This window comes from Mesoplodon bidens, assembly GCF_964165515.1.
Source record: "Mesoplodon bidens genome assembly, chromosome: 15".
Classification (NCBI taxonomy): domain Eukaryota; kingdom Metazoa; phylum Chordata; class Mammalia; order Artiodactyla; family Ziphiidae; genus Mesoplodon; species Mesoplodon bidens.
In genome coordinates, this window is record NC_138171.1 from 12,160,472 (window position 1) to 12,433,559 (window position 273,088).

The 273,088-nt window shown below is 48.7% G+C and overlaps 3 protein-coding genes across 5 annotated transcripts; 2 read left to right on the plus strand and 1 right to left on the minus strand.

Annotated features, from left to right (window-relative positions):
• The first annotated feature begins 45,280 nt into the window (after positions 1–45,280).
• On the plus strand, positions 45,281–90,373 carry PTGIS (prostaglandin I2 synthase). 3 transcript variants are annotated; one of them, XM_081255199.1, is made up of 11 exons: positions 45,281–45,427; positions 55,689–55,812; positions 57,547–57,725; positions 60,235–60,378; positions 65,167–65,318; positions 73,821–74,002; positions 81,607–81,775; positions 82,763–82,944; positions 84,409–84,560; positions 87,021–87,101; positions 87,688–90,373. In XM_081255199.1, exons 1-11 carry the CDS (start codon positions 45,354–45,356, stop codon positions 87,701–87,703), a joined length of 1,455 nt encoding a protein of 484 aa, XP_081111325.1. In that variant the 5' UTR covers positions 45,281–45,353; the 3' UTR covers positions 87,704–90,373. The 3 variants fall into 3 exon arrangements, with proteins under 3 accessions (XP_081111325.1, XP_081111324.1, XP_081111326.1); XM_081255198.1 differs by lacking the exon at positions 87,688–90,373 and having other exon boundaries at positions 87,021–87,659; XM_081255200.1 differs by lacking the exons at positions 81,607–81,775; positions 82,763–82,944; positions 87,688–90,373 and having other exon boundaries at positions 87,021–87,659.
• A 10,980-nt stretch (positions 90,374–101,353) lies between these two features.
• On the plus strand, positions 101,354–203,372 carry KCNB1 (potassium voltage-gated channel subfamily B member 1; the record flags this gene model as incomplete). Its single annotated transcript, XM_081255981.1, has 2 exons — positions 101,354–102,008; positions 201,363–203,372. The coding sequence occupies exons 1-2, from the start codon at positions 101,442–101,444 to the stop codon at positions 203,370–203,372; spliced, it is 2,577 nt and encodes an 858-aa protein (XP_081112107.1). The 5' UTR covers positions 101,354–101,441.
• Positions 203,373–234,276: 30,904 nt separating this feature from the next.
• On the minus strand, positions 234,277–252,732 carry LOC308628284 (somatomedin-B and thrombospondin type-1 domain-containing protein-like; the record flags this gene model as incomplete). Its single annotated transcript, XM_081255118.1, has 5 exons — positions 234,277–234,394; positions 237,981–238,157; positions 240,614–240,692; positions 242,796–242,990; positions 252,489–252,732. The coding sequence occupies 5 exons, from the start codon at positions 252,730–252,732 to the stop codon at positions 234,277–234,279; spliced, it is 813 nt and encodes a 270-aa protein (XP_081111244.1).
• Positions 252,733–273,088: the final 20,356 nt, after the last annotated feature.

Here is a 273,088-nt window from a genome sequence, read left to right on the forward strand (position 1 = left end):
GATCAAAGCAAACACCAGGAGGAATTAGGAGCCCCTCCTATGCCGTCTCTAATTGGCAAACAGCCCCTGAAGACCCCTGTTGCTGTTAAAAGATCCAGGATCCTTTCTAGTAAGTCACGAGAATCGGAATTTGGCCAAATTGATTTCTGGTTCTACCACTTCCTCCCCACTCAAAATTTTTTTTAATTTGGGGGAAGTCCAGTGATAAAAATAGTAGTTCCCATTTATTGAGTGCTGCTTCTGGGTCAGGGGCTGTGCTAATTAGGTGCATTGTGCACTCTTAATCCTCAGCCCTGCAAGGTAGACTCTGCCCCTTTCTCTAAAGCGGGGGTTTCTCAATCTCGCCTCTTGACACTTGGGGGCGGATAATTCTTTGTACGGGATGGAGAGGGGAGGGTTGGCATCCTCTCTGCAATGTAGGCTATTTAGCTGCACCCTTGGCCTCTACCCTTTAGATGCTGGTAGCATAGCACTCCCTCCTCCTAGTTGTAACAACCAAAAATGTCACCAGGCATTATTACCATGTGACCCCAGAGGGAGCAAAATCCCCAATTGGGAACCATTGCGCTGGAGCTGAGGAACAGAAGCCACCAAAGCCACTACTTGCCTGAGGTCACAAAACTAGCCGATGGAGCCAGCCAGGACTTCAACACCCGGTCATTTTTACCCCAAGGTAAATGCTCTTAACCCCTAGGCTACTTGTGATGCAACTTCTTTTTCTGCATATGTGCTCTTATTAGCTTTTGTTCACAAACACAACTCACAAATATTTTTATTATAAAAGTAATACGTGAGCACATGCTTGCTGAAAAAAATGTTTTAATTCTCCCTTCAATGTTAACAGTTTAGCTGGTGTCTGTATGTACCTATATGCCTACATGCATGTATAGGGAGATAAAGACATGTATACTTTTAAAGAAACTTAAATTGTATTACTTTTGGCTTTGTATATTACTCTTTCCTGGTGACCTCTTCTCTGTGAATGAAGAGCTGTCTCAGAGTTCAAATGTCATTCCCTCCGGGAAGCATTCCATGGGCACCCAGTCTACTGTGCGTCAGCCCTCATTCACCTTCCTTTTGCTTCACAAGATTTTCTTACTCTGAATCCGACTATATGGTTATTCGTTCTTTGTTCACTGACTGTCGGCCCCACTCAAATGTAATCCCCATGAAGGTAGAGACTGTTTTATTCCCTGCTCTATCCCCAGTGCCGAGAACCAGTCCTGGCACATAGTAGGTGCTCAATGAATATTTGTTGAATGAATGAATGAGCAAACCTATACTATTCCTGTGAATGGTCACATGTAGTATGGATGGATGTGATTTATTTACCTATTCTACTCCTGATGGACATGGAGGCTGTTTCCAGTTTTCCACTATCACATGATATGAACCACAGTGAACACAGCTGCCCATAAATTCGGGTGCATATATGTAAGCAGGTCAACTTGAGAGAGTCCAAAAAGTGAAATTACTGGGGCAAAGAATTTGCACATTTTAAATGTTGATGGAATACACCAATTTGTCCTACAAAAAGGAAGTCTGAATTAACAACTTCTACCATCTATGAATGACCATGCCCTTTATATCTTTAATCCCCTGGAATTGATTTTATGTATGAGATGAGGTAGGGGGGAGGGTCCAAATTTTTATTTTTTTCTGAATGGACTGCTAATTGTCCCAATATTATTTATTATAATATGTAATTTCCTCATTTCTTTGGAAATACCATGTCTCATACATTAAATTCTTTAACAAGATCCTTTTTTTTTTTTTTTAGTTAATTAATTTGGTTGCGCGGGGTCTTTTTTGCAGCAGGCAGGCTCCTTAGTTGCAGCTCACTGGCTCCTTAGTTGTGGCATGCAAACTCTTAGCTGCAGCATGCATGTGGGATCTAATTCCCTGACCAGGAATTGAACCCGGGCCCCCTGCATTGGGAGCTCGGAGTCTGAACCATTGCACCACCAGAGAAGTCCCCTTTAGCAAGATTCTTGCATTCCACCAAGTTCTTTGTCTCATTCTGCTTTACATAGTTTATATTTATCCCTATAGTATATTTTCAAAAGACAAATATCTCTCATCTTCCATATCCTCCTCGAACTTTTAAATGTAAGCTTTCCTAGAAGTGGAGTATACATACAGAAAAATCCATAAATCATAAGTGAATAGCTCTTTGAATTGTTAGAGTGAACATATCCATATAACCTCATGATTGTTTATTATTAAAAATTTCTTGGCTATTTCTATGTATTTTCTTAATCCAGTGAAATTTAGATTCATTTTGTCAAGTTCTATTAAAAAATCGATATAGGATTATGAATTTTTTTTTTTTTTTTTTTTTTTTTTGTGGTACACGGGCCTCTCACTGCTGTGGCCTCTCCCGTTGCGAAGCACAGGCTCCAGACGGGCAGGTCCAGCGGCCATGGCTTACGGGCCCAGCCGCTCCACGGCAGGTGGGATCCTCCCAGACCAGGGCAGGAACCCGCGTCCCCTGCATCGGCAGGCAGACTGTCAACCACTGCGCCATCAGGGAAGCCCTAGGATTATGATTGACATGACATTGAAGTATTAATTTGGGAAGTCTTCGTATCTTTACAGTATTAAGTCTAATCTCCAGAATTACCAAATCCTTTTGCTCAGAGAAAACATGAACCATTCCCTCTAGCTGTGACCAACTCATGATCCTGCAACTATGTTTTTGGGTTTTTTTGTTTGTTTGTTTGTTTTTTGCGGTACACAGGCCTCTCACTGTTGTGGCCTCTCCCGTTGCGGAGCACAGGCTCCGGACGCGCAGGCTCAGCGGCCATGGCTCACGGGCCCAGCCGCTCCGCGGCATGTGGGATCCTCCCAGACCGGGGCACGAACCCGTGTCCCCTGCATCGGCAGGCGGACTCCCAACCACTGCGCCACCAGGGAAGCCCTGCAACTATGTTTTTATTAGTCAGTGGATTCACAACCAAAATACCATGAAAAAAGAAAAATCCCTAAATGATAGGCAAACAAATCTGATGGCATCTTTCTATTTTGTTGTATTATTTTGTATTTCATTCCATTACAATTTTTCTTTTGACAGAAATGTCTGTGATCTTGTCACCAGTGAGAAATCTTGGCTCCAAGTTACTTCTCCTGTGGGTGAGTTGGTCTTAAGAATTAGGATTTACTAGGGACTTCCCTGGCTGTCCAGTGGTTAGGGCTCTGTGCTTCCACTGCAGGGGGTGCGGGTTCGATCCCTGCTTGGGGAACTAAGATCCCACATGCCGTGTAGTGTGGCCAAAAAAATTTTTTTTTAATTAAAAATTTTTAAAAAAAGAATTAGGCTGGGCTTCCCTGGTGGCGCAGTGGTTGAGAGTCCGCCTGCCGATGCAGGGGACACGGGTTCGTGCCCCGGTTCGGGAAGATCCCACATGCTGTGGAGCAGCTGGGCCCGTGAGCCATGGCCGCTGAGCCTGGCGTCCGGAGCCTGTGCTCCACAAGGGGAGAGGCCACAACAGTGAGAGGCCCACATACAGCCAAAAAAAAAAAAAAAAAAAAAAAAAAAAAAAAAGAATTAGGCTTTATTAATAGTAAGAATACCTTAGATTTATATACGGCGCTTCATGGTGAAGCTGCCATGATGAAGGAGGCTCCATTGGCTGACCACCTATTATGCGTCAAGCATTGTACTAAGTAACTCACATGTCTTTGCGCTTACCCTTCACAATGACATCATATGGAAAGTATTGTGACCTCCCTTTTGCAAAAGAGAAAACAGGACCGGAGAAATGTGACTTCACTTAAGGCCCCAAGCTCCTGAGTGGGATTCAGAGATGGGTGTGTCTGGCTCTTTCTACATTCATCTTATCTCATCTGATTTTTTCCATGTCAAATTGAGATGGTTCATTCTTTCGTTCATTCAGGAGATTTTTGAGCACCTACGTGATCCTTAGGTCCTGCTGTATACAAGTCCTGGACTGGGTGCTGGGGATTGAGCAGTGAGAAAAACAGAGTCCATATTCTCCAATCCAGTTGGGAAGAAAGACAAATACAAACAAAACCCACTTCATAGTATCTATCAATATATCGTGTTAGGGAGTGACAGGGTACAGCTAAGGTTTCACTTCTAAACTGTTTTGCCTCCAATAAGTGTTGACAAGGATGTGGAGAAATTGCATCCCTTGTGCACTGTTGGTGGGAATGTAAAATGGTGCAAATGGTATGGAAAACAGTCTTTCTTTGAAAAATTTAAAATATAATTACCACATGACCCAGCAATTCCACTTCTGGGTATACATCCAAAAGAATTGAAAGCCTCAGAGAGAGAGTTGTACTCCCATGTTCATAGCAGTGTTGTTCACAGTAGCCAAAAGGTAGAAGCAACCCAAGTGTCCATCAACAGAGGAATGGATTAGTAAAATGTGGTGCATATAATGGAATATTATTCAGTCTTGAAAAGAAATTCTGACATGCTGTAAAATGGATGAACCTTGAGGCTATTATGCTAAGTAAAATAAGCCACTCACAAAAAGACAAATACTCTACGAGTCCATTTATATGAGCTCCTAGAGTAGACAAAATCATAGAGACAAGAGCTAGAATGGTGGTTACCAGGGACTGAAGGGAGGGGGAAATGAAATTTTGCTGTTCAGTGATAATAGAATTTCATTTTTGCAAGATGAAAAGTTTTGGATATGGTTTCACAACGGTGTGGATATACTTAACAACACTGAACTGTACATGTGAAAATGGTTAAGATGGTAATTTTTACACTATGTATATTTTACCACAATTAAAATTAAAAAAATAATAATTATAAAATTCTGCTTCTCAATAACCCCATCCAATAAGAACTGCCATTTTCCCCACTTTAAGTCTTGGTAGCCCCTAACATAGTAGGTCCTCATTAAATATTTGTTGAATCAATTTGTAAATTAAAAACAAAACTTTTGCCTCTGTTCTGTTTTTGATCATCTGTTCAGATGACAAACATAAATGTTTGTCAGACGTAAAATGACAGACATACAGACAGAATGACAGACAAAAGCACCATGTCCCCCATTGCTCTAAATCTCTGGTTAGCTCTCTCCAGCCATGGGCCAGGATCAAGGAATGGACAGTTTAATATTATAATCAGCACATCCTTTCTGTGGTGCATCCTTTCTTCACTATCTGGCTTGCTTTTCCATGTTTCTGTGTAATCTGTCACTCTTCGTTGTCACTTCCTTTTCCTTTGTGTTGACAGAGCTTAGCATGTTTGTCTATTCTTGTTGGGTGGTTTGATTTCCTTCTGCGGGATTGCTATTACCTGTAACATGGTGATAAACTGGCCAGTACACATTGTTAGCTTTATTTTTCCTGGACTTCTTTTTTGTTCTGTGATCTTCCTTCATCATTCATATTTCTGTTAATTTTTAGCCTAAAACTTTCTTTTCTTTTTTTTGGCCACACCGCTCAGCGTGTGGGGTCTCAGTTCCCTGACCAGAGATTGAACCTGCACCCCTTGTGTTGGAATCACAGAGTCTTAACCACTGGACCACCAGGGAAGACCCTTTAGCCTAAAAATTGACAAAGGTTGGCAAACTCTGGCCAGCCAGCCTCTGGTAAATAAAGTTTTATTGGCACACAGTCATGCCCATTGGTTTACATATTGTCTGCGGCTGCTTCAAGTTACAACGGGAAAATCGAGTGGTTGAGTTGTGACAGGGACTACGTATGGCCCCCAGAGTCTAAAATATTTACTATCTAGCCCTTTACAGGAAACATTTTGCCAGCCTCCTGGCTACTAAATTCAGTTTAAAAGATTAAATTTTGTAGGTGTATCTGGCATATCTTAGGTAGGGTAGTAAGTCAAGAATTGGAGTGCATTTAAAGGTGACGCTGGGGACATTAGCTTTGGGGAATTTTCTCTTTTTCCTCCCTCTGCTGGGAGCACTCCATCAATTTCAGGTGTCTTCCCTAAACACCCAGTTTGGAGCAGCCGACTGTCCCAGTTCTGTGTTATTTTTCTTTATACCACATCACTAGATGAATCTGCTCGTTCATTTATGTGTTCACTGGTTTATTATCTTTCTTCCCCCTCTACATTGTAAACTTCTGGAGGGCAAGAATCTCAGGTCTCCTCGCCATCCAGGGTGGGGTGCAACAGTAGATGGTCTTAAGATATTTGTTAAATGTGAGAGAGAGAGAGAGAGGAGATGCCTACCCAGCTACCCAGACTTCTTGGCTTTTCAATTTGTCCTTCTTACAAAAATACGAACCACTACTAAGGAAGCCCCTGAGACGTGAAATGACTTCCCCAGGCTGTGGAGTTCTAGCTATGGAGCTAGTTGTAGAAGTGGAATCCAGCTATAGAGCATCTTTCCCAGTCCCTCTTCTTTCTAGAATTAAAAGCAGAAGATTTACATCTCCCTCTCCCCTATTCCTTCCCCACCCCCCGCCTCTCCACAAAGCAGGGACCCCTTTCCCATTTGGCTACTTCACTTCACCAAGCCACCCACCATTGTCCCGGAGATCAATCACACAGCACCTGTCGGTGCCACATGCAGTAGTAGTGGGCAGCTGAGGGGGGCAGGGCAAGGTGGCAGGGAGGGAGAGAAGGTCTCAGAGCTGTGCTCTCTTGAGCTGCACAGCTCATAACCTCCCAAGGAAGTTTTCTGCCAGAATGGGGAGCAGAATTCATTTCACAAGTGGCATAAGTTACCCTTAACAGGTTTCCCTTGAAGCTAATTCGCAAGTGATGGTTACTCAGCCATCATGATCGTTAAAGGAACAGCTCACCCCCACTGGAGCGTGGGGTCCTGGGGCCAGCTTAGGAGGGAGTGTTGGCACCTGTCACGTCAGGCCTGGGGTGTTGCCATGGTCAGTGATAGTGTCAAGGGCTGGCATCAAGGGCTGTGGGAAGTGCCTTTGTCTCTTCCCCATAATTTCAATGCCTCCAAAGCCACTCCAGATAAACATGCCACATAAGACGAGTTTGCTAAGCCACAGTGGCTTCGCATAGCTGCTCCTCCTCCATCACAGCTCCGCTCCCATCCCACCTGCAAATCAAGAGACTTGAAAGGGTCTGAGAGGCGTGCAAAGACCAGAAGAACGCCAGCAAGACCGTAAGTTCCCAACAACCTTCACTGCCAGGGCTGTGGGTCTTCATGGTTTTGGTCAAAAGCACATGAGAGTGTGTTTTTACTAATCTGATGCTGCACAGCTCTTAGAATTGGAGGATCCGATAATTATCATTCAGATCATCCCTTCCTGGGACTTCCCTGGTGGTGCAGTGGTTAAGAATCTGCCTGCCAATGCAGGGGATGCAGGTTCGAGCCCTGGTCAGGAAGATCCCTCATGCTGCGGACCAACTAAGCCCGTGCGCCACAACTACTGAGCCCACGTGCCACAACTACTGAAGCCTGCGCGCCTAGAGCCCGCGCTCTGCAACAAGAGCAGCCACTGCAATGAGAAGCCCGCGCACCACCACAGAGTAGCCCCAGCTCACCACAACTAGAGAAAGCCCACGCACAGCAATGAAGACCCAAAACAACCAAAAATAAATAATTTAGGGGGGAAAAAAAGGAAAAACAAAACCAAATCATCCCTTCCTGAGAGACACTGCCGGGCTGATTGCTGGTAGTGTTCAAAATTTCCCTGTTACCACAAAGCCCCACCTCTACATACTTTTGAAACCCTGACCAGGAGCAGTGACCTGAAACAGTGAAACTACTCCCATATTCTAAATTTGGAAAGTGCCGCTCTCTGAGTCTGAAGCTTCCTGCGTCTGAGCCTTCTCCCTTGCTGGCTCCCCAAGTCACAGTGAGGCCACTTTCTCTCACTCACTCACTAATTCTTGTATTTACTCATCAAATGTCTCTGATGCTGCTGACAAAGGGCTAAATGCCAATAGATCAAGATGAAGACCACCAAGACCCCACTCTCATATGACTCTTGGCCTGGTGTGGGGAGACGGACAGCTAACCGATCCACTTCCTAACAGGCCATTATGAATGATTTATCTTCTGGGGGTGCAGTGAGTACCCAATGTGGGACCAGTTCAGAAAGCTTTGAATGTCACAAGAGTTTGCTGTCTATTCTGTAGACAGTGGGGAGCCAAGGAAGGTTCTTGAGTGGGAGAGTGGCAAGATTAAATGTGTAGTTTAGGTTCATTTTTCTGCTTGCGTATGAATTCATCCATCCATCCAACAGATGTTTTACTGAGCGTCTACTCTGTGCTGCACACTGTGGTGGGTACCTGGCTTCCGTCTATAGCAGCAAACAAGACAGATATAAATCCCTGCCTTCGTGGAACCAACTTTCTGGGGAGGAAGAGTGGATGGACAATAAACAAGTAAACAAATAAATGACTGAGTTCCAGATGTGCTTAGAACCGTGAAGGAAATAAACAGGGAGATGGGGTCGAGAATGACCAGGACACAGGGTGGGGCTCCTTCAATTGGATGGTCGGGGAAGAGACCCCTGGGAAGGTGACAATTCAGCTGGGGTTTAAAAGAAGGGCAGTTATGACAAGCACAGGGGAATGGGAAAGAGGAAGTGCAAACGTCCTGAAGCAGGAGAGAACTTGGCTTGTTGGAAGAAGGAGAAGGAAGCCAGAGCAGCTGAAGGGGAGAGGAGGAGGCAAAGGCGGGGCCTTGCAGGCCGTGGTGAGAACTTTGCTGATTGCGGAAGGGCAGCCAGGAGCCACTGGAAGGTTTCAGCAGGCGAGGGACATGTTTGGATTTACGTTTCCAAAAGTTCCCTCTTGGGAGCTCTCTGGCTGTCCAGTGGTTAGGACCTGGCGCTTTCACTGCCGAGGGCCCAGGTCGGGGAACTAAGATCCCACAAGCCGCGCGACGTGGCCAAAACAATTAAAAAAATGAAGTTCCCTCTGGCTGCTGTAGGGAGCTATGTGGCAGCGGAGAAACAAGCAAGGAGGTTGTAAGTGAGGATGGCGGTGGCTCGGAGCGAGGTGGTGGCAGCGGAAGTGGACGATTCAGGACACGTTTTGGAGGTAGCGGTGAGGGGCACAGAGGAATCAAGAGTGCTGCCTGGGGGGTGGAGTGGGAGGGAGGTCCAAGAGGGAGGGGATATGTGTAGACATATGGCTGATTCACTTCGTTGTACAACAGAAACTAACACAGCATTGTAAAGCAACTCTACCCCCAATTAAAAACAAAAAAATAATGATGCCTTTGGAGCCTGAGCCACGGGGTGGTGTCACCAGGAGCAAAGACTGGAGGTTTGGGGTGGGGATGGGGGAGGAATAAGTGTTTGGAGAAATGCAAGATGTCTTCTTAGGATGTTTCAAGGTGGCAATTCGATATTCCAGTCCAGAGCCCGGGAGAGATCAGGATGCTGATGGGAATGTGAGATTCATCACGCATGTTTATTTCAGGCAGCAGAATGGGTGAGGTCCCCAAGGGAGGGGGAGGAGCGCCACCGGCAGGGGTGCAAAGACAGGGCTCGGGGAGGACATTGCTGAGAAATGGTGTTGCTGAGAAATGATGTTGCTGAGCATGGATGCCACGATTGGACTTGGCAACAAGGATTGTGACATTGAGAGCCATTTGGTGGCACAGAGGGTGGAAGCCTGGCTGGGGGACACCGAGGAGGAGGTAGGGTGTGGAAGTGGGCCAGGGAGTGTGGACTCTCACCAGGTATGGGGGGGAGTGGAGGGAGGCGCGCTCGTGGTAAGGTGACGGGGTCAAGGGAAGGCATTTTATGGGTTTTTTTTTTTGGTTTTTGGTTTCTTTTTACATCTTTATTGGAGTATAATTGCTTTACAATGGTGTGTTGGTTTCTGCTTTATAACAAAGTGAATCAGCCATACATATACATATATTGGACATATATACCTTTTATGTTTTTTAACATGAGGTCCTGGGAGTGGGGAAAACTGAGGCTGCACAGAAGAGGCAATTGTTGGAGGAATATCCTGAGTGGGCAGGAGGAAAGGGCACTGCACCCCCTGTTCCCTGGCTGTGTCTGCTCTCCCCCTGTGTGACCCTGGGCAAGTTACAGGGAACTTCTGGGCCTCCCACCCCAAAATGGGCCACACAGGCCCCAGATGACTCCTATGTTGAGATGGGCTCCTCCTGGGTGGGTTGGGTCCCAGGGACAGAGTGGCCTCCAGCATGATGGCCAACAACCCCAGGGAGGCCACCAGGCTCCCCCAGCCCCACCTTGCTGCACTGACCAACCCTGCCCTGCTCCAAGGTCCACAGCCAGGCCTGGCTGGCCCCTGGAGGCTCAGTCCAGAGTGCTGTACTTTGTGGGGAGGAAAATGAAAGCTTAAGAGTCTGAGGGGCTGCCAGGCGCAGTCAAAGGGGCTCTGGAATGAGAAGGGCCTGGATTTGATCCTGGCTCTCCCCTTCCTGGCTCTGGGACTTTTAGAAAAAACTTTTCCTCTTTGGGTTTTAAGTTTCTCATCAGTAAAATGGGTATCATCATCATCACTGGTTGTTATGAGCATGAAACGAGACGTTAGCACTAGAATCCTCCCTCCTTCTCTCCATCCCTTCTTGCATCCCTTCCCTCCTTCTCTCCATCCCTTCTTGCATCCCTTCCCTCCTTCTCTCCATCCCTTCTTGCATCCCTTCCCTCCTCTCCATCCCTTCTTGCATCCCTTCCCTCCTTCTCTCCATCCCTTCTTGCATCCCTTCCCTCCTTCTCTCCATCCCTTCTTGCATCCCTTCCCTCCTTCTCTCCATCCCTTCTTGCATCCCTTCGCTCCTTCTCTCCATCCCTTCTTGCATCCCTTCCCTCCTTCTCTCCTTCCTTTCTTCCCTCACTCCCTCCCCTTCTCTCCTCCTTCCCTCTTTCTCTTATAGAGGCCAAGTTCTGCCACAGGAGTCTCCCTCTTCTTGGGTCATGTTATCTGTGTGGGACGTGGGCCCCTGAGCTTCTGGTGAGGTAGCCTTGGCCTCTGCTTCACCCACAGGAGTCTGGGCTCGTGGGGCCCACAGGGGCTTCCCACTGCCTGCATGTATCTGTCCTGCCCTCTGCCCTCAGGCCTGGGCCCAGTATCAGCAATGGGCCAGGACTCCACACAGGACAACACGTACGCTGAGGGCTGAGGTAGTGTAGCCGGAACTGCCAGGGAATCAAAAGGGCATGGATGCACTTCACAGCCACTGGGACAAGACACCAAGGAGTGACCCTGCGAGGGACACCTCCCCGGGGCAGCTCTTGGCTGCTAGAAATTAGCTCTGGGCCCAACCGGGTGACTCAGGAGACCTGTGTTGGGTCCAGCAGGTGTCTTTCAATCCGCCTCCAACCCTGCAGGCCCCAGAGACAGACGGGGTGGGGAGTGGGGAGTGGGGGGTTGAGCCCTGGCTCTGCCTCTTATTGGCCACATGACCTAAGGTAAATCATGCAAACTCTGGAGCCTCAGTCTCCTCATCTGTAAAATGGGGATGATGATAATGGTGAAGCCCTTTGACTAGGAGGATATAAAAGGCAAATGAGACCAAGCCAGTTCCCTGCTCACAGCCCTCCAGGGCGCCCGCTGCATACGGAGGGAAGTCCTGTCTCCTCGCCCCACAGGCCTTCCTGTCCGTTCATTTTCCCTCCTCGGCCATTAGGGCCTCCTCGCCGCGCCTCCCTCTCACCGAGCTCATTCCCACCTCAGGACATTTGCACTGGCTGGCCCCCCGGCCTGGCATGCGCTTCCCTCAGCTACTCCCATGGCTGTTCCTTCCACTCTCCCCTCAGAGCCACCTCTTGAGAGAGGCCGGCCTGACCCTCACCCCATCACTCTCTCTCACTCCTGTTCCATCCACTCCAGAGCACATCACGTCAGACTCACATTTATTTGTTTACCTGTTCCTGGTGTGTCACTGAAATGTGAGCTCCACAAATGCAGGGACTAGACCTGTTTAGATCTTGGCTCTTCCTAAAACCCAATAGTAGATGCCCTACATGTGTTAGCTACTATAATCTTTTCTAGAACTATATCTAAGTCCCTCGAGGTATGTAGTGCTATGTGGGTGGGGAAAGGCAAAATAAGGGCCAGCTGTTAAGTGGCTGGTTTCCCATGCACTCATTATTTCATTTATTCATTCAAAACCATTTCCCTGGGCACCCACTGTGTGGCAGGCTCCAAGCTGGGTGCAGGGGATGAAGCTCTGAAGCCGAGGATCCTAACTATGTCAAGTCTCATGCAAAGAGCAGCTGGGCCCTCAATTCCCAAACCTTCCATGGCTCCCTAGTGCCCCAGGCCGAGTCCACACCCCTTATCTCCACATGTCCGCTCTCCTTTCTTTGGGCGCAGCCAGCTTTTCTAGTAGGACCTGAAGCACCCATGGCCACTGTGTCGTTTTCCAGCCTCAGGTTCTCTTCTCTTGCTGCTCCCTGGCCTGAGATATGCCTTCTCACCCTGACCCGCGGCCGAGCTCGTCCATGTGTTCACACAACACGCGGGTGTTGCCTACTCTGCCCCACGGCCCTTTCAGGCCCTGCTCGCATCCCCGTTCCCCTCCCAGCTCCTTGGAGCCTTGATGCCTACTCAGTTATGGGTCATCAAATCGGACCCTCAGCCTGTCAGCCACTCTTTGTATGAAACTTCTCCCATCAGGACCTTACACCTACCCCGTGGCCTAGTGGGGATGATCTTGCCCCTGTTTCACAGAAGAAGGCACCAAGGCACAGAGAGTTCTCGTAACTTGCCCGAGGACACACAGCTACCACGGGGGACTTGAACCCAGCAGGCTGACCCAGATGCATCATTCTTCTGCCATATCAGCCATTTAGCCGGGCCTTTCCAGAAACCCTTCCTGTTGTCAGCCTGTAGGGAGCATGCCCTTACACTTCCCACCTGCCCTCCTGAGGCTGCCCTCTGAAGCCCTGGACCCCACATCTATAACCACAGGCCCCCATGCTGGGGTCTTTATAGCTATCGTCCTGTGTACGGCTCTCATTATCCCTTAACCGAGGCAAGGAGCAGGGAGATCACACCTGCCCCAGGCTGGAAAGCAGATCATCTGGGTCAAACCCGGGCTCTCTGAACCAGAAACCCATGCCATGCTCCCCTGCTGGTCTTCATACTTAGTACCACCATAGCCAACCGCCACGGCCAGCCACCTGCCGTCAAGCTCCTACCACAGAACACCTGGTTCCCACATGGCCTCACACTCTCCTGTTTTTCGCCCCATTTTAGAGGTGAGGGCACTGAAGCCCAGAGAGTGGGATGATGTGGCCAAGGTTGCTTAGCTGGCGAGGGTTGGGGGGCTGGACTTAGAATGGGGCCGTGGGAACTCAAAGCCTTTACACAGCTGCCCTGTGTGTCCAAGTGACCAGGCTGCCCATGTTTCTCTCCCCGACCCAGGGAAACTTGAGTCTCCTGGAAAGCTCCAGACTTTCAATTGTTTCCAGCCAGAGCTTCCTGGGAGCTGACAAGAGGGAGCCAACCACTTGGGCTGCCCCGTGTCCTTCCCATCTGGCTGTGAATGAGCCTTTGTGTGACCAGGTGTAGCCCAGCCCCTGTCCACACCATCAGGCTTCCTGATGACTCAAGTGCTCTCAGCTGTGCACAGCCTGGGAGCTCACCACCCAGTGAGCAGATAGGCCTGCTCCAAGGCAGGCTCTAGGGGTTCATCAGCCCCCGGGCCTTTGCACTTGCTATTCCTTCTGTCAGGAGAGACCTTTCCTCAGTTTCTCCCACAACCAGTCCCTTCTCATCCTTCAAGTCACAACTCAAATGTCACCACTTCAAAGAGGCCCTTCCTGACCATCTGGCTCACCAGAACTTGAGCTCTAAGAGGGCAGAGGTTTGTCTGTTGTGTGGGGGAGATCCACAGTAAAGGAATTAACATTTTAACAGTATCTTTTCTGCTAGTGATAAATGCGCTGTAAAAATAGTCAGGTAATTAGGTAGAGAGCGTCCGGGACAGGGGGCCTTTGAGGTGGTGATATCTTTTTTTTTAAGTCTTTATTGAATTTGTTACAATATTGCCTCTGTTTTATGTTTTGGTTTTTTGGCTGCCAGGCATGTGGGATCTTAGCTCCCTGACCAGGGAGCGAATCCACACCCCCTGCATTGGAAGGCGAAGTCCCAACCACTGGACCACCAGGGAAGTCCCTGACGTGGTGATATCTGATCAGAGACCTGGATGAAATGGAGGAGCCATGCCAATATCTTGGGGGAAGAGAGTTCCAGACAGAGGGAACAGCAAGTGCAAAGGTCCTGCAGCAGGAATATGCAGATGAGTGGGAGGAGCTTCGAGGAGGCCAATGTATCTGGCACAGAGTGGTTGAGAGAAGAGCAGGGGTAGATTTTTCCCTCTAGGAGACGACCTGGCAATGTCTGAAGACAATTTTGGTGGTCACGCTGGGTCATCAGGGTGTGCTGCTGACATCGAGTGATCGAAGGCCAAAGATGCCGCAGTGCACAGGACAGCCGCCACCACAGAATGAGCCTGTCCAAACCTGGCTGGTTGAGAGATGCCGGCCTGGGGTCCTGTGTCCCCGGGTAAGCAGCCTCAGGCCTGCCTATTGTGCGCTGGTGCCACCTGGTGGCCTCGTGAGACACTGCAACAGCTCCCGGAGGAACCAAGACTTCAGAAATGATCCCTCCAGCATTCCTGGAATAATAATGCCAATAGTATCGAGCAAGCGCTTGCCCATGGCTCATGGTGTGCCAGGTCAATGCAAGATGTTTTATCCAGATGAGTCCAAACTCCACATCCACACTAACAGGCAACTGAACGGACGCATCTAAAATTGAACTCTTCCCCCAAACACTCAGGGAGTCAGTTGTCTCCGACTTCTCTCTGTCTGTCACCCCCATGTCCCTCTCCTGCTCAGAACCTTCCATGGCTCCCACTTCTCCTTCACAAAGAAATCCAAAGTCCCTAAATGGCCCCAAAGGCCCCTGCCCTTCTATTTAAAATCAAAAGACACTCCAGCCTGCTTTCCCCCCGCCCTTTTCACTCTATTTTTTATATACAGCAAGAATCACCAAGTGATATATCTTTATTTTGCCCACCTCCTCTATGTGAGCAGCTCCCTGGGGGCAGAGGCTGTCTGTTTGGTCACTGATCTCTCTCCAGCATCCAGCACTTTGCCTGGTACCCAGTAAGTGTGCAACAAATACTTGTTGAATGAATGAATGGATGAATCTGCACAACCCTTCCCACCTCACACTAGAACTTTGTGGGTTTTAGTCTCACTTCCATAACCAAGGTTGTGTGACCTTGGACAGGCTGCTTAACCTCTCTGGACCTCAGTTTCCTAACAAGAGTAAAAACAGTACCCTCCTCATTGCATTCTGAGAGTGTTAAATGCATTCCTCCACAAGTGTTTAGAACAGTGTGTGGTGCCCAGTGGGTGCTTAATAGGGGCAGTCCTGTACTTCAGTCGCCATTCCCGGCCTCCTGCCTCCTCCCCTCTCCACCCCTTCAGCCCCTGAAGGGAAGGACTTGAGTCTCAGTCTCCTTCTTTGTCCTTTGCACATAGTAGGTGCTCCTTAAACGCTGGTGTTGAAGGAAGGACATAGATGATTGAGTGCCTCCTGTTTGCCATGCACTGTGAGACAGGCTTTCCTACCCCAGTTTACGGGTGAAGAAACTGAGGCTCCCACAGGTGCAGAAGCAGGACCTGTGCCTCGAAGCTGGCAAGATGCCCTCCTCCCGTCCAGCTCTGAGGGTGAGGGTCAGGGACCTTTGGGAGCAGAGGGAAGGAGTGTCATTCTGCAGAGTGACCAGCAGGGGGCAGCAGAGATCTGGGCCTCCTCTGAGGCTCCTGGGAACTGGGTCTTCGTGGCTCTGAGAGTGAGCGCCTCCTTACATTTCGCACCCTAGACGCCTCACTTGCCTCACTCTAGTCCCAGCCCTGGTCTGAGAGGTCCTGTCCTACCAAAGAGATGCCTTTCTCCTTCCCTGCCTCCAGCGCTGTGCTCAGGTCTTCCCACATACGTTAATTCAGCCCTCAGGATAGCCCGAATGAGGTGGGCACTGTTATTGCCCCATTATTCAGAGGCGGTAACTGAGGCCGGACAGCTGAGGTCGCTAGCAGAGGCGATGCTGTTCCACAATGCGTCTTCAGTGTATGGAGGCAGATCGCGTGCCTTTGGATCATAAGCTATGATTGTACACATTAGACATTTGCGTGGTCTCCTTTGGGGAGGGGGTGAGTGTATCCACACAGTGAAAAAGGGGAGGCAGACATTGTGCCAAGAGCATAATTATTTGTTTAAAATATCCATGGACCCTCCATATCAGAGAATCAGAAACTGTGGGAGGACTGGGGAGCTGGGATGGCCCAGAGTGGGGAAGCCTCAGGGGATGCTTCAGGGGAGGGCAGGAAGCCTACCTGATTTTTCTGGAGGAGCAATAGTTACCCATCTGGAAGCAGGAGAATATTTCAGACGGAAGGGGCAGCGTATACAAAGGCCCCGGGGTGGCTCAAGGAACCTCAGTAGCCAAGTCTGGCTAAAATAACATCAAAAAGATGGGGTGGGGGGTGGGGGGCTTCCCTGGTGGCACAGTGGTTAAGAATCCGCCTGCCAATGCAGGGGACCCGGGTTTGAGCCCTGGTCGGGGAAGATCCCACATGCTACGGAGCAACTAAGCCCATGCACCACAACTACTGAGCCCATGTGCTGCAACTACTGAAGCCCGTATGCCTAGAACCTGTGCTCCGCGACAAGAGAAGCCACTACAATGAGAAGCCCATGCACTGCAACGAAGAGTAGCCCCCGCTCGCCTCAACTAGAGAAAAGCCCCCGGGCAGCAACGAAGACCCAATGCAACCAAAAATTTAAAAATAAATAAAAAAATTTTAAAAAGATCGGCAGGGAGTCAGGATGAGGCAGATGTTGGGGCTCAATTCACTGCGACTGAGAGGCAGGGACGGACACAGGACACGCAGTGTGCCATGGGGTCTCAGAAGGCCACCCTCCACCTCCTGCGGGAACCTCAAAGGACTATCAATGTCCCCCTCTTACAAATGGGGAAGCTGAGGCTCAGAGAGGTAGGGCAACTTGCTCAGCCAGCCAGTAAGCCGAGGGCTGGGATTTGAACCTGCTTTTTGAGGAAACATCATGAACTCCGGAGCGACGTTCAATGAATTTTGGCTGAATGAATAGAATGAGTCCTTCGTGTGCCTGGCGCTGTGCTGAGTGTTTTCCCAGCAATGTCTTATTGAATCCTCAGAAATAACTGTGATACTAATGAGAACCTACTGTATAGCACAGGGAACTCTACTCAATGCTCTGTGGTGACCTAAATGGGAAGGTTTTATATATGTATATATATATATCTGATTCACTTTGCTGTACAGCAGAAACTAACACAACATTATCAAGCAACTGTGCTCCAATAAAAATTACTAAAATAAACTAAAAGTTTCCTCAAAAAAAAAAAAGAGAAATAACTGTGATGGAAGTGCTATTATTTTCCTTTCTTTTACAGATTAAAAAACCCAGAGCTCAGAGAGGGCAAGTGACTTCCCTGAGATCACACAGCCCACAAGCGTCAGAACCAGGATTCAAGCCCAGGCCCTCAGGCTCTGGAGTCTGCCCTCTTAACCGTGGCACCAGAGTCTCCCAAACTCTAGTCGGCTCTGAGTTTTGTGTTATATGTGCTCTCTGCCTTCCTTAATCTATATTTTAAAGGGACTGCCCACCCGCCTTTCTTCTAAACTAAACCTGTTTCTGTACAAAGGAAACTATATATCATTAGCAGAAGTGGAAAACCTATGTAATGAATTGAAGATAATGATAAAAAATAAACACAATAAGAGCTACACAACACCATTGCATCCTTGCCAGATGCTTGCTTGCTCGCCCAGTCTGGAAGCAGAGCCTGCTGGAGCTTTGCTAGAAGGGATGAGAGGGTTATAGCTAGATGATAAGGAGCTGTCAGCAGCAAGGAAGCGTTTTCCTCGAGGCGCTCAGAGCAGCGCAAGAGAATCCCTGGGGGGAAAACTGCCTTCCTCTCTGGGACCTGATGCCCCATGTGACCTAGAACAGCCCACAGCTCGACCCCAGCCCACACCCTTCTCCTCTGGTCATCCAGGCCCTCCCGGGCCCTGCATGCAGAGCCTGTGCCCAGGGTGGGATGGGGGATCCTGGGAACAGAGCCTGACTGTCCCTCTCACCTTCTGCTCCTCCCTGGAAGAGCCCCTCAAGGAGGGTATACAGCTGGCACTCAGCCAGGCCTCCGGAGCCCGGCCTACAATAACTCAACGTTCGGTGTCTGGTGTCGTTTTGTTGTTTTTAATAGAAAAATGTTCCCTGCACCACCAACTCTTTCCTGGGCGAGGTTTGGAATCCATTTCCAGATGGGAAATAATTTTAGGGAAGCGGAACTGCTAAAATTATGGGCCATTCTGTTGCCAGCTCCCACTGGGACGAGCCAGCCTCGGTCCTGGAAATTTCCTGAGGTGGGGAAGCTTGGTCTGAGTTGGGGAGAGAAACCAAGGTGGATTGTTGAGACTGGATGTCTCGCCTGGCTGAGCTGTGGTCAGGTTACATGGGCACCCAAACCTTCTCGGCTCCTGCATTCAGGGGCTGCCCCCTGGTGCCAGGCTCCTCTCCCATCCTCATTCCTCACAAATATCCCTGATCAAGCATCTGAATCTGGCTGCCATTTTGCGGGAAATGCCAAGGCTAGAGTGTGCTGTGTTACAATCAGCCCCAGGGAAGTCAACAGGTCAGACAGCCCAGGTTTTGCAACAGGTGAACTGTAAGGAAAAGAAACAAATGGCAGGGGAAACAGAAATTAAAAGACTGAAAACATATCAATTTTTTTGGGGGGGGTGGGGGGAGTGGCCATGCTGCACGCGGTTTGTGGAATCTTAGTCCCCCGACCAGAGATTGAACCCAGGCCCTCAGCAGTGAAAGTGCAGAGTCCTAACCACTGGACTGCCAGGGAATTCTCAATCAATTTATTTTTTTTTAATGGGCAAGAAAAAATATAGCCTAGGGATACAAACAGAAGTGATAAAACTATAAAGAAACACAAGAGTTAACTCTAAAAGTCAGGGTCGTGGTTCCTTTTGGAAGGAGGGAGGGGCTGTCCCGGAGTAGGACAGGGCTCCTGCAGGGGCTTCTGGGGTAATGGACCAAGTTCTGTTTCTTCACCTGGAGGTGGCCACAAGGAAGTTTAGTTGCCTTATCATAAATCATTAAGGTATATGTCTGTACTGTGTGGTTTTCTGGATTTGTGTTTTATTAAAAAAATTAAAACAAAACGAAACAAAATAAACCACAGACATGTCCCCATGCAGATGAAGGAAGGGAGGTTTGGTGGAGTGAAGTGGCTTTCCCACGGGTGAGTAGAGAGCTGTGATTTGAGCCCAGCCTATAAGCCGAAGCTTCTTTATTCGCCATATATTTGCCAAGCCCATGGTCTGTGCCAGGGGCCTGGGAGTGAGAGAGACGCATTCCTGCCCTCACAGTGCTGAGAGGCTGGGCATTGGGACAGGTCAGGGACGGGGTCCCCCTCCGCCCAGGACACCTAGGGATTCTGGACAAAACATGGCAAGGAGCCTTTTAAAGGGACGGCTGGGTTCGCAGAATTGAAGGGAAATAAACCTTCAGGGGCTACAAGCAGAGAGGAATTGAACAGTGTAGCCTGAGCTCATGACATGGAGGGTTTACCACCACAGGGGGATGCTAGGGACTTTGGAAAAGATTTTTAATTTTGAAAGAAATGAAAGTTGCAAGAATGGTACAATGAACTCTAAAAACCCCTTTACCCAGATTTACCAATTGTTAACCTCATTTTGCTACATTTGTTTTATCATTCACACTTTCTCTCTCTCTTCCGGAGAAATCTTTTTTTTTTCTCCCCGAATCATTTGAGAATACATTGCAGACGTGATGGCCCTTTACCCCTAAATATTTTAGTGTGTATTTCCTACGAACAATGGCATTCCCTTATCCAACCCTGTAGCCATCAAATTCAGCAGCTTTACTAGAGATGCTACCCAAAGCCCATAAACATTTTGCCAACTGTCCCAGTGGTGTCCTTCATAGCAATTCCTCGCCCCCCTCCATCCAGAGTCTAATTTGGATTGTGCATCATACTTAGTCGTCATGTCTCTTCTGTCTCTCTCTCTTTTTTTAAAATTTATTTTATTGACATATTGTTGATTTACAATGTTACGTTAATTTCTGCTGTACAGCAAAGTGATTCGGTTATACACATATATACATTCTTTTTCATATTCTTTTTCATTATGGTTAATCACAGGATATTGAATATAGTTCCCTGTGCTATATAATAGGACTTCGCTGTTTCTTTTGTCTCTTTTAATCTGACAGATTCTGTCCTTAATCTTTATAATTTTTGAGGAGTACAGGCCAGTTATTGAAATAATTATTGATTGTCATTACCATTTATCGGTGATGTTGAATTCGATCAGTTGGTGGAAAAGGGGCTGGGGGGTGAGGTCAGAAGCAGGGAGGCTGAGGAGGGGCTTGTGGCAGTTGTCCATGCAGTGGTGGCAGGAGAGATGGAGGGACTGAGGAAGGTTGAATTTGGGACTCTGGGGGGAAGGGACCTCCTTTTTGCTCAGTGGTGCACCCTGCCCTTCTCCATTGCCCATAAGCTGTGTGACTTGGGCAAGTTACTTCACCTCTCTGTGTCTTAGTCTTCCCATCTGTGAAATGGGGACGACAGCACCTCTCTCGAGGGTGGACTGTGGGATTAAAGGAGTTAACACGTGTAAAGCACGTGGCTTCTAGTAAGTGCTACAAAGTGTTGGCCTCTGTTACTCTTATTGCCGGGATCATCATAATCATCACCTCCCTCCAAAGTTCCCAGCAGTGAATCCGGACTCCAGAACTCCATGTAAATCTGGTTTTTTGTTTTTTGGCCATGAGGCATGTGGGATCTTAGTTCCCCGACCAGGGATTGAACCTGTGCCCCTTGCAGTGGAAGCACGGAGTCCTAACCACTGGACCGCCAGGGAAGTCCCAAGAACTCCAAGTAAATCTGGAGTTTAACTCTTGAAACTGAGTCCATTATCCATGCATCTTGCTCTGACCTCAAGAGTCCCAGCCCCTAAAATCTGGGACCCTTGTACCCACTCCTGGTACTCCGTGACCCCCATCACTGAGTTTCTGACCCTGACTCCAGTCTCCCCAGTCCTGTCTGGGACCGACACATTGGTGTCCACTTGGACATGAGATCATGGCACATCCTCCCTCCTGTCCCTACCTGCCCTCACATCTGACTCTTATACTTGTCTCCGGAAACCGGCCACTTCACTGTTCCACAGCCTGTCCAGGTCACCATCTTTTCTCACCTTTACAACTACAACTGCTTCCTTGCTGGTCTCTTGCATTAAAAAGAAAGCAGTTTCATGTTTAATTTCAAGTCATGCAGCCTGTCGTACAAATTCAAACAATACAGAAGCATGTCAAAATTCAACATCATATATTAAATCTGGAAAGTGGTTAATAGTAGTGGTTTCAGGGCAAGGGTTAGGGACAATTGGTTCATACTGTTTGTATTTCATTGTTTAAATTTTGTGATCAATTGAGTGTTGCTTTTCCATTTAAAAAAATTACATTCAAAACACAGGCAAGACATGTAAAAAATAAAAATTCAAATGACGCATAAAGGTAAGCAGTGAAAATTAAGTCTTTTCCCCACCCTGACTCCCAGCTCTCCCAGTTGTCTTTCCCAAGGCAACCCTGTTTCCAGTCTCACGTGGGCTCCTCCAGAGAAAGTCTGACCATGACACGACCACAGACACTCTTTATTTACACAAACAGAAGCATAATACAACCCACGTCTCACGTCTTGCTTTTTCCTCTTGACATACCTTGTTGATCTTCCTAATTCATCAAATAGGATGATGATGTCTTGCATCATCCTTTTCCACAGCTGCGTAGTATTCCATTATGTGGCTGGACCGTATTTTACTTAATCATTCACTTATTGCTGGGCCCTTAGGTTATTTCTAGCTTTTTGCTCTTACCAGATAATACTGTAGTAAGTGTCTTTCTCCTTAATATCTTTCTTTGTGTGTGAGATTTTATGACACATTTGTGCATTTTACATTTTGATCTGTATGATCAAATTGCACGTTGCAGAGATTGTACCAATTTATTCTCCCACCAATGATATGTGAGGCTTCCTCTTTCCCCACAAACTTGCCAATACTGTGTATTATGAACTTTTGGATTTTTTGGTCACTCTAATAGATGAGAGCAGATTTCTTAGTATAGTTTAAACCTCTCTTCTTAAATTGAGAGTGAAGCAGACACCTTTTATTTGTTGCGTTAAGCATGCTATCAGTTGGTTTGTGTCAGGGAACTCCATGGTTTTACTTTGTTATATTTTGTTGTATTTTTTCCCTTCATCCTTAAGGCCCAAGCCTGTGACATCTGTCTCTGGGTATGTATGTGTCTTTGTAACACAAGTAGTATTATTTTACATGTGGGTGTTTTTAATTTACAGACACGTTCTTCTTCTGTTTCTCACTTCTTTCACTCAACATTCTGTTTCCAAACACCGTTATCTCCACTGCTTTCCTTGCAGGCAATTTGCTCATGTCCTTTGGGGGCGGAACATTTTTTTGTCATGAGAAAACTTGGGCCCTGAGCCTGTCTCCTTTGAAGGCAGGAGGGCCTGCACCGCTGGAAGGAGGAGAGAGCTCCAGCTGCTACGTGACTAATTGGGTCCTGCTGGGTGCCCCCCTGCCCCGGATGGACAGGCTGGGGCTGGGCAGCTGTCTGCACACGCCGCCTGGCACGGCCTTGAGAGGAGAGCTCTTGAGGGTGGGGGGCGTCGGCAGAGAGGGGGTCAGGGCCGGGACTATCCCCACTTGGAGCCACCCAGAGCTCAGGCCTTTTCTCTGGGCCTCCCACATGCAGCCCAGGGCCTGTCAGAGAAATGAAAGCTCAGTCCAGGAAGGGGATGAGCTAAGTGGTGAGAGAGTGAGACCACCCACACCCGTCCTCTTTCTGTGGGCTCAGGATGACGGAGTGGGAAGTGCTCTGGCGGGTACAGCGAGGCCAGGGGCTAAGTCACAGCACCCCAGCCGTAGGCGTGTTGGCTTCCTCTGAGCCAAGGTCCCTTGAGTAAGATGGGGAGGACCCCTGGGGTGTCTGAGTCACCTCCTGGGCCTCCCTTTCCGTCGGTCACCTCATTCTGCTCCATCCACCCATCCAGTCACCAAATGTTATTGAGCACTGATTAAGAACCAGGCACTAGGCATAAAGCAGTAAACCAGACGGACAACAATCCGTGCCCTCCTGGAGCTCTGTTGGCGTGTGTGTGTGTGTGTGTGTGTGTGTGTGTGTGTGTGTGTGTGGTAGGTAGAATAATGCCCCCCACCCATCCACGTCCATTTAACCCCTGGAACCAGTGAATATGCTAGTTACATAGGGAGTTAAGGTGGCAGTGGAATTAAGGTTGCTGAGCAGCTGACCTGGAGCTGGGAGATGGTCCTGGATTATCAGTGGGCCCAACTGAATTGCAGGCATCCTTGTAAGTACAAGAGGGAAGCAGGAGTCAGAGCCAGAGGGATGCAACACCAGACAGACAAGACCTGCCTCTGCTGGCTTTGAAGCTGGAGGGTAGGGCCACGAGCCAAGGGATGCAGGCAGCCTGTAGAAGCTGGAAAAGGCAAGGGAGCAGATTCTCTCTCTGAATCTCCCCAAGGAAGTCAACCCTGCCCCTTGATTTTGGCCTAAGGAGATCCAGTTTGAACTTCGGAACTCTGGCACTGTAAGATAATAAGTTTGTATTGTTTTAAGCAACCAAATTGTGATTTGTTACAGCTGCAAGAGGAAACTAATACATGATAAAGAAATGAAACATATAATATGTTAGGTGGTGATAAGTGCTGTGGGGAAAAATAAAACCAGGTGGAGGATAAGGAATGTAGGGATGGCTTGCAATTTTTTTTTTTTTTTTTTTGCGGTACGCGGGCCTCTCACTGTTGTGGCCTCTCCCGTTGCGGAGCACAGGCTCCGGACGCACAGGCTCAGCGGCCATGGCTCATGGGCCCAGCCGCTCCACGGCATGTGGGATCTTCCCGGACCGGGGCACAAACCCGTGTCCCCTGCATCGGCAGGCGGACTCTCAACCACTGCGCCACCAGGGAAGCCCGACTTGCAATTTTAAGCACGGTGAACAGGCAGGTTCACCCTGCTTAAAATGTGACCTTCCCTGAGAAGGTCACGTTTAACAGAGGCCTGAAAGAGGTGAGGACATGAACCATATGGATAATGGGGGAACGTGTACCAGGTGGAGGGACCCACAAGTGCCAAGGCCCTGAGGTGAGAGAATGCCTGGTACATTGCAGGCACAGCAGGGCAGCCACTGTGATGGGAGGATGGAGGGAGGGGGGCTCAGGGAGATCGTGGGGTGTCAGGTGAGTTCTGGTGAGATGGGCCTGGCACATGTTGGTGGCCTCTCAACAAGACCTCTAAGGGCAGTGCTAGGCTGAAGGTCCCAGCCTCAGCAGTGGAACATGCTTCTCCAGACAAGAGTTGAACCAAGATCTGCCCCTTGCCCGGCTCTGCCCAGGCCTGCTGAAATGGTTTCCAAGTCACTGAAGTGAGGAAGGAACATACTCCCCTCCACCCCCATCCCACCCCAGGTCTTGCTTCCTAGGCCAGCCTGTTGCTTGGAATTATCCTCTGGATCTCACAGCCTGATACAGCCTGGTCTAGGCAGGTTGGGCAGAGATACTGTGACCTCTCTCTCACCCCAGAACTGCCAGGCCTGGGAGGTGAAGGTGGCGTTGCCTCCCTTGGGATTGTGGTGAGCGGGCCCGCCTATACCCTAGGCTTGGGCAGCTGGGCTGCAGCTGGAGGATAAAGGTCGCCATTTCCCCTCTACTTCCTGTGCTCTGTGACCTGGGGCTGGTGGCTCACCCTCTCTGGGCCTCAACCTCCGCACACTGGATTAATCAGGGGTCTCAGACTGACAGCCTGCAGTCACATCCTCCCCGCAGAAGTGTTTAAATGTTTTAGATTAGCTGCCAGCACTTAAGAGTTGGGAAACTTCTCGTAGACTCTATTTCCGGCTTCTCTCGAGAAATGAGAAGATCTGGCAGCTGGTGACTGGAGCTGACTAGGGGCTATCACCGTCTGCGGCCAGCCCACTCCATCATTTCTCACTTGTGTCTTGGGATGCTGGAATGTCTGAGTTCACAACCCTGGACCCTATGCACCTTCCAGCTCATTGCTTGAGCATTTAGTATTTGTAGGACCTAAGAGATAAGCTTTACACTGCCCATTTTACAGATGAGGGAGGGGAGGCTCGTGGGGGTGCAGTGGGGGAATGTAGTTTACTAGGCTCACAGAGTCAGCACTGGGGCTGCCTCTGAGCCGCAAGTGACTGATCAACTGACAACTGATCCCAAAGGTCTTTGCCCAAAATGTATTGAATCCTGACATGGGCCTGGGCCATGGCCCTGAACTGGACAGACCAGGTCCTGCCTTCATGGGCTGATGTAGTTCCTGGAGTCACAGTGAGCAACAAGGAAAGCCTGGGCTTTCGGGAGAGACGTAGATGAACAGGGTGGTGACAGGCCAGGGACATGGGAGGGAGGACGTGAAGTTGTAGCTGTTTCCCACAGAGCGAGGGTTTGAAGCCAGAGCCCCAAAGTCCCCCTTCCTCCTCTCGTGTCCATCGTAGACACTTTGCTGAGACCTGTCCTACTCTATGAGCTGACTTTCCACTAAGATGATGGTGACATGTGGCTCTGGAGTCCCAGCACTGCTGCTTACCTGCTGTGTGACCTTGGACAAGGGACTTGCCTCAGTTTCCAAGTCTGTAAAATGGAGACAACATGGGTGTCTACCACCCAAGGGCGTTGGTGGTGACATGAAATGAATGATGAATTATAGTCACCTGGGGCACAGCTGGGGCTCAGTCACGGGGATGTGTGACCAGAATGTCCTTCCACTGGGGAGAGGCCAGAGGCTAAACAGACTATAGAGTATCCATTCCCTGGAGGACAGAGTAGCAGGAGGAAGGGGGGATGTGGGACACATCACTGAGGGACCCCATGCACGATGGCGGGATTGGAACCCATCATTGACTGTACCCGCAGGAATTTTCCAACACAGCAGGGGGACCCAGGCAGCCCCTTGGGCAGACAGGAGGCTGGGGTCGGTGTGAGGCTCTCTGCTGTCTCCCCCTCCACTCCCACCCGGAAGCTCCCTGAGGAGATGTTTTCACCACCCATGTTTTGTTTGTTTATTTTTGGGTTTTTTTTGGCCGCTCCACGCAGCATGCGGGATTTAGTTCCCTGACCAGGGATCCAAACTGCATCCCCCCGCAGTGCAAGCACGGAGTCTTAACCACTGGGCCTCCAGGGAAGTCCCAACCACCCACGTTTTCACTTTCAATGCTCCAGGAGCCCAGCCCCACTGGCCTCAGTCCTGGGAGGAAAACCACAGGTTTTCACTTTTTCCACATGGTGAGAGGGGCCAGGACTTCTGAGAGAGACACCGTGAAGCCCTGGTGCAGCCCCCTCAGGCCCTCCTAGTCCCTGGATCTTCCAGGACGGGGATTTTCTGGAGAAGGAGCGGAAAGAAGCAAGAATGAGGGAGGGTGGGGCTGAGAAAGGCCTGTCTGGTCCCCACTTTGTCCCTCATTCACACAGTGTAGACACGTAGTAGGTCTTCAATAAATGGTCAATGCATGGATGGATGAGAAGGAGGGAAGGAGAGTGGGTGGGGGTGGGTGGATGGTTAGGACTTAATCCTAAGGGCACTGATCTTGGAGGAAAGTCACTGGGTCATCATGATCCCCACCACAGACTCAACCAGGCCCATTGCAGCCCCCCTCCCTCCTGGCTTCCTCAAGTCCAAGCATCTCCAGGGGGAAGATGTGTCTTCCTTCCGAGACTGAGCCATGTGACGCCCTGGCTTCTGTGTGGGTTATAATCACCCACAATACCTAGTACAATGCAGTCGTCCTGTGACATGCCAAGTAAATAAACACACCTGCAGACCATGAAGCTTAATCAGCCATCTCTGGTGTCCCAGGTGTTATACAGTCAGGGTGGCATCTAATCACAGCAAGCCCGTGAGGGGTACGATTATTGACATTCTACAGATGGAGGATGTTGAGGCTCAGAGGAGATCTCGCTAGGAAGGGGGCAGGCGTGAGCCTGAGCTGATGTCCTTTGGCTCCCAGGTCAGTGCTTTTTCAGCCATGTCTGCTGGTCTCAGAATGACCTCAAGACGAGATCTGCCCTTTTAGGTGAGGGAAGAGGAGTGACAGAAGCAACCACAATGGTGCTGGTATTTCTTGGGCATTTACTATGCGCCAGACTTTCTAAGTATTATTTCATTTATCCTTCCTGAATCAGTCAGGTTCCACCAAAGAAACAGAATGTATGAAATAGACGAATGAATGAATCAGTAATGAATGGAAAACCTCCGTCTCCATCCCAGTCCTTCCCACACCCCAGAGGTAACTGATCTTATTTCTTTGAGATGGGCTCTTCCAGATCTTATTCCAGTGTTTCTAAACCAGGAGTGCTTTTGCCCCCGCCCAGGGCACATTTGGCAATGCCTGGTGACATTTTGGTGTCACACCTGGGGGAGTGGTGCTGTCAGCATCTAGTGGGTGGAGGCCAGGGATGCTGCTAAACATTCTGAAAGCACAGGACGGCCTCCACAGCAGAGAATTATCCCGCCCCAAGTGGTGGCCAGGTTGAGAAACCTTGTCTAATTCTTTTCTTTCTTTTTTTTTTTTTTTTTCTAATTCTTATTCTATGCAGCCACACAAATTTATACAGATTTGTAGAAGATACCAAGGTGTTTTTTTTTTGGTGTTTGAAAATAAGTGATGTACTATTGTATATATCATTCTGTGCTTGCTTTTCTCTCTTTTTTTTTTTTTTTTTTTTTTTTTTGCGGTACGCGGGCCTCTCACTGTTGTGGCCTCTCCCGTTGTGGAGCACAGGCTCCAGACGCGCAGGCTCAGCGGCCATGGCTCACGGGCCCAGCCGCTCCGCGGCATGTGGGATCTTCCCGGACCGGGGCACGAACCCGCGTCCCCTGCATCGGCAGGCGGACTCTCAACCACTGCGCCACCAGGGAAGCCCTGCTTTTCTCTCTTAATAATACATCTTGGAGATTTTTCAGGTCGGCATATGCAAACCTCCCCAACCTTTTAAACAGCAGGACACATGTACATTGTTTCCAGTTTGGGATTATGACAAACATTGCTTCAAGAAATATTTTTGGGGCGTCAAGCCAGGGAGCCTATTGGAAAAAGCAGAATCTCACGCCCTGCCCCAGACCTACTGAGTCAGATCTGCTTTTTTTTTTTTTTAACGTCTTCACTGGCGTATAATTGCTTTACAATGTTGTGTTAGTTTCTGCTGTACAACAAAGTGAATCAGCTGTATGTATACATATATCCCCATATCCCCTCCCTCTTGAGCCTCCCTCCCACCCTCCCCATGACACCCCCCTAGGTCATCACAAAGCATGGAGCTGATCTCTCTGTGCTATGCAGCAGTTTCCCACTAGCCGTCCATTTTACACTTGGTCATGTATATATGTCAGTGCCACTCTCTCACTTCATCCCACCTTCCCCTTCCCCCACTGTGTCCTCAAGTCCGTTCTCTATGTCTGCGTCTTTATGCCTGCCCTGCCCCTAGGTTCATCAGTACCGTTTTTTTAGATTCCGTGCATGTGCGTTAGCATATGGTATTTGTTTTTCTCTTTCTGATTTATTTAAACTGACAGCGTGAGGGCCCTTATCGGTCTCCACCGCCTGGAAGAAGAACCCATTGGTGGGGCCTGTCATCTCGGATGGAGAGCAGAGCCCACTGTGGCTTAAACTGTCAGGACCTTGACTATGACTACTCAGCTCACCCAGAGGCCCCTGCAACATAAATCCACCTTCTTCAAGTGCTCACAGTCAGGCCTTTGACAGCAACCATCTGTATAAACAAAGTATTTTGGGGTCTAGAAAAGTGGTTCTTCTCTGGGCATAATTTTTTGACTTAATTGTCCCCTCATCTCCAACTCCCATGCTTAAAAAGACCAAGACTGGGCAAAGGAAACATATCACTTTCTTCCACATCTCTTAAGAGAACAAAAACACGTTTGAATCCCACGCCTCCCTGAGGGAGAAGACTGCTGGCACCGGGTCCCGCTCTGGAAGGCCTTGGATGTCAAGCTGAGGAACAGACGTTTATTTCTGGTCTCCAATCTCCTGGCCTCTAGCCTCGACTCTTTCCCTTTCCCTGGATTCTGTCTCCCCATATCTCCTGGACCCATCTCTAAGGGTCCATTTGCCCACGCAGGAAGGAAAAGAGAGCTCACAGTATAAATATTTAGCCGGAAGGTCTGAGACAGAGTTTTGGGAGGCTCCTGGCAGCAAGGTTCCAGGCCCCAGTGACCTCACAGCTTCTCCCAACGGCATCATCTTGGTCCTTTCTGCCCTTTCAACGCCCATCTCCCTCAGCCCCACCCCGTCCAGGGCAGTCAGTGGTGACACCTAGAGGGTGCCCGGTGGTGATGGGTGAATCTGGCTCCCCCATAAACTCCATCACCACTCCCAAAGCCACCCCCAATAAACATACAATCTAAGTTAATGCAACTCACATCCCTAGCAGGCTGCCCCTCTGGACCAGACCGCCACCCCCCGGCCCCTCCCATATATACAACCTGGGTGTGCCACTGCAAAGGGTTGACCTCCTTCACAGCAGAGGTCAACCCCCAGGGCTCTGAGGCAGAATTCGAATCCTGCTGCTTCTTAGCTGAGTGACTGTGGGCGAGATGCTTTGGCTCTGAGCCTTTGTCTCTTCCTTGTACAACGAGGATAACGCCCTGGGACTTAACTGGGGGTGATTCTGCCGCCTGGGAAACATTTGGCAAAGTCTGGAGACATTTTTGGTCGTCACCACTGGCCAAGGGTGCTATGGGCATCTAGTGGGTAGAAGCCAGGGATGTTGCTAGAACATCCCACAGTGCAAACCTGGCGCCACCTAACAGAGTTCCCCAGTATGAATGTCAGCAGTGCAGAGGTTGAGAAACCCCTGGATAAAGCGATCCTCACATCATAGGGCTGTTGTGAAGATGACGCACCCGAAGCAGCTCACACAGGGTCTGGCACATGCTAAGCACCGAGTCTGTGACTTCGAATGTAGTTATTATTACTCTCCTCTGTTTACTCCCCCCTCTTCTCTCCAGCCCCAGACCATCTCCTAGCAGGATGCTGGGCGGCACCGTTCACAGTGCAGTGTAGCTGAAGGCACCCCCTGGTGCTATGCAAAGAGGACCCTGTCCGAGCTGTTTCCACATCCCAACCACAGGCACATCCTGCAGCCACCCTCTCACTGGTCTCCCTGCCTCCACGCTTGCTCCCTTCTGTTCCCTCCTCCACATGGCCACCATGGTGAATCCTTAGTCACCACATCACTTAGTGTTTTTGAGCACTAAGAAGGTTCTAGACCTGTGTTGAGCACTTTTCTGTACATTATCTTACTTGGTCCTTAGAAGAACCCTGAGAGGCAAAGACTAAGATTGTCTCCATTTCAGAGAAGGGGAAACTGAGGCTCAGAAAGGTGCAGTAACTGGCCTAAAGTTACACAGCAAGTGAGTGGGAGAGCTGGGATTTGAAACCAGGTCTGGCAGAGTCCAGATCTTGAAACTGGAATGTTACCCAGCATCTTTGGACTCATAAGAACAGTGGATGTGCTTCAGAATCACCTTGGAGAAGGGTCTGTTAAAATGAACAGCCCATTATGGGGGACCCCAGGAGTCTGTGTTTTGACAGCCTCCTCCTTGTCCCCACTGGAGGTGATTCTGATCCTGATGCTGATGGTCTGTGGACCACACTTGGAAAAAGACTCTCAGGGCTTCCCTGGTGGCACAGTGGTTAAGAATCCGCCTGCCAGTGCAGGGGACACGGGTTCGATCCCTGGGCTGGGAAGATCCCACATGCCGGGGAGCAACTAAGCCCGTGTGCCACAACTACAGAGCCTGCGCTCTAGAGCCCGCGAGCCACAACTACTGAGTCCACGTGCCGCAACTACTGAAGCCCGCGTGCCTAGAGCCCGTGCTCCACAACAAGAGAAGCCACCGCAGTGAGAAGCCCGCGCACCGCAATGAAGAGTAGCCCCCGCTCGCCGCAACTAGAGAAAGCCCACATGCAGCAACAAAGACCCAATGCAGCCCTAAATAAATAAATAAATAAATAAATTTTTTTTAAAAAAAGACTCTCAGATCTAGTTGCTCCTCTTCCTAAAACCATCAGTGGTTCCCCTTTCTCCTCAGAATTGAGTCCAAAGTCCTGGGCATGTAATGTAGCCCCCTCTCTCTCCTCTACCCTAGTTTCTGACTCTTAAGTCCTGTCTCTCACCCCTGGTCATTTGCACATGCCTGCAGTTTTCCCCCTCCCTTTGCCTGGTTGGTTCCTGCAGGTGCTGCCTGGATCCTGCATCTTAGCCTCATGGGACAGCGTCACTTTGGACAAGGTCTTCACTCATTTTGGTCTCAGTTTCTCCACTTGAGCCACAAGGATTTGAGTAGATGCTGGCTCTGTGAACAGAGACGGCCAGAGCAGACTCTAAAGCCAGGCATCTGGGCCGTCCCTCTTGCTTGTGGGTCAGCGGCCTGTTTTTCTGGCAGGTGCTAAGCTCCAAGTCACGCTGCTGAAAAGTTTCAGGGAAGTCCAGACCGAGCACCTTGGCTACAGCTTTGGCCAAATCAGCGTTTCCCCACCTTATCTACAACCGGCTTGCTCATAATATTTAGACAGTCGGCTTCAAGTTGAGAAATCTGGTGACTCAGAGAGAAAGCAGCTGCAGCCGTCCCCTGACCCCCAAACCCTCTACCCCCAACAGGGACACACCCTTCTAGTACTTTCCCCAACAGCAGCGCTCATGGAGGCATGAGGAAACCAAGGCCCAGAGAGGAAAAACAACTTCCTTAAAGCCACGCAGCCAGCCAGTTGCATGCGTGCATTAAGTATTTACTGAGCGCCTACAGTGTGTAAGTCCCTGTGGCAGGTGCTACGAAGACAGTGGTGAACAGGACAAAGATGGGAACTGTCCTTACGGGGATTTTAGTCATGGCGGAAGCAACTTGATCATATTAAAAGCTGACACAAAGCTCTTGTCATGTGCTGGTCACCCTTTGGAGTGCTTTATGTGATTAATTTAGTTAATCCTCATAATAACCTATGGAGGTGGCTACTGTCATTTTACAGTAAGGAAACTGAAGCACAGGAAGTTTAAGACACTTGCCCAAGCTCACACAGCTGGTGCAGTGGGCTAAACAGTGGGCCTCCAAGATATCAGGTCATAATCCCTGGGACCTGTGAATGTTGTGGTAAAGTCTTTGCATTTGTGATTAAATTAAGGATTTTGAGATGAGGAGATTATTCTGGATTATCCAGGAGGGCTGTAAGTGCCACTACATGTGTCATTATAAGAGCAAGGTGGAGGAAGAGTAGATGAACATGCAGAGGAGAGGGTGACATGAAGACAGGCAGAGGTTGCAGTGATGTGGCAACAAGCAAAGGCATGCCAGCAGCCACCAGAGGGAGCTCTGCCCAGCCAACTCCTTGCAATGGGGTTTTGACCCTGTGAAACCGACGTTGACCTTCTGGTATCCAGAACTGTGAGAGAATGAGTTTCTGTTGTTGTAAGTCACCAAGCCACAGGAAACTAATACAGCTAGTAAATGGCCAAGGCAGGAGTTGAACCTTGGCAACCTTTCAATTTTCATCTTTACAAACACACTTGACCTCTGTTCCGTTGGCTTCTGTCAGTCCCAGTGCTGCCAGAATATGTATAAGATTACTCAGAAGCAAACTCTTGCTTTTTCCCATTTTCTGCTTGTTGGAAAGCAGGCTTAAAGGCAGGAACTAGAGCAGCCGCCTTGAACGCAGAGATTGAAGCTGCATATGGGACGAATGGCTGCGCCAACTCACCAGCCCTGGATCAGTGATCTCTAAATTGTCACACTCGAGACAGAAATAAACTTCTATGTTGTTAGAAATAAAGAAAGAAAGAAAGAAAGGAAGGAAGGAAGGAAGGAAGAAAGAAGGAGGGAGGAGAGAGGAAAGCAAGAAAAAGAGAGAAAGGGAAAGGACCTCATTACCTGAGTTCCTCCCAGAAATGCCTGTGAACTCACAGACTGCCTTTAACCTTTATGGGGAATAAAATGAGCAGCATCTAGGGCTTCCCTGGTGGCACCATGATTGAAAGTCCGCCTGCTGATGCAGGGGACACGGGTTCGTACCCCGGTCCGGGAAGATCCCACATGCCGCGGAGTAGCTGGGCCTGTGAGCCATGGCCGCTGAGCCTGCACGTCCGGAGCCTGTGCTCCGCAACGGGAGAGGCCACAACAGTGAGAGGCCCGCGTACCGCAAAAAAAAAAAAAAAAAAAAAAAAAGAGCAGCATCTACCTTAAGAACCATTTTTTTTTTCTGTTAGATTCCTTATGTAAGGAGCCCTCACTGCCATCTTGGAGTCAAGGCTAGAAAAACATTTGTCTTTAGACAACCTTGTATATAGGCTCTTTTTCTCTTTCTTTCCTTCTCCTCCCCACTTCCTCCTTCATTAAATATCAGGTGAACAGACTGAAGCAACTCAATACATTTCCCTTTTCACCTTGGCTGCCAGGAAACTCAACTAAAATCAGTATTCAGCTGCCACGACTGATTCATCTCAGGTGCAGGGTCACATTTGTGTCCATGCTCCACTGAATCTGGGTTCATCACTTAATGTTTGTACTTATTCTGGGAGACTTGGTAGATTAGGCCAAGGCTCAAATTCATCTCTCTCTCACTTACCAGTTGAGGAGACTCTCTGAGCTTCAGTTTCCTTACTTGCAAAATGGGGATGATAGTTGAAGAGCAATAAATAATAGATACCCCAAGATTCATCCTGCCTTTCTGATAATAGAACCCATGTCTCATTTTAAAAAGCAGTCCTCCTCCACTCAATCCACATGGTTCTGGTGGACCAACTCCTGTATCTGTCAGTTTTGGGTACATAAATTGTCCTAAAACTCAGTGTCTTAAAATAATAAGTATTTATTGTTGCCCACAAGTGAATAGATCCACAGGGCAGTTTGGGTCTCAGCTGGTCTCATGCATCTGGGGTCAGCTTCGGATTGGGTAGGCAGCTCTGCTGACTTTGGCTGGGCCTGCTCACATTTTGGGAGGTCAGCTGGCTGTCTGCTGTTCTAGGACAGCCTCTGTGGGGACTGGGCTCTCTTTCATGTGGTTTCTCATCCTCCAGCATAGTCCGGCTTGTTCTCACGGTGGTTCCAAGAGAGAGTAGAAACTGCAAGTCCTCTCGAGGCCAAGGCTGGGAACAGGTACAGCAGCGCTTCCCTGCATTCCATCGGTCAGAGCAAGTCTCAAAGCCAGAACATGTGGCTCATGTTGCACACTTGAGTCCAGGGAGGCCGTTAATTACTCAACATTGTAGTGAAACTTTTCCACTCTCCAGCTCCACCTCCAGAAGTTGGCAGGAGATCCGGGCCTGGCCCATGTAAGCATCCCATACGGCTTCAGGGATTAGTAAAGGGATTTGCATCTGACTTAAATAAGGCCAACCTGAATCAGTCTCAGACTTTCAGTAAGACTACTCGACAAAGAGACTCTCCTCCCACTGGGATTGCTGAGCTGGCAGGATATAAGGGCTGCTAAAAGCCATCATGATACAACACAGAGACAGGCTGTCTATGGGTGAAGCCAACACAGAGGAAAGAGAACTGAAAGATGGAGCGAAACAAGTCCGAACATCCTTGGAGTTCCTGGATCCTGCTTTACCTGAAGCTGTCCATCCCACCCCACCTCATCCCCAACTCCCTGAAGCCAGGATTCCAACCCTGGACTTGCCCTGTTTAAGCCAATAAATTACCTTTTTTTTTTTTTTTTTGCCTCAAGCCAATTTGAGTTGAGTTCCTATTGTTTGCAAAGAAAAATGTAGACAAATGAACACACTTTGTGGGTAAGGTAGAGAAAGTTTTTCCTTTAGAGATCAAGTGATTGGGTCACTTGGAGCATACAAGCTTCTGAATCTTGTCCCATGCCTGGGAATGGGAACAGTGTTGATAGGAGCAGAGAAAAGCCGGGCTTCAGAGTCGGACATCGTGGAGTCTCATGCGATTCCATTGCTTGCAAGCTCCCCAGCACTGGTTCAGGGAGTCTCGATTCCTCCTGCCCGGGAGTGGTTATGAGGATTCCCAGAGCTCGGGCAACTGCATCTGCTAGTACAGAGGGGACACTCATTAAATGTCACTTCCGAACCTGACCTTTCTCCTTGGATAAGGTATAGGCAGATGCCATCTTGGAGAGGAGCAAGGAGGGAGGGGAACTGAACAGCCACACTGTCCCTGAAACACCCGAGTGAAGCTGGTCTTCCCTGAACAGTTTAAATGATTAGCCTGGTTTAAGGTTTTGTATCTTTTACCACGTGAAGCTCATGAAAAGATCAGACCGAGGACCGAGGACAGTAGCAGAGTTTTTTTTGTGGTATTTACTATATGCCAGACACTGATTACATGTGTCCCCCCAAGGGAAACTGTGGCCCAGAGAGGTTAAATGACTTGCCTGATACCACACAGTAAGTGGCAGAGCTGGAATTTGAACCCAGGTCCTCTGGCTCCGGAATATCCCTCACTCCTAATCATGGCACTAGATTTTTCTTTGCATATCCGAATTCAAAGTGAGGAAGTTTGCAACCCTAGTGCAACCCTAGTAGTATCTATTTAAACAGAGCTTTAATTTTTGTGTGCAGAAAGGAGCATTCCAGGACTTACAAACTAGCCATCCTTGGGCTGCCTCCAACCTGGACATGTTTTATTTGGTCCATGTAGTGCTTTACATATTGGAAAAAACAGGCTTTTTTCTCTGGCTTCTCCTAAAAACCCTAGGGCTGGAGTTGAGGGGCAGGGCCGCATTTGAAGGGGGGGTCTGTTCACCGTAGGAGGAGCCAGAAGAGGAGACTTCGACTCCTGAATGCAGCTCAGTCTGAGGTGGTTTCCTGAACCACGGAGGCCTCATCTGGGTCAGGGTGCATCCCCAGGAGCCAGCCATTCATCCCTGCCAGCAGCACAGTGTCCTCTTGTCCCCCTGCCAGCCTGGAACCCAGGAGGGGAAAGGCAGCTGGGGCCTCTGGTTGGATCCCAGAATCCACTATCCCTGGGCTCTGTGGCCTTGCCGATCCCTGTCCCTCTCTCGGCTTCCCTTTCCTCATCTGTAAAATGGGCATATGGCCATCCCTGTCCAACTTTTAACCTTCCCACCCCACTTTCTGGTCTCCCTTTGGGGACTACCACCCTGTTTGACTGTCCATCCAGATCAGTGGGTGGGCATATGACCCAAATTAAGTGAATCCGACTCTCTCTTGGGAGAACCAGAAACTCAAGGGGAACTAAGGCTAAGAAGAGAAATAGTTGGTGCCCCGAAGACCCCATCCTTTGGCTCCTACCCTCTCCGCTTCTCAAGTCCCTGGAGCTGATCTGTTACTATCCTTTCCAAATATTTTTAGAAAATACAACCTGCCACATTAACTTTATCACATCCTGAATTCCTGAATGGATTTGGATCTATGTCTGGGCTTTCAGTTTTGTTCATCAACCTCTTTTCTCATTTCTGTCATCTATATCCCTCACTGCATTTTCTGCAAGGTCTCTTCTCCTTCATGTTCTTTCCAAGTCTGTCTTCACTTGGGCAATTTCTCCTTTCTATTTCTTTCATGAACTCTGCCAGCTCATGTTCATTACCTCCTTTTGCCTGCCATGTTCTTCCTGAGTTCTTTCATTAAGTCTGCTTTTTTTCTTTTCCTACATAGAGGTAATTGCTAGTTCCATTTTTTTATTCATGCCAAAATTATTTGAATATAAATTTCTTCCTCTCTGTGTTAACATTTTTTCATCTGTTGGTAGATTTTTATGCTCTTTTCTGCATAGTTTATTATAATATCTTTGTATCACGGCTTTTACACTTTTTAAAAATATTTATTTATTTATTTATTTGGTTGCGTGGGGTCTTAGTTGCGGTAGGCGGGCTCCTTTGTTGTGGCATGGGAACTCTTAGTTGCGGCAAGCATGTGGGATCTAGTTCCCTGACCAGGGATCAAACCCGGGCCCCCTGCATGGGGAGCACGGTGCCTTATCCACTGAGCCACCAGGGAAGTCCCTACACTTATTTTTAAAAACCTGTCATTGGAAGGGCTTGATTTTCCTGTGTCAGCTATTTGCTGATTCTTCTTGTGGGTTCTGGGAAGAAAGAGGGTATTTTCTTAGACTTCGTAACTAAAAGGTTCTCTCTTCTCTGCCAAAAAGACAGACTGTTCCCTGCAAATATGTCTTCTTTCTCATTCTTTGTTACACCATCTCTGTTTCTCAGAATCAAACCAGATCCAAGAGGGCTTCTGCTACTCACCCCAGTTCCTACATTTATTTATTTATTTATTTATTTATTTATTTATTTATTTTTGCGTTACGCGGGCCTCTCACTGCTGTGGCCTCTCCCGTTGCGGAGCACAGGCTCCAGACACGCAGGCTCAGTGGCCATGGCTCACGGGCCCAGCCGCTCCGCGGCATGTGGGATCTTCCCAGACCAGGGCACGAACCCGCGTCCCCTGCATCGGCAGGCGGACTCTCAACCACTGCGCCACCAGGGAAGCCCCTCTACATTTATTTTTATAAATAAGGAATGCAGCTTTTCACCTCAGGGCAAGCACTCATCCCCACAAAGTACATTTTTGCTGATGTTTTCTGAGATTTGCTGCCACTGAACCCCCTCACCACCTCCTGTATGACTTCTGCCCTATTTCAAAGCTGCTTTTGGAAAATTTCACACATACTCTGAAGTCTATGGGTTATAACTCTCTCCTGGTTTTGCTAGAAATGGAGTTTGTGGGTTTTTTGTTTTTCATTCTCTTTGATGCCTTGGTATAATTTCTAGAAGGAGGAGGGGAAAATATTAACTTCTGCAGCCATTTTCCTACCCCCATTCTCTTATTGGGTCCTTTCAGTTCCTCTGAGACATAAGCAGAGCAGTTTTGAGTGTTGTCCCCATTTCTGCACGAGACAACAGAGGTTCTGAGGCTCTCGCAGTGCTGCAGGTAGCAGGAGGGCCAGCACTTGAGGTCTGTCTGTGTATCGGATCAACGTGGGTCTTCTTTCTCCTTATCTTCTGGGTCAGGCTGGCGCTCAGGCAGGACAGCAGGGAGTTGAGGAGACTGAGGTCTGGCTGCCTCATTTTTTCCAATCCAAAGGGCCAAGGCAGCTGGCTGGAAGCCATGGGGCCACCTACACCCCTGTCCTGGGGATATCAAAGGAGGGGTGGGGGGCTGGCCACAACTGCTCTGCCCTAGCACCGTCCGCTCAGACAGATAGCCTGGAACACGGGCAGGACCACTCCGGAACATTACCTCCAGCCTGAGATGAGGCCCACATGGAGTTAGCCTGGGAGAGTGGAACAGCAGCCTGCCCAGCTCAGCCCTGCTTGCGTCTGGGTAGCTGCCCCACTCCCCCCCACCCCCCCAGCCTTTGGGCTTTCTGCCAACCACATTCCTTACATAATCCTGGCTCTCCCTGGGGAAGGATGCTGGAGGATGGCTTTATTACAGCTGAAATCCTTGTTTCTGAGAGACCCTCAAGTCTCCTAACCCACAGATATGCCCCCATCATTTAGACAATTCAGCCCCAAGTCCTGGAAGTCAGAAACGAGGTCATTTCCTCTATCCCTCTGCCTCTAATCCAGACGTGGTTTCTCTACTCCTGTTTGAAAATGACCAAAATGGGGGAGGTTTGCCTTCTTTGCTTCCTCCTCTAAAATTCTTGACGGAGAGGCTAGCACAATGCTGGGAAATAAGTGTTCCGCACGCGTGTGCTGAAAGAATTTCCCTTCTTTAATAAAATCCCTTTTATTAAGTGCCTACGGTACGCACTAGACCCATGATCTTCTCGAGTCCTTCCAACCACCATGGGAGGGAGGCCCTGTCATTTTCCCCTTGTACAGATGCAAAAACCAAGTCCCAAAGCATGGGAAGTAGCCTATTCTGTATCTAACTGGTACAAAGAACATCTAACCAAATTGACTCCAAATGTTGAGAGATAAAGCCTAGATCAGTCAGCATTTGCTGCGTAACAAAAGCCTCAAAACCTCCATGACTTTTAATAGCAAATTCTCATTTTTTCTCACTCACGGGTCTGCAGGTCCGCTGGGGAGTCTTGCTTCAGGCTGCGGGCTGAGCTCAGCCTTGCTCCATGTGTCGTGGCCAATGGCAGAAACCAGGAAGGTCACGTGGAGATACAGGATTCCTCTCGTATCCTTACTCAGAATGAGTATTCTCTGGCCATAGTGGGAGGCTCTGCAGACGTACAGCAAAGTGTATGATTGTCTAATTCCCACACAGGGCAAGTGTCAGAATTATAAACCATGTTCTTTTTTTTTTTTAACATCTTTATTGGAGTATAATTGCTTTACAATGTTGTGTTAGTTTCTGCTGTATAACAAAGTGAATCAACTATATGTATACATATATCCCCATATCCCCTCCCTCTTGTGTCTCCTTCCCACCCTCCCTAGCCACCCCTCTACGTGGTCACAAAGCACCGAGCTGATCTCCCTGTGTAGAGACCATGTTCTAATCTACCACAGCATGGTCCTGGGGTAGTTAATTAATCGTGTGACTTGGTGATGACTCTCCTCAGGGCCCAAGATGGCTGCCACAGTACTGAACCCATCTCCAGCCCACTCACATGCTACAGAAGTGTGTTGGTAGTGTGACCAACCTTCGTGGTAGTCCAGGACTGAGGGATTTCCTGTGACATGGGACTTTCAGGACTAAAACCAGGAAAGTCTGGGCAAGTTAGAATGAGGTGTTCACCCTGTGTGTGTAGCAGACTGTTTCTGAATATGTGGGCACAACTGGGGGTGCCATGTGAGTGTGTGTATGTGTGTTGCTATTCCATAGCCCAACACAGGAAACAAATAAACACTCAGTATTACCCGGCTCCCACTGTAATGGTCATTTGGCCACTCCTAATTCCACAGGGAATTTCACTTGGCTGATTTTCTACACAGGCCCCCAACCTGCCCTCATGTCAGCCTGGCCTTCACTGCCTCTGGCTTCCCCCTGAAACTCCACTATACTTCCTTAATTCTACAGAGTGATTTAGATCAATCTCCCAACTCCAGATCTGTTTTGCGCACCCCAAAATGGCTAAGCCACTGGCCTCTGGCACAACTAAACTCCAGGGCCAAAGTCAGGTGGCAGATGTGTGTTACTGGCCCATTCAGTGTTTTAAAATAATGTGAGCCATTATTTCTGGCTTCTCTTGAATCAGAAGACCTGGCCACACTGGGCTGTATTTCTGCATGGCCACAGTTGGCTGAACTGAGTAGAGGCAGCTTCCTTTTGGATGGGGTGGTGCTCTCCAGTTTTCCACTGTCCCCACTCCTCCCTATTGCCTCCCTGATATGACAGGCTCGCTTCATTCACTTACCTTACTTGCTTGGAGACTTGAGTTGGCCACCCTCTCTTTGGCAGCACAAAAACAATAGCAGCTTTGCACCTTTGGTCTCTCCTTCCCCTCCACTCTCAACCTGGCCCAGCTTCTGTAAGTGGAAGAATTTCTTCTTGCACTGATATGGTTCATGCCTATAGAAGCATATATAGTCAGCTTTTTTGTTGCTGTTTTTTTGGTTGTTGTTTTAGGTGGCAGATGTACTTCTTCACTTCAGCAGCTGTGAAAATGTACCTCTCAAGTCTTCTGTGTGGAGCCTAGTTGACAGATGGACCATGGATTCATCCTCATAATTGAGTGGAGGCCATGCTTCCCAGGGGCTTCTCCCAGTTAATCACAGAGGGAGGCAGGGATCCCAAGGCAGGCCCATTTCCTGGAGACATAGGGCTCCTCTAGAGGTTCAAGGACTTCCTGTCAGCCTTACTGAACATTTTTAGAACTGCCCTCCGGTCTACAACCAACCAATCTTCCTCCCTTCTTTCCCTCCCTCCCTCCTTCCTTCCTTCCCTTTCTTCCAGCCTCCTCTGGCTTCCCCCTCACTTTCCTCCCTGGCCTTTTCCCCAGTAAATTTCTTGTATGTCTCATCTCATCTTGGCTGTCTCAGAGGACCTGAACTCACACACCTTCCCATAACAGATTTGGATAAACCAAAAGGAAGAGAAAGAGAAGGCTTCCAGGCAGGTAAACCACATGAGTAAAGCTATGGGGGTGGGAAAGCCCCTGGTGTGTTCACACCACAGGGAAAATAGCCTGTCCTCAGGGGGCATCAAACTCCCAGGCTCTAGTCTATGAAAGGAAGTGTTGTGTGACTTTAGGTAACTTACTGAGCCTCTCTGGGCCTTGGTTTCACCATCTGCACATTGGGAATACTAATAGTACCCATTTTATAAGGCCTTTGTAGAGATTCAATGAGTAAATATGAGAATGTGTTTCGAATGGCCCAAATTACCAACTAAAGTTAGAGCTATAATTACAGAAGTATTTAAAACTGCCTGTTTCTGATGGGGCTGGTTTTCAGCTTTGAAGAAGGCAACACACATATTTTCCTTTCCTGACACATTTGGTTTGTGGTCTTTAGGATGCAGACATGAACCAGACCTGGTTCCTGGAAGAGAGGAAGCAGGGGCATGGGGTTGGAAGGGCTGTCCTTTCCCAGGCGAAGCCCCCCATTTTCTGAAGGAGTTGGGGTTGACGTTATCCTTATGACCTTACAGCAGCCAGATAAGAGAGTGGAGGTCAGGCGGGCCCAGAGACTTGCCCAGATGTCTTGGCTCTAGTGGACAGCGGACATCTGGAGATACCGAGACTCCTACAGGGGAAAGTCCGATGCTTGTCACTGGGTGGCGGCCCCTGGTAGAGCTGGATGGAAGGAGGGGTCTCCTGAGGTCCACCTGACATGTGGGCTTCACTTCTCAGATGAAGGCTTAAGTGCTGGGTTTGAAATCCCGCTGGGTGCCTCCCTGCCATCACCACTACCAGCAACACGTCCACTGCACAGATAAGGTAGTTGAGGCTCAGAGAGGTGAAGTGACTCGCTTAGGTTTCATACAGCAAGCGAGTGGGCAATGTTGGGATTTGAACCTGGCTCTCAAGCCCTTCACCATGGGCTGAGGGTCACTCTTGGGGTGTCTTCCCTCCTCTTCATTCTTGAGGACATACCAGCCCTGTCCTCTGCAGGGCCCTGTTAGTCCTCACGGGTCAGGGGAATTTGGAATATCTGCTACTTTTCAGAGCCTGCCTGTTCCTGCAAGATGCCATAACCAGAAAGTTGAATGCCCTATTAGCCCAATAAGCACAGAAAGACTGAGCTGTAAAAAAAAAAGAAAACAAAAAGCAAAACTAATGAGATGAAGTGACATTTTTGAATGCTCCTCATGGGCAAGGTGCTTTGGATGCATGATTACGTCACGTTGTCCTCGGCACAGCCATAATTGGAAGTCATCTTAGTGAGGAAAGTTTTTGGCGGCAAGTGAGAGAAAATCTGACTCACGGTGTCTTCAGCAACAAAGGCATTTGCTTATCTCATTAAACGATAAGTCTGGGGGTAAGTGGTTCCAGGGATGGTTCTTCTGCAGCTCTGGTTTGGGGTTCTGCCATTTTCCTGGCCTTCCCTCATAATATCCCCACCATCACATCCTTACACAATGGCCCCCAAAGAAAAGGAGGAGAATAGGGAGGGAAAAAATTCCCAGAAGCCCCCAACAAACGTCCAGATGGTGCTCACGTGGCCACCACTGGACCAATCCCTAGCAAAGAGGGATGTCCCTGGCTGGCTCAGACCAATGCTGGTTCACTCTGTGGGAAGGGGGTGGGGCCATCTTCCTAAACACCTGCTTGATTCATGAACAAAATCAGATTCTGATAGCAAGGGAGAAGCCAGGGGCCCCAAAACCTTCTTCCCTCTTTGGTGTGTGAGCAGCTGGCCTCCTTCCCTAGGGGGGATTTTGCCCCTGGGCTGAAGGGGAAAAAGGGACATTTTATTTGGGGGGGAGTTGGACTGAGATGATGCTAGTTTGCACTCAAGCCAGGGGTGTGGGATTGGAGAGCTAACATTTATTGAGCACCTACTGTGTGCCAGGCCCCATGCTGGGTGATTTCATTCTCTCATCATTTAATTCAGTCCTCAGAACTGTCCTGTGAGGAAGGAACTGTTCTCCCCATTTTTCAGATAAGAAAACTGAGACCAAGCCTTGATCACACATATGGTGAGAGGCTGGATTGGAATTAAGTGCTAATGGCAGTTGACCCCCACTAAAGCTCACTGTGCGTCCAGCACTCTGACAAGTGTGTCACCTGGATTAGGTCATTTACTCTTCACTTCATCCTCATTTCACTGATGAGGCACCTAGGCTCAGGGAGGTGGAGCAGACTGCCTGAGGTCACACGGTTTAGTATTGGCCAAGCCGGACTGTGAACCCCACTGCCAGAAGGCTGCCCCGTGGGGCTCCCCAAATGTGGAGAAAATCCTCCAGGCCTGTTCTGTGGCCTTTTTGGGATTGTCAGCTTTGCTGGTGGGTAAGCCGGATAAATAAACAAGAGGTTCAAGAAACTCCTTTTGCCTCTTGACTTTCTCAGTCTGCTGAGGCCACATGAGGGTCATCCAACTGCCCTGACAGCCGACATTAAACAGACAAATAAATGAAGCTCTAATATGATAGCAGGAAATGTTAAGTACTGTCAAGGAGAAAAAAAAACAAACCCAAAACAGTTCAAGGCAACAGACAGGGCTGATGTGACTGCCTTAGAGCAGGCAGTCAGGGAGGGCTTCTTTGAGCAGCTGACAACTGAGCAGAGACAGAGGGATGAGGGATGTGATGATAAAAGCCAGCTGTGCAAGTATATGAGAGAAGAGTGTTCCAATCAGAGGGAATAGCAAGTGCAAAGGCCCTGAGGTGGGCGTGAGTTTGGAACACTTGGGGCAGGGTGAGAGGTGAGTGTGGCTGGAGCAGAGTGGGTGAGGCAGAGAGTGGGAGGACACGAGGGCAGGGAGGTAGAGGTGGGAGGGGGCAGATCATGTCCTCACAGGACCTTGTAAGGACTTGGGCTGTGCTCTGAGTGAGGTGGAGCCATGGAGGGTTCTGAGCAGGATTCAGTGGAGGATCTGACTTAGGTTCTAGCAGGATTCTTTGGACAACCGCGGGGAGAATGGACTGCAGAGAGATGAGGGCAGAAGCCAGGAGACCAGGGAGGAGTAACAGCTCAGCCTGGGGGCTATTGGTAAGATGAAATGAAACCTGTCACAATTCACCCAGCAGTGAGCAACAGCCCCAGGATTAGAATCAGACATTCTGGGTCCCACCTCCACACTCTGCCCCCTGCCTCACAAAACTCACACGTGCCCAGCACTCCTAGTTTGCACTTCCCTCTACTGACAAGCTCTCATCAATGCTTCACGGCAACCCCCTAAGGTAAAGTACAACTCTGACCTCTCTGTCCCCAGATAAGGAAGCGGCTTAAGAGAGGGTAAGTTCCCTGGCCAAGGTTTCCCAGGTGTAAGTGGGGTGGGGGGTGTGTAGGGAGTGGAGAGGGTGGAGTGAGGTCCAGACGCTTCCAGCTGGGAGCCCAGGTTCTCGCCAGTGCCCAGGGGTGGTCTCTTGCAGAGCCACGGGCACCAGAGGCCAACACCCTAAGCACCAGGTAATGTGACAATGTCCACCATATTCTGAGCCCCTGCTGTGCTCCGGGTACACGTGGGTGATGTACACTTATTGTCCCTTACAGCAGTTGCAGATGAGGGACTCAGAGCGCGGTGCTCTGAGCTCTTGTGCCCTCTCCACTGTAGTTATTGAAGGTAAAATAGGCGGCGGTACAACGCCACTCCGCCCAGACCAACAGAATAGAAAACTAATGGTGTCTAGCCCATCCGGGGTGGGGTGGGGATGGGATGGGTGAGGGGCGGGGGGCGGCTAGAGTGGTGGAGACAGTTTAGGTGGAATGTGGAGGAAAGGCCCTTCCGGTCCCCTCCCACCCCCACTCCCTGCTCTGCCACCGCCTGACCTCTCATCCTCACGCGTTCTCTATCCCCATCACCCCTCCGTCCCCCCATAGTCCCTTCTTTCCTCTTCCCCAAATCCCCCATTCCTCCCCCACACCCCCGCGTAACCCCCGCTCCCTGCACATCCTCTCCCTTTCCCCTGCACCATCCCTCCCGTCCCCCGCACCCACATTTTCCACGCACACCCCTCCCACCCTTTCCTGGGCCAGGGGGTCGGAGCCCGTCCCGCAGAAGCTGAGCCGAAAGGAGTCTCCAAGAGCGACCCCACCCACCCCTCTGGACCTGGCAGGGATCGAAGGCCCTGCCCCCGCCCGTAAGCGGGTGGGCGGGGGAGGGGGGAGAGGGAGGGGCGTGGGGGCGGGGTCGGCTCCGGGACTGGGCCCCCGTGGCCCCCGTGGCCCCCAAGCCAGCCGGCCGCCTCCGGCGCTCCGCAGCCGTAGCCTGGTCGCCGGGCCTGCCATGTCCTGGGCCGTGGTCTTCGGGCTTCTGGCCGCGCTGCTGCTGCTGCTGCTGCTGACCCGCCGGCGCACGCGGTGAGTGCCCCCCGCCCGACCGGCCCCCGGCTCCCCCCACCCCGGCCCGCCAGCGCCGCTCCCGGCCAGACAAAGGGTCGTCTCCGCTCAGGCCCGCGCCCCGGCTGCAGCGAGGGGGTCGCCGAGCCAGCGGCAGGCCCACGTCGGAGCCCCCGCTCCAGTCCTCCGGGCAGGAGAGGGTCCTCTTCCCACCGTCCCCTACACCCACCGGGCGAGCCTGGAGGTGGGAGTCCAGGTGTCCGGCCGAAGGGGCTTCCGCGCCCCTCCCCCGCCCCGGCGAGGGGGCCAGGCCCAGAGGGCTTAAAGAGGGCTCAGAGTTGGGGAGACGCGCGCGGGAAGGTGCAGGGACAGGAGTCCCAGAGCGCTGCGCACCCACCGCACACACTCGCTCGGCCGGGGCGCGAGAAGCCCGGGCCTGGCCCAAAGAGCGGTGCCCGGGACCTGCGAGGGGGTTTCAGGTGAGAACCGAGAGTCACGGGTGCAGAGTGGGTGCGTGGACATGCTCGGTGTGACTCCCGGTGGAAGAAGCCCCCTCCCACTCTTCAGCCTCTGCCTGGATCGTGCACCAACTCGGTGTCAACCCCCAGGCTTGCTCTCACCCCCATTACGCAGACGGCAGAGTTGAGGCTGGGGAAGGCAGAGGCCCTGAACGATGCCCTCTTACCGGCCCTGGAACCACCTTCCACAGGATTCCCCGATCCGGATGCAGGGGCTGAGTAGGCTCGGTATTTCCCTCTGCCAGAGAAACTCAGGCCCACAAAGGGGTCTCCCTTCTGCTGAGGTCTACTCGGGCAGAGTAGAACCAGAACCAAATGCCTCAGCTTCCTAGTCCCTAAGGTTCTCCTGCTCCATTGAGAATCTGCGATTTAGGAGAAAAGTAAAACTCATCCATCTCAAATCAAGGAGATGGAAGTATAGATCTTTTTCTTTTTATAAAATATTTAAAAAATTAATTTGAATTGCACAAGGAATACATTCGACTTAAGCATTTATCCCATTATAAATAAGACTGAAGCCCTTCTAACCACTCTTCCGACAATTCAGGACCTCTACTGTTGACTAATTTGAGAGGAACCTCCCAGATCTTTTTAAAAGATTTTTTATTTTAGACTGGTTTTATGTTTACAGAAAAGTTGTACAAAGAGTTCCCAAATACCCGGCACAGTTTCTGCTATTGTTAACCTCTTACATTATCATGGTACAGTCATTAAAACTAAAAAGACCAACACTGGTCTGTTACGATTAACCAAACTCCAGACTTTATTTGAATTTCATCAGTTTTTCCATTAACGTCTTCTTTTTGTGCTATGATCTCATCCAGGGTACTGCCTTTGGTTGTCATATCTCCTCAGCCTCCCAGCTGTTTCAAAAATTATTCTTATACGCATGGACATTAGCTCATAGATAACACAGGGCAGTGGAACTGTGGTGTGTGTGTGTGTGTTTAAATCAGAGTGTCTGAAAATTCCAGAAATTTTCTGGAAACCTTTTATTTTTAAACAATGTGTTAGTTGAATTTCCACACAGTGAGTTCAAGATATTTTTGTTCAACCTCTGGACACCTTTCCAGGTGAAACGTAACACCATACATTCAATCATTTGCCTGGAAAAATGAAAACGAAAAAGGCTACAGATAAGTTTCCTTATAGAGAAATAAATTATTTTTCCTAAGTTGTCAGGCTTTTTGGAAACTCTGAACAGAGTTGTTTTCAGACTGTACCTTTGCTGTTTTCACTCCAAATTTTCATTTTGACATCCGTCCATGTTGCTATGTGGAGATCGAATTCATTCTTTCGATTTTTTGTGTGTAGTATTCCATAGTATGAATAGGTGCAGGTTTCTTTTTTCCCTTTTATTCCTGTCCCTATTGAGGGACTCAAGTTGTTTCCAGTGTTTTTGCTATTTCAGACAATGTGCTGGGCTCATCCTGTGGGGCCTCCTGGTCTGTGCTTTTCTCTGGGGCAGATGAGGGCAGCCACAGAATACATGGATTCTGGGAGGCTGGGAACCTGGGTGCTTAGCATATGGAAACTCCCAGCCTCCAGGAATAAGAACAAGTTGAGTAACTGCTCTCTGCCTCAGTTTCCCAATCTTTATGCTTTTTTTTTTTGGCCACACCATACGGCATGCAGGATCTTAGTTGCCCAACCAGGGATCAAACCTGTGCCCCCTGCAGTGGAAGCACAGTCTTAACCACTGGACCGCCAGAAAAGTCCAGTTTCCCAGTCTTTAAAATGGGAATGATGATGGAATTGCTTAGCAGTCTAGTGTTTAGGATTCCATGCTTCCACTGCAGGGGGCACAGGTTCGATCCCTGGTCAGGGAACTAAGATCCCACAGGCCGCACGGCACTGCCAAAAGAAACCCAACAAAACAAAACAAAACAGGGAATGGTGACGATAATAGTAGGTGAGAGTGGAATTGCTGGATTAGAAGGAATGCCAAGCATTATTTTCACTAATTCTTGTTATCAATCCAGAGAGCTGATTTGTCTTTGAGGGTGAGTTGTTGATTTTTATACCTGTGGACAGCTTAGAAGTTTCACCAGGTGGGTACTGGGGAGAAGTGTGGGTATGGGGGCCACTGACAGTTGTGTGGGTGGTAGTGTGGACCCTGGGGGGGAAGAGTTGCGTGGACCCTTGGGAGACCCCACAGGGGCCGGAATTTAGGCCCCCAATCTCATTTTCTCCTAACTTGGAGATGGGGGCACTCTTGTTATCCCCATTTTACAGGGGAGAAAACTGAGGCCCAGAGAGGCCAAGCAACTTGCCCAGGGTTGCGTGGACTAAAAATTTGGGCTTCAGGAATTTTTAATTTTCAGAAAAAATGAATTTTCATTCTTCCCACACATTTTATTTGTGATCTGAATGCTCAAAAGTCTTAAACCACATGATATTAAGATAGTAAGAGGTACAGCTATGACCAGAAGATTCTTCAGGAACCACAAATAATCAAGTGTTGGAAAAAGAGGTAGACGAGACTGATGCTGTGTTGATGGCGATCCAGAGTTTGGGTCAAAACACGCGAGGGGGGCTTCCCTGGTGGCGCAGTGGTTGAGAGTCCGCCTGCCGATGCAGGGGACATGGGTTCGTGCCCTGGTCCGGGAGGATCCCACATGCTGCGGAGTGGCTGGGCCTGTGAGCCATGGCCGCTGAGCCTGCGTGTCCAGAGTCTGTGCTCCGCAACGGGAGAGGCCACAACAGTGAGAGGCCCGCGTACCGCAAAAAAAAAAAAAAGAAAAAAAACCCAAAAAAACCACGCGAGGCCCTGCACCTCCCACGGCTCATTCCCTTCTCCTGATCAGCCCCCGAGGTGATGTCCATCACCCCACCTGACAGCTGAGGCTTAGAAAGGCTAAGTGACCTCCTTAAGGCCACACAGAAGTTATATTCTACATCTAGCTGGTTCCAAAATTCATGCTTTTCTCAATTAAAGGGTAAAAAAAGCATGACTTCAGTCAGTCAGTTGCTCTTGTCTTTACGTCTGGCCTTTTTAAAAAATTAAAACATTTTTAACTATGAAAAGTTTCAACTATACAGAAGAAATTCAAAAGAACAGTATAAGAACCCCTTGTACCCATCACCTTGATTTGACAGCTGTTAACATATTTTTAAAAATTACAGATATCATGATATCTCAACATTAAGTATTTCAGGGTGCATGTTAAAAAACAATTGTGACGCTACTATTCTGCCTGAGAATATAAAAGATAATTCTTTTTTTAAAAATAAATTTCTGCTATTTTTTTTTTTTTTGGCCACACTGCACAGCTTGTGGGATTTTAATTCCCCAACCAGGGATGGAACCAGGCCCCTGGCAGTGAGAGCGTGGAGTCCTAACCACTGGACCACCGGGGACCTCCCTAAAAGATAATTCTTACTATCATCTAGTTCCCAGTCCAAATTCAAATTTCTGCCAGTATGGCAAAGAATTTAAAAACCCGGCTCAGTAACCGTCAGTATTTTCTCCTGGGAAAGGTGGTGAGCAGGGAGTTAGGAGGCCTTGGGTTGGGACTTAGGAGTCTGACTGCTGTGCCCACTGGGGCTAATTATCTGCCATGTGAGTATCAGAAACATCCTTCCTGCTTTCCGGGCCTTAGTTTCTCCATCTGGGCTCTGAGCTAGCTCACTTGGCTGGTCTCATGCCCCAGCCACTACACCAGGCTGAATGCATCTGTCTTCCTCTTTGGGCTTGTGTAGCTGCACCAGGGAGCATTGGAAGAAGTCTCCTGGGTGGGAGACCCTTTTTTGGGTGGCACAGTGGCATCAGATGAGGGTTCCTAGAGGCACAAGGGTCATTCTGGGCCCTTGCAGGATACAGAATTACTAGGCAAAAATAAATCTGTCTCATTCTAACATGCACTAACCGGAGGTCAACAAATGGTAGTCCATGACTGGATTCAGCCCCAGATGGGTCTGATGTGGACCACACAGTACAAGGGGGGGAAATTGGGGGAGTACACACACAAACCCCCAGATTTCCAGCTTCTCCTGAAAAATCGGAAGATCTAGCAACACTTGCCTGGGACTCAGTTGTAGAACCTGCCCTAAACCTTGCCACAGTCTCCACCACTCCCTATTGCCTCTCCAACATGCAGCTGTTCTATTTATCACTATACCTGCTCTACTGTTTCTTTTATGATGCTGAGGAACAATTCTATGAATCTGTGTCTATTACAAAAACAGGAAAACAGAACCTAGAGCAAGGCGGCCACGTGCTTTTTCTACACCACGGGAGGCAATGGGAGGGAAGAGCAGAAGAGGGTTAGGGAGACCCTTGGTTAGTGGCCGACAGTCTGCGGATGAGCCCTGGGGAGAGAAAGGGTTCAACAGTTTAAACAGGCTCAGGTTGTTCCAACCCAGCTGGGCAGCAGCCAGCCCCTCTGTTCCTCCATTATATCCTCCTTGAGGCCCTGAATTGAGTTGAAACTACTGGACAGAGAGGTTGGGCAATCTACCAACACTGCACAGCTAAATGAGCAGCCTCTGTTCTGGGCAAGCCAGAATGCAGACTGTGTGTCAGGCTCTTGACCTGCATTAGCTCCCTTAACCTTCTTATGAGTCTGGGAGGCAGGTGCTGCTCATTGAGCACCAACTGTGTGCATGATTCGTTCATCTGAGACATATTTATTAAGCGTCTACTATGTCCCAGGCACTGTTCTAAGTTCTGGGTCTACAAGAAGTGTCTGCCTTCATGGAACTTCTGTCCAGAGAGGGTGTGATACTTCAAGGGACACAAAGGTGGTTGATATCCATGCATGACTTTCTCCCTGATTTTCTCAAAGGTTTGAGTGGGAGAGAAAGACAGGACAGATGATGGGATTGGCGGTGGGCTCTGTGAGCAAAGAATGGGCAGGTTTTTGAGGAACCCACATGATGGGAATCAGAGCTCCAGGGGGGAATCAGAAAAGATGCTTTGGTCTCTGAACCAGGAAGGGAAGGCAGCGATCAGCCGTGCGGGCAGCAGCTGGGGATGAGAGGGTCACGCCCTGCATCCCTGCCCCCCAGGGCCTGGCAGTGCTTCAGAACAGTGAGAGTGTCCATGAAGGAGGCTAGAGACCGCAGACCCCAAAATAGAGCCTCCTTCACCCCCGCTGGCCTCTGGCTGAGTCACCCTGGAATGTGACCTGGGCCTGAGTTGGATTCAGGGCCCGGGGGCTGAAGGAGCCTCTGGCACATCAGGAATCAGACGCTTGGGCTCCCAGCTTCCTGCCTTTGTCCGCACCTCCTTGGAACTTTGCAGGGGAAAGATGAATGCTGCCAGAAATAACACCAGGCTCGCTGGGGAACTCCGGTGGCAGCCAGAGTCAAAGGCAGGGAAAGGAAGCCCCATCCGCACCCCAAAAGATGTCTTAGGGGAAAGTCTCAGGCCCTGCATTTGGGAAGGTCGCTGAAACCTCTCTGTGTCTCAGTTTCCTCACCTGCAGAGTGGCTGTGCAGATGTCCACTTGGGGTGACTTGGGGCCAGGGTAGCATCAAGAGTGTGGGCTCTGCAGCCAGGCCTGCCTGGATTAGAAACCCAGACGCTCCACGGTGGGCCCTCGGGCAAGTGGCTCAGCCCCTTCTGTGCCTCAGTTTCATCTGCTCTAAAATGGGCTTGATAGAAATACAATGCTTCCTTCCTCAAAGGGTAACACAGTCAGGGCTCATCAAGTATCAGCCATTATTACCAAGCAAGGAAACCTTTGCACCTGGAATATAGCCGTTGCTCGAGAAATGGCACCCGGGAGTCATATTGGTCCTGCTTCTCAGACCCACCCCAGCTGCTCCCCGGTTGCCAGGTGCCAGGCACTGTTCTATAGCCCCCTTCATCTTCATCACAGCCCAGTGTAGTCTGTAGTGTCGTCAGTCCTCTTTTACAGGTGAGGAAACAGGCGTAGGGAAGCAAAGTCACACGGCCGGCAAGAAGCATGGCTGGGATTTGAAGCCAGGAAATGTGGTGCTAAAGTCAGGCTCATAACAACCATCCTGCCCTCCTGCCTCTTGTGCAAAAATCGCCGCTCCTGTGTCCTGTCTCTGGGCTCAGACCTGGACTGGGAGAGGGCTGGTGCACACTGGGCTCCTCCAGCCCTGTGCTGTGCCAGCCTTTAAACGGAGCCTTCAGGAGAAGGTGGCTCACAGAGAGGCGAGGGGAAAGGAAGGGTCTTGGCACGTCCCCGGCACCCCCTTAGAATCCCCGAGCTGCACCTTTGCGAGTCTCCTCAATGATGGGCTCAGAGGCAGGGTGGGAGTGGGGCGAGAGGAGGAAGGGGGTGGGGGGAGGCGCTTCCTAATGCCCTCAACCCTCACCTCTGGTTCTGCTTCCATATTTCCCAAACTCTGGCCCTCAAATCTAGCCAGTTTCTCTGTCCACCACCTGTTCCCCGCTTTGGGTTATGTTGGGGGACAGTCAGACTGAGGAGGCGGGAGGCCGTGGTGGAAGAAGGTAGACAGGGAGGGGAAGGATGAAGGGAAGGTGGTCCCCCCTGGGGATGGCACAAAACCCCCGCCCTGGAAGTGGACGAGTCGGATGCTAGGCCTGGCTCCTGGGGGCTCACAGCCTCCACTCCCACCGTTATTGCTTTAGTCTCCTGACACATCTCCCTCCCGCCTCTCGCTCTTGCAACCTTTATTTATTCTTTTGGCCGCACCGCACAGCCTGCGGCATCTTAGTTCCCCGACCAGGGATTGAACCTGTGCCTCCTGCAGTGGAAGCGTGGAGTCCTAACCACTGGACCGCCAGGGAAGTCCCTCTTGCAACCTTTTAAAAGCACAGTCACATCACTTCCTAAATCCTACTTCAAACCCTCCAGAGGGTCCCCACCACACTTGTAATAAAAGCCAGACTCTGTCCTCGGCCACTGGCCCTCTTGGTCCCCAGGTCATTTCCAGTCTTTCGCCCCCACACCCTCCACTCCCGCCACAGCGGCTCCTGCTCTCATGAGAACATCAGCAAGTGCACTTTTACCCCAGGGCCTTTGCACCTGCTGTTCCCTCTGCCTGTAAGGTTCTTCTCCCCGCTCTTCCTTCCCGTCTCTGCTCACATGGCACCTCCTTGGAGAGGCCCTCCCTGACCACCTTCTCTAAACTAGTGCCTCCCCACTATCTCGTATCACCCTTCTTTCTTTTTTCTTTAATGAGATGTATTCCCCATACTATAAAGCTCACCCTTTTAAAATATACAATTCAGTGGTTTTTAGTATAGCCACAGGGCTGTGCACCCATCACCACTATCTAACTCTGGAATATATTCATCACTCCAAAAAGAAACCTGGTACCCGTGAGCGGTCGCTCTCCATTCCACCTTCCCCTCAGACCCTGGAAACCACGAATCTACTTTCTGTCTCCATTGATTTGCCTTTTCTGGACATTCATAGAAATAGAATCAGTAGAATAGTGTGGCCTTTGGTGTCTGGCTTCATTTACTCAGCATGACGGTTTTGAGGTGCTTCCAAGTTGTAGCGTGAATCAGTACTTCACTCCTTTTCATGACTGAATAACGTTCCACAGTATGAATACACCCCACTGTGTTTATACATTCATCTGTCGGTGGACATTTGGGTTGGTTCCACTTTGGGGCTATTATGATTAATGATACTATGAACAATAGTGTATACGTTTATGTATGAACTTATGTTTTCAATTCTTTGGGGGTATATTGCTGGGTCATATAGTCACTCTTTTAATCTTTCAAGAAACTGCGAGACTCGTTTCCAAAGCAGCTGCACCATTATACATTCCCACCAGAAATACATGAGGATTCCCATTTCTCCACAGTCTTCCCAGCACTTATTTCCTTTTTTTTTTTTTTTTTTTAACATTATGGCCATCTTAGTGGATTTGAAGTGGTCCTGCTTGTCATTTTGATTTTCATTTCCCCAATGATGTTGAGAATCTTTTCATGTGCTTCCTGGCCATTTGTATATCTTCCTTGGAGAACTGTCCATTCCGATTCTTTTGTGCATTGTTAAATTGAGTTATTTGTCTTTTCATTGTCACATTTTATCTCCTTTATTTTCTTCATCACACTTCTCGCTCTCTGAAATGATATTGCTTCTTTGTTTTGGTCTGTCTCCCCTTATTAATTAGTATGGAAGCCCCGTGAGGTCAGGACCCTCCACCTCATCTTCCCTGTTCACTCCTGTATCTCCAGCACCCAGGACGATGCCTGCTTCATAGTTAATATTTGGTGAAGGTGTGAATGTAATATCGTGAGGCCCATTTTGTGATCGTAACATAGCTCTCTTTAGCTAACAGCCCCTCCCTCAGAGGGAGGATGAGATGAGACATTCATATATCAAATGCTTGGCCAAGGGCAGGGCCCAGTGCAAGTGCAATGTCAGTTTGAGTGTATTAGTTATCTCTTGCTGTGTAACAAATTACCGTATAGTTGGGAGCTTAAAACAACACCCATTTATTAGCTCGCACTTCAGTAGATCACAGGTCCAGTACAGTGTGTCTGTGTTCTCTGTCCAGAGTCTTACAAGGCAGAAATTAAGGTGTTGGCCAGGCTGCCTTCCTATCAGGAACCCCCAGGGGAGAATCTGGCTGAATTCAGCTCCTTGCGGTTGTGGGACTGAGGTCCCCATTTCCTTGCTTGCTGTCAGCCAAGGTCCACTCATAGCCCCTAGAGGCCCCATGCATGCCTTGCCATGTGGCCCCTTCCATCTTCAAAGCCAGCAGCCAAGAATCTGCCTTATACCAAATCTCAGTCTCTTTTGCCAGGAAGATCCCTGCCCCTTGTAAGCCCTGTCCTCACCTGATTAGGTCACGTCCACTAAGAAGAATCATCCTTTCTCAAAGTCAACTGTACCATCTGCCTCACTCAGTTGTAGGTCATTGTAGTCATCTTAGAATTCCATCCACCGTAGTGAGCTGTAGATATGTTATTATATCCTCAGAGGAGTCCCTCTGCTCTCACAGATGAGATGTTGACCTTGAATATCACACACAACCTTCCTACCCACTGGCTGAGCTACCTGTACCCCTGGGGCATCCCCACAGGCCGTGGGCATGGCCTCTGGCCTCCTGAGATACCTCAGATTCTGAGCTGGAGAGGGGCAGTCAGGGGTCAGCGAGAGGGCAGTTCTTCTACCACCTCCTGCCATCCAGCCACGCTCTCCAGCCTTACCCTTTCTCGGTGGGCACGAGAGGAAGTGTGAGATGACCAGGACCCTGGTCCATGCTGGCTCAAACAGAGAACTCTGTATCCTAATACTACTGGGTTCTGGAAGGTTCTCCTACCTGCAGAGAGATGACCACCTTAACTGGACCCCCCAGTATGTACCAACATCAACTGGTACCCCAGCTTCTGCTCTCAGCCCCCTGTGGTCTATTCCCTACTCAGCAGCCAAAAGCCTCTTGTAAAAACCAAAGCCAAATCCTGTCCCTCCTCTGCTTCAAACTCCGATGGCTCCCACCTCACTCAGAGCAAAAGCTGAAGTCCTCAGAGCTGCCTACAAGGCCCTGCATGGTCTGGCCCCTGGTACTGCTCCGGCCTCACCTTCTACTGTACACGTCTTGTTCCCACATCCAGCCACCCTGGCCTCCTCACTGTTCTTTGAACACACCAGGCATGAGCCAACTTAGGGGCCTCTGCACGTGTTCCCTCTGCTTGGAAGCTCTTCTTTTAGATATCCATGTGGCTCCCCCCCTCACCGCCTTCAGGTCTTTGGTCAAATGTCTCCTCTGGGAAGCCTTCCTCTCCACTGAAAATCTCACGCCATGCCCCACACTCTCTTCCCTGCTTTATCAAATGGTGATAAGTGCTGTGGCTTCTGCAGGCGACCTGGTGAGCCTCCCCTGGACCTGGGCAGTATCCCCTGGTTGGGCTATGCTTTGGAGTTTGGAAAAGATGCTGCCAGCTTCCTCACTAGGATGAAGGAGAAGCATGGTGATATCTTTACTGTAAGTGCCTCTTTCGCCTCTTGGGAGGGAAGGGGATGAGCAGCTGGGCCTCTTAACCCTGGTGTTTACTGATTTCTTCAATACCCGTGCATACACTAACCATCCAGTGGTCCAGCCAACTTTCTATATGCCTATCCAACTGTACATCCAACATTTATCTAACATTCATCCCTTCATTATCCCTCTAGCATCTTCCCAACATACAGCTATGCAGTCACTTAATATTATCCAATACTTGGTGTGTTCATCTAACCGACCTCTATCCGTTCATTCAACTTCCATCTGTCCGACATCCACCCATCCATCTAACATCTGTCTTTCTGCCTATCTGCCCAGTATCTAAGCAGCCTTCTTCGGTCTTAATATCCATCCAATATTCATTCATATATTCCATTTCCATCAACCTCCATCTATCCACTCATTCGTCCATCTTTCTAAATATCTATCCAAAATCTGTCTATCCATCCACTTGTCCGTCATCTATTCCTCTACCTGTCTACCCAATTTATCCAGCATTCTTCCACTCATGGACGTAGCATCCATCCAACTTTCAACCATATATTCAATTTCCACCAACTTCCATTCTTCTGCTTATCTGCCCATGTTTCCATCCATCTGCCACCACCACCCAGCATTTGATTATCTATCCTTTCAATATCCAACGTCTGTCCACTCTATATACATTTACTTATATCTCTCTCCAACCACCACTTCAACATCCAAACACCCGTCACTCATCCATCCACCTTCCACGTCTCCTTCTAACTTGGAAGTTAGAAGTGAATCCAACATTCACCCTTCAGTCTGTTGACCCAGCATCCACTTAGCATCCTGCCATCCATTTACCCAACATTCATTCATACATTTAGTTTGCAAGCAACCTCTAGCTGCCCATCCATCCGTCTTTCCATCCCACATACATTCAATGATCTATCCTTCCATTTATCCACCCATCTAACCATCCATCCAATAGCCTTTTTCTTGGATAGTGGCCTGTGTTTTATAAGAGAGTTTGATTAACATGACTCACAGACCACATTTTGAAAACAGGGCTAAGGCAGCGGGTAGTTAGAGTGGTGTGACCCCCTCCGCAGACATCTTCGGGAAAATGCCTTTACCTTTGTTGACTGCGGGATTACAGCTCCCCAGTGCCGTTTCCTTCCCATCTTGGGCTCAGCCTCCCACAGAAGGGTTTGCTTCACATCCACTAGCATTTATCCAACAACATCCATCCATCCTTCCTTCCTTTCTTCCATCCATTTATCCACTCATCCATCCACCCACCCACACCTGTAATATGTCCATTTATCCACCAACATCCTCCCGTCCATCCTCCCGTCCATCCATCCATCCATCCATCCATCTGCTGCTTCCGTGGGCAGACTCTCTCCTGGCTGCTGGAGATACGACATTAACCAAGATAACCATGGAAGATGCTCCAAAGTGAGGTGGTTAAGAGCATAACCTTTGGTTCAGAAAAAGTGCCGGATTCCATTCCCAGCTCTGCCACTTCTCAGCTGTGTGATCTCGGGCACGTTGTACGCCTCATCACATTTCAGCTATAAATGGGTGAATGATGGTCCCTGCCTCACAGGGTGGTTGTGAGAGGTAGATGAGGGGATGTTGTCTGTTAAGTACCTGGTGGGGCCACTGCCTGTCACGGGGTAAGTCGACCTCTGAGAACTGCTGTTGTTCATAGTCGTACTCCTTACTCCATCCCTGCCAACTTCCCAGGTGCTGGTGGGGGGCAGGTATGTCACTGTCCTCCTGGACCCACACTCCTATGACATGGTGGTCTGGGAGCCTCGCACCAGGCTGGACTTCCACGCCTACGCCGTCTTCCTCATGGAGAGGATTTTCGATGTGCAGCTTCCGCATTACAGCCCCAGTGATGAAAAGTCCAAGATGAAACCGTGAGTGGCTGCAGATGGTACCCATGGGTGGGCCAAGGTGGGCGATTGGCTTCTACCTGCGTAGTTCAAGTCCTGTGTGAGCTGAGCTTGTTTCCACAGCAGGTGTCCAGTAAAGACATTTCGTTTTGTGAAAACAAACAAAAACAAAACAAGAAACAACTCTAGAGAATTGGGCTGAGGAAGAACTCTTTACTTCCCAAGAGGCAGCTCTGATTTTTAGTAGAAAAAGACCAGTGTTGGGGTCAGCTAGACCTAGATTCAAATCCTAGCTGTGTGACTTTGGGCAAACCACACCCCCGCACCGAGCCTCTGTTTCCACATCTGTCAAATAAAGGGAGGTGGTGGGGTGATTAATGTTTTTGAGTCCATACTCTATGCCAGGCATCAAGCATGATCTCATGAGTCTTCACAGCAATGCTGGAGGGTAACTTACAGCCCCATTTTATAGATGAGGACATGGGGCTCAGAGAAGAGAAGTGACTTGCCTGAGGTCACACAGCTAGGAAGTGGTGCAGGTCCTGAAACATAAGTAATACTTACATCAACAAAAGGACCTGTGAGGGCATTTACCCTGTATTCATTCATACACTGGTCATCATCCTAGATGCAGGAGTGCAGAATGATGCCAACCTCCCTCTGAAGACACCTGCCAAATGCCAGGTGTTTGATAGGCACGTGTTCATGTCTGTGCAACAGCTTCAGAGGTAGGTATTTTTATCCATATTTTACAGATGAGGAAACAGAGGCTCAGAGAAGTGAAGTGACTTACCCAAGGTCTACTGCTAGTAAGTGTCAGAGCTGGGATTTGAACCCAGGTCTGAAGACTCCACAGCCCATTCTCCTCCCACCGAGATATTGAGGAAGTAAGACTGCATCCTCCCCTAAAGAGTGCACACGGTCTGATGGTCATCTTTAGTGATCTCTCTCCAGGAAGACTCACCTCCTGGAGTCAGGAAAAGCTTCTAGAAGGCTGGGTTTTGCGGGACTCCTAAAGCTGAGGAAAGGCCAGCATCATGAGGTGAACATGGATGAGAGGCAATGCTCAGTCTGACCTTGGCTTTGTGGGACAGCTGCTAGGAGTATTCCTGAGCCTGAGTGTCCTGGGTCCTGCTATTCTAGGGGTCCCATTGGCAACAAGAGTCCACAGTTCACTGCATCCTACCTGCCTACCCAGGGAGGATCCCAGTTTCCTCCAGTGTCTACCCCGAGAGTTTCTGGGCATTTCTCAAAAGCTGGCATGAGGTCTTCTGGGCATGGCTGCCACATCTATTGGGGGCTACTGTCTCTGTCAAGGACTAGTGCTTGGAGTGGAGTCAAGGGAACAGCTGGAGCAGGGCTGATCACTGTGTCAGCTCCCATGTATTAAGCACTTACAATGTGCCAAGCGCTATGTTAAGCCCTTCACACACGTTATCTCACATGGGTCGTATCTATTGTTTTTCCAACAGTGAAACATCCCAAAGCTTTTATTACCTGGAAGTTCACGGAACCCCTCTGGAAGCTTTCCCGTCTTGAATTATCCAAGAACCCAGGGGCTTATTCAGTCTAAAGGGGTCCATCCTATGTCCAAACAGCAGGGGGCGACAGAGAGCCAGAGCACCTGATGGGCACACTAGCACTGGTCTTGTTGCTGCCACAAGGTGTCGCTGTTGCACGTCGGCTCTGCACCACCCCATGGACGCTTCGCTCGATGCAGTGGGGTCCTTTATGGTTTAGATCCTTGTGCAGTGTAGAAGGGCCTTAAACTTAGACAGAAGATCCCATCTTTCCTGGCTTCTAATCATACATTCAGTCATGGCTCAATATTGACTGTATTGTGGAGGCTCAGTACAGAGGGGCTTCTGGCTTCAGCCACATGCTCTCCCAGAGCTGGTCCTCTCCTCAGACTCCTAGGTACTCACGATGAGACCAGATCACCAGCCAGATTCCCTTGTTCGTCATGGAGCATTCACTTGGAGTCATGTTTATTAGCAGTCCTTGGTCCAGGACACTTTATCCAAACAGGTCTCCCTAACTTTGGATCTCAAGGGGAAAGGGCCGGTTTCTTAGTTCTCTCTCTTCTGCAAGCCTGTGGGTTCCTTATCCAAGCTCGTGTGCCCCGAGAGCGGATGACTATCATGTTTAAGAGTTCAGTCTCTGGAGTTGGGCAGATCAGGGTTTCAGTCCCAGCTGTATCGTTTACTGGCTGGGTGACCTTGGCAAGTCACTTTCCTCTCTGTCCCTGAGTCTCTCCATCTGTAAAATGGGTATCATAATAGTAACTGTTATCCTTGGGGCTGTCAAAAGATGAAATGAGATCATTGTGCTTGGCAAAATAAATAGTAACTATCGTCGTTGTGGATGATGATAGAAATAATAATATTTTGTTTAAGCCAATCTTCCAAAAGCCCTCATTGCCACTGAGGCACCAGAGCCCTGGGACTCTGAGGTTTGGCCAAGGAGGTGCCTGTGTGCATATATATATATATTTTTGGAAGCTACACTCTCACACCTTGGTTCCTTGCCCCAGGACTCTCCTCCACAAAGAGCTCCAGGCGCTCACGGAAGCCATGTATACCAACCTCCGCACTGTCCTGCTGGATGACACCACGGAAGCAGGCAGTGGCTGGCATGAGATGGGACTCCTCGAATTCTCCTACAGCTTCCTGCTCAGGTGAGCCCAGCACTCTGGACCAGCCACTAATACTGGCCAAGGGAACCAGGAGGGCTTTGTGGATGGGGAAGCAGTTTGGGATGCTCCAAAGCAAAGGCTGCAAGGCGACATTTTGTATCTGGGACTCCGAGTGGTCGCCTGACTCAGCCTATGAGCTGTAAAGGAGACACAGGCCAGAAAAGGGGCCTTGCTGGTCACCTAGATGCTTGGCGAGAGGGCCAGTGTGGCTGGAGCCTAATGAGCCAAGGAAGTGGGGCGGGGGGATGAGGTCAGAGAAACTGGCAGAAACTTGGTCTCACAGAGCCTCAAGGCCATGGAAGGCTTTGGAATTTATTCTAAGTGAGATGAGTGACATTGGGGGTTTAAGCAGGGCCATGACACCATTGGACTTAGAGGTTTTTTTTTTTTTTTTTAAGGGAATTCCTTTATTTTTATTATTTATTTATTTATTTATTAATTTTTGGCTGTGTTGGGTCTTCGTTTCTGTGCGAGGGCTTTCTCTAGTTGCGGCGAGCGGGGGCCACTCTTCATCGCGGTGCGCGGGCCTCTCACTATCACGGCCTCTCTTGTTGCGGAGCACAGGCTCCAGACGCGCAGGCTCAGTAGTTGTGGCTCATGGGCCTAGTTGCTCCGCGGCATGTGGGATCTTCCCAGACCAGGGCTCGAACCCGTGTCCCCTGCATTGGCAGGCAGATTCTCAACCAATGCACCACCAGGGAAGCCCGGACTTAGAGTTTTAAAAGCTCTCTTTGGCTGCCAGATAGAGACTAGACTGGGTGGGTGGCAATGAAAGGGAGGCAGGGGGACCTGTTAGGAGGCTGTTGTAGTTGCCCAGGTGAGACAGAATGGTGGCCTGGACCAGGCGATGGCGAGAACTCGGGTAGCTTTGGGGGATGGGGTCTGTGGGACCTGCTGGTGGATTTGACTGTGTGGTGGCAGGGATGGAGGAGCATGGCCCCAGGCAGTGAGGGAAGGAGAGCCAGTAGTTTTTGGTGACACCCCTAATGACAAGCATCTCATACAAGCGAGACATTTCAACCACTCCAAAAAATTACAGCAACACAGTTTGAAGATAAAGGACAGGCATTTGCTGACACATATGGGCACACAGGGATATTTATGACGTGTGTGTGTTCTTGTAGGCTCAGTGAGCGCTAATACATTTAATCCTCACAACAACTCTGTGAAGCGGGTACTTTACAAACCCCATTTGACAGATGAGATAACTAAGACCTGGAGAGTCTAAGTCATTTGCCCACAGTCCCATGGTTGGGGTCCTGGCAGGGCTGGCTGCAGAGCCTACACTCTCAAGCACGACCCTTGGTGTGTCCCCTTTTTCTCATTTCACCCTGGAGTGGTGCAGATAACCATGAAGGGCTGTGATTGGTCTGGGTGACACAGGTCTGGTCTACCCTGTCACCATATGGTGTGGAGACTGAGGTCCAGAGAGGGGCCGCTAAAACCACCCAGCAAGTTCACAGCAGGGCACTCCCAGGTCTCCTAGCTCCTGCCATCCTGTATCCTTGTGTGGGCAAAGAAGTCAGGGAAGAAGCTGAGGCACTGGGGGAGGTGGGGGCCACGTGGTGGCCGCTGGGTCCCTTTAGGCTCATGGTAACAGCAGGCACAGTGCAGGAGGGCAGATGTAAATGGATCCCTGTGTCTTCAGGGCCTGAGCCCTGGGCTGCAGCTCCTGCCTCCTTGGGCCTTTTCCTCGCCATCTGCAGCCCCTGAAATAGAAAGGCAGTGGGCAAGTTGGATGACAGTCACACTGGTACAGAGGTGTGTGTTCACGTAGCCCGAGACCGTGAGATTCCAACCTGTCCTGCCCTTGCCTCACTCAGTCACATCCAGAGTTCTAACTCTGATTCCGCTGGTATCGTCTCACCAGCCTCCTTGCTGCCCCTGGAACAGGCCAGGCATGCTCCCAACTCAAGGCCTTTGCAGTTTCTGTTCCCTTGCCCAAGAATGCTCTTCCCTGTATGTCGGCGTGGCTCCCGCCTCACTTCATTCAAGTCTCATCTCAAGGGTCACCTGCTCAGGGAGGTCTTTCCTGCCACCCTACTTAATATGATGGCCCTCTCATTACCCCACCCATTCCAGCTTTTTCTTTATGGCTCCTAGCGCCACCTGTAGGTCATATTTGTATATATAGGTCATGTAATTATTTATTGCCTGTCTTCAGCTGTGTTAGGTGTTATTTTGGTGTGGAGGTGCCATAGGAAGGGCCTTCATGTCCACAGTGTGAAACCTCGTGGTCTTCCTGGTTTTCTTTTCTTTTGGGGAGGGGTTATTTTTCATTGCCTATTTTTGGTAGAGATTTTATCTAAGGAACTAGTTTTCTGCTTTAAGAAAAAAATGGTGACAGGTGTTTAACTGCAGTGTCACAGAGACCGCAGGGCCTGGGGAGGACTGTCTGACCCTGCCAGCTTGTTCCCGTTTAAGAGGGGTGGCCGTGACTCCACTCCTGCCCAGGGCTGCCAGGCAGGACTGCAGGCTGCCAGTGAGTGGGCTCTCTCCTTTTTCAAAATGAGATGGAGGGGGAAATCCAGATTTTGTATGAATTTCCCCAAATGTTTAAATATGCATTCGGGGGCTTCCCTGGTGGCGCAGTGGTTGGGAGTCTGCCTGCCGATGCAGGGGACACGGGTTCATGCCCCGGTCCGGGAAGATCCCACATGCCACGGAGTAGCTGGGCCCGTGAGCCATGGCCGCTGGACCTGCGCGTCCGGAGCCTGTGCTCCGCAGAGGGAGAGGCCACAACAGTGAGAGGCCCGGGTACCGAAAAAAAAAATGCATTCGGTTTGTTTTTAGGAAAACTCTATTAACCAAACAAAACACGTTTCTGGACTGAATCTAGATTGTGGGCTGCACCTTTACAACTTCTGCCATAAGGAGACTGAGGACAGAGGGATCCAGGGGCTTAACACGTTTGAAGGAAAAGGAGGAGGGAATTCCTTCTGGGCTGATGCAGGGGCATCAGTAGGGCCGACGGGTTAGACTCTATAGGTAGCTCGTTTTAGCTGTTCAGAAGGAAGGATTGCTTCCTTTTAGTCCAGTGGGATGGGCAGGTCTTGAACTCGCCATCTCTGGGGGGCATGGAGGCCAAAACTGGATGAGGGGAAGGTGAGTGGGATGCAGGGAAAAGGTGGGACAGTAGCTTGGATAACTGAGCTCAGAATCATGGTGACCCCATAGTTTCTTCCAAGATCAGTGTCCTTAGGATTAAGTCCTAACCATCCATCCACCCACCCACCCACTCTCCTTCCCTCCTTCTCATCCATCCATGCATTGACCATTTATTGAAGACCTACTACGTGTCTACGCTGTGTGAATGAGGGACAAGGTGGGGACCAGACAGGCCTTTCTCAGCCCCACCCTCCCTCATTCCTGCTTCTTTCCGCTCCTTCTCCGGAAAATCCCTGTCCTGGGAGATCCAGGGACGAGGAGGGCCTGAGGGGGCTGCACCAGGGCTTCACGGTGTCTCTCTCAGAAGTCCTGGCCCCTCTCACCATGTGGAAAAAGTGAAAACCTGTGGTTTTCCTCCCAGGACTGAGGCCAGTGGGGCTGGGCTCCTGGAGCATTAAAAAGTGGCTGGTGGGGCTTCCCTGGTGGCGCAGTGGTTGAGGGTCCGCCTGCCGATGCAGGGGACGCGGGTTCGTGCCCCGCTCCGGGAAGATCCCACATGCCGCGGAGCAGCTAGGCTCGTGAGCCATGGCCGCTGAGCCTGCGCGTCCGGAGCCTGTGCTCCGCAATGGGAGAGGCCACGGCAGTGAGAGGCCCACGTACTGCAAAAAAAAAAAAAAAAAGTGGCTGGTGGTGAAAACATTTCCTCTGAGAGCATTCCTGCAGGCGGTGTGTGTGTGTGTGTGTGTGTTTTGAGTGTGTGTGTGTTGTGTGTGTGTTGTGTGTGTGCGTGCACATGAGGGCTTGCACTTGCTCCTGTGTCTCATCCTCTCTCCATGCCCCCACCAGGCCCTGTCCCTCTCCTGCTCAGACCCCTCAGGGCTCTTTGGGTCAAGGCCAACCTTCTCACCCTTGACACCCAGCCCCCTGCCTGCCCTGTGTAACTGGCCCTGCAAACTCCCAGGGCGCTCCGCCCCGGCCCCTCACTCTCCAGTCCAGCACCTGGGCCAGCAGTACCTGGCAGCGCCCTGACCTGCCTGTGGTTGCTCCCTTGGCTCTGGGCCTTTGCAGGGACCGTGCCCTCTGCCCGAACCCCTTTCCCCTGCTTATCCTGCAGGCCTCAGCTCAGACCTGCCTCCTCCAGGGAGCCCACCCTGACTCCATCTCCAGGGGCAGGAGCCTCCTTTCCTGATCGGTGCCCCCATCTCGCCCCACTGGCCACCCCTCACTCTGCTCTGCTCACCAGCCTCCGGGCAGCTCCTCCGCACTCTGCCTCCTTCCCGCTGCAGGAGGTTGGCTCTTCCCTGCACCTCAGGCCCCTCCCTCTGCTCTTCCCACGCTGGCTCCTTCTCATCCGTCACCAAGAGCCCCTCCCCACCCCCTCCCTCTTTGTCCCTCCCTCTGAGCCCCCGCTGACCTATGACTCGTCCATTCGTTTCTCTGTCGGTCTGTCTCCCTCATTAGAGTGTTGGCTCCATGAGGGTGTGAGGCTTTTGTCTGTTTTCTTCTCTGCTGACTCTGTGGCCCAGAGAGGTCCCTGACACATGGCAGGAAAATTAGGTGCTCCTCAGGTGTACAAATGAAGAAAACATGTAGGCAGCCCTGGGAGGGTTCGGCTGGGAGTATCCAAAGACAACCCCCTGACCAACTGTTTGCCGCCCCCAGAGCCGGCTACCTGACTCTGTACGGTGTCGAGGCACCGCCACACACCCAGGAGAGCCAGGCCCAGGACCGCATCCACTCAGCCGACGTCTTCCACACCTTCCGCCAGCTTGACCTGCTGCTCCCCAAACTGGCACGTGGCTCCCTGTCAGTGGGTAAGCACCATGGGGGCCCTGGTGGATGGTGGGGCTAATGGAGGGACCCAGAGAGGGAGGATCATAGACAACATAGGAGGAAAGACATTCTAATGCCCTTGAAGGTAGTGAGATCCCCGTCACTAGAGTATGCAAGAGCAGAGTAGTGGGGAGGCAGGGCTTGGACTAGAGCTGGGGTTCCTGGTGGAAATTCTGATACAGCACATCTAGAGTGGGGCCTGGGGACCTTGAGTGTGTGTGTGTGTGTGTGTGTGTGTGTGTATGCTCCTTCTCTAGTTTTAAGATTTAATTTGCTCTAGAATTTTTTACAAGTAGTTTATGCTGATTATAAGAAATTCAAGGCATATAGAATAAGTTAGAGGGAACAATAAAAGAATTCTCCAACTTCTCCCCATCCCAGCCCACCACTCCCCCTATACTCTAGCTTGGACTATGTCCTGCAGAATTCTCTCTAAACACACACACACACACACACACATACACAGAGTTGTGTGTCCTTTTTTTTTTCTATTTTTAAGGTTTTTAATTTCTCTTTTTTACTGAGGTATAATTTATGTACAGGAAAGCACACATGTCCTAAATGCACAGCTTAGAGGTAAATCTAAACTTTTTATGCCCTTTCCCAGTCAATATCCACCCCCCAGAGTTAGCCACTGTATGGATTTCTTTCACCTCAGCTTCGTTTTACCTGTTCTTACATTTCCTTTAAAACGAATCATACAACATGTGCCCTTTCATGTCTGATTTCTTTCACTCAGCTTCATGTGTGTAAGATTCATGCAGGTTGAATGTATCTATAGTTTGTTCTTTTTCGTTGCTGTGAAGTATTTCATTAGCGTAATAACCACAATTTGTTATCCATTCCTGGTTGATGGACATCTTGGTGGTTTCTGGTTTCTGGTTTGGTTAGCTTGTTACGAACATTCCTGAGCATGTCTTTCTGAGCGCACATGCCTTCGTTTCTCTTAGTTATCAGCCCTGTGCTTTTATAACATCAACATAGCACACTGGAGAGGCATTGTTCTGCTACTTAGCATTTTCACTGGACTCCACATCTAGAACTTTCCACATCGGTTTGTAAAAACCCACGTCATTCATTTCTGTGGACTCAATATTGGTAAAGAGCTTCCTGCTGGATTCAGAGTGCCAGGGCCATAGGAACCACTGGACTGCATTCTTCCCTGGCCACTGTGTCTCAGACTTCCCCAGTGAGAAGAATCCTCTGGGGTCCTTTTTTTTTTTTTTTTTTGCGGTATGCGGGCCTCTCACTGTTGTGGCCTCTCCCGTTGCAGAGCATGGGCTCCAGACACGCAAGCTCAGCAGCCATGGTTCACGGGCCCAGCCGCTCCACGGCATGTGGGATCCTCCCAGACCAGGGCACGAACCCGCGTCCCTTGCATCGGCAGGCAGACTCTCAACCACTGCTCCACAAGGGAAGCCCTCTAGGAAGCCCTGGGGTCCTTGTTAATAAGACAAGTCACCCAGCCCCATCACGGTCCATTTGAATCTGAATCTCCAGTAAGGCTGGGACACTGCATGTATGACAGGTGCTGTAGGAAAGTTGAGAAATACTGTGTGTCCTGGTCTCAGGTACTTGCAACAAGACCTGAATTCAGATCCCTACTGTGCTACTTCCTTGCTGGTGATTTGGGGCAAGTTACTTAACTTCTTTTTTTTTTTTTTTAAATTAATTAATTAATTAATTAAAAATTGTTTGGCTGCGTTGGGTCTTTGTTGCTGCGCACAGGCTTTCTCTAGTTGCAGCAAGTCGGGGCTACTCTTCGTTGGGGTGCACGGGCTTCTCACTGCGGTGGCTTCTCTTGTTGCAGAGCACAGGCTCTAGGTGTACGGGCTTCAGTAGTTGTGGCACGTGGGCTTAGTAGTTGCGGCTTGCGGGCTGCAGAGCACAGGCTCAGTAGTTGTGGCGCATGGGCTTTGTTGCTCCGCGGCATGTGGGGTCTTCCCGGACCAGGGCTTGAACCCGTGTCCCCTGCATTGGCAGGCGGATTCTTAACTACTGTGCCACAGTAGTTAAGAATAGGGAAGTTAAAAGTAGGGAAGTCCCTAATCAACTTCTTTTTGCCCTAGGTCTTTTCTCCGGAGGAGCAGTTGAAGGCAGTGGTTGAGACAGACTCTGGGCTCAGGTGGCTTGAGGTGGTTTACTGGCTCTTATGTAATCTCTATGTGCCTCAGTGATCCCATCTGTAAAATGGGAAGAACAGTAGGATCTTCCTAGAAGGTGGCTGTTAGGATTGGCTGAGGTAATAAAGAAAAAACACTACTTGTTGAGCATTTTCTTTGTGCCAGATACCAGGTTAAACATTGTCTCATTCAGTGCTCACAACAGCTCATGACCCCATTTCATTTATTTATATATTTTTAAAAATCAAACTTTAACACGTTAGATTGTTTAAATTAAAAAAGAAACATATTCTTGCGGTAGATGTAGACAGTAAAAAGTAATAATACTCAGTCTTCCAAGCTCAGCTTCCTATGGAAACCAACATTAACATGCTGATGTATCCCTTCACAGTGTTTTGTAGAGATACTCTATTTTGAAAATGGAGACAAATATATGTATCTAAAGTGTCACTGTGTGTATTTATAGAAAGGGATTATATCTATTAACTGCAACTTATTTTTTTAACCTAACGATATACAGTCTCCCTTGTCAATACAAACATCTTCTAGAGGCATTAACCAATGCACTTAGATACGACAAATCAATTACCAATATAAGAATGAGTAAAGAAGAAATAAAAGTATCCCTATTTGCAGATAATCTGATGCTATACCCAGAAAACCCCAGAAAATCTATGATAAAACTAACTCAAGCAAAAAGAATACAGCAGGCTTCCCTGGTGGCACAGTGGTTGGGAGTCCGCCTGCTGATGCAGGGGACGCATTTTCGTGCCCTGGTCCGGGAGGTTCCCACATGCCGCGGAGCGGCTGGGCCCGTGAGCCATGGCCGCTGAGCCTGCGTGTCCGGAGCCTGTGCTCTGCAATGGGAGAGGCCACAACAGTGAGAGGCCCGCGTACCGCAAAAAAAAAAAAAAAAAAAGAATTTAGCAAAGTAGAGGGATGTATAACTCAACATAAAAAATCCAGACATCTTTCTGGCTCTTGCAGGTCAATATTTAGGCAGCCCTCTCCCTCCAATGGATATATTTTTATAATTGTTTCCTTGTTTGTGTGTGTTACTGTTATAGTATTTCCTTGTACTTGTATCTCTTCTACCATCTGGTGACTTTATTTCTCTCTTAACAGTTTCCTGGAAGTGGGTTTGCTGGGTCAAAGGGCATGCACATTAAAATTTTTTTTTTTTTTTTTTTTTTTTTTGCGGTACGCGGGCCTCTCACTGTTGTGGCCTCTCCCATTGCGGAGCACAGGCTCCGGATGCGCAGGCTCAGCGGCCGTGGCTCATGGGCCCAGCCGCTCCGCGGCATGTGGGATCTTCCCGGACCGGGGCACGAACCCGCGTCCCCTGCATCAGCAGGTGGACTCTCAACCACTGCGCCACCAGGGAAGCTCTAAAATTTTTATTAGCTGTTGCCACATCATTTCCAAAACCATGGAGCAATTCATACGCCTACCCAAAGGAAAGGAGTCTGCTCATTCCCCAGCAGATTTTTTCAGTCTTTCCATTTGTTTGCCAATCTAATGGACAGAGGTGGGTAACTTGTTGTTTTAATTTGCATTTTCCCACCACCTTGTCAACATGCAGTTATCGGTGTTGAAACCCTTGCCAATCTGATGGGCAAAAAAGGGCATCTGGGTTTATGGGCATTTCACTGACTACTGTGATGAAACATCTTTTAGTGTTACCAGCCATTTGCTTTTCCTCTTTGTGAGTTGCCTGTTCATGACTCGTAATGTCTTTTTAGAGACAACTCCTTATCTTATTGAATCCTGCCATCAGTGCTGGAAAGTTGGTATTATTAAATTCATTTTGCGGGTAAAGACACTGAGGCTCAGAAAGGTGAAGTCACTTGTCATAGACACACAGCTGGTAGGTGGCAGAGCCAGCAAAATGGAAACTTGGTCTGTCTGACTGCAAAATCTAGTGCATAAAGCACTGACACGTGCCGGGACGGATTGCTTCTCCAGGAAAGAGTAGTTTCTTTGTTGCCGTTTCCTCCATACAGATGCTCCAGGGGAGTCTGTGTAGATGCAGAGGGGAACTCTCCTTGTTTTTCTGGGAGCAGCTCTGGGATGGGTATGGGAAGGCGGCATTTCCCAGTGTGGGCAGCAGGTGGCGATGTTGGGGAAGATTTCTCAGCTAGGGACTGGAGGCTGAGGTGCAGAACGGCCCTCAGACCTGGTTGTGGGCATGTGAGGCTATGCAGCTTCTTTCGAAGAGTGATTTGGTAGAACCTATCAACATATAAAGTACACATTCCTTTGATCCTGTACTTCCACTTCTTGGAATTACCCCACAGAAATGCTTGCATGTGTCTACGGATCCACAGATATTCATTAGCATGTCACTTGTTTTAGCAAACCCTACAAACAACCTAAATGTCCCCCGTAGTAGCTGATGAAATAAATTATGCTTTCACACAAAGGAAAACTATACAACTGTAGAAAGTAATGGGATATACTGCTATAGGATGAAATCTACTGTTATGAAAAAGGTGCAGAACAGAGGGTATGGGCAGTGTGTGTGTTTGTGTTTAAATGTGGGAACATTTATAGATTTTTGCCTCTGGGAAAGCTGAGATGGGATGGAGAGAATCTTACACCCATTTGAACTCTTAGAGTTTCTTTCTTTCTTTTTCTTTTACTATTATTGTTGGTGTTGTTGTTATTTACCATTTGCATGCATTATTCCTCCTCTGCTTTTAGAAATATAAACATTTTAAAAGAAAATTGACCCTTTTGGAGACCCTTAGACCACTGAGTCTGGTGCTTCTCATACAGGAGGGAGTTGGGGGGCAGTAGGGAGTTAAATAGAGCCCCAAGCTAAGCATACTGCTTCTTTCTGGAATAATCATTTCACTGGATTATTATTATTTATTTAAATATTGTTTGGGGGAAAGAAAGCATTCTTATATTAAAGAATCACAGGGTCTAATGCAAAAGTCAAATGCATTTTAAAGGTAAAACACAAGACTTTAAAAAAAAAAATGTCTCCGCTGGGGGCCTCTCTGAACTGTACCCTCAGGTCTCCAGTGGTCAGAGGTGTTTCCATGCCTAGGCCTCTTGCTTTACAAATGGAGAGACTGAGGCCCAGAGATGGACCGGGCCTCAGCCAAGCCCACACAGCATGGGACGTCTGACATCAAACCTGTTTCTCCTGCCTCTGACCAAGTTACCAGTCACATGAGCCGGCCAGTTCTGATTCACAGTGTTGAGTCGTTACACTGGGGCTGATGGATAATACCTTATAAAAATGGCAGCAATGTAGCAAGTACAACTTACCAAACCCCTGCCAGTACAGAGTGTGTTCTGTGTGTGATCTTTTGAGTCCTCCTAATGATCCTGTGAGCCAGGTTGCCTCCATTTTACAGATGGGGAACTGAGACTCAGAGATACAAAGTGCTTTGCCCAAGATCATCCTTCTAGGAAGGGGCTGAGCTGGGATTTCAACCTGGGTCTCTATGGCTGCAAACTGGGTGTTCGTTATCTCACAATTTATTATTATTTCTTACTTATAGAAATAATACATGAATATATCCTCCTTGGACTAATAATTTACTAACATTCATTAAGCTTTGTTTAATAATATAGCTAATGTTTATTAGGCCTGTGCTTTTGCCCACAAATGCATAGTAAGCACACTGATGTAGATAGACACTTTGCCTTTTTCTAACAATGTAGAGTAGCAATAGCTAACTCTTGTGTAAGATTTTGTGTATCCTGCACTGTTCTAAGAGCTCTCCAAATGTTAAGCAGATTTGATCAAATTGCTGCTATATTTTTTTTTACTTGTTTTGTTGCCAATCCAATGTTTTATTATACACCACCATCTTTGGTTCATTTGCCAAATGACATTCACATATCTTCCTGTTTTCTTAGTGGTGGTAAAATATATATAACATAAAATTTACCATTTAAACCATTTTAAGTATAAAATTCAGTGGCAATAAATAACCTTCACAATGTTGTGAAGCCATACCATTATGTATTTCCAGAAGTTCTTCATCATACCAGAAGATCTGTATCCATTAAATAATAACTCCCCATCTCTCCCTCCCTCCACCCCTATTAACCTGTATTCTACTCTCTGTCTCTATGAATTTGCCTATTCTGGGTACCTCGTGTAAGTGGAATCATGCAATATTTCTCTTTTTGTGTCTGCCTTATTTCACTTAGTATAACGTTCTCAGGATTCATCCACTGCTGTAGCATGTGTCAGAATGTCCTTCTTTTTAAGGCTGGGTGATATTCCATTGTATGGATATGCCACCTCTTGTCTACCTATTCATCTATATTGATGGACATGGGTTATTTCGACCTTTTGACTATTGTGAATAATGCTGCTATGAACATGGATGTATACAAGTATCTGTATGATGTGCAAATATTTTCTCCCATTCTGTCGGTTGTCTTTGCATACTGCATTGCTTTTGAAAGTCATCCTTAAAAGCTGTATTCACAGTGACATTCAAGACCTGCACTTGTGCTGTTGGACGTTAAAAAAATGCCAGTCATTTCTAAATCTGTGTTAAATTTCCCCTCCTTTTTTAAAAATTTTCATTTTATTTTATTTTGATTCTTTTCCCTCTTTTTTAAATTACTTATTTATTTTTGGCTGAGTTGGGTCTTCGTTGCTGCACGTGGGCTTTCTCTAGTTGCGGCGAGCAGGGGCTACTCTTCATTGCGGTGCGCGGGCTTCTCATTGCGGTGGCTTCCCTTGTTGCAGAGCACAGGCTCTGGGCACGCGGGCTTCAGTAGTTGTGGCACGCGGGCTCAGTAGCTGTGGCTCACAGGTTCTAGAGCGCAGGCTCAGTAGTTGTGGCGCACGGGCTTAGTTGCTCCGCGGCATGTGGGATCTTCCCAGACCGGGGCTCGAACCCGTGTCGCTTGCATTAGCAGGCGGATTCTTAACCACTGCACCACCAGGGAAGCCCTTTACCTCCTTTTGTTAGCAATCTCACCAGATCGGTCCTGTAAGTAAGCATCTAGAACCAGCATCAACTGAGGTGGCTTCAGCACCTCCTGCACCCTGCACCCTGCACCCACCTGTTTAAAATCTCCGTGTGCCTGGGCCGCACCCCCAGAGATTCTGATGAGATTGGTGGGGGTGGGGTGGGGACCTGAGCAGCCAGAGACTTAAACCTGCCTGGTGATGCTCCAGTACCTGAAAATTTGGGAAAGAGGAAAATCATGTATTTCAGATGAACAATTGGCCTCATTGCTTTAAATTGAGAAGTATGTCACCTGAAAAAGTGTCTAGAGGTTGAAGAAAAGCATATGGAGCATATTATTTGAAAACGTAACTAATGTACTTAAATAAGTTTTGCCTACATTTTACATCCTGTAATGTGCAGCCTGGTTTAGAGCCACTGGGTGGATGGACCTTCCTGAAACACTGCTTTGTGGCTCAAAAAAGTCAATGAGAGAGTTTCTAGTACTGTGGAATTTTGTAGCAATCCAAGCGACTCCCCCTTTTCCAAGGAGTGATTTTGGAACAACCAAATCTTATATTTGCACATATATATATGTCAATACAGCATCATCTTGTAGCATTAATACGATAAATAAATAAACATCTGACTTTATTCCTTCAATGGTCTGCCTGTGTGGGCCCAGTGAGGGCTGGACATAAAGGACTTCCTCATTGGTTTTCACTGCTTCACAGTTTTCCAGAATGTAAACACACCATTGTTTATTTAATGGTGTTTTCGAACTGGTGATCCGTGAGCCAGTTTAACTTGAGATGCTTTTGTGGCCTGCGCGGTGATTAAAAATTTCTTACTGAGATGCTAACTTTAAAACACATGAGAAGATTCCCCCTGAACATCTGGATTTCAGTTTCTTCTAGAAACCCAGCCTCCCTGGCTGTGCTGGGCTGGTCGGTGGAGCTGAGTGGAGCCACCCGACCCTCCCGCTGAGCCCCTTCCTGTCCCTCCTCCCTCATTCGCTTTACCTGCCTTTCCTGCAGGTAGTTGAGTTTGAGACCCCAGACCAACCTGTCCCCTCTTGGTGGTCAGTTTGGTTGTTACCCCTGAGTGATGCTGTGCTGAGTGTGCTCTCAGGGTCTCCCCGCCCACGTGGGCTGGTGTTCCTCTGGGATCAGACCCCAGGAAAGGAGAATGTGGCTCCCTGTTCCCCCTGCTGTGCTGAGAAGCCCATTCATTTAGCAAATGTTGATGGAGTACCTCCTCTAGGCCAGGCCAGCATTTAAGGGCTGGGTGCCTGTCGCCTGTTTCCCACAGGAACTCCCCATCCCCTGGGGTGACACCTGGAAGACCCTTGGCCTAATGGGAGGTCAGGGCTGTGGGACCCTGGGCTGGAGGTGGATCTGTAACCCTCATCCTCTGTGCTCCGTCCCTGCAGGGGATAAGGACCAGGTGTGCAGGGTCAAAGGTCGCCTGTGGAAGCTGTTGTCCCCCGCCAGGCTGGCCACTCGGGCCCAGCGGAGCAAATGGCTGGAGAGTTACCTGCTGCACCTGGAGGAGATGGGCGTGTCAGAGGAGATGCAGGCGCGGGCTCTGGTGCTGCAGCTCTGGGCCACACAGGTGGGTGTGTGCAGGTGTGGACGTGAGGTTGTGCATATGAGTGCTTGTGTGTCGTGTGTGCACTCATGTGCGTGTGTGCCATCAGGCACATGCCTGCGAGTACATATGCATGTGCCTGCATGGGCGCTCACATCTGGGTGCATGTAGGTGTACATGTGTGAGAGTGTGCCACTGTGAGTATGGCTGTGGGTAGGTGCACACACACCCAGCTGTCTGCCCCAGTTCCCTGACACTCTTACCTGTCAGACAGTCTCATGAACAGGATCATTCATTCGATATATTTTTTTTTAATTTGGAAAAACATCAAACTTACAGAGAAGCTGTATGAATAGTTTAATGAACTCATATATACTTCACCTTGATTCCCCAGTTTTAAACATTTGACCACATTTGCTTTCTCTCTGTCTCCTACTGTGCGTATCTTATTGAACCATTTGCAAATTAGTTGCAGACATCATGATTCTTTGCCCCTAATTACTTCAGCATGCATCTCCTAGGAGCAAGAATATTCCCTTACATCATCATTTGATCAGCACAGTGATCAAATTCAGGACAATTAACCCAGATACAGGATCATTATCTAATATACAGTCCACATTCCAATTTTGCCAGTTGTCTTAATACTATTCTTTATGGCTCATCTTGGTCCAGCGTCCAACTCAGGATCACACACTGCATTTAGTCATTCTGCCTTTTTAGTTTTCTTTGATATGGAACAGTTTTGGTGCCTCTTGTTGTTTTTCACGACCTTGAGATTATTGAAGTATGCAGACCAGTTATCTTGAAGACTCATTTAAAAGTTCCACTGAGTACTTACCATGGACCTCAAAAACCCTGCTTTGTGTTGCTTTTGTTTCAGCCAGGGGCAGGGGTGGGGCAGACATCAGGGAAAGAGATATAGGGTGATTTTAGATGCTGATATGCAGGATATAAAACAGGGTCATGACTAGATAGGTCCTGGGGGTCTACTCTGGCCAGGGTGGCCTCTCTGAGGAGGAGATGACTGAGCTGAACCCTGGATGATAAGAAAGATCTAGATTTGGGGACTTGGGGGAAGATGTGGAGATAGAGTATTCTAGGAAGGGGAAACAGCATGTGCAAAGGCCCTGGGGTTGGATCATGCCAAGTGTTTGGGCAACAGCAAGGAGTTGAGTGTGGCCGAAGCAGAGTGAGGAGGGGTGGTGGGAACGAGGGCAGAGATCATGGAGGGCCCTGTGAGGCCTAGTAACTAAGGACTTGGGATTTTGTTGTGGGGGAGGTGGGAGCCCTGGCAGGGTTCTGAGAAGAGGAGGGACAGAATCTGAGAGGCAGGGACACCAGTGAGGAGACAGTGGTGGCAGGACCAGGTGGTGGCCATGGAGATGAGGAAGAAGTGGATAGATTCTGGAAACCAAGGGAAGACAGGGCCAGTGAAGCTGGTAAAGGACTAGATATTGGAGTGAGAGAAAGCAGGGCTGAGGATGCTGCATCTCCAGGCCTGGCTGCTGGCCTCGCCCCAACGCTGAGCCCCCTCCTTCTTTGGGCCCCACCTCGGCAGTGACAGTTACACAGGCTGACATTTCTGGGTAATTCCTCTCCCATTGACTTACGACTTACATTTAGTTTTTACCCAGAGCCATTAACTGTCCTTGCAGGCAGAGGCTGGGAAGGGTTGGGGGCTGGGTTTAATCAGCAGTTGGGGCCCCATTAGTGTCTAATAACATATTGATGGGCAGTGACTTGGGACTCCAAACTGTCCCCAGAATCCCCTATGGAAATGACCTCTGTCAGCAGAACTGGATGCTGGCCTGGGGGCTTGAGTGGCAGCAAGCCCGGCAAACAGCCTTTGGCGGGGCCAGGAGAACTGGGCAAGGGTAGGGGTCAGGGTGTCCTCTGAGATTGAGTTGTTGGCAGCGTCCAGAATTCAGGCAGCTGGAAGACCCTTCAAGATCTCGAGTCTTTTGAGAGTAGGGCCAAGAGGCTGGGTTGCCCAGTCGTTTGGGGCATAGGCTCTGTGAACAACCTGCCTGAACTTGGATCCCGACTTTACCACTTCTTGGCAAGTCAGTCCCTTCTTAGTGCCTCGCTTTACTCCTCTGTAACACAGAGACGGCAAGACCTTCCTCAAGGCATTGTGGGGAGGACGAAAGGAAGCAGTCCATGTAAAATCCTGTAACTGTGCTTGGCAGGTAACTAGTGCTCAATAAACATATTCAAGAAATACTTAGTGAGGGCCCACTGTGCGCCAGGCACCATTCTAGAAGCTGGGAAGAGAGCAGTGAGCAGAACAAAGACCCCTGCCCTTAAGGAGCTGACATTCTGGTGGGAGAAGACAGACAATTACTAAACACGTAAGTATGTAAAATGTATTACAGATAATAAGTTCTATGGAGAGTGGATAAAGCAGGGAAAGGGAATGGCGGCAGGAGCAAGGAGGGGCTGCTTTTTTGAGTGGTCAAGGAAGACCTCACCAAGACGGTGACAACTGAGCAGAGCCTCAAGGCAAGTGAGAGAGTGAGCCATGTAGCTGTGTAGGATGGGGGAGGGGTGGGCAGCAAGCACAAAGGCCCTGAGGTGGGGATGAGGGTGATGCAGCAGGGAGGTAGCAGGTGCCAGACCATGCAGGACCCTGTAGGCCATGGGGAGCACTTTTTTTTTTTTTTTTTTTTGGTACGCGGGCCTCTCACTGCTGTGGCCTCTCCCGTTGCAGAGCACAGGCTCCGGATGCGCAGGCTCAGCGGCCATGGCTTACGGGCCCAGCCGCTCCACGGCATGTGGGATCTTCCCGGACCGGGGCACGAACCCGTGTCCCCTGCATCGGCAGGCGGACTCTCAACCACTGCGCCACCAGGGAAACGCGATGGGGAGCACTTTTGGCTTTTCCTCTGAAATGGAAACCCTTTAAAGGCTCTGAGCAGAGAAGTGACATGGCCTGCCTTCTGCTTTAGAGGGGTCATTCTGGCTACATTGCTGAGAATAGACTGTAGTGGAGGCAAGGAGACCAGGGAGGAGGCCACAGCAATATCCAGGCAAGAGAGGATGTTGCTGGACCAGAGGGCAGAAGGGAAAGTGATTGGCTTCTGGACATATTTCCAGGTAGAGTCAACAGGCTTTGCTCTTGGATGGGACATTAGGAGAAGATGTCAACCAGGATGACTCCAGGCTTGGGTGTGAGCAGCAGGAAGGCTGAAGTTGAGGAAGATGGTGGAAGGAGTGACTTTTGGGGGAGAAAGTCGGGGGTTTGTTTGGGGCATGCTGAGCTCTAGGTGGAGAGCGGGCAGGTAGGAGCGCCTGGAGAAGAGAAGAGTCTGGAGTCCAGGGTTAAGGTCCAGGCTGGACACATTGCGGGGTTGACAGTACAGAGATGGTTGTTCAAGGGTGGATGGAGAAGCGGGCCGAGCCCTGGGCCTCTCCAGTGTGGGGGTGGGAAAGATGAGGAGAGCCAGCAAGGGAGCTGAGGAGCCGTCAGGGAGGGGAGCTCGGAGGGAGCGCCACCCAGAGGCCGGCTGCGGAAAGTGTTCCAAGGGGTTGAGAAATGGTAGCTGGGATTGCTATTGTCAGATCCGAGTGAGGAATAATCATTTCAAAAGATATTATTGAGCGCTTACCCTGTGCCAGTCACCCGACCGAGCACTTTACAAACATCGTCTCACAGGATCCTCGAAAAGGCTCCGTGAGTCCAGAACCCCAGACCTGGGGTCTAGGCTGATGGAGGGGTCAGGGGGGCTCCAGCATCCAGGGACTAGAGGAGGGCCTGCTGGGCTGAGATCCAAGGTCCAGGCAGGGGAAGAGGCTGGCTCTTAGGGGACGTGGGTTGGGTTGGGGTGGGCTGAGTGGGCGGAGGGAGGAGAGCTCCCCAAGGCCCGCCCCTGGGGGCCCGTCATGGTCCGGGCTGCTCTGCCAGCTCTGAGCTGTCAGGCAATGGGCGGCTCTGCTGACCACGGTAATGCTGGGACTGACGCCGCTAACTGTCGCGGCCCCATCAGTCAAGTTTCATTCTTCTCTTCCTTCTCCACATCTGCCTTGGCCTCAGCAGCCACGGCTGCAGGAACTCCTGGGTGGTCCTGACCAGGGGGAGGCGGACTGTGGGAGCTGCACGGGCACGGGGTTTACAGATGCTCAGCTGCTCAGTGGAGATGATCGCGGTCGTGATCGTGGAGGCACTGCAACGTGAGGATGAAAAGCAAAAGCAGTGTTTTGAGTGAGACAGACTCGGGTGGAATCCCAGCTCTGCCACTGACTAGTTGTGTGACCTTGAATAGATCACTTCTCTTTTCTGGGCTTCAGTTTCACCATCCAAAAAGAGGAGGTAATAATAATAGCTGTGCACAGAATTGGGTTTTTCCCCTCCAGTAGTTTCATTCTGAGATAATTTTAGGTTATAGAAGAGTTGCAGAGATAGTACAGAGAGTTCCCAGATACCCTTCACCAGCTCCCCGCAGTGTTAACCTCTTACAGAACCACCGTGCATGTGGGAAAACTAAGAAATCAGCATTGGTACATTACTATTAATTGAAAGTCCATACTTTATCCAGACTTCCCCAGTTTTTCCACTACTGTCCCTTTTCTCTTCCAGGATCCAATCCAGGATCTACTTTGCACTTAGAGTATTCTTTTATTCCCTTAGAAAAAAATTTTAATCACACAAAAAAGAAAATAAATGTAATCTGTGATCTCCCACCCCTCACTTCTGTGTTCTCTCACGCCTCAGATGGGCTTTCCCAGGTGGTAGCAGTTACCATGGAGGAGGGATTCTTTCTCCCGTGAATTCCAGCACAAACCCCAAGTCTGATATCCACTGGCCCAGCCCAGGTCACCTGTCCCCTCTGAGTCCGTCACTGACTGAGTGGCCCAGGCTGGGGTCACATGGTCACACCTGAGGTCTGGAGGGGGTAGTTTCACCCCAGACCATCCACTGGACTTCACATGAAGTGGAGGTAGTTCTCCGAAGGAAAATGGGCTGCTGTTACCCAAAGGCAGGGGAGTGGTGCGGGGCAGGCAGGGCTGCACGTGTCCCCACTCCAGTTGACTGACGGTGCGGAGAGGAGGCCACAGGGTGGCGCACGTGAGCCGCTGAGCACCGGGTCTGGCTCACAGTGCACGCCCCCTGGAGGTCAGGTACCGTCGTTCACAGAAAAGGTATAACAGAGCACAGGCGCTGCTGGGTGGTGGACTTTGGCTGCAGTGGGAGGGAGGGAGATTAGACAGAAGTGTCCTCTTGGGTAAACTGAGGCCACGTCCTGCGGGAGAACACTCAGCTTCCAGGGTAGTGGACTAAAGATCTCATGGCTGTGTGATCATACACACACGCACGCTCACACATCGGTGCAGCTGGGCGGAAAGCAGTCTCCGTCACCTCCCTAACTTGCCACAGCTTCTTCCTGAAAGCAGAGTTAACCGAGCAGCCTTGTTTCCCACTCCTGCTTTGTAATTAATGAGTGGTGGCCCGCATCTGACCATCTGGGCAGGTAAAATGGCCTTGGCACTGAGTTAACCCAAAGCTGAATTATTTATCGCCTGCATTCCCCTGGCTGTTTAAGTGTTGGACAGCAAGTGACCTTGCTTGTTTCAGCCGGACCTGAGGCTCTGGAGGAAATCTCAGAGAGAGTCCAAGGCCTCCATCGGTTCTCGAACCCGAGGGAAGGGCTGGTGAGAGAGGGAGACCACTTCTGAACACCTACCGTGTGCTCAGCCTGTGGGGGTCACTCATATTCCTTGTGGTCGCCCCAGGAGTGGGCACGTATTTATTCCCATTTTACCAAGAGGGAGGTTCTGAAACCCAGAGAGGGGAGTGGCTTGTCCAGAGTCACAGGAAGTGGGCAGCTGGGATTTGAACCCAACTCTGCCTGGTCCTGGTCCTGATCCTGGGCTGTGCCAGCCCACCTCCAAGGCTGCCTTGGAGGTCCCCAGCCCAAAGGAACATCGATGTTTATTTGACAAATACCACTGAGCCCCCCACAATATGCTGGGCAGTGGGGAGGGGCGAGGGCGTGCTTAGTTTTCCTTTTCAGTAAGAAGGTGTGATAACGGTGCCTGCTTGATAGGCAGATTGAGTGAGGGCACCTGGCACCTCTAAATTCATGGTAGCTAAAGAGAAAGAAAATCTGTTTCACCATCACTGATGCTTTGTGCATTTATTTTCTGCCTCTCCCCCCTCCCAGCTTCTGTCCCAGAGGAAACCTCAGTTGCCAGGTTCTTGAATCTCCTTCTAGAGATGGTCTGTGCTGCTTCATATATATCCCTCTTTAAACGTACACACAAATGGTAGCACGATGAGGCCCTGTCCCGCATCTTGCTCCAGTGCGTCTTGGCTACTGTCCCATATCAGCACGGACAAAGTCAGCTCATTTTTAGCAACCTCTGGTGTCATCATCCTATGGATGGATCATCATTTATCACACTGATCTCCTATTGAGGTCGCTTCCAATCTTCTCCTGTTACATCAGCACCGTGAGAAATATCCTTGTGCAAATGTCCTTGCGTCCATGTGCAATAGTGTCCGTAATAGAAGTTCTGGGTAAACATGATACTTGATGACTCCTTAATATTCCATTATTAAGATTGGATAGGATAGTCATTTATGGTAGACAAAAATCTTCCTCCAAATCGAGGTTAATTGGTATTCCAACCATATCTAGAGTTCATTTAAGGATAGCCCATCGTATCTTAGCCACATGCTGAATACCGGAGTATTAAAATATTGAGCCAAGGCTGAAGTCTTGGAGCAAGAAATTTTATCCTTTTTCCTAATTATTTAACTATTGGGAAGTTTTACATAATTTTTGCTCAAGAAACTAATAGCTTTCACAGTCATCATTGATTATTGCTGCTTTGCTATATATGCACACAATACTCAAATATTTGAAAGCAAACATTCAGATTTTGTACCAGTTTCTTGTTGTTGAATAACAACCAACCACAAAAACTCAGTGGCATACCTTGATGAGCGTTTATTTAACTCACCTGTCTGTGGGTCTGCTGGGAGTCAGCTGGTCTAGACCAGGCTCGGCTGGACAGCTCAGCTCTGCTCATCTTCCTCTTGGGACCAGCCAGCTAGCCGGGCAAGTAGAAACCCACAAGGTCTCTTAAGGCCTAGACTTAGCACTGCTGTTCTGTCAATTCTACCTCGTTCTATTGGCCTAAGCAGGTCACATGGCTGAGCCCAAATCCAAGGCGCTGAGGAAATACACTCTGCCCCTTTAATGTGAGGAAGTGCAGAGTCACATGGTAAGAAGCATGCATGCAGGGAAGGTTGGGGAATTGGGGCTAAGGATGCATCCATCCTTAGATGTTAACAGTAATTTGAACTGATATACTTTGTTCTTTTTACTGACATTTTCGCTGATTAGCTTTGGAGGCTTCCTGTGTGACCTCAGATCAATGATTTTGCTCAAGGTCAGGGATGCCAAGGGTGGCCTTGAAGCAGGCATTGGGCTAGGCCAAAGCCACAGAGCATATTTGGGCCATGTCCTGAGGCTGAAGATAGACGTGGGTCATCAGGAGTGGGAACCCAGGCCTCCCGGCCCCAGTGCCTTGGCCCAGGCTGTGTCTATGGCACAGACTGGTCAGCTCTCAGCCCAGCTCTGCGCTCTTGATGGTGTAACGGGGGCTCCTTCTCATTTCAGGGGAACATGGGTCCTGCTGCCTTCTGGCTTCTGCTCTTCCTCCTCAAGAATCCCGAGGCCCTGGCTGCTGTCCGTGGAGAGCTTGAGCCTATTCTCTTGCGCGTAGAGCAGCCCATTTCGCAGATGACCACCCTCCCACAGAAGGTTTTGGACAGCATGCCTGTGCTTGGTGAGACAGTCAGACCCTCCAAGACAGCCCCAAAGACCAGGGCACCATGGGCCCCCAAGCCCTCCCTCCCCGTCATGAGTTCCCAGCGTCCAGGGTCCATCAGTGTCCTCGGACCTAGGGTCCCCCTGGGCCTCCTATCTTCGTAGACCTGCCATCTCCATGCCCTGGTCTCCACTACCCATGTTTCATGGTCTCAGTGGGAGATTTTTTGTTGCAAGTGGCAAAAAAACTAACTTAAATGGGCTGAAGCAGAAAAGGGACTTCATTTGGGGCAGGTAACTAAAAAGTCTAGAGGGACTGCTTCAGGCACAGGTAGATCCAGGTGCTTTAACAATGCCATCAGGTCTTTGTCTCTCTCCATCCTCAGCTTCATTTTCCACTGGGTTGACTCCAGTCTCAGGCTGGCAAGATGGCTGCCAGTGGCTCCAGGCTGATGTGTTCCCGGCTCTGGGAGGGTGTGCTTCTCTGCAACCTTCCTACCCAGAGCCCCAGGAATGTGTCTCTTTGGCTCTCTTTGAGTCGTGTGCCCATCTGGAGCCAATCATGGATGCTCTGATTAGCCAATCACAGCCCAATCCCAGGTGTTGGGAGTGAAATCAACAGCCCAACCCCTGAGAGTGGGGGAGGGGATGGTCCCCAGAAGAAAGCAGGGAACTGTTTCCAGAAGGGGAATGTATGCTGGGCAGGCAGGCACAACCAATATGGATAGCCCTGCTCTTTCCCTAGCCTCCTCTGGTATCTCCCTGGAAGATACCTTCCCTCACAGCTTCTTTTAGGGTCAGACCCAAACCTTCATGTCCAAAGTCTCTGAAGACTGCAGCAATCACATCTCATCACTTGGCCATTTTGGGTCTTGCTTTGTGATGGTGGGCAAGTCATGCACCCTCTCTGAGCCTTCCCACCTTCCTCTGTAAAATGAGAGCTGGGGGTGGCATTCGAGTGGGGAAGAGGACAGTGCTGACCCCCCCTTTTATGTGCCCTGTGCAGACAGCGTGCTGAGTGAGAGCCTCAGGCTCACCGCTGCACCCTTCATCACCCGCGAGGTCGTGGTGGACATGGCCTTGCCCATGGCAGATGGGCGGGAATTCACCCTGCGATGTGGCGACCGCCTCCTCCTCTTCCCCTTCCTGAGTCCCCAGAAGGACCCAGAGATCTACACAGACCCAGAGGTAAAAGGCGTACCAGGGACTGTGGGGGAAGATGAGTGGCTTCAGGATCTGTCCTGTCTGAGTGGCAGCCAACTCTTCTCTTTGTTTGCTGTGGAACCTTGCCCAGATCACTTCATCTCTCTGTATCTCTGTTTCCTCACCTGTGAAATGGACCTCAAAATAGCACCTGCCTCACAGCGTTGTCAGGAAGATTAAATGTGATCATGTAACAAAGATCTTCGTAGCACCTGGCACACACTAAGTGCCTTGCAGGGAAAAGCTGAGCAATTTTCCAGGCTGATGTGTTCCCGAAAAACACATCAGCAATTCCTGTTTTCAGAATGTTATAATGTCAGCTTCTCAGCGCTTTTACCTCTCCCTGGAATTTGAGATGGGGCAAACTTTTACAATTTCTAACAGATTTGGATGTTTACTGTGTGCCAGGTTTTGTGCTGTGCATCCATGCATCCATCCAACCATCCATCCAACTATCCATCCATGCATGCATCCATCCATCAACTCACTCTTCCACCTGTCTATCCACTGGTCCATTCACCTATCCTTCCACCCATCCTTCATTTAGCACCCACTCTGTACAACAAAGCCTTATGCTCAGATACAATCTTCACATTACCACTCTACAGTGTAACCAAAGGAAATTGGCATTCTCTTTTTTTAAAATAATTTTAATTTCTTTTATTTTAAATTGCAAAAGTAATATATACTTATAAGGTAGAACTATAGACATATATATTTAAAAGTAAAAATTTGTCTGCATTCCCCTTCCTCTCCAGTTCCACAGGGTTCTCTAACAGTGGTTGGGAGTGTGTCCTTTAGATAATATTTATGCCTTTACAGACATACACACAACACACTCACACACATGTGAATAGGCAGGTGTGTGGTATAGGATCACACAATAGATACTATTCCAACACTTTCTTTTTTCACTCAACAACAAGTCCTTTTATTATTTTTTAAAATTAATTAATTAATTTGTTTTTATTTTTGGCTGTATTGCGTCTTCGTTGTGGTGCGTGGGCTTCTCACTGTCGTGGCTTCTCTTGTTGTAGAGCACGGGCTCGAGGCGTGAGGGCTTCAGTAGTTGTGGCTCGTGGGCTCTAGAGCGCAGGCTCAGTAGCTGTGGCGCACGGGCTTAGTTGCTCCATGGCATGTGGGATCTTCCTGGAGCAGGGCTCGAACCCGTGTCCCTTGCATTGGCAGGCAGATTCTTAACCACTGAGCCACTAGGGAAGCCCTCAACAACCAGTCTTAAAAGTTCTTTCCATGTCAGCACACACAGACCAAGCTCAACATTATAAATAGCTGCCATAATTTTTAACCAATTCCCTATCAGTTGAGCTTTACATTATTTCCAGTTTTTCTCTCTTACAAACAAGACTGTGATGAACATCCTCATACATTTTTCTTTGTGCATGCCTATTTTGGGGGTGGCATCAGAAGGGGACCTTCTTCCTATTTCAGGTATTTAAATACAACCGATTCCTGAACCCTGATGGATCAGAGAAGAAAGACTTTTACAAGGATGGGAAGCGACTGAAGAATTACAGCATGCCGTGGGGAGCAGGGCACAACCAGTGCCTGGGGAGGGGTTACGCCATCAGCAGCATCAAACAGTGAGTACCGGGCACGGGGAGCCGCGTGCCTCATAAATTCTCTTCCCTGGGCCCCAAGAGCCTTGGCCCTCAGATCACAAACAGATTGGACCAGGAGTTATGACATCCACCTGTCCTTCTGTCCAGCTGGGTAACCTTCTGAGCCTCTGTTTCCTCAACTGTAAAATAGGAGTACTGATCATACTACATCCCAGGAGTGTCGGGACAAATGAATTGGACCTTTCTAGGTACTTTAGCCACTGCCTGGCTTATTGTAGGTATTTAATAAAAGTTATTATTTGTGATTACTAATATTACTGTTATTAATGTTTAGGCATTATGCTAGTGAATGGGCACATTACATTAAGCTTTTGGCCTCAGCTTTCTCCACAGTAAAATGGAGATAATAATACAGTTAGTTCTGCTCTAACGCTTCATGTGCATTCCTAAAAATCCCTGCACCATGGGAAATCACAAAGTAAAAACCACAGGATTGTGGGGGATATAGGGCTGGGGCCCAACCCTCAAAAACTTCATCAGTGACACACACACAAAAAGATATGCACCTAGGAAAATACAGTAGTATAGGTTTACACATGTTTTGTTTTGTTTTGTTTTTTGCGGTACGCGGGCCTCTCACTGTTGTGGCCTCTCCCGTTGCGGAGCACAGGCTCCGGACGCACAGGCTCAGCGGCCATGGCTCACGGGCCTAGCCACTCCGTGGCATGTGGGATCTTCCTGGACTGGGGCACGAACCCATGTCCCCTGCATCGGCAGGCGGACTCTCAACCACTGCGCCACCAGGGAAGCCCTCTCCCAGTGTTTCTTACAGATGAAATGACCACAAGCAAATGTGAAATTTGTGTTACGCTTCATTCGTGCCCTAATAGATCGATCCCACTGGAACAAATTCACATGTTCAAAACAAGTGTTGCAGCAGAACCGACTGAAGTTCCCACTCCATAAAGTTTTTGGACAGATAAAAAGAGATAATGGATATGAAATGCTTAGCACAGTGTCTGGAACTTAGTGTTCAATAATTGAGCTAATTTGTTATTATTTTTATCTCACTTAATTGTCATGATACCTGCCAGGTGGTCAGTCTGTCACTGACTCCAGAGGTCAAATCATTCCTCACGGTCAGGCACCTGGTGAGTGGAGGTGCCAGGATCCAAATCCAGGTGTGGGTACAGATACCTTCCACCCCCCCACCCCACCCATATAAACTCACCCTCTACCATCCTGCAGCTTCAGAGCTGGAATGGATACATCCCGCCTTGTTGACCTTCTTTGACCAGATGGGGAAACCGAGGCCCCGAGTGGGAAGAATCACACGCCCTTAAGAGGCAGAGCCCGGGGACTTCCCTGGTGGTCCAGTGGTTAGGACTCTGTGCTTCCACTGCAGGGGGCATGGGTTCGATCCCTGGTAGGGGAACTAAGATCCCATGGCCAAAAAACAAAAGGCGGAGCCCAGGTGTGCGCCCAGCGCTCCTGCCCAGAACGTTGACATTGCCCTGTCCTCATCTTCCCTCTTTTTCACTCGTTCAATAAGATTAAAGAATCCCTGCCATGCATTCTGTCCGGCATTGGGCACCTGGGTCGCAGTGGGAGCGGGTGGTAGAGTCCAGGGTGCTAGAGGATCCAGCCTGACCTTTATTAACACAGGTGGTGGTAAGATAAGGCAGGTGGGACCAGTCCACATCAGGTGGGGCTGCCACCACATTTAGGGGCCCACTGATTACATCATCATGTGGTTTGTGTACTTATTAGGACAGCTTTCCAGAAGATGGCAGTAAAGAGTGCCTGCCTGCTCTGGCAAAGTTGGTATATTCTAACAGTTTTCCCCAGACAGCGGTAAGAGATCTGGAGGGAGGGGTGCCTGCTTCTGATCTCACGAAGGCAGCTGTGGCTCAGCAGCAGCCCTGACGAGGCAGACAGTTCCAGGAGTTTGGTGGGGGTCTGGGATGAGTATGGTGGGAAGAATCAGGAAGGGTCACTGTCCGTGTTCATCAGAAGCTAGGCTGTGCTCTGCTGCGTCAAACGACCTCCAAGTCTCTGGCTCGTGTAACAAAGGTTTAGTTCCCACTCACACAGTGTCGGCTGTGGGTTTGGGGGGGCTCTTCCCCTCCGTGCAGGGACTCAGGGGCCAGGATCTTCCCATCTTCCCACTCCATCATCTCAGCATGGAACCCACACAGCTGCCAGGCAGTAGAGAAAGCTGGAGAGTCAGGCACTGGCTCGGAAAGGCCTTGGTGTGGAACTGACCCACGTCACTCCTGCCCCCAGGCCGTCAGCCAGGACTCGGGAGCTCCCAGACTGGTGAGCAGGGAACGCCTGTGCTGTGCTCTCTCGCCCTCCTTTCCCACTTTAAGCAAAGTGAGAGCTGGGGTGAGACCCGGGAGGACGCCACTGCTTTCCCGCCTGACTCCAAACAGGCCTCCCACTCTCCCCGTTCACGCCTTCAACACTGTCTCTCTGCAGATTCGTGTTCCTTGTGCTGGCGCGCTTTGACCTGGAGCTGATCAGCCCGGACGTGGAGATGCCCTTGTTTGACCTCAGCAGGTACGGCTTCGGGCTGATGCAGCCGGAACATGACGTGCCTGTCCGTTACCGCATCCGGCCTTGAGCTCCGGGGCAGATGGGACTCCACGCACCCAGCCTGACCCTAGTGGCCCAACGTTCTGTGCCTGCGTTTGGCCTGGGTACAGAGCTTTGAACACCCAGCGGTGCCAAGCGTGATCCCTTGCCTACTGTTTTTCCTAGAAGGCTGTGTCTGGGGGAGGGAAAGAAGGGGCGTGAAGAAAAGACACGAAAAGCTCTGCGGATTATCTGCTGCAAAGGTTAAGTTCCAAAATGAGGCTCTTTCCGCTCCCAGCCCCTCTTGCGCCTCTCACCTTTACGATACCCACTAAAGCTCGGGCAGACGGGGCACAACTAGGAGACCCCACTGCTCTGCCCCCAGCCCCCACGGGCTGCCGTCCAAGGCCCTGACAGTGGTGCGGGCCAGACCCTAACCAGTCAGAGCAGATGCTGGCCACTAAAAGGCCATTTGGGGCCTAGCAGTGCGTCTGTTGAAATAAACTCTGTCCCCACATTTTTATTAAACTACCTGAAGCCAAAGAGTCTCTTACAATATCTGCTTTCCTAGGCACCCCACTTGCTAGACGCTTCCCCCATCTCTCCGTTCACACCGATCCTTGAGAAAACGCTGGAGGGTTTCCCGATGCTGGTGCGTCCCCGGTGTGGAGTGGGGGCAGCCTCCAGATGATGGGCTCTGAGGACCAGGCTTCCCTGCGTTATAGTTATGGGCTCCGGACGGGGTGGGTGTTCCCAGTGCTGGGACTCACGCAGGGAGTTAGCAAGACACGGCCCCGACTGGATGGCCCCAGTGAAAGGAAGCGGCCAGGGCTCCTGGGACTGGTCAAGCCAAAGAGGAGGCGTTGGTTTCCTACATTCTAGCTTAGAAGCTCCAGCTGTGGGCGCTGTCCAGATTGCAGGCCTGTTTTGTTTGTCCTACATTTAAAAAAAATACATTACTGTTATCTTGTCATCTTTGGGAAAGTTGATTCAAAATGTCCAGCTTCTCTTGAAAACTTGAAAGATCTGTCCACACTGGGCCCATATTCCCAAGGGCAACCACTGGCCAGAGCTCAGTAGCAGCTGCCTCCCTTATCCGGGGCCTGTGGGCTCTGGTTCACCAGGATTTCTACTTGGTCTGCTTTTCTAGTCACAGCACCTCCTGTCCCCCGAAGACACCCAAGTTTGAGAACCCTGTTCCTACTCTTAGAGGTGATATTGTAGGAGGTGGTGGGAACCCACTGATTGGTTCTCAGACCAATGGTCCATCCTATCCTGGGTGCACCACCCTTTGATCAAACAGATCAGTGATGAAAACTTGCCCTTGCATCAGCTTTCGGAAAAAAAAAAAAGATCAAAAAGAAAAATTGCCTGGAAACTTCTATTATGATGACAAGTAGTATTATTAATATTAGGTCCTGTTTATTGAGGACCCTCTAAATGCCTGTGACAGGAACAGTAGATATAGTATTTCTACTTTTCACGGCATCTCTGCAAAGAGAGGATGGTTATGCCCTCCTTATAGTTGAGGAAATGGGCTCAGAGAGGTGAAGTGACTTGCCCAGAGTCACACAGCTTGTAAGCTGATAGAATTTTGCTGAGAGAATTTTGCAAACAGACTTACTGTCCCAGTAGCAAATGCTAGATGGGCGGCTCTGTGCTCTTTGGGCTCAATGGGGTGGTGGAGCGGCAGTTCTTTTTGGCATCAGAGAGCTGACAGAGCCAGAGACACCCATGGGTGGATGCATCTCATGAGATGTGGACACGCATACACACACATAGCTAGGTCCCTGTAGCTTTAGCTGGAGCGAGAAGAGAGGACCTGAGATCTCTGAATGTTCCAGGGGCTAGTCTCTTCTCAGAGCGGCACCGGGGCTTGGGGGCTTCCCCGGCCCTCAGCCTCCAGGCGGCCCCAGGATTCCCAGACAGGCACTGTGATTGGCAGGAGGCGGGATATCCCCAGGGAAACCCATCTTCACGCCTGGGTGACCCCCACTGCCTCCTGCTTCTTAACTCTGCAGGAAATCAGGGCTGGCAGCCTCCTGTGGGAGGACGGAGCCGGTTTCCATGGCAACCCTCAGCTGCCTCATCCTTCCTGGCTTGGAAGGGAAGGGAGGAGGTCGGCAGAAATAGCTCCAGGAAGATCTCTTGTACGTGGCTGCTACCCTGATGTGCTGGGGAAAAGCCCTTCTGATTTCCCCCTTCCAAATCAGGGCTGCTTTGTCACTGAGACTAGATTCTCACCTGTGTTCAAAGAAGGGCCTTTTCCCTTTAAAGGTGACACCTCCTTGGAGCCACAATCATTAGGAAGAGACGATTCTCCCACCAGGCAGCTCCAGCTGGTATCAGAGATATTGAAGTACAGCTTGGGAGACAATGCTTTAAACCCACCTTTGTTTCAATCTTTATTATTTTTTCTTTCTTCTTTTAAAAAATATAAGCTATAGAGAAAAGAGGGAGCAATGAGTGAGTTAGCTCCTTGCTACAGGTTATTTAGGAAGGTACCCAGATGTCATTGTATTTCTTCATACCTTGCTTTAGAATCACAAAATTGCAGGACCTATGTCACAAATACTCTTAGGTTGACATAATGGAGCGTTTCTTTACCATCATCGTGATTATTATTTTTTGCTATATTTTGTATTGTTATTTGCCAGATATTTTCCTTTAAACAGTCTCATTTTTTAAACTTAAATTTGTTTAAAAAGGGGACTTTTTTTCCTCTGCCGGTAACAACATGTATCGCTTGCTGCCAGAAATAGAAAGTGACTGAAAAAGAAATCTGCTGGGGAGGGGTCCTCTGTGCTGGTGTCACCAAGGCTTGGAGCCTGAGCTCCGTCTCTTCTCTGTTACAAAATGAAACAAACACATGTTTGAGTGGCGTTAAGGCCACGCCAGCACCACCCTGAGACTCTGTCCATGACAGTCACGGGGTGGGGGGAAGGGAGAAAAAGAGGAGTAAGCTGCCCACCACATGGGTGTGCATTACGCCTGGTGCGAGGGCTGCCCAGGGTCATCTCCTGCCACCAGTGGGTCCCGCCCACCGTAAGCTGGGGACATCCCACCTGCCCATTCTCCAGATGGAAAAACAAGCTTGGAGAGTTGAATCGTCTGGCTCAGCGTCACTGATTTGGATGTTTGTTGTTTCTTAAAGATGGTGTTTCGTGAGTAGCAGTGATTATTCCACCTTGCTGTTTTAACAAAGAATTCTATTTTTATATAATATTGTCGAGTCGAAATGTGCTGAAATACATTAAATCACCCTTGTTTGTGGAACTGCCTCTGAGTGTGATTCAGATTGAGAGTTGGCTGTGTCCAGAATAGCGAGGTTAGCACCTGGGAAGGGAGCACAGAGTCCCTATGTGCCTGGCTCTGGGACAGGGCCTTTCACGGACAGAAGTCACACCTCCAGCCACCCTCCAGACCATATATTATGATCTCCATTTTTACAAAGGAGGAAACTGAGGGTCAGAAAGTGAAGTGGCTGGCCCAGGATCTCGTGGTTAATAAGTAGTAGACACGGGATTCAAATGCAGGCCTCCCTGCTTCCTGAGACCGTGTTCAGGATCTTTCTATCAACAATCCTCCTGATGGCAGAGGAGGGACCGGGTGCCCTTAGCAGATCTTGGGGAAGAGGCTCACAACCCAAAGTAAGGCAAGCAAAAAAGTGTCTTACAAGTTCACTAAATGTTACCTGTCCTTCATGCAGATATATGCATTTATTTTAATATTAAAAAGAAGAGGGCCTCCCTGGTGGCGCAGTGGTTGAGAGTCCGCCTGCCGATGCAGGGGATACGGGTTCGTGCCCCGGTCTGGGAGGATCCCATATGCCGCGGAGCGGCTGGGCCCGTGAGCCATGGCCGCTGGGCCTGCGCATCCGGAGCCTGTGCTCCGCAACGGGAGAGGCCACAACAGTGAGAGGCCCGCATACCGCAAAAAGAAAAAAAAAAAAAAAGAAGAGATTTTTTTTTTTTTTTGCCACACTGCACAGCATGCAGGGTCTTAGTTCCCTGACTAGGGTTAGAACCCAAGCCCCTGGCAGTGGAAGCTCGGAGTCCTAACCACTGGACCACCAGGGAATTCCCAGGAAGAAATGAATTATATTAGCTTTGGGAAAAATTGAAAAGGGAAAATCATTTTTTTCTCTCAAATCTTTGAGTAAAAATAATGTCCTGGCACTTCTCTGGTGGTCCAGTGGTTAAGACCTGTGCTTCCACTGCAGGGGGCACAGGTTCCATCCCTGGCCTGGGAACTAAGATCCCGCACGCTGCTCAGCTTGGCAAAAAAAAAAAAAAAAGTCCAGAGGCAAATGTCCTTCATCTGTCGGGGGCCATGGAGGCACAAAGTAACACAGCAACATTTTATACGTTAAAATGTTTACATTCAACACAGCAGACATTTCTTTCTCGTGCAGATGCAGGAGATCAGAGGTGGTGTGGCATCTCCACAGTCACCAGGCCTCTTCCTTTGGTCCCTCCAGCATCTGTAACCAGTGCTTTCCACCTCAGGGACCAGTGTGGCTGCTTGAGCTCCAGCCATTTTGTCCACATTCCAGCCAGCAGGAAGGGGAGAGAAGGAAAGAGGAGAAAAACCTGTTTCTATCCCATTGGTCACAATTTAGTCACATGATACTCCTTTCTGCATAGGAGGCTGGGAAATGTAGTCTTTCTCTCCAGGAGACCAATATGTGCCTGCAGAAGGGCACTGCACCCCAGCTTGACAAGTGCTGCACTATGCTCTCCTGTTTACCAGTCATGGTCTGAGCCACATGCAGGGCCAAAGGGACAACACTTGGCTTCTCTGAGCCATTGACTTTCTATCAGAGGTCTGCAGCTCCAGGACTTTGACCTCTCAGACCCCTGTACTATAAAAGTCAAGAGAAAGACTCCAGAGTTTTATTTTGCCAGGTAAGGACATTAAGAAATACATTTGTCATTTGCTTCCACTGTCAATCTATGAAAGGACATTTGAATACCCCTAACACAGAAAGGTAGGTTCCATATCAGAATTAATACAACCACTCAAGAGTTGGTATTAAATAGCTCCAAAGTGGAAACAACCCAAATGTCCATCAACTGATGAGTGGATAAACACAATGTGGTATATTCATACAATGGAATACTGTTTGTCAACGAAAAGGAATGAGGTACTGGTACATGGTACAATATAGATGAATCTTGAAAACATATTCTGAGCGAAAGAAGCCAGTCACAAAAAGCTACGTATTGTGTGGTTCCATTTATGTGAAATGTCCAGAATCGGTAAATCAATAATGACAGAAAGTAGGTTAGCAGTTTCGAGGGGTTAAGGGGCGGGAGGTATGGGGAGAAATAACGAGTGACTACTAAAAGATATGAGGGGCTTGTCACGTATTGTGCCCAGTTTGGAGGCTTTGAGCACAGCAGAAACGGAGACCTCAGAGGTTCTAAAGCAGCCTTTTACATCCTGAAGTTAAAAATCAGATCAACTACTTCTTTGCTTAAAACCCGTCAATGCTCTTGCTATAAAATCCAAAAACCTCCAGACAACCCTCACCTACATGGTTTTTCTCTCCTCTGTGTTTCTTTCCTACTCCTTTTCAGCCCATTCTTGCCCTCATACACTCTGCCCTGGCCACCCCTGCCGTCTTCCATCTCCTTCAACCCTCCCACCTGCCCCAGGGCCTTTGCACCTGCTCTCCCTTCTATATTTATGGTTTGGTGATCACTCTGACTTAAGACTCATCAGCATCATCACTCTCTCAGGAGGTTCTTGGGCTGAAATCACTGCCTCTCCTCCCCGTTATTCTTATTCTCACACTTTTACTTATTTCCTTCACATTGAGTATCAATATTAGATTATTTTTAAATGTCTCTGGCTATGTCTCCCATTTAAATGGGAGCTCCAGGACAGCAGGTTGGTTTCACCACTGTTGGATTCCCAACATGCAACCTAAGCTTGGCACCTCATAGGTGCTTGGGAAATATGTGCTAATAAGTGAATGAATGGCCTTTTTCTCATCTTGGGAGAGATTGTGATTTATCCTGGACAATGAGGTGTCATAAAGCGTTATAAGCAGGGGAGTGATGTGGTCAGACTTGTGCCTTTAAAGGTCAACCCTGGTCGCAGCAGGGATGTTGGATTCAAGGAAGTATAAAATGAGGGAAGGGAGATGAGAGAGGAGGAAGATGAGGTCAGGACAGAGTGGACAAGGGCGATGGAAAGGAAGTAGCAGAGTGATCAGTCTCCAAAGGGCAGGAGGGCTGGATTTAATGATATCTTAGGAGAATCGGTTAATTAGCTCTTGATCTCTGTGGCTTTTATTTTCTCCTTTTGCTGACTCACTCCTTTTCTACTGCATCTTGGAGTTCCCAGGCTTTTCTGTGGGGAAGAGCTATTAGTTTACCTGTAATTGTTCTGTTGGAAGCCCATGCCTCAGTCCATCCTCACCCTGTATTTCATCATTGTTTGACCACAGACCCTGGAAGCCAGTGGCTTTGGCAAAGTCCAGGCCATGAAGGGTCTCAATGAACTACGTGCACGTTTACCTATCTCCCTCTGTGGGGACCCTCTGGTCGTGTCCACATTTCCTCCCAGGGAGGGAGCTCAAGAGACCATGCCACAGCTTAGCACAGAGCATTATGTGTAGTAAACACTCCAAAACGTTAGGTGGTAGATGGGTGGGAATGGCTGAGAAAGTGGGTAGGGTGGCTGGGGGGGTGGGTGAGTGGTGGGTAGATGCATGAATATTTGGGCTGGATGAGTGATTGGGTGGTGGGATGAATGAGTACGTAGCTGCATGGGTGGGTAGATAGTAGGTGGATGAGTGACTAGGTGGGTAAGTGATTGGGCATATGGGCGGATGGATGGATAGATTGATCGATCGGTGGATGGATAGATGGACGAGTGAATGGGTAGATAGGTGGATGGAAAGACAGATGGTATATGGATGGGTAGATGGCTGGATAATGAGAGATGGGTGAATGAGTGGGTAGAAAGATGGATAGTGGATAGAATATGTGAATGAATGGAAAAAAAGATGGATGAGTGAATAAGTGAGTGCATGGATTGATGGGTGAGTGGGTAGATAAATGGGTGGGTGTATAGTTGGATAGTTTGGTGGCTGAGTATATGGATGGATGAATGGGTGGTTGGGTTGATGGGTAGGTGATGAGCAAAAGATGAAAATAAAAATGGAAATTGTTTGGGTTGGTCAGAAAATCAAGCTCACACACTTTCCAGGAACCTGGGCCAGGAACCCCAGGGCTTGATAAAGGTAATCAGGCTACATTGAAAAAGTACTAGAATCAGACATCTGGTCACTCAAAGACCATCCAACAGCTAATAGGTACAGTGCCTGGCATATAGTAACTGCTTAATCAATGTTAGTTGTTGTTATTGTGGTTGTTAGTGTGGTTACTAAAGTTATATTAATGTGTACTTGCTAGTGTTATGTATGGTGCTAAGCACTTCCCATGCCTTATCTCATTCGTCCCACCAGCAACCCTGGGAGGTAGATTCTATCATTGACCCCATTTTACTCATGATTATGATTATTATTATTGGGTTTTATTATTATTATTGGGGCAAAAGAGAAACGGGCAAAAAGATTGGAGTCCAAGCTGCTAGAAAAATCCCTGGGGCTACTGGAACTGTATCTGGGCAAGGCCACAGCATAGAGCAGTTGTCCTGAGTGACAGCCACTCAGAGGTGTCAATTATACCCCTTGAGCCTTTGGGTACCCTCATAACGGAAAACAATGATTCCTTCCCAAGGGTCTGTGGGTAGAGGGGAGAGGGGATTGATTAGTTTTGCTCAGTGCCCAGCAGTGCTGAGAAACCTGAGTAGGGTACTCAGTGGGATTATAAATAAGTGATGCCTGGTGTTACAGAGTCCAGGAAAAAAAATCTGACTTCAAGTGGACATGTCTCTTGCCAGCCCAGCTTAGACGGGGATTCACTTGTATTTACATGGATGAATTGGGCTGACTTGACCTCATTCAGCCTCGGAGAAAACTCTCAACACCTCTCAGTGGGAAGTCTGCCGAGAGGGCCTGAACAGAAGATGGTTTGTGACCTAGTGCTGGTACTTGGCTGCCTACTTACTGGTGACCATCAGGATACTTACTGCACCTCTTTTTTTTTTTTTTTTTTTTTTGCGGTATGTGGGCCTCTCACTGTTGTGGCCTCTCCCGTTGTGGAGCACAGGCTCCGGACGCACAGACTCAGCGGCCATGGCTCACAGGCCCAGCCGCTCCGTGGCATGTGGGATCTTCCAGGACCGGGGCATGAACCCGTGTCCCCTGCATCGGCAGGCGGACTCTCAACCACTGCGCCACCAGGGAAGTCCCTTACTGCGCCTCTTGATGAGCTTTTTAGTTTTCCCATCTGTAGAATGAGATGGTTATACTTGAACTCTTAATGCAAGGCTCCTTCTCCGTAGAACATTCTAAGTCTTATTACTCTTTTTGCACTGTTTCCTATAAGTACATTATAAGGAGATGATAAACTCCTGGTTAGTGGAGAGAGAATTGAATCACTTGGGCTCTTTGGGACTTAAATGACAAAATCACAACACAATCTGGCTTTACTAGGTAAGAAGGGGTATTCAGTAGTTCCCATAAGTGGAAAACCCAGAGGCACTGCCTTCAGGCATGGCTGGATCCAGGAGCTCTAAAGACATTGACAGGACTCAGTATCTCAGTCTCTGGGCTCTATATTCCCTTCTACTGGCTTTATTTCTAGATAGTCTCTCTGCTTATGATGGTGGAAAATTCTAAGAAACGAAGACCAGGTGCTTTCAAATAATTTATAGTCTTTTCATTTAGAACATAAAATTTCTAAATTGGGCACTCTGCAGAGCCTGGGGAAACAGAGAGCGGCAAGACAACTTCTTTGGACTTCCTTGGCCTTTGTGTGCAACTAGCATGAAATTAAATTTATACCAAGGCCAGGAAAGTAACATAAATAAGAAAAGGGTCTTGAGTGAGGAATATTAGGCAGAGGTGGAGACTGTAGCATAATAGAGAGCACATCCTGCCTAAAGGGGGTGGCTGTGATTCAAGGCCAGCCACTCCTCTTGTGCCAGCTGTAATTGCCATGTTACACAGGAATGTGGGCCAGTTTTAATCAGTTCCTCTAATTTTTTCAAGAGAAGACAGAAATCCAGATTTTCATGGAAATCCCTCTGATATTTAAATATTAACTAAAAAAAAAAAATCTGTGATGGCCACACAACAAAAGTCTGCAGATAACCAGCTCATGACCTCTGCTATTTAGCATAGGAGATTGCCCAGAGGACTTGAACACTGCTTACATACTAACGATTTCTTTTAAAAAGATGTATACAAATATCAGTTTAGCTGACTTGAGACTATGAATCATCTCAGAGGGTCTCCTCATGAAAGGCTTGGAGTCAGAGAGGGGGCCCATAAGAGAACTCTTTGCCAGTTTTATTTCTTATATACCTTGCCCCCACCCTCACCAATAGGATTGGATACTCCTGGAGTCAGAGGTGTGTCTTATTCATAAGTTTCTTGTATACCTTCATATAAGAGGATTTCTTTATTCGTTCAATAAATATTTATTGAGCATTTACTCTGTACCTGGCATTGTGCTGGGCACTATGGGAACAGTGTGGCAGACACTGTTGGTTGCCTACCCAACTTTAATCTTCACTTCTTCCTTGTTAAATAAACTTCAATTTTGTAAGGGCAGTGATTAGTCTAGCCCTATAGGGTGAATCTTATTTTCTTTGACAGTGATTGGTATAGGAGTGGCCATGTGACCCATGATATGGAACTTGGCAGAGATTTTTTGGGGGGGTGGGGGAGGATAAAAGGAGAATTATTTTTGGCCACCTTGGCCATCTCCTTTCTGCCTTTGAATATGGTTTTATGGAGACTTATGCCTGGAGTGGTGGCAACTATTTTGTGAATATGAGGCAACAAGCTTGGGACAAAAAGCCAATATATTGAAGAAGACAGAGAAAAAAAAAATGGAAGAAGCCTGGGTCCTTAATAACATAGTTGAGCTGCTTAATCAACTCTCCTACCACCCTCTTCCTAAATTTTTATGTGAGATAACTAAATATCCTTATTCTTTAAACTCCTGTTAGTAAAGTATTCTGTTACTTGAGATGAGCAAGACAGACCACCTCCTGCCCTTGGGTAACCTACAATCTATCAGATAATGAGAGCTAGCAATGAGTACATGCTTTCTATAAATTCCTTATAATAATTTCCATCCTCCTTTTACACAGAAGAAAAAAATTGGGCCTCAGAGAGGTTAAACCACTTGCCCAAGGTCATTTTGCAAACAATGGCACCAATCATTCTTACTCCAGAACTCACTCTTTGAGTCACTAACAACACTTCCTTCCTTCTTAAGTTTGCACTGAATCCTTTGCACTGAGTAAATGTATGAACAAGTGGTAGGAACAGGGCTTTTGCATAAAAGTTACAAAACTGTTTGCACTATCTGCACTTCTAACATCCAGTTGTACACAGATGTTCTTTATCTGAATCTGGAGCCAGAGCCAGAACTTTGCAGGAATTGGGCCACCTGGAGTGACAAATCTGAATGACATGGAATATCTAGCACTAGCCTCGGACTTGGGGAGGACTCTGCCCTGTCAGAGCACTGTAGCTATGAAATTGCCCAGCTCTTCCCACCACTATCATCCCAGTCCAAACCCCATTATCTCTGGCCTGGACAGTTGCAGAAGTCTCCTGATGGGTCTTCCTGCTGCTACCTTATGTCCCCCAGATTCCATAATGCACACAGCAGCTGGAAGAATCACTTTGAAATATATACCAGCACATGGAACTTCTCTGCTTAAAACTCTATCATGGCTTCCCATCACAATTTTAAAAACTCAAAAACATTCCTTAACCTTGAGAACAAAATCCCCAAAGGGCTCTGCCTGGCCTGGTTCCATCCACTTCTCTAACTTCCTTTCCCAAGCTCATTTCTATCTTAGGGCTTCTGCTTGTTTTGTTTCCCCTGCCTGTACCTGCATCCTCAGGACTTCACATGGTTGTCTTCTCCCTGCCCTCAGGTTCTTGCCTTAGATATATCACCCCCTCCAGGAAGCCTTCCCTGCCTGACCACCCTATCTAAAGTTGCTGATACCTCTCCCAGTCATGCTCTATCACTTCCTCGCACTGACTTTTCTTCATGGCATTTAACACAATTCAAATGATCTGGTTTATTTTTTTACTTGTTTATTAATTGTGTCCCCCACCAGAATATAAGTCCATGAGTGTAGAGACGGCCTGTTTTATTCTCACTGTATTTCCAGTGTTCAGAGTAGTACCTGGCACATAGTAGGTGCTCACTAATTACGGGTTGAGAGAATAGCATTTCCAGACTGGGAAATACCTTTGCCTTCTATTAAATTAATCTAAGGCTTCTCAACCTTGGCACCATTGACCTTCAGGGCTGGAGAATTCTTTATTGTGGGGCTTCAACCTGTGCATTGGAGGATGTTTAGCAGCATCCCTGGCCTCTACCTACAAGATGATGGCGTCTTGGACACGGATCATGATGATGGAGGTGACGAGAAATGAACAGATTAAAATATATAATAATATTATGTGCAACTCCATGGAAATGAATTCCTTAATTTTAGAAATGAAGGAAAGGGCCAGATGGGGAAGGATCTTACTTTAGGGCACTGTGGCTTGCTTTTCTCCTCCAGAACAAGGGGCTCACCGCTGTGTCCACAGCATCTATTTACTTATCATGCAGTAAATATGTATGTGAAAGCATAAATGAGTAAACGTGGGGCCCAACTATGGCATCCTTAGGGAGGCCTTGCTCACTTCTCTAGGTAAATCCTTCAGTTCTTTATTCATTTCTGGAGTTTATTTGATCGATTCTGTCTCCCCCACTGGACAGGGGGCTCCAGGGGAGGACGTATTCTTTGTTGACCCTGGCACAGGGTCTGGCACACAGGAAGCTCTCAATAACCAGCTGTCCAAAGTGACATGAATGAATGATTGAATCACCAGGCTTTATAAGCTAGCTCACCCTTCACTCTCTCTTCCCGTCACCTTGCTTTATTTTTCTTCTTAGCAGTTATCACCAGCTGCCACACTGGATATTTATTTGTTGATGTATCCATTGCTCACCTTCCCCTACTAGAATCTAGAATTCCATTCTAGAATTAGACTTTAGAATCTAGAATGGAAGCTCATGAAAGCGAGGGCTATTTAAAATTGCAATCTTCTCCCCCTACCCCTGCCTCTATCCCTCTCCTCTGCTTCATTATCCCACTGCGCTTATCACCGTCTGACATATTCTCTGACTTTCTTGGTTTTGGTCTGTTTCCAACCAGCTCCACAAGGGCTGGACGTTTGCGTTTGGTTCACAGCTGTATCTCGGACGCTTATCTTTGTGCCTTGCACACAGTAGGCGCTCAAGCCACGTTGTTGACCGGATGAAGGAAGCCGGGGTTGAGAGGCAGGCAGTGGAGGTAGCCCAGGTGGGAAGGGCCAAACCGCTAGGCGCGCCTCCTTCGTCCAAGACCCCAGCCCTCCCCGAGCCTCACCAACTGGCTGGCCCGGGCAGGCAGGAGTTAAGCGGCGCGTACGCTTCTGACCCGCAGGTGGCGCCGTCCCGCCTCGGTGCCCGACTCTGGGCGCTCAGAAGTGCGGGACAGAATCGCAGCGAGCGCGGAGCCGAAGCTCAGCCCCGACTTGTTGATCTCGCCCAAGCAGCCGCCACCGCTGCCGCGGGAGCAGGAGAAGGAGGAGGAGGCGGCGCCGCCCGAATCCGGTCTTGCCACCCGCGCCCCCAGCGCCCGTCCGCGCCCCTAGCCTCGGAGAGCGCGCTCCGGCCCCGCAGCGCCTGCTGCTCCGGCGCGTCGCCTGCCCGTCCGGCGTAGGCCGGGCCCAGCCCGGCCCCGGGTCCGCCGCTGCCCGCGGGCGTGGGCGCCCGGGCGACCGCGGCGATGCGCGGTCCCTGGCCCCGGGAGGCGGCCACCCTGGGGGTGAGTGTTGGGGCTCGCGGCGGGGGCGCAGGGGGACGCAGGAGGGGGTCTCGCCTGCCGCGGTTCGGCCTGTTGGTCCACGCAGGCTCCGCGGTTTCAGGCTGGGGGGTGGGGTGGGTGAAGGGCCTGGGCCCGGGGAGGTGCGCGATCCGCATTCTGGGGTGAGGGGTTAGGGCGTGAGCTTCACATGCCTGGGGGCTCAGAGGAGCCCCTGAAATCCCCAGTGCGCGGAGGGAGGAGGGCTCGTTTTGAAAAGGCCAGAAAATTCAGCTCACTTCCCCGCCTCCCACCTCCCCCACCCCTTCCCTTCCAAGCCCCGGGAAAGGCGCAGAACCCGGAGTTATAAAAAGCCACCGCAGGAGAGGAGCGAGGAGGAGGCGGCGGAGGAGGAGGAAGAGGAGGAGGGGGCGGGGAAGGAGCGAGGGGAGGACGAACCAGGTGCATCTCCAGGACTCTGCTCCCCCCCTCCTGCCGTGGGGCAGGGGGCGCAGAGGGAGGGGCGGGACCCCGCGCAGAGCTTGGCTTTGCGTCTTCAGGGTTCACCTCGTTGCCGGAGAGACCTCAAGAGATGCTCCCGTGGCTTGGGGAGAGGGGTCGCTTCAGGACAGCGGGGCTTCATGACCACCCCGTCTGTTGTGACCGACAGGTGGGCACCTGAAACCCTCCGGAATTCCTCCCGATCTTTAAAGGTTTAGAAAAAGCAATCCCGCTGCCACCCCCAAGCCCTCAAATCCTAATTATCTCGGAGCGGGGGAAGGAAAAGATGAGCAGTTTAAAAAAAAAAAAAAAAGTTTTCTCATGCAGCTCCCTCTTCTCCCCATTGCGGGGCCAGGTCGGGGACTGGACGGGGAGACCTAGGGAGAAGCGAGTTTCAGCACTCGAAGGGGCGGACAGCGCCCCAGGCGGCCGGGTCGGGTCCCGGCAGCAGAAGCCCGGGGTAGGGCCTCCTGGGCCCCCGGGGCGCCTCTTGGGGACCCTCTCCCCGCCCCGAAGGGCGGCCCCTCCCTCCAGCCACGGGGTGGGGCGGGCTTCAGCACCGGCGCGAAGGACAGCGCCCAGCCTTTCTGCGGGCCTGAGCGGCTTAAGCGCCGGGAAGGTCAAGGCCGGCTGGGGCCCGGGTGGAGAGGTGGGGAGGGACCGCGCACAGCTCCCTCTTTGCTGACCTGCGTCTGCTTTCTGCCCCGCAGCCGTCGGGATGGAGGTGAGAAGACGGCCGTGACGCGCTCCCGCGCGGCCCCCTGCACCCCCAGCAGCCCACAGCGCTCCCTGCCCCCCTCCCCCGCGGCGGCTGGCCTTGCCCTCCAGTGACAGCGGCCTGGGGGGGCAGGGGGGGCGGGGGCGGCCGGACCAGCGATGCCGGCGGGCATGACGAAGCATGGCTCACGCTCCACCAGCTCGCTGCCACCCGAGCCCATGGAGATCGTGCGCAGCAAGGCGTGCTCGAGGCGCGTCCGCCTCAACGTCGGTGGGCTGGCGCACGAGGTGCTCTGGCGCACCCTGGACCGCCTGCCCCGCACGCGGCTGGGCAAGCTGCGCGACTGCAACACGCACGACTCGCTGCTGGAGGTGTGCGATGACTACAGCCTCGACGACAATGAGTACTTCTTCGACCGCCACCCGGGGGCCTTCACCTCCATCCTCAACTTCTACCGCACCGGACGGCTGCACATGATGGAGGAGATGTGCGCGCTCAGCTTCAGCCAAGAGCTCGACTACTGGGGCATCGACGAAATCTACCTGGAGTCCTGCTGCCAGGCCCGCTACCACCAGAAGAAGGAGCAGATGAATGAGGAGCTCAAGCGCGAGGCAGAAACCCTACGGGAGCGGGAGGGTGAGGAGTTCGATAACACGTGCTGCGCCGAGAAGAGGAAAAAGCTCTGGGACTTACTGGAGAAGCCCAATTCCTCTGTGGCCGCCAAGGTGAGTGTGAAATCTAGGGGCTGCTGGGCTGGGGCATTCAGCCTGTGTCCCCAGATCGAGGACCACGGCTGGGGGACTCTGGCTTAGTTCCCAAATGTGAAGACCAGAAAAGAGGAAGGGCTATGGCTGAGATGTCAGAGGTGAGGACGAACGACCCCTTCAGGCTGTTCATTTGTGGCACTGGCCACCTCATCCTTTTATCATTCAATAATTTATACCCCAACTTTGTGGGAGAAAAGGATTTACAGAGACTTATGAAAACCCACAGCAAGAGAATGGACACTGCAAATAAAAAGGGCACAGAGAGACAATAAAGCTTTGGGATGGAGTGAAGTTGAGTTTGGTCTATTCTACATAATGCTCCCTTGTGGAGGCCCAGACCCGGGCTGGAGGGGGGTCACCCTGCAATTTTAATACTTATCCCTATATTTATAACCTCATTTTGCCCCAAGAAGGGAATGAAGGCAGCTTACGGACATACGTGGAGGGCATTGAGACACTGTCAGGCGGTTTTAGCATAAGTGAGAGAAACGAGGCAAAGGGACTCTGGGGGGTGGGTGTGTGCGTGCATGACGCATGCAGCTGGCTGTGGATGCTTGTGGGCGAGGGGTCACCCCTGGTTTGGTCTTTCTTAATTTGGTGAGTTGATTCCAAGAATGGTTTGATGCAGCTTCTAAAGATGCTTTGGCTGTTGGAAGAGGATGTAAATTTCGAAATAGGAGAGAAAAAAAATGAGGCAATGTGAAAAATAAAGCAGGAGAAAGAGGCAGGAATGGGTCCAATCACACTGGGTAGGCCAGGGAGTCCTGTGTGCTCTCAGGTAAAAAAGCAGAGGCTGTAAGGAACTAAGAAAGGATTGGGGTGGGGGCCAGCCCAGGCCAGGAGGTCATTTGTTGATGAGCAACTTCTCTGTGTCAGGTTGGGACTCGGGGATGCCTCAGAGAGGTGGGGGCCTGTCTTCACGTGGTCAGTGTGCTGGGATTTGGGAGTAAATGACAACACAGTGTGTGCAGTGCTCTAAAAGAGGCCACGCGGGACCCAGGGGGAGCCCAGAACAGAGAGGTGTTGATGTCAAAATCCAGGAAAACCGAGTTGGGAAAGATGTGTTGAACATAACTCATTCTCTGAGTGCAGGGCCAAAGAAGGCGGGGGCAGGTAAATGTATTTATGGCGAAAGGAAAAAGAGAAGAGGAAGTCTACATACCAGCCATGATGTATTAGCTAGGGCTGCCTCCTGTCCAGCCTGGCCTCTCACTGTGGGTGCTCCCTGGCTCAACTGCCCCCCACTAAAGGCCCACCTACAGGGCTGGGTCTGGAGCGGGTTTTGTGGGGTCCTTTCTCCAGATCTGTCTGCCCAAAGAGAGGCCTTTGCGAGTGAATGTAGGACTGAGTGGCTGGTTGGAGGGTGGAGAGAGGCCCAAAGGTTTTCTCTCTTCCATGTCGACTCTAAAGAGGACAGGGAGATTCCTAGGCCTGTTTCCTCTTCTGTGGGCTGCCTCTGGCCATAATCCTGCCCCAGGTTTCATGTCCAAAAAGCCTCTCTCTTAAGACATAGTCACTCACCCTTAACCGGCTTAGGATCAACAGACTTATTTTGCTATTTCCAGGCCTGACATGGGTTCTTCCCCTCCACACCTGGTTTAGACCCAGATATGACTCTCCCTCCTTCCTGCCCTGTCCCTAAGACAAGAGGGGCAGAGGAGGGGAGGGTCACTTCCCTAGAAGAAGCAGGCAAAAGGCTGTGTTTGGGTTGGTGCCTGACAGCTAGGCAAGTAGCTCAGGCTTGCAAAAGGCGCTGTTTGGGAATCAACAGCTTCATCTCTCCCTCGGGTTAATCCGCTCACAGGGACGAGTTTCATGACCTCTCTGTGATCCTAGGCTGGGGCTGCCGGCTAGTCCTAGCAGATGGACGACGGCCTAGGATATTCTGCAGCCAAGGCTGAAATGGTGAGGCAGGCAGGCTCATTGGCCCTCAGTATAGAAAACCTGCCATTGATCACGTATCTACTGTGTATGAAGTATAACAACACATTTAGCCTTATACCAATTCTCTACTATTATCCCACCTTTCACAAAGGGGGAAGATCAGAGAGGTTAAGTAACTCACCTAAGGTCGTGTGACAGGCAAACAGGAGGAGCCAGAAATTCAAACTCAAGTGTGATTTTGAAGGCACTGTTCTTTCCATAGTGGTTAAGTTCCATAGTCTCCTCCGCAGTCTCCCTGCTTCCACCTTTGCCCCCTGCAATCCATTCCCCATTCGGCAGCTGGAACGAGCTTTTCTAAATGTATATTGGATCACATTATTCATCTGCTCGAAATGCGCCAGAGAGGTTTCCCATCGCACTCAGAATAAAGTCCCAACGCTTCACCATGAATCCAGCTTCATGACCTCTCTGAGCTCATCTCTTCTCTCTTCACTCAGTTTCAGCCCCACTGGCCTCCTTGCTGTTCCCTAAACAGGTCAGGCTTTCTCCTAACTCAGGACCTTTGCACTTGCTGTTCCTGCCGCCTAGAATTCTCTTCCCCATATTGTCCCATGGCTGGCCTCATTCCTCGTAGGAGCTGGCCCCTGCTCAAATGTCCCCTCCTCTGAGAGACCTCTCCTGACCCCTGTTTAAAACAGCCTCCCTCCCCTTACACTCTGTCCATCTTGCAGTGTCTTTCCTGCACAGGGTTTAAGCACCATCTGAAATTATACTTGCTTCCTTGTGTTTCTCCGTTTCTCCCCCACAAGAGTATGAGCGTCAAGAGTGGTACTCACTGCCCTGTTTCCAGCACCCAGCGTGGTGCCTGGCACAGAGGATCTCCAGATAACTACACGTGGAATGAATGAATGGAGCAGGCAGTCAGTCAGTCACTGGGTCTCAGGGTCTGGGAACCTGTCATTCCTTCCTCCCAGCCCACCTGCAGCCCAGTTCTCTGTGCCTCTGGCCTCCTTCAATCGTTTGTTCTTTGCCCTCCCCACCCCCATCCAGCCCCCCAACTTGGATGCTTTGCTTGTCAGAACAGCAAGGCCTGTAGAAATTTCTCAGAGATCACAGAATAAGAAGTCAAGTGGAGGATCATTGCTGGGTAATTGTGAGATACAGAAATGACCATACCTCATATATTTAAGAGCAAGGACAGACCTGGGTTCCAAGCCCATGTTCACCCCCTCCCCAGTTTCTGGCCTTAGGCAAGTTCTTCACCTCCCCAAGCTCTAGCCTCCCGCCAGCTAGCCTTCTAAAGTATAGATAAAAGGCCCACCTTGCAGGGTCATCATGAAATCATGTTTGTCAAAATTTAGCACAGTGCCTAACCCACAGTACATAGGGCTTATTGTTATAAATAATAGGGGGCAGAGGCCTTTCTCTATGCCTGGGTGGCTGACTTGCAGCAAGCCCTTTCCTTCTGATAGCAGTCCTGGAAGGCTAAGCTGCCACTGTTAATAATTGATGGATGTTCTGGCAACACAGAGACAAACCAAAGCACAGGCCCTCGCCTTCCCCGTCAGGGGAGTGAAAATCAAAATCCATTAGGCAAAGGGCAGTGTGGTTGATTCTTGTTTGGAAGCTGGGGTCAGCTTCATCAGAGTGACATGATTGCAGGGCTGGGCCACCACTGAGTTTCTGCTTCCTGGGGGGAAAGCTACAGGCTTTTCGCAGGAGGAGAGACAGGGAACTAATTTGCCAGGCCAGGAGTGTCTGTGGTCCCTGGAAAAGCCTCAGGGTTAAAGCCTGAGATAAGTTCCAGAGTAGCTGCTGTTTATTGTGCCAGGCACTGATTAGTGATACTTTATATGCACTATCTCATTGAAGTCCCTTCAACAATTCAATCAAAGTAATCTGCCAGTTTGGGCTACAAGTCACAGATAGAAACATGGAAGTGGCTTCTGTAAGGAGGAAGATGCATCTTCTCACTTAACGGACAGTTCCACGTAGCTGGTTTTGTGTTAATGGTTCCATGATGCCAGTAGAATTCTAGATTCTTTCTGTCCTTCTGCTCCTCCAGTGCCTGCAGGTGGCTTGGTCCTCAGGCTGGATGCCTCATCTCACAAAATGGCTACCGAGTTCCAGCCTTCAAATGTAGACACATGATATCTGACCACTGAAGAAGAGCATGCCCTCTTATGTGCCTCTTTTTTTTTGTTTCTGCAAGGCAAACCTTTCCCAGCAGCCCCCTGGCAGACTTCTTTTTAAATCCCATTGGCCGGCATCAGGTCACATGCTCATGCTCTATCTGCAGGGAAGCCTGGAAAAGCGCGTCTGGCATTTTCAGATGAGGGAGGGAATGGATTTGATGAGTGGTATTAATATTCTTTTATAAAGAGAAAATGGAAGCTCTGAGAGGGGCAGTCACTTGCCAGAGCTCACACAGCTAAGTGCTCAGTCAATATTTGTTGAAGGAATGAAAATAGCAGAGCAAGGGTCTGAACCCAGGTTGGTCTGGTTCCCAAACCTGTGCTGCTTCAATCTGGAGTCTTGGACAGCTCATTCAAGCTCTCGGAGCTTCAGTGAGCTCACCTGCCAAATGGTGATGGTATAAGTGCCCACCTCTTGGGACAGTTTTGATGATTCAATGAGATTTCAGATGTTGAATGTAATTTGCAAATGGAAAGTACTTTATACATATGAATTAGTATTATTATATTCCAGTGTGAGAGTATTCTTTATTTAGAGACTTTGGTCAGTACTTTGCCCACCACAGAATTAAAAATCAGCTCTGGGGACTTCCCTGGAGGTCCAAGTGGATAAGACTCTGTGCTCCCAATGCAGGGGGCCTGGTTTCATTCCCTGATCGGGGAACTAGATCTTGCATGCATGCCTCAACTAAGAGTTCGCATGCCACAACTAATACCCAGTGCAGGCAAAATAAATAAATAAATAATAAATAAATAATTTATTTTATTTATTTATTTATTTTTTTTGCGGTACGCGGGCCTCTCACTGTTGTGGCCTCTCCCGCTGCGGAGCACAGGCTCCGGACGCACAGGCTCAGTGGCCACGGCTCACGGGCCCAGCTGCTCCGCGGCATGTGGGATCTTCCCGGACCAGGGCACGAACCCGTGTCCCCTGCATCGGCAGGTGGACTCTCAACCACTGCGCCACCAGGGAAGCCCAATAAATATTTTTTTAAAAAGCTTTCCCCCCGCCCCCAAAAAAAGATTCAGCTCTGAAGTCCAACAGATGTGGTTCATTTCTACGTTGCTTACCAGGAATATGACCTTGGGTAAGTTCCTTTCCTCCTCTGAGTGTTAGTTTCCTCCTCTAGAAAATGAGAATTATAATGGAGCCCGCCTCTTAGGGCCATTAGGAGATAATTTGCATAAAGAGCTTAACCTAGTGCCTGGCATGTAATAAATGTTCTATATGTGACCACAGTGATGATTAGTATTATCACCGAATTCCTCTCTTCTAGCTACTCCCCTGGTTGGCAACATCCCCTATTCCAGTGTTGTTGATTGTAGGATCACCGCCTGCCCCCTTGGGATTTCATGCCGTTAGTGTGATGATGCTTCTACTTCCTTGACTTGATCCAGGAGGGATTCATGTTTTATCATCAAGAAAAATGAGGGAAACCAACTCAGAATCCATGGGGCCCCTCCAGTGCTATGAATCGTCTGGCTGAGGCTCTTGCTGGCCCGGGTCAGTCATCCTGGATGTTTGTATTGGGTTGGCCAAAAGTTCGCTCAGGTTTTTGTTATGGAAACCCCGAACGAACTTTTTGGCCAACCCAATACGCCAGAGATTCAGAATCCTGGCTGTGGGGTCACACAGACCTGGGTTTGATTCCCAGCCCTGACATTTCCTAGCTCTGGATTTTGGACAAATCATTTCATTTCTCGTAGCTTCCATTTCCTAATCTGTAAATGAGGATGATAAGCAAAGCTACCTCCCAGGGTTGCCTGGAGGATTAAGTTTGATCATGCATGGAAAGCACTGAAGCCACACTTCATAAATCCAGTATCCTGATTTGATAAGGGGAAACACGGAGGATGCTTCAAGGACTTGCCTGGGTCACACAACAAGTTGGGGAAAGATCAGGGGCCATTTTCAGGCCTTTCTGCCCCTCCCTTGCCCCCCCCCCCCGCCCCCGTTACCCTCACTGAGGTTCAGGGGTATTTCCATTCCTCCCGGATGCTTGACCAGGATCATACCTGGGCAGCTGGTCTCCCAGGGGTTTTTGAAAGGCTACAAAAAGCTAGAGATTGTGAAAATGTTTAGGAAGGACAAGTGCTGGCCAAATGAGCAGTTTGGCCAAAGCTTAATTAACTGAAAGAGAACAAGCACGCATTAAGCACCAACCCCATACCCAGCACTATGTGTACTTCCTATACTTGATAGTGTCGTGGATGGGAGCCCTGATTTTAGGGTTGCCCAAGTTCAACCTGTCGTGGATGGGACCGAGTTCAAAATTTGACTCCCCTGTTACTCACCATGTGACATGTGACAAACTACTGCACCTCCATGTGCCCCGGTTCCTTCAATCATAAAATGGGGGCAACAGCAGGGGCTGCCTCATTGAATCGCCACCAGAATTAAATGAATTAATGCATGCAAAGCATTTCAAATAGGGTTTGACACGTAGAAAGCCCTCAGTAACTGTTAGCGGTTTTTTTGTTTTGTTTTGTTTTTATTTGTCGTTTCATTTAACCCTCCATACTCTCCTGCCAGATAAATAAGATCCTTTTCAAAAATTCATTATTCTTATACAAAGATACATGCTCATTGTCAGGTGAGGTTACATAACTTTGCTCAATGTCACATAGGCAATTGGAGCAGAACGGGGACCCAATCCTGATGGGGAAGATATGGTCAGCGTCCCACCCATATCCTTTTAGCTCTTACCTTTTCAGTGCCACTAGCCCAACTCCCAGCTGCAAGCACATGCAGTTCTTTGCCTAGAAGCTTCCTCTGGCCTGTGGAGTTCAGTAAAGAGAGGGAGTTAAGGCCCTACCTGGAGGGAGAAGCCCTCAACTGATGACTGATGGGGAAGGTGTATAATACTTCAGCTCCCTCCCCCTGGATGGGGATATAACTCAGAGGTTCATGGTCCACACTGGCCCCAGAGTTCCTCAGCAGAATTCAGCCCCAGGTGCCCACAGTGGTTCCTTGCCTGATAGTACACTCTGTTTGGCCTCTTCGCTGTCTCATGTCCCCTCTCTCCTACCAGTGTTTTCTAGGATCACTTCCTACATAAGCCACTTTACTCAGATCTTTATCTTAGGATCTGCTTCTAGGGATGCAGCAAAAGACCTGTGGGAAACCTCAAACTCCTATCGGGGATCATCTTGCAAGAAAAAATTCCAGGGCTGGTTGGGCTCGGTCAGCCTCATTTCCAGCTCCTGGAGAAAATAAAAACAATAGCAGCCGCAGCTACCACTGTGCCTGACGCAGTGCAAGGAGCATTAAATGCAGTGTGGTATCTGATTCCCACAGTCACCTCACGAGGGAGGGATAATTATCCTCATCTTACAGCTGTGGAAACTGAGGCCCCGAGAGGTGAAGTGGCGGGCTCAGGGTCACATAGAGAATGGGAGGACTGCGAGCCCATGATCTGGCCTCTGTGCCATGTGAATGACCTTCAGGAAGTGAGAAAAGAGCTCCAGGATGCCTCTTCACCTTGGTGAGAGGCCTTCAGCGTCTCCCTCCTAACTTGGGAGTGTTCCTGGCCCCAAAGACTACGGGATGGGACTATTGGAGACACAGGGTTAGCATTAAGCATTAATTTAATAGATAATTTAAATATTAAGTTAAGGCCTTACCTTCTCCCTGACATGGGATATTCTTGATTTTGGTGTCTCTGGTAGAGGTGGGCTCGACCGGATGGGGGCAGGGGCAGAGGCACACCCCTGCCCCCAAATTGGAGGCAGGTGGGGCGGGAGCCGGAATTCACATGTTCGTATCCGGAGCACCAGTTCTCCTTTAAAATTTCCCTGATGACATAAATAGCAAATAAGACGTAATGTTACCACGTGAGACATATTCCTGCGGGTACGGGTATGGCCTAGGTTCCAATTCCACCCCCACTGCTTCCTGGCGGTATAAGCCCACAAGTCACCTCACCCGTGCTGGGAATGGGAATAAGAAATAGGGCACACTGGGCTTCCCTGGTGGTGCAGTGGTTGAGAGTCCGCCTGCCGATGCAGGGGACACGGGTTCGTGCCCCAGTCCGGGAAGATCCCACATGCCACGGAGCGGCTGGGCCCGTGAGCCATGGCCGCTGAGCCTGCGCGTCCGGAGCCTGTGCTCTGCAACGGGAGAGGCCACAACAGTGAGAGGCCCGCGTACCGCAAAAAAAAAAAAAAAAAAAAAAGAAATGAGGCACACTTCACAGAGCAGGGTGCTCACCACTGTCTGAACATTTGGGTCACCTGAGCTTCGACAAACACCCATACTTGGACCCCACAATTGAAACAATCTCTGGGTGATTTCTTTTTTATTTGTGGTAAAATATACATAACATGAAATTTACCATCGTAACCATTTTTAAGTGGATAGTTCAAGAGTGTTAAGTATATTCATGTTGTTGTGCAACCAATCTCCAGAACTTTTTATTTTGCAAAATTGAAACTCTGTACCTGTGAAGCAATAACTCCATCCCCACCCCTCAGCCCCTGGCATCCATTCTTCTACTTTCTGTCTTTATGAATCTGACTACTCTCGGTCCAGTATTTGTCTTTTCATGACTGGCTTATTTCACTTAGTGTAATATCCTCAAGGGTCCCCCATGTTGTTGCATGTGTCAGAATTTCCTTCCTTTTTAAGGCTGAATAATAATACATTTTGTGTATATACCACAGTTTATTTGTCCGTTCACCTATCAATGGACACTTGGGTTGCTTCCACCTTTCGGCTGTTTTGTGAATAATACTGCTAGGAACGTGGCTGTACAAATATCTCTTCGAGACCCCGCTTTCAGTTCTTTTGGGTGTATATCCGGCAGTGGAATTGCTGGATTATGTGGTAATTCTATTTTTAATTTTTTGAGGAATCTCCATACTGTCTTTCATGGCAGCTACACCATTTTACATTCCTACCAACAGTGCACAAGGGTTCCAGTTTCTCCACATCCTCACCAACATTTGTTATTTCCTGCGTGTTTTTGGTTTTGTTTTGTTTATCGTAGCCATCTTAACGGATATGAGGTGGTATCTCACTGTGATTTTGACTTGCATTTCCCTAATGATTAGTGATGTTGAATACCTTTTCATATGCTTGTTGGCCATGTGCATATCTTCTTTGGAGAAATATCTATTTAAGTAAGTAGCCCATCTTCCAATCGGGTTGTTTGTTTTTTATTCTTGAGTTGTAGCAGTTTCTTTATATATTCTGGATATCAACCCCTTATCAGATATATGATCTACAGATATGTTTTCCCGTTTGGTAGGTTGCCTTTGTACTCTGTTGACTGTGTCCTTTGAGGCACAGAAGTTTTAAATTTTGATGAAGTCCAACTTGTCTATGTTTTCTTTTGTTGCCTGTGCTTTTGGTGTCAGATCCAAGAAGTCATTGCCAAATCCAATGTCATGAAGTGTTTTCCCCATGATTTCTTCTAAGAGTTTTATACTTTCAGGCCTTGCATTTAGGCCTTTGAGCTTTGTTTACAAACTTTGGGACTCTCATTATTATCACTAACACATTTCTAGAAGTCTGACTCTCATCTGCTTCTGCCGTGCTCTGGGTGCAGGACGTCTCTGGCTTTTCAACCTCAGCGCTGTTGACATTTGGGGAGGGATAATTCTCTGTTGTAGAGGGCTGTCCTGTGCATTATAAGATGTTTAGCAGCATCCCTGGCCTCCACCCCCTAGGTGTTGCATGAAGAGTGGGCATTAGAGAAATAAAAGATGAGCAGCTGCCAGGAGGATGTTGCAGCATTGCAGTCAAGAGAAGATGGCGGGGGACTCCCTGGTGGTCCAGTGGTTAGGACTCGGCACTCTCACTGCCGGGTCCCAGGTTTGATCCCTGGTTGGGGAACTAAGATCCCCCAAGCCACACGGCACGGCCAAAAAAAAAAAAGAGAGAGAGAAAAGATGGCAGCTTGGAAGAGGAAAGTAAGTCAGGGAAATGTGGCTGGACTGGGGATACATGTGGGATGTGGGGGCGGTTCCTGGGCAATCACAAAACCTCAGCCTCCACCAGCAGCCACAGATGCCCAGTCCATGTGATGGGTCTTAGGCCCTGGCCACTTTCTAGCTGTGTGTCCCTGAGCCAAGTGGCTCAGTTTCCCCATCTGGAAAATGGGCCCAATCACAGCCCTTACCTTATAAAGAGGTTGTGAGGATTAGATGATGTAATATAGTAAATAACAATAAACAGATAACACCCACAAGCTCAATAGCAGCTGTTATTATTAGGATTGGTCGTATTCATTTATTCAGTAAGATTTATTGAGCACCTCCTGTGTGCTGAGCACTGTCCTAGGTGTTGGGGACACAGCACAGAGAACAAAACAAAGATTCCAGCCCTCATGGCACTGAGATTCCAGTGAATAGAGAGATTAAGACCATTCAAAAAAGAAACAAATACAGATACTTCCTGGAGCTGAGAAACTGTGAAAAACAAATCATGAGACAGTCAGAGGAAGATGAATGCTAACTGGATATTTGATGTTATGGCGGAATGAATGCTATTTTTTAGGTGTAATAATTGCTATTGTGATTATGTTTGGAAATATTCATATTTTAGAGATACATACTGAAGCATTCATGGATGAAATGACAAGATGAAATAAATATGCAATATTTTGGTTGTAACAGGTGACACGGAGAAAGGTCAGCAGGGAAGGGGGCGGGAGTGTTCGGGTGCAGGGTGTTTAACCAGGATGGTCAGAAAAGGCCTCACCAAGAAGGTGCCAATTAAGCAGAAACCTGCAGGAAGGGAGAGAGGGAGGCATGTGGGCTTTGGATGGGGAGAGTGTTTCTGGTGGAGAAAACAGCACGTGATAAGGCCCTGGGGCTAGAACACATCTGGGGCAGTCAAGAAACAGCCAGGTGGCCAGTGTGGCCAGAGCAGAGTGAAAGCAGGGGAGCTGGGGAGGTAAGATCAAAGGGATGACTTTGTTGCTGTTGGACTTTGGTCTTTCCTCAGAGTCTGAGCCTCTGCACTGGCCTCCCTGCCTCCAGCTGTCCCCTTCCAGTCCCTTCTCTGCAGGGAACCCAAGCCATCTTTCTCAAGTGTAATCTGCTCATGCTAATCATCCCCTTCCAAAAACCCTTCCATGGTTCTCACTGCCCCCAGAATAAAGTCCAGACTCCTCAGCCTGACCTTCAAGACCTCAGCCAACCTCTCCACCTTCGTCTCCCCCTGTCCTCTGTCCATGGTACCCTCTGCTCACACCACACCCACCTTCTTGCATTCCCCAAATACACCATCCTTCCTGGGTCCTGCTCCACACTTCTGCCCAAGCTGATTCCTCTGCTTTGCACCCCCTTCTCCCTCTTATCTGCCTGCAGCCTCTCTCTCCTCACCCTTCAAGGCCCAGCTTCTCCCTCCCTCCACCACCCACACCCCCATCAGGCAGCACCGCCTGCTCCCTCCTCTGTGCTCCAGAAACCTGATGTTCATAACTTCCTTGCACAAAACACTCTGAAGACTAGCTTATGAGTTTTTCTGTGGATGCCAGGCCTGGCCCACAGAGAGACAGGAATGCTTAAGAGAGCAGGCTCTGCAGCCCGACTGCCTACATTCAAATCCTAGCTCGATGATGATTCAAGCTGTGTGCCCTTGGGGGAATGAATTTCTCTGGGCTTCAATTTCCTGATCCATAATTTGGGGAGCCTCCTAACAACCAGAGTAACGATTCTATTTCTCTCTTTCTTTTTTGGCCGCACAGCACAGCTTGTGGGATCTTAGTTCCCCAACCAGGGATTGAACTCGGGCCCTCGGCAGCGAGAGCTCAGAGTCCTAACCACTGGACCTCCAGGGAATTCCTGTGACAATTCTATATGAAGCACTCAGCGATCCCTGGTACTCTGCATGTGTTCAGTACAAGTTAACCATTGCTGTTATTATTAATTTTTATTGTAGTTTAGTGTTAGTAAACAATTGTTGAGTGAATGAATGAGCAAACTTGCATGATCTTATGGTGATTGATCAGAGGGGTCTCCCATACAAGGCAAGGGTCTCCCAGGTGTACCCCCTCCAATCTCCTCCCACCTTCCTTATCTCTACCTGCCCTCTACCATCCCCATACTTCCTGGGCCAGGAAGAAGTGACTTCTGGCCTTCCATTCACAGCGAGGAGGTACAATTGAATTAGACACTTGAGGTGTTCCTTCACACCCTGTCTGCTCCATTTTTGCTCTGCAGCAGGGCTGGTCTCCACCATAATTGCCCACCATGGCCTGGCAGACAGACACTGTCTTTGAGAGAATAATGTTATATTGGCCAATTCCACATCATCTTTCACATCTGCCAGGTAATGCACCTGGAATCAAACAGCTTCTAAACATAGAGCATTATATTTCACTAATTGCTACCTAAGGCCCATCCCTGAGTCTTTCCAAGGTCTGTGTGATCCTTGCGGCCCCTTACCTTGGCCAGCATTGCTTCTCAGTGTCTTTGTAGACCCAACTGTTCGTACCGAAGAGGCAGTGCATGATCGCCCTGCCAGGGGCATGTGAGAACAGAAAGAAAGGTGGGGATAAGATAATGTTGGGGGACTTCCCTGGCGGTCCAGTGGCTAAGACTCTGTGCTCCCAATTCAGGGGGCATAGGTTCGATCCCTGGATGGGGAACTAAGATCCTGCATGCCGCAAAGTGTGGCCTCAAAAAAAAAAAAAAAGATAATGTTGAACCAGCCTTCAACATGTCTAGAATTCCCACTGAATAGATCAGTTTTCTTTTATCTCTTATGCTGTGGGTATGTTTACACATCCCTTATTGTTCCTTGAAATACTGACCGAAATTTGATTCAGTCATTCCCTCCTATTCCTGGGACAATCCTATTGGATTCAAAGTTAGTTTCCTTTCTAGGCTTCTCTGGTCCTTCTAAATTCATGTGGGTATATGTGCATGTTTTGAGGTCCTCCTTCAATGCCACCTGTTGTCTGTGTGACAAACATTTACTGCATGTTACTATATGCCAGGCATTGTGCAGGGTGCGTGAGAAGCACTTGTGTATCTATTGGTTTAGGATTCCTTTGGTTGTGGGTGACAAAAATGCAGTTCAAATGGACTTAATCAAAAATAAAAATGTAATTGAAAAGTCTTGGGTTAGGTAGGGCTTCAGGCAGGACTGGATCTGGGGCTTAAATATATCATCAAGAATTGGTCTCCAATCCATCTAAGTCTCCTCTTATCCATGTTGGCTTCTCAGCAGGCTGTGCAAACATGGCTGGAAAGACAGCACCCAGCAACTGTAGGCTTCCATCCTGGGGAAAAAGCAAGTCTCTTCCCCAATAATTCCAGCAAAATCCCAGGGCTGATTTTCACTGGTCCATCCCTAAGCCAATCACTTAGCCAGGTCTGGGTCACACGACAATGGCTGGTTCTGAGTTGGGACTGAGAATGGGAAAGAGGTGGTTCTTCAAAGAAAAATTGAAATACTGTTAGCAAAAAAAGGAGAGAATAAATGTAAGCTGGCAAAAATAATCCATAGCCATTATGGAGTTTATAGCCTGCTGGAGGGAGATAGGCATTAAACAAATAAAAAGTTAAATGAAAGAATAATCACAAAGAGTAATATGTATGCTGGGAAGGAAGGAAGGTGTTTAGATAAAGAATAACAGGCCAAGGTCAAAGAGGAGTGCGGGTGGCCCTTTCTGAGAACCTGAACTTGATTTCTGTCCTTCCTGAGCCGCAGAAGTGATCTTCTACAAATTCTGTTTCTACCTCTCCTGCACCATTTAGCATGCTCCCTCGTGTATTCTGTTTTCTTCTAGACTTGTATTACCGCCCCAACTAAAGCAGGATATTCTCAAAATCTAGGACTGTATCGTACTCATTTCTGTGTTCTAAAGCAGGGTAGGCTGCCAGTTTTGTAAATAAAGCTTTATTGGAACATCAACACGTTCATTTACCTATTATCTAGGGTTGCTTTTTGGTAACAACAGCATTTACAGGGAAAGTTTTCTGACCTGTGTTCTAAAGTCACCCCAGGGCCTGATGCAGGGGAGGGGCTGGCTTTGTCAGAGGGGGTTTGTTGGAGGACTGGAGGGAGGGAGGGAGGGAAGGCACAGTTAGCCCTGTGACCTTGAACAATCACTTAACCTTTCTGGGCCTCTGGCTCTGTATCTTGCAATGCCAGCTGCCCCTTCTCATCCTTCAAATCTTGGCTCATATGTCACCTCTTCAGAAAGGCCCTCCCTGCCCTTGAACAACCAGTTTGGACTTGGTGGCATTTCCACTCTTTCAATGATAAAATGTCTCTCTGGTTTATTTTCAGATTAGGCCCACTTGGGGCAGGTGTCCTTCCCCTCCTCTTCACCAGTGTTTTTCCTCCTCTCATATGCCATCTCCCTGGGAGGATGAGTGGAAAGAGCTCTGGCTTGGAACTCTGGAGGCCTGGGTTCATAATCCTAACACCACCACATATGAGCTACGAGACCCAGGGCAAACAGACCCATCATCTCTCTGGGCCTCAGTTTCCCTACCTGGAAAACGGGCATGGTAACTTGCCAAGCAGGACTACTGGAAAGACAGGTGCACTCATCTGTGCCAGAATGGCCAGCACTGCGTTGGCCAGGCACGGATGCTCTGTTCATGTTGTTGGTTTTCCTTCTCTCTTCCTTTTGTCAAGAGGGAGAGAGGAAAGAGAGGCTACCCCAAACCTCGCCTTAATCAAGCCTCTTATGACACCTTTGCTTGCTTGAACCCTTCATGCAATGGCTGTGCCAAGGCATGACTGGAGAGCGGGGGGCTGAGACCCTCCCCCCAACCTTCTCCCCAGTCTCCATCACACCCCGCATCCGTTGATGTGGGCACATGGAGCCTTCTCCATCTTACATAAAGCCCCATGCAAATGCAACCCAAGGCAGGTCCCCTAGTTCCCCTCCCCCTTCCTTCAGGTTTCTACCCACCAGTACCCACCCCCTGCATAAAAATTTTAGACTCTTGCTGGCCTCACGACTGGGAGGATAAGCCAATCCAAAGAGGTGGTTTTCAACACTCAGTTAAGGAGGCAGGAGAGAGTGGTGGGGACTGCGGTGAACTGGAGCGTATGTGCCCATCCAAGGAGGCAGCTGCTATTCAGCTCGAGGCTGGATTCTGCATCCAGACTGGGTTCTGGGCCCAGCCAGAAATTTTAGCTTTCACTGAGATATCCACATTTTTCAATGTTGTCAAATAATTTTTTAAAAATTAAAAACATTTGAGTGAGCCAAACAGAACACATCTGTGGACCACATTCAGCCTTTGGGGCTCCACTTCTTGACCTCTGCAGCATAGAACCTTCGATGGCTAGAAATAGCAGGGGGTGATCACTTCTTGCCTCTGAGACCCTCCCATCTGGAAGGGAGTGGGGAGGAAGGGTATAGAGCCTGGGTGTCAGAAGTAACAGGTCCCCTCTCCCCTCTCCTTACTGAAGCACAGCACAGGGGGGCAAGTGTTTGTTGAATGAATGACTGTCCCACACAGGTGGGACTCCAAAGCTCAAGGCAGCCCATCCCCGGTGAATGACAACATAGGTCAGGGAAATTCACAGCTAAGTCCTAAGTTTATTAGCTAATAGGATCCTAGGTCCCCCTACCCAAACTCCAAAGAGAGCAGGAGGAAAAATCTGCTGAAGTGGTTGGGAAAAGCACTGAATATTGAGTCAGCAAACCAGACTGACTCTGAGCCTCAGGTTCCTCATCTGTAAAGTGGGAATAATAAATTCCCTGGGGTGGTCCAGAGGATGCAATGAGATATAGCATGTGAAGTGCTCAGCAAAGTGCTGCAAATAAATGTGAGCCAGTGTTATTCATACTGTTATTTTCATCTTCATCATCATCCAAGCCTCTGGCTTATTTCTGGGGGCTGTGGGCCTGTGGGAGAGTTTATTGTGTAGAATTCAACTTTATATCCTTATGAGGTGATGTTAGCTCTACAAATTCAGGCTGGAAAGCTTGGGATTTCAGAAATTCTTGGTAGAGATTAGGGTGCCTGGGATTGGAATTCTGGTGTTCAGGGTTGCAATTCTGTCACTCAAGATCACTGCTGTGGTTGATGTTCATTCTTGGAGCATCGCCATTCAAGGTCACAACTCTGGGGTTCAAGGTCAGAAGGCTGCCATCCAAGGTCAGAATCCTCAGAATTGTAATTGGACCCAAGGAGTACACGGCCAGAGTGTTGATATTTGTGATTGAAAACTCCAGCAGACAAGGTTGGAATGCTGATGTTTCAGGTTGGAACTCATGGTTGGAGTTGGAATTCTGAGGTTTCAAGGTCAGGACACTGACCTTGGCGTTTGTGATCAGAATTCTGTCAGGCACATTCGGAACGCTGTTGTTTAGAGTCGGAACTCCTATTTCCAACACATTATTTGTGGATCTCTTCCCTTGTGTGTGTCATTACTGCTCAGCATCCCCCTCTGGCAGAGTTCCTGAAGAAATACAAACCACAGAAGGTTCCCAAATCTCCATTTAGCCAGGGGGGTTCTGTTACACCTCTTTCTGTTGCTGACGCCCATCCACTCGGGTGGTGCTGGCAGAGGTGACGTGATCCTCAGGAAGGCGGCTGAAGAATGGCTCCCCTGCCCCACTCCTGCCAGAAACCCTCGAACCTGTTGTCAACTCCACTTAAATGCACTTCTTTTTCTTGCTGGCTGGCCTGGAACAGGCCGAGGGATGCAGCCCTGCCAACCCCCTGGGGGGCACCCGGATGATCTCACCACCCTATTATCCAGAGAAAGGCAAATGGTGTCAGGCAAAGGTGAGAACAGAGTGCCTAGTGCTTGTGGCTTCCTTACTTGCGGCTGGCAGCAACACGTAGGGAAGTGGAACAGTTTTCTGGTCACTGTGATCACCACAAATGCACTCTTGGTGCCAGGTAGAGGGGGAGCTTAATTGATTGTGGGATGGAGAGTGCTAAAAAATCATCTTTAAACTCTGCTTACAATGGTGCAAATAATGGACACTCAGGGGACACTGGGTGGAAAGGGGGTCTGCAGGGGCAATTTGCTGGGTCACATCCCCTAGTAAATGGTTACAGCACCCCCTCCCCCTGATCTTCACACACTCCATTCTTTACCTTCTTTTATTTTTCTCATAGTCCTTTCCACCACCTAGAATGCTACATATTTATCTGGCTCTTGTCTGTCTCATTCTGTTGCATTATAAGCTCCATTAGAGAGGAACTTGTTCAGGTTTTACTTCTATCCTCCTAGTGCTAAAATCGTGCTTAGCATATAGTAGTTACTAAATAAATATTTGTTGAATAAATAAATGAATGAATGAATGACTACTGCTCTTTCTGATATAGTCTCAGAGAGTTTTCCAAGCTCTCAAATCATTCTATGCAGAGCCCATGTCCAATCACATCCACTCTACCTAGAGAGTTTCTGAATGGGGGTGAGGGGGAGCAGCGGTAGGAAGAGTATCAACCCCTCCATGGTTTCTCATTGTTCTCAGGATAATTTCCAAAACCCTTACCTGGCCATTAAGGACCTATAAGGAGTACTACCCCACCTTCACATTACAGACACATCATATGGCTCCCTACCTCCTTTCTCAGATCTTCAGGACACCATTCCGGGTCTCATCTCAGGACCTTTGCACATGCTGTGCTGACTAGCACAAGCTTGTAGCCCCTACCCTGGCCCCCTTAATTCAACCTTTACAACTCTGTTTGAACACCCTTCCCTTGACTTCAGATTTTTTTTTTTTTGCCACGCTGAGTGGCTTGCAGGATCTTAGTTCCTTGACCAGGGATTGAACCGGTGCCCTCGGCAGTGAAAGTGAGGCATCCTAATGACTGGACTGCTAGGGAATTCCCTTGACTTCCCAAACTTGATGACATTCTAAGCCCCACAATGGGCCCTGGTATTTCTTTCAAGAATTTATCATCACGGGGCTTCCCTGGTGGCGCAGTGGTTGGGAGTCCACCTGCCGGTGCAGGGGACACAGGTTCGTGCCCCGGTCCGGGAAGATCCCACATGCTGCGGAGCGGCTGGGCCCATGAGCCATGGCCGCTGAGCCTGCGCGTCTGGAGCCTGTGCTCCGCAGCGGGAGAGGCCACAACAGTGAGAGGCCCGCGTACCGCAAAAAAAAAAAAAAAAGAATTTATCATCAGACCCCTTTGGTCACTGCTTTTGGATTCCAAAGTTCATTGCTCTGGGGTTAATCTTCCCTGAACTGGAGGTTCCTTAGAGGAGGTGCCCAGAAGCCCTTCCCTTTCACTCAGAAAAATGCAGAACCTGGTTCCTCCTCCCAGATATGAGACATTCTCACTCAGGGGAGGAGGAGTTTCGCTCTCCCAGGAAGATTTCTTAGCTGCCCTCCAAAGCCTGTCTCATACTAGCCCATCACTGTGGGCCCTGTGTCTCCTCAGTACTTCTCACCCTCCAGCTGTCCAGGCTGAGCCCAGGTTTCCCTAGGGACTCTGAGGGCTTCAGAGGCACCATCCAGCGTATTTCTCTACCAACACCCACATAGCTAACATTCCTGTACCACTCATACAGACGTTAACTCGGATAGTCCCCTCCATGCCCTATGAGGAATGTACTGTTATTATCCCCATTTTACAGATGTGGAAACTGAGCCCCAGAGAGGCAGAGTAATACATGCAAGGATGCAGCTAAGAGAGGGTAGGGCAGCGTCTGACCCCAGGCTGTTACCTGCAGAGCCCAGGCACTGAGCCAGCACCCCCCCACACCCCCCACCCCCCACGCTGCTCTCCTTCTCTCCATAGCTCTCCCTCACTTGCTTCTTCCTTTTATTCTTGGGCTTCTTGCCTTTCTCTTTTTGCTCTTCTCCCTTTTCTCCTTAAGTAGCTCAAACACCCCAAGTTTTTAAAGAATCTCAATTGTGTGGATATTTTGTTGTATTTTTCAAATTCCATAAATCATAAGGGCAGTGGGGTTTTTCACAGTTTTATGATGTGAAGGAGGGAGGAGGAGAAAGGTGGGTGATTTCCATTTGATTTGCTGGAGAATGGGTGGAAGGAGCGGTTAAATCTCCTCCCAGTGGCCTGCAAGTTTCCATGTGGCCAGGCCCCCCACCTCTCTGACTTCATCTCCCACCACAGTCTCCTGGTTCCTTGTGTCCAGCCACACTGATCTCATACTAAATTCCTTCTTGCTTCGGGCCTTTGCACATGCTTTCCCTCAGCCTAGAATTTGTTTTCCTTTCTTCTTCACCCAGTATTGCCTGCTCATCCTGAAGCTCCCAGATCAAATGTCACCTCCTCCGGGAAGCTGCCCATAATCTCTGAACAGGTCAAACCTCCCAGTTATGGTTTTCAAAGTTCTATGTACCTCAGCTGGATGGTCCTTGTTCCCACTGTAATTTCACATCCATTTTGGTGATTATCTGATTATTCTGCCTTCCCTTGCCCCATGTGGACTATGAGCTCCCTGATGGCAGGACTTGTCTGCTGTGTTCATCTGTGTCTCCTGCACCTAGCAATGTGCCTACCTCCCTGTAAGCACTCTGTAGGATTGTGTTGAATGAACTGATGGATGAAAGAATTCAGAGGTTAGTCACAGTTGCCAGGAAGCAAATATCGAACTCCTTTGAGTTAGGAGTGGGTGAAACAGTTTTAAAGGTCTGGCCAGAATTCCAACCAGAAGGCTCTTATCATCCCAAACTGAAAGGAGGAAGGGCACCAAATTCTTTGCAAACAGCCAAATATCTTCTCTGGTGCTCGGAATGTATTGAATGATAATTCGTGTTTTCTATCAGCTTTTTAAAGGTACCTACTTGGGTTATCTTTTATAGGGTGTTACTGAGTTTTTCTAAAGCAAATGCCACATACGAAGACTCTAAACCCAGGAAACAGAAGTTCTGAGGGAGGTTTCTAAATGAAAAATTCACCAGAAATATGGTTTAGTTGGAAGTTGCACTACCTTTGGGGGCAGATGGACTTGGTTCAAATCCCAGCTCCACCACTAGTGCCTGGAGCCTCAGACAGGTCACTTCCTCTCTCTGAGCTGACATTTTCTCTGAACTTCATCTTCTGAACACCAAAGCCAGCAGAAAGAGAGGCCCTCTTTCCTGGCTGTTCCCGCAAAAGTCCCAGGGTTGGCTCTGATTGGACACAGTTGGGTCATGTGCTCATCTCTGAACCAATCCCTGTGGCCAGAGGAGGACATAAGTGAGGGGACTCACTTGGGTCAGAAACCACCACTGAGTGCAGGGGAAATACCCGAAGTAGGATTTGCTTAATATTCTTTAATTAATTTATTTTACTTCAATCAAGTTATCTTAAGAGGAAATTTGATATCACGAAGAATTGGTACCATTTGCCATAAATCATGTTATGAAATTTCAGCCAGTTGCTGGAGCCCAACACCTGCTCTCTCTGGGTTCAAAGGGGAGACATATGTGTGTTAGAGAGGTGTGATAGTCCCATTAGCTTCCAACAGGGACCTTCCCCCTTAAGGGAGTCTGAAGGTTTGAAGGAGAATCGGAAAGGCTAACACCTTCTCACTTTGAATCAATGGGATTTGATGTCTTTCCCTGTACAGCTAACCCAGTCTTGGCTGCACGTGAGAATCATCTGAGGATCTTTGAAAAATCCCAATGCCAGGCCACCCTCCAGACCAATTAAATCAGAATCTCTGTGGGTAGGACCCAGGGACTGGTATTCTGCAAAGCTCCCAAAGTGATTCCAGGGTGCATTGAGGTTGAGAAATCAGATTTCAATGCATCTGGTACTGGTGGTATGTGTCCCACATTGGCACCCATAGGGGTTCAGCAAGTCCACTGGGCTGTAGAAAGGGGCTCACTGGGAGGCTAGGGTGCCCTGGGCTGGTCAGAGTGGTCCAAGGGCAGGGTTCCTTTTCTCTAAGGAATTAACTGAGCAGGAGTCTGGGGAGGATCATTTAACAGTCTCAGATGGGAAGGAAACACTCATCCATCTCCCAGTCTAGCAGGATAAGATTCCCGGGATGAAATTCAGCTCTCACTCAGCCCCTACCCCCAATACCTGGGGTCTGACTGCTTGTTATCTGAACCAGCTGTTACCTCTCCATCCAGCTGTCAGCCATCCCAGACCTAGCTTTCCTGCTGTGTGGCCTTGGGCAAGTCACTTAGCTTCTCTGGTCTTCAGGTTCCTTGTCTGCATACTGGGAGCACATTGCTGGGTTGTGTGATCTTTAAAGGCATTTCCACTCTGGGGACCTGTGAATCTTCATCAGGGAGGCAGCCACAGGCTCCTTAACCCCACACCCAAGCCCAGGTCAGGGATTCTCAAACCCCAGCAGAATTCAGATTCCCAGGTCCATCACTCAGACCACAGAATCAAAGTCTCTAGATGCAGCCTGGGATCTGCATTCTAACAGGGATCTCAGTGGATTCTGATGCCGGTGGTCCTCGAAGTACACTTTAAAAGCATAGTGCATCTGCCTTGGGGCTCACCATAAAAACTTCTTCAGCCATGCCGTTCTCACAGCAGCCTCCTTTTTATAGGTGAGGATACTGAAGCTCAGAGAGGCCAAGTCTTTGTCCAAGGCTCCGCCCTGAGTACCTAACTCCAAAGCTGGAGTTCTTCTCCTATCTCTCACCTTCCATCTTTTTTTTTTTTTTTTTTTTTTTGTGGTACGCGAGCTTCTCACTGTTGTGGCCTCTCCTGTTGCGGAGCACAGGCTCCGGACGCGCAGGCTCAGTGGCCATGGCTCACGGGCCCAGCCGCTCCACGGCATGTGGGATCTTCCCAGACCGGGACACGAACCCGTGTCCCCTGCATTGGCAGGCGGACTCTCAACAACTGCGCCACCAGGGAAGCCCCCACCTTCCATCTTTAAATGGCGACTTCTGCACCCTGCACTCTTTCTCCCTTCCCTGCTTTATTTATTTATTTATTTATTTTTCCATAGCAGTTATTCCCTTCTGGCCCACCCCACTCCTGGCCTACTTGAATATAAGCTTCATGTGAGCAGGGCTTTCTGTTTTGTTTATTAAAGTATCCCCAGCACCTGAATTAGTGCCAGGCACAGAGTAGGTGCTTAATCAACACTTGTTCATGAACGAAGTCACTGCATCTCTCTAAGCTTCCGTTTCCCCATGTGTAGAATTTTGACTCACCCACTTCAGAATGCTGAACTAATAGGTGTTTTGCTCACTGTAGAGAACGCTGTGCCCAGGTGAGGGGGTTGGAGCTTGGCATGGGTGAGGGTGAGGTGTGGCCCTGCCCTTGGGCCTGCTCAGGGCCGAAGGGTCTGGTGCCTTTCGCGGCTGGGATGGGGGCTGCAGGCCAGGCCCTCACCTGCCCAAGGATCCTCCGCCCCACATCCCTGCTCCACCACCTCCCCTTCTCACAGGATCAGATCTCGCCATCGGTGCCGGGGCCTCCCCTGAGGCCTGGCTAGGCCGCTTTGTCTTTCTTCACCTTGTAACTTCATCTGTACAGCCTGGTCCTCCAGCTGGGACCCATCCCATCTTCCCTTGGTGAGGCCTCCCCAGCAGGCAGATCAGCTCAGGGCGCCTGAAAACAATGATTCTGACACGCCACCCTGAGGGTCTCGCAGATTCTAGAATCCTACAGACAGAATAGTTCTAACTTGTACTCTGTGAGCCCAGATGTATGAAGTGCCGTTTCTTTTTTAATTTCTTATTTTCCAAATACTAGATTCCATGGCCTGCAGTGGAGAGGGGATGGTGGAAGCTTAACCTCAGCACTGTTCAGTCTTTTCCTCATTTTCTTCTAAGGGTTGGCCCTAAGCTGGGGAGGTTTAGGCCGTGATGAGTTACTGCACTAAGTCAAGATGGATGCTGTCGGTGCCTCCCCTACACCCCCTTTCCAGGCTGGTGCACCTGTACCTCTCTCCCCCTCCCCCCTTACCCCCCACCCCTTGCAACTGCTATGAGTACCAGCTGCTGATAAGTTACAACTGCTTCCTTCTCATAACTGCCCCCGTCTCACAACTGCCCTTGGCCAATGGGAGTCACCCGCTTGGGGGACTACACCCTACAACAGCTGTCCTCCTGCCGCCTCCCCCCATCACTGGCAGCCTGTAGCCAAGGACTCACTGAGTCAGGGGTACAAGAGCTCTGCCTTGGGCTTCCCTGGTGGCGCAGTGGTTGGGAGTCCGCCTGCCGATGCAGGGGACACGGGTTCGTGCTCTGGTCCGGGAAGATCCCACATGCTGCGGAGCGGCTAGGCCCGTGAGCCATGGCCGCTAAGCCTGCGCGTCTGGAGCCTGTGCTCCGCAACGGGAGAGGCCACAACAGTGAGAGGCCCGCGTACTGCAAAAGAAAAAGAAAAATAAAAAAGCTCTGCCTTCTTACTTTAAGGTGAGATCAACTTCAGATGCAGTTCACGCTCCCAGGTTCCCCATGGGGGGATCAGGCTGAAGCTAGCTTCCTGTAAGACCCCATCTTACCATAGCTCCTGCCCTGCCGGGTCCTGCTTCCCTCGCTTGCTGTCTCCTCAATAAATCTTGTGCATAAGGCTCTCAATCTCTGCTTCTAGGGACACCCAGTTAACGGTTATGAGGGGAAGTCATTGTGTGTTTAAAATGTACATCCATGTACAAATGCTAAGGATTTATAACTAAAAGTGACCCTCGGTCTCGGGCAGTCTACTCTCTCCCCAGCATTCCCACCCTCCTCTCATTTCTCCTTCATCTTCAGGATGGGCTCTCACTGACCCTGTCCCCACAAGCACAGACCTCAGGCCACTCCCCACTGTCCCGCTGGGCTGAAAGCTTTAGCTTCTTCTGCTGACTTGGTGGGGACGACGGCCAGAGTGGGCTGCAGTTCAAGCATTTATGCACAGAGGGCATTTAAGGGCTGGCCTGGCCTTGCCCTCCCTCCTGTCCTCTCCGCCAGGAATGCTCCCTATCCCCAGCACGAAAGCCCTGGCAAGCTGGGCCTTGTTTCCCTTCTGCACGGGCGTTTTCTGAGGTTTAGCTTGGCAGCCTTCCACGCCGACCTTGGACAGCGTAATGAATTTAGGAGAGGCTCTGTGCCAGCTCCCCATTAACATGGCCTTTGAGGGTGTTTCATGGGCTCCCAAAAGCTTTTGGCCTGCTCAGGTCAGGAAGTAGAGAGAGTGAACCAGGCACGGAGAAAATGATAGATTCAATGGTCCTAAGGTGCAGTGTGACCTTGGACAAGTCACACCCCCCTCGCTAGGTCCTGGATCCCCCAACTATAAAGGAGGACATTGGACTGGGTGACTCCTCCCAGCTCCCTGCTGTACCCATTCATTGGAAAAACATTTATTGAGTGCTGAGTACATGCCAGGCACTCTTCTAGGTTCTGGGAACATGGTAGTAAACAAAACAAATTCTCTTCCTCGTGGGATAGGATAGCCCTACTGGGGAGAATAAAAAGAATGTGGGATTTAGAATCAGAAGACCTGGATTTTTTTGCCACTGACTTCTCTGAGCCTGTCTCCTCGTCTTTAAAATTGGGTTCTGGGCTTCCCTGGTGGCGCAGTGGTTGGGAGTCCGCCTGCCGATGCAGGGGATGTGGGTTCGTGCCCCGGCCCGGGAAGATCCCACATGCCGTGGAGCAGCCGGGCCTGTGAGCCTGCGCGTCCGGAGCCTGTGCTCCGCAGCGGGAGAGGCCACAACAGTGAGAGGCCCGCGTACCGCAAAAAAAAAAAAAAAAAAAAAAAAAACAAGAATAGGCAAAACTAAACTTTGGTGAGAGAAATCAGAACAGTGGTTGCCTCTGGGTCTATTGACTGGCAGAGGGCTCTGAGGGAACTTTCTCGGGTGATGGAAATATGTGTACCTTAATTGGGATGGTGTTTACACAGGAGTTTCCATTTATCAAAAGGCATTGCGCTGAAACACTTAAAACATGTGCATTTCATATGTGTACTTTATACCTCAATAACTAAGAGCATATGGGGGAAAATGATCACTTATGTGATCTCATTTACTGAGGGCTAACTAACCACGTGCCACGCACCGTTCTGGGCGCCTTACAGGTGTCTGTCATTTAATCCTCACAGCAGCCCCACGTAGCATGCCTGTATGTACCTTGTCTGGGGCTCTTTCTGTGCAGGTTTATGCGTGGTTCACAGAGCACGCATATACACTCCTTCATCCCCAAATTTGAGGGCCCCAGCGGGTAGGCACGAGGGTGCACATATGTCCACAGAGAGCAGGAGGGTGCACGTGCGTCCACAGAGATGTCCACAGGAATAGATGTCTGCTAGCACCTGTGTGCTACATGCAGGAGCATCGCTGGACCACACTCCATGCACTGTGCCATAGTTAGATGCTAACAGCATTCCAGGCCCCTGGTCTGTGTAGACAAATCAAGCGCTGTTTCAGAAAACAATGGCAAGAGATTGACAGCCAGCCGCCTGTGCCAGGGAGGAGTGTGGACTCCTGGACTCCAGGCAATTAGCATCTCTAAAGGGCGTCTTGGCTGACTGGTGGCTAATTTGCAGACATGGTCCCATCAGCCAAGCGCAGCAGGCGGATGAAGGGCCTCCTCCAACTTGTGAGCCACTCTTGGCTGCAGGTTTTGCCCTGGGAGGAGCCCACATTTCAAGAGTATAAATAGAGCCTGCCTGCCCGCGCCAGCCCTGCCTCTGTCCTGTCCACCGCCTTGTGAGCTGGGGAGGACACGGAGGCTCAGAGAGGGTAAGCAACTTGTCCAGTGCCAAACAGCTAGCAGGCCAGCGACCCAGGAACTTGCAGGCATGTGTGTCTCCCACGACTGTCAGGCACTGACGTGCAGCTTTCATGATGTCTTCTGGCCATTTCCTTTCACTAAAGGTACTATTATTTTCTTAGTATTTTTCCTGTAAACGGCCCACTTATTAAATTTAAGTAAGTTTCTTTTAAAAGGAATCTGCTATTAATGGAAAACCAATATCAGATACCCCTAAATTGAAGTAGAGTGACCAACCTTCCCTGTCCCCATTTGCCTGGGACTGAGGCAGTTCTCTGGACGTGGAACTTTTCAGTTTTAAAATTGGGATGGGCCCAGCAAACTGGGTTGCGTTGCTTACCCTAAATGGAAAGCAAGTTTAAAAATGCATGCTGTGAAAACGAGCTAGATTATTAAACTGTAACCTGCCACGGTGGCCTGCCACAGGTTCTGAGTGTACGGTTTTAGACTTGGAGCCCCTCTTTTCTGTAGTCCCCCCAGCAAGTTCCAGGGTTCACTCTGATTGGCTTGATTTGGTCATGTGCTCAAACGGAGCCAATTGTTGCTGCCAGGGGAACGCACCGTTCTGATTGGCCAGGCCTAGAGCTAGAGGTGGGCTCAGCCTCAGCCAAGCCACCTGGCTCCAGAGCAGAGGGACAGTTCGTCTAAAGAGTGAGGGGATTTGTTACCAAGAGGAAGCCCTCCAGGCAGACACGAAACAGCAGATGACCCGTCCATTCTTTTTGTTTTGTTTTGTTTTGTTTTGCGGTACGCGGGCCTCTCACTGTTGTGGCCTCTCCCGCTGCGGAGCACAGGCTCCGGACGCGCAGGCTCAGCGGCCATGGCTCACGGGCCCAGCCGCTCCGCGGCACGTGGGATCTTCCCGGACTGGGGCACGAACCCGTGTCCCCTGCGTCGGCAGGCGGACTCTCAACCACTGCGCCACCAAGGAAGCCCGACCCGTCCATTCTTGCAGGTACAATCTCCTCTTGCTCTCCCAGACCCTGGTTCCCAATCTGCTGCTTTCTCCCTGTGTCCCTTCCTCTCTCTGGGCCTCGGTCTCCCCATCTACAAAATGGAGGGTTGAGGGAGGTTAACGTGAATGATCTGTAAGAATCTTCCAGGCTTTGACATTTTGAGATTTGTCTTCCCTGGAACAATTATATTATTGTTGTTTAGTGGTTGTTACTGTTTTTCTCCCTTTCAATTGCTCAGAGGTAGATGAGAAATGGGGAGGTCATATAGCATGAAGAAAGGAACATAAGGCATTTCCAGATTCAAATCCCAGCACTGACACTTTCTGCCTCTGTAATTTTGAGCGAGTCAATTCATTTTTCCGAGCCTCAGTTTCCTCATCTCTAAAATGGAAGAATGATAGTATCTATTTAGAAAGATCACAATGAGGATTAAAACTGGTGGAAAGTCTTTGGTAAAAGAGATATGTCTGTAAGGATGCATTTGGGGGCAAGAAAAAGAAAACCAAATCAAACTGGCATAAACAATGAAGGGCATCTATTGGCTGGTGTAGCTGAAAAGTCTCAGTGAGTTTTGATCCAGGGGTAAAAGAGGGGTCACAAGGGCTTTTCAATGTCTATGATTCATTCTGCCTTGCCTTTCTCTGTGAGTCAGCTTTGCTCTTGGGCTGGCCCCCCTCATGGGAGCCCTAAAGGTAATCCTAGGCTTCACATTTGCACACCATGTCGTCCAGAAGAAGAGAGAACTCCCAGCATTCCAGCAGAAGTCTCAGAAGTCAATCTCACCGGACTAGTTTAAGTCACACGTCACACTCTGAGCAATCTCAGTGGCTAGAGGATGCAATGTGCCTATCCTGGGGGATGCAATGTGCTGATTGGCTTATCCCTGGGGCAGGGGCGGAGTCAGCTTCCTGAGGACCAGATGGATCCCAGCTGACTAGGAAGTGGTTGGCAAAGGGAAAATGCATGCTGGGAATGATGCAATCAGATGTGGAAGATCACCAGAGACTCTAATGATGACGGCAATGAAAGGGCTGGCTCTCAGGGATATCCCCTTTTGTCCTAAACTATCATTTACACAAGGGGAAACTGAGGCTCAGAGAGACGAGGTTCCAGGTGGGTGTCACGTCACCTAGAAAATGTGCACTGAGATCTACCTTTGTCTGGGTTGCTGTAAGACCGCACTGAGATAAGAATAATGCTTTAAGAAGGAAAAGAAAGACTAAAATGCATTGTACGCCTACTCCGTGCTAGATTTTCTACCCCCATCATGTCATTTAATCCTTGTAGCCACCCTGGAAAGTAGATTCTGTCATTGTGTTACTGAGTCCAAGCTCGTTCTGCTCGCCGCACAACAGGCCAATGAATCAGAGATGAGGTGTTGAGACAAGGAATACAGCTTTATTCAGAAAGCCAGCAGACCAAGAAGATGGCAGACTAGTCTCTGAAAAACCATCTTATCTGGGTCTGGATGCCGATTTCTTTTATAGAATCAGAGAGGGAGAGACGGTGAGGAAGTAAAGTAAAAGGGCCATCGGTCTTGCAAAACATCTCCTCGAATGACCAGCCTCAGTGAGGGGATGTGTTAATTTCTTCTTTCTTGCAGCCTTTCACAGGTGGCCAGGGTTCCCCGAGGCAGGCCATTAAGTATGATTATAGTAACAAAAGCAACGAAAAGCAAAGGTTAAAGTCAAAGAAACAGATCGAACATGGAGTCCGATTTAGCTCTTCCTGTTACAATTCCCCACTGTCAATGCCCATTCCACAGTCTTGTGGCAAAAGGGGTGACAACGTTCTAACAGCTCCCTCAGATGGATCTTTCTGGGAGTGTCCACCACTGGTGTCAGTGTTCCAAATGGTGAGATTTGTCTTTTGTTCTGCTTTGGACATGTCTACTTTACACCTGCTTACTTAAAAATATTCACAACCTAAAAATTGAGAGTTATCGGGAATTTTGAGGGCGTCAAGCCCAGGAGGCCACATCTCAAGTTAAGGAATTTAGCATTTTTCTTTGTATGGGAAGATACAAGAGTCTGGGCTCACTGAAATCATTTCTTTGATATGCACCACAGCTACCTGGGGCCTGTATCCTGTATTTTCACATCCTGAGTTTCCTCAGGGCTCGCCATGGGGAGTGGCTGCAGTCTGATGGCTGCTAGATGGCAGGTATCCTTCTTCCTGAGTTTCCTCAGGGTTCACCGGCTCACATTGGAGGGCTGCAGTCGCCAATGACTGATCCTCTCCTCTTGGTCAGGAATTTGACCAATATTTGGGAGATACTTCATGATAAGATTTTGTCCCACGGTGCTGGGCGGCTCATCCCAGGTCAGGGGAAAATTCTTGATATGCCACTCCAGGTGCCAATTTTCAGATTAGGCCCTATTGATAATTAAAGATTCTCTGGATCCTCTATGATCCAGGAGACATTTTCCCTTGTTGCTTCTCCCCATACTTAGAATCATATTATTAAAATTATTTTATGTTATAAATGTGATGTATTTCCTTAAGATGTTTAGCCGTAGAAGTTTTGTTGGAGGCCTGGTTACACACTGGGTACTGCAAGAGACAACGATCTTATAAAATAGGATATAAGCAATGCAGCTAGTAATATGGACAAAGAGTACAGCGGGGAGACACAAAGCACAAACAATTTGGAAATAAAGAACAAATTAAGACAATGATTAGCATAATGTCAAGTCCACAGGAGAGCCAGCTGGAGACAACAAATTCTGGCAGGATCAGGTAGAGAGAAAAAGATAAATGTTTCATCTTTGTTTACAAAGGCATACTTTATCAACTTGTAGGTCATAGCACAAGAGAAAAAGTTTTTCCGAAAAACAAAGATTAAAGCCAATATATTTCCCAAAGTCGTAAAGTCATAAATCATATTTACCAGTTTATTCAGTCTCATGTAATTAATTCCCGTTGATCTGGATGAAATAGTCAGGTTTCCCATTAGTTTTGTCATTTGTTACCCAGTCCAGTGATATTATCTAAAGGCTATCAGAAACTTGTATTTCTTTTACTCTTTTTTTTTTTTTTGCGGTACGCAGGCCTCTCACTGTTGTGGCCTCTCCCGTTGCGGAGCACAGGCTCCGGATGCGCAGGCTCAGCCGCCATGGCTCACGGGCCCAGCCGCTCCGCGGCATGTGGGATCTTCCTGCACCGGGGCATGAACCCATGTCCCCTGCATCGGCAGGCGGACTCTCAACCACTGCGCAACCAGGGAAGCCCCAGAAACTTGTATTTCTTAAAAAGTCCCTTTTTATCAGTGTTCTTGAAAATCTTCATTTTGTAAAAGCATCAGAACAAAACAAAATAGCATGGATAAAGATTTGAGTACAATGTAATTAGCAGGAAACTTGGATATACCATTTTAGAATAGCTAGTATGATGATTGATAACATATCAGGACATATCAGATGTTAGGGATTCCATATACATTTTGGAATATCGATATAAATGGCATATCTCCACACACTATAATCTAAGGTTCATCTCCAATCACTTGACAATGTTTTTGAAGCAATTTAACATATCAAATAAACTTAGTTTGACATCTGTCTCTGAGATGTCTCAGAGATGTTCTTTCAAAGTATCCCCGAGTCATCTGGAGGCTAAAAAGCTTGAGTCAGATTTTGATATTTGGGAAGTTTGTCAAAAATATCAAAAAGGTTTTAAAACACAACAGGATCGTAGGTCACTGTGAAACAGTACTTATCCATTTAACCAAAGTCACAAAACGATTAAAAGAAAACAAATACGGATCACCTAAGGGCACAGAAACTTATATAATCTGTTATCAAAAGAAGCACTTCTCGGGCTTCCCTGGTGGCGCAGTGGTTGAGAGTCCGCCTGCTGATGCAGGGGACACGGGTTCGTGCCCCTATCCTGGAAGATCCCACATGCCGCGGAGCGGCTGGGCCCGCGAGCCATGGCCGCGGAGCCTGTGTGTCCGGAGCCTGTGCTCCGCAACGGGAGAGGCCACAGCAGTGAGAGGCCCGCGTACAGCAAAAAAAAAAAAAAAAAAAAAAAAAAAAAAGAAGCACTTCTAACAGAGAGGGAGATCAAATTCCAGTCTTGTTTTAGCTTACTTTAAAAAATCCATTTATTGGGGCTTCCCTGGTGGCGCAGTGGTTGAGATTCCGCCTGCCAATACAGGGGACACGGGTTCGTGCCCCGGTCTGGGAGGATCTCACATGCCGCGGAGCAGCTGGGCCCGTGAGCCATGGCCGCTGAGCTTGTGCGTCCGGAGCCTGTGCCCCGCAACGGGAGATGCCACAACAGTGAGAGGCCCGCGTACCGGGAAAAAAAAAAAAATCCATTTACTTATCAATCCAAATTTTGTTAATCCTGACCATGTACAAAACTTTCTCAGTAAAATGTAATTCCATTTCTCATACCTTCTTAACTGAAAATACACATTCCACCGTACGGAAATGTTTTATTATTTTCAGTCGCTTTAATTATATATTTAAATTAGAATCCCTGACTCTTAAAAACCTTAATTTCTAGTGACAGCAAAGAGGCAAGTAATAGTTACCAAAATCTGGAGAAACTATTTGAGATGATTTTTAGAACATAAAAATATTTTTATAGTTTACCTAAAAGCTCTTATCTCATTTATAATTACTTTAAAGTTTCATCATATCAAGTTACTTTTCTTGCTGACAAATTTGTAACAGATATACAAGATTTCACTTAACTTCTATTAGACCTAGGTGCAGTGAAAGTACTATACTTAATGCTGATGGCTCTAAAGACATGTCTATATTAATTAGATCAACAAACTTAAACATTAATACCAGATATTAATTTAATACTAAATATTTTCCAGTTCAAGTGAACAGGAGACTCATTTAGCTTAATTTCTCTTGTATGTAGAATCATTTGGTTTGAAAATGCTTCCTTTTCTTTAAGACAATTAAATAGAGCTCATTTACAGATTAACCTCAGCAATGTTATCCAAAGACAAAAACACATACAAACACACAAACAGAGAAACAAAATAGTTCTCATTTCAAAATTTCAGCCCTGAGTCAGGCACGGCAGTGTAAAATCCATCAGTTTACAAAAGAGGTTGGATTAAAGTTGGGTTTCTGGCAGATGGAACAAATCAACTCCCTTATCTAGATGGCTAAACCCTTTCTACTAAAGTTTATGGAAAACAAGTCAAGTTCTAAATTACTGTACCCTCTTTTTCAAAATTTGCATTTTAAAAAGATGGCAGAGATAAAGGTTTCTGAGAAGACCAGATAGAACATTTGTATCTCAAAGATACAGGCAAGTTTCTCCTAGGATGACTTTGTTTCCCCTTTGTTTAATATTTACAAGCCTCTTAAGATCTCCCGTATTTATTAGAAAATCAATCAACTTGTTCCCCACTGTCAGTGTTACCCGGGGCTCCTGTGGGGAAATCAGAAGTGGACGCCTCAAGTCCAAGGGAGTCCTCTGGCCTCTTACAGGATATCAGGGCAAGGGAAATTGCCCTGCTGCAGAAGTGGCTCCCGGTCCAAACTGGGTGCCCTGTTGGGTCTTAGATGGTGATACTAAACCAGGTCCCTGTGCCCCGCGGGTTACCATAGAAACTTCTATTTGATCCCCACAGGTAGGGGAAACAGGAGGCAGTGAGAATATGTTGGCGGCATGGGGTGGCGGGGGGAGTTGGAACAACTGCCGGTGTAGCCTGCTCGGCCACTGGGGGAGCTGGATTCGCTGGAGGGGGTGTTAAGTTTTGAAATAAAATGTCCCCACTCTCATTTTCTTCCTCTTGTAGAACAGGTTTTCCTTTGTGTTTCCTTTTAGACCATGGCACCATTAGGGGGCAGCCCTCTGACTCCTTTTCCCCCTGATGCAACAGCATAAATGCTCCTACATTTGGAATCTTATCTCTTTTCCCTGCTCTTTTGCAGAACATTTCTAACTGTGAGATTGTATAATAATTGAGTGAGTCATTCAGGGGCCATCCTAACATATACTGGGTCCACACCCTATTACAATAGTACATCATGTCTTTCTTAGTCATAGGCTCACAGCTCTCTTGCCCATTTATCTAATATACGCCCAAAAGGGCTCTCCTTCAGGATAAATGGAGTATTTCCCATTTTTTTAAGTTTGATAACACCAAAACACAAAAGATGCAGACAAATTCCAACACAAAAGCACAAATTCTAGCATCGATGCACACAAAACCAAGACAAAGCAAATGAACTAGTTTCCAGATCGGGTAGACTTACCCGACAAAACCAACGAACTAGCTCTCAGCGAACCGGTTCCCAGAATCAGGTAAAGTCCAGCAACAATTCTCCCCTCCAACAGGGTACCCCAACCAGATTGGCTTGTCCCGTAAGGGAAAAGCCCAGATTGAGGGGGGAATATGTTCCCGGCGTGCACGCCGGAGCGACTTACCCTCCAGAATCTGAGTCCGTCAACTTGTAGCCCCAAATGGAACCAAAGTTCCCCAGATGGAACCGAAGTTCCAGAATCGAATCGAGCTGGTCGACTCGTAGCCCCAAATTGAAGTTGGTCGGTTCCTTGCTTCAACTGCCAAGTGCTGGGGTATCTGGTGCCGCTTCAGGGAACTTTGAAGGGACGATCCTCAGGACAAATGGTCCTGGCAGCTGCTAGGGCCTTGCCCCAGTATTCCCTGACTGGGGCCGGCTAGCCATGAGCAGGAAGGCTCCTGGCTGGCTAAGCCAAATTTGTTACCGAGTCCAAGCTTGCTCTGCTCATCGCACCACAGGCCAGTGAATCGGAGACAAGGAAAGCCGGCAGACTAGTGTTTCTGAAAAAACATCTTATCTGGGTCTGGATGCCGATTTCTTTTATAGAATCAGAGAGGGAGAGGCGGTGAGGAAGTAAAGTAAAAGGGCCATCAGTCTTGCAAAACATCTCCTCGAATGACCAGCCTCAGTGAGGGGATGTGTTAGTTTCTACTTTCTAGCAGCCATTCACAGGTGGGCAGGGTTCCCCGAGGCAGGCCATTATGTATGATTATAGTAACAAAAGCAACGAAAAGCAAAGGTTAAAGTCAAAGAAACAGATCCAACGTGGAGTCTGATTTACCTCTTCCCTGTTACAATTGCTCCCATTTTACAGATGTGAAATGTGACATTGAGCAAGTTGAAGTGACTTGCCCAGGGTCACATGCTAGGAGGCAGTGCAGCTGGGGTACAAAGCTGGCTGCATTTGAATTCCCATCAGAAGGACACTTGCATTTCCTGTGTACTACCTGTGTGCTAGGTGCTTCCCTGGCCATCATCTCTTACTTGAGGGGTCAGTGGGTCTGCCCCCATTTTGCTGAAACCCTGTTTGCCTGTGGGAGGGGCATGTTCTCAGGAGATACCAGAGATCCCTTCTTGGTCTATTTTTCAAGTTGTCTTTGCCAGCGGGGAATCTGTGACTTCTTTCTTCCTCTTTCTTTATCCTGCTCCCCATACCACTCCCCCAACCTTTTCTGGCCTGGCAGCTCCCCACTGGGAGCTTCTGTGTCTTCCAAGTTCCTGGGACCTAGCCCTGGGGCTGGCTGAGGAAGATTTTCTGGACACCCAGGCCTCTGTCTCCCTGGGCTCCAGGGCTCAGCCCCGCCCCCAGCTGCCCCCTCCTGGGCCCCTCCCCAGCACTGGTTTGGGGCCAATGTTTGGGCTGCTATGGCCCAGGCCAGGCTCGAAAAAGGAATTATTTCTGTCTCCTTGCATAGTTCTCAGCCCAATTCCCAAAATGGGAAGTGGCCTGGGAGTGGGAGGTCCTCCCCAACCCCAGCTCCAGGGGAGGAGGGAGGAAGAGAAAACTTGGCAGAGCTGTGAGAAAGGGGGGGGCCGACAAGGACTACAGACACACACACACACACACACACACACACACAACAGCCCTTCTGTAGCCCTGCAACCTGTAAAAAGTAGGAAGCTTTGGGGTGTTCCCAGGTCCTGGCAATGTGTCTGACGTGCTTCAGAGGGAGAAAAGGCTCCTGGGATGGGGCAGGGCATGGTGAGGATAAAAAGGTTGGGGAATGTGTGGACCCCATGCCCAGAGCTAGAAGAGGACTGGGGTTAAGGAAAGAGGAGACACAAACTGGAAAACTGCCTCCAATCCTGGCTGGGGGAGGGGCAGCTAGCCTACCCAGAATGCTTTGCTCTTGACTGCTAAGCCTGGTCCTCCTTCCTCCTCTTCCGGGAAGCTTTCCCTGACTGTTTAGTGTCTGTGTCAGGGTCTTGTGAAGGGTGTTCAGAACCCCAGTTGGTTATTCTGTGACCACCTGTCCCATTTCCCAGCGTCCCTCACAGGGTCCAGTTACTACACTGCCTGGCCTGGATCATAATGACCAGCTGGGTCACTGGCCAGGGAACAGCTTGGGTCTGACTGTCTGATTTGCCCACCACACCACTGACTGGAGGAGGAATGTCTGAATGATTGGCTTGGCGGTTGCCTGTCTTCCTGATGATCTGTCCATCTAACAAACTGGTTACTAGCCTAGGTCACTGTTGGTCTGTCTGCCTTCCTGCCTGGGTGTCCGACTGACTGGTTGGTTGACTGGATGAATGGTTGTCTGGCTGTGTCTTTCTGTCCACCTAGGTGTCTGCCTGACTCACCTGTGCTGACTGAGTGGGTGATCACCTCTTTGTCTCCAGACTGACTGAGTGGTTGTGAAAATGAATGGCTCCCTGTGTGATGACACTGTGAGACCTCTGACTGAATGGATGACTGAGTGACGGTCTGTCTGTCTGCCTGTCTGACTGACTGTTGTATCTAACTGGATGGGTAACAAATTGTCCATCTCCTTGTTTAAATGCCTTTATGAATGTCTGACTGACTGTCTGTCTGTCTGTCTGTTCTGCCTGGGTGTCTGACCCAATGGCTGAGTCACCACCTGGTGATCTGCCTGCCTTCACGTCTGTCTGACTGGCTGACAGCCTGTTGGGCTGTCTGTTTTCCAGGGTGTTCGGCTGTGATTAGACGAATGGCCGAGCCTATCTCTTCATCTCCTGGTCTGACTGCCCTCCTGGCTGTCTGTCTCCATGTCTGACTGGCAAGAGGGCGGACAGTCTGTTTGTCAAGCTGACTGCGGGCTGGATGTTGTGTATAACAGATGATGACAGGACGTCTCTCTGTCCATCTCCTTGTCTGACTGACCGTTCATCTCTCGGCCTGGTTGTCAGACCGTGTGCCTGATCAAATAGCTGAGTGACTGACTTGTATCTGCCTGTCGCTGTGTCTGACTGACAAGATGGCCGACAGGTTGACTGACTGCTTTTCCACCTCCATGTCCCACTGACTGGCTCACTGGATATTTGACTCTTGACTCCCCAACTAGGACACAACTCACAGGCTGTCCTAGGTAGTGGTGGGGTTTGAAGGATGCCCAGCTGAAATACCCCCCAGCCGGCCTCAGCAACCACGCTTCCCTCCTTCCCCCATGTACCCCTCCATGTACCCCCATGTACCCCATGTACCCCTCCATGTACCCCCAAATACCCCCATGTACCCCATGTACCCCTCCTTGTACCCCCATGTACCCCTCTATGTGCCCCCATGTACCCCATGTACCCCTCCATGGACCCCCATGGACCCCCGTGGACTCCCTTGTACCCCCATGTACCCCCATGTACCCCATGTACTCCTCCATGTACCCCCATGGACCCCTCCATGTACCCCCATGGACCCCGATGGACCCCGATGGACCCCCATGGACCCCTCCATATACCCCCAAGTACCCCCATGTACCTCCATGTACCCCTCCATGTACCCCCATGTACCCCCATGTACCCCTCCATGTACCTCCATGTACCCCTCCGTGTACCCCATGTACTCCTCGATGTACCCCCATGTACCCCTCCATGTACCCCCATGTACCCCCATTGATCCCCATGGACCCCTCCATGTACCTCCATGTACCCCTCCATGTACCTCCATGTACCCCTCCGTGTACCCCATGTACCCCTCGATGTACCCCCATGTACCCCATGGACCCCTCCATGTACCCCCATGTACCCCTCCAGAGGAGGGAGGGGAGTGGGGTGGACAACTCAGCATCTGCTCCATCTCCATGATTTCACGTTTGCACTCTGGGGGAATGAGGAAGGTGATGAATGTGTGCTCCTCACTCCGTCCCCCACCACCATTTTCAGGGAACCCCCCCACCAGGGGCCTGATGGAGGAAACATCATTCTTCAAGGAGACCACAGGGACATGCTCCCAATGTGTCATGCCCTGCCCAGGCCCTGCCACCCTTGGAAGGGGGGACCCTTTGCAAATCTTTACACTATTGTTGTTCAGACACGGGCTGATTCCCAGGCCCAGAGGCAGATCCTGGCCATCTGAGGGGCAGACAGCTGCTGCTGGGGAGACAGGTTCCTTCTGCCAGCAGGCCTTCTCCACCCGTTGGGGACTCCACAGCCCCTCAGAGTCAAGCCAGGCTCAGGGGGGAGTGGGTAACGCTTGGCGGGGAAAAAGAGGGCACTGTCCTTTCCTGCTGGCGGCACTTCCTCCTGATAATAGAATTTTGCCCAGCTGCTGGGTGGCTATCTGACCTCCCTTCCTTAAAGACAGAATTCTGCTGATGGATTTTATTTCAAGATAAATGTGTGCATGAACATGAAAGAAGGAGATGGGCAGGGAGAAGTAGGAGGGGTTTGAGATCCTCTGGATGGAAAGGGGCCTCCCACCCAAGAATTTAGCTGTATCTAAATCATGCCTTCCTGGTCTTTCTTAGGGCTCCCCAGGTCCCCCAGACTGGCCCTTGGAGATGGCAGTCTGGACGATCCTCACACAGGTGGAGGGAATGACTGGTCCAAGCTCAGGGATAGGTGGGAAGAGTGCATTCTAGAAGTTTTCCAGACCCTTGGACAGTAGAAAGCAGCAGGTGGAGAGGGTGCTCTCTGCCTGAGGCCAAGGTAAAGCTCATTGTGTGACCAGGGTCAGGACTCAGTGCGTGATGAGGGTCGGGGCTTATTCTTGACAAGGATCAGAGCTAAATCTGAGCCTGAGGTCAGTGTGTGACCTGGATCATGGCTCAGCCTAAGACTGGGTCTGTGACCAGGACCAGGGCTCAGATTGTGACCGAAGTGAGAGCTCTGTCGTAACCAGGGTCAGGGCTTAGACTAGGACCAGGGTCGTGAAGGAATCTGTGGCCAGAGTCGGGATTCAGCGTGACCAGGATTAGGACCCAGTCTGTGACCCAGGGCAGGGCTCTTTCAGGGTCTGGAATTAGATTCAGTCTGGATCCTTGGGCTCTAAGAGTCAATGTAGGTCCTTATCCCTAAAGGACAGGCAGGCAGAGGCACCATGGGCTGCTGGTTGTTCCTGCCCATTCTGACCCCTCTTCCCCCTGGGCTCTGAGGGCAAAGCCAAGATGCCACGTGTGCCACGGAGGCAGGTGAGGGTGTGAAGGGATGTTCCCTCATCCTTGCATGTTCTGCTGGAGGTGGGACCAGAGGGCCATCCTCAGTCTGGGGGAGGGCGTGGAGGCAGAGGTTGGCCTCTGATGAGCAGGGGAGAGGAGGGAAAGAAGTCATAAAAGGGAGTATTTACAAGTTTGGGGTCTGGAGGTTTCAGTTCTGATTCTGCCACGTACCAGCTGCATGAGTGACCTTGGGCAAGTTACTCATCCTCTCTGTGCCTTAGCTTTCTTTTCTGTAGCATAGGGATAAATATCCTATTTACTTCATAGGGTTGTAGTAAGGATTAAGTAAATTAATATGTGTAAAGTGCTTACAGAGTGCCTCGTAGGTTGTACGTTCTCAGTCAGTTTTAGTTGTTTTAGCTCCGGAGCCACACGGGGCCACACCCTGTGAACAGTGCGGGGCAAGGAAGTTGTGTCAGGGGAGAGAGGGCTAGAGCCCAGGCTCCTGACCCCTGGCCAACTCCCCAAATCTGTAGGCCTCCCCTCTGTTAAGTGCTGATGCCTCTGTAATCCCCTGGACGTCATCACTGTAACACGAATGACACTTGTCGTTACTTCTCCAATGGTTCTGTGCCCCACAACTAGAGCACCTACCCCTTGAGGGCTGGTTTCTCATCTTTCCTGCTCACCACTGTGTCCTCAGCACCCAGCATAGTAGCTACACATACTAGGTGCTCAAGAAACAGTTACTGAATACGTGATCATAATAAAGGCAACCGGGCACTGTGCTTTGCCTCTAATTTTTTGATCCGGTCTTTTAAAAACTGATAATTAAAATGAATGCATGCACCCAGTGAAGACTAGTTCAGACAGTACCAAAGGGTATACAGTGGAAGGTTAGCAATCTCACTCCCACGTCTCCAGGCTCAGAAGAAACCATTTTCTTGTACTTCTTATAAAATCTTCATGTGTTTGAATCTTCATACTCACATTCCACAAGCTCTGAGGAAATAGGGATTTGTCTGTTCTGTCCACTGCTGTATTCCTACTGCTTAGAGCAGTGCCTGGCAAGTAGTAGGTTTTCAATAAGGATATGCTGAGCATTCCATTTTTTTTCTAATACCAATGGGATTATTTCATACATCCTGCTCTATACCTTGCCTTTTAACTATTAATAAATTAATAAACCTTAGAGCTCTTCCCACATCAGCAAAAATACATTGATCTCATTCATTTTTAATGGCTACATAATCTTCCAGGCCATGGATGAACCATAATTTGTTTAAGTAGACCTTACATTGAGGTTGTTTCTGGTTTTCATTTTTCTTCCCCCATAATGTGACACCTGCTTCACACCTCAACTCGGCAAGTGGTTATCACTGATTTTGACTGAGAAGACGGCATCCCAGAGAAGTTAAGGCACTTGCCCAAGGTCACCCAGCTGACCACCCAGTGACCTCCACCACGCTGCTGTCCACCAGTGACCCTCACTGAGTTTTCCCATCACCAGTCTCAGAGAAGGCTGCCCTGCAACACTTCCATCACCTCCACAGGGCATGGACCTCCAGCAAGGGTCTCTCAGATTTCTCAGTGCCTCCCAGGAGCCTAATCTGGGCTCAGGAGGGTAAGAGCCCCCAGATGGACCCAGAATCCATTCCTCCAGAGCTGTAATTAAGGCAACAGTTCTCAGCCAGGGGTGTTTTGGCCTCCAGGGGACACTTGGCAATGTATGGGATATTTTGGGTTGCCACACCCAGGAGGATGGGTGCTATTGGCATCTAGTGGGTAGAGGCTAGGGATGCTGCTAAACATCCTACAATGCACAGCCCCCTAGACAAGAATGCTCCAGCCCAACAGTGCCTTGGTGGAGAAACCCTGTGTTAAGGGCATGGACTCTGGCCCAGGCTTCCTGGAACCAAACCCTGGCCTGCCACTTACTGGCTGAGTGATCTTAGGCAAGTTGTTTAACCCCTCTGTGCCTCTGTTTCCTTATCTGTAAAGTTGGATAAGGAAAATAGGATAAGAATAGGCTCTCTCTTCCAAATGTGTATATGTTATATTTGTAAAACACTTTGGCAAGTGCCTGCCCTATGGTAAGCTCTCGGTATATGAAGCCATAATTAGAATCATTGCCCTCAGAATCCAGGTGTCAGAGAGAGCTGGAAGAAGATGTGCTCTGAACAGAAAGCAGGACAGCCAGGCCGTTCTCTACTCCGCAGCCCAGACTCCCCCAGGGAGTGTGACTACGGTCCACAGATAGAAATAGAAGCCCCTGGATGCTACTGACCTCTGATTGGTCAGGAACGGAGGAAAAATTGCTCAGAAGACTGTTTCCATTTTGGGGGCTGAAAAAGTGGTTCCCTGGAGACCCTCAGACATTGGGGATTTTCCAGAAGCTGAGTATTAGAAGGGCTTAGAGACCCACAACTCCAAGCTACCCGTTTTACACATGGGGAAACTGAGGCCCAGAGAGGGGGCAGGACTTGCTCACACAGCAGGGTAGTGGCAGATCTGAGATGAAAGCCAGCCTGGGATGTATTCTGCGCAGCTCCACCCAAAGGCCCTTCTCAGGCACAGACCAGCACCCAGGTTATATTCACTCTTCCCTCTTTGATGAGAGTCTCTGGAATCCAGCCTGCCTGGGAAGCAATGTCATGTAAGTGTTTAAAAGCACAGCTTTGACATCAGACAGACCTTGGTTCAAATCCCAGTTCTACCAGTTGCCTGCCATGACCTTGGGTAGGCCACATACAATTCCCTAAGTCTTGGCAAAATGGGCATTAGCAATTTTTGTCTTGCAAAGATTGGAGACAATGCATGGGGTCTCTTTCACATTGCGGATGGAATGCAAATTGGCCAAACCTCTTTGCAGAGCAATTTGACATTTGGGAACATTTGAAAGGCATCTACACTTTCTGCTCCTGTAGATATGCCCTCACATGTGGGAAATATATATACCTGGATAATCTTTGTAAGGTTGAGAACAATCCAAATGAGGCCTAAGACAGGACTGGTTGAAGGACTTATGGGGCATGAGTACAAAGTCTTTGACACAATAATTTAATTACGTTTGGGGCTTTGTGTGTACTGATTAGTAACAACTTCCGAGATACATCATTAAGTGAAGAAGTAAGATTCTGAAGGGTAGGTGTAAAAAATGCTACATTTTTGTGGGGAAGAAAGAATACTGATAAATATAAATGCCTAAGTATGTATAGTACATCAGCTAGGGAGGCATGCTGCTGCAAGGAACAGAAAATTCAACAGACAATGGTTTGAACAAACACAACAAAAGTCCAGAGCTGGGTGGACCAGTGCCGACCCAGATGCTCAAGGACTCAGGCATCTTCCTTCTTCCTGTTCCAGAGCATGTGGCTTTGATCCTCATGGTTTCAAAATGCCTGCACTGCCTCCAGGCATCAAGTCCACATTCCAGGCAGGAAGGAAAAGGAAGAGAAAAGGGCAAAATGTGCTTTGTCTTTGGGGGGAAGTAGAAAGGAATGACTTGCCCAGGGACTTTTGCACAGAACTGGGTCACATGGCTGCTCCTAGTTGCAAGGGAGTCTGAGAACATGAGTATTTTTACCTGGGCACATGGCTGCCTGAACAAAACTGGGATTCTGTTAGTAAGGTGGAGAGTGGATATTGGGTAGGCAAGTGGGGTCTGCCATTCATAGCTCATCACTGGAAGGATCCATAACAAACTGGGACAGTGGCTGGCTCCAGGGAGGGGAGCTGAACGACAGGAATGGGGACAGAAGGGAGATCCCCCCTTACCTGTATGTAGACCCTCTTGTACCTTTTTGATTTTCAAACTGTATGCATGTATGACCTTCTCAAAAAAATATAATTTTTGTAAAAATACAATTTTAAAAAAGGCAATGCCTACAAAATGCCTGGAACATAATAGGCACTCAGTAACACCAGCTTTCTATCTTTAAACAGTTGCTTTAGCATCAGATGTGGATTAAATTCCCAGGTCTGCCACATCTAAGTTTTGTGACCTTGGGTGCATTTCTCCATCTTTCTGTGCTTCCATTTCCTTAAACAAGATACAGAAAAACACATTCTTTGAGCGGCTGGCAGGGGAATTCCTCCCAGGAGCCCAGTGCTACTGGGGAGATGGCTTCTTAAGACCTCTAGAAATGAGTGAGCCTCTCGGTGGTTGGGGGTAGAGCCAGTGCTTCCCAGAAAGGGAGTGAAATTATGCTTCGTGAGAAGAAGACAGGAATTTGCTGGTGGGAATGGGGCAAGGGAAGAGAATTAGCTCTGGGTTATCATCCTTTAATACCTGAACCCCCCACCCCATGACCTGCCAAATACCCCTTACCACTAATCATAATACAGCAATAATAATATACAATAATAATGCATAATATACAATAATAATAACAGCCAACATTTATTGAATGCCAGCCATGTGCCAGGCACTGTTCTAAGTGCTTTTACATACATTAACTCACTTAACCCTGACAACGGTCATTCAAGTTATCTATTACTATTCCCATTTTATAGATGAAGAAACAGTCTGCAGTTAAGTCTGCCAGAATGATAAAGTGTTGGGTGAGGTTGGGTTTCTCATGAAATTGGTAGTGGAGGCTGAGCCAGGGCCCAGACGGGGTCAGGACTCTTGGTCACAGGAGAGAGAAGCAGCACGGATCCTGAGCCTACAAATCCATAGGAGTTTTCAGGGTTCTGGGTAAGGGCTGTGGATTGGGTGTTGACCTTGGACAGTGTAAGGAGTTCAGACTGTCCATTAGGTAGGAAGCCCCCTCTCCCAGCTGACCACTGGGCAAGTTAAATGGCAATAAAAGTGCCTGCAAATGTCAGGGCTGTGGGGAAGGTGCAGACAAGACCAGGGATGGGATGGTACACTCCACACCCAGCACCTGACCACTTCCTGCACCTCCATCCCCAGAGCCAAGCCCCCCATCATCTCTCACATGGCCCATTATGGTAGCCTCCTCCCTGGTTTCCCAGCTTCCACCCTGCCCACTTCCACCCCCGAGTTCATTCTCCATTCCCAGCCAGAGGGAGCCCATGAAAACTTTAGTCAGAACCCACCCCTCCTCCGCTCTAAACTCCCCCATGGCTCCCACCTCGCTCCGAATAAAGCTACAGTTCTTACTGCAGCCCACCAGGCCCTCCGTGATCCAGCCCCCATCAATTCTCTGACCTCACCTCCTGCCACCCTCCCTCTGGCTCCTTACATTCCAGCCCCACTGGATTATTGCTTCCGCCTCAGGGCCTTTGCACTTGCCGTTTCTCCAGGTGCTCTCCCACCAGATATCTGTGACTCTCTCAATCTCTTCATTCAGGTCTCTGTTCACATGTCGCCTCCTCAGAGTGGCCTTCCTGAACCACAGTGCCTCTCTCCTGCCATCTATCCCTCTCTTCCTTTCCTGCTTTATTTTTCTTATCACCAAGAGTCAAATTACACTTTTATTTGTTCCCTTGTCTCTTCCTTGTTAGCTTCCTGAGAGGGCAGGGGTTTTGCTTTGCTCACTTAGCTCATAGTAGATATTTCATAAATATATCTGTCTATCTACATACATATCCACATACATATAACAGCTCTGTTGAGATATTGGGATGTATAATTCACCCACTTAAAGTGCATAATTCAATCATTTTTAGTATATACAGAGTGGTGCAACCATCACCATAATCCATTTTAAAGCATTTTTATCACCCCAAAAGGAAACCCCGTACCCCCTAGCAATCACTCCCTATTTCCAGTCCTAGTCAACCACGAATCTACTTTCTGTCTGTATGGATTTGCCTCTTCTGGACATTTCACATAAGTGGGGTCATATAATATGTAGCCTTTTGTGTCCGGCTTCTTTCAGTTAGCATAATGTTTTCAAAGTTCTTCCGTGTAGCATGTATCAGTACTTCATTCATTTCTATGGCTGAATAATATTCCACTGTATGGAGAATACTGCATTTTGTTTATCTTTTGTCAGCTGATGGATATTCAGGTTGTTCCCGCTTTGGGCTATGATAAATAATGCTGCTGTGAGCATTTGTATACAAGTTTTTGTGTGGACATAGGTTTTCATTTCTCTTGGGTGTATACTTAGGAGTGGAATTGCTGGGTCATATGGCAACTCTATGTTTAACCTTTTGAGGAGCTGCCAGACTGTTTTCCACAGTGGCTGTGCGGTCTTGCATTCCCACCAGCAATATACCAGGGTTCCAGTTCCTTTACATCTTCAACACTTGTTACTGTCTGGTTTTTATTCTGGCCATCTTAGTGGGTGTGAAGTGGGATTTCCCGGTGGGTTTGATTTGCCTTTCCCTGATGGCTAATCATGAATATTTCTTGAGGGAGTGAATTGAATGACAAGGGTCTCCATGGCCCAGCCCCCTCAGCTGCCTTCCAGATCAGGGCAGGGCTGAAGTCTAAAGCTCAGGGGACGGGGCTTCCCTGGTGGCGCAGTGGTTGAGAGTCCGCCTGCCGATGCAGGGGACGCGGGTTCGTGCCCCGGTCCGGGAAGATCCCACGTGCCGCCGAGCGGCTGGGCCCGTGAGCCATGGCCGCTGAGCCTGCGCGTCCGGAGCCTGTGCTCCGCAACGGGAGAGGCCACAACAATGAGAGGCCCGCGTACCACACACACACACAAAAAAAACCCAATAAAGCTCAGGGGACGCCCCGCCCCCTCCCAGGATGCTGTTTGTGGCTGGGCAGTCTCCTGGGTCAGACCAGACAGCCAGGGCAGCCCTCTATGCCGACCGGCAGCCATGGCCAGCTTTCGGGACTAAGCTCTAGGGACCGTCACTGCAGTCCCCTCCCCAGTATCACAGAACCATGGCTGGGTCTCCCCTCCTTCCATCTGCTCCTCAGCCTTTTTGGGAGCTGCTGTTACCTCTTGAAAAAAGTGAGGCTCAGAGAGGTGACTTCCCGGCCCTGGGATACCAGCTGAGCCCTGTGCTAACTCGCGGGGTCTAAAGTGACTGAGTCCCAGCCCAGTGGAGCTCGCCCTGTAGTGGGAGAGACAGATGGTACACAAGTAGACAAACGTGTAAGATAATTTCAGGAAGGGATAAGAGCGGTGAAGAAGAATAGAGGGAATTGAGGGACAAGTTGAGGGGCTGCAAATTTAGATGGCAATAATAGTACTAGACAATACTGTGGTGTTTACCAAGTGTTGGGTGCTGTTCAAAGCAGTTTACATATATTTCCAGGTGAGGCAGTCAGAGAAGCCTCTCTGTCACAGAGAAGACAGATCACGCTCTCCACCCCCCCACACACACATGCTTCGTGGGCCTTGACTTTAAACCAGAAAAATAAGGAGCCATGTGAATCACTGCATGAGGGCGCTCCGGAAATGAAAGCAGCAAGTGCAGAGGTACTGGGCTGGGAATGCATTGGGTAGAGTCTAGGAATGGTGGAGAGGCTAGTGTGCTGCTGTAGGAGGGAAGGGAGGTGAGGTCAGCAAAGCTGGCAGGAGGCGCACATCAGGGTGAGTGACCTTGCAGGTTGACATATCGGTAGAACCCAGACTATAACCCAGGTCTCAGGACTCGCAGCCCAGCGTGCTCCCAGGGGCCACATACTACTCTTCGGCCACCCATACTCTCTACCCCACTCCCAGGAGAAAGCATCTCGTAGGGGTCTGTAGGTCTCCTGCCCAGAGGCTGGGAACAGGCAACATGACCCCCCTTCCTGTTCCTGCTCTGAACCAGCACCAGCCTTCACTGGAGCCCAGGCCTGCCACATCCCCATTGTGTGGCCTTGGGCAAGGGACCTGACCTCTCTGTGCCTCAGTTTCCGCCTCTGCCGAATGGAGATCATCATAGGACCCACCTCAGAAGGTCCTTGTGAGAATTAAAAAAGGTTGAGATAGACCCAGAGCTTGGACCAGCACCTTGTAAACGCTTTATACATTCTGGCTTTTCCTATTTCAGCCATTATTATTTCATTTCACTTTTATTCCTGGCCTATGCTGTGCGCGATTGGCAGGGGTGAGGGTGCTTATGGCCAGCATAACTTGGAGCCAGGGATCTGAGGGAAGCTGGAAGAGGGAGGAGGGAGAGGGTCCGGGGCACAGCGCCCCCGGAGGGGTCTCACCTGACACTGTAGGTCCAATGCTAAGAGGATAAATGAGTGAACCGTGAGTGAGTAAGAACTTGCAGGGCACCTGCTGTGTGGAGTGGGGGTGTGGGGAATCAGAGAGAGTCAGCTCGTTCCCACCGCCACACCCACCCCCAGGCCGGCAGCCCCAAGCTGACCCCAGGCACTGTCCCGAGCCCCCAGCTCCTGCGGTAGCACTGGGCTCCGCGCTTAGAAGGGCCCCTCCTTTGTTTATGCCCTGCTGTCACTGTCTGGAAAATCATACTAATTTCTGAACACGAGGCCCTGCATTTTCACTTGGCACTGGGTTCTGTAAATTATGCATCCAGTCCTGGCGGACAAGGAGCTGGGAGGCCCCCCTCCCTTGCCAGAGCCAGCCAAATGGATGCCTGCTTTCTGTTGGGATTTGGAGGCATTAGTTGATCTGTCTAATCAAGTGCCTTGTGAGTTTTCTCGGAGGGTCAAGAGAAGCCTTTATCCTTAAGGGGAACAGGGGAGCGCAGGAAACAGGGAGAGAGAGGGCCTGATGATTCATTTAGCAGGGGGGAGGTGGGGTGCATATGACCAGGGACTTTGTCCCCTGAGATTTTCAAATAAATCACACCTCTGACTCCCAGGACTCCAGAACCTCCTGGAAAGGAAGGGAAGTACCACTGCTGAGCACTGCTTTGTGTCAAAAGCTTTCCCTGATGTTATTTCACTGACTCGTCATTACTATTCATTACTGTTATTAGCCCATTCTGCACAGGATGAAACTGAGACTCCATAAGGCAATGCTGATTGCTTAAGACCCCATGGTTAGTGGGAGGAAGGGGAGGAGTTGGAGAAAGGGGAGAAGGAGGTTGAGGAGAAGGAAAAAGGAGGAGTGGGAGGAGGATAAGGAAGAGGAGGTGGAGAAGAGCGGTGGGGGCAGGGCTTCCCTGGTGGCGCAGTGGTTGAGAGTCCGCCTGCCGATGCAGGGGATGTGGGTTCGTGCCCCGGTCCGGGAAGATCCCACATACCACGGAGCGGCTGGGCCCGTGAGCCATGGCCGCTGAGCCTGCGCGTCCGGAGCCTGTGCTCCGCAACGGGAGAGGCCACAACAGTGAGAGGCCCGCGTACTGCAAAAAAAAAAAAAAAAGGGGGGGGGGTGACAGAAAGCAGGACCACGTTATGCATTTCAGGGGCCCTGGGTACTTTCGCCTTTCTTCATGAAAATTATTCAACATTACATTTGATGGCTGCATTGATATAAAGATGACTAGATTAAGATTACCTATTGAAACATCTTCTGCAATCTAAGAGTTCATTGTTTTCCGGGGAATTTCCTGGTAGTCCAGTGGTTAGGACTCGGAGCTTTCACTGCAGTGACCCAGGTTCGATGCCTGGTGGGCAAACTAAGACCCCACAAGCCATACGGCACGGCCCCCCAAAAAAATTCATTGTTTTCCTTCTAATTATAAAGAAATGAGAACCCTGGGGAGGGGACGTTGGAAGCCGTGTGAGCCCCACGCTCTGTGTCTCTGGTGTTTCATGGAGAAGTCAGCCCTGGCAGGTGTAGAGGCAGAGAAGGAAGATGAAGAGGAGATGGGGCTGCGTCACATATCAAAGAGATCAAGGCTGCAATGCAACAGGATGGGCAGCAGCCAGAACTTCCGCCCCCGACCCTCAGCCCAAGCTTTTGCACCCTTGGAGTCACCTCCCCGAGACCCCCCTCTCCCTGGAAGCTTTATCTTCCCAGACTTCACCGTCTGAAGCTGCGTCTGTCAGATCAGCTTCGCCCCACGACCCTGCATGGAAACCGCAGACACTGAGAGGGTTGGCCACACCCCCTGCCCCCTCACCCCACGTGCTCTAGAAGCCGCTGCCCCACTTCACAGATTGGACCTGTTTTGATTCCTGCCATCACCTTGGCGGGCCACACCTGGCATGCAGCCAGCCACACGGTTCCCTTTTGCTGCCATTAACACGGCTATTTACTCCCGATAAAAAGACCTTCATTTACAAGGCATATGACGAATACCAGATGATTATGGCCATTAGTATTTATGGTTTTCACTCCCAGGAGGGGACTTGGGGGCTAATTGGCACTCTCCTCTTTGCTTCGTTTCTCAGTGAGGCTTCCGATTTCCGCTGCAGTTCTGGGTTTCAGCTTCTTAGTTTCAAAGGGAACTATTGCGTGGGGCATTTCCTTATTTCTGGATGATTCTCTCATTTCATTCCCTCCTGATTCTGTAAGCAGTGTAGAAACATGCCGGATGCACCGGGGACTCCAGGATATTGGCAGAGTGCTGGGGTTATGGCTGAGGGGAAGACGGCGGCCTTGAGCGGCCAGGAGAGTCTGTGCTGCTGCCCAGAGGAAGGGGAGAAGGGAGGGGAGGGGAGGGGAGGAGGGAGGGGAGGGGAGAGGAGGGGAGGAGGGAGGGGAGGAGGGAGGGGAGGAGGGAGGGGAGGGGAGGGGAGGCAGCCGGGAATGTGTACGTTTGCCCAGAAATAGAGCCCTGTCTCAGGCACCCACGCCTTCCTCTATCTCTAATCAAACATTTTCTGGTCTTTTTATATAAGATGGAATCTAAATCAACCCCTCCCTACCCCCCCCCCATCTCTGGGTTGGTTGAACAAATGGGGGTGTTTGGGGGCATCTGCCTTTGGGGTCCAGATTGGAGAAGACAGATCACACTCTTCCTCCTGCTGGCTCTTAGGTTTGGGGGGCATCAGGAGTTGATGTTGCCTGAGCCGAGAAGAGAGATGTACTTGTCGTCTCTCCATTTCGAATGGAAGATGTATTACAAATGGCAGCATGTTGCCATGGTCACCCAGGCGCTTCCTTCCGAGAGAGGGGAAGAGTGTCCCGCCTGGGGTCCAGTGCAGCCTCGCCCACTCACGCTTGTGCCCCATCCGCTGGGGCTGGATTGTAACCTCAGAATGCCTCTCCCAGCCTGTACGTGAGTGACATGCCAGGAGGGCCCTGGGCTGGGATGGAGCGCTTGTATCCCAACTAAAGGGGCAGCCACACTGCAGCTCCAGGAAATGGCTGCCAGGCAGAAAAATGGGCACAGCGCTGCCAAACCTTCCAATTATCTAAGAAAAGTGAGAAATTTGGATTATAGGCTCACTGTCCCAATTACTTTTATTGTTGGCAAAGAAGGCGAATCATAAATTCTTTGAGAACTGTGTGGTCCAAACAAAACATGCATCAATACATGGGCCGGCCATTTTGCGATCTGAGCAGGGAATGTGAGTGACAAAATGGCAGCCCTGCTCAGCGTCCTTTTGGGGTCACGAGGTAAGCAAATCCGGGGAGACCGCTTTGTGAGGAGGTGGGGCATGACCAAATCCCCCAAATAGACTTGGCTTTAGGAACTAGAAATTGTGATCGGCTGCATCATGTGTCTCTAAACAATCATTCCGGTTCTACCAGTTGGTATTGATCCTGGGCTCGGAAAGGGGCACGTGGCCTGCATCTGCCGCTTGCTGAGGGAGTTTGGACTCTCCCCTTCCCAGTGTCTCCCCATCTGTACAATGACGGGATTGAACCGTTTTGGGGGGGTCTTGCTACTGCTGACTGACTGCACCCCCTATGCTTATTCATTCTGTGTGATGTGATGTCCGCTCTGTGTGATGCCCAGAAATTCCCAGAGATTTCAGTCACGAGTCTGCTACCTCCATTCCATTCACATCTTCTTTACCAGTGACCTGCTGAACAACCTCTGTGACAGTCACTGAGCTGGGAATGGGGATAAAGCACTGAGTAGGACAGGCAAGACCTGTACCCACATGGGCTTACCTCCTGCTGGTAGAGGCAGGAAACATGGAGGGGGTCATCTGCGTTTCTGCTGGTGCACTGGCCAGATGCTAGGCTTGACTCATTTCCTGGATTGGTCTGGCCAATGTCCATCTTTTTAGACTGAGCTGAGCTGTTACAGCCTCCAGGAAGCTTCCCTAACCAGTTTCCCACCCCCTGCCACCTGCTGAGTCAGGATTTGCTTCTGATTGGGCTAAGACATGGTTTTTCAACCTGAGCACTGTTGACATCTGGATAATTATGCTGTGGGGCGGTCCTGTGTGCTATAGGATGTTCAGTAGCATCCCTGGCCTCTACCTGCCAGATGCCAGTAGCACCCCCAACACACACAATTATTGCACCAAAAGTGTCTCCAAATGTCCCAAGGAGGAAAAAAATCACCTTTGGGTAAAAACTGCTGGTTTGAGACAATCATGGTGGCCCCATTACTTTTACCAGTGATGGCTTAGGTGAGGATATATGATGCCCACATCAAATCTGCTGGGGAGTTTCTGGAAAGGTTTTTCTCTACTTCAGAAAATGATAGGAGGGTGAGAAGGACTTTTTTTCCTTTTCTTGTGTGGCCATGTCTTCATGTGATGGCCAGAGCAGTGGCAGCCATCTTGGGTCCATGAGGTGAGTGAGCCTGAGAATGGAGCCAATCCTCTGAGGATGGTAGAATGGATGGTAGAGAACTTGGATCTTTTATGATATTGTTGTGAACCTCAATGATGGGGTACCTATCTCAGGACATTTTGTTATGTGGGATTATAAATACCCTGCTGGTTTGAGTCTCTTACGAGTCAGCATTTTCTACTTCTTCAACCAAGAGCATTTCTCACTGATAAATTGTAAATCATATTTATGTCACATATCAACTTCCTCAGAGAGATCTCCTCTGCCCCCCAGTAGAAATTAGGTCCCCCTTATTATTCTGAACTTTTCTCTGGTGGCATTCATCCCAATTTGTGTTGCTATTTTGTGGGTCTACTAAGACCCATCTTCCTCCACTAGTCTGTGAGCTCCATGAGGACAAGGAGCTTGTTTTATCTTTTCTTCCATGGTACCCAGTGACTAACACAGTGCCTGGCACATAGAAGGCCCTCAATAAGTTTTTGTTGAATTAATGAATGAATGGGGAAATGGATGGATGGATGGTTGGATAGATGGAGATGTGAAAGGGTGTGTGTTTGCAGCTTTGTCTGTACACTTTGGTGGGAAATTCTTCTCAGGTCTGCAAACCCCAAAGCTGAACTTCAAAAGAAAAGGGAGGGCCTCTGAAAAGCATCTCATTTAGCTCTGAAGAAAGCAAGCCTGTGAAATCGCATCATGCAAATGCTTCACAAGGCTGCAACCTTGTCTTCTTCCTTGAACCCCAGCATCAGGGTTATTTGAGAAGTGATTATAGAGGCCACAGTGCAGAGTGGCATGCCAAGCGTGAGAAGGACAGAGTTGAGAAAAACAGCACAGATTTAGCCTAGAATCCCTGGGTGGGTGGGGCCCTGAGAAAAGATGTTTGGCTTTGTTCAAATGAAACCTGATGAAATGTGGAGAATCATTATATCAGAGGCAGTTAGGGGTGGTCTGGCTGAAGCCCCCACCAAGACAGGGAAGGGGACAGTGAGCTGGGGTTTCGTGGTACAAATGGGGAAACCAAGGCCCACAGAGAGTGAGGAACTTGACTGGGGTTCCCCTGCAAGTGGCCCCAAGTCTGCCTAGGCAAGTCCCTTGTGCTATGATGTAGCTGAGAGCATCACACACTATGTGACCTTGGGCAAGTCATTTCCTTTCTCTGAGCCTCCATTTCTTTGCCCAGATAATGGGGGTGAGGAAGTTCTCTCGCACTCAGCAAGGCTGTTGCGTGGCTTCAGTAAGATATCAAAGGCAGAGCACCTGGACACCAGGTGTTGCCCAGTCATCATGCTGGGTTCATTTTCCCATCTGTGGTTAGGATATCTGGAAGGGCTTCCTGAAGGAAGTGTCCTGCAGATTCCCAATTCTCTAGGAACAAGCCCTAAGGTGAATTGTTGGGGCCTCGGGTTGGAATTCTGTCTTGAAATCCTTCTTGAGACATCCCGGAAGACAGCATGGGGCTGCCCATGCTGGGGACGTCTTCTCATGTGTGTGTTCCTCCTTCTAAAACTCTGTTGTCATGGAAATGCTTCTCTTGGTATTCTTTTAAAAATGGTTTGGTTGGGATATAATTCATGCGGCATAAAAATTCACCCATTTAAAAGGTATAACTCAGTAGTTTTTAGTATATTCACAGAGTTGTACAGCTATCACCACAGTCTGATTCTAGAATATTTACATCATCCCAAAAAGAAACCCATCCCCATTAACAGTCACTCTCCATTCCTGCTTTCCCTCGGCCCCTGACAACCACTAATCTGCTTTCCGTTTGTATAGATTTGCCTCTTCTGGACATTTCATATAAATGGAGTCATACACCATGTGGCCTTTTGTGTCTGGCTTCTTTCACTTAGCATAACGTTTTCAAGGTTCATCCATGTTGCAGCATGTATCAGTGCTTCATTCCTTTTTATAAACAAATAATGTTGCATTGTATGGATATGCCACATTTTGTTTATCCTTTGTCAGTTTATGGGCATTTGAGTTTTTTCTACTTTTTAGCTATTATGAATAAGCTATTATGTGAACATTCATGTACAAGTTTTTGTATGGATAGAGGTTTTCAGTTCTCTTGGATATATACCTAGGAGTGAAACTGCTGGCTTGTATGGCAACTCTGTTTAACAGTTTGAGGAACTGTTCTCTTGGTCTCTCTCTCCCCCCAGATTGTGGAGTATAATTTAGGTCAGAGCTGCTCTTGTGGATCAAGGCTTTTACCTCATAGCTGGGCGTTCCCAAGGTCTCTTCCTCCACTAGAATATTCTAAGGGATCCTCAGCCCACAGTAAGATGTTATGGATTTAGGTCTGCTCTTTCCAGGCTGTGTGATCTCAGATAGGTGACTAAACCTTTCTGAACCTCCATTTCCTCACCTACAAAATGAGGAAAAATACCATTCCTGGCTTGAAAGATAATGATGACAGTCGAAATGAGGGAATATGTGTGAGACTTATTTGTAAAAGCTTAAAACAGCTGAAGCGATGTTATTTAGTTATTCAACATATATTTATCAAGAGCCTGTTATTTGCCAGGTACTATGTTGTGTGGTGGGGATGGAATTGTGACCAAGGCAAACAAAGTGCATGCCCTCTGAGATTTTACATTCTGGTCTTTTCAGATTGTGGCCAACTGCGCTATAATCTTGAGCAAACCATGCTTCCTTTTCAGGCCTCAGTTTTACCACCTGTAAAGTGGGTGAGCTGGATCCACCCAGGTGCAGTAGAGTTCCTACTTCTCTCAGCCCATCAGTAAAATGGGCACAAATGTACCACACAATACAAACTCCCAAACTCCAGGGAGCATCTTCAGGAGACAAGGAGAGCAGGCTCTTCCTAGCTACTCAGAATAGTTAAAGAAGGTCCGTCTAGGATGGGCATGTGGACTGAGACGAGCTTCCTTCCCCCTCACCTCCACATCCCTGAGACTTAATGATACCACCACCCCCAGGCAGCTCCCAGACTAATTGGCATGATTCTGCTACATCTGCTGGTTCTTTCCTGTAATGGAACCCAGCCTGGTGGTCTAGACCTGGCTGCTGGGCCACAACTGAAAAAGAGGCACCCTGGGGCGGGGGGCATGTTCCTCATGGAGATCAAAGATGTCGACATCAGTCTAAAACAGACATGGAAAAACACTGCTCTTCGTTTTCTCTTTGGAAGGGTGGCTGAGTGATCCACGACAGGGGACCCAGAACATCTGTATTGAAAACAGTTATTATCAGACAGCCAGAGGATGGAGCTGGGAGCTGAGGGGCTGATGGAAGACGCCACCCCTCTCACCCCTGAATGCTCTCTAGGCTGAGGTTTGGCCCCAAGAGAACGCTGAGCCAGACTTGATATCGTGGGGGATTCTCACTCCTACTTCCCCACACCCCTGCTGACTCTGACCGTGTCCCTTGCCTTGCTCCACAATCTTCTGTGGCTCCCCACTACCCTCAGGAGAAGTTGAAGGACCTAACAAGGCAGTCAAGGCCCTGCAGATTCTGGTCCCAAATGACTTTGCTGGCCTCTTCCCACTCCATACTACTTCTTGGCAGTCCTAGAACTTGCCCTACATTTTCATGCCTTTGCTTACTCAGTGCCTTCACCTAGAATGCCCGCATTAGTCCAGAAACTCAATTCTAACTGATTAAGGTAAAAAAAACCTGTGATGTCCCACTCCCTCCATCCAAAACCAAGCTTAGTGACCTCAGCTTGGAGACCTGGATTGCGAGAATAAAGACCCCCAGAGGCTGCACATGGCTGTGTAAATAGATGAAAGGGGCCAAATGGTGCACCTGGCAGACAGGAATTCTCACGTTCTGTCTACAGGGGTGGCCGCTGCTGAGCCCCCGCCAGTGGCTGAGATGCAGAAACGTGTAGCTTGATCCTCCAGTTTTGCAAGACAAGTTGAAAATTGGTATTTTAAAATGAAATCTCCCCAATTTTATGAAGGTTAGCAAGTAATTCAATGTTTTGGAAACACTATTTAGACCAAAGAAAACGTATCTGTGGGCCATATTCAATTTACAGGCCACAAATTTTCAATTTCCCTTTCCTTGTCACAAATAGAAGAATCTAAGTCACAATCTGTGTTGTACGTGATGTAGATATATTTGGTCTTATCCTTGAGGCTGGATTGGGAGCTTTCTCCTAGGGTGGTCTTGACAGTGTCTCTCTGAGGAGATGAGATCTGTGCAGAGACGAAAAGGGAGTGAGGGAGTCAGGCTGTGGTTATCTGGAGGAAGTTAGAACTACAAGTGCCAAGGCCCTGAGGCAGGAAAGAGCCTGCTATCTTTGAGGCACAGCAACAAGGCTAGTGGGCTGGAGTGGAGGAAGAAAGGAGGAGAGTGGAAGGGGATGAGGATAGAGAGGTAACCAGGTCCACATCTATACAGGGCCTCTAGGAGCCTGAATTTAATTCAGAACGAACAATTAAGACAACAAGTTGATGAATGAATGAATTTATGAATGAATGAATGAATGAATGGGTTCCAAACTGCTTTCACTAGAATATTGATATTGGTGTGGGAGTGTGGGTGTAGCTGCTTTGTCTTAGGTTCTGAAGTCTTCAGAATTATCCTGGAAGATGTTGGTCTGTGGGTAACATCCCCAGGTTGCCATCAGTCTGTAGCTGTTGTAATCATGCTTTGTTAGAAGCCTCAGATGGAGAGGGGTCTTCATGAGGGTGGGTATGTATGAGAGAGACAGACAAACCGAGAGGAACAAAGGCAGAAAGAGATGGTGCTCACCAGAGTACCCGTCGAGTCAAGTATCCTCATCCCAGCAGGCCAGGGACATCAGGCCTCCATGGGGGGACTCTGAGCTCACCAGCGCGCCTATGAGACTTCCTGATCACCAAGTCCTCAGGACTCCTGCAGCAACCCCTGGTGAACCCACCAGTGATGGCGTGTGGCAGGCCTGATCCTGAGACTATTTTCTACCTTGATTCAGGCACTGGCATCCCAGCTGTTGGCAAGCGAGTTGGGTGGGGTTGCCATGGCGACCCTCAGGCTTGGATTCCCAGAGATGCTCCCTGCATCCTCCCGAGCCTGCCACTGCTGATTGCTGGGGGAGAGCGTGACTCACCGTTAAATATATCACGGCCGTCCCAAATGGCTGCTCAGCCCCAGCAGCCGGATGTGGGGACAGGCAGCATCTGGGGGTGTGTGGGGTTGGGAGGCTGAGAGGCACGACCTTCTGTGTATCTTCTGAGCTCCTGTCACTCCCAGGTGTTACCTTTGCCAGTCCCCTGCTTAGATCTCCTGCCTTTCCCAATCTGTCTGGGTTTCAGTCCCAGCTCTGTCACTTTGCTAGCTGTGTGACCTTGAACAAGAAGCTTTAATTCTCTGGGTCTCAGAGTCCTCATCTGTAAAATGGGGGTGATGTGAGCGCCAACTGTCAAGAACTGTGGAGGGTTCTGAGATTTTACTTTGCTTGCAAGCAGACAAGTGAGCCTGCCCCAGTTTAATAGATACCAGCAGGAGACACGAGACCCCTGGGTCAGAAGACAAAGGACTTTATTACTCACAGCACAGCAGGTGGCATGAACTTCACATTCGCATCAGCTCTTTTTGCTCCCAGGTTCCATGGGAGCACTGCAAGTTGACCCAGGTGGATGCTGCACCACCTGGACTTGTCACAACTGAGGATCCCCAGGCTTAGGAAACCCCCAGTCTTATAAGAGGGCTGCTGGCAAACCCACCCAGCCTTTGCTCTGGAGGGAGACCTTATCTTTTTTTTTTTTTTTTTTTTGCAGTACACGGGCCTCTCACTGTTGTGGCCTCTCCCGCTGCGGAGCACAAGCTCCGGCCGCGCAGGCTCAGCGGCCATGGCTCACGGGCCCAGCTGCTCCGCAGCATGTGGGATCCTCCCGGACTGGGGCACGAACCCGTGTCCCCTGCATCGGCAGGCAGACTCTCAACCACTGCGCCACCAGGGAAGCCCTACTTTATCTTTATTATAGTGATTGGGAAACAACTCTCTCTGCCCCAGAGGGAGATACTCTTTCTATCTTCCAAGGCTGCTTGCTATGCAGACATCCTTGAGAAGAGAGTCCAGTACAAAGCTCTCAGTGTCTCTTGCTCAGAAGACACGCAGACATTGAGCGACCCATGGAGAATTTTCTCCCAGCATCAGTTCATAGGGCTGCTGCAAAGGAGTTCATGTGTGTAAACTGCCTCGCACAGCACCTGGTGAAGAATAAGCACTTAATAATGTCAGCCATTATCATTATGATTCTCAGCTTTTATCCCTGTCACAATGTAACCTCTTTTTAACTAGTAGGAAGTCAGAGGCCTTCTGCTCCTTGGTTTCCCCAGTTAAGTGACTAAGAAAATCACAGCTTCCATCCCTTCTAACCAGTACATACCCATTTATCTCCTGTGCTCCACGAGGCCTTAAGTACCCCCAGTCCCCACCCCCGGCTCCTCCGTCTGACTTCCCTGGGTTTTTTAAATGGCTCTATTGGGGACTCATTTATATACCATAACATTCCATTTTAATAATATTGGGGAATCATTTATATACCATAACATTCCATTTTAATAATATTGAGGAATCATTTATATACCATAACATTCCAGTTTAAATGTACAATTCAATAATTTTTCGTAAATTTACGGAGTTGTACAGCCATCGCTATAATCCAGTTTCAGAACATTTCCCCAAAACCCCTCCCGCCTACTTGCATTCACTCCCCATTCCCACCCACAGGCCCAGAAAACCACTAATTTACGTTTTATCTCTATGGATCTTCCTCTTCTGGACATTTCATAGAAATGGAATCATATGATATATGGCCTTTTGTGTCTGGCTTCTTTCACTTAGCGCAATGTTTTGGAGGCTCATCCATGGTGCATCAGTGCTTCATTCCTTTTTATTGCTGAGTAGTATTTTATTCTTTGGATAGACCACAGTTTGTATCTAGTCACCTTCACCGGGTTCCTGAGAGAATTTTCCAAGGTAATGCTGACGAGAGCTTTTTGGGTGCTGTCAGTTTCAGAGCGGGCCTTGACTGTCATGGCTAGGATCCCTCTACTGGCACTCCTTGGGCCTGTCCTGTCATCTTGGCCCTTTGGGGAGTTCGAGCTAGCTTAAAATAAGAGAGGAACAGTTTGGCAGACAGAGTTTTAGAGACTTTTAAAACCACATGACAAACCCACTTCCATGAAAAGCAGGCAAATGACTTCCATGGAGCCCGTCCAAGCCCTAGAAAAGAGGCGTTCATGAAGGTTTTCCAGGACGAATTTTCCCCATCTCTTCCCAGTTCCATATCCATGGCAGCCCCACACGGTCATTAAAAGAGAAAAGCAGAAGGAGAGGTTTCTGGTACTTTCCTATACAATGGTCTTCTTTCCTTTGATATTCCAAATAGGACTATAGCTACCAGATGATTCCATGTTCCATGAAAATATCTAAAATCCTGAATTAAAGGAAAACATCTATTCTCCACCTTTGCCACCTTCACCCCTGACTATCGAGGATCTGGGGGATGGGTGTTGGTTAATAGAGGATTCTATCTCAAATAGGGAAGAATCCAAGACTATACTTAGCTATTCTAGTTGATGAGACTGGAGAGAGATGGGGGAAAGTCAGCAGGTGAAGTTTTCTGGCCTGATTTATTAGCCTTCTTTTCAATAACCAGGCCTCTCTGTTGATATTAACGTCCTATACCTGGATTTGGGGTTCCTGCAACACACAGGAAATGTCTTCCAAGTTGGGGAGGTGTTCTGGTTATCTATTGTTGCATGAAAAACCACCCTCAAAACTCAGTGGCTTGGGCTTCCCTGGTGGCGCAGTGGTTGAGAGTCCGCCTGCTGATGCAGGGGACACGGGTTCATGCCCCGGTGTGGGAGGATCCCACATGCTGCAGAGCGGCTGGGCCCGTGAGCCGTGGCCGCTGAGCCTGTGCGTCCGGAGCCTGTGCTCCGCAGCGGGAGAGGCCACAGCAGTGAGAGGCCTGCGTACCGCAAAAATAATAATAATAATAAAATAAAAACTTAATGGCTTGAAACAAACTCAATCATTTATTTGTCCATGAATCCGCAACATGTGCAGGGCTGGGTGGGGCTAGTATATTTCTACCCTGCATGTGGTATCTACGGGGGCACCTCACCTGGGGCTCGCTCACACAGCCCAGCCCGGGGCGTCATTCCCGGCTGTCAGTCCCTCTCCATGGAGTAGCTTATGCCTCCTCACAGCGTGGTGGCTGGGCTCCAGGAGTGAGCATATCAAGAAACAGGAAGTGATAGATGCCAGTTTCTCAAGGTTTGGGTCCCAACACTGGCACCACATCATTTCTGCCATACTCTACTGAACAAGCAATTGCAGAGCCCAAATTCAGGAGGAAGGGACCCAGACCTCACCTCTTAATGGAAGGAGAGGTAAAGATCATGAGGGCGATGTTTTAAGACTCAAGTGACTGGTAAGTTCATGGCACGTCAGTAGGTCATGAGGTGGGTTTTTTTTTGCGGTACGCGGGCCTCTCACTGTTGTGGCCTCTCCCGTTGTGGAGCACAGGTTCTGGACACGCAGGCTCAGCGGCCATGGCTCACGGGCCCAGCTGCTCCGCGGCATGTGGGATCTTCCTGGACCGGGGCACGAACCCGCGTCCCCTGCATCGGCAGGCGGACTCTCAACCACTGTGCCACCAGGGAAGCCCATCATGAGGTTTTGGAGGAAGACACTCCATGGGACTATTACACCAGAAGGGCCTGCCTCAGGACAAGACACTCCTTTCCACCTCATGTTGGCAATAGTTTTGAGCTATGGCTCAAAGCTCAATAGTTTTGAGCTTTTGCTCAAAATGGTTTGAGCCAAATTTCATTTTGCCTCATGGGCTAAGCGTGAAGCAGGTCCCTACCCTGTCTGTTCTATGCCCCTAGGCCAGCGTCCCTGCCCTCCATCCCCGAGGGACTGTGTACTTGGAAATCCAGGCCTTCTTGCCCAGCCTTGGGTCACAACATCCTCTCAGAAGTGGGGAGACCCAACAGTGAGTCGGTGGGGCAACATGCACGTGGCTGCTCCAGGCCCCTAAGCACCTGCTTTAATGGAATCCAAAGAAGCTTCTCCAAACACATATTTCCTCGCCTTTCACCAGAGCTTTTAAGGGGAAATGGCCAGAGCTCTCTGCTTGTCTTCCAGGAGCACACCAGCAGTGAAGTGGTGTGCTCCTGAACTCTGAACTCTGGGTGCTGCATGACTGGCTACCCTTGTCATCTGGATGATCCAGAATCCTTTTTTTTTTTTTTTTTTTTCAGACCCTGGCCAGCAGGCCTGTTCTTATCTGCATGGTTGTCTTAGCAAATTGCTAGTGCCAGTGTCCTTAGAGGATCTTTTCTTGGATTTGGGGTGAGAAGACCAGGGTTTGGGTGCTGTCTTCTGCTCTTAGTGACTGTGGGACATCAGACAAGTCACTTCACTTCTCGATCCTCCGTTTCCTTTTCTGGCAGGCGGGAATACTCTTCAGGGATATCATGAGGATGAAGTAGACAGTGTACTTCATACAGTGCCTTGCCCATAATAGCTGCTCAGTTAGTGGTAACTATCATTATTATGAATGATTATTTTCTGCCTAATAATGGTCTTTTGAAAAAGGGAGCCAACCCCAAGGAAAGCCTGTTTTGCATAAGATCTCATTTCCTGTTTACAAAGAAAGAATTCCTGGTTCCTTGTAAACCATGCATTTGGAGCACCATTTCACTCTACAAGTTTTACCTTGAGCCCCCAAAAGTTCTCATCGTGTTTGTGTGAGTACCTTGAGGAAACAGAGCGTGCTTTGCCTTCGATCACAGAAGCACACCGAATGGGTATTGTCACTGCAGTGACTTGGGCATGTGGCCAGCAAACTACCCAACCCCAGTGGGAAGCAGGGTTTGCATTTCTCGGAGAGAAAGATCCATGGGGCATTTCAGAGCTCCTTGGCCCAGTCGGAGTCCTGAGGAGTCTGTCTGGAGACCTGGATTCATTTGTTTGTTCTCCAACAAATCTTTATTTAGTGTCTACTGTCCACTAGCCCCTTGCTAGGCTCCAAGGATACAGTAATGAAGGAAAAGAACCAAGCCTCCACAGCTCATGAAGCTTGCATTCTAGAAAGTAGAGAAGAACAAAAACAACAGGACACAAATATATAATATCTATGCATAGATGTAATATGTCAGGAGTAAGGGCACAGATAATTCAGATATTCATGGGAAGTTGGTGCCGCTTGAAGTAGGTCAGGGTAAGCCATTCTGGGGATGTGATGTTTAAGCAGAGACCTGAAAGAAGTGAAGGAGATGAGTATGTATGTCAGGGTGGAGTGTTCCAGGCAGAGGGGACAGCCAGCGCAAAGGCCCTGAGGCTGAAGAGTGCCTGGTGTGTTCCAGGAGCATCAAGAAAGCCAGCGTGGCTGGAGCCAAGTGAGCGAGGGGAGGAGTGGAGAGAGACGGGTCAGAGAGGGAAGGAGGGCCCAACCACGCAGGGCCTTGTGGGCCTTGTAAGAACTTTGGCTTTTGCTCTGAGCGCACTAGGACACATGGCAGTGTTTTGAGCAAAGAAGAGTGAAATGACCCGGCTTAGGTTCTGACGGGCTCCCTCCAGATGAATGTGGAAGATGGAGTGGGTTTCTTGTAGGGATCAGGACAGAGGCAGGAAGATAGTGAGGAGATGACTGCAGCCATCCAGGCAGAAGAGGATGGTGGCCTGGCCAGGGGGCATCTGTCGGGGTGGTGAGAGGTGGGTACACTCCAGACACCTCTTGAAGGCAGATGTGGCAGGTCTCACGGATCCGTTAGATACTCTGAGATTCCGTGTCACTGGTGCCTCCACGTGCCTCCCACCACCACCCAGGCTCAGCAGCACCGTCTAGACTAGGTCACCTGGTCTCTGCCCACCTGAGGAGGTGGGAGCCTTGTCTATCCGTGCCTGGGGGACCCAGGCACTGGGTGAGGCCCACCCTGGCTTCCCCCAGGCGGTGTCTCAGAGAGAGCTCTGGACTGGAGCCGCTTACCATGTATGATACTCCCCCGCTGTGTGACCTTAGACGAGTCCCCTCCCCACTCTGAGTCTCAGCTTCCCTGTCTGTAAGGTGAGAATTACGAAACCAATCCTGCTACCTCCTAGGGTGGCCGTGAGAAGTAGGACGCAGGCTGGGCACAAGCTTTGAAGACAGTGAAGGGCAATGCTCACAAAGGTGTTAAACTCGTGTACATTATTAGTAGTGACGTTTGGTCATCTCTGCTGTCCTGCAGGCTAGTGGGAAACTTTGACCTTGGTTCAAGCCAGGTCACAGCCACGCTAGATCCACATATCTCACTTTTTCTTATTGAAGTATAGTTTATTTGCTATATTATGTTAGTTGTGGGTGTACAACATAGTGATTCTATGTCCTTATAGATGATACTCCATTTAAAGTTATTATAAAATATTGCCTATATTCCCTGTACTGTACACTATATCCTTGTATCTTATTTATTTTATACCCAGCAATTTATACCCCTTAATCCCCTACTTCTATCTTGCCCTTCTTCCCTCTGGTAACCACTAGTCCATTCTCTGTATCTGTGAGTCTGTTTCAGTTTTGTCATATTGATAAGTTTATTTCATTGTTTTGATTTATAAGTGAAAACATACAGTATCAACATCTCTCATTTTGATCTAGTGGCTACAAAGCCTGGGCTGTGGGTTCAGACAGAACTGGGAGGAGCTTCTAGCTCAGTTCCCAGAAAGGCAGCTAAAAAACAAGATGGTCCCCCCAGTTCGTAGCCAGACCAGCCTCCCAGGCTGGTATTCCCTCCTGCCCCCGTTCACCAGGGGCCACGTTCCCAGCGGCAGGCCTGACCCAGCCTCTGCATCCTGGTGAACTTGTCGTCGTCCCCTGGGAGTGGCTAAATATGGGATTGTGGGTTTACTGTTCCTGGTCTCTCCCTGAGGAGAACTGGGACAGGGTCCCTCAGGCCAAGAGAAGCCTGGAAGACTTCTATTTTTTGAGACTCCTGGAATATTAATTTATTTTCTTAAAAGCCCCCAAATGAAGACATCCCAAAAGTGATGGTACATTTCAAATATTAGGGGCTTCCCTGGTGGCGCAGTGGTTAAGACCCCAGGCTCCCAATCCAGGGGGCCCGGGTTCGATCCCTGGTCAGGGAACTAGATCCCAAGCGCATGCCGCAACTAAGAGTTTGCATGCCACAACTAAAGAGCTGGCGAGCTGCAACTAAGGAGCCTGCCGGCCACAACTAAAACCCAGTGGAACCAAATAGATAAAATAGAATAAAATTTTTAAATATTAAATTTAACAAATTCATGCTTTTGGCCCACCTGCACAAAATTACAGCACAATGTATGTGTGAGGCTCACAAGATAACCACAGGATTTGTTTTATGTACTTATATATTTATATTTTAAATTCATGCTGTTCTCGAGGCATGAGCCAGTAATGGGATACAAGGATGGTGAGGTTTGACGAACATGGCCTTTTTTCGTCATTGTCACTGTGTCCCTGTTTATGTATGTAACCCATCTGGAGTTAAGGTCAAAATTCTAAAAATATTGGGATGTCAGTTTTTTGGATAGGTGATATATTTTCTTGGTATGAACGTCAAAGTGTCCAAAGGGGCACACAGTGAAAAGTCCTTCTCCTTCCCCTTCCCCCAGCCCTCCTCCCCAGAGGCAGCCACTGTTACCAACTTCTTCTGATCCCTTCCAGAAGCAATTTATCTATATACAAGTTCATCCCAATCCACGTAGGTGTAGATCCTTTTTTCTTTGTTTTACTGAAACGGGGACTGGTTACAAACATTGTTCTCATCTTGCTCTGTTTGCTAACATCATTCCTCAGGGATTATTCACTATTCATGTGTACTGAGCCACCTTGCTCCTTTTTACAGCTGCAGAGTATTCCGTTGTGTGGCTGACCCACTGCTGATTTAACTTTTCCCCTGTCGATGGACACTGAGGTTGTTTCTGAACCTTCTGATCTAATAAACAATGGTGCAGTGAGGAACCTTATGTCTATATCATGAAGACGCTTGTTTAAGACCCTTAGGGGGCTTCCCTGGTGGTGCAGTGGTTGAGAGTCCGCCTGCCGATGCAGGGGACACGGGTTCGTGCCCTGGTCCGGGAAGATCCCACATGCCGTGGAGCGGCTAGGCCCGTGAGCCATGGCCGCTGAGCCTGCGCATCCGGAGCCTGTGCTCCGCAACGAGAGAGGCCACAGCAGTGAGAGGCCCGGGTACGGCAAAAAAAAAAAAAAAAGACCCTTAGGGATTATGAGGTCTGGGTGGAATGGCCCCTCTTTTGCACACCTCCAACCCCTTCCTGGAAGCTGAGGCTCGATTAGGGATAGCATCACAAAATGGACAAAGAACCTTCCAGGCAGAGGGGACTGCAATGCAAAGGCCCTGGGGCAAAAATGAGCTCAATATATTGGGAAAGGGCAAGAAGGCCCTTGAGGCTGGAATGGAGCATGTCAGGGGAGAGGAGTAGGAGATGAGGTTAGAGAGGACTGCAGAGGGCAAGAGGGCCATGGTGAGGCTGGAGCAGGCAAATGAATGAATGAAGCCATTCTTTTTTACATTTTTTTTTATTTTTGGTCGCACCATGTGGCACGTGGGATGTGGGATCTTAGTTCCCCGACCAGGGAGCGAACCTGTGCCCCCTGCAATGGAAGCGTGGAGCCCTAACCACTGGACCACCAGGGAATTCCCAATGAAGCCATTCGTTCAGTGACAACTGAAAAGGCATTGTATCCCAAGAGACAGGCATGGCCCTCCCCTGACCTCTGGTTGCTGGAAAGACTGGTGGCCCCTCCCCTCTTGGGTCCCCTAGACCTTTCCCCAAGGTCACCCACAGAGAGGAAAGAGCCTAGTGACCTGCCTCAGGTCTGGAACTCACCAAGGCCTGCAGTGGACTTGACTGTGGCCTCTCCCAGTGCCCACACTGGCCTGGGGCAAGCACATTTTTATTTTTATTTTATTTATTTATTTATTTATTGCAGTACGCAGGCCTCTCACTGCTGTGGCCTCTCCCGTTGCAGAGCACAGCCTCTGGACACGCAGGCTCAGCGGCCATGGCTCACGGGCCCAGCCACTCCGTGGCATGTGGGATCTTCCCGGACCGGGGCACGAACCCGTGACCCCTGCATTGGCAGGCGGACTCTCAACCACTGCGCCACCAGGGAAGCCCTGGGGCAAGCACATTTTTAAAAGGATGGGAACTCATGGGTTGCTAAGGTGGGCTGGGCTCAGAACATCCCACCGCACAGCTACCCTGGAATACGCTCCTCCACCTTTGCACGGCCAGCCCCTCTCTCTCTCTGAGCAGATCACCTTCCGAGCCCACCAAATATCAATTGCCTGCCTCTCCTTGTGCCCACCCACCTGCCCACCTTGCCCATCTCCTCACTCTTTGGAGCCACCCTGAAGCCTGGTGGTTTCAAAGCCAGACTTCCCGAGCGGAACCCAGCTCTGCCCCGACAAGCTGCGAGCAGCCTGTTTCACTGCTCACAGGGGTGAAGACAATACTAACACCCACCTTTTGGGGCTGGAGCAAGATGCAGTAAACGCCCGTAAAGCATTCTGAGCAGGGCTTGGCGCAGAGAGCGCTCAGAAGGTCGGTCGTTGCTTTTCCACTCAGTGCCTCAAATCTTATCTCCTTTTATTCATGACTTGTGTGCGCTCCAGCTTCCGCTCTGAACTGTGAGCTCAGGAAGGGGGTGTTGCCAGTCGGGTTCAGCCCTGTGTCCCCAAATGATATTTAAAGAGACCTTGAAGGAGCAGCCAGTGTTATCGGAGGCAAGAGGAGTGAGGAGAGAGCAGAGCCCGTGTATGGCCCCTCGGAACAGCCCAGTGGGCCTTGAGAGCCACAGTTAGGAGTCTGGGTTTATTCTGAAGGCACTGGGGAGCCACAGAAAGCTCTAAAGCAGAGGAGTGACAAGTTCAGGTCTTGTAGAAGATTCTGATCTTGGGATTCTCTGGGAGGAGGGCTTAGAGGAGGCAATAAATGTGAGCAGCACCAACTCAAAACATGATTGGCCTCTCAGGTCTGTCTGTCTGTCTCCCCCATCACCCTCTCCCCCGACTTCCTCCTCCTTCTCTTGCTCTCTCCCACTCTTTCCTCCTCTTTCTTCTTCTTTTCTCTCCTCTCCTATCACCTTCCCTCTCGTACTCACTCACCATCCTCTCCTTCCCTCCCTTCCTCCCTGCCTCCACCCCAAACAAAACTGTAATTCATCTTCCCCACTCCGGCTGGCCCTGGCGCCCTTCCTCTGGCACGGCTCATTATTTTAATTAAACTCTGGGATCTGTTTTACTAACCTGACATCTTGCTTAGGAAAACCAAAAGAGGAGCTGCCTGGGGCCAAGGAAGGGAAATTGCCAGGCGGGGATTGTGGAAAGGTTTCCATCGCCCCATCCCAGGAAGGGGCCCTACTTACCCAGCCCAGCCCTTAAAGGGGCAGCTGAGCACAGCAGTTAAGATTTGAGGTCTGGCTTGGCCTCAAAGCCCCATTACTTACTACGGCAAGCTCTTTCCTGATTTATAAAATGAGGTATTAATAGTTCTCTCATAGGGTTTTGAGAGGTTTAAGTGAGTTAACACAGTACGGCGGGTCATAGAATCAAGTTAGTGGGTCACAACCACCATTGAAAAAACAAGAACAAAAATGGCCAGAGAGGGCTTCCCTGGTGGCGCAGTGGTTGAGAGTCCGCCTGCCGATGCAGGGGATACGGGTTCGTGCCCCGGTCCAGGAAGATCCCACATGCCGCGGAGTGGCTGGGCCCGTGAGCCATGGCCGCTGAGCCTGCGCGTCCGGAGCCTGTGCTCCGCAATGGGAGAGGCCACAACAGTGAGAGGCCCGCGTACCGGGGAAAAAAAAAAAAAAAGATTATTCGGAGTAGAGAAAGGACTGCGGGGTAAGGGAGGACACGCGGACACTGTGCGGAGGCCACTGCCGTCCTTGCAGGATACCTCAGGGACCTGGACCAGGGTGGTGGCGGTGGAGGTGGGGAGAAGTGGTCAGACTCCGGATCCGTTTTGAAGGTGGAGCCCACAGGGCAGCGAGCAGTCAAGCAGGGCTCCCAGGTTGGTGGCCTAGGGATTTGGGAGCATGGGGGTGCCATTTGCCAAAACAGGCAAAATCCAGTAAAGAGCAAGTAGGGGCTCAAGAGCACTGCTTGGCCTTGTTAAGTGTGAGACGCCCATGGGACAGCCAAGTGTCAAAGCAAACCTCTTCCCACCCAGCCTGGCCCCGCCAGCCCAGATGGTGAGTGGAGGGGAGCCCACCTTGTGGCTGAGGTTAATTCCCATGACCCAGTTCTGTCTGCCTGTGGCCATCTGGGTCACCTGGACTGCAGGTCCTCACCCCTCAGGGCCTGTCCTGCACCCGCCCTCCCCGCTCTGGTATTTCCAGTTCTCTGAACCTGCTGCCCCGAGAACACTGAGGGAGGGAAACCAGAGATTCCTCTTCCACTGGCCTTTCTGTGAACCCTGGGTTTCCCTGCCTCTGCCTTTGCTCTTGTTATGCCCTCTGCCTAGAATTCACTTTCCCCTGTTAACTCTCACGTAGCCAGATTCCTTCCATCCTTTTACGTCAAGCCTAGAAGCCTCCAAGAAACCTTCCTGTGCTTCCGCTTAGAATAATAGGAACCATATTGTAAATGCCTATTACGTGCCAAGTTCTGTAAGAAGTACTTTATCTTTCTGGTCTCATCTAATCTTTGGAGATAGGGATGATTGCCTCTGTTTTACTGATGAGAAAGTTAAGGTTGAAGGAGGTAAAGTCACTATCTTGAGGTCATGCAAGAGAAGTGGCAGAGTGGAAATTCAAACTCTATACTCTCTGTCATGTTTTACAAAGCAGCCGAGGTACTTATTTGCCTAAGGGACTTGGAGCTCCTCAAGGGCATAGATTGAGTTTATTTAGTTTCTGCATCCCCAGAATCTGGCACAGGCTCTCCATAAATGCTGGCAGGCTGGCTGGCTGGCTGGCTGGCTGGCTGGCTGGATGGATGGATGGATGGATGGATGGATGGCTAGATAGATAGATAGATAGATAGATACACAGATGGATGGGTGGGTGGACATGTGGATGTGTGGATAGATAAACAATAGATGAACAAGTGGGTAGATGATGGACAGATAGGTGGTGGGTAAGTATATAGATAGTAGAAGGAAGGAAGGAAGGATGGGTGGGTGGGTGGACAGATGGATGATGGAGGGAGTAGAAAAAGAGAGACAAGAAAGGTGTGAGAGATAGAAAATTTCCACATGAGAAAGCTGTTCTTGCACATTAAGTCATTGGTGACGCTCCCCTCTGACTTGGGAAGCATGCAGTTCCAAGGCCACCTCTTTTCAGAGAAGACAGGAAACAGATCCACCATTTATTGAGCACCCATTGTGGACCAGGCACCACTGTAAGAACCAGTTATGCATTCATCAATCCTCACAAAAGCCCCATGAAAAGAGTGCTATTCTTATCTCATTTCTCAGATGAGAAATCAAGCCACTTGCCACGGGAGTGAGAACCCCATGGATGATCACAGCACAGCCTGTTAGTGGGATGTGAATTAAAAGGTAGGGTAGCCCTGAAAGTTCCTCCGACCCCAGGGCCTTTGCACTTACTGATCTCTGCCTGGGACTGTCTGCCAGGGCTCTTCCCATGATCAGCTCCTTCTCACAGTCAGATCTTAGCTCAAATGTCTCCTCTCAGAAAGGCCATCACCAACCACCCTGCTTAGTAGCCACCCTCCCCCCACACAATTATTCTAAGAATTACTTACATAAGATACAGATTTGGCCGCTGTGATAGAGACCCAAATGGCAGTGGCTTAAACAACATCAAAGTTATTTCTTCTCTTTCTCTCTCAATAAGGAGAGGTCACTGGTTCTTGAAATGTGGTATATACATCTAAAGTGTGTGGAGCCCCAACAGGGCAGGAGAGCACAGTGTTTACAGTGAGGGCTCTGAACCCAGCTCTGCCTGCATCCAAATCTCACCACCATCTCTCGCAACAAGGGTCAGATGGACCTGGCACAAGGATCTTAGCCTCTCTGAGCCTCCATTTCCTCATCTGAAAATTCAGTTGTAATAGCATATGCCTATTTCATAAGGGTTCCAGGAGTGAATACACACAAAGTGTCCAGAGCAGGGGTCAGCAACCCAGGGCCCACAGGCCAAGTCTAGCCCACCACCCCTTTTTGTATGACTTGCAAGCTAAGAGGGGTTTTTATATTTTCAAGTCACTGAAAAATATCAAAAGAAGAAATTTCATGATATGTGAAAATTATATGAAATTCAAATTCCACTGTCCATAAAGTCTTACTGGAACACAGCCAGGCTCATTTGTTTCTGTTTGTTTCTGGCTGCCTTTGTGCCAAGTGCAGAGTGGAGTGGTTGCGACAGACCATGTGACCCACAAAGGCTAAAATATTGGCTGTCTGGCCCTTTAAAGAAAAAGTTCGCCGACCCCTGGTCTAGGCAGCATTGCCTGGTACACAACAAACCTCAGTGTGTTAACTGGTCTCATTCCGGCCCTTGGGAAGCTGCTATGGGGTGAGGACCAGACAGGGTTTATTAAGCACGAACTGTGGGCCACCCCCTGGGCTAAGCACATTATGTGGACAGATCTCCTTCACAGCACTTCAAGTTAGGTGTGACTATGCCCATTTTATAGATGAGGAAACTGAGGCTCAAAGAGATGATGGCACTTGCCCAAGATCACCCACCTGGGTAAGCAGCAGAGCTGAGATTTGAACCCAGGGTCTTCTGGTTCGACTGACTGCCCCCTTCCCTCCCCTGCCATATACACACCACCCACCCTACTGCCTGAGGTGGCTCTGGGAAAATGCCAGCAACTGTCTCTCTAAGGCCCAGTAACGGAATCATCTGGAAGAGTTTGTTAAAAATGCAGATTCCTGGGTGCTACTGCAGACCTCCTGAATCATTCTCTGTGTGGAGGACCAGGAATCTACATTGTTAGCAAAATTTCCCAGAGGATTTCAGTGTCAGAGGGGTGGTCAGGGAGGAAGAGGTCCTCACGGGCTCAGCTGTCAGGGAGGGCTTCCTGAGGAAGGGTGGGCTGAAGAGAAGCTGGACAGGTGAGGGGAAAGGAAAGGGCATTCCGGGCAGGCAAATCTGCCAGAGCAAAAGTGAGGAGGCAGCATTGAGGCTGGTATCCATGAGCCCTGGCACTCCCAGCAGAAAAGCAGCTCTTCCACCCTGCACCCAGAACCTCCCCTTCCTCTGGGTTTTTAGAAAAAATTGGAAGCTCCTCACTCTGGCCTTCAAAACCCCGTGTGATCTGCTTCCCGCCTGCCTCTCCATCATCATCTCTGACCTTCCTTTCCCTTGCTTCTTCCTCACTGGCCTCTTTCTGGCCGTGAAACATACCTTGTTCCTGCCTCAGGGCCTTTGCACTTCCTGCTTCCTCTGTCTTGATGTACTCATCCTCAGACCTCAGCTGTGTAGGTACCTCAGAGGGGCCTTTTTTTTTTTCTTTTAAAAAATTTTTTTCACTTTTAATTTTTTTATTATTAATTTTATTATTTATTTAATTTAATTTATTTATTTGGCTGCGTTGAGTCTTCGCTGTTGCGCGCAGGCTTTCTCTAGTTGTGGCGAGCGCGGGCTACTCTTTGTTGCGGTGCACAGGTTTCTCACTGCAGTGGCTTCTCTTGCTGTGGAGCACGGGCTCCAGGTGTGCAGGCTTCAGTAGTTGCAGCACGTGGACTCAGTAGTTGTGGCTCGCGGGCTCTAGAGCGCAGGCTCAGTAGTTGTGGCGCAGGGGCTTTGTTGTTCCACGGCATGTGGTATCTTCCGGGACCAGGGCTCGAACCTGCGTCCCCTGCATTGGCAGGTGGATTCTTAACCACTGTGCCACCAGGGAAGCCCGAGGGGCCTTTCTTGACCAGCTGCCTCCCTCCCACAAGCACCTCTCCCCATTGCCCGTTAACCCCCTCCCTGCCTGCCTTTATTTATATGCTTGTCGGCTCCTCCTCTCCCCTGAGGACCGTGACTTCCTGCCTCATTCACTGTTGTGGCCCCAGCACAGTGCCGGGCCCACATAAAGTGTCCAGTACGTGACGACTGAGCGGACATAAAATGTGAAACGTGCCGCAGCCAGAGAGGAGCCGAGCGAAGCTTCTAGGCTCCTCTCTTGGTGAAGTACTCAACGCCCTGGGGGCTGCTGGCTAAGGTTGGGGGATGAGAAGTTTGTGGCATGAAAGTGGGCAGAGAGGTGTGTGGGGGAGAATTCCTAAAAGAGAAAGCAAGGCAGTTGAAAGAGCCTTTTCCTTCCTCTACCCTCTGGAGGGCAAGATACGCTGTCACCTTCTAGAATTCTCCAGTCACCCTCCTGCCTCCACAGACCTTGGAGCTAACAGCCACCCCAGCTCCCCTCATTGAACAGGCCCTGGGCCAGCCCTCCACATGCATGTTCCCGTCAAATCCGCACAACTCAATGATTGAGGAAGGATCACTGCGTCCATTTCACAGAAAGGAAACTGAGACTCAGAGACGTAAAGGAATTTGTCCTAGTCTAGGGTGAAGCCCAAACACTAGAAGTCAGTTCTGTCTCCAGGGCCTGTTTTCTCAGCCCCCGTGTTGTGTGCCACCTATCCCCACCATTCATGCCATTCCCTCGTCCCACCCTAACATACCATTGTCAGAAAGTCCTTCTGAGATCTAACTCAAAGCCTCAGCACATCACCAAGAGGGAGGATTCAAAGATAGCTTTTGTTTCTGTTTCCAACGTAACTTTAAGGCTCAGTTCTAACCAGAAAGGCGTAGAGGGTGGTGAGCAGAGAGGACATAGAAAACCTGAACCCCCGAGGAGGTCAAATCTCAGAAACAAAGCTTCAGAGAACGAGCTGGGGCTCAGGGTGCCTGGGTTCAAATCTCAGCCCCAGCACTTCCTTCGCTGTGTGACTTTGGTCAAGCCAGTGTCACCCTCTGTGCTTCCACATGTGCCCATGTGGAAAAGAAGGGTCTTAACATGCAGGCCTTGTGTCCAAGGTGCCTCGAGGCTTGAACCAAAGAAGTCAGGTGAAGTCAAGAGTGAGCAGGAGAGGCACGCCCTGCTCCCAGGGAGCTGGAGGCTAGCAGGGAGTCTAGACCTGAAGGGAAAAAGCATAGTAACAAAACAGAGAAAAATTCCAGACTACCTGAGAAAGGCTGGTGATTAATTGCTAAGTAGAAAGACAATGGGATCCGGTGGGACCCTCCCAGGAGCTGGTGTGGCCCAGAAAAAGGCCTTGATTTTTAGCCAGGGCATCCAGCACCGTGGGAGAATTCTTTGCTGGTGGGGTGGGGTAGGGGTCTGCACTGTCGGATGTTTAGCGGCATCCCTGGCCTCCACCCACTAGATGCCAGTCAGGCCCCACCCCCGCCCCCACTCCACGCCCACTGTGACAACCAAAACCTTCCGTAGGGGGTACATTGCCAAATGTCCCCTGGAGAGTAAAATCACACCTGGTTGAAAACCAGTGCTTTCAGGTGTAATCTAAAATGTTGGCATCTAATTTATAAAGTTTTTAGCCTTCGTGAAGACCTCAGACATAGCTCATCAGCTCAAATGCATTCTGGCATCAGGCAGGTAACAGCCATCAGCAGGTGAGATTCAGCCTGAGAGCTGCCGGTTTAAGACCTCTGTCCCACAAGATAGGCTGACCCTGGAGGTCATTCATTGTACAGATGGGGAGAGTGAGGCCCAAAGAAGGGGAGAGACTTGCTGAGGTCACGCAGCAGGGCAGTGGCAGAGCTGGACCTAGAACCAGACTCGGTTCCCTCGTCTATAAAATAGCCGGTTAGACTGGATGGTGGGTGGCTGCCTGGCAAACTGCTCTCCCCCAAGACTCAAGTGGTGCCTCCTGTAGAAAGTCTTCCCTCTCCCCACCCCCAGATGGACTTGGTTTCTCCCAGGCTGCGGGCTCCCCCTTCTCCCTGGGACGCCCCACTCTGCTTTGCGATGATAATTTGTATGTCTGTCTCTCTGCTACTAGACAGGGAGGAGGATTGCGTCTTACTTGCTTTTGCAGACCTGGCGCCTGGTCCAGAGCTGATCGGTTTTCGTCCTGCCATAAAGTTGAAATGAATTCATTTTAATTTACATATATATGAAATATGCCAGCCCTTTATTCCTTCAGCCAGTGACCACAGGGCCTCAAGCACCACAGTGCTAGGCGCTGCAGGATCATGGCTGAACCTGGCAGACTGGGCCCTGGACTGGAGCTCCCAGTGAAGCAGTGGAGACAGGTGTTGCAGCTAATCATACAAATATTCAAAATCGTGTTGGCAGGGCCAGGAAGAGAGTGAGACGAGTGAGGTGCCCAGGGCATAAAATTTAAGATGTTCACTCTCAGGGCTGTACAGTGCATACCTCAGCCTGGCCCTGAAAGCATGAGCGGAGAGACATGCCCTCATCGGGGAGGGAGGAGAGGGTCAAGGAAGGCAGCCCTGAGAAGGGAAGATGTATAAACACACACATCATTCAGGGTAATGGGTCTCCACCTGCCCAACCCCAAGCCCCCTTTACATATACCAAATATTTTGTTAACTCCTCTCACCACTTACTGTCCTAAAATGAAATTCATAGATAGTACACTTGACTTCCCTGGTTAAGACTCCATGCTTCCACTGCAGGGGGCTTGGGTTCGATCCCTGATCGGGGAACTAAGATCCCGCATGCCACACAGCCAAAAAGAAAAAAAAAAAGTAGATAATATACTTTACCTGTAAACGTAACTCCCCCCGCCAAATCAATATATGTATTGCCCTAACTTTAGTAGAAAGGAGAATTATAAGGATAATAATTTATATTAAACTCTCATACATTTCAATATACAAATGCCTGGTCATGACAATGACACCAGAAAACACGATGAAGTGTCAGGTGCTTACCCTATACATAGAAGCACTGTGTGACAGTGACAAAAACAGAGAGCTACAGGTATGTCGGCAGCCCAAACACCACAAGTGGCGTTGCCATCAGCCACGTGGTTTTTCCAGTGTGGTGAGTAACTTAGTACCTGAACAGATGAAAGCACAATTCTTCAGCTGTTTTATTCAATGGTTGCATTTCTGAAAAATTCAGGGTATGTTAAACCTTGGCATTGGCAGAAAATATTTGACGTGTTTAGATGGAGTCAGGAAATCATGAGCAGCCCTGCCTCGTGTGTGCGTTACAGGTCGCCTGGCCTGCCAGCCTCTGCCCACTGAGTGCCTGCGTGTGCTCCCCCATCCTTGGGACGTCCTCGAACTTTTCCAGCACCTGCCCGTGTCGGCAGTCCCCCCAACACACACACAGAATCACTGGCGCCAACCTACAACTAACAGCCAGTCTCTGAGCAGAAGGCCACTCCGTTACCTGTTGGTCCTTCTATCCTCAGCCTAATGGTTTATTTACACTTTATTTACATTATCAGGGGCCTTGCACACTGAGAGCAGCTTGTGTTTTTTTGCAATCTGTGCACATCCTCAGCAATTAGCCTCGGAAATAAAGGAGGCAACACCAGCCCAGATTCCCTCCTGACCAGTCTGAATGAGCCTTGCTACTCATTCCTGCTAAAGCTACCAAGGAAGTCAGCCGCCCCTGGCTGAATCCACTGTGAATTCTCAGCCACTCCAGACTAGCTCTGTAGACATTAACCAGTTCCCATGTGTGCTCACAGCCAGAAATAGGCAGCTCAGGAAGTCTGGAACCCCGGCAGTTGTTTCTTCAAACCAGAACCATAGCGAGTACTTCTATGAGCCACAGACTTTTAGCTAGAACAGGCTTTCTTACCCAAGCATCTAATACATGAGAACTGGATTTTTCTCGCTTGAGAAGGAAGAGAGACAGAAAAAGAACAATTCTTTATTTCCTCCTTCATCCTTTCACCTTCCTCTGAAGGCCCCACTTTAGACATGCGCCTCCCGGTCACAAAGAGGGAGACCACATCTGAAGTAAAGGATGTTACTTCTTGCCTTTTGAACTTCCAGGGTTTGGGCCCTTCCAATTTAAAGGTAGGCATTTTCAAGAGTAAAGGATGGTGGGCTTCTCTGGTGGCGCAGTGGTTGAGGGTCCGCCTGCCGATGCAGGGGATGCGGGTTTGTGCCCCGGTCCGGGAGGATCCCACGTGCCGCGGAGCGGCTGGGCCCGTGAGCCATGGCCGCTGGGCCTGTGCTCCGCAACGGGAGAGGCCACAACAGTGAGAGGCCCGCGTACCAAAAAAAAAAAAAGAGTAAAGGATGGTGATTCATGATTCGCCTTACGTGGTTATCCTTGGAACCAAACCCATGAGGGGTATGAACCTACTGTGTATTATTTCTAATCATCCTCACCACCAGCAGCGTAGGTCTTTCTCATCCTTGTGTTGCAGGTGAGGAAACAGAAGTTCAGAGAGGGCTGTGACTTGCCCAAGGCCACACAGCAGGTCAGTGGCAAGGCTGGAGTTTGTCCCGGACCTACTGCCCCCAGAGCCCACCCTTGTTATGGTCGCCCTGCTGCAGAGTCGTTTTCCTTCTCCCGGGGTAGAAATAGCTGTTTACCCTATTTTTTGTGAACAGGTTTCCAAAGAGGCCTCCAGAATGGGTGTGATCAAGCCAGAGAATTCAAAAATACAGCTCTTATTACGGAACTTAGTATTAGCCAGCCACCCACCCGCCTGGCTCTAATTAAAGGCCTGTCTGTCTTCTGCTTACAAATCATGGCTTTCTGGGGCCTATAATTTAACCAGTCGCAATTAAGGCCTGGCGAGTTGCGGGTGGAAGACTGGCCTCCTCCTTCCCTGTCTTACTGAGGCTAATGATAGAGACAGGGTACCTACCATTAGTATGGCCTCGGGGCCGGGGCTCGGGGGTGGCAGGCGAGGCACAAAAATCCAGAATCAGTATTACTGATTTTTTCTTTTCCTTCAGACTCCAGGATGGTTCAACATGGCAGATCCTGTCTTTACATAAGATATAGATGCTTAGTTCATCATGCATTTTTTTGCATTAAGTTTGATTTTCTAAAATATTGCATTAAATTATTATTTATCTTGATTACTGAGTTTTGAGGGACTCCCTTCCATTTTGCACCCTTAAATTTTTTCACCTTAGTCTTGGCCCTGGTGCCACTTCATGTAACTTTTGTCAAGTCACCACCCACCCGCCTCCAAGCTGTAGTTTTCTCATTTGTAAAGTGGGGTTACTGACAGTACCTACCTCATTGGGCTGCTGGATCTCAAGTCCCTGGCATACAGCTGGCACGTAATAATAGCTACCAACGTGGGGGAAGGGAGAGACTGGGGGCACTATTGGCACTGGAGGCAGGATGAGACTTTGATGCAAGACTGTGCATCACAGGACTTCTCCCACCCCTGGCTCCCGCCCACTGAACACAAGTAGCACACCCACCCCATCACGTGACAATCAGAAATGCCTGCCCACCCTCACATTTCCAAAATACCTCCGAAGGGACAGCGCTGCCACCACCACTGGGCTAGATCACCGTCTTGGAGTCACACAGACCTGGGCTCAAATCCAGGTTGTTGTTTAGCTGTGTGACCTTGGGCAAGTTCCTTAACCTCTCTGAGCCTCTCGTTTTCTTCATTTGTAAAATGACAGTATCTCATAGCGGTGATTTGAGTGTTTGGTTATCAAATTTGAGGTAGCTGCTACTGTTATGATTATGTCATTTGTATTCAAAGCAATAAGCTCTTCTTGGAGCGAGGCTCTCTTGTGGCAATTTGTGCGGGAGGAGGGAACTATCTACCAGATGAGATTGTGAAGAGAGAAGCAGATCTAGCCTGCTAATGTGTATTGTCTGAATTGAACTGCATTTACATATTTTAATCAGCTGCCAGCAATAACAATTTGGAAGATTTCAGGGGAAAAACTAGATTTTTTTTTGGTTCTCTTAAGAAGTTGGAAAATCAGGCCACCTTTGGGTCACCTCTGTTCCCTCCTGGAGCCGGTGAGAAGTAGCCTGAACACCCCTCCCCGCTCCTGGAATTTTACATGCAGCCAGCTGGAGTTATTTGCACTTCCTGCCTGGGCCCTTGTAGACCACTGCGTTTTCCACCCCTGGCTGGCTCTAAGGGGGAGGGAGAGAAGCACTCCTCAGGACACCGGAAGGAAGAGTTTTAAAAGGAAGCGAGGGATTGGGCCTGGGTTGTCAGGGAAGATAAGAAGCCTTGGAGGAATGCGGAACGCCTCAAAAATGGCTGAGAGAATCAAGGTTTTGTTTGTTTGTTCAATCTTGCAAACTCATCGCAAATTGCTAAGAGCCAGGGAAATGTTAACATTCTAGGGAAGGAGGCTGGGATGAGGCATAGCAAGAGCAAAAACCTGGAGGCTGGAATCCACCTAAATTACCCAAGGACAATGGGTAGAGGCGGGGACCAGTCAGGAAGGGGCCGGAGCACCAGGTCAGCAGACCCCTAGTCTAATCCCGGTTTTGCCACAGAGTGGCCTGGCGACCTTGGTTAGTCACTCCCTTCTCTGGGCTGTTCCCAGCCTCTTACCCTAGAATGGGTGTAAGGAAAGGGTTGTACCAGGGAGCAGCCTTCGGACTCTGAAATTCTAGGTCATCTTCTTCATTACACCCCTCATCACGCCAGTACTCAGTAGGCGCTTAAGCAGTACTGTACTATTTTTGTACACAGCTGCACAGAGCTGTGTGGCAACTTGGCCCTGTCCAGGGCTGTGTTCTCTGAAGGCAGGGGTTAAGAACAGCTCTAGGAACAGCCGGAGAAAGTGGCTGTGTTTATAATCTCTGCTGGGGCTGTGGGCTGGAACTCTAGGGAAGATTCCAAGCACAGGCAAGAAAAAAATGCCTGGATGAGAGCTGGGGTCCCTTGGAGGGTTCAGGAGACAGACTATAGGGGCAGCGAAAGGGAACCTGGTCCTGAGGAGCCACCGGTCTGGTTTAAATGTGATTTCTCTGAGGAGGGAATCAAGTGGTGATTACCTTACCCGTGGCAGCTGACACAGGGCCTGACATGCTTGAGGGATGGATGAATAATTGATTAAAAGAAAGGTGGAGACAAACACAGGAAATGAGAGAGAGGAAAGGATGGATGGATGGATGGATGGATGGATGGATGGGTGGATGGTTGGATGGATGGATGGTAGAAAACTAAAGGATGGTGGACGCTGGTTAAGTGGAGAGAAGATGGATGATTTTAAAAATGGAGAATGAGTGGAAGGAGGAAAGAATGAAGGGAGGGAAGGAAGAGAAAGAAGAGAGAAAAGGAAAGTGGAAGAATTGACAGATGGAGGGACTTCCCTGGTCGTCCAGTGGTAAAGAGTCCACTTTCCAATGCAGGGGACGCAGGTTCGGTCCCTGGTCAGGGAACTAAGATCCCACATGCCACGGGGCAACAAACCAGCCTGCCACAACTACTGAGCTCTTGCACCTCAACTAGAGAGCCTGCGTACCTCAAACTACAGAGCCCGTGTTCCCTGGAACCCACACGTCACAACTAGAGAGAAGCCCATGTGCCACAACAAACAGCCCATGTGCACTGCAATGAAAGATCCTGCATGCCTCAACGAAGATCCCGCGTGCCACAACTAAAGACCCAACACAGCCAAAAATAATTAAATAAATAATAAATCGTAAAAAAAAAAAAAAAGAATTGACAGATAGAAAGCTGGCTGGATGAATGAATAGATGGATGGAAGGAGAGTGAGAGGGAGGAAGATGGACAGTATATGGTTGGGTGAATGGATGCATAGAAGAGTAGACAGATAAAGGTAGACTGGTAGGTGGCCGGCTGGCTGGCTGGCTGAATATAAGAATGGAGGATAGGGCTTCCCTGGTGGCGCAGTGGTTGAGAGTCCACCTGCCGATGCAGGGGACGCAGGTTTGTGCCCCAGTCCAGGAGGATCCCACATGCCGCGGAGCGGCTGGGCCCGTGAGCCATGGCCGCTGAGCCTGCGCGTCCGGAGCCTGTGCTCCGCAACGGGAGAGGCCACAACAGTGAGAGGCCCGCGTACCGCAAAAAAAAAAAAAAAAAAAAAACGAATGGAGGATAGGTGAAAGGAAGAATTAGAAGTATGTTAGATAAATGAATGGATAGAAATTTGCGTGGATGGAAGAAAGGAGGCTTAGTTCTGCCTCTGAAAAACAATCCATTAATAAGCATTTATTGAGCCCCTACTATGTGCCTAGCCCTATACTAGGCACTGTGCAGAGACAGAGAAGTAAAGTCAGGCTCTCTCTCCACCTCACCCCGTACTCCCCAAGCCCCGTGCGTCCCCCCCGCCACACACACATACACGCATGAGGAATTCACTGTCTAGTTGGGGAGAAATGTTGAGGGGCTGAGACCATTGGCCAAGGCAGCTCAGGTAAGAGGTAAAAGACAGCAGTCCTTCAGTTCTGCCTACAGACAGGGCTCCTCCACTATAGTCTCAGAACCCTGCATAGGAGAGAGTGATCCTGGCCAGGCTTCTTGTGTGGGCTGTGAGGAAACTTCTTGGAATGTCCCCCTGACTGGCAACCCAGCGAGGGCAGGAACCAGGTCAATATTCGCTGCTGCATCCCAGCATCTAATGGAGCCCATCCTCATGCAGAAGGCAGTCAATGGCATTTCTTCAATAAATGAAGGAGTAGGTGAGGGAGTGAATGAATGTTCATCTGAGTAGCCTTGCCTATGGCTGTAGGCAGACTCCATCACCTTTGCAAACCTTCATGTCCTTGCCCTTGCAATGGGTGGTGAAAAGCCTTTGTAAACAAGGGAGGTTTCCAATGGAGATTGTGACATTAATAGAGGTAATAGTAGTCATACCAGCACCAATCATAGGAGCAATAATGGCCCCAGCAGTCATATGTTCATGGTGGTGATGATGGTGTTATTACTGGCAGTGGTAATAGAAGTATTAATGAAAGTAGTAATTGCATTAGTGATGACAGTGATGGTTATATTCATGGTGGTCGTAAGAACTGTACTATTGGTAGGAGGAGAGAAGAGAAAGGACATTCCAGGAGGAAAAAAATATTCTGATTTCAGTGGCAAGTGGCAAATCCAATTCAGACTGACTTAAGCTCGAAAAGAAAGGGAGAGGTGATTTATTGGCTCAAACAACTGGAAAGTCAGGAAGTTGCTCTGGCTTCTGACCCAGATACACAGGCCCTTGAACCATATTGTCAGGACTTGTCATTGCAACTTAGGCTCTCTCCATCTTTGGTCTCTGCCTTCCCCTGGGTGAGCTTCACTCTCAGGCAAGCTCTCTGGGCTTCCTGGTTCCTCATCTCCCAGCTAGACATTCCCCTTCGAAAGAGAACTGCTCCTCTCCAGCCCAGGATTACATCCAAAGTCCCAGGACTTGCTCTCATTGGCCCATCCTGTGTAACATGCCCATCCTTCCAACCAATCACTGTGTCTAAGAGGGTTGAAATATGCTGATTAGACCAGCCTGGGTCACATGGCCACTCCTGGAGCTGGAGATGGACAAGGTCATAACAGGGGAGGAGGAAAGAGATGGCAGGAAACCAGTGGGTGGACTTCAGAGGTAGGGCCAGGTAAAGATGACAGAGGTCAAAGGGCCTGGTGCTTGATAGGTGCTCAACAATTAATTTTTCTCCTCCCTGTGCTCTGAGGATGGGGTAAAACTCATCCTAAGTTGGAGGATAGAGCAGACCTGGGTTCAAATCCCCGCTCTGCTATGTGCTAGCTGTGTGGCCTTAGGCAAAGTACTTAACTTTTCTGTGGCTCAGTTTCCTCATCCATAAAATGGGACAACAATAATGGATTGGTTTTTTTTTTTTTTTTTTTTTTTCTTTTTGCGGTATGCGGGCCTCTCACTGTTGTGGCCTCTCCCGTTGCGGAGCACAGGCTCCGGACGCGCAGGCCCAGAGGCCATGGCTCACGGGCCCAGCTGCTCCGCGGCATATGGGATCCTCCCAGACCAGGGCACGAACCCGTATCCCCTGCATCGGCAGGCGGACTCTCAACCACTGCGCCACCAGGGAGGCCCTAATGGATTGTTTTAAGTGTTAAACAACTTATTGCTTAGAGCAGGGCCTGGCATATAGTAAGTACTCAATAAATGGAGGTAATGCTGCCAATTTATATAACTTAGGAGGATTAAAATCTCTTCCCTCTGACTGCACACTCCTCTGCTAGATCTTAAACAGCTGAATCCTTCTCCTTCAGGTCAGATGTCACCTCCCCAAAAAGCCCTCCCTGACCACCACAGCTAACGATGCCCTCCCTACACCCAGTCACACTCTATCTCATTAGCCCATTTTCTTGTCTTTGTGGTATCTGAAGTAATCTTGTTCATTTATGTTTCCTCATTTAATATCTTCTCCCCCGACCCAAATGTCAGAGACATGAAGACAAGGTCTGTCTTGGTCACTGCTGTCCTGAGAATCTAAAACAGGGCTTCACACATAGTTTAGGCTCCATAAATATTTGCTGAATGAATGGATGCTTCTTTTCTTCCCTGACACAATGTTTTTGTACAGTGTTTCCCACATCAGGGAGGACTCTGAGACAGAGATGCAGGAATGGGGGAGGGGTGCAGAGATGCACTCCCACATTGGCAGGGCTGGAAGGTGGGGGAGGCCTGGGTGAGCTTGTCACTCTCTGCCTTCAGAGAAGGGCTCCCTTTTGTCTTTGTCCCTGGCTGTGTGGAGGGTCTCAGCTCTGGGGGACCTTGGGGGGCCGGGGTGTCCACCTTGACTTGGGTCATCCCAGCCAAGGTCAGGCTAAAGCCGGAAGGACAGTATGTGCTCAGGCCTCGGATTACACATCCTTACATGTCTGGCTGCTTAGCTGGGATTAGTTCACACACCACGCCTACCTGTCCAGTCTAGGCCCAGGAGGGTGGGTCACAGGCCACCTCTCTGTCCCCACCCCTCAGGCCCATCCTGTACTGGGGAAGGCCTCAAGACCCACCAGACACTGGGCCAGGGCTGCACACAGTGTGCCTGTATTTTCCATGCATTTTCATCACCATTTGCTGAAAGTCTGCTGTGTTCCAGGCCTGAGGCTGGCACTTGATAGCCTCTCACTTGGTCTTTCAAGATGGTAGACTGGGGCTTTTTTAAAAATTTAGTTCCTCAATAAATAGTCATGGAACACCTACTATGTGCCCGGCACAGGTCTAAGCATGGGGGACACAGAAGTGACAAAGATGGTCACTACATTCATGGAGCTTTTAGAGGGGAGGGCAGACAATCAGTGAGTAAATGAAGATTTTTAAATGCACGTTGGCTCCTAAAGCAGGGGATGGAGAAGGAGGGGAAGGGAGCCCATGGATCAGCAGGTGAGATCTGCTTATCGACGCTCTGGTCTCAGGAATGTGATTTGTGCCCCTAAACCCATTGTTGGCTGGGGGGAGCATCACTGTCTGGAAGAGAGCAGAATGTGGATCACCTCGTCCCAGAAACGTTTGTTGAATGACTGAATGAATATTCTGCTATTGCTCAAAAGCCCTCCGTAGCTCCCCATTGCCTGCAGGGTCTCCTCCAGACACCTCAGCCAGAGTTCACAGCCCATCGTGATCTGGCCCCAGGTGCTCCTCTGGCCTCTCCAGCATGTTCCTCTCAGTCCTCCCCATCTCAGAAAAGGCCACCACGAGCCTCCTGGTTGCTCAGGATGGAACCTGGAATTCCTCCTTGATTCTTCTTTCCCTCACTTCACACGTCTGAGCCATCAGCAATTTGGTTAGTTTCACATCCAGAATATGCCTTAAACCTTTCTTCTGTATTCTCAACAGCCACCACCATCTCTCACCTGGACACCTGCCAGGCTCCCTCACTTAGATTCCTGCTTCTATTCCTATCTCCCTACAGGCCGTTACCAAATGCAGATGGAGGATCTTAAAACCTACATTAGGCCACGTCACTAGCCTGCTGAGAAACCCTCTGTGGCTTATGTGGTTCTCAGAATAGAAACATCCTATCAGGTCTTCAAGGCTTCCTTCACTTCTCTCTTGGACCTCATCTCTGACACGCCTTAACCTTTCTCCCAGCTCCGGGTACACAGCTCTCCCTTCTCTTCCTCTTACAATCTCGTCTCTGCCTCAGGGCCTTTGCACTCGCTGTTACCTCTTCCTGGAACACCTTGTCCCCAGGTCTTCCCATGCCCAGCTCCTTTGCATCCCTCAGATCTCCACTCAAATGTCAGCTCCTCAGAGAGGCCCTTCCTGGCCACTTGAACTGAAGTAGTCACTCCTCCCCTCCCTATTTTTTTAATCCCATCACTTTGTTTTATTGGCAGAGTGGGTAGTGGAGAATGGGGGTGGGGAGGGCTTCAGAGAGGTCCGGAAGCAGGGGAAAAAATGCATCAGGGGCTCTAGGGAAGCAACAACACGGCTTTCCTACAGGCCAGGAAGAGCAGGCCACAGTATGGAAGGGGTGAGGTGCTAGAGCAGGTGGGGATTCCAGCCCCACATCCCTGATTCAGAGCATCCCATGGAACCAGCTGCAGACCCAGCGTTCCTTAAGGGGCCCATGACTGTTTCCCTGGCACTGTTTAATTCTTTCCCTCATCGCTGGCCACACTTCTAATGATTTATGCCTAGGCTAACAAACTGAGATCCCTGCAGAGGCCAAGTAGGCCTCATAAACACCTTGCGGGGGCTGCTTATAAGACTGGAAAAGCACAGGCCTGGACTAGCTGGCGCTCAGCCCCAGCCCAGCATTCACAGAGGAACAGGGGCCCAGAGGAGCCAGAGCTTCAGATTGCTTTTTTTTTTTTTTTCCTTTTGAGAAACTGGAAATCTGGATTTGTAGCGGAAATAAATTTTGGCAAATAATCCACTGTGTGGGCCAAAACCACCTGCTTGTAGGTAGGCGGAGCCCTCCAGCCCTCAGTTCATATTTGTCACAGACACTCACCCTTCACTGGCACCAAGTGGCAGTTTGGGGTACACACGTTCCCCCCATGATTTCTTCCCTGCCTCACAAACACCTGTGTGGTGGAGACTATTCTGAACCCCATGTTACAGATGAGAAAACTGAGGCTCAGAGAGATGACATGATTGTCTATGCCAGGGCTCAGCCTGTATGTAGAACTGACTTGTGTGGCCCAAAAGCTAGAGAGATTCTAAACTCTGAACTAAAAGCTTTTACCTGCTTTGCCTGATTTCTTCCTCCATTCCTATCCATTTCACACAACGGGAAACCAAGGCTCAGAGAGGTTAAGAAGTGTACCAGAGGTCACCCAGCTGGCAAGAGCCAGGATTACAACCCAACTCTGTTCAGTGTCAGAGCTTGCAGGTTAAACCCTTTATTCTTTGCCCAGCTCCAGTGAAAGGAGCTCTGAGAAGTTCAATGACCACAGAATCCTTGGCAATACTGAAACCATTATCTGCGCACGCTTCTACTAAGTATAAGTTTCTAAGTGCTAGGATTTCAGGCCCTTCCCTGGAAGCCTTGGGTTGCAGCCAGGACCCTCAAATGGCATTTTTTGGAGGGAGTGAGATCCTCAGGTGTTTTGTTTAAACCCTGACATCCTGGCAGCTGATTCACGTTATTTGCCAACTCCTAAGCCTTGGTTCCCACTCCTGCCAGACCCCAACACAGTTTGGAAGTTTCCAGATGGAATCTGGAATCTGACCAGCAGCTTGGAGCTCCACATGGCATATCTCTTCCAGTCCTCTACTCTGCCATTCTTTGGTTTGTGGGGACGGGAACTGACATTTATTGAGGACCTATTAGATGCCAGGCACCTTCTATGTTATATCTCAGTGTGATTCAGTCACTTCCTGGCTGTGTGATCCTGGGTGAGTCACTTTACCTCTATGAATCTTAATTACCTTGCCTGTTAAATGAAGTTAAGAATTTTGTTAGCCACTTCACTTTTTATTTGCAATAGTCATAAACCCAAATCAAAAAAAGGGCACTGGTTGGTTCATATTATTTGACAGTGCAAGGAGAATGGCTTCAGGAATGGCTGTATCCAGGTGCTCAAATAGCGTCATCAGAAACTTGCCTTTGTCTCTTAGCATTGAGTCCCTCTACATTGGCTATATTCTTGGGCAGATTGTTTCCAGAGGGCCAAAGATTACTTTCTGGCCCCCGTAGGTTGATACCCTGTCAACTCAGCAGTCTCTGATGAAAGAGAGTACCTCTTTCCCAATAGTTCCAGAAACAATCCCAGGATGAAAATTAGCCAGTTTGAGTCATGCCCACACTGCTAAACCAATCACTGTGTCCAGGGGGAGAGATTATCCTAACCGGAAAGCTTTGATCTCATTCTTACCCTCCCTGGGACTGAGGAATAGGGTCAACTTCACTCAATACATAAGAGTGGAAGAGGGTTGATTCTCCCCCAAAAATGCTAAACAGTCTCAAACATCAAAAACTACATGGGAATTCTCTGGCGGTCCAGTGGTTAGGACTCCGTGCTTCCACTGCCGGGACCAGGGTTCGATCCCTGGTAGGTGAACTAAGATCCCATAAGCTGCACGGCGTGGCCAAAAAAACAAAACAAAAAAATGCTACAAAAATACCTACCACCTGGGTATTTGTGAGAATTAAATGAGATAATATGCTGTGCCTGGCTCTTAGTACATGCCCACTTAACAGCTTGCCTTCGTCTTCTCTCTTCTCGACCCCTGAATACCTCTCTGACCCAGCATGCCCACTCCAGAGTTAGGCAGGCCTCAGTTCAACCCTAATTCTGCTGTGTGACTTTGGGCAAGTTATTTAGCTGCTCCAAGCCTCAGATTGGTCCTCTGAAAAGTGGAGGTGATAAAACTTAACTCCTGGTGTGGTTGTGAGGAAATGCCTTGAGTGAGTAAATGGCATGCAGTAGGCGCTTAGTAAGTGGTGGCTTCCACTCTTGCCAGCCTCTCTCTCTGTGCATACCTGCCCCAGCCAAACTGGGTTGACTCTCATTCCCCACCCCCAAGCCTTTGCACGTATGGTTACCTCCACCTAGAACACTTCCTCCTCTCATCTCTGCCTGCTGGAATCCATCTCTAGCCCTCAAGGTCCAGCCCAAAGGATTTCTCCTCCAGGAAGCCTCACCTCTCTGTGCCTTGGTTTTCCCAACTACAAAACAGGGATTATGAGAGTATGTACATCTTAGGGTTGACTTAAGGAGTTAATGAGACTGCCCATGTAAAGCAGTTGGTACAGTGCCTGGCATGGTGAGTAATCAATAAATACTAGTTGTTTTTATTATGTCATTATTATTAGATGTTGAGCTGCTAATTCCAGCTTGTGTTTCCCCATAGTGTCTCATGCAGGGTGAGTACTCAATAAACTTGTTACATTTGGGTGGTCTAGTTGAGGCCATGGCTTCTAAACCCACCCACCCATCCATCCATCCACCCAACAACCATCCACTCATCCATCCATTCATTTGTTCATTTACTGCACCAGTATTTGTTGAGTGTCAACTCCATACCAAGCTCAGTGCCGGGCAACGGGGGATCCAGCTTTGCAAGATAGACATGGTCCCTGCCCTCATAGTGCTAACCAAGGTCAGTGGGGAAGAAAAAAATAAATGAGTGAGCACATGAAGAAACAAGATGACTGCAGATTGTGGCAAATCCCCAGTGAGGTAAAACAGGATGGCAAGATTGAGTGAGTAGGGAGGAGTTTCTTTTGGATCAGGTTGTCAGAGACAGCCTCTCTAAGGAGGAAATGTGAGGGATAAGAAGGAGCCAGCCATAGAGAAATCTGGAGGGACGGCATTCCAGGGAGAGAAAACAGCAAGTGCAAAGGTCCTGTGGCAGGAATGGTCCTGGCATGTTGAGGAGCAGATAGATGGCCAGTGTGGCCAGAGGAGAGGGATTGTGTGGGAGAAAGCAGAGGAGAAGAGATCTGAGAGGCCAACACGGATGAAATCAGGCAGGGTCTTGTAAGGCCCACAAGAGATGGAACCTTATTTTGAGCACAGTAGGAAGCCACTGGAGGGCTGAAAAGGGGAGGGACAAGGCCTAGTTTCTGCCTTAAAAAGACTGCTATGACAGGGGCAATAAAAGAGTTGAGAAACACACCAGAAGGGTGTTTAATTCAGTCTGGGGAAAGTTGAAAAGGCTTTTTTGAGGAGGTGACATTTCTGCTGAGTCTTGAAAGAAGTCAGAAAGCAAACTGTGTGTAAGAGAGAGGGAGTGGGGAAAGGGCTCTCCAGGCCCACAGAGCAGCAATCGAGAAGGTGCCAAAGGCTCTGTTGACTCCCTTTTACAATAGGAAAATGAGAGGCTACTGGGGTCCAGAGAAGGAAGGTGTCAAAGAAAAAAAAATCAATGACACTTGTTAAGATGGCAAGGCAGACTTTATTCAGGACCGTTGAGACATGTGTGGGGACCACTGCAATGGGATTTTACAGTAAGAGAGAGATTGGGCTCAGCTCTGAATACAGCATGAGCAAGTGGGTGTTTTTTGTTTTTGTTTTTGTTTTTGTTTAACATCTTTATAGGAGTATAATTGCTTTACAGTGGTGTGTTAGTTTCTGCTGTATAACAAAGTGAATCAGCGATACGTATAAATATATCCCCATATCCCCTCCCTCTTGCGTCTCCCTCCCACCCTCCCTATCCCACCCCTCTAGGTGGTCACAAAGCACCGAGCTAATCTCCCTGTGCCATGCGGCTGCTTCCCACTAGCTATCTAGTTTACATCTGGTAGTGTATATATGTCCATGCCACTCTCTCAATTCGTCCCAGCTTACCCTTCCCACTGTCCTCAAGTCCATTCTCTACATCTGCGTCTTTATTCCTGTCCTGCCCCTACGTTCTTCAGAACTTTTTTTTTTTAGATTCTATATATATGTGTTAGCATACGGTATTTGTTTTTCTCTTTCTGACTTACTTCACTCTGTATGACAGTCTCTAGGTCCATCCACCTCACTACAAATAACTCAATTTCATTTTTTATGGCTGAGTAATATTCCATTGTATGTATGTGCCACATCTTCTTTACCCATTCATCTGTTGATGGACACTTAGGTTGCTTCCACCTCCTGGCTATTGTAAATAGAGCTGCAATGAACATTGTGGTACATGACTCTTTTTGAATTATGGTTTTCTCAGGGTATATGCCCAGTAGTGGGATTGCTGAGTTGTATGGTAGTTCTATTTTTAGTTTTTTAAGGAACCTCCATACTGTTCTCCATAGTGGCTGTATCAGTTTACATTCCCACCAACAGTGCAGGAGGGTTCCCTTTTCTCCACACCCTCTCCAGCATTTATTGTTTCTAGATTTTTTTGATGATGGTCATTCTGACCAGCATGAGGTGATACCTCATTGTAGTTTTGATTTGCATTTCTCTAATGATTAGTGATGTTGAGCATCCTTTCATGTGTTTGTTAGCAATCTGTATATCTTCTTTGGAGAAATGTCTGTTTAGGTCTTCTGCCCATTTTTGGATTGGGTTGTTTGTTTTTTTGATATTGAGCTGCATGAGCTGCTTGTATATTTTGGAGATTAATCCTTTGTCAGTTGCTTTGTTTGCAAATATTTTCTCCCATTCTGAGGGTTGTCTTTTCATCTTGTTTATGGTTTCCTTTGCTGTGCAAAAGCTTATAAGTTTCATTCAAGTGGATGTTTATAGCCAAGGAACAGATGGGGGTCAGTGGATGGAAAATTACTAAGAGGAAACATCAGGGAAAAAGGGGATTCTGGCTGAATTGACCTGACAGGATTCTTGGCTGAATATCTGAGGGACTCCTCCAGAATGATTGTATTTTCCAAAACGGGTCCTTACTCGGGCATGAAGAAGGGAGTCAGAAGAAGACTGCTGCTAATAATACCACTAATAATCATGACATGTTCTACATTTAGTGTGTGTGGCCTGGAGACCCTTTAACACCTGCCCCCATTACCTCTCTCACCTCACCTCCTCTTCCTCTCCCTTTCAGTAGCCCTACTTCACACTGGCACAACACGTTCCCACCTCAGGGCCTTTGCACTTGCTGTTCCCTCTGCCTGGAATGCTTTTCCCACTGATGGTCACATGGCAACTCCTCCTATCATTCAAGTCTCAGTTTCAGTGTTACCTCCACAGAGAAGTGCTCCCTGACCACCTCAGCTAAAGTAAACCCATCTCATGGTCATTCTCTTCCCCACTGACCTGCTTCATTTTTTCCTGGCAACTTTCACCACCTGAAATTATCCTGTTGACTTGCTACTGTTCACTGTGTATCCCTTCCCTCTACAAGATGGTCAGCTCTACACAAGCTCGGATTTTTGCCTGGTTTGTTCACTGCTGTATCCCTAGAGCCTAAAATGGTACCTGGCATCACTGAATGAATAAATGAGGTCAATCTTAATAAAAACCTGACCATGTCGGTATTATTATTCCCTTTTTTTGTTGTTTTGCGGTACGCGGGCCTCTCACTGTTGTGGCCTCTCCCGTTGTGGAGCACAGGCTCCGGACGCACAGGCTCAGTGGCCATGGCTCACGGGCCTAGCCACTCCGCGGCATGTGGGATCTTCCCGCACCGGGGCACGAACCCACGTCCCCTGCATCGGCAGGCGGACTCTCAACCACTGCGCCACCAGGGAAGCCCTATTATTCCCTTTTTACTGACAAGGAAACTGAGGTGAAGTTCCTTGTGTAAATTTACACAGCTGTGTAAGGGATACCCACCCTTTGGCCTCCCTCCAATGAAAAATAATAATAACTAATTGTAACGGCTGCCACCTTAGTATAGTCTTACATCGAGCTGAAGTCTTCCTCCCAGTTTTTAAAAAAATGAGCAGTTAACATTCACTGGGCCTCTACTGTGTGCCAGCCATCGTCTCAATGAATCCTCAGTGAAATAGGAACTGGTTATCCTCATCGCAGAGATGAGGAAATTGAGGCTCAGAGAGGCTAAGTAACATGCCCAAGGTCTCATGGCTGGAAAATTAAGAAGCTGGGATGAAAATGCAGGTCTAGTTCTTAACCAGTACATTCTAGTACCTCCGTCCCGCTGGACCTAGCCCATTCATTCATTTTTTTTTTATTCACGTATCCTGCCTTCTTCCTCTATGTGATGAGTGAATGAAGCCAGGGCTCACCGTGAAAGAGAGTGGATGAAAACCCATATTACAGAGTCTCCCTGATAATGATGACATGACGAGATCATCATTGTTTTTAACCTCACCTTGTTACTGTTGAAGGACTCATACCAGGAGGAGAAGTATCAGTTTAGCTATTGTCTTGATGTTCTCCTGGGCTTGGATTATTCATACTATCTCCGAGCAGTTGTTTCTTTGCGAAGATCTTTGTAAGCCTTTCATCTTTGTGTGCAAGGACTAGTTCAGCTAAAACCAGAGGATAGAAGCTGCACTCCAACTCAACCGGATGAATTAGAATACCCTAGATTATGCTGCAGTGCGTACGAACACACAGTCTCATGACTGTATACGTCAAAGTTTATTTCTGACTCATGTGATTCCCACTGAGGATCCAGTAACAACCCCGCACAGCTCTCTTGCAAGTGGTGACTCAAGAATCCAGTAGCTCCATCCTCTGAGCATGAGACCTCCATTCCGGCAGCTACAGACCCTCAGTGGATATTGCATGAAAAAGATCAGAGATGTGAAGACACTTGGCCTAAGGGTGCCAAGCCAGAATTAGAAAGTAGGCCTCTAGACTATCCACACATCCGTTTTACCTCAATATGAATCTCTAGTGAGACTAAAATGCTAGATGAAAAAGAACTATTGTTAAGTCACCCAAATGACTCTTTCTAAATGTATATTGGGCATTAACCAGCCAAACTGGCTATTGTCAGAATGACCACTCACAGGGCCATCATTCTGACATTAGCCAGAGTGGTACCCAATCCCAGCATCCAGACTAACACAGTTAGTTACTTTCAGCCACCCAACCACCTCAGCCAAGCTCTCAGAGACTACCCTTCCCACTCCCTATCCTGTCAGACGCAAGGGGCAAGAGGACAGGTTTGTGGCTGAGCAGAGCCTGTGGACAACTGCCCTTGCCTAACATCTCCTACGCTCCTTGTTTTTTTGGGGTTTTTTTTTGTGGTACGCGGGCCTCTCACTGCTGTGGCCTCTCCCGTTGCAGAGCACAGGCTCCGGACGCGCAGGCTCAGCGGCCATGGCTCACGGACCCAGCCGCTCCACGGCATGTGGGATCCTCCCGGACCGGGACACGAACCTGTGTCCCCTGCATCGGCAGGCTGACTCTCAACCACTGCACCACCAGGGAAGCCCTATGCTCCTTGTTTTTTATTCGAAACACTGCTCTCTGCAGCAGGGATGGACTGATGCCGTTCATCACCGTTAAGACTGACAGTCCCTTCCTCAGCTCCGCATGCCCTCAGCAAATATCAGGACTTGGCGATCACTCAGGCAGGAAGGACACTGCCCCACGTTTCTCGTCATCACCTCCTCCCTCTATAGGGATCAGAGTCAAGTTCCCACCCCCATCGGAGACATTGTCCTCAGATGGGCAGGAGGTTGTAACAGCACCAGCTTCTAGAATTCCTGCTTTGGCAAAGCTTATGAGAACTTAGTTGACCTGATAGGAAAAGGGTACCCAACCCAGAGCTTTTTGGGAAGAGTCAGGTCACCTAGGGAAGATGGTTCAAGTGAGGGCATACATTAAAAACCATAACCCAGACCCCAGGATGCTGGGATAAGAAAGGTCCTCAGTGTTTAAAAAAAAACGTGGGGTGGGTGCTTCAGAGTCTAGTAGATGTGGATTTAAACACTGCCTCTGCCACTTCCTTAATTGTCACTTTGGATATAGTCTTCCTCAGCCTCAGTTTTCCCAATTATTAAATGGAGGGAGGGAACACAGCACACCCTGCAGATTCTTTGGGGGATGAAATAACATTCTTTATTTAGACACAGCCCCTGCCCTCCAGTTGCTTACATTCCACAGAGGTGAGCATTATTGTAAAATTGCAACTTGGACAGCATTATGAGGAGAAGGGCATAGTACTACTAGAGCCTGCAGTTAGGAATTTGACCTGGTCAGGGATAGCTTCCCTGAGGAGGTGATGCCTGAGCTGAGCTAAGAAAATCGGATGAGTAGGAGTTAACCAAGCAGAGTGGAGGGAAAAGCATTCCAGGCAGAAGGAACAGCATGAGCAAAGTCCCTGTGGCAAGAAGGATCATGGAGACTGTGAGGGACCAAAGGAAAGCTAATGCGCCTGAGATGAGAAAGCAAAGGGGAGCATGGAACAAGACGAGGGTGGAGAGTTAGGCAGGGTATAGACTAAGTGACTGGAACTGTGAGACCCCAAAATACAGTGGCTTAAACAAGATGAATGTTATGAGGTAGACCGGGAGCTGGCAAACTTCTTCAGTAAAGGGCCAGTCCAGGGCTGGGGTTAGCTTCCCTCTCAGATCCGAGATAGTCGCTCCAGCTCTGCACATCACATCTGCGTCCCCTCCAGCAAGAAGGAGGAAGAGGAGAGAGGGCAAGCATCATTTTTGCTCACATTCCATTGGCCAAGCTTAGTCACATGGCCACATCTAACTACAAGGGAAGCTGGAAAATGTAGTCTTCATTCTGGGTAACCCTTTGTCCCGCTAAAACTCTATTACAATGAAAGGAGGGAAGAATAGATATTGGGGACATCTAGTGGCTTTGGGGACACCAGAAAGAGGTCAGTTTGCAGTGGTCCAATGGGAGGTGAAGGTGACTTGGGACAGGGTTATGGCTTAGCAGGTGGAGAGAATGGAACAGATCCAGAGATGTTTGTGAGCCAGAATGGATAGCACTTGGTGACAGTTTGGATATGGAGGCAAAGGATGGGGTTGGATGTGGCAAGTGTGACCCTTAGGCTCCTGGCGTGTGCAGTTAGATGCAGGTCTTGTCTGGAAAGTTCTTCGTATATGATAGCAGGTCAGGTAAGTGTTGCTGTCTTCAATATCATATCAGTGGGTCCGGGGGCAAACCCAACACCTACAGAGACCTGACAGATAATGAAAGGAGTGAAGGGGCCTGTGGACACTGGGGAGCCCGTGCCCTGTCTAAAGGGACAGCTACTCCTTAGCGCCAGCAAGTTGTTGCCACGGGGAATGCAGGTTGAACGTGTAGACACAGCATGTGACGTTCCAAGGGAAATCTGAAAATCTAGATTTTTATGGGAAATCTCCTAATTTGGAAACTTGGACAAATAAGTAAAAATAAATTTCTCAGCCCCAAGGCCTCTGGTTTATAACGCCTGGGACACCCCCAGCAATGTCACTGCGCCCTATTTCCACCTTTGTGTCTCGGTTGCCTTCTCACGGTGAAGGCCTCTGTTGCCTGGCTCACCCCAAGGCCTTCATCCTCTATTGTCCCTGGATTCCTGTCCCTTTGTGCCCATGAGCACCCCCTGCAGGCTCCTGACTCCAATTTCTCACCAACCCCCCCACCAGAGGCCCCTACCTGTAGAAGAGGGAGCCAAACCCATCAGCCTGCTCCCAATCCCCTTAATCGGATCTGCGCCAGTGACCCTTCTGATTAAAACTCCCCATCTGTAATCCCCCCTTAAAGCTGGGGAAGCGGAAGCACCATAAAAGGAGGGAAAGGTTTGATGGTCCAGAAACTGCCACCTCCTACGTCCTTGAAAACGTCTTGGGGAGACTCACAGACCTGAACTGGAGTCCCAGATCTACTCCTTGCAAGTTGTGTGGCCCTGGAAAAGTCACTTCGTTCTCTGAGCCTCCATTTCATTCGTTTGCTTGATCATTCATTTATTAACTATTTAGGGATCTCCTGCTCTGTGCCAGGCACTGTTTCAGGAGCTGGAGTTACAGCAACGCAAGACAAATCCAGCCTGGGCCCTCATGCAGCTGAGATTCTATTGCGGGACACAGAGGAGAAAATTCCAGCTTGGAAAGATCAGTGCCATGAAGGGCCAAACTCAAGGGCTGTGAGAGTCCAGAGGGTGGGTGTTCTCAACCCACAACTGGGAGTCAGAGAGGGCTCACTGGAGCAAGTGGCTTCTGAGCTGAGGCCAGAACAGGCTGTAGGAATCAGCCAGGAGAAGTAGGGGAGGACGGGTACTCCAGGCAGAAGGAACAGCGTGGACAAGGATCTGGAGGTGTGAGCAACCATGGCAGCATGGCTTGGGAATTGTAAGTGGTTTTGCCAGGATTCATAATGGAATACGCAGTGGGAAATGGAGGAAATGGTCTGGAGAGAGAAGAAAGGTGGACTTAATACAAAAGCCAAATCTCCTTTTTATGCCTCCTGCCTCTCTGACCTCATCTCCTCCCACTCCCCGCCTTGCTCACGCAGCCGCACCCACACTGAGCTTCTTTCTGTTGCTTGATATGCCAAGCTCATTTCCACCCCAGGGCCTTTGCACATGCTGTGCTTGTACCTGGAATGCTCAGATCTTTGAATGACATACTCCTCACCTTCAAGTCTCAGAACCAGCACATCTCCTGTGAAAGGCCTGTCCTGACCACCCAACCTCATGTGGACACCCCCAGTGCTTCTCTACTGATACTCCTGGTTTGTTTTTCTCAGTAACATGTAGCACATAATACTATCTGACATCATCTTGCTCCTTTATTAGTTTATGGGGTTTTTTGTCTGCCTTTCCCTACCAGTTCCTTAAGGCCAGGGAAATTGTCTTTCTTATCCATGCTGCATCCCCAGCAAAGAGCATAGCACTTAGTAAGTGCTCAGTAAATATATGCCAACTAAATGCAAAAGGATAGGACCTTCATGGGGAGCCATTTCAGGGTTTACAGCAGGGCTGTAGCTTGCTCAGCTTTCTGCTTCTCTCCTGTGACCCATCAATGTGGTTGTGAGGATTAAAAGCAATGGGATACTCTTTATGGAAAGCAACTTTTTATATAACTTATATTGAGGCTAATTTTATATAGCATATAATTCACCATTTCCAGTGAACAATTCAATGATTTTTCAGTAAATTTGCCAAGTTGTACAACCATCATCCTAAATCAATTTTATAACATTTTCATCATCCCCATGAGATCCTTCATGCCCATTAACTGTTAATCCCTGTCCCCACCCTGGCAACAACTAACCTGCCTTCTGTCTCTATAGGTGTGTCTTATCTGGTCATTTCATATAAATGGAATCATACACTATGTGGCTTTTTCTGTCTGGCTTCTTCCACTCAGCATAATGTTTTCAAGATTCATCCATATCGTATCATGTATTAGTATTTCATTCCTTTTTATGGCTGAATAATATTCCATTGTATAGATAGACCACAGTTTGTATATCCATCAGTTGATGGACATTCAGGTTGATTTCACTTTCTGCCTCTTACAAATAATGCTGCTGGGAAGATAGATGTGTATGAAAACAGTTTGCAGGACCTGAACACTAGGTGCAGCTCTCTGCTGGCCAGAGCTTCTAGTGTTGCTGCACAGACTTGACCCCAATGGGCTGTGTGACCATAGACTAGTCCCTTCCCTTCTCTGCTTGAGTCTCCCCATCCTTCCAGAAAGGAGCCTGGACCCTTTTCTGCACAGACGTTCTGTGCCTTGTCCATATTCCTGGAAGAGCAGGGAAGTGTTCAGAGCAAATGATAAACAGCCTGTTTATTGCTGGAGCCAAAGGTAGGCATCCTGTGATTAACCACCAGAGCCAACAATTTTTTTTAGAATGAGAAAGGCCTGGCTCCAGAACCCTTGATTCCCCCCTGGGTACCCCTACCTGCTAATCTCTTCTCTCAGAGGACCAAAGCCCCCTCCCACGCTTGGTGCAGACAAGTAGGCTGCAGGATTCAGAACCTCATCGCAGGGAGGGAATTTGGGGACAGCCTCTGAGTCCTGGTCCTGTTTCCTGCTTCTGCTCCCTGGGTTCCTGGAGTCCTGCCCAAACCCGATTGGGCTCAGATCCAGGAAAGCAAGGCTGAAAATGAAGGGACCTGGCCAGGGGTTTGAGCTGGGGCCGGGAGGACTCATTGTTGGCCTGGCTGGTCCCCCATCCCTGCAGCCCGTCCCAGAGACCAAATCAACACTGTTCATTTGGGTTCAAGACTGTTTAGAGGATGTCTGCTGCCTTAGCCAGGCACTGGGGTTCACAGGCCTAGTCCTGGACCTCCAGAAGCAACCAGTCCAGAGGCTGGAGGTAAGGGTGACAATAAATTATCCAAATAATAATTTAATAACATAAAAAATATATTACGTGGCTGTTATGTGGTAGGTGCTCAATTACTTTCATCTCCATTTTAGAGATAAAGAAATGGAGTCTCAGAGAGAGGAAGTGACTTGTCCAAGGCCACTCAGCCAGGTGGGAATAATAACACTACTGCTCAGAGCCAAGTCCAACCGGCTTATAAATAAATATAATGCTGTGAAATAATAAAAGCAATAAAAGTTGATCTAAGGGCCTTATGAATTCATTGAATTCTCTTTGCCACCTTGCAGTGACCCACCCCCGTCTTACAGATGAGGAGACTGAGGCACAGAGGGTTTAACTCATGTTCAGGAGCTCCCCAGTCAGGAAGTGTAACCCTGACCCTAAGGGCTTCAGCGGGTCTGGAAGAGAAAGCAGTCTTGTGGGCAGGGCTAGGAAGGGTGGGTCACACTGCATTAGCACAAGTGCTATTTGATGAGCGCATGTGCCAGGGCAGGAGGCCTGGCACCCTCTGACCCTCCCAACCCAACCCTGAGCAGCGGACACCCCCCTCCAGGGTGCAGTGAGGCCTCTGCCTGCATTTTCTTCTTTCCTAAGCATCCTCAGGCTGAGAGGACGGGAGGGGAGAGCACTTTCTGGGGTACAAGGAGGGGGTGCCTGCCTTAGAATAACAGCGCTAAGGACTGTACAATAGGTGGGTGCATAATTCATGCATCTGTCAGCAGACATCAGTTATGTGGGCCTTCCCTGGAGTTGTCTGGGGGTTAGAAACTGGAGCTGGCTTCCCCTGCCAGCCTCTGGTGGAAATGAGATCTCCCAGCTCTTAAAGGAACAGACTCCCCAGGAATCTGCTCCGTTCTCCTGCAGCTGCCCTCAGGGCCAGGAGTCAGAAACTGTAGCAGCTCCACTGCAGGGGCTCAGCCCGAGGTCCCAGCTGGCTGCTCTGTAAGGTCAGAGCCACTCTGTGCCTAGCTCTGTGCTGACAGCTCTTTCCCCTCATTCTGCAGCTCCTGAGGGACTGACTACTGGTATATCCCAGAACTTCTCAACGTTGGTACTATTAACATTTGGGGCCCGATCATTTTCCTTGGTGGGGACTGTCCTTTGCATTGTATTTAACAGCATCCCTGGCTCCACCCACCAGCTGCCAGTATCACCCCTCCTCCAAATCGTGACAACCAAAAATTTCTGCAGGATTTGCCAAATGTCCCCAAGGGAAGGGGGAGGGGTCAAAATCATCCCCAGTTAAGAACTACTGGATGATCCCCATTTTACAAATAAGGAAACTGAGGCAAGGAAAGTTGCAATGCCCAAGGCCACCGGACCCATAAATGGCCGTGAACTTGAGCCACAGCCAAGAAACACCATGAAAACCTGTTGCCTTAGGTGCTGTGGGTGCAGAGGTGAATCTCAGAATCCATCCCTGTCCCCCCAAAGCTTACAGATTCTGGGCAGTGATGGACACATTCACACACACACACACCCCTGTAATAGGCTGTAGTGTGTGTGCTAAGAACCCCAAGGCTGGCAAAATGACGAGGGAGCCCAGAGAATGGAGTGGCTGGCCCCTCTAGGGATGACCTCTGCAGGGAAGGGCCATGTGGGCTGGGTTTTAAAAGATGGATTGGAATTCACTGGACAGAGAGGAAGAGGCACAGACCTGCAGAACTGACCAACAATAGTGTGTGATTAGGGGAGCGTGAAGTTTGGGAACCTGTGGCAGGAGAGGCCAAAGAGAGGGGTCAGAGTCAAACTCAGAGAGACTCGGCAACCATGTGTCCTGATTTTATTGCAGGGGACAGAACCCTCTCACACTCACCCAAGCAGCAGCGGCATTTACTTTCAGGATACGGCAGGCAATTTCAGAACAAGGGCGAGAAGCAAAGACTAGCTGGCCCCTCCGAGGCTGGGTGTTCTGGGCTGACAGGGTGTGGGCTGAGCTATTTCCCCTGTGATGACAGCTAACATTTATTAGACATTCACTAGGTGCTGCTGGAACCTGTCCTGAGTGCTTTGCATGTGTTAACACATCTAATCTTCACAGCAGCTCTCTGAGATAGATATTGTCATTATCATCCCATTTTGCAGATGAAGAAACTGAGGCTTAGAGAAGTTAAATGCCTGACTAAAGGTAAGGAAGTGGAAGCACTGAGACTTGAATCCAAAACAGCCTGACAGCAGAGCCCAAGCTTTTAACTGTGGCCCTCTACACCCTTTTCAAATCTCCTGTGTGCTCTCTGCTCCTCCTCTCTGCCTCTGCCCTTTAATCTCTGGCTTCTCTAAAAGGTTCAGCTTTCTCTGATTTCTTTTTTTTTTTTTTTTTTGTGGTACGCGGGCCTCTCACTGTTGTGGCCTCTCCCATTGCGGAGCACAGGCTCCGGACGCGCAGGCTCAGTGGCCATGACTCACGGGCCTAGCCGCTCCGCGGCATGTGGGATCTTCCCAGACCAGGGCTTGAACCCGTGTCCCCTGCATCGGCAGGCGGACTCTTAACCACTGCGCCACCAGGGAAGCCCCTCTCTGATTTCTTTATGGTTTTTCTGATCCCCTACAACGTGGGTGAAAAGTTGCTTGAGGCTTGGGCTTATCATGAAGCTGGTTCAGGCCTGGACTGTACTTGACCATTTAATTCAGAGGCTCACCACCCCCATAACCCACTCACCCCTGGATCCCGGAACTCAAATCTTCCATGGTGGACTGGTTCAGCCCAGCCTGGGTTTTCTGTCCCTCTCTGGGCCACTCAGAGGCAGCCAGGATCAAATGATACAAGCATGGAGACCCCACCCCCACCCACTGCCCTTTAGCAGGGGCAGCAGAAAGGGAGGCACAAGCCTATGAGAAGAGGACAGCTTTTGGGGGGTGGTGAGGAGGGCTGATAGATAAGTTTAGGAGTTTAGATGTTTTCCTGAAGAGTCCTGGAAATTTATTAAGCAGGAGAGTGATGTGACTGGATTTGTATTTTTGACAAAAAGACCCTAGAGCAATTTATTACATCTGCTTGCATTTCTGCATAAGCTGTAGACTAGCCTAGGCTCCATTAAATTCAACAAACATCCAGTGAGCCCAAACACCTGGACCAAACCCTCTTCTTGATCCAGGGGACTCAAAGGTAGTTAAGCTGTGATCCTTAGCCTCAAAAATTCATAGTCACACTCAGGAGTTAATAACATGAGACCAGGGTGTCTAGGCCTCCCTGAAAATCATCTGCAAAACCTTGAGCGTTTAGCAAAAAGGTCTGTAGCTTTCATCTCATTTCTAACACATTCTTAAGAGCTCACGTATTGGTGTCAGACAGACCCAGGTTAAAATACTGGCTCTGCAACTTATTAGCTTTGGAATCCTAGGTTTCCTCATCTTTTCATTGGAAGTACAACTTAATGGGGTTGTTGTAAGAACGAAATAAGGAATTGCATGGAAAGTGACAAGCATCGTGCCTCGAATACAATGAACGCTTGATAAAGGGTAACTATTGATATTATCATTAGTAAAATGTCGGGAAAGCGGTACCCCACCCCATAATAGTTTTGAACCACTGGTCTAGATCATGAGACGGCCAATTATGGCTTGCAGGTCAAATTCAGCCCACTTCCTGTTTTTGTAAATAAAGTTTTATTGAAACAGCTATGCTCACTCGTTTATGTATTATCTAAGGCTGTTTTCATGCTATAACTGCAGAATTAAGTGGTTGCAACAAAGAATTCATGGGCTTCAAAGTCTAAAAGATATACTCTCTGGCCCTTTATAGAAAAAATTGACCCCTGGGCTTGATGATTAGCTTTAAATCATTTCAATGCTCTGGGCCTCAGTTTCCACGTCTGTATGATAAATGGATTTGAATAAATAATCTTTTTAGCTCAAACATCCAGTCATTAGGTAATTAGTGAGCTATGAAAATGCTCTTGAATGTTGAGGAATGTCCTGCAGACCCAGAGTATTAGGGTGACCATCCCATTGGTAGTTGATAACTAAATTCCACTCTCTTCTCCTCACAGATCCTTGCCATAATTTCCATCATGTTCATCGTCCTCTCCACCATTGCCCTGTCTCTCAACACGCTGCCCGAGCTGCAGAGCCTTGATGAGTTTGGCCAGACCACAGACAACCCCCAGCTGGCCCACGTGGAGGCCGTGTGCATTGCATGGTTCACCATGGAGTACCTGCTGCGGTTCCTCTCCTCCCCCAAAAAGTGGAAGTTCTTCAAGGGCCCGCTCAACGCCATTGACTTGTTGGCCATCCTGCCATATTATGTCACCATCTTCCTCACTGAATCCAACAAGAGCGTGCTTCAGTTCCAGAATGTCCGCCGCGTGGTCCAGATCTTCCGCATCATGCGTATTCTCCGCATTCTTAAGCTCGCACGTCACTCCACTGGCCTCCAGTCCTTGGGCTTCACTCTGCGGAGGAGCTACAATGAGCTGGGCTTGCTCATCCTCTTCCTTGCCATGGGCATCATGATCTTCTCCAGCCTTGTCTTCTTTGCCGAGAAGGATGAGGATGACACCAAGTTCAAAAGCATCCCAGCCTCTTTCTGGTGGGCCACCATCACCATGACGACCGTTGGGTATGGAGACATCTACCCCAAGACTCTCCTGGGGAAAATTGTGGGGGGTCTTTGCTGCATTGCAGGGGTCCTGGTGATTGCTCTTCCCATCCCCATCATTGTCAATAACTTCTCTGAGTTCTACAAGGAACAGAAGAGGCAGGAGAAAGCAATCAAGCGGAGAGAGGCTCTGGAGAGAGCCAAGAGAAATGGCAGCATCGTATCCATGAACATGAAGGATGCATTCCCCCGGAGCATCGAGATGATGGACATTGTGGTTGAGAAAAGTGGAGAGAACATGGGTCAGAAAGACAAAGTGCAAGATAACCACTTGTCTCCCAACAAATGGAAATGGACAAAGAGGACACTGTCCGAAACCAGCTCCAGTAAGTCCTTTGAAACCAAGGAGCAGGGATCCCCTGAGAAGGCCAGATCATCTTCTAGTCCTCAGCACCTGAACGTCCAGCAGTTGGAAGACATGTACAATAAGATGGCCAAGACACAATCTCAGCCCATCCTCAATACTAAGGAGCCAGCAACACAGAGCAAACCAAAGGAAGAACTTGAAATGGAGAGTATCCCCAGCCCCGTAGCCCCTCCGCCCACTCGTACAGAAGGGGTCATTGACATGCGAAGCATGTCGAGCATTGATAGCTTCATTAGCTGCGCCACAGACTTCCCTGAAGCCACCAGATTCTCCCACAGCCCTTTGGCATCACTCCCCAGCAAAACTGGAGGTGGCATGGCCCCAGAGGTTGGCTGGCAGGGAGCTCTGGGTGCCACTGGTGGTAGGTTTGTGGAGGCCAACCCCACCCCTGATGCCAGCCATCCCTCTGCTTTCTTCATTGAGAGCCCCAAGAGTTCCATGAAGACCACCAACCCCTTGAAGCTTCGAGCACTTAAAGTCAACTTCATGGAGGGGGATCCCAGACCGTTAGTCCCCGTTCTGGGGATGTACCATGACCCCCTTAGGAACCGGGGGGGTGCTGCGGCAGCTGTTGCTGGGCTGGAGTGTGCCACACTCTTGGACAGGCCTGTGCTGAGTCCAGAGTCCTCCATCTACACCACAGCAAGTGCTAAGACACCCCCCCGGTCGCCAGAGAAACACACAGCAATAGCGTTCAACTTTGAAGCAGGTGTCCACCAGTACATTGATGCGGACACAGATGATGAGGGGCAAGCGCTCTACAGTGTGGACTCCAGCCCCCCCAAGAGCCTCCATGGGAACACTAGTCCCAACTTCAGTGTCAGGACAAGATCAGAGAAGAACCACTTTGAAAGCTCCCCCTTACCCACCTCCCCTAAGTTCTTAAGGCAGAACTGTATTTACTCTACAGAAGCATTGACTGGAAAAACTCCCAGTGGTCAGGAAAAGTGCAAGCTTGAGAACCACATCTCCCCCGACGTCCGCGTGTTGCCGGGAGGAGGAGCCCATGGAAGCACACGGGATCAGAGCATCTGAACCACCTCCACACGGAGGAGAGACTTGTGGCAGGGTCCAAAGAGGAGTGCTGTTCAGCTTACCTGCCGTGGAGCTTTTCTGCATGACCTCTGCAACAGAAAGGCTCTGCAAAGCCCCCAGAAAGAAGAGAGACCAGGGAAAGCTCCCGTTAAACCTTGAGAGCCATTAACGGGTGCATCAGAGTGAAGTTGGCCAATCCACAGGGTATGGCGCCTCCTTGTAACAGCTCCACGACCCTCTTTGGAAGATGACAAGAGCAGAACTCACAGCCACCACTACCACGTTCTAGACATAACCAAGGCCACCTACTCCCCATTCTTCTCTCGTGGCTTTCCATCACAGCCTCTGAGGGCAAATTCTCCATCCCTCCTGGCTTCAGCTGGAGAAGGATGCAGGAACAAGTGGCTGGTGTTAAAAGAGTGGGTTGACCAATTTGGTTTTGGGTGTTGCCTGGCCACCTCTAGGAACTTCTGTCCATCACCTGCTGGATGGATCCCACTGTTAGAAGGCTACAGGGAATGCTTGTGTCATGGGGAAAACTGCACCATAAGCCACGATCCCAGCGCAAAACCCTTCCTCAAATGTCTTCATTGACTTCAGTATTCCGTAGTACCTGAGATTTTATTTTGAGATATCATCAGGGTGAGTTGCACCACTTGTACTCAATTCTAATTGCCCCCTGGCAATCTGGGAAGGGTTCAGAAGGCGGGCACTCTGCCAACAGTATGAACTCTGAGCATTGCTTTAGGGTTATAGAAGGAAAATGCTTTCTGTACGTCGCTAGTGTAGACTCAAAAGATATGCAAGTGTCAAATATGCAGAAGAATAGCTTATTCAAAGAGACTGTATGTTACCGAAGAACAGAATAAAATCTGATTTTTTTTTTACCTGAAAAAAACGAAAGGAAAAAAAAAAAACCCAATTGAAATGCCCAGTTCAGACTTTTGAATACTTCCTGCTGGGGCAGGGAAAGCATTTACTATAATAGAAATTCTTTTTTGTTTCCTGTGATATTCAAGTTTGAAAAAAAAAAAATTAAAATAAAAAGCACTTTATGTTTTTCAAAAATAGGTTCTACCAGGGACAGTGTCAACATCTTGCACTTTAAAACAAGCATGATTTCCCGTGGGCCACTTGTTGGGACTGCAGTTGGGTTTTTGCTCCAGGCATGTGTCTGGCCACGGTGAGTGATACTGTGCTGGTATTGCTGTCTGCTGTGTCAAAGTCTGTGGGCTCCTTCCCTGCCCCCCTGAAGCTTCCCCTTAACCTCTTGCATCAGGAAGGGTACTTGGCCCCTGCATGGGGCCTCTTATAAAGTCATGTGTACAGGAAACAGGAACATCTCAGAAGAATGAAGTAGACGGTTGGGCATTGGGTGTTTTACTCTGTTCTCTTTCTTGTCAACCAGGTGTTGGTGTGTTTTCAGTGTCACCGTCTGTACTAACAGCTCAGCTCTCCTTTCTGCAGCCATCAATGCAGCCAGTACCGACAAAAGCAATAAGTATTTGTGTGCATTGTGAGCGGTTCTGGTCTATCTCTTGGTGTTGGTCTTCCTGTCTTAGTTTGATGACCTGGCGTTGACCTGCCTGATTTTAGTCCAACAGCATGTTGGTGTTGGCCATTCCTCAGGGCAGTAACACTGAGTGGAGCCGCTGGTTAGCAGGATGCCAAGCTGTTGGCCCCTGTGTCAGTAAAGATGACACACTGTGGATCTGCTTGTCTTTAGGACAATGAACCGATGTTGTTCTCCTAATACAATTTTGAAGGATGGTGTCCCAAGTACGATAGTGTAGATCTGCCGATCCTCGATACAGTGCCAGGCATGTGTCTTCCTGATGGAACAAAACGTGGTTTCCCTGTCCTTCATAGAACCTGTTGTTGGTCTGCCTGTTAGTACAATGGCACAATCCACCTGTCAGTGCACAGACATCATGGCGTCATTCTGCCTGCGCTCTGCACAGTGGCATGAGGTTGGGCAACCTGTCACAGGTATGATGACATGGAATCATTCCACTGCCCTTAAAAACGCGTGTTCTCTGCTGCGTATGCACCCGGTTCATACTGCTTCTCGGCATCTCCAAGGATTGTAGCTCCCTCCAAGAGGGTGCAGTCCTGTTTTTTGCTGCATTAACAAAGTATCTTGACTCTGGAAGTATCTTCGGAGTACTCTCGCGGCAAATGCAAAGGGATTTAAGGGGCAGGGAGTATGAGGTCAGCCTGTGCTGGTGGAACACCAGAGAGAGGAAGCTCCCAAGGTGCTTTACTGAGCACACAGTACAAGCTGGGGGCCTGTGGAGGAAAGGCCGCAGAACAGTCCTCCCTCACGTCTCACATCTCTTTGTTTCCATCACCATTTACATCCGCCATCAGCACAAATGTGAAAATTCAGGGAAAACAAACAAATGCTTTTTGATAAAAGTAAATAGTTGTGATTTCCGATTCAGATTTTTTAGAGCTGATGCTATCTGTAAAAATTAATAATAATAATATAGTCTATTTTACATATCAGGAAAGTGAACATGTTTCAATATAGCCATAGAGAGAGAAGGAACTTCACCCCTTCCTCACATCGAGGCATTTCATTTGCTGGTTGACGCAGACAAGAAGTGTACAGATTAGAAATGCTTTCTTTCTTTTTTTTTTCAACTAATAACCAATTGGTGCAACTCTCCTTGTCTCTAACCAAAGGCCCTTTCTGCCTTGTGTGCTCGTGCAGGACCTTCCTTCCTCGTGTATTTTGTCTGAACTTAAAGTAGCATTTTATTGAGTCACTTTTGAAGGATGAATTCAGAAGTATCATTAAGAACCTACCTTTTCAGGCTTAATAGCCAGAGTCCTATAGAGTTCTTATAGAAACAGAATAACTGAAACTCAGCATATACTATGCTTAGAAAGTATTGCATTTTGTTTTGGGTTTTCCCTTTACTTGTGGATGTATTGTAGGAATATAGCTTTTACCCTGTGCCGATTCAAAATAGAGTATTGTAAGTTCTCCCAGGCCCCCACCTGCCAAAAAGAAACATACCCAGATTTTTAATATGTGTACACCCTACCTGTACCTGTGTACGCGCACTGGGATATCTACCTGAGTCTCCAGTGAGAAGCTAAGCTTGATAGACGGGTGTTGTTGGAGGAGAGGAAAGCAATGGTTTGGAGGCAAATACTGCTTTAACTTGATGGTCCATGTACCACCCATTCCTAAACCAACGAAAGTGGGAAAAAAACGAGTCCTCCCAAAGAAATGAATCTAGGGGCTGGAGGTGAATGGATGCCTGGTCCCTTTGGCAAATTCAGTAAAACTCATCAAGAACCCCACCAAACTTACACCATTATCAAAAAGGGCTAGGGACCAGGTAGCTCTGTGTCCTGATCACACAGGGGACTGTCCACGACCAGCAGAGAGAGGTGGGAAAGCTCTGGAGGAGTCCGTTTATTCACCTTTTTATCTTGGGGTAAAGAAGAGCAATAGGACTTCGGTGCAGTAGATTTCTCAGTGCCTTCTTTAGGAATTTTACCTTAAGCACACTTAATGGGGAAAGACAAAAGAGGAAGAACATTCATTCCCGTGAAGCCCCTTTCTCTAAAAGCACTGGGGATCAAGAAGGAAGACAATGACGATGGGGAAACGGCAAAATCCTGAGGAGGCCATTTCCTTTCAACCCACCTGGCTTGCCCCTTTGAATTGCTGGTGATACAAACTTTTTCAGACTGATTCCTGACCTCTCCTCCGCCGTGTCTTGGTAACTGTAAGCCTCACCCCTGCCCTTTCTCTGAATAAGATCCACGTTTCTAAGGAGAAAAAACAGAACCGTATTCCCTTCTGTAAAACTGTAATGTATTGTTGATGTTTGTAACTGTTGTATATTTCTGTCTTGCTCCAAGTTATGGCTGGAGTGTATAGTCCATGGGCAGGGGGAAATTTAAAATTCACCACGGACCAGGGTCACTAATGCCAGGTGTCTCTCTCTCTCTCTCTCTCTCCTTTCCTCATTTCTCTGTCAACTAGTCTCAAGTAACATGACCCCGGGCTTCAGCCTCCAGTCAAGTAACTTTGAATCCAATGTGGTGAGAAGCCTCTAGCATGTGATCCTTTGAGAAAGGACTTTTTCTACTGCTGCGAAGTTGGCAGGCGTTAAAAGGGCGCTTCCCCTGACTCCCCCAGCAGGACAGTGGAGAACCTGCAGCCCTGAGCTAAAATTTCCTCGCCTCCCACTGCTTATATGACAGCATCCAGATGCTTTCGCTCAACCCCGGGCGACTCAAACCAGCCCTGGCTACACCCAGAAATAAGAGTTACCTCTGCATTTTCTGTTGCCATTTTTCTGGCTCTAGAAGTATCTGATGCGTGACTACATCATAGGATGTCCACGCATCTCAGAGTAGTCTATTTTTCTGTTCAGATAAAAAATATATATATGTATTTTTAGCAAATTTATAATTGGGCCATTGAGTCTAATTTCTTCTTTTGTAATACAGAATAACATCTTAGGGGTTTTATTGTTGGTCATAATCACAGCTGATATCTTCTGGTCTCCTTCACTTCCTCCTGTTGCTCCTTGGATCGTTTTTTTTCTTCTTTTTGTTTCTGATTTCCTGGAGGTGGGGAAGGACTTTGGGGTCTGACTTCCTCATGCAGGCATTTCCTGACACAAGGCCTAGAATCTGTTGACCTGTTACTTTCCTCATTCTGTCTGTTCTATTTATTGTTCTTAAAAACCCAGAACACAGATGCAGGAGGGAAACCAGGGGAAGCAGGGCTACAGATGGCCCTCAAAATCAGGATGGGATGTGGGATGGTTTAGCTCATCCTCCACACCGTTCCGGGGATCTAAAGGGACTGAGTTTGTTCATTTCCAGAGATCTTGGAATCTAAAATCTCATGCGAGAAAACCTCCCTTTGGCATTTCTGAGATTCAGAAGACACCTAAACCCCTCTTGGCTGGCCTGTTGCCACGCCCAGCGCCCTGCTGTCCTGTGACATCAATTGGATCTGAAGGTCAGGGCACTTTCAGGTTCTTACGAAACTTAGAGAAAATCCTGGGCCTCAGATCTCATCAACTTTTTATCAGTTCTTCATTTCAGTCCATTTCCAACAGCCTTACCAAAAACCAGTGGCCAGATGAGCTTGCAGCCAAATCCTGAGAAGATGTGTCCCCAGAATCTGCCATCTCATCTCCCCTTCCCTTTCCAGCTGCCTGGCTCCATAGAGCCAGAGATTCGTGGCAAGGGCAGTGGTATTTTTCCAGCTTCTGCCTATCCAGGCCTCGGGGAGTGTCTGGACTATCCTGATAATTAATTCCACCAGGCGGTTTCCAGGCGTCGGGTAGGCAGAGGACATCTCACGAAGCAGTATCTTCAGCAGGAAACGATTCTCCATCCATCAGCTCATGCAGGAAGATGAAGTAAGCCCAGATGATCTCCATCTTGCATCTATAGATTTTCATATCCCACCTGCCTCGCTGTCAGCTACAGGGCTCCGGCCTCTGCCCAGGTCAGAGATCTGAGCCAAATCAGGACCCCCAGATGGCAGTGAGCCATCCCTGTTGGGTCAACCCCAAGAGGAAACCATCCGAAGTACAAATGTGTCATTCTGGACTAAGATTCTAATCAGCGTTTTCCCACCGCCCCCAAATTCCTGGTAATCTGGTTTGAACCAGAGCCAAATAAAACAGACAAGATTTTTTTAAACTACTGCACAAGAACAACAACAACAACAAAATTATCTCCCAGTCATTTGCTAGGTTTGATGCCCAGGTAAGCAAAGCCCCTTGCCTGTGGCCGTTTTCATCTAGAAGTTGTGTAGTCTGGGTTTCCATCCACTGACCTTGATATTGGCTTAACCTGGAATTTCTCCTGAACTCCCCAAAATGCCATCTTGAAGACATGGATTTGGAAGGGACTCTGTCAGTCGAGTGACCCCTCATCTTCACTGCTAACTAACTCTCCATTCCTTCTTGCAAAGGTCCTGGAAAGATCTCAAGGTTGGCGGGGATGGGGATGCATTTCGCCTGAGGGAGAGCCCACCCGCCCACATTATGTCTGCATGCCAGTCTCTGAAAGTTTCTCCTGCATGAAAGGGACAGGGCAGTCCATCTCGGCTCAAATTAAGGAAGCACCCTAATAAGTGGGCCTGCCGCACCATGGAACTCCATGCCCTGTTGGGTAATGAGCTCTCTGACAGCACAGGTGTTTGTTTAAAGACAGGCTAGCTGATGTACAAAACGGATGTTGCTGAGGGAACCTAGCACTGCATGCTGACCAAACTGAACGTCTGGGGAAGTTCTCTTTCCAGCACCTCCGCCCCACCCCCTTCCAATATATGCATGTGTGCGTGTGTGTGGTTTGAACATCTGAGCACAAGTGCAAGCCACTGGGGCAAAGGCAGAGAGCACGGTGAGCAGAAACTCAGATTCTAGAATGTGGAGCTTTCTGGGGGAATGCCAGGGAGGGAAGTAGTGGCAACGTACCCTGATCCTCTCTGCTCCCCATCTTGGACAGGTTTAGTGACTCTCTTGGTCGCTGATCCACCCCCAGTTCCCTGACAGGGACCACGCTGTGTGGGATGAGGCTCGTGCTCCCCTCCCCCAGGCCAGCCAAGGAGCAGTCCCCCCGGTTGGGTGGCCTTCTCACGGTGCTTCAGCCCTTCTCCCCAGGCCCTGGGCTCTCGTAGGCCTCAGGCTTTCTGTACAAGAGATACAATTTTCCTTTGCCCACTCGCCAGCTGCCTAATGAACAAACTGGCCAGGCAATAGCAAATGGTACCAACCCCAAAGGGATTTTTTTTTTTTTTTTTTTGGCAAATAAAACAGGAAATCCCATTCAAGACCCTTGAAAGTCCCCACCCAATGAAGTAAGTCCAGAAGGGCCAAAAGAAAGAGACAGCCGCAATCTAGTTTTACAACAAAACGAGGCTTCGGCTACCTGCAGGTTGAATGCTCACTCTCCCACCTCTGTAGCCCCTTCCCAAGTGAGTCTGGATACCGCCTTCTCCAAGGACAGCATGTGACAAAGAGGTTTTAAAGTTCCATCTCATTGTGTATGGTGGGCTTGGAGGAAGTGAGGCTTCATCCTCAGGGTGACCCCAAGTCCAGGAAGTCTCAGGTTGCTGCATTATAGGATGAGGCAAGGCCATAGGTTTTGATGGATAGTCTGAGCAGCTGCCTTCCTCCCAAAATTAAACAAAAACCCAGTTTCCAAGATCCCCCTCTGAGGCTCTGCCCTACAGAAATAGCTCAAGTTGCTGGCTGCAACGAGATGACAATTCTGGAAAATGAAGAAAACTCCCAATTCTGTCCCATGAGGATGCTCTGCAGAGTCCTGCATGGATTGTTGCATACTTCCTACCTCCCTAAACTAATCCAGGTTTGGAAAACAAGGAGGGAAGCACAGAAGAAGATGCCCATGAGGGGCTTCCCTGGTGGCGCAGTGGTTAAGAATCCGCCTGCCAATGCAGAGGACACGGGTTCGAGCCCTGGTCCGGGAAGATCCCACATGCCATGGAGCAACTAAGTGTGCCGTGTGCCACAACTACTAAGCCTGCGCTCTAGAGCCTGTGAGCCACAACTACTGAGCCTGCATGCCACAACTACTGAAGCCCCTGCGCCTAGAGCCCGTGCTCCGCAACAAGAGAAGCCACCGCAATGAGAAGCCCGTGCACTGCAGTGAAGAGTAGCCCCTGCTCGTCTCAACTAGAGAAAGCCCACGCGCAGCAATGAAGACCCAACGCAGCCAAAAAAAAAAAAAGAATAAATAAAAAAAAAAGAAGATGCCCATGAGATCTGGACTTCTCCACAGCGAGGCTCAGACTCCCTGGTCTTCACCAGGGCTTTGGGGTCTCTCTCTGATGAGCTTGACATCTGAGCTCTGGATGCCTGCAGGGTGGAGAAGAGGAAGATCGGCAGCTGCTGGGTTGTGCAGCTGGCCCCTTTGCTCTCCAGGCCTGTCCTGGCTTCAATCCAAGGTCAAGGAACTCAGGGTTATCTCCCAACATATGACTCTGGCACATAGTGGTCACCCAACCTGTGGTGGTTTTTTTTTTTTTTTTTTTGAGTGATTGTGTAAATGAGTGACTTCTGAGTGAATGAATGAATGAGTGAATGTGTGAGTGGAGAGAGGAGTTCATTCGTTCTCACCTGGCTTGAGGTTTTCCTAACTGGGAAGGAAGGAGAAATGGGAGGCTCCTCCCACTGAAGCCTGTAAGCCCCATCAGTGTCATCTGTTCTTTGACTCAATTGGGGGTCAAGATGACGGTCAAATTTTCTGCCCTAAGGGTCTTCTCAGAGCTACACTTCCAGGGGGCTATGGGGACAGCCCCAGCCTCTTTTTGACCCTCCTATCCTGCATTTTCAGCCTCGTGCTCTAGTTTAGCTCACACTAGCCCATGGGAGACTACAAGGTGGTTTTCCAATAGGCTAAGCCAAGGGTCCAAGGTAACAGTTTCCCCTGGTCTGGGACTTGCTGGGGGCAGGAATGTGGGAGCTGATATCTGGAAACTGGATCGCATTCCCTGAGCCGTGGGAGCTGAGCTGGAAAACAGGGCCAGCCTGTCCTCCAGCTCTGAGAGCCAATGGTCTTCCTTTTTTCTGAGCCCAATGCCCCCCCCATGGTAGCATGCTCCCTGATCCCATCAGCTAAGACCCTCTGTCTCTCCCAGGAACCATGGCGTGAGGTTGAGGCTTTTCTGCCGGCAAAGCCATTCTGATCGCCCCACCCGTAATGGGGGCCAATCACATTAGCCATAAATGACCAATGTCCTTAGCCACTCTTTTCTCGGGGTCACGTTCATGGGTTCTGTTCATCTCTGGTCAGTTGATGTCTCTAGTCCTTCCTGTAAAGGTGAAAATGAGCATCACACACACACACACACACACACACACACACACACGGAAACCAAACAACAAAAAACCCAGTGTCTTTTTATGCATGTGATGAGATGAAATTGTGACCTCCAGCTGCTGTCCTGTCTTGTAAAATATGTCCAAAAATGTTTAAGAGTTGCTAAGCAAATGGTCCCTTAATGAGTCTGCAGAGTTCAATAAAAAAAGGTATGGAGAAAACAAGCTTGGTGGTTTATTTTCTGGAGGGCACAGGGAGGTGAGGGTGTGACATTCTGTAAGGGAGGCAGAATTGGAGAGCCTGGGGACCTGGAGGAGCAGCGCTGACTGTTTCTCTCCATCTGAAAGAGAGGAGGCATGAAAACATTACTGATTTGTCATCCCAATATGCAAGCAGTGGTCACCTAACCCATACTGTGTCCATGGAACCCCAATTCTGGTCATTTGACTCTCATGTCAACGATGCCTGGGTATTCCTAGCCTTGATACCTCATAAAAATGTCTCCTAATACAACTTATAAGCTCAAATGCCTACAGAAGTTAAGCAGGTAACATAACTGAGTAAAGCAACCCAGCTAAGACACATAGGGAGCAGTGGTGAGTGCGGCGAACTGAAGATCACATTCCCTGTCTAAAGGGGTGAACTCTATTCATCTCTGGCTGGTTGTCACCACACAGAGATGCAGGCCCAGCAATGCCAGATCCTCAGACTTTTTCAGAGAAGTCAGAAATCTTGATTTTTATGGGAAGTATCCCAACTTTTTAGTGTTAACAACTAATTCTGTTTTTTTCTTTTGGTCCTGTAGTAGCCAAATAAAAACATCTGTGGACAGGCTACCCTGCTCATACGTTGCCCTTTTGTGATCACCTTGATTGACAGGGCTTGATGATTTCTATATTAGTTATCCATTGCTGTGTAACAAGTTACCCCCAAACTTAGTAGCTTGAAACATTTATTATCTCATAGTTTTTGTGGGTCAGGTATTCAGGAGGGTCTTTAGCTGAGTAGTTCTGGCTGGCGGGGTGGGGGGCAGTTTCTCATGAGATTGTAATCAAGACATCAGCTGCAGTCATCTGAAGGCTGGACTGAGGCTGGAAGATCTGATTCTGACATGGCTCAGGAGGCCTCAGGTCCCTGCTGGCTGTTGGCAGGAGGCCTCAGTTCCTCACCATGTGAGCCGCTCCACAGGACTTTTTGAATGTTCTTACAGCATGACAGATGGCTTCCCCCAGAGTGAGTGATCAAAGAGAGAGAAAGCGAGGAGGAAGCACAATGGCCTTTGTGACCTAGTCTCAGAAGTCAGCATCACTTCTACCAAATTCTATTCATTAGCTCATACTCAAGAGGAATTGGGGACTTCCCTGGCAGTCCAATGGTTAAGACTCCACACTCCCAATGCAGGGGGCATGGGTTCGATCCATGGCTGGGGAACTAAGATCTCACATGCTGCATGGCAAAAAAAAAAAAAAAAGAGGAATTGCACCTTATAAAGACAAAAGTATGGAAGAATTTGTGGACATATTTTAAAACCACTACATTTCAAAGCCTGGAAAGAGTAGTTTCCAACTTTAGAACTTCATAGGCCAACAAAATTGCCAATTCAGTTTGGGGAAGTATATAAGCCTTGCTGGCATTTTTTTTTTTTTTTTTTTTTTTGCCAAAGCAACGACCATGTACTATCACCATTTCCTAGTAAAACAAAAGATATTTCAAATCTCCCCCAAAAAATATTATCTCAGAATAAAAGACTGTCCTTAAAAAATGGAACTTTTATTTTTTCCATAGATCAGGGTTTCTCAGCCTCAGCACTATTGACATTTGGGGCTGGATCATTCTTTGTGATGGGGGCTGTCCTACACACCGTAGCATGTTTAGTAGCATCCCTGGCCTCCACCCACTAGATTCCAAGAACACCCTCTCCCCAGCTGTGACAACCAAAAATGTCTCTAGACATGGCCAGATGTCCCCTGAGGGACAAAATCACCTCCAGTTGAGAACCACTGGAAAGAGGTACAAAATTCAAAATCCAAAAAGTATATTGAAAAGTGAAATTTCCCTCACACCTCTGGACCCCAGGCCCCCTGTCTCCAGAAGCAACTGCTGCCACCAGTTCCTCATATATACTTCCAGAGACATTCTTGGCAAACACACACACACATACACACACACACACGTATATGTGTGTGTGTGTGTGTTTGGATTTACCCCACACAAATAGTAACATTTACACTGCTCTGCACTTTGCTTTTTTCATTTAACATATCTTGAAAATCATCCTGTATGGATACACGAAGAGCTTCCTCATTCTTTTGCAAGCCTATGTCCTATTCTATTGTACACAGTAACTGCTAGTCTCCTACAGCTGAACATTCAGGTTGCTTCCAAACTTTTGCTGTAACAAACAGTTCTGAAATGAATGGCCTGTCAGCCGTTCCTGTGGGCTCTGCCTTCAAAATAGATCTGGAATCTGCACTTCTCACCCCTCCGCTGCCATAGCTCTGGGCCAGCTTGTCATTGTCTATAGCCTAATGATTGCAGCCGCCTCCAGACCAGGCTCCCTGTTTCCGCCTTTGATCCCTTTCAGGCCCTTTCTCAACACAGTGGCCAGAGGGATCCTGTCAAACTGTCAGTTTGATCATGTCACTTCTCTGTCAAAACCTTCCAAAGGCTTCCCATCGCATTTTGAATAAAATCCAAAGTCCTTGGCATTGTCTACAAGGCCATACATCCCCGGCCCCTGCCTGCCGCTCTGATTTCGTCTCCCCCTGCTCTCCCCTAAGGATGCTTCACTCCATTGTCACTGGTCTCATTGCTGTCCTCAAACATGCCCAGCATGGGTTTATCTAGTGATGCTGCTCCTTTCTGGCCCCCCTCTCAGACCCTTCCACCCTCTCTGACCTCCAATCTTATTACTCTTTACTTCCTTCATTCCCCATCACACATATTAGCCACCAGCCAATTTTCCAATACACCAAGCACACTTCCACCCTAGGGCTTTTGCTCTGGCTCTCCCCTCTACCTGGAACATCTTCTCCAGGCTAGCCACAGTGGCTCACTCCCTATTTATAGTAGCAGCCTCCCACACTGACCCCCCTTACATGCGCACACATCTCCCAATCCATCCCCTTCTCTGCTTTATTGTTCTCCATAACGATTACCACCCTGTATTTTATGTGTTCATTTTGCTTATTGTTTACTCCCTCCAATAGAATGTAAATTCCTCCCTCCTGCAGAGGGGAAACTCAAAAGCTGAAAAGCCAAGAGAACAAAGACTGAAAAAAAGAGAAGAGAATATACAAGCACTGTAGGGCAACTACAAAAGGTTTAACATATATGTAATGGGAACACCAGAAAGAGATGAAAAAGACGAACAAATGAAATATTTGAAAAATAATGATTGATTATTTCTGCAAAGTAATGTCAGACACCAAACCACAGATCCAGGAAGTTGGGAGAACACAAAGTAGGATAAATGCAAACAAAACACAAAAATCAAACAGACAAAAAACACCCTACACTCAGGCATGTGATTTTCAAACTATAGAGAATCAAAGATAAGAAAAAATCCTGAGAGAGCTGAGTGCTGGCTCACCCAGCGGCTGCTGCTCAGCTGCTTTCCAGCGCAGTTGAACCCATCTCTCCAGGGATCCGGGTCCCACTCCATGGCCGCTCTCTCCTCGACGCCTCGCAGGCGGGGGTCGCCACAATTCACTTCTTGCACTGGGGCCTCTCGCCCCCGACCATCGTCCCTCCGGAAGCTCAGAAGGCTGTCCTGGGCTGCAGCTGGGTGCAGGTGAGCCCCCAGGAGGGGGTTGGGGAGGGGAAGGGGGCGGGGATTCGAGCGCGGTGGGTCGTCGTGGAATGCGTGGAGGCGCATGTTGGCTCGTTTGACTGAGGCGGGAGGTAAAATCTGAAGAGGCTGAGCCCCTGCCAGGCTTCTATCTCCACCGGGAAGTGCATGCACGAGAGCAGTTGTCCTACTGAGCGCTGACCTTGCGCTGCTGAAAGGAGGAGCAGAAGGGTGAGTCCCAACTACCGTGTGACCTTGGGCGAGTCCCCTCCTCAGGTCTCTGATTCTCGCCGGTGCCTGCTGAGTGCGGCAGCTATTTTGCAGCGTGGTGTCAGTTTAGACCTAACTGCTGGGCATGGCATTAGGCTTGGCCCGTAGTCATAGTAGTAGACGGTAGTAGTAGACGGTGGCACTTATTGTCATGATGAACCCGAATACCCCAAACCTCCACTGTGACCTATCTTATCGGTCCTGGGATCATTAATAGGAAGACCTTCTGAGCCTGGCTGGGGGAACTGGAATGCCGAAGACTGAAATACCTTAACTTCCACGTGTTCCTTCCCCTCTCTTCTCCCTCAGAATGCCTATTAAACTAACTGACGAAAATGAAAAAGAAAGGAAGGAAGGAAGGAAGGGAGGGAGGGAGGGGGGGAGGGAGGGAGAGAGGGAGAGAAAGAAAGATGAAAGGAAAGGGAAAAGAAATAATCCTGAAAGAAACCCAGGGAAAAAACACCTCTCCTTTAGAGGAACAAAGATAAGAATTACATCCAGCTTTTCCTCAGAAACCATGAAAGCAAGAAGAGAGTGGAATGAAATATTTAAAGTGTTGCAAGAAAAAAACAAAAAGCCTACAATTCTGGACCCTCCAAAATTATTCTTCAAAAGTGAAGGAGAGGGAATTCCCTGGCAGTCCAGTGGTTAGGACTCAGCTTTCACTGCCCAGGGCATGGGTTCAATCCCTGATCAGGGAAGTAAAATCCTGCAAGCGGCAGAGCGTGTCCAAAAAAAAAAAAAAAACGTGAAGGAGAAATAGTGATTTTTCTCAGACAAACAAAAACTGAAGAAATTTATGGCCAGTATACCTGCCTTGAAAGAAATGTTTTTATTTTTTTATTTGTTTGTAATTTTCACTTTCAAACATTAAACATATTTCAAAGACCTCAAGAGAAACATAATAGTCTATCCTATTCACCCAGATATTTCCTTATCTGCTATTGTTCTGACGATAATGGAGTCATCATAGTTCAGGCATATAAAAATGGAAACGTCTGCCATCGAGAATCTGGTCTCAGACGTGTCCTTACATCAATGAGAACTTGAACTTCCTTTGAACTTTGCCAAACCCAAGGATGCCACTTGTCCTACTGAGAACAACATAACCAGCTGCAACCTTATGGTCTCAAGGTTCCTCCTTGTAACTATGTAATCAAAGAAATGATTTTAAAAAGTTATTTAGGACTTCCCTGGTGGCGCAGTGGTTAATAATCTGCCTGCCAAGACAGGGGACAGGGTTTCGAGCCCTAGTCCGGGAAAATCCCACATGCCACAGAGCAACTAAGCTCATGCGCCACAACTACTGAGCCTGTGCTCTAGAGCTTGCGAGCCACAACTACTGAGCCCAAGTGCCACAACTACTGAAGCCCGTGTGCCTAGAGCCCATTCTCTGCAACAAGAGAAACCACCGCAATGAGAAGCCTGCGCACCGCAAGGAAGAGTAGCCCCCGCTTGCCACAACTAGAGAAAGCCCACGTGCAGCAACGAAGACCCAACGCAGCCAAAAATAAATTAATTAATTAATTTTAAAAAATTAAATTAAATTTAAAAAATAATTTAAGGAGAAGGAAAATGATATAAGTCAGAAACTCAGATCTACATAAAGAAAGAACCACCATCAAAGAAGAAATAAGTGAAGATAAAATAAAAACTTTTATTTTTCTTATTCTTAAATGATCTAATAAACAAGTGTGCCCCAGATAATAACAGCAACAATGTATTCCATTATGTATGCTTATATACATGTATGTATATGTATATATAAATAAGTATATATACATACACATACATATATGTGTATATATATACACATATGTATATATATATGTATGTATAGGTATATGTATATATAAGCGAAATGAATGACAGCAATGATGCAAGAGACAGGAGGGAGAAGTTAGAATTAGTTTGTTACTATAAGGTACTCACACTACCTGTGAAGTTGTATAGTGTTACTTGAAAGTGGATTTGTATTAGTTGTAAATGTATATTGCGAACTCTAGGGCAACCACTAAAGAAGTTTTTTTTTAAAGTATAACAGGGCTTCCCTGGTGGCGCAGTGGTTGAGAATCCGCCTGCCAATGCAGGGGACACGTATTCAAACCCTGGTCTGGGAAGATCCCACATGCCATGGAGCAACTAAGCCCGTGCACCACAACTACTGAGCCTGCACTCTAGAACCCATGAGCCACAACTACTGAGCCCATGCACCACAACTACTGAAGCCCATGCACCTAGAGCCTGTGCTCCGCAACAAGAGAACCCACCACAATCAGAAGCCTGCGCGCAGCAATGAAGACCCCACACAGCCAAAAATAAATTAAATAAATAAAATGAAAGTCTGTCAGAAAACAAAAAATAATACTTTAAATGTAAATGGATTAAATTCTCCAATCAAAAGACAGAGTGGGGCTTCCCTGGTGGCACAGTTGTTGAGAGTCCGCATGCTGATGCAGGGGACACGGGTTCGTGCCCTGGTCCAGGAAGATCCCACATGCCGCGGAGCGGCTGGGCCCGTGAACCATGGCTGCTGAGCCTGCGCATCCGGAGCCTGTGCTCTGCAACGGGAGAGACCACAACAGTGAGAGGCCCGCGTACCGCAAAGAAATACATAAATAAAAATAAAAACACAATACCATTTACATTAGCAGCCAAAAAAACAATTTATAACAGCCAAAAATCTGTTACAAATCCAACAGATGTGTATAAGATCTATATAAGGAAAACAACAAAAGTATACTGAATGAAATCAAAAAACTGAATAAATGGAGAGATACTCCATCTTACAGATGTGAAGACTCAGACTGTCAAGATGTCAGTTCTTCCCAACGTCATCTAAAGATTCCCTGCAATGCCAAGCAAAATCCCAGCAAATTATTTTGTGGATATCAAGAAACAGATTCTAATGTTTATATGAAGAAGTAAAAGATCCTGAATAGAAAACACAATATTGAAGAACAAATGTTAGGGAACTGACAATACCCAACTTCAAGACTTATTTTAAAGCTATAATAATTATTCACTCAACACATATATACTGGCATCTTCTTCATGTCAGCTATGGCTAAGCATTGCAATTCTGAGACAAAATAAGACATCCTTCCCTCCTCTGTTTCTTTCTTCTTTCCTTCTTTTCTCCCTTTCCCCCACCTTTCCTTCCTTCCTTCCTTCCTCCCTTCCTTCCTTCCTTCCCCTTCTTTATTTTCCTCCCTCCTTCACGCCTTCTTGCCTTCCATAAACATTTATTGAGCACTTGCTGTGTAGTAGACCCTCTGCTTGGTGCTGGATTGGGCAGAGTCCCTGCCCTCATGAAGGTGACAATCTAAAGAGGGAGCCCACACTCATTCACCTTAGAAACAGGTGAGGGGGCTTCGAAAAAACCCACACATACACACACATGCATACACACAGATCACATGTGCCTGCAAGAAACAGGATGTGACCCAAGATCCCCTATTGTCCCAGATGCTTTGCTAAGCCCTTCCCACGTGTTATCTCCCCCAATCCTCATGAAGCACTACTAGGAAAACACTGTTATTACCTGTATCTTGCAGCCAAGGGGACTGAAGCAAAGGGCAGTAAGGTGACTTGTCCAAGGTAACCTAGCTAGGAAGAGGCAAAGCCAAGATTTTAACCCAGGTCTGTCACTTTTACCAGGTTACTACCTCTACCAAAAGGATCAAGCATAATAATTCAGTAGACAGAGCAGTGCAGGGTTGGAAAGGGCTTGTACAGAGCCAGACTGCCTGGGTTCAAAATCCTGACTCCTCCATTTAGTAGTTATATGGCATCAGGGAGGTCTCTAGCTTCTGTGCCTCAGTGTTCCCATCTGCAGAATAAGGCTAATTCCCTTAAGCAACGTATATATTAATTAAGTACCTCAGGGCCAAGAATGGGATGAGGTGACCAAGGCCGAATTGTACCAGTGCAGAGTTGGATTCTGTCTTTATTTGAAATGTTGATATCTTGTTCATTGTGGATTTTTTGCATTAATATTTTTAATATGCTTTATCTTGATTACTGAGTTTGGGGCACACTCTTAAATATTGCATGAGAGATGACTTCCTCACTCACCTCACCCTGGTCTTGGCCCTTCCCCCTCCCCCACTCGGAATTTGCAAAGCAAATTCCTGCCTTAAAGAGCGAGACCCATATTCTAGAGGGGAAGGCTACCAATCAACAGAGTTAAAATGTATGACACATCTGGTGCCAAGAAGAAAAATGAACTTGAGTAAAGAGACAGAAAGAGACACAGCAAAAAATAGTACCTATCTCACAAGGTTGGTGTAAAGATTAAAGCAAATGATCCACATAGAGCGCCTAGTATAGAGGCAGGCACATGGTAAGTACTACTTAAACACTGGCCATTACTTACAGCTTGGGACAGTGTTTCATAAACCGTGAGCTGGGACCCCCTGGTGCCAGGGTTCTTAAACTTTGTGTGCTGTGGACCCCCAGGCAGTCCAGTGAAGCCCACAGACCCCTTCTCAAATAATAATTTTAAGTGCATAAAATAAAATACCTAGGTTTACAAAAGAAACCTATTCTGTTGAAATGCAATTATCAAAATATTTTTAATATATGATACAATGATACATGTACTTCTTAGCAAATCAAATAACAGGACCTAGCAGTGGGTCTAGTAACTACCATAATTTTGAGGTAGAGAAGCATTTATAGGCTGTTTCAAGGCATCTGAAACAGCTATAATGGGATGCAAAGTAATCTATAGTGTTTGTTAGTGACAATGTCACAAACACTGCTTATGGTACTAAGATTGTTTTGCCCAAATTTCTAACTAAAGGAAGTGCTACATTTCAGCTAGAAGTCAGTGAAAATAAAGCTATAGAGTTTTGTCCCATCCAAGTTCACAGACCCAGATTACAAATTCCTGCATTAGGGGACTTTGAAATCTATTTCATGGGTCACAACTAGCACTTTTTTGATGAAAGAATGATATAGACTAGACCAGATTAGAACAGAACATAATAGATCAGCATGCATTGCTCACAATAAAGTGAGTACAGATTCATGAAGCTTTCATTTCACTTGTGTGTGTGTGTGTGTGTGTGTGTGTGTGTGTGTGATACAGGTCATGATGCAAAAATACTTCTTCCTGCAACTCATGGTCAAAAATACCTGAGAAGCAACAGCACAAGGGAAAGCAGGTCCAGCACAGCCACTGGCCACTGCCACACTGCAGGTGCACACTTCCATGTCCCTCCCTCTGGGCCCTCATCGGCCTTGGTTTGACCTCTGTCTACGTTTCTGCCCCCACACAAGTGTACACACACGACCCAAACTCAAAAAACACTGTGTTGTCAGTGGCTGCACAGCTGTTTCCCCCGTCCTCAGGAAGAGGAGCAGGTGTGGTGATGCCCATGTCCTGAGCTCATTGCCTGCCTGGGGACATGCCCCTCCTGATGGCCACATGTCCCCACAGCAAATATTAGGCAAGCTCTTTGTGAAGAGCCAGCTGGCAGCATGTCTGGAGGTGCCGGGCTGCAAAGGTTTGGGGCTAATTAAACAGCATCTGATGAGACACTCTAGGAAGCTAAGGCCAGCAGATATTCTTGTGCTTTTCTGAAATGTGTGTGTGTTCTTCTTATTGTCCATCCTGGATATCAAAGGAGTCAGGGAGAGGGTATTGGAATCAGAAAAACAAAACTTTTAAGGGAATCTACTCTCGGTTTCCCAAGGGGAAGGGGGTTTGACCCTCTGCAGATGGGAAATGAGGAAACAAATGATTCGGCTGTCAGATGTGTTGGCAATTAATCCTGTGCTAATAAACAGGAAATTGCTGAAGGGGAAAGAGGGCCTTTGGGGTGAGGGGGTGGGATTTCAAGCTGCAGCTCAATCTAGTGGTTCAGAAGAGAAATGTTGGGGTCTGAAGCATCTGAGTGTAAATTCTGCCTACACTACTTCTTTGCTGTGTGACCTAGGGCAAGTTATTTTACCTCTCTGTGCTTCATGAACTTGTAACAGCTAGTTCCCAGGGCTGTAGTGAGGATCAAGTGTGCTGTCTCTTGTAAAGTCCTTGTCACAGTCAATTAAAGTTACTGTGGCTTGTCCCTCTCTGCACCAGACTGTAAGCTCCATGCAGGAAACAACCATGTCTTATCTCTGTTCCAAGCACCAGCACAGAGCCTGGCACAGGGAAGGCACTCAGTAAAAGTTTGCTAAATGAATTCAGGCATTCATTTCACAAATATTTATTGAGCACCTTCTCCGTGCCAGGTCCTAGGGAGACAAAGGTGAATGAGGTAGGCATCTGTGCTCTCATGGGGTTTGTATTCTCATAGAGCAGACAGCCAATAAACAAATAGGCAAATAAGTAAACAAAAAGATATAAACTGCTCAGCGCTATGGAGAAAATGAAACAGGTGGTGATATCGGATGACTGGGCAGTCAGGGAAGACTGCCCAGAGGTGGTGATTGTGAGACAAGATCTGATTGACAGAAGGAGCTAGCCACCAGAAGAGCTGGGAGAGCTTTTCAGGTAGAAGGCACAGCAAGTGCAAAGGCACTGAGGTAGGAACACTCTCAGGAGGCCAGCTTGGCTGGAGAGGGATGAGTGAGGAGAAGAGTGGTGGGTAGGAGGTGGGAGAGGTCAGCAGGGGTCCATCACACAGCACCTTGTTAAGCAGGGTAACTCTGAGTACAATGGGCAGCCACTGGGAGGTTTAAGCCAGGGAACAACACAGTCTGTGCATCCAGGAGCCTCTCACATAATGAAAACAGTCCCCACTGAACCTAGAAGAATCTGCTCCTCCAAGGCAGCATCTGAGAGCTCAGCCAGGAGCAGCTCAGCCGGGAGTCGCTACCATCCATCCTTGTCTCGGCCACCTAGCGCCCCATTAAAATAAATGAGGTCTTTGCTGACTTGATTTGCAAATGAGTCCAGCCACTCAAGATCTTTATTCCAGGAAATGTGAAATTTATGTAATGAAAATTAAAAGAGAAACTGGAGAAGCAGCTCCTTAAGTGCCTGCTTTCTGGGTAAGTGAGCCAGGTTTGCTCATCTGGCAGGAGTTGGATGAAGGCGCCACCCAAGGGAACCTGTGACCAGCAGGGAGGCAGGGAGCACGTTGGCTGCAGGCAAGGATGAAGCCCCCAGACCTCCTTCGTTTCCTCCAAAAAAAAGCCATGATCATAATAGCTCATGTTCACTGCTACCTGCCCAGCCCTGTTCTAAGCGCTTTACTTACATGGGTTATTTCATTTAACCTTTATGACAACCAGATGGTGTAGGCACTACTGTGTTCCCCATTTTATAGATGGGAAAACTGAGGCTCATGTTGGAGAAATGACGCGATCAAGGTCACACAGCAAAATAGTGGCCAAAATGGGACTCAGGTCTTTTGTCTATTATCCCCACAGACCCTCTTGTCCAGAGCTCAGACAAAGTGAAATGGAAGAAAGGCTCAGGAGGCAGGGAGATCTGGGTTCAAACCCAAGCTTCAACTACGGATCTGCTCTGTGACCTTGGACAAGCTGCTTCCTTCCCTGAGGCTCAGTTCCTTTATAATCTTAGCCCCTTCACTGAGTTCATCTCTGAATTAAGGGAGATAATGTATAAAGATGCCAAGCACAGGATTTCAGATGCCTTCTCAAACCAAGTTAGCTTTAAAAACCAATAGCAAACTCTTAAAACTGGAAATTCTTCAGGCAATAGTTTCAGGTACAGTTGGATCCAGAGGCTCTAAAGATGCCAAGGGCTCATTTTCTTTCTCTTTTTCCATGTAGTGGACCCTCCTTCCAGGATCATATCAGATTTCTTATAGCTAGAAATCTAGGTTGAGAGAGAGAGCATTTTTCCCAACAGGGCAGCAAAAGTCCTAGGATTCACTCTGATTGGACCAACTTGGGTCATATGCTCATTCCATAACCAATCTTTATAGCCAGAGGAATGGACTATGCTGATTGGGCCACCTGGGCCACATGCCCGCTCCTGGAGTTAGGGGAAGGGGTGCAGAAAGCCCTCCCCCTAGCTCCAAAGTCTGAGACATTTGGACTGTGAGGGGGAGAGGCTAGGTTCCCCCCCAAAAACCGGGGTGCTCTTACCAGAAATACTGTATACTGGGCCAGCAGGAATACCAGATGGTGCTCCTGGCACATAGTAGGCCATAAATAAATACATGTGCAATTGAATGAACAAATATCTACCCCCAGAGGATGGTTGTAAGGATGAAATGAAAATAGGTATGCAAGTCCCTGGCACATAGCAGCACTCAATAAATCTTGTCTTAGAGGAACAAGAGGTGCTCAGATTGGGCTTGGATTCTGGTCATGTGCTGATGAGCACAGATGCTGGAAGAAACTAGAAGGAAAGGCTTCCCTTGCCTCAGCCAGGCCTCCCCCACATTCATTTTATATACACCCCCAGGGCAGAGCAGGGCCAGGACTATGGTAAGGAGTGTGTGGCATAAATTGTTAAGGGCAGACCAGAAAACTCAGTAATCAAGATAAATAATATTTTAAAAAATCAATATTGTAAAAATCCATGATATTCAAAATATTAACATTTTAAATAAAGACATATCCATATGCACACATTTACATATCACTTATATGCAAGCGTCCAGACACATGCACATATGGACATTTTCACAGACATTTTTTTTGCTTTTTTGTTTTTTTTAACATCTTTATTGGAGTATAATTGCTTTACAATGGTGTGTTAGTTTCTGCTTTGTAACAAAGTGAATCAGCTATACATATACATATATCCCCATATCTCCTCCCTCTTACATCTCCCTCCCACCCTCCCTATCCCACCCCTCTAGGTGGTCACAAAGCACCGAGCTGATCTCCCTGTGCTGTGCAGCTGCTTCCCACTAGCTATCTATTTTACATTTGGTAGTGTAGATATGTCCATGCCACTCTCTCACTTTGTCCCAGCTTACCGTCCCCCCTCCCTGTGTCCTCAAATCCATTCTCTATGTCTGTGTCTTTATTCCTGTCCTGCCCCTAGGTTCTTCAGAACCTTTTTTTTTTTTTTTTTTTTTTTAGATTCCATATATATGTGTTAGCCTACGGTATTTGTTTTTCTCTTTCTGACTTTTCTCTCACAGACATGTTTTTATGTTTCAATATTTACTCATAAATCTGCACAGGACCACTGCACGGCACAGCCCCAGGAGGTCTCATCACATTGTAATCTGCATGGATGGCGTCCCCTGCATTGTGTGGGTATAGCATCCGTGGCCAAGCACAGCCACATGTTTGTGTGAACAAATATGTACGCACATCTCCATCCATGTGTACACATCCACATCCACGGCACAACCACCCATCTACCACTAAATGTGTGCCACATAACACCATACATGCACACGTGCCAAGAGATATAACTGCACAATATGGTTTCATACATGCTCACTTTCCTGCGCCAGAGCCTTTGCACTTGCTGTTTGCTCTGTCTGGGATGTTCTTGCCCCAGATAAACACATAGCTCCCTCTCTTCCCTCCTTCAACCTGTGCTCAAAGGTCACTTTCTCAACGAGACTCTGACACCCTACCACTGTCTAAAAGTGCAAACCTTCACCCACAGTCCATATCCCCCCCACCATCACCTTGCTTTATTTTTTCTCCTGAACATTTAAAATCATCTGACATAATATGTATTTTTCCTTTTTATCTTATTTAATGTCTACCTGCTAAAATGTCAGCTCTATGCAGGCAGGGATTTTTGTCTGCTTTGTTCACTGTTGTATTCCCAGCCTCTAAAACATTGCCTCACACAGATTGGGTGCTCAATAAATATTTGTTAAATGAATGAATAAAGCCAGGGAAGTGGGGATCCCTGAGAATGACTGAGACCAAATTTCCCACTACCCCAGCAGAAAGGCAATCAAAAGTCAGATGTATCAAAAGGTGATTTCTAGAACTTAGTAACAATGCAAGATACATCTTAAGTGATGTAAGAGTATTATTTCATTTAATTATCACAGCAGCCCCATAAGGTATCCATACTATTGCCTATCCCCTGTTTACATTGGAAGGAACCAAGGCACTGAGAGGTTAAATCACTTGCACGGGCTTCCCTGGTGGTGCAGTGGTTGGGAGTCCGCCTGCCGATGCAGGGGACACGGGTTCGTGCCCCAGTCTGGGAAGATCCCACATGTCGCAGAGCGGCTGGGCCCGTGAGCCATGGCCGCTGAGCCTGCACGTCCGGAGCCTGTGCTCCGCAACGGGAGAGGCCACAACAGTGAGAGGCCTGCGTACCGCAAAAAAATAAAAATAAAAAAATCACTTGCACAAGATGTCACAGTGCAGAAGTAGGCAGAGCTGGGATTCAAACCCAGCACGCTGGCTCCACATAGCCCAGACTCTCCTACACACACACACACACACACACACACACACACACACACACAAACTTATATAGTGCCACCAAGTCCTTTCAGTTTTTAGGCAACTCTCAGAAAAGAAACCTCCTTCCCCCACACTGGGTGTGTGGAGTCCCCACCCTCTGCCAGTCCCATCCCCATTGTCCTGACTGCATCCCAGCCAAATGCAAATCTGCATCCCCGGTGACAGCTGGAAGCTGTAGGCTGTCCAGTTGTCATGGCGATGGTCTCCAGCTCCTATAAACAGTCCTACCTCCTGGCTGCTGGGCTGGCTTACTCTTACCATACTTAGAAGCTGTTCCCTGGGCCTTGCTTCATACTTGACCCCTTCTGGGTGGCTGGATGTGCCCGAAGGTCCACATGTCTATCCTGTTCCCACCGGGGAGCCACAGGAAGCTTGGAAGCAGGGCACCTGGCTCCCACCTCCCTTCCTGCCCCTTCTTGGCTACGTGACTTTAACCTGTCGCTTCCCCTCCTGTGCCTGCTTTACAGGGTGGCCATGAAGAGTTAATGAGCTCAGTCATTCATTTATGCCACAAATTATTATTGAGCACCTACCATGTGCCAGGCAATGGTGTAGGTACTGGGGGTACAGCAGTGACCAAGATAGACCAGGTCCTCTGGGATTCAGACAACAAAAAAGTTCTGGGAAGGAGATAATAGAGCTGAATGTGTATGAGTGGAGGCATCAGGGCAGAGACTACTTAGGGTGGTCGGGGAAGGCCTCTCTCACGGGTGACGCTTGAGCTAGACCAGAATAAGCAGATAGCCATGCAAATATATAGGGAAAGAAGAGAGTGCAGCATGTACAAAGGCCCTGAGGCAGGGATGAGCTGGACTATTTAAGGAACAGAAGGCCCTTCCCTCAGAATGATGCTTATAACGCTAGGAAGGAAGCTCCAAGGTATGAACTCCAACACTGCAGGTTGAGGGAGAGAAAGTGAACATTGACAAGGCATGCTGCTCATGGTGGCAGGATGAAGCTGACCTCATAGCCAGCTGCTGCAGGTCCAGCTTCCAGCTCTTGGAGGGCAGCCCTCGGACTTGGAGTCTGAGCCTCTGCACCAGGTAAGAGGAGCAAAAGAACAGAAATAATACAACATATTCTAGATGCTTTACATGTATTAACTAGTCTATTCTTCACATCCCTAAGGGAGAGTTTACTGTTCTCATCATCTCCATTTTATAGATGGAAAGCTAAGGCAAAGAGCTACTTGCCCAAGTCCCATGAATTGTTTATTTTAAATATCAAGCAGTCCAATAAAACATAGCATCACTCTAGATATCCAGGTGGGACCAGCAGGGACCAGTGCAAAATGATAACGCAGGGCCCCTTGTTCAAAAATGATTAAGAATCTCAAGACAGGGACTTCCCTGGTGGCGCAGTGGTTAAGAATCCACCTGCCAGTGCAGGGGACATAGGTTCGAGCTCTGGTCTGGGAAAATCCCACATGCCACGGAGCAGCTAAGCCCGTGCACCACAACTACTGAGCCTGCACTCTAGAGCCCGTGAACCACAACTACTGAGCCCACGCACCACAACTACTGAAGCCCGTGCACCTAGAGCCCGTGCTCCGCAACAAGAGAAGCCACCACAACGAGAAGCCCGTGCACCGCAACGAAGAGTAGCCCACACTCGCTGCAACTAGAGAAAGCCCATGTGCAGCAACGAAGACCCAACACGGCCAAAAATAAATTTAAAAATATATATTTGGGGGGGCTTCCCTGGTGGCGCAGTGGTTGAGAGTCCACCTGCCGATGCAGGGGACATGGGTTCGTGCCCCGGTCCGGGAGGATCCCACATGCTGCGGAGCGGATAGGCCCGTGAGCCATGGTCGCTGAGCCTGCGCGTCTGGAGCCTGTGCTCCGCAACGGGAGAGGCCACAGCAGTGAGAGGGCCACGTACCGCAAAAAAAAATATATATATATATATATATTTTTTAATTATAAATATATATAAATATCTCAAGACAGCAACGATAGAGCAATAAGCCAAGTGCAGGGCCCTGTACAACCGGCCAAGTTGCACATCTATGAAGCCAGCCCTGCCTCTAAGGTAGGCACTTCCTAAATACTTGTTGAATCAAATGGAAGACAGGAAAAGGAAGGAAAACAGACATGTATTTGGCCCCTTGATGTATCAGACACAGCTTTATATAACAGCTCACACTTATCAAGCAGTCAGTACGTGCCAGGCACTGTGTTAATGCATTTAAACCTCACAGCAGCACTATATTATTATTCCCTCTTTCCAGATGAGGAAATTGGGGCTTAGGGAGGTGAAGTCCTCTGGTTATCGTTAATACTTGATCAGTTGCAGGGTGAGGAAGAACAAATGCGGGGAAGGAAAAGTAAGAGAGAGAGAGAAAGGCAAGAGGAAAAGAAGCCACCGCAGGCGGACCTGTCTCCCAAGCTGGGTTGCACTCAGGTCTCTGCCAAGAGCGAGTGGAATTTGGGGAGGCCGCCGCACCCCAGATCACAGTGCCATCCGCCCCAGCTTGGCTGCTCTCCAGCGATCCAATTACTAAATGCAGCCGCATTCTTTAAAAACGTCTTTCCTCTTATGTAATGCAATAGTGACAAACGCCAAACAGATGGTGCCGTGACAAGCTTTTTAAAAGTTGATCAGGAGCTCATCTTTCACAATTAATGTATGGGCATTTAAACGAGCTTCAGTCAGCCACAACACTCCATCGAGAATCCGTACAGGACAAATCACTCGACGATTGGCCGTGCTTCACCTCCTCACCGGCCGGGGGTTGATAGGACAAGTGGTCACGTTGCCTTGTGAGCAACAGTCAGAAGATACCTGGTTTGGACAGAGTGAAGAAATGCCTTGGGCCTCGCAAAGCCCCCAAAGCTGGAGGCTTCCTCCATCTCTTACCAAGACTTTTATTTCCCCAAACTTTTATGTCGTCTTCGAGAGAGAGGACTGTCTCTCTCAGAGGGAAACGGGTTAGTCACCAACAGTGTCAGATGCTGCCAGCGAGCTATTTTCCCTACCCCCACCCCCATCCATCTTCCTCAGTGTTCAGGGATGAGATCATTTCATTTGGAGCCAATTATAGATGGAGAACGCTGGGGATGTGCAAAGAAACCTCCTTGGAGCCCTTCCCTCCCACCAACACAGGCTGTACCCTGCCTGGATGAGCAAGAACAGGAGGCTGGATGTCCGGTCCCAAGTTCAATCGCAGGGTATGTGAAAGCCACGCATTCCTAAGCCACAGAGCTTGGATCTGTCAAGCTAGGATGCTGGGCCGCTGGCTAAATGAAAGCTTTTGGTCTCAGAAGTTCAGAGCTGGATGAGTCCAAGGAGATCATCACTGTACAGATGGGGAAACTGGGGCTCAGAGAGGGGAAGGGGCTTGCTCAAGTTCACACAGCTAGTTGGTGGCAAAGCCAGAGAGCTGGATGGTAGCTCCTCCACCTCCCATGAGGAAGAAGTCTGTCGTCTGGCACCTGTCCAGCCCACTTCCTGCTGCTTCTGATAGCAGCACCCTGAATTTTCCTAGGGGAACTATCCCTTCCCCTTGGTCCATGTGTTTAAAGTAGGACTAACCCCTCTTCTACCCCCAGGACTGACCCAGTCCCAGCCAATCAGAGCCCACTGCCCTACTGGTTCAGGGATGAGCATGTACGATGAGCCCGGTCAATAAGCAGCAACCCCAGGACTTTAGCCAGAGCTACGGCCATTGGAAATGAGAAGCTCTCTTCCACTTGGCGTTACTAAACTGGGAGGAAGAAAACCTAGAGATGCTGATGGCCATCTATGCCACCACAAGATGCCTGCTAAGAAAAAAGCCAGAGGAGAGCAGGGCCAAAAGAGAGCGATAAGACAGCTTCAACCTTGAAAACCCTGGATCTAGCCATACCCGGGAGATCTATCCTGAATATTTTAATTACATGTGTTATTGACATGTAATTATTGACATTAATTACATGTAATGTAATTTCCATTTTTGCTAAAGTTGGTTGAGTTCTGTCACTTACCCCTCAAAGGTCCTTGACTTGAAGTGTTTAGGTGTGGGGTAGGGCTCCAGGAGCATCACACTGCATGCTTCCCACCTCTGTCTGCAACACATTTCTGAATTTTTTTTTTTTTTTTTTGCAGTACGCGGGCCTCTCACTGTTGTGGCCTCTTCCGTTGCAGAGCACAGGCTCCAGACACGCAGGCTCAGCGGCCATGACTCACGGGCCCAGCCACTCCGCGGCATGTGGGATCTTCCCGCACCGGGGCATGAACCCACGTCCCCTGCACCGGCAGGCGGACTCTCAACCACTGCGCCACCAGGGAAGCCCCTGAACTAATTAATTAATTTATTTATTTTGGTATTGGCTGGATGGAGATACCTCCCCTTCCCCTAGCAGATTCCCACACTCTGCACAAACTCCAGCTGAAACTGGGGATAATGGTCAAATCCATTTCACCTGCCTTCACCAATCAAGGCCTTCCATGTCCTCCAAGCAGCACGTAGCCTAAACAATAAGACATTTCACTGAGTTTTTTCCAGGAATTTAGAGTTGGCTGTGTCTAGTTCTAGCTGAGCCTGTTAAGACGGGACAGGACTACTGACCCTTCAACTGGGTATTAGTGAGTGTTCCTTTGGTGACTTTTTTTTTTTTTTTGCGGTACGCGGGCCTCTCACTGCTGTGGCCTCTCCCGTTGCGGAGCACAGGCCCCGGACGCGCAGGCTCAGCGGCCATGGCTCACGGGCCCAGCCGCTCCGCGGCATGTGGGATCTTCCCGGACGGGGGCACGAACCCGTGTCCTCTGCATCGGCAGGCGGACTCTCAACCACTGCGCCACCAGGGAAGCCCTCTTTGGTGACTTTTTGACGTCAGAGGCTCGAAAACTCCACCCTCAGATGGTGCTAAGTGCCTTCATTTTTTAACATACAGAGGCCTGTAGCTTGGTTGCACCTGCGCAGAACAACAGTGACTGCATCTTTTTCCAGTCACCTTTCCCTACGCTCCCCATGCCTCAGACCGCCCTGCTGCTTTATTGTTTATCCCATAAATACCCTGAGCTCCTTTGGGGAGGCAGATTTGAGACTTGTTCTCCTATTTCCACGAGGTTTGCAAACCTTGGTACCTCAGCGTTTTGGCTTGCTGTGAGTCAGGCAAAATGAAGCTGGTTCGGTGACAAAGCAACACACTCCAGAAGGAGTACCCAAGGTAAATGTCCCATTTCATGGTACCCGTAACCCAGTGTTTCCCACCACAGCCTCTGCCTTCCTGTTCGGTCAAGAGCACAGGCTTTGGAGCCCAGTTCGAATCCCAGCTCCAGAATTTCCTGGTAATGAGAACTCGTACTGGTCACTTGACTTTCCTAAGCCTCAGTTTTTCCTTCTGCAAATGGGAGAAAGATCATCCACCTTCCAGGATCCTTGAGGGGATTAAAACAGGCATCACTCCTTAGGGGCTGGTTTTTCAACGGTAGCTATGAGGGACTCCAAAAAGTTTATACTACAGAGCCGGGGCATCTCAGACACTTAGTCTGTTTGGGAAGACAGCAACTAAACACACATAAGATAATTTCCATGTCAAACGACCTCCTGCGGCCAAAACAGGTGTAGGGGCAGAGGCAGAGAAAGCCTGCTTCTAGGGAACCTGGCCTGGATGTGAACCGGGCAGCCCCCTCACTGGCCCCCTGACCAGTCAGCACCTCTTTCCCCTGCGTTGCCCCGGGTCCTCACCCCAGACAGACACACACAGGTGCTGCTGAAATGCTTGCCCAGTGACTCATTCACACTCCCAGAGACGGGGAACAGACAGTGATTCCCAAGAGTGCCCGGAGTCCTGATTTAGGAAGGAGGATTGAGTAGCAGGAACATGTGGGCCAGACCCTGCCCAGCCCCAAGGACAGCGGAAAGATACACCCCTCCCCCAACTCCATCCTCGGAGCTCCTGGGTCCAAAGGCTGGGAAGGCTGGGCCAGCACACTAGCATGGGGAGCGGAAGTGAGCCAGGACTCCCCCATGTTTCTTTATTCACTATCACCGTGCTTCCCAAAGTGAGGGACTCATAAATGAGATCGTTTTACACGAATTCAGGACAGGGCATTAAATAATTGACTACAAGATGAATGAACCTTGAAAACATTATGCTACGTGAAAGAAGCCAGACACAAAAGACCATTTGTATGATTCCATTTATATGAAATGTCCGGAATAGGCAAATCCATAGAAACGGAAAGTAGACTAGTGGTTGCTTAGGGCTGGAGGGGTCTGATGAATGAGCAGTAACGGCTAATGGGTACAAGGCTTCTTCTAGGGGGCCACAGAGAGTTCTAAAATTACACCAAGTTATATGATCTTACGAATATACTAAAAAAGACTGAATTGTACACTTTGAGGGAATGGTATAATATTGTGAATTCTATCGCGATAAAGGTATTAAAATGCTTATTAATTACAGTTGACTCCCAAGGGGAAAAAATCTGCTCCCTTTCAAGTCCCTTGTAATTCCTCTAGTTTGTCAAGGGCCTAGTCTCCATTAGATACTCGTGTCCCCTCACTCCCTCTCACCCACGTGCTAATGTCTTGCTTGAATAATGAGAGAACAGGCTTCGTGCTCCGCTCCTTGGGCGACAATACCTCACCAGACTTGTCTGGTTTCCATTGTGTTTGTTTTTCTGATTGCCTTCTAATTATGGCAACTGATCATTCACCTATTCATTTCATTTATTCAACAAATATTTATTGAGCATTATGATGTGGCAGACGCTATTCTAGGCACAGGGGACACAGCAGGGAACAAGACAGACCAAAAACCTTGCCCTCCTGGAGCTGATATACTGCTAGTGCAGAAAATCTTAGCAGTAGGTAGAGCTCAGGGGTTTCAACTCCCCACTCTGCCACTCACTAGCTTTGTGTCCTGGGGCAAGTAACTTAACCTCTCTGTGCCTCAGTTTCGGCCCATGTAAAATGGGGATAATAACTGCACCTAACTCAGGGTCCCAGTGAGTCAGTATGTGTAAAGGGCCAGGACAGGGCTTGGCACACTGTACCTACAGTACTTGTACCTTAATAAATGTTTGCTACTATTATTTATTTTCATTTCTAGTTGTGATTTTTAAAAAAAAACATTTCCTATTTATACACATATATGTAAGTATAAGCTTCCTTTTAAAACAAATTTATTTAAGTAAAAAAAAAGGATGAGGTGGGGTGTCAAAAAGAAAAAGGTGTCCGCCTGCCGATGCAGGGGACACAGGTTCGTGCCCCGGCCCGGGAAGATCCCACATGCCGCGGAGCGGCTGGGCCCGTGAGCCATGGCCGCTGAGGCTGTGCGTCCGGAGCCTGTGCTCCGCAACGGGAGAGGCCACAACAGTGAGAGGCCCGCGTACCGCAATTAAAAAAAAAAAGAAAAAGGTACAGGTAAGGAAAATAGGGCAAAATGGAGAAGGGTGTATTTAGGAGATGAAATCTGGGAAGCCCTGGGAGATGGCAGTAAGGCTGTGACTCAGCTGGCACCCAGTGGAAACATAAAGCTATTTTCAGTGTCAGCATAAGGGCAAGGCTTGTTCCTTCAGTCTCAAATGTGCAGGTTTCTCCCACTCCCTCGTCCTGGAGGATCCCAAGCCCTGGGGGTTTCCCTGCCACCCAGGGAGGCTTTGGAAAGAAGGGCTCTGGGCAGACGGGGGTCACCGCTGCTAGAGGAAGACGAGGCTGTGGACCTCGGGGCAGGAACAGTCCCGGAGCTGCCCAAGCCTCTCCCAGGTCCCTCGGCACCGGGGGTGGCCGGCTGCTTGCCACAGCGACAGCTGGTGCCTGCAAGACATGGGGCTGCTTCAGCGGCGTCATGACTCTCCTGGGAGCCAGGGATATTTGCTTTCGGGGGCGCCTTCTCCATGCAAAAATATTTTAAATCAAAGTTTACAACTGCATTATAAAAAGATAAATGTAATCCGGGCTGGAGTCAGTATCAGATCTTCACTACTATTACATCTTGTTTCTTCTGATTTTAAGAGGTTAAAATTAAAGCATTTTTGTGGAGCCTGAACATGTGTGGGCACTGGGCCCTGTGTCTACTGTGCCTGATGAAGTTGGGCTGGCCGCAGAACTGCTGACCCTAGAGGCCACCCGGGGCAATCCAGACTTGGCTCTTAGGGTCTGGCGACACTAAGACATCCTTAACCTCCCTGCCCACACCCCCTTTCCCTCCTGTTGGAAGGCAACAGAGTGGAGTGATTAAGAAAGGTTTTGGAATGGTGGGGTGGGGAGGTTCACGACGCAGCTCCTAGGAGCCTCTGGCTCTTCAATGAATAACAGATAACTATAATCTCCGCCCCTCTGAAGTGTTGGGAGGGTTTGATGAGATGCTGTGTGCAGAGAAAGTAAAAATGATCATGACAATAATAGCTAACCATTTCAGCAACAAGAATGAACGATCCAGTGCTACAAGGCAGCCACGTGCACAGACCTTGCAAACCGCATGTCGAGCAAAGGAAGTCGAATTCTAAAAGGTACATCCTGTACCACTTTACATATGTGAAGTTTGGGGGGAAAAATTTAAACTGTAGTGTTTAGGGATCTGCACCGAGTTGAGTAAAGCTATAAAGAAAACTGTACAGTGGATTACCATAAAAGTCAGGATGGTGGTCTCCTCTAAGGGGAGGGGAGGGGCTGTGGTTGGGGACGGGACTGGGGGGCTAGCCAGGTTCTGTTCCTTGCCTGGGTGGTGACTACCCAGATGTGTCCTCTTTGCAAACATTTATTAACCTGTTCATATATGTTTTAGCCAATTCTCTGTAGGTATCATTCACGTCTTTTAAAAATACAAATAATGGCAATAATAACACACACAGATTGTCTTATGTGCCAGGCGCTGTTCTAAGCTTCTAAGCACAGTGCCTGGCACCTAATAGGCACTTCACAAACGATAGCACTTAAAGTTAGCATTGTTATTGCCATCCTCAGTGTATAAAATGGAATGAATGTCCCTTGTCTCAACAGGGCTTGTGAGACTTGAGTGGGAGCTCACATCTAAAGCACCCACTTGGTGCCCAGCACACAGTAGGTGCATGACTATAGCAGGTATTCCTTCTGCTTGTCCCAAACTCAGAGACACTTCTCATGCTAAGTAAACCGTCCTAAAATCCCCAAATGGCAGGCTAACCCTCCCCGGGGTTGGGCCCTTTGCATGCCCGCCCTCACCAGCTGCCCACGGAAAGAATCTGGTTGGCAGCTCGTCTCCATCCTCACTTTGATCCTCCTCCTCTGCCCAGTCCTGCCTGGTGAGCTCATGCCCCCAGTGAGACCTTCCGTCACCTGTTCTGTGAGCCTGGCCTGGCTGGGGTGGGAGCAGGGAAAGATGCCCCTGCCTGGCGCAGACCTGGCTCTGCTTTCCATCCCCACCCATGCCTGGTAGAGGCAACAGTCCCTGCGACCCTCATCTCAGCCTCACCAAAGTGCCATGTTCCTGGAGTATCTGCATCCAAAAAGAGAAGCTTGGGATTAATCAGAGTTTTCGGGCTAGAAAGGCTTATTCAAAGATGGATAAGTAAACTGAGGCTCTAATAAGTGAGCATCTAGTCCAAAGAATGAATCTCTAATGGTAGAATCTCAGGTCTAGGACGAGTAAGTGGTGGGGGGTAGAGGTTGGAGGAAGGTTGGTTGAGAGGGCCTCCCTATTGTCTGCCATTTATTTATTGGGCACCTACTATGTGCCAGGTTCATCACATTTATCACATGCCATTTTCACAAAGTACATATATTATTATACCCATTTTATAGGTTAAACATGACAAGAGCGGCTTCCACTACTAAGCATCTACGAGGAGCCAGGTGCTGTGCAAAGGGCTCAGGATCCTTCCCACCATCTGAGTGGTGGGGACTGTCAGGGTAAGAAGGGTTTGCCCAGAGTCACATACCTAGTAAGGTCCAGAAGTGGGGTTTGAACACAGATCTGTGCAGTCCCAATGCCTCTCGTTCAGATACATCTGTCCCTAACACCCCAACAGGCACTGGCATTCCCTGCTCTAGGTTTACAGTGAGCAGGGCTGCTCAATTTTAAAAGTCAGGAAACTAACATCCTTAGAAATGGGAGAACTCCCTGGAGAGACCCCAGAGAGAGCTCTTATTCCTACAGTCTAATAATCCCTGCATGGAAAAGCACAGTCAGTGGAAAACAGTCTAGACTTGTCTTTAGAGCTTGGCCAAGGAGTCTGAGCAATTTAGGTTCAAAGCCTGTTTCTGCCACTTGCTAGGTGTGTGACCTCGGGCACCTCTTTGTGAATCAGTCTCCTCATCTAGAAGGAGAGGATCCCGAAAGTATCCACTTTGGGCTCTTGGAGTGTTTCAAGGGCATCCTGTGTGTCAATGTGTCCTCACCTCCTTCCACGCTCCCCCTTGCTCATTCCATGCCAGCCTCAACGGTGGCACGCTTCTGCCTCAGGGTTTTTGCACTTACTGTTCCCTCTGCCTGGAATACCCTTCCCCCAAACCTCCACATGTCTACCTCCCTCATTTCCTTCCGAACTCTGTTCAAATGTCACCTCCTTAGTGTCACCTTCCTTAAAAAAAAAAAAAAATCCCCAGAACTTCCCCGATTCTGCTTTCTTTCCCTAACACTTATCTCCCATCTGACAAATTACAGATTTACTTGCCTAATGTCTGCCTCCTCACAGCAGAATGTGTCTCCATAAGAGAAGGACCACAGCTCCTTTGTTCACTGCATCTCCCCAGTACCCAAAACATTGTCTGGCACATGCTCAGTAGTAAGTGCTCAACAAATATGTATTGAATGAATGAATGAATATAGAGTTTAGAATAATGCTTGGCACATAGTAGGCACTCAATAAACTTTAGCTACTATTGTAATGCTAAGTGCTTTCCAAGACATCTGCCCTTGTGGGAGGAGTCTAGGGGGATGATAACAGCCAAATCTGGGTCAAATCCTGTGTGACCTTGACTAAGTCACAATGCCTCTCTGAGACTCTGTTGCTCCATCTATAAAATGAGGGTAACCAAACTTGGCTTTTAAGGGAATTGTAAGGATCCAACAATGAAACCAGCTCCCTTTGCTTGAGTACTTTCTGGATGTCAGGAGCTATGCTAACTCTTCAACTTGCACAATCTCACTTCACTTTCATCACTGCCCCATGAGGAGGTCCTCTTATTATCTGCATTTTCAGATAAGGAAATTGAGGTCCAGAGAGGTTATGAGATCGCCCAAGGTCACACAGCTGGAAATGGCAGGAGCTGCTCCTCCTCGGACACTGGGATCAGAACCCTCCCGCGCCCCGCCCTGGCCAGGAAACAGGCTCCCGCTCCCTGGGCACCTTCATCTCTCAGGCTGCAGAGAGGCCCCAGGCTCTACAGTCACACTTCCCCATGCCTGAGTCCCACGGCTTACCCTCCGGCCCCTCCACCATCCCCGTAGCAGCGCCGGCTCCTGGCATCCTGGGCAGGCCACTCACACCTCACACAAACTGTGTGGCCCTGGGTCAGATACATTGTCCACTGGGTATGGGGCGCCCTCACCTGATGGCAGCTCCCTGGAACGGGCCCCAGCCGGAACTGGACGCAGTACCTGCAGCCACACAGGAAGACACCACCCCAAACACCTGTGAGCATTTATGGAGCACCTACTGTGTACCTAGCCCCATGTAGGCTCAGGTTGATACAATTTCTCCCTGCTACAGAAGAAACCTTTTGGGCAGCTCGATCTGCATCAAGGAGACTGGGCTCCTGCTTTTTCAAGTTAACATCATTGAGGGCTTCCATGGGCCAGTTCTTCAAACACCTTATCCAAAAGATTATATTGTTTACTTCTCACCTCTCTCCCCCGCAGTAATGTCAGCTCCACAAAGGCAGGAATTTGTATCTGTTTTGTTCACTGTTGTGTCCAGGTCCTAGTCTAGGACCTGGCTCGACAAAAATTTGCCGAATCATTTGGTCCAATGGAATAGGGAAACCCTGCAAGGTAGATCTTGGCCCCAGCTTACAGATTAGGAAACCAAGGAGCAGAAAGATAACTTGCCCAGAGTCACACAGCTAATAAGTGGTAGTGCCTAAAATGGAACCCGCCTAACCCCAAAGGCCTCAATAAGCACTCCACCACATTTTGTAAAAGATCCTATTTTACAAAAAAGATTCACTGCAAGAATTATTTAAATAACTGTCCCATTCTGGAGTATCTGAATTAAGACCCAATCTGCTAAAATTTTACTTCCACCCAACTTTTTCTACAAGTAGTGGTAAATGGCAACCCCTGCTGGAAGAGATGCAGCTTGTCAAGGACCCCAGGAGGTTATTGTGTGGGGCTGCTGCCCCCTGGTGGCTGAAGCCTCTGGGAAGCCCAAGGAGTGGAGAGTTTTCTTCCCAGCCCAGAGCCCTTTCCTCTCAGCTGCCCCAGAACGCCTCAGGAACCTGTCCTTGCCAGAAGCCTGTGATAATTGGAATTTTCGTCTTCCCAACGTTCTTTCTCTTGCCCTTTTGGTGGTTTATTTGGGGAACTCTTGTCCCCACCCTACGTGGTGGTCTTGGAGGGACAATCAATCAGGATGCCTGGTTCTGGCTCCCCATACCTGCCCCTAGAGTGGACAGATGATTCAAGCTGACCAATCAGAGGTCCCATCATCTGGGTCACAGTGATTGGTTCAGGGATGGGCCTAGGATCCAAGCAGGACCAATCAACCTCCTCCAGAGATTACACAATGAGACTGGGAGGAAGGACCCCGTCAGCTGGGGCTGCTAAGCTGGGAGGATGTGGGGCTGCTCGTGGGCATCTTGGCTACTACAGGGAGAGAGCCTGCTTGAGAATGAAGCCAGTATGTGAAGGCAGAAAGGGGAGAGGGAGTCCTGATACTATTTGACCTCTTGGCTCCAGTTCATGCTTGAAGTAATATTATTTCAAAACTTCCCTCTCGGTTATATGAACCAATAATTCTCCTTTTCACCTGAGCCAGTTTGAGCTGAGTTTCTGTGCCTTGCAGTGAAAGGAATCCTAACAAATAGAGCTCTCCTCTCCATCTCCCTTAGCACTGCCTTAGTTCAGACCTTATTCTTTCAATAAATATTTGTTGAGTATCTATCATGTGCCAGGCACTGTCCTAGAAGCTTGACCTCATCACCACCATCAGCAACACACTGTCTGGCTCCATCCCTGAAATCCACGCTTCAAAGGCACAGGGCTACCACCCTGGTCCAAACCACCTTCATTTCTCATGTGGACCATTGCTGTAGGCCCCGCACTGGTCTCCCTGGTTCCTTCCTTGCCTCTCTACGATCCATTCTCCAAAGAGCATCCAAAGGGACCCTGTGAAAACCTAAGTCAGATCCTGTCATTCCTCTGCCCAAAACCCTCCCACGACTCCATCTCATGCAGAGAAAATACCCAACTTCCCACCACAGCCTATAGACCCTGTGCGATCTGACCACCTTCCTCCCCCCAGTATATCATCTTTCCTACTCTCTCTCACTCTCCCTGAATTCCAGCCTGAACTACTTGCTGACCCCTGAGCACCGGGCATGCCCTGCCTCAGGACCTTTGCACTTGCTAATCCCTCTGCCAATCATGCTCTACCCCCAGATAACCTCTTCAATATCTTAGTTCCTCTAAACAAGGATGTCCCTGGCACACCCACCCTCTTCCCTGCTTCATTTTTCTCCGTAGCACTTAGAGCCATTGGACAGGCTATGTGTTTGTTTATTGCCTGCCTCCTGTGAGGCAGACACCATGAGGACAAGTATTTCTGTCCTTTTTTCTTCCTTGCTGTAGCCCCAAGGCCTAACCCGTATAAACAACATAAACATACCTGTCATATAAACAATAAACACTGGGTGAATGAGTAAGTGAATGAAGCTGAATAGAGACCAACCATTAAGGACTCAAAGTTCATGTTCATGGGTTTACAAATGTAACAGGACAAGAAATGGGGAGATGTTAAAGCTATTAAAGGAAGAGAGAGACATGATGAAAGTCTAATCCAAGGAAAAAGGTTCACAAATTTGAGTTTGACTTTGGGTTCGTTTGCTTCCACTTACCCTATTGTCTCCTGCTTCTTGGGGACACCTCGCTTTTCTCGTTCTTTCCCATAGCTGCCTGTGGTTATCAGAGCAGGGACTGTGGGCCAAGGAGAAAACAGGGTCAGGTAGCCCAGCACCACCACCCCCAAGGCTAGGACACCACAGGAAGCATGATTAGGTACTCCTGGTGTCAGAGTCATGTCTATGGTAGCCCTGAGGAGACTGTGGGGTCTTGTAACTGGGTAGACAGTCTCCACAAGTACCCCTTATGCAATGATGGAGGCAGGATCATATTTATCTCTTGGATTCAGGGCCTAGCACAGTGGGTTGTAGAGTGAGTCTCAATAAAAAGTTCTTCAAATGAATGATTTTGATGAATGAATAAGTGAGTGAGAAAAAAAGAGATGAGTTAATAACTGAATAGATGGATGGGTGGCTGAAATGATATCAGAAAGGAAGAATGGATGGGTGATGAGTAAATGGGAAGATGGGAGGATGGAAAAAAAGGAGAGACAGAGATGATAGAAGAGATGATGAATGGAAAGAAGGATGGATGAAGACATGATAAGTAGATGGACAGATGAAGGGATAAAAGAACCAGACGGATAGATGAATGAATAGGTGGGAAAATGTACGGATCGAAGAAAAGGCGGACAGAGGTATGGACAGATAAATGAATTAATAAAATTATCTTGTTGGGCCAACTTCCAAGCCTCTTCCTTCCTGGAGCAGCCAGAGGAGAACACAGAGGAGAATTGAGGGTCAGTCCATGAGAGGTTGGTGATTCCTTAGGGGGAAAAAGAACCAAAAGAAGTCCCTACCCCTGCCCGTTCCCTGAGCGATGGGGCTGAATCAAAGATATGGTGTGGAACTAATTAATGCTTGTGATCTAGAGAAGGTAACACACTTAATACACAACTTCCCTTTTCTCTTCCAACATCCAGTGCTGCTTTTGGCGTAGCCTAGAGCAGTGAGGAGAGCCCTAGAGAAGCCCAGACTCTGGTTCCAGCTCTCCCTCTTATAGCTGAGTGATCTTGGTCCTTTCTGAGCCCCAGTCTCCTCATCAGCAAAATGAGTATAATACTAGAACCTATATCATACAGTTATTGTCAGCGTTGAATAAAATGATGCACGATGAGCCATGTATCTTGGGCAGGTGTTGTGCCTCCCTGAGCCTTGGTTTCCCCTTCTGTAAAATGCATAGTAACACTGGCCTCACAGAGTCAAGTAATGTGGCCAAGTGCATGGCAGATAGTAGGGGCAGTCAGGAAGATCTTCCTGGAGAAAACTGACATCTACACAGTAAACCATGAACCAGGCGAGTTAGATGTGGGTGGCAAAGGAGAGGGAGGAGGATTTCAGGCAGAGGAAATGGCATTCCCTCTTTCATCACCCCACTGCCACCATCCTGGTCCAGACACCTTCCTCTCTTGCCTGCACCACTGAAGTCACCTCTTCCCTGGCCTCCCCACTGCCCTCTGACCCCTTTCAGTCTGCTGTCCCCACAGTGATCAGAATGATCCTGTAAAATGTAGACAGAAGAAGGAAGATGAGGTCACAGGAGGTAAGAGCCAGAGCACTTGAGCTTATAGACCATGATGAGGAGTTTGGGCTTCATGAGGGTGTGGGATACCTATTGGAGAATTTAAAACAGAAGGGTGACACTACGGTAAGGTTTGGTGAAACTAAGGGCATTTGCTGAAACTAAGGGGAAACAGGCCTTTTCTTCCAGCTGCTAGGCTGGTTGCAGGGAATCCTGGAGCTATCAAAGACCATTACAAGGGGAATGTATCTGAGAATGAGGCCAACTCATTAGAAAACAGAGCTGAGAGATGGAGAGAGGTTCCTGGCAACATTGCTTGAGCTCCTGGATCCAGCCATGCCTGAATGCAGACCCTGAGATCTTAGTTACATGAGCCACACATTTTTGCTCAGGTCAGTTTAAAATGGGTTTCCTATCATCTTCATTTAAACAAAGCCCTGACTGATCCACAATGGGAGATGAGTAGAAAGAAGACATCGAGATGCCTAGAGGAAGTCAGAGCATCTTACCTCATTCAGAGCGTGAGGAGGGGGATGAGGGAAAAGGAAGACAAAGTCCCACCCTAAACTCAGACCCCACACGGAAACTTATGGAGGGCCCTGCAGTCAGGCCAGGCTGTTCCCTCTGACAGCCACCCCCAGGGCCACCCCAACTCACGCAAGGACTGTTGGCACTCCACCCCCTTGTGGCTCCAGTACTCCACGCAGCCAGCCCGCTCTTCCAATGGGGGGCAGGGAGCACCCCCGTTCCTTGGCTCCTGCAGGACATGCCTTTGGCGGAGACGGTAAGAGACCTGGCAGGGCTTGACACAGCGACTCCAGCCGCTCCACTCTGCCACGACGCAGGAGACCGCTGGAAGAGAAGGTGGCATCTCCAAGGACAACTGCTATGGAATTTGGGCAGCGGCCAGGTCTTGTCCACCTTCCCCACAAGCTGAACCCCCCAAAACACCACAGTGAGCACCAGAACTTCTGCAAACCTGAATCCATGTGTGCCTTAAAAGTTTCTCTATGACAAATTTGTATATGTCGACCTAAACTTAGAATTCCACATTTTATTTACCCATCATCCTGTTGGCGATCATTCCAGTGGCTTCCATCACCCATTCCTCCAATTAACATTTCCTAGGCACTTATGGCAACTGATTTCACCTCCCTGTGCCTCAGTTTCTTCCACTGTCAAATGGGTATAAGAATAATATTCACCTGATAGTGTGGCCTTGAGGATTCAACCAGATGTGACATATAAAGGGTTCACTCCTGGCACACAGCAAGTGCTCAGTAAACACTAGCTACTCCTCTGCAGCAGTGAAACGAACCCATGACTCCACTAGCAACAACGTGGATGGAAAGAAGCCTCTTGCAGAAGCTATTTCTGGTGTGATACTATTTAGATACAGTCTTAAAAACTGCAAAAGAGTGCTATATCGTGTTTAAGAATTCATATAGGTAATATACATATACATTACATATATATGATACTATACATGTATATATCACATATATATGATATGGTATTGATATATATACCTAAGTATATATATGTCAATCTTCACTATTCACAGATTTGGTATTTGTGAATTTACCTATTTGCTAAAAATTGATTTGTAACCCCCAAACCAATATTTGAGGCGCTTTTGTAGTCATGCACAGACATACGCAGAACAGCAAAAATTCTGAGTCACCCAACATGCACATTTGCAGCTGAGGTCAAACAAGGCCCCGATCTGCCTTCTTGGATGGAGGGAGCCAGTGACTGTGTGGTGCAGCTCAAGGAGCTCCAGCTCCGGGACCAGGAGGACGGGGTTTGAATTCCAGCTCTGACACCTGTTAGTGGGGCAATCTAGGGCCAGTCACTTAACACCTCTGAATCTTGTTCTCCCCTTTTTTAAAAGAGAATCTACGAGAATGAGTTGTTTTTAGGATTGAAGATTATAATCTGTGTGAGATAGGTGTGTACATATTTCCCCTAGGAGCAGTGGTTCAGTACTTGTCAATTCAGCGTTCAGGGATTTTATAGACTATAACTACCATCCATCATGAGAACTGACTGTATATATGTATGTATATATATATATATATATATATATATATATTTTTTTTTTTTTTTTTTGCGGTACATGGGCCTCTCACTGTTGTGGCCTCTCCCGTTGCGGAGCACAGGCTCTGGACGTGCAGGCTCAGCGGCCATGGCTCACGGGCCCAGCCACTCTGCGGCATGTGGGATCTTCCCGGACCAGGGCACGAACCCGTGTCCCCTGCATCGGCAGGCGGACTCTCAACCACTGTGCCACCAGGGAAGCCCTGTATATATTTTATATACATTGAATATATATATGTGTGTGTATATATATATATATACGTATATATACATATATATATATATACATATATACACACACACACACACACTCCTCCGCAGGAATTATAAATACCAAATTCAGCATAGCAGTTACCTCTGAGGAGAAAGGGAAGGAATGCAGAAGCTCCAGTGGTATTCATCTAGGCTTATTTCTTAGCTTTTCATGAGGATTTATTATATTGTTCTCTCCACATTGGGCTAGGTCTGAAATATTTCATCATAAAAAAAGAAGGAAGTTGCTGGGCGTCCATGTCCATGAGATGCTCCCTGTGCTACCACAGTCAGGGGCCCAGTGAGTAGGTATTTTCTGATGATGTGGCCTTTGAGACCTTCAGCTTCTTCACCCAAGTCCACAGTCCCAGACCAGGACTGGGCCAAACCAGACAGGGAAGGCCATCTGGCCAAAACGTGGCATCTTCGGACTTTCCCAGGGAGAGAATTTCTTGACAAGAAATTGTCAAGCCATGGACTTCCCTGGTGGTCCAGTGGGTAAGACTGCATGCTCCAAATGCAGGCGGCCCAGGTTTGATCCCTGGTCGGGGACTAGATCCCGCGTGCATGCCGCAACTAAGTCCGCATGCTGCAACTAAGAGCTCTCATGCCACAACTAGAAGATCCCGTGTGCCGCAACTAAGACCCAGTGCAGCCAAACTAGCTAAATAAATAAATATTTTTTAAAAAAGAAAGAAATTGTCAAGCCTTTCTTGACAGGCCTTGACAGTCACTCTCCCTCCCTCCCTCTCTCTCTCTCTCTCTCTCACACACACACACACACACACAGACACTTGTGCACACACAGGGCACTACTGCTGTCAGAATTAGTTCACTCATCCCACAAACATTTACCGAGCATCTCCTGTGAGTCGGGCACTGTCCTAGGTGCTGGAGACACCATGGGGAACAAGAAAGACCAGGTCTGTCCTCATGACAAACATTCACCAGCTATGAGACATATCCTAGTTCAGCAACTTGAAAATGCGAAGAAAAAAATAAAAGTGTACATCCTTGAACTGAGGGAAGGAGGTGATTGTGTTGTAAAAACAGACAGTGTTGCTTCTGGAACCTCAGGAAGTCACATACTCCTGGCATGGCTCTCAACTCTGAGCAGAGTTGAAATGCTCAGGGGAATGAGAGAAGGAGGAAATAAAGTACGACAGCCTAACAATCATCTATTGCTTTCAACACCCACCTAATAACGATGTCAATTATGTCACTGCTGCTGGACCAGGCAAGTCAAGTCCCAGACTTCATGTAATCCTCACAACTTTAGGGTCCTTCTTTGTGCCCTAGGCCCCCCAGGGAAGCCTGTGCATCAGAGAGGCCCCCTAGCCGCTGATTGAGTTTAGCCAGTGAGGCACCCATGGGGAGGAGGGTGCAGCCCAGGTATTTATTGCCCCTCCACCCACCTCACCCTCAGTCCTGCATGGAGGGGCCCCTCAGCCATGGATCCTGCCCTCACCAGGCTCCTCTAACACCACTTCCCCCTGCCCACACCATAGCGAATGGAACCCTTGTCAAATTATGTTCCATTCAACTCTTCTGGGCGTACCACCTGTCACTCGCCAGAACCCCAACTCCTACATATATATATATATATATATATGTATGTATGTATGTATTTGCGCTATTGTCAAACCCATCTCACAGGAGAGGCAAGTGGAGCTTAAGGAGACTGAATATCTGAGTCAAGCCAAGACGCTGGAGTCACACAAGCTTGGATTCCAGCTATAGTCCCACAGAATTGGTGCAATGACAGATGTGAAGCACTAGAAAGTCAGTAAACACTCAATACAACAGGGGACTCTCTGCATTTATTCAACAACTATTTAGAGCCTACTACATGCCAAGCAGTGGCCCAGGTGCCGGGAACACAGAGGAGCAAAGCAGAAAAAGCCCCTGCCCTGGAGGAGCTGACATTCCGTAGGGGAAACAGACAAGAAACAATACAGTATATGAGGTAATTGCAACTAGCGATCCATGCTCTGAGAAAATCCAAAGAAGGGTAAGAGTGGCAGGTGCAGGGCGACAAGAAACTGTTTTAGATAGAGGGGTCAAGGGGGGCCTCCATGACAAAGAACATCTGAGGAGGTAAGGGAGGGAGCTGTATAGGTATCTGAGGGGAAGTGTTCCAGGCAGAGGGAACAGGCAGTGCAAAGGGCCTGAGGCAGAGTCCAGGTTAGATGCTGGAGGGACAGTGAGGAGACCAGTGTGGCTAGAGCCTAAAAAGCAGGAAGGAAAGTGGCAGGAAGTGATGTCAGACAGAGGCGGGCAGTGATAGCCTACAGGGCCTTGATGACTACTGTAAGGAACTTGGACTTTATTCGAAGCATGAAGAAAAGCTACTGCCAAGTTCTGAGCAGAGGAGTGACCTTAATAGGATGTCTCTAGCTGCCGCATGGGGGTCAGGGCAGAATCAGTGGGATCAATAAAACAGCTACGGCAGTTGTCCAGGTGAGAGAGTATAATCTACAATAAAAAATCTGCTAGTGGGGACTTCTCTGGTGGCGCAGTGGTTAAGACTCCGTGCTCCCAATGCAGGGGGCCTGGGTTTGATCCGTGGTCAAGGAACTAGATCCCGCATGCATGCTGTAACTAAGCAGCCCACATGCTGCAACTAAGGAGCTAGAAGCCACAACTAAGACCAGGTGCAACCTGCTCTTAGTTAATAAATAAATAAATAAATTTTTTTTTTTTAAAGAAAAGAAAAAAAATCTACTAGAAAAAGTGAGTTTGGGCTTCCCTGGTGGCGCAGTGGTTGAGAGTCCGCCTGCCGATGCAGGGGACACGGGTTCGTGCCCCGGTCCGGGAAGATCCCACATGCCGCAGAGCGGCTAGGCCCGTGAGCCATGGCCGCTGAGCCTGTGCGTCCGGAGCCTGCGCTCCGCAAGGGGAGAGGCCACAACAGTGAGAGGCCCGCATAACGCAAAAAATAAAAAAATAAATAAAAAAAAAAAAAAAAAAAAAAAGTGAGTTTAGTGTCAGTGTTCACAGAGTGGCTGGACAACTGACAAGGAGACGGCAGCCCAGATTCAGGTACTGGCTGGGCAGCCGGACCAAGGGAATTTCCAAAGTCCCACCATGATCCCCTGCCAGGCAGGTGAGAGATTTTGCAGAAAATTAGGCAGATGCCACCCTACTCATATTCTTTCCATGTCGCTCGCATCTGTGATGTCACCAAGCAGCATGCACAGCTGACACCCCCAGGGAACTGTCATCACACCTCACCTAGACCTAGGGTCACAACCTCGGTTCATGTGATTATTGATACCTTGTCAGCCTCCTCAACTAGAATGTCAGCTCTGTGGAGGCAGGGGCCTTGTTCCCTGCTGAATTCCAGGACCAAACACAGTGCCTGACACATAGGGACCCAGTAAGTAACAAGTCAGTGAATTCTGAATGAGCAAATTGTGCCTTAGCAACCACAAAGGAAAGGTGACCACAAGTTGGCATTCCAGAAAGGTACCACCAGATGGCAGTGTTTCTCAAAACAAAGGCCAGGGCCTCCCTGGTGGCGCAGTGGTTGGGAGTCCGCCTGCCGATGCAGGGGACACGGGTTCGTGCCCTGGTCCGGGAAGATCCCACATGCTGCGGAGCAGCTGGGCCCGTGAGCCATGGCCGCTGAGCCTCCGCGTCCGGAGCCTGTGCGCCACAACGGGAGAGGCCACAACAGTGAGAGGCCCGCGTAACACAAAAAAAAAAAAAAAAAAAAACAAAGGCCATCCCACCTTTTTCTGAGTAAAGGAGAAATTCTAGCTTATCAGTGCAGCTGAAAAAGAGGGAGATGCGAGGAGCCTTTAAGGTTGCTCTTCCAGCCCTGGAGACCCAGATAACATCACGTCCGCAGAGCCTGCTGGAGCCAGGCTGAATTTCCCACAGTCCCCTTGGATCCCTCTGCCCTGCCGCCAACAGGCCCAGGCTCAGCAGGAAGTGCTTTTCTGGACAATTCAAACCTGACCTTTTTCTCTGAACCTCACTGCCCAGCCCCCTGACTGTCCATCCTCCTCACTGTCTAGCAAAAGGATTTTTCTGGAATGCAGTTCTGACCTGTCACCTGAAATCCTTTACTGGTTTCCATCTCCTGTTGAGGTGTTTTCACAAAGGTTTTTGTAAACACTAGTGGCTAAAAATGTGTTTCCCCAGTGCATCCACAGTCACCCCCTGCCTCCTCTTCCTCCTGTTTGATGTCTCAGCACACTTTTACTTCGAGTTCCCTGAAATGCAGGGTCCGCTACAGCTCAGAAGTGGGCAGCTGTCATTTCTGCCCTCCCAGCCTCCTTACCCCCATCTTCTGGTAACACCGCCTCAGCTTTCTTTTGAGGAAGCAACCCTCCCCATTCTCAGTCCACATAACGTTTGGGTAGGGCTGACCTCACCTTATCATTCCTGGGACTGGGTACATATATGACCCAGACATGACCAGGTGACATATTCCTTCTCCCTAGGCTCAGTGATTTATTGGATCGTGAATGAGCATGCAACCCAAACTGGGACTATGAGAACCATCCCTAGGAGTTTGGCTGGAATAACTAGGAAAAGGATCTCTCATTCTACTAGGGAGGCCAGTTTGGAGCTACTAGGTACTGTCTTTATCAACACTCGGTGACAGCATGCCTGAGATTGAAACTAACACAAGCAGAGCTGAGAGGTGGAAAGAGAGTCCCGATGACATCCTTGGAGTCCCTGGATCCAGCCATGCCTGAAGTCAGAATCCATGGATTGTTTTTCAGTTACCTGTCCCAATACATCCCCTTATTAGCTTAAGTAATACGAGTTGTATCACAACCCTCAGAGTACTGACTAGCACAATGAACACATAAATGCATAAGGAGGGACTTTGATCCCTACAGGATTGAAGTAAGAATTAAGGAGCATAAAATACTTGAAAACATTCAGTAAGAAACTTGAAAAACATGAAGTAATGGTGTCCATCCTTTAAGGTTTTACTAGCCGCTCCAGACCCACCCTCTTCCTGACCCCACCCCATCCTCACCAATCATTTCCAAGCCTCCGCTTGCTCTAACGGAGCAAGCCACCCTGTCTCCCAAAAATAGAATATAAGCTTCAGGGGGGACCAGAGTCCCTTCTTTCTGGCCCCCACTGGTCCCAGTTGAGCTGGGCACATAGCAGGTGGCCAGCAATGTAATTGAACTGAAGGTGGGCAAGGTCAAGGGCTCCTGTTTCACCTGAGGGCTCGAGCTTCCCTCCTGTGACAGGCTTAAGTCCTCCCACCCTCAAGCAACCATATGGTATTGTGATCTGGAGCCAGACTGCTGGGGTTCAAATCCTAGATCTACTGCCTAATAGCTGGGCAAGTCAGAGTAGCTCGCTACCTCTCCAGGTCTCCATGCCTCATCTGTAAAATGGGTGTGATAACACTATCTATTCCATCGGGCTGTTATGGGGCTTAAAGGAGACCATTTATTTAAAGCACCTAAAACAGTACCTCCCCAGCAGGTAATAAGTACTCAGTAAATGTTAGTGGTTTGTTTGTTCGTTTGTTTTTTGCGGTACGCGGGCCTCTCACTGCTGTGGCCTCTCCCGTTGCGGAGCACAGGCTCCGGACGTGCAGGCTCAGCGGCCATGGCTCACGAGCCCAGCCGCCCCACGGCATGTGGGATCCTCCCGGACTGGGGCACGAACCCGTGTCCTCTGCATCGGCGGGCGGACTCTCAACCACTGTGCCACCAGGGAAGCCCTGTTTGTTTGTTTTTAAGCCATCCTCAACACCTCCCTCTACCACAATCAATTCCGGAAGCTAGTCAACTTTATCGCCTGAATCACTCATGAAAAAACCTCTCTTGCCTCCTAACTGGTCCCCATGTCCCCTTGTGCCCTGCTCCCCTGGGAGGTGGAAAAGTGAGCTTTTCCCAGGTCTATTCATAAGACCTCAGCTCTGCCCAGCCTAGACAAGGGGACAGATCCTAGACTTACTGCCTTTTTGACACCTTCCCAGAGGAGCAAAACAAAGAGGTGGGCAAAGCTTTGAGGCTGCTGGGCCCACCAGCCCAAGCTCTTTATGTAACGGGAACTCCCGGGGAGCTGATAACATCTGTCAGCGCGGATCAAAATCACACCGTGGGAAAGTATCACTGATCCCTCTGCCTGGTTCCCTTCCTGGGTCCCCACTCCTGCCCTGTGACAGGGAAGCCCCTGTGGGTGCAGCTGAACCAAGAACTTCAGCCCTACACTCTGAATGACCACACGGCTGCATGCACTCTCTGCACGGAAAGCAGATGAGTACAGAAGCGTTCCCGAGATGGTCCTTCTGCAAGTTTAATCTGGGGGAGTCTCATTTGCTATGATTTGGGAAGACAGCACATCCAAAATTACTTTTTCCTCTCTGCTACCTGAATTTCCACCATTCGCCACTCAAAGTTGTGAGAAGCAGCGAGGCGCTAGAAGAAAGGGGATCGCCAGGTCCAAATCCTACTGGATCACCTTGGCCGGCCAAAGCCTGCTCCTCTCTGAGCCACGCTCTTCCCATCTGCTGAGCAGGGACATTATTATACACCAGAGCCCCAGAGCGCTGTGAGACAGTAATCAGGTTGGATGAGACACCCAGCCCACAGAGTAGGTTGGTGATCAATAAATGTTGGATCCCTTCAATTTTGAATTTTTTTTAAAGCTGCCCTCATTTAAATACAAGTTCCTGAAGGAAGCTCCACTGATATCTCCAGGTAGAGGGGTCCAATCAATCACTCTTCTCCCTGACAAAGGAAAGTTAGATCATATCCGCTTGACAAGGTGACAGAATTTAGATTTTTGTGTCCAATGGGTGTGAAAAGGTTATTCCTGGAATTTTAAAAGGATGGAGTCCTCCCCACTGGGGGCTCAACAAAAGTGGACCCTAATTTCAAAGCCTGGTGGATACCACTCTGGCGGGGGTGGTCTCTAGAGGGAATGACCTAGACCCTGGGCCGGTGGCCACGGCCGGCACTGGGAGCAGTGCCTGGGCGTTACTTGCCCAGGGATCAGTACATCCCATCCCAACCCCCTCACACCCACCCCCATTCACCTAAGTTTTAACCTGTTCCCCACACACACCCAGTTCTTCCGCCCCTCCCGGACCACCCAGTCCGTTTCCTCTCTCTGCTCTCAGCGTCCCTCCACTCCAAACCCTCTCCAGGCTTCAGCCTTTCTCTCGGCTTCTCAACACCCCCTCCATCTGCCTCGTGACCTCCCTGCTCGCGATGTGATGCGTGATCCCGCTCCCCACTCGCACTCCCTATGCCCCACGCCCTTCCGCCAGCTAAGGTTGCCAGATAAAATACAGGACGGCCAGTTAGATTTGAATTTCAGAAAACTAATAAGTTTTAATATAAGTATGGCCCGTGCAATATTGAGGACATACGTATTCTTTAAAAGTATTTGTTATTTAACTGAAATTTAAGTTTAACTGGGCATCTTGCTAAATCTGGCACCCAAGCGCCCTCTGCGCCTCCGCAACCCCTCCACGCCTCACGAGCCCTGATGATCGCATACGCCCCCTCCTCCCTCTTACCCCTTCCAGCCGCGTGCGCCCTCCTTAGCGAGTGCGCCCCCTGCTCTCTCCGCCCCCTCCTCTCTCGCCCCCCTCAGTGCCCGCACGAGCCTATTTCTGTTGGGGGCCCTGCGTCCCTCACCCGAGCGCCTGGCTCGCGCGCCTCTTCCACGAGCCCTCCATCCTCGCGCGGTCCTCCCAAGTCCCGCGCGAGGGGAGGCCTCTCGCACCCTCTCCTCCCAAACGCCCCCTCTACTCTCCTCGCATCCGTCTCCATTCCGCCCCCTCCCCCAGACTCGCGCAGCGGCGTCCATGGCCCGAGCATCTTTCTCCGCGCGCACCTTTCCAGCCCCACTCTTCGCCTGGTGTCCTGAGCGTCCCCGCCCCCCTTGCTCCTGCGCCCCTCCAGGTCCAGAACCCCCTCCGAGGGCGGCTTCCTCTCTTCCTTGTATCGTTGCACCCCTCCGCGCTGGGAGCTCCGCCCATGCCACGTGCTCCCGGGGGCGCACCTGGGCAGGCCCGCGCGTAGTCGGGGCAGCAGTCCCGGACCTCTCTGCACGCCTGATCGCAGAAGCAGCGAGGGGGCCCGCGGGCCGCGCAGGTCGGGTCACGGCCCGGGCAGCAGCGGCCCAGCGCGGCGCAGCCCTGCCGGGACCAAAGCGTGCCCGACGGTCCCCGTGCCCAGGACACCGCGGCCACGGCGGTCAGAGCGAACGCCAGCGGCAGGATCGGCGCCGCGCCGCGCGGGGCCATAGCCGGGCTCAGGCTGGGGACAGGAGGCCGACCGGGACCGACCCTAAGCGGCCCGCCCCATTGTGGGGCGGAGGCTCCTGGCCCGACCCCTCCCCATACCCACCTCCTACCTGTCACGGAACTGTTATCCACCCCCATTCGTCCTATCCAAACTTTGCGCGGCTTGAGGAGGTGAAATATCAAGATAATAGTAATAATGGGCCTCCCTGGTGGCGCAGTGGTTGAGAGTCCGCCTGCCGATGCAGGGGATACGGGTTCGTGCCCCGGTCTGGGAGGATCCCATATGCCGCGGAGCGGCTGGGCCCGTGAGCCATGGCCGCTGGGCCTGCGCGTCCGGAGCCTGTGCTCCGCAACGGGAGAGGCCACAACAGTGAGAGGCCCGCATACCGCAAAAAGAAAAAAAGAAAAAAAAAAAAAAATAGTAATAATAACCGCAGCAACTTTGCAGCGTTCCCCATCGCCCCCAGGTTCCAGGGAGTTAGAAGCGATACAGAGGTTCATCAAAACAATGCATTATAATAGATAACAATAGTCTATTGTTATAGGAATAATAACAGTAATAGCCGCTATGCCATAATTATAATAGCAATAAGAGCAACAATAGCTGCCAGTATTATTTAAATAGTAATAACGGGCATAATAATTGCCAGGTAAGCAGCTTGAGAGCCAGGCTGTGTACCAGGCCCTTTGTGTATCGTCAGTATTGCCCAAAAGTGAGTCCCTTGGATACACCTTCCTTTTTTGCTATATTCCTACCACTTTGACTATCATTTCCTGAATATTTATCCTTAAGTTGACCCATTTTTTAAAATTTTTAAATGATTTATTTGTTGTTACAAACTTGTATCACTCAAGAGGATGAGAAGAGGGACTTCCCTGGTGGCCCAGTGGTTAAGAATCCGCCTTCCAATGCAGGGGACGCGGATTCGACCCCTGGTGGGGGAACTAACATCCCACATGCTTGGGGCAACTAAGCCCACGTGCCACAACTACTGAGCTCGGGTGCCTCACTGAGGCAGCCTGCGTGCCGCAAACTACAGAGCCCATACGCCCTGCCTGTGCCACCACAACTAGAGAAGAGAAAACCTGCACCCCACCACTAGAGAGAAGCCCGCATGCCACAAAGAAAGATCTTGTGTGCTGCAACTAAGACCCGACGCAGCCAAAAACAAAAAAGGAAAATAAAATAAATAAATAAAAGAAAAAAAGAAAAGTATAATTAAAAAAAAAACAGAAAAGAGAGGATGAGAAGACAAGTCACAGGCTGGGAGAAAATATTTACAAAAGACACAACTGATAATGGACTATTAGCCAAAACATGCAAAGAACTCTCAAAACTCAACAAGGAAACAAACAATTGGATTAAAAACGAGCCAAAGACCTAAACAGACACGCACCAAAGAAGAAATACAGGTGGCAAATAAGCATACGAAGAGATGCTCCACATCATGTCATTAGGGAAATGCAAATTAAAACTATGAGCTACCACTACACACCTATTAGAATGGCCAATATCTGGAACACTGACAACACCAAATGCTGGTGAAGATGTGGAGCAAAAGGAACTCTCATACATTGCTGATGGGAATGCAAAATGGTACAGCCTCTACGGAAGACAGTTTTGGCAGTTTCTTACAAGACTAAATGCATTCTTACAACACAAGCCAGCAATCGTGCTTCTTGGTATTTACCCAAATGAGTTGAAAACTTATGTCCATACAAAAACCTGCACATGGATGTTTATAGCAGCTTTATCCATAATTGCCAAAACTTGGAAGCAACCAAGATGTCCCTCAGTGAATGAATGGATAAACTGTGGTACATCCAGACAATGGAATATAAATCACCGCTAAAAAGAAATGAACTATCAAGCCATGAAAACACACGGAAGAAACTTAAATGCATATTACTTAGTGAAAGAAGTCAATCTGAAATGACTACATACTGTATGATTCCAACTATATGACATTCTGGAAAAGGCAAAACCATGGAGACAGTAAAAAGATCAGTGTTGCCAGGGATTACGGAGGAAAGAGGGATGGATAGGCGGAGCACAGAGGATTTTTAGTAGAGTGAAAATACTGTGTATGGTACTATACTGATGGATATATGTTATTATACATTTGTCTAAACCCATAGAACTTACAACACCAAGAGCGAACCGTAGCGTAAACCATGGGCTGTGGGTGATAAGATTGTGTGGATGTAGCTTCAATTTATCGCAACAAATGGATCGCTCTGGTGGGGGATGTTGATGGGGGAGGGGCTGAGCAGGGGTGGGGAGCAGAGAGTTTATGAGAACTCTGTACTTTCTGCTCAATTTGACTGTGTCTAAAACTGCTCTTAAAAATAAAGTCTATTTAAAAAGAAAACATATCACTACCATAAGTGGAAAGCTGATAATATTTGTTTTTCATAAATAGAATGAGAAGGAAGGAAGGTTGGAAAGAGAGAGGACATGTAAGACAGAGGATACTGTAAGTGCGCTAAATCCTCATTTATTGGAGCAAAAATCAATAGATAATGTCTAAAGCTGGTAAATCAACAAATGTCCACATGAGTACATTATTTAGGTCTATGGAAATAACAACTAGGGGAAATAGCTGCAAAGGTGAAACACAGTTGCCATGCCAACTAAGCATGTGAAGATAGTCAAACTTCCTAATAAGACATTTCAAATGTAAAAGTACAGAGATACCATTTCTTACCAATTAGGGAAAATCAAAAATGTTGATTTCTCTTTGAATAGAATTGGGGAGGGTATGGAGAAAAGATATTGAGTATGAAGTTGTTGGACAAGTACATCAGCACAGTCTCTTTGGAAGATAGTCCATCAATATCTATCAAAATTAACAAAAGTGTGTATCTTTGGACTCAGGAATCCTTACAGGTAGAGGCATGTGTGCAGGAAAATGAGAGTACAAGGTTCTTTGCTGCTTCACTATAATATCAAGAAGTTGCCATCAACCTCACCGTCCCTCATAGGGGCTGGTTAAATCTGTTACGATCCATCCCTACAATGGGATATTGTGCAGTCTCCTAAAATAACAAAGCAGTTGTTTATGTACTGATACAGAAGATCTTGGAGATAACATTATTAGGTGAAAAAGCAAGGTGTGTGACAGTGTTTGTAGCATGTTACCATCTCTGTTTTATTTTAAGGAATATTTATATTATATGCTGACAGATTATATGCTGCATAGCATATCTCTGTAAGGAGATGTACTAGACTGGTAGGAGTAATTGCCTTTGGAGAGAGGAGCTGTGTGGTACCTTTTGAAATTTTTACGTCATGCCTGTATTACCTATTCAAATAAATGTGAAAAAAAAAAAAGTTAAGTGATTGCCCCTAGAGAACTGAATAGGGGGTGGGAAGGGTAGAATGGGATGGTGGCTTTTAATTACATATATATAATAAAATATATATTATATTATGTAACAATATTACATATATATAAAATATTGATTTACAAATGTTTTAACTACCAAGAAAAAAGAAAGAAAGGAAAAAAGAAGAAAGAGATACAGAAACAGAGAAAGGTGGTCTCTATTGATGTAAGGGTCAGTTGGGGGCAGGCAACCACTCCTGACCATGGCATGTCCCCTTGACAAGGACCAGGAGCTTCCTGTAGTTTTCAGCCTCCTTTATCTGGTTTCTTTCTGTCCTGCCAGGTTTGAAGCATTCAAGTAACTGGTGACCCAGTTCCCAGAAAATCTCCTTTGTTGTCCTTTTGTAAGGGCCCTGGGGGCTGTGGGGCTCTTGGCAGATGCCACATCTGTGGACACAAAGAGAAGCTTATTCTCCTCTTAGCAGGGAGGGGGGACCCATCAGAATGCAGAGAGCTGTCCAGCTGAGGTGGAACACCCCTCTCTCCATGGGTCTGGGCTGAAGGCTACTGGGCTCTGGGTGGGGGCAGGGGGGTTTGTCAGTCTCCCTTCACTGCTCACGTCTGTCTCAGTTATCTGCTGCTGCATAACAAACTGCCCCAGAACTTCGAGGCTTAAAATAACAATTTATTATTATCACTCATAGTCCTGTGGGTTGGTTCGATGGTTCAATTGGGGTCTCTCATGCAACGGCAGTCAGAAAGCAGCTGCTGCTGGGAATTCCCTGGTGGTCCTGTTAGGACCCTGCACTTCCACTGCAGGGGGCCCGGGTTCAATCCCTGGTCAGGGAACTAAGATCCCACAAGCCGCTAAAATAAATAAATAAATAAATAAATAAATAAATAAATAAATAAATAAATAAATAAATAAATAAATAAATAAATAAGCATCTACTGCTGAAGTCATCTCAAGGCTTGATTGGGCCAGACATCCAAAACAGCTTCTTCACTCACCTCTCTGCTGCCTCGACTGAGATGGCTGGAACAATCAAGGACTAGCGAGCCATCTTTTTCTCTCCATATTGTCTTTTCACGTGGCTAGCTTGGGCTTCCTCCCATCATGGTAGTCTCAGAGCCAAACTTCTTCGATGGCAACTAATTTATTCCAGAGCAATGTTCCAAAAGCCAAGGTGGAAGCTACAGGGCTTCTTACAACCTCAGAAGTCAGGCACGTCACTTATACTCCATTCTGTTGGTTTCGCAGGGCCAGCCCAGAATGAAAGTGGGAGGGGCCACACCGGAGTGTGAAGAGCAGAGTGTGTGGTTCTCTACGGGCCATCTTTGGAGGCCAGCCACTATAGTGTTGCCTGCCAGGAAACACTTTCTTCTCTTCCTTCTCCTCTTACCTCACCAGCCACTCCTTCTTAGCTGCTTTGAGTGGTTTTTGCTCATCTTCTGGCTTCAGATTAATCAAGTGCCCCCAAACCCAGACCTGGCCTCTTCTCTGCCTACACACTCTCCCTTACTGGTCTCATCTGGTCTTGCAACTCAAAACACCAATAAGCCGACAGCTCCTGAATTTACATCGCCAACCTGGACCTTTCCTCTGAAGTCTAGCCTCTAATCTCCAACTGCCTGGGACTTCCCTGGCAGTCCAGTGGTTAAGACCCTGTGCTTCCAATGCAGGGGGAGCAGGTTTGATCCCTGGTTGGGGAACTAAGATCCCACATGGCGTGGCCAAAAAAACCCAAAAAAACTAACCATGCAACTGCCTAATTGACATCTGTGCTTGGGTATCACATGGGGACCTCAATGTTAGCAGCTTTCAAAACACCTTCAACCCCCTGCTCCCCTGCTCACAAAAGAGTATATGTGAATAGCCAGTAATTGCACATAAAAAGATGCTCCAGGGCTTCCCTGGTGGCGCAGTGGTTGAGAGTCCGCCTGCCGATGCAGGGGACACGGGTTCGTGCCCCTATCCCGGAAGATCCCACATGCCGCGCAGCGGCTGGGCCCGCGAGCCATGGCCGCGGAGCCTGTGTGTCCGGAGCCTGTGCTCCGCAACGGGAGAGGCCACAGCAGTGAGAGGCCCGCGTACAGCAAAAAAAAAAAAAAAAAAAAAAAAAAAAGATGCTCCATAGCATTAGTCATTAGGGAAATGAAAATTAAAATCACAATGAGATACCACTGCACAACCATTAGAACATCGAAAATTACAAAGACTGATCATAACAAGTGTTGGTGAGGACAGGGAGCATATGGAACTCTCATATGCTGCTGGCGGAATGCAAAATATGCTAAACCATTTTAGAAAATAGTTTCTTGAAATGCTAAACATGTACCCACCATAGGATACCATCCAGCCATTCCACTCCTATGCATTTACCCAAAGAAGCAAAATATTTGTCCACACAAAGACTTGTACTTAAATGTTCAGAGCAGCTTTATTTGTAATCACCAAAAACTAGAAAGAATCTAGAAAGTTCATCAATAGATGAATGGATAAACAAATCATGGAACATCCATACATGGGATACTTCTCAGCAGTAAAAAAAAGGAAAATTATTGATACCTATGACATCTCAAAATCATCATACTGAATAAAAGAAGCCAACCTCCATCACCTAAAAATGAGTACATACACTGTGATTTCAGTTACATAAATTCTAGAAAGTGCAAAGTAATTTATAGTGACAAGAGTAGGTCAATGTTTGGGGGTGGGGGGAGGGAGGGAGGGAAGATTGCAAAAGGGCACAAGGATGGATAACATTTGGGAGGTGATAGATATGTTCATTATCTTAATTGTGGTGAAGTTATCATGGGTTTGACATATGGCAAAACTAATCAAATAACACACTTTACATATGTGCCATGGAGTGTATAATATAGTGTATTATACCTCAATAAAGTTGAATCAAAGGAAAAGAACAAAGGACCCAAAAAAAGACATGTGTTTGGATGAATACACACCAGAAGTTAATCATCATTACCTTCAGGGAGTGGGAAGGGGGGCAAGAACTATCACTTGTTACCTTACATGCACCAAGCTTCCTAGTTTAAATTTTTTCCAACACGCATGTATTACTTATGAGCTTAAGAAAAAGAGTAATATATTTTCTGCCCCAAACCTCAGCCCAGCGCTCAGGAGGCCTGTGTCACATGCCCCCAGTGGACCAGGTTGTTCTGCTAAACAAAGACACCTCCTGGAATTGAGCCAAGTGTTTCTGGGCCGAATTCCCATCTGGAGACAATGAAAAATGCTCTCCCTCAGAACAAGGACTTTATTTACACCTTATATCTACATTCCGGACTGAGGCCCACATGGGATGATTGCCCAGGAAGATAATGGAGTCATTAATCTCTGCCCAAGACTGGGCTCTCCCAGCCAACTTCCCATCTGAGTAATTAAACCAGCTGGCAGCCCGGTATCAGTCTCCACGGCATTTGCGGGGCAGAGGGAGAGGGCACCTCTGGATACCGCACTTGACTTCTCCAGAGGGGCAGCTTCCTGAATGACTTTAGGACAAGCAAACTGAACAAAGGCTGGGGTCCTTGGTCTTGACTTGGCTAAGGCCAGAACTCAGACAAACCTGGACCTCTTGGCATGTCAGGGGTTTGGAAACAGCTGTCTGAGCTTCAGTATTTGTGACGTTGCCCAAGTGTGTGCTTCTATTTTTCCTAACCTCACCCTAAACCCTGGTTCCACTGAATGCCACAGGAGTGGGCTACCCCACAGCTAGTCTACCTCTCCCCCAACTTTCTCCCTTCCTCAATAACAGCATCAAGATGTTTCAGGAGACGGCCGCCTCCCCCTGCCCTCAGACCCAGAAGGTAAATCTTGATTCAGCTTGGCCCTCACTACCCAGAACAGAGTCCAGCATCCGCATCACCTGGGAGCTTGTCAGAAATGCAGAATCTCAGGCCCCATCCCAGACTTACGGACCCAGAATCTTCATTTTTAAAAATATTTATTTATTATTTATTTGGCTGTGTGGGGTCTTGGTTGCAGCACGTGGGCTCCTTAGTTGTGACATGCAAACTCTTAGTTGCGGCAGGCATGTGAGATCTAGCTCCCTGACCAGGGATCGAACCTGGGCCCCTTGCATTGGGAGCGTGGAGTTTCATCCACTGCACCACCAGGGAAGTCCCCAGAACCTTCTTTTTTTTTTTTAGCAAGATCTCAGGTGATTTGAACACATTAGTTGTCAAACCTAGCTCAACATTAGAAGCCCCGGAGAGAGTTTTCTCAATACCAGTACCTGAGATTCTCAGTTGAGATTCTGATTCAGTTGATCTGGAATACAATTTGGACATCAGTATTTTTTACATTTAGTAGAGTTAAGTGCACTAACTTTAAATGGATAGATTGGTATTTTTACACACATGTACACCCATGTAGCCACCACCCAGATAATGACATAGAACATGTCCAGAAATTTCCCTCTTGCCCCTTCAAGGTAGGATGACACACTGTCCTGATTTGTCCAAGACTGAGGGGTTTTTCTGGGATGTAGGACTTTCAGTACTAAAACAAAGAATGTCCAGGGCAAAGTGGGACAAGTTGGTCACACTTCTTGAAGGTCTATACCCCAGCCCATTTCCAGAGGTAACCACCATTCTGATTTCTATCCAGTGGTAATTTTAAGAGTTGCCCTGGGTTTCCCTGGTGGTGCAGTGGTTGAGAGTCCACCTGCCGATGCAGGGGACACTGGTTCGTGCCCCGGTCCGGGAGGATCCCACATGCTGCGGAGCGGCTGGGCCCGCGAGCCATGGCCGCTGGGCCTGCGCGTCCAGAGCCTGTGCTCCGCAACGGGAGAGGCCACGGCAGTGAGAGGCCCGTGTACCGCAAAAAAAAAAAAAAAAAAGAGTTGCCCTGATGACTCCAATGTGTAGCCCGGGCTCAATCCAGTGTGTATCAGAATCATTGGGAGACCTTGGGAAACCATTGCTGGGCCTCATCCCTAGTCTTTCTAATTCAGTAGGCCTGGGGTAGAACCCAAGAATTTGCATATCTAACAGGTTTCCCAGGTGATGCTGATCCTGCTGGTCTGAGTACCTACCTTCCTTTAAGAACTAGCGGTCTAAGCCAATCACAGTCATTCTATCTCCTTGCCAATGACGGTTTAGCCTTGACTGCAGGATGCTCTTCTGGCCACGGAGATGTGAGGAGAAGACCGCTGGGAGCTGAGGCAGCATTCCGGTAAAGTCTATTAAAGTGGTACCCCTGGGCTGTGCATATCAGTAGCCCTCGAGGGGCAGGGGGCTCTGGGAAAGACTTTCCCACTGATAGTGGGAAATGCACAGGAGGGGATGCTCTCCTCTTCCCTTGAAAGTTCAGTAGTGTGTGGGTGTCCCCTGGAGCTGTCTCATGACCTTGAGGCAACAAGCCTGAAGACTAAACGCCAACCACCTGGGATGGGGGACAGGAAAACGGGAGAGAGCCTGAGTCCTTAAAGAACTTGTTGAACTGCTGGATCAACCAACCCTGAACTGCCTCCTTGGGAACTTCTTTCCTTTTTATTTGTCACATATGATTGGCTTCTCTCTTATTTGTGTCCAAAGGTATGCAACACCCTGCTATTCAAAGTGTGGTCCTAGAACCAGCAGCATCGGTCTCTCCCGAAATCTTGCTTGTATCAAATGACAAAACTAAAACAATTTAGTAACGTGTTCGATGTCTTTGTTGAAGGGCAAACAATCCAAGGAGTGGGGGAGTCCAGCGCCTCCCGAGCAATGGGACACTGTTCCTGAGGGGTTTGGGGCAAGAGCAAGTTTTATAGAGCATTAGAGGAGGCAACACAAAACAAGGGGGACTTCCCTGGTGACGCAGTGGTTAAGAATCCGCCTGCCAATGCAGGGTACACGGGTTCGAGCCCTGGTGCGGGAAGGTCCCACATGCCACGGGGCAACTAAGGCCGTGTGCCACAACTCCTGAAGCCCGCACGCCTAGAGCCCTTGCTCCGTAACAAGAGAAGCCACCTCAACGAGAAGCCTGCGCACCACAATGAAGAGTAGCCCCCACTCGCCGCACGTGCGCAGCAACGAAGACCCAACTCAGCCAAAACTAAATAATATTTTTAAAAAATACAAAACAAGGCATGATGGGCTAGAAGGTCCTGCTTTCTAGGGTTAAGGTCAGCTCGTGAAGTTGGAGGATTGTGATTGGTGTATGTTAGGATTCCTTGACAAGTGTTTCCCACAAGTGCAGGCAGACTTAGGTTTGGATCTGTGACATGAGCCAGACCCATGTGGGTCCTGATATACAAATTCACTTTATCACTAGAAATGCAGAACCTGGGGCCCCGGCGCAGAATCTGCATTTGAACAATGTACATTAGCCCCACAGTAAGGCCTGAGAAGCACTGCTCTAATCTACACAGCAGCACGTATGCTTTGAATTTTCTGGGCCTTTCGGTGGGCTGCCTGCCCCACCTAATAGCTGCATGAAATCATGTTATTTCAACCACGCAAGGGCTCCTGTGCCCTTGGCGCAGAAAGCCAAACCCTTGACAGCTGATGTTTGCAGCAAAGCAGGGCGCCAAGCAAGAGAGTGGGAGGCAAGCCTCAGATGACTCCAACTTGGTCTTTGATTAGGTGTTTTTTTTAAAGGGGAAGAACAAAGAGGTTGGGATTAATCATTATCTTGTGACATTTCTTAATCCTAGTTTCGAGAGTCAGAATGTCTCAGGTTTATGATTCTCTGGCCAGGTGGTCCATGACTTGGGGGTCTGTTAACTCACCTTGCCCTGAAGAAACAACCTGAGTGTGTACGTTAATGATGACATATCTATAACAGCGATTTTAGTATGTTAACAATATAATTGACAACAGCAATTGTAGTCACCTGACTCTGGTTGATGAGTGGTTAGCAGAGGATTGAGGTCAGAGAGGACAAGAAAGGGAATAAAGTTTTGGAGAGAGAGATTAATCGTAAACTCAGTGAGGGAACTTGGTTTTAGGGAGACTCAGTTTCATGATTAGTAATAATCATATGAAAAGATGCCATGGGCACTGCATCTAGAAACTCCCTGGCCAAGTTTCCCTTGCATCTTATTGGTCAGAACTAAGCTGCGTGCCTTAATGCAAAGGAGACTTAGAAGGTGAGTGGCTGGCTTCATCTGCCTCTAGAGTGGGAGACTTGTGCCAGCAAGGACACGAGTCAAGGAAATAGCTGTTGGGTAGGAACCAGCAGTATCTACCACAAATAAATATTATTAATGACTTTTGCAGAGGTTGGACAAGGCTCAGAGGTGTGAAATCACTTGCCTAAAGTCACAGAGCTAGAAAGTACTTGCTACTTCGTAGAAAACTGGTAAGTTTTTATAAATGAAGGTGGCTGAGTCAGTGCCTAAGCTGGGCCTTGAACCCTGATGTCCAATATAGTGATCTAGCCACTTCCTCAAGCTGCCTTCCTCTTGCCCTTTGCATGTGTTATATCTTAAATAATATGTTTTTTAAGGACAAAGCTAACTCAGTGGGCAATATGTATCTGTGTGACTTCCTGTATGGCTAGCCACACCCAGAGTGAACAGATGGATGCCTGATAAAACTTGAATTTTCCCAGCTGCTTTTGGATACCACCCAAGCCAAAATGCATATGGTACCCTCAGACACCAGGAAAATGTTATTTTCACCATTTCCTGCCAAATGTCTAGCTGGCTCCACTGGTAAATAATGAAGTTTAGGGTGGAGCCAGGTGAATGACCCTCTCTGGATGGTTAACTTTCCAGCTCAATTTCCCTCTCTGGCAGAGAGAGTCTGAGAAATTGGAGGCCCATTAGTTAGAGATGAGGAAAATTCCTCCAAAGCAAATGAAACACAAGTGTTTATAATGTCTGGAGTTTGATAAGTGGTTTTTTTGTTTTATTTTGCTTTTTTTTTTTTAATTTTATTAGATTGCTTGTTTTTTCATTGTTTTTTTTTTAAGTAATTAATTAATTTATTTTTGCTTTGTTGGGTCTTCGTTTCTGTGCGAGGGCTTTCTCTAGCTGTGGCAAGTGGGGGCCACTCTTCATCGCGGTGCATGGACCTCTCACTATCGCGGCCTCTCTTGTTGCGGAGCACAGGCTCCAGATGTGCAGGCTCAGTAGTTGTGGCTCACGGGCCTAGTTGCTCCGTGGTATGTGGGATCCTCCCAGACCAGGGCTCGAACCCGTGTCCCCTGCATTAGCAGGCAGATTCTCAACCACTGCGCCACCAGGGAAGCCCCCTATTTTGCTTTTTATAAATTTTTTTTTTTTTTTTTTTTTTTTTTTTTTTTTTTTTTTTGCTGTATGCGGGCCTCTCACTGTTGTGGCCTCTCCCACTGCGGAGCACAGGCTCCGGACGCGCAGGCTCAGCGGCCATGGCTCACGGGCCTAGCCGCTCCGTGGCATGTGGGATCTTCCCAGACCGGGGCACGAACCGGTGTCCCCTGCATCGGCAGGCGGACTCTCAACCACTGCGCCACCAGGGAAGCCCTGGGGTTTTTTGTTTGTTTGTTTGTTTGTTTGTTTTTGGAAGCCCTGTGTTTCATAAAATTTTTTAAAATAAATTTATTTATTTATTTTTGGCTGCCTTGGGTCTTCATTGCTGCGTGTGGGCTTTCTCTTCCCGGGCCAGGGCTCCTACCTGTGTCCCCTGCATTGGCAGGAAGATTCTTAACCACTGTGCCACCAGGGAAGCCCCTAAATTTATTTATTTTTTATTATTTATTTTTGGCTGCGTTGGGTCTTTTTTTTTTTTTTTTTTTTTTTTTTGCGGTACGCAGGCCTCTCACCTATGTGGCCTCTCCCGTTGCGGAGCACAGGCTCTGGACGCGCAGGCCCAGCGGCTGTGGCTCACGGGCCCAGCCACTCCGCAGCATGCGGGATCTTCCCGGACCGGGGCACGAACCCGTGTCCCCTGCATCGGCAGGCGGACTCTCAACCACTGCGCCACCAGGGAAGCCCCTGCGTTGGGTCTTTGTTTCTGCGCTCAGGCTTTCTCTAGTTGCAGCGAGCAGGAGCTACTCTTCGTTGTGGTGTGCGGGCTTCTCATTGTGGTGGCTTCTCTTGTTGCAGAGCACGGGCTCTAGGCGTGCAGGTTTCAGTAGTTGTGGCACGCAGGCTCAGTAGTTGTGGCTCACGGGCTCTAGAGTGTAGGCTCAGTAGTGTGGTTCACAGGCTTAGTTGCTCTGTGGCATGTGGGATCATTATGGTTTATCACAGGATATTGAATATAGCTCCCTTTCCTATACAGTAGGACCTCATTTATCCATTCTGTATATAATAGTTTGCATCTTCTAACCCCAAACTCCTAACCCATCCCTCCTCCACCCCCCTCCCTCTTGGCAACCACAAGTCTGTTCTCTACATCTGTGAGTCTGTTTCTCCTTCCTAGATAGGTTCATTTGTGTCATATTTTAGATTCCACATATAAGCGATATCATATGGTATTTGTCTTTCTCTTCCTGACTTACCTCACTTAGCATGTTAATCTCTAAGTCCATCCATGTGGCTGCAAATGGCATTATTTCATTCTTTTTTATGGCAGCATAGTATATCATTGTATATAGGTACCACATCTTCTTTATCCATTCATCTGTCGATGGAAACAATCTAAAAGTCCATGTCTTGGCTATTGTGAATAGTGCTGCTATGAACATAAGGGTCCATGTATCTTTTTGGATTATAGTTTTTTGTTTTTGTTTTTGTTTTTCCGGTATGTGAGCCTCTCACTGTTGTGGCCTCTCCCGTTGCGGCACAGGCTCTGGACGCGCAGGCTCAGCGGCCATGGCTCACGGGTCTAGCTGCTCCGCGGCATGTGGGATCCTCCCGGACCGGGGCATGAACCCGCGTCCCCTGCATCGGCAGGCGGACTCTCAACCACTGCGCCACCAGGGAAGCCCCTGGATTATAGTTTTGTTTGGATATATGCCCAGGAGTGGGATTGACGGATTGTATGGCAACTCTAGTTTTTTGAGGAACCTCCATACTCCTTTCCATTGTGGCTGCACCAACTTACATTCCCACCAACAGTATAGGAGGGTCCCCTTTTCTCCACACCCTCTCCAGCATATGTTATTTGTAGACTTTTTAATGATGGCCATTCTGACCAGTGTGAGGTGGTATCCTACTGTAGTTTTGATTTGCATTTCTCTAGTAATTAGCGATGTTGAGCATCTTTTCATGTGCCTTTTGACCATCTGTATGTCTTCTTTGGAGAAATATCTACTTAGGTCTTCTGCCTATTTATTTTTAAAGCATTTTGGGGTTTGGTTCGTTTATTTTTGGCTGTGTCGGGTCTTAGTGGCGGCACATGGGATCTTCATCACAGCATGTGGGTTCTTTGTTGTAGCTCACGGGCTTCTATCTAGTTGTGGCGTGTGGGTTTTCTCTCTCTAGTTGTGGCATGCGGGCTCCAGAGCACGTGGGCTCTGTAGTTTGAGGTGTGTGGGCTCAGTAGTTGTGGCACGTGGGCTTAGTTGCCCCGCAGCATGTGGGATCTTAGCTCTCTGACCAGGGATCAAACCTGCACCCCCTGCACTGGAAGGTGAAGTCTTAACCACTGGACCAGGGAAGGGAAGTTCCAGAAAATGACATATTCTAATGATAAGTCCATTGCCAGCAGAAGTTCATATTCTAATGATATGTCCATCACCAGCATTGCCAGAGGAGAGTTCATTATTCCTCACTGAGAAAGGACCCTGGGCCAGATGTCAGGAGAAACTCACTATGTCCTTGAACAAAGCAAGCTCTCTCTTTGGGACTCAGTTTCCTCATCTATATAATGGGGGTAGGGTTGAGGGAGGGTCCTTTTCCAACAGCTCTTACATCTCTGACAGCCAATGACTATAAGCTGTGGTGCAAATACTTTTTTCCATAAGGGTCATAAGCTAGTAGACCCACAACAGTAAAACCAGAGGGGACCAGCTCTAAGATGAATTATTTGGGTGGAACTATTTTACACCTATGTGGGTCATGGAAACATACCTTTTATGTTAACACCATGGCAGACACTGCTCCTTCCATATTACTAGAGTTTATTGTTGCCCTTGAACATTTTTTTTCTAATTGTGGTAAAATACACATAACATAAAATGTACCATCTTAGCCATTTTTAAGTGTACAATTCAGTAGTGTTAAGTTGTGCAACCAATCTCCAGAACTTTCTCATCTTACAAAACTAATACTCTGTACCCAGTAAATAACTCCTGATTGTCCCCTCTCTTCAGCCCCTGGCAATCACCCTTCTATTTTCTGTTTCTACGTGTTTGACTACTGTAGGTACCTCATATAAATGAAATCATACATTTTCTTGTCTTTTCATAACTGGCTTATTTCAAGGATACTGTCTTCAAAGTTCATCCATGTTGTAGCATTGCCAGAATTTCCTTGTTAAAGTTGAGTAATATTCTGTTGTATGTATATACCACATTTTAAAAATCCATTCATCTGTCGATGGACATTTAGATTGCTTCCACCTTTTGACTATTGTGAAAATGCTGCTGTGAACATGGGTGTATAGCTATCTCTTTGAGACCCTTCTTTCAATTCTTTGAAGTATATACCCAGAAGTGGAATTGCTGGATCATATGTCATATTTTTAATTTTTTGAGGAAGCACCATAACATTTTCTAAAGCAGCTAAACCTTCCTACCAACAGTTTGCAAGGGTTCCAATTTCTCCATATCCTCACCAACACTTGTTATTTTCTGCTTTTTTTGTATAGTAGACATCCTCGTGTGTGTGACGTGATATCTCATTGTGGTTTTGATTTGCATTGCCCAAATGATTAGTGATGCTGAGTATCACTTCATGTCCTTGTTGGCCATTCATATATCTTTGGAGAAATGTCTATTCGAATTCTTTACCCTTTTTTAAAAATAATTTATTTATTTATTTTTGTCTGGTTGGGTCTTCGTTGCTGCATGCAGGCTTTCTCTAGTTGCAGCGAGCGGGGGCTACTCTTTGTTGCAGTGCATGGGCTTCTCATTGCAGTGGCTTCTCTTGTTGCGGAGCATGGGCTCTAGGTGCGCAGGCTTCAGTAGTTGTGGCACGTGGGCTCAGTAGTTGTGGCTCACGGACTTAGTTGCTCTGCGGCATGTGGGATCTTCCCGGACCAGGGCTTGAACCCGTGTCCCCTGCATTGGCAGGCAGATTCTTAACCACTGCGCCACCAGGGAAGTCCCAGGAAATGCTTCTCAAAATGATTCTTATTAAGAACTTGGGGGTAGGGTGAGGGTGGGTGTGCAAGACTTCCCTAGGAGATTGTTCCTAAGAACAAGTCATGTTAAGCTAGCATTGTTTTTGATTTGTTTTTAATAGAATCCATATACTAGCAGGCACAGAAAATGCACTTAGCAACATTTCCTGTAATTGTTGGAGAAAAGAATAGAAATGAGAGTAGATCCTGGTCCAAGTCAGAATGAAAACACTGTGGCCGGCAGGAGCAAGCAGTTCTAGGATGCCATTAGCAAAGAGGTTATTTTGGAGTCCTTGGGTTCGAATCCCAGCTCTACCTCTCTACCAGTCCTGGCCCACTGGAAATAGAATAACTCTAAGCAGGGTATAATTCAAGAAGAATACAGTGGTGCTCACAGACTATAAGGAAACCACAGGAGCTAGTGCAAAGCCTTGGAGCTGGAAGTAGAGGGGATACCCCTACATATGAAGGGGCCAGGGAAGGAGCATCAGAGCCCAGAAGGAGAGTCAGGTAGAAGAACATCTGGAGAGGTGTCCCCACAGGGTGCGGCCAGGGGGATGCATAGGTCATTCTCACTCCCCAACCCCACCTCCATCTCCTGCTGAAGCTCCCACCACAGGGCTTAGAGCTGACGCTGATGTGTCCCTGCTCTGGGAGCGGTGAGCAAGGTGGACTAGGGTAAGGAGGGGACCTGGACGGACAAGGAGAGACATTGGAAGAGCCATTTACTAACTGTGTGACTTAGGTAAGTCACTTCCCCTTTCTAAACCTCAGTTTCCTCATCTGTAAAGTCAGGATGATAATATTACTGCCCTTGCAGAGTTGAGGTGAGGAATAAATTATTTTAAAATGTAAAGTACCCTAGATTAGAGGCTGGTAAGAAATTTCAATAAATGGCATTGCAGTTACTGTGCTGTTACTATTATGATTCAAGTAGAGAGAAATGGAGCTTAGAGAGGAATGTTTGGACTTGACCATACAGTGGGACAGTGAAATATTTGAGGCAGCCTAGCATTTACTCTGATGAATAACACCACTCTCAGCAGGTAGCTCCTCTAGCTGTAAAAACACCAGGTCAACCTGGGCACAGCCAAAAGTGACGACAAAGTCCCAGTTCGCACATGCCACCATTTTAACACTGGAGCAAAAAAAAAAAAAAAAAGAAAAAAATGCTCTCACTCACCAGGACCACCCCCATCCCAAACCCTCCCACCTGCAAACTGTGGCCCTGTGGCGCCAGTCTGTTTTAGCAAAAGGACCATTTGTTTAAATGAGCCTGCCAAGTGACAGGATCCAGATTTCTCCTTTTCTCTCTTTTTAAAAAAGCCACAGATATAAATAAGCCCAAGATGGTCTGTTTCTGCCATGACTAACAGACAAAGGAAAAGACAGTTGCCTTCTAAACAAACCTGCAATTAATCAACATTGGGACCTTGGGAGAAACTGATCAGGGGACCAGCCCAGGGGACCATAGGACCTGCCAATTCTACCCATCGAGGCATTGAAGCCAAATTGTAAACTATGGGGAAATTTCATAAACCCCAATTCCCCCCCGCCAAATAATCTGAGAGGAAAGTTCAAGTTGGCAGAGATACAAGTTACTCAGAAGGAATGAGGTCCATCAAGGCTTCATCTTAAAGAACAGATGCATCATCCCAAGCCAGATGCTCCCTGGAATGAGGTTGCCAGATCTAGCAAATAAAAATACAGGACACCCAGTTACATTTGAATTTCAGATAAATAATGATTTTTTAGTGTAAGTATGTTCCATGCAATATTTGGGACATGGTTAAAATTATCTGAAATTCAAATGTATAATAACTGGGCATCATGTATTTTACCTGCACCAGGAATGACAAAGGCGGTGCTGAAAGGGTCACAGATCAAACTCCAGAGGTCTTACACTGGTGGCCTCTGGGCTATATGAGGCTCACACGTGTGCATTGTTCAGTCTTCACAGTTTATAAAATTGGAATCAGTTGCCAACATTTTAAGGATTTCTGGTTTTCTTTAAAAATTGGAAGCTCCAACCATGTTGGTAGTAGCTGCCCCACTACAAGGAGAGCAGAAGGGAACATGGAAAAGTGAAAACTGATTACTGATATGTTAGATGAAGGGATCGTGGGTAAATTTGGTTTTGGTTGGTTTCTTACACTGTGAGTGGTGGTCGCACGATCAGCAGCCCATGATCCAGGCCCGGGGAACTCGCCCTTTCTCAGGCTCCCCTGCGACAGCCAACCCCCAAAGTGCTGGCTGCAGGATCTGAAAATATGGCCTAACTATGAAAACTCCCCTGCGGGCCATCTTCCTTCCTAGCCGGAGAGGGGCGGCATCTCGCGCAGGCTGGAGAAACGTGTGTACACAGCGCCCCCTGCAGACACAGGCTGGAGCTGCAAGTTCTGGAAGGGATAAAATGGGATTGTAATGAACAAGGGTGGGGTATGGATTAATGAAATAATAACACAATATGGCACATGGTAAGCACTCAATGAGCACACTTCTTACATCTCCCCAGCACAGATTTTCTCCCATCTCAATGTGGCAGGAAGATTTGTTTATTCACTAGATATGAATTGTGTCCCTCTAATGTGCCAGGCCTGGGCTAAGTGCTTTACAGACCTGATTTTATTGAAGGCTTCAACTCTCTGAAGCAGGCATTGTTATGAACCCCATTTCACAGATGAGGAAACTGAGGCTGATAGAGATAAAGAATGTGCCCAAGATCCCTCAGGTAAGAGGACAAAGAAGTAGAATGAGTCTGAAGCATCAAATGTTTTGTGGGACTGAAGCTAGGGAGACAAGATGCAAAGAATTTGAGCATCTGAGGCCTATCATTGCCTTTGGGGTTCAGGGAAGCAGTGATAGCAAAGCCTAGAGACTCAAGGTGGGTGGGAGCTCTCTAGGGAACTTCTCTGACCCGTAGCTGGTAGGCATTTGGGGCCACTTCTGACCTCAGAGGTGTCTCACCAACAAGGAAGTCAAAAGCATTGAACTGGACTTCCCTGGTGGCCCAGTGGTTGAGAATCTGCCTGCCAATGCAGGGGACACAGGTTCGATCCCTGGTCGGGGAAGATCCCACCTGCCACAGAGCAACTAAACCCATGTGCCACAACTGCTGAAGCCTGAGCGCCTAGAGCCGTGCTCCACAACAAGAGAAGATACCACAATGAGAAGCCCATGCACCGCAATGAAGAGTAGCCCCCTCTTGCCAAAACTAGAGAAAGCCCACGGGCAGCAACGAAGAGCCAACACAACCAAAACATAAATAAATAAAATAATTAATAAATAAATAAAAGCATTTGAACTTTTCAGAACCGGAAACTGGCTCCCTCTTGTATCAGTCAGACTGCATTTCAGTAAGAGGCTGCAATTAAGCCAAGGGTTACAAACTCAAGAGCCAGACTGACAGGGTTCAAGTCCTGGCTCTACTACTTACTGACTGTGTGACTTTAGACAAGTCATTTTATCTCTCAGAGACTGTCCCTTCAACTGTCAAATGAGATTAACAATACAATCTGCCTCATGTGGTTGTTGGAAGAATGATGTTTTATTACATTTGAAGAACTGTAATTAATACACAGTAATGGCTCAATAAATGTTAGCCATTGTTAATATTATTACTACAGGGGCTGGTATATTAAAAGAGGGAAATACACCATTGTGGGGAACTAGAAAGCATATGACCTGCCTAAAAACACATACATACATACATATTAATACATATATGCAGGGGGCTTCCCTGGTGGCACAGTGGTTGAGAGTCCACCTGCCGATGCAGGGGACACGGGTTCGTGCCCCGGTCCGGGAAGATCCCACATGCTGTGGAGCAGCTGGGCCCGTGAGCCATGGCCGCTGAGCCTGCGCGTCCGGAGCCTGTGCTCCGCAATGGGAGAGGCCACAACAGTGAGAGGCCCGCGTACCGCAAAAAAACCCCAAACAAACATATATGCATAAAACGTTATTCAGCCACAGCTAATTATCAGGCAGGAAAATGGGTCTACTATAATCAGATCTTCCAATTTTCCATAAGAAGCCACAGTGACCTCCTTTCTATGCTCCAAACACTAAACCCAACAAGCAGGTTTTTGCCTCAAAGCCTTTGCACTGGAGCGTTAATTTCCCACTGATACTCACACCACTCACTCCCTGATCTCGTTCAGCTCTGTACTCAAATGTCCACCTTTCCATTTCCATTTCTTTTCCGTTTCTATTCCTTTTTCTCACTTCAGTTTTCTCCATTGCACTTATTAAATAACATATTACACTATATTATTTTTTATTGTTTCTCTCTCCACTAGCAATGTCATGTCCCATGTAGGCAAGAATTTTTTTTTTCACTATTGTATCCTCAGCACCTAGAACAGAGCCTGACACAAGGTAGATACTCGATAAATATTTATGGAATGAATCATGTCAATGCATTTTCTTTAAGAAACATTTTGTGGACTCAATATGTCTTCAGGTTACCAGGCTGAGTGCTGGTTCAAGGACTCATCTAGTCAGGTTTGCCTCTTTGAGCACCTACTATGTGCAAGGAACAGCTTTAGAAACTGCAGGGGATACAAAGAACTGAAAACACTTCTTGTTCTGGTAAAAGGCAGTTAAGTTGGAGAGAGAAAAGGAGTCAAATAAGTCAGAGTTTGTGACCTGATTCTGTCTCATAAAGAGACTGAATTTCCTCATCTGTGCAATAAGAGTGAGAATCATGCTAGTTCTCACCTCACAAGGCTGTTGTGATGAGTAACAAAGTGTGCCAGTCAAGGGCTTCCCGGGCGGCGCAGTGGTTAAGAATCCGCCTGCCAATGCAGGGGACATGGGTTCGAGCCCTGGTCTGGGAAGATCCCACATGCTGCAGAGCAACTAAG

Bases quoted from the DNA above. Each gene is read 5' to 3' on its own strand.
- PTGIS (XM_081255198.1), top strand. From the start codon at position 45,354: ATGTCCTGGGCCGTGGTCTTCGGGCTTCTGGCCGCGCTGCTGCTGCTG. The intron at 45,428-55,688 runs GTGAGTGCCCCC...TGGCTTCTGCAG, and splicing joins CTGACCCGCCGGCGCACGCG to GCGACCTGGTGAGCCTCCCC. The intron at 84,561-87,020 runs GTGAGTACCGGG...GTCTCTCTGCAG, and splicing joins GCCATCAGCAGCATCAAACA to ATTCGTGTTCCTTGTGCTGG.